At 47.6% G+C, this 251,218-nt stretch overlaps 1 long non-coding RNA gene across 1 annotated transcript; it reads left to right on the top strand.

Annotated features, from left to right (window-relative positions):
* The first annotated feature begins 12,415 nt into the window (after positions 1 to 12,415).
* Positions 12,416 to 154,984, top strand: LOC138581985 (uncharacterized). The gene is made up of 3 exons (XR_011304920.1): positions 12,416 to 12,600; positions 154,252 to 154,400; positions 154,797 to 154,984. It is a non-coding gene; the product is annotated as an uncharacterized lncRNA (long non-coding RNA).
* Positions 154,985 to 251,218: the final 96,234 nt, after the last annotated feature.

Raw genomic sequence — 251,218 nt, 5'->3', positions numbered from 1 at the left:
CACAGGGCTCTTCAGAGGACGGTGGAGAAAAACTGGGAAAAGCCTGAGAGCATTGCTGCTGCAGATAGTAATTTTCCCAAGAAATATAGACCAGCTGGTACGGATCCCGAATACTTAAACAAGCATCCGACTCCAGAAAGTCTAGTCATTCAGGCAGCATCTACATCAAAGCAAACTGCATATCCCACTATCCCTCCAGATAGAGAGGATAAAAAAGTTGATGCCTGGGCATGTAAAGTTTTCACGTCAGGCAGTATGGCCCTTAAATCGACAAATGTCACCTGTACCCTAGCCAGGTTTACCCATACCCTGTGGGACTGTATTTCAGCGGCGGCTGATCATATTCCGGAAGGCGAGGAAAGGGAAGGCTTCCTGAATATAGTCAAAGACGGGAAGGAGGCAATGGGGGAATGTCTCCAATCTGGACTTGATACTGCTGATAGGATCAGCAGATCCATGGCTGCAAGCATTGTGCTACGCAGATTTGCGTGGTTGAGGAAGTCGGGGTTTGCACCAGATGTGCAAGCCAGACTCCTCAACATGCCCTTAGATGGCTCGAGGCTATTTGGCAGCAAGGCTGATGAAAGCCTAGAAAAACTTCAGACCTCGAAAGTGGCAGCTAAATCGCTTAGCGCCTCGATGCGCCAGCCTCTAAAACTCTATTCCGGCTCATCTTCCTGGAGGGGTCGTTCTTTTCGTTACTACTCCTCATTTGGTAGAGGAAGAGGACAGGCTTCTCAAAGGGGCAAAATAATCTTCCCTCGTGGAGCACGAGGAAGAGGTGCAAAATCAGCCTCAGGAGCGGCATCTGTACCCTCAGCCACTCCTGCAGCCGCCTCCAAATCCCTCCGAGACCTTGTTGCACAAAACACCAGTGGGAGGCAGGATCTCTCAGCATCTGAAGGAATGGCGGGGCATTACCTCGGATGCTTGGGCACTGGAAACAGTAGCCCAAGGTTACTGTCTCCTCTTCCTAAAGAGGCCTCAGAATCATCCACCGGGAGCCAACTCCGTAAAAACTCCAGACCCGCCCTGCTAGAGAAAGGTGCCATAGAACAGGTACCTGTAGCAGATAGGAACAGGGGTTGGTACTCCCCATACTTTCTCATTCCAAAAAAGGACGGAGGACTGAGACCCATCTTGGACTTGAGAAACTTGAACAAGTTCCTCAGGAAGGACAAGTTCAAGATGGTGACTCTTTCTCAGATCCTTCAGGCTCTCCAACTCCAAGATTGGTTGGTATCATTGGATCTTCAGGATGCTTACTTTCGTGTGCCAATCCATCCCAAGCACAGAAAGTACCTGAGGTTCGTGATTGGCAATTCTCATAATCAGTTTCGAGTTCTGCCATTGGGGTTGACCTCCGCCCGAGGGTTTTCACCAAACTGTTGGCTGTTGTGGCAGCGAGTCTCAGGAGAGGGGGTATTCACATCTACCCCTACCTGGACGATTGGTTGATCAGAGCAAGTTCTCCAAAACAAGCTCAGGAACATCTTTCGATCACTTGCCACTTCCTCCACAAATTGGGCTTCTCCCTCAATTTCAAGAAGTCCCATATGATACCATCCCAAAAACTCCAGTTTATCGGAGCAGTCTTGGATACTTTCTCAGGAAAAGCCTTGCCTCCCGAACTGAGAGCTCTCCACATCCAGCAGATGGTAACAAAGTTCCAGAATGCCCAACGTCTACCGGCCTTCGATTTTCTCAGGTTGCCCGGCCTCATGGCATCCTGCCTTTTCCTAGTACCAGAGGCCAGGTTGAGAATGAGATCCCTTCAATGGGCACTCAGAATTAGGTGGGCCAGTTCTCAGGGAATATGTCGGATCTTCTGCAAGTCCCGAGCGCAGTTGCTCATGATCTTTTATGGTGGGCTTGCAACAACAACATTCTCAAGGGAGAATCTTTTTGGCAACCATGGCCGGAGAGAACAGTAGTGATGGACGCCTCCCTCATGGGGTGGGGAGCACACACCAACGATCTGACAATCAGCGGTCGTTGGTCTCCATTGGAGTCCAAACTACACATCAACCTTTTGGAGATGAGGGCAATCAGACTAGCGCTGAAGCCCTTTCTGCCCTCTGTACAGGGAAAGAATGTCCTGATAATGACGGACAACACAGTGGCCATGTACTACCTCAACAAAAGAGGAGGAGTAGGGTCACTACCACTGTGCAGAGAGGCAATGCAGCTATGGTTCTGGGCAATACGAGAAGGAATCTCTCTATCAGCAATTCACCTTGCCGGAGAGAAGAACACGGCGGCAGACGCTCTGAGCAGGCAGAGCACGGTCTCTCACGAGTGGGAGCTGGCTCAGGAAGTCCTTCTAGAGATCTTTGCCCTTTGGGGAATCCCTCAAGTGGATCTGTTCGCCACCGCGATCAACCGGAAGTGCGATCAGTACTGCTCAAGGGAATTTCCTCAAAGAGGAGCTCTGGGAGACGCATTCGTAGTGGAGTGGAAGTTTCCACTGCTGTACGCGTTTCCCCCATCCCCGTGATTCCTCGAGTAATCAGGAGGTTGAGAAAGTTCAGAAAAACCATAATCCTAATTGCCCCGGATTGGGCCAGGAGGACGTGGTACCCGGACCTTCTAGACACGTCCATCTGCCCTCCAATACGTCTTCCACAAAGAGAGGATCTTCTCTCACAAGAGGAAGGTCGGCTTCTCCATCCAGAGGTCAAGACACTCAACCTTCACGCATGGTTTCTGAGAGGTTGAGATACAAGGATTGGGATCTTCCGGATGACGTAATGGAAGTTTTGCTTTCGTCCAGAAGGCCAGCAACAAAATCTTTGTACCGATGTCGCTGGAACAGGTTTAGTAACTGGTGCAAAGATAAGGATGTGGACCCTTTTCAATGTGGCACTCCAGTAGTGCTCTCTTTTCTATTACATCTAGCCAATCTGGGGCTCCAGATAGGAACAATCAAAGGATACCTTGCTGCGCTGTCCATTTTCAAGCGCACCTCGGAAGAGGTTTCATATTTCAAAATACCATTAATCATTCAATTCGTAAAAGGGCTTACTAAAGTATACCCTTCAGTACCCTTTCATCTCCCAACTTGGGATTTAAATTTAGTACTAACATTTTTGACTTGCACACCTTTTGAGCCTCTGCACTCCTGTCCATTGAGGCTTCTAACACTAAAAACTGTCCTTCTTGTGGCCCTATCATCAGCCCGCAGGGTTAGTGAACTTCAGGCTCTCTCATGCAAACCACCATATACTGTTTTTTATAAGGATAAGGTAGTCCTTAAGGTTAAACCTTCCTTTTTACCAAAGGTAGTTTCGGACTTCCATTTGTCACAAAAAATAATACTACCAACATTTTATCCTCCCCCTCATTTGGGCAAGGAAGAGGAGAGACTGCACAGACTAGATCCCAAGAGGGCTCTTAGTTTTTACATCTCAAGGATGTCTAAATTACGACAAGATGACCAACTGTTTGTGGGTTATACTGGTCATAAACTGGGCTTATCAGTAACAAAACAGACCATATCCCGCTGGATCATTTTGGCCATAATTGAATGCTACAGATTGGTGGGAAAAGACCCACCAGATGGGCTTCGAGCCCATTCTACAAGGGGAATGGCTACTTCTGCGGCTCTAAAGAGGGGAGTCCCAGCAGCAGATATTTGTTCAGCTGCAACTTGGAAAACAATGCATACTTTTATCAAGCATTACTGCTTGGATACGGCCTCCTCCAATGAGGGGATATTTGCCAAGGCAGTTCTGCATTCTGTTCATGAAAACTGTAATTAGTACTCCCACCTCCAAAATTGCCACTGCTATGGGAGTCTATCATAAAATGAGGAATACGTGGGAGGACACAATCCATTCGAAGAACAAGTTACTTACCAACTGTAACGTTCTTTCGAATGGATGTTCCTCCCATGTATTCCTCATCGACTCTCCCATCCTACCCCACAGTACAGTTTACGTTTTCTTACACTTTCCTCTCACAAAGAGTGCATCAGTTATGGGGCACGCCTGGGTGTTCCTCCTATATGTTTCATCGAAAAAACAGAACTGACGCAACGGGCGCGGCTCGAGCTATTTATACCATCGGTGACGTCGACAGAGTACGGAGTCCGTCGAGGGACAATCGACGCCACGACCTCGAGCACAGCGCCCTCTGCCGAGAGAACATTTTTTTCTGAAGCAGCGAAGCTGGAGATAACGAATTATCATAAGATGAGGAATACGTGGGAGGAACATCCAGTCGAAACAACGTTACAGTTGGTAAGTAACTTGTTCTTCTCTGCATATCAGTCTTTGTCCTGCCCAGGGGCAGTCCAGCACCGAAATACTAGGCAATTCTCCTCTGAACAAGAGTACCAACAGCAACCCCATACACGTGTTTCAGTGTCTGGGTATAGCACTCGAAGCACTTTCCGTACTGCGATTATGCAATTGTTAAACGACGCACCATCATGCACGATATTAACTGTAGTCACTCCAGGGTAACCTGCATGTGTCCACACATCATCAGTATGGCGATCAAAAGACCCTTAATGTCCCCTATAGCTAAAGTGTTCCCGTCATTTTATCGAAATCATGTATCCATTTTCTGGTTCCAGATGTCAAGATTGGGAGCTTGTTTTTCAGGTTCTCTCTATCCATCTCTGGCCAAGGTATATATTGTGGCCTAGTTCCTCCTTTTTCTAATGAGGGGAACTGTGACACATTAAACTCTTTTTCTTCTCTCATAATTTTTCTGTCTGCAGCAGGGGTAATATTCCCGCATCGCCGTCTACCTGGCAATGTCCTTAACTTGCTTACGTATGGTGGTGGAGACACCCCCCCTCTGACCGTGGGACACTCCTTCATGCTGATCTGATTATATGACTGACTTCGGTGCTTTAAGTGCAGACCCAGTAGAGTCCGACCATTTTTTCCCTTTCCCCTAGAGAAGCGTCTTTCGCGACTTCTTTCATCTTCTATTTCTTCACATTCTTCTCTTTCTGCATCTGATATCGTCTGTGCCCAACTCGTGCAACGTCAGCCTATCTAAGGACAGTTCTCTATGCCTGCTACTTCGGGAGGTGCCCTCAGTATCATACAAATGAGTGCTCTCCAGACGCTCATCCTCTCCTTTCCCATGGGATATCTTTTCTAGCCCCATCTCATCATATATTCTATCAATTGTCTCTCCGACACTTCTGGTGTCGGTCATCTTCTGGATTTGCTCTAGACGTGCCTGGTACTGAATCGTACTCAGGAAAGAATTCTTCTATATCTTCCCATTTTACTACTGGATTGTGTTTTTTAACCTCTTTCCAGATATTGGAGATGCTGTGCTCTTTGTCTTCGCTTGCGTTCTATGTCGTCATCAAATTCTCTACGCTTCATTGCTTCCTCTCTGACCCTTCCTCATCTTTCCTCGCATCTCATTGTTCATGTGCCCCTCGCATTTCCTCATCTCTTTGTCTTTTTATCATCTTCTCCCATATATTTTGTTCTTCTTCTTCTATTCTCCTTTGTTTTATTCTATTCTGATCATCAGCTGTTCTCTGGTTATGATCACGTTTTCTTCTGTTCGTCCACCTTTTCCTGTTTTCTGACCTGGTCATCATGATATAACTGCTCTTGTTTTTGCCTATCTTTTTTACTAACCCCTTTGTCTCTTCATCATTTTTCCTTGTCCTTCTCTTTTCCTTCTAACTCATCCTGTTCTCCCCTATGTCTCATATACTCAATGCCTTTACCATGGAGTTTCAATAAAACCTGACCTCCCATTCGTTCTGACCTATCCTCATCTCCTTTCCATCTCTTTACCTCTCTTCCAGTACCTCGAGATGTACTCGCTTGTGTTTGATCTCCTTTTCGCGTCTCTCCTTGTCCTTCGGGACTTTGGAGGTAATATCTCTTTATCGGTCCTTTTCTAGGCTTTCATCACCACTTTGCGTAGCCGACTCATATGATGGGCTGCTATATCCGTTGCTGCTTTAAGTTCCCTTAATTGGTACAATCCTTTGTCTTTACCAGCTTAGCTTTTTATTTTAGACGGGGCGGGTGGCGCAGAAGGCTCTTCAACCCCCTCTGTGCATATATTCAATATCCAATCTAACAGTGGCTCCTCCTCTTTTTCTTCTTGGTACATCTTCCAAAGTTCTAATCTAGCCAGGTGTTTGTCTAACTTTTTTCCCTTGTACGTGACACGTAAATAGATTGTCGTGTGCTGCAGGACCGTTTTAGATAGCGATGCACCTTGGGGCCATGGCATAAAAATTTTGTCTGCGGTCCCTTTAACCCATTCTGCACTGCACTGTACTGTTTAAGCTTAGGTTCATGCTTTGGCAACGGTTCACACAAGTGTATCAATGGGTAATGCCTTCCATGCTTAACCTGTTTATCCTCTCTTTATATAACACTTTGTTATGCTTTATGTTTCACAAACAAAATCTACAATATGAGTGAGCACCAATCGTCGCAAGCTCCAATCCCGTTTTTTCAACAATAATTTTACTGTTCACTTTTGACAACAACCATCAATCCATGTCATGCAACATTTTCTTTATAATCGTGCAATTTTCATGCTATTTTTTTTAAAAAATTTTTTACCTTATGACGTCATAAATTAACTAAAACACATAAAACAGACAGCCAGATTCTGGCTGGCCACACAAATGTTATGCCATCTGCTTCCTCAGATGCATCCTGTCCCTATTTGTATTCCGATATGGAATGTAAGCCCATCTCTTTCAGATTGTCTTTAATTGATCTGGTCTTCTACGTCATCCTACCTATCAGGACTTTAGATGAAGGCTTCTGCTAGCGCTCTTTAAAACCTAGGCATGGGTGTATACTCTTATCGCGGCCACACTTGTATCTCTTTATATTGCTCTGCCACACCCGAGTCAATGTTTTCCCCTTATACATACATTTACCTTATACTCTTACTCTGATGTTATATTTGTTTGTTTGTTTCTTTCTTTATTTGTGGCCCACCTCCCTCCGTTACCTTCCCTTTACTTGTTTTTGAAAAGGCATGCAAGCTTTTGCCAAAACATTCAGTCTTTTTTTAGTCACTGTTCGCATGTTTTTCCTCTCCGGACGCTCGGGATCACCGCCTCCGTTACCGCCTTTCCGTGCCGCCCTTTCGATCAACTGCTTGTAGGTGTGGGAAGGGGTTTTTGGAAGAAAGCAAGGATCCCTTCACACCTAACCTGCAGGGTTTTTCGATTAAACTAACCACTATCTACGGGGAGCTTCTCGTTCTATCAGCCGGATGGCAAAGGACTTGTGATATTGCCGAGGACCCGAAGTTACTTATGTCGACGACCAATGGGTATTATCTAAACGAACCATCTAATCTCTTCTACCAAGTGAACTAGATGGACCCCAGCCGGCCCATTTAACTGGGGCTCTCCAAACAGCCCTTTAGGATGAGTAGCAGTACCCTCGAGATAGGTGGGGATGCAGATTCGTACTCATGCATCAAATAACTATGACAACTCAATAGTTTAAGGGAGTCTGTTTAATGACAAGTACATAAAACGGGGAGTACAATGAACATCAGCAACCGCTCGATCTTCTCACTCTCTCTTCCAACTCCACCCAATTTTAGAAAAAACACAGTATTTATAGCAAAAACTTGGCATCATTGACATGCAATCTTAAAAACCTAACCTGCAATGTGATTGGTTATAGGAAGGTAACTTTATCATAGGTACTATATCTGTATGTGGTAACAGGGAGAGGGGATTGGATAATCAATGTCAGGTGGGGCAACTAAGCCCTTACTTGAAAATGGCCACTATAGACGTCACTAAAAGTACGACGTCCCATTGGCTCTACTCTCTATAGGACCCTAGATTACACGGTCCACTATGACTGGGTTGGTATCAACCCCACTCATACTTTTCCACTTACGTCTAGCAGCATGCAGAACTACCAGCCAGGTGCAGGGAGCTCGTCTGCACCCCAGCTTCCCTCCGATTATGTTACAATCAATCATCACCTCAGTGGTCATGGGTTAATTACTGACTTGTAGTTTGGCCTCGAGTCTGCTTCTTGGTCTGAGAACTTTTAAGGAGTATGGGTATGGCAGAGATCCATGCGTAGGTGTGAAAGTATTACTCTTCCTGCCTTGTCGCATGACTAGGACACCGTGAAATCTACCTCTTCTTTATGTATTTTCATGTATTTGATTTAATTCTGCCGGTCTTCTACCATCTGTGGCTTATCTTGACCTTTCTGAACAGGATACTCTGTTTTTTTCTTTTTAATTGTATCCACTGTAAGCCTTTTCCCAACCAGATATGACCTTGGCTTCTTGGCATGGTTACCTTCAGCTGAGTTTCGCTCCATCTTAATTCTTGATTTGTTTGCTGCAACACTCTCCTCTTGAGACCTTTTAGTAACCTTTGTTCAATTCTGCTCATATGCGTAGTGGAATTATACTAATGTATAAAGTGCTTTTGAGGTGTATATATATGTATATGTTGGCGCTTGCCGCCATCTTATTTTTCCACTAAGCATATGCAAGCTTCACGATTTCTTTGCTTCTTGCGGTTCTTTGCATCTGTACATGTTTAAACTAACAGGCTATCTTCATCGTGTATATGGCATAAGCTTCTCCATCTTGGGTTCAAGATGTCATTTATCCAAAGTATCTTCTTTTGACTTTGTTTTCCATCAGCATTCTCTGGTCTTATATCATCTATGTGTGTGTCCGTCCGATGTCTTATGACGTCACCATTCGTCTTTCTTTATTATCTTCTTGGCTTCTTCGGGTATTCCAGTCTGAACCCCGTCATTTTGTCTTGACTGTAGATATGGTTTTCTCAATGGGTACCTTGCTGTCCAGGTTTTCTTAGGTGTCCGTACTTCAATAGGTGCTGTTACTCTAATAGGCACTGGGCCGAGCCCTACCATTGCTCTTTGCTGGTTTATTTGTTCTTCATACATCACATACTTTGGTGTGAAATACCGGGTACTATGAATGGGGTGGCTGGAGTGTAGATGTCACTTGCCATTTCCTCTTCACTGCCATTGGGCCAGAGCAGAAAACAGCACAATCATCGAAGCCTCCCTCATCGCTACTGCATGGGGCACAACCGCTCGCAGAGGCCCAGGGCCAGCACAGCACTTCCATTGAACCTTAGCATCACACAGCAGAACCATCAAAGCCTCCCTCATCACTACTGCACAGGACACTACAGCCAAGCCCCAGGACTAGCACAGCACTGCCATTGTACCTTCGCAGTACAAGGCACAACCATTAAAGCCTCCCTCATCACTACTACACAGGACACTACTGCCAATCCCTAGGACCAGCACAGCACTGCCATTGAACCTTAGCATCACACAGCCTAACCATCAAAGCCTCCCTCATCACTACTGTACAGGACACTACTGCCAACCCCAGGGCCAGCACAGCACTGCCATTGAACATTAGCATCACACAGCACAACCATCGAAGTTTCCCTGATCACTACTGCACAGGACACTACTGCAAAGCCCCAAGACCAGCACATCACTGCCATTGTACCTTAGCAGTACACAGCACAACCATTAAAGCCTCCCTCATCACTACTACACAGGACACTACTGCCAAGCCCCAGGACCAGCACAGCACTGCCATTGAAACTTAGCATCACACAGCACAAACATCGAAGCCTCCTCATCACTACTGCACAGGACACTACTGCCAAGCCCCAAGACCAGCACAGCACAGCCATTGGGCCAGAGCAGAAAACAGAACAATCATTGAAGCCTCCCTCATCACTACTGAACAGGCCACTACTGCCAAGCCACAGGGCCAGCACAGCACTGCCATTGAACGTTAGCATCACACAGCACAACCATCAAAGCCTCCCTCATCACTACTGCACGGGACACTACTGCAAAGCCCCAGGACCATCACCGCAGTGCCGTTGGACCTTAGCATCACACAGCACAACCATCAAAGCCTCCCTCATCACTACTGTACAGGACACTACTGCCAAGCCCCAGGGCCAGCACAGCACTGCCATTGAACGTTAGCATCACACAGCACAACCACCGAAGCCTCCCTCATCGCTACTGCACGGGGCACTACCGCCGAGGCCCAGGGCCAGCACAGGACTGCCATTGGGCCAGAGCAGAAAACAGCACAACCATCGAAGCCTCCCTCATCACTACTGCACGGGGCACTACTGCCGAGGCCAAGGGCCAGCACAACACTGCCATTGTACCTTAGCATCACACAGAACAACCATGGAAGCCTCCCTCATCACTACTGCACAGGACACCACCGCCGAGGCTAAGGGCCAGCACAGCACAGCACAGCACAGCCATTGGGCCAGAGCGGAAAACAGCACAATCATCGAAGCCTCCCTCATCACTACTGCACGGGGCACTACTGCCGAGGCCAAGGGCCAGCACAGCACTGCCATTATACCTTAGCATCACACAGTACAACCATGGAAGCCTCCCTCATCACTACTGCACAGGACACTACTGCCAAGCCCCAAGACCAGCAAAGTACTGCCATGGAAGCATCCCTCATTGCTACTGCACGGGGCACTACTGCCGAGGCCAAGGGCCAGCACAGCACTGCCATTGGGCCAGAGCAGAAAACAGCACAACCATCGAAGCCTCACCCATCACTACTGCACGGGGCACTACTGCCGAGGCCAAGGGCCAGCACAGCACTGCCATTATACCTTAGCATCACACAGCACAACCATGGAAGCCTCCCTCATCACTACTGCACAGGACACTACTGCCAAGCCCCAAGACCAGCAAAGTACTGCCATGGAAGCCTCCCTCATTGCTACTGCACGGGGCACTACTGCCGAGGCCAAGGGCCAGCACAGCACAGCCATTGGGCCAGAGCGGAAAACAGCACAATCACACACGCACGTTCTGTCTTGGTAACGAGTGAAGGGAGAACTAGAAACAAACCAAAGAAAGGGTGAGTTAGGGGAAAGCAGAGCACGCCGGCATGGCCGCAAGAAGAAGAGGAGGGGGAAGTAAAAAACACAATGGGAGTAGGTGCGGGAGAGGAAGGGAGAGCGCGCGCAGCGGGGATCGGGAGTGGGAGTGGGAGGGGCGGGTGTGCACGGGCCGCTTTTACCTTAGAAGGCATTGCAGCCGAGCTGCTCCCACAACTGTGTGCATGCCAGAGGTGGGGGTGCACAGAGGGGGACCCGAGCGGAGGCCGTCGCAGCCACGGCTCACCATTATCTCATAGGAACACGGCGGGGCTTTTCCCAGCATCAGGGGGCCCCAATCACGGCCGGGGGCCGGTCCCGGTGTGTGCGCCGCACCCCGTGGCGAAGGGCCCCGTGTCCCCGAGGGCCCTGGGTGGGCGGAGCTTAGACTGGGGCGCTGATGAGCTGGGGGACATGTGCTGCATGGTTCTTACCGTGGCATTGGAGTGCGGTGTTTAGTGGCAGGGCCCGGGCCCCTCACCAGTGATGTGCCCAGAATCGCGAGATTTGATTTGGGTGACGTGTGTAATGTCACCCATTCCGTGGAATAATGGTGATACTTTTTAATTTGTTTATTTTTTATATATTTGGTTGGTTGATAAAATCAACCTTTCAAAATGTTTCTTCACAGAGTATTGTTTCGTATTTCAAACAAATCGAAACATCGGGCTATGATGATACGTACGATGGCGACATTAACACCCCCAGAGCAGCGCCCTCTGAGTGCAGGAGGCCCCTGGGTCCCGGGCCCACCCACCTATGCAGTTCCCAAAGTGCTCTCCTCTCCCTTTCCGCCCTATCCCCTCATCTCCCACCTACCCTCCCGTTCCCTAGAAGACAAACTATCGCCGCAACAGGAGACGTGAAAGCTGCGCACCTCAGTCCTGAGAAGAGAACCCACATAATCGCGCCCCAAGAATAGGACGCAGGTGCTGTGATGAGTCCTCACAGAAACTCTGCCTACAGTCTCCCCGCCAGGGGGCGCCAGCCGCTGCCGGACCCTAACCCTGGGGGTGGTATGAGACGGGCCCCAAGGGACCAGGAGCACTCCTTTGGGTGAGAGGCGGCATTTGTCTCCCTTAAGGGAAGAGAAGCCAGTGATGCCCTGGCATGTTGTCACAGTAAAGCTATTCCCCGCAGGAGGGGGGAGGCAAGCTCGGCTTAATCATTTATTAGACACAAACCTTCCCTCCCTAAAGTTATCCACAGAACTCCTGTACACAACAAGAGGACGTTAAATAGGAACATCAGAACATTGCTATCCTAGGCTCTGATCGAGCTCTCGCACGCCTTTGCTTTCCAAACAATCATTGACTCCTTTTAAAGGTCCTCCTGAAAACATGATTAATCATGGAAGTGACGGTAATTCATTTAAACGTGGTATGCAGGGACACCAAACTAATTGTGACACTGGGGACTTCAAGTCCCACAATGCCCAAAGTACTGGGACGAGGAAGATCTCGCGTGGAGAGGCTGTGCGGCGGGAAACGTTAATCTCGAACGCTTTGCCCAAAGTGAAGCTTGCTCTGTGGCAGGCGGGCACTGGCACACTTCTGGAGCGAGGGCCGCTCTTTCCCTGACCAACGCGGACTGTAGGAGCAGGAGAAAGCAACCTAGCGTGGAAAAGGAAGCAGAAGACACGAAGGCAGCGGAGCGAGCGGATGCGTATGCAGCAACCGGTGAGTTCGCTAGTTGACTGTGACCCCGGATTGCTCCGTTGCCGCCCGCTGGCCTATGTTAACTAATTTTGAATACCGAATTAATGCTTAGAGGCAGAAGTGGACGATTGGGCACAACTTTGCAAACCAAAATAATGCTTATCAGCTAAGGTGGCTGAATAAGAACCTTGGGGGCAATTGTAAGTCTGAAGATGAGAAAAACCACCATTGCCAAAGCCAAAAGAGGGCAATAGGAAAAGACCTTTAGAGCAACCTATATAGCCCCCACCCAAATAGGGCAGTTAAGAAGAACAATTGTAAATTCTATTGTCACCAAGAGGAAGAGGCAACAGTTAAGGAAAACCCAAACAGGCATTGCCCAGACCCTAGAAGAGCGAAGGGGATAAAAGGCCATTGTCAGCATTGTCGGATTGATGCAAAAGTGGGGAAGCAAGTGTGGCAGAAGAGATGCCCTCCTGACAGTCCGCATTCAGGCGGCAAGGAGTGGCATCTACACCGCAGGTGGCGCTCCCGAGGGTGGAACCAGCAACATCAATGCGTCCTCTGGTCACCCAGTAGAAGTGGCCCGTGTTGCATCAATGCGTCCTCTGTTCACCCAGTAGAAGTGGCCCGTCCTGAAGTTGCATCAATGCGTCCTCTGGTCACCCAGTAGAAGTGGCCCATCCTGAAGTTGCATCAATGCGTCCTCTGTTCACCCAGTAGAAGTGGCCCGTCCTGAAGTTGCATCAATGCGTCCTCTGGTCACCCAGTAGAAGTGGCCCATCCTGAAGTTGCATCAATGCGTCCTCTGTTCACCCAGTAGAAGTGGCCCGTCCTGAAGTTGCATCAATGCGTCCTCTGTTCACCCAGTAGAAGTGGCCCGTCCTGAAGTTGCATCAATGCGTCCTCTGGTCACCCAGTAGAAGTGGCCCGTCCTGAAGTTGCATCAATGCGTCCTCTGGTCACCCAGTAGAAGTGGCCCGTCCTGAAGTTGCATCAATGCGTCCTCTGGTCACCCAGTAGAAGTGGCCCGTCCTGAAGTTGCATCAATGCGTCCTCTGGTCACCCAGTAGAAGTGGCCCGTCCTGAAGTTGCATCAATGCGTCCTCTGGTCACCCAGTAGAAGTGGCCCGTCCTGAAGTTGCATCAATGCGTCCTCTGGTCACACAGTAGAAGTGGCCCATCCTGAAGTTGCATCAATGCGTCCTCTGTTCACCCAGTAGAAGTGGCCCGTCCTGAAGTTGCATCAATGCGTCCTCTGGTCACCCAGTAGAAGTGGCCCGTCCTGAAGTTGCATCAATGCGTCCTCTGGTCACCCGGTAGAAGTGGCCCGTCCTGAAGTTGCATCAATGCGTCCTCTGGTCACCCAGTAGAAGTGGCCCATCCTGAAGTTGCATCAATGCGTCCTCTGTTCACCCAGTAGAAGTGGCCCATCCTGAAGTTGCATCAATGCGTCCTCTGTTCACCCAGTAGAAGTGGCCCGTCCTGAAGTTGCATCAATGCGTCCTCTGGTCACCCAGTAGAAGTGGCCCGTCCTGAAGTTGCATCAATGCGTCCTCTGGTCACCCAGTAGAAGTGGCCCGTCCTGAAGTTGCATCAATGCGTCCTCTGGTCACCCAGTAGAAGTGGCCCGTCCTGAAGTTGCATCAATGCGTCCTCTGGTCACCCAGTAGAAGTGGCCCGTCCTGAAGTTGCATCAATGCGTCCTCTGGTCACCCAGTAGAAGTGGCCCGTCCTGAAGTTGCATCAATGCGTCCTCTGGTCACCCAGTAGAAGTGGCCCGTCCTGAAGTTGCATCAATGCGTCCTCTGGTCACCCAGTAGAAGTGGCCCGTCCTGAAGTTGCATCAATGCGTCCTCTGGTCACCCAGTAGAAGTGGCCCATCCTGAAGTTGCATCAATGCGTCCTCTGGTCACCAAGTAGAAGTGGCCCGTCCTGAAATTGCATCAATGCGTCCTCTGGTCACCCAGTAGAAGTGGCCCATCCTGAAGTTGCATCAATGCGTCCTCTGGTCACCCAGTAGAAGTGGCCCATCCTGAAGTTGCATCAATGCGTCCTCTGGTCACCCGGTAGAAGTGGCCCATCCTGAAGTTGCATCAATGCGTCCTCTGGTCACCCAGTAGAAGTGGCCCATCCTGAAGTTGCATCAATGCGTCCTCTGGTCACCCAGTAGAAGTGGCCCATCCTGAAGTTGCATCAATGCGTCCTCTGGTCACCCGGTAGAAGTGGCCCATCCTGAAGTTGCATCAATGCGTCCTCTGGTCACCCAGTAGAAGTGGCCCATCCTGAAGTTGCATCAATGCGTCCTCTGGTCACCCAGTAGAAGTGGCCCATCCTGAAGTTGCATCAATGCGTCCTCTGGTCACCCGGTAGAAGTGGCCCATCCTGAAGTTGTGGATACTGATTGTAGCAGAAGAGCTGCCCTCCTGATAGCCAGCGCTCGGGAGGAGACGAGCATAGTCTGCAATGAGCATAAACGGCACCAATGTGGTTCATGTCTTTTTAGAAGAAGTGTTCATTTCCGAAGTTGTTCAAAGTCAAATGACTTTGCTAAGCTGTTGCTAAATGAACGTTACCGCAGAAGTATTGCAGTAGAGTTAGAAGTTGATAGTCCTGGCAGGCGAGTAACCTGGGCAAGGGACCCGGTACATTTAGACCTGGCAGGTAAGTGGACCAGGTGGAAGATATTAAAGTACTGTGTTGTGGTGAAAGACGGTGGAGAAGAAGTGGCAAAGCTACTACCTTATATTTTGAATCATCCTGAAAACTATTTCTATTGCCAATAAGGAACCGTGAAAGTGCTTTCGATTCTGCAGAAATTGTGTTGAACCTTTTGTTGCCAGTGGAAAAATACAGATTTGTTATTTCTGTTGGAACTGTAGAGAAGCCCCATTGTCCCGGGAGGATAGCTCAGGAGCAATGCACAAGATGACGCAGAGCAACACAGGTTCGATCCCCTGGTGCGCTTAGAAACCTCTGAGTATTAAGTGCGTTATAAATAACCAATTACAATTGCAATTGAGAGACTTGTTCAAGCAAGAAGAACATTGTTTTCCCAAAACTGTGTTATAAAACGGAACTTAACTATTTAGAACTGTGGATAAAAAAAGTCCTGCTTTGAATCTAGGGAAGGGAACATTACCCAGGTCACAAGGAGAAACCGTTATTAAATATAAGTTTCATATAACTGTGGTTTTGTAATATTTTGAATTGCCAGACATTTTTCCTTCGTATGTTTGTAGTATGTACACGTGTGAGGCGGAGCAATGAGGCCGCCAGCCCTTATTACATATCAGCATGTTTCGAAAAATGACACCCTAAACATTGTGGATGCTCCCAGCGGCCCGCAGAGAAGTGGCTTCAGGTCCCAGCATCTTGTTGTGAAAGACAGCCCCCTGCCAGAATACCCCAGCATAGAATGGGATATTTTGTGGAATGACATTTTGAAGCACAAAATTGTATTTTTGTGGCCATTTGTGCAGCACACGTATAATTGAGATGATGGTGTGATGGCGTGCGAGTGTGCAGGAGGGAGCCGGGGCGCATCAGCAACAGCAACAGCATGTGGTAATGTGCCCAATAACCCCAGGGTGATGTACACATTTGGAAACACCTACTACTTTGTACGATGAAGATGAAGGTTCAATATTATTATATATGAATCTACACTAGTCTATTACACCATGAGTGAGACTCTTTTGGAATAGTAAACACTCTGAACTGAATCGCTTCTAGGGGCACCTAGAGGGTTTTCTCACCTTCCTTAGCAGCTGATCCCGCACCCATCACATGTGGTGCACCTCAGGGCTTCTGCGTCAGGGCTCCTGCGTCTCCCCTATTTTGTATAATACATGTACTAAGCCCCTATTTGACATACTTGATAATATGGGTGTCTCATACTCTAACTATGCTGATGACACCCATATCCTCATCCCTATCCAAGGAGACTATGACAAAGATGTAGAATTAATCAACAAAATGTACTTAATTATTCCAACTTGGATGGCCATCCACGGACTGTGTCTCAATGACGAAGAAACTGAGCTCTTAATCATCGGTTCTACCAATAGACTGAATAAACGTTCTCTTCAATACAACACCATCACTATTGATGGTATCAAGATCAAAGTCGCTAATGAAGTAAAAACCTTAGGTTTCTACTTGGATTCTGCACTCAACCTTAATAAACAAGTAAATGCCACTACCTCTGCAACTAGCTACATCTGTAAATTGATTTACGCATGCAAACCATTCTTACCCTCTGAAAGTTGCACTAAGATTGTACAAGCATTAATACTATCCAAGCTGGACTACTGTAATGCACTTTATCTGGGCACCAGTAAACACAACATCATCAAACTACAGACACTCCAAAATAATGCCTTAAGATCTGCACTCCTAAATCGCAGCACATCTCCCAGGAAAGACACTCTATCAATTGTCTTGCCATAAATGACAGAATCAAGTTAAAATCATTAAATCTTACCTACAAATGTCTCACCAACAAGGCACCCATATATCTGACGAATAGATTCAGTAAATACACATCAGAACGGCCCATCAGAAAGGCGCAATCTAACAGCCTTAGAGTCCTCAATTTAAAAAAAAAAAAAAAAAAAAACTGGAGGCTCCAGTTTTCCAGTCTGGGCGGGTCTGCCAGACACCTTAAGAGCGCTACCGTCCTTCCACTCTTTCACGACGAATGCGAAGCGGTGGCTGCACTCTTGCGATCAGTGATGATCATCGCGTTATGAACACAAGATGTCCCAGAGCACCGCCACATGGTTCTGCATAATACAAGTATATACATGTAAATAGGCTGCAAAAATTATGCCACTGTATATATTCTGTAAATAGTTTCATTCAAGTATGTATTGTCTCCTTTATGTATAGTTCTTATCCTTCGCTGTAACCATCACCTGTAACTTGAAATTTGTTAAGAGCCCAGATGCCTGAGGGCCCGGTGCGCTCTATAAATAAATAAATAAACAATACAATACAATAATACCTCATTTTGATAGGCAAGACACAGTGTGATTACATGATTTGCACAGAATCACACACCTTGGCTAAGTGGTGAGTAAAGCCGGAAATTGAGCCTAGTCTGAAAGATAGGTACTTGGCACGTATCTTCCCAGTTCAAGTTGTTAAAAATACGTGTTAATTTGTGGGTTTGAAAACCTAAAATAATACTGCATTTTATACAGATGACTTAAAAAGTCCACAAGTCAAATGATAAATCAACCTGACAATGTATACCTCATTGTAGAAATATGGTTATAAAAAAAAGTATGGGGTAATTTTATTTTGAATCCTCAATTGCATAAAGCTTCTGTTTGCACTTTCGAGTGCACTTTCGAGTGCAAAGGCCATATGGGCAATTTGAATGGTTTCCAATAGGTAGTTGAAAAGTAAATAGTAAAACACAGGAAAACTCTTCATTGTTCCACTACCAGTCTGGAAAAGGGTAAATGCCTTCCGCAATTATGGATTCTGCAAGCCATGTGCTATTCATTCCTTTTACCAGGTGCAAAGCACAGCCAGATTCTATAGGAATCCAACCAGCAGAAGAATGCATGCTGGATGAAAAGCAAAGATGTGGCAGGCAGACACAGAACTGCAGGCAAACGTGTTACGTGTGCTGTACACAACTCTTCACTGTGTAAACATGTGGCTGTAAACGCTTTTCCCACCATTTTTCCCACTCTTCAGCGATATTTTCTGCATCATGAATAAAGCCTACAAGTTCCAGCATGCAAATGAATGAGAACCTACAGCTTCTTACAGACACAAGGTGAAGTAAAAAAGCATGATAAGGTTATTCTTTACCACCATCCTTTCTAATCGCCCAACAATAGCATATTAAAAGCTTATCTAATTCCAAGCACAAAGTGCCACTGCAACAGTCACTGCTCATGTCTGTTGCTATCACTAATCATTCTCTGGTGTAAAAAGTATCCTGCTGAGACATGTTCACACCATGCCCCCTGTTAAATCCGCCTCTGTCTGCACGCGGGCAGGACTCTAGGCACTGTGGCAAGCCTCAGCCACGACTTTGCGGGGTAGGTGAAGATGGGAGGGAGGGCTTTTTTCCAGGTTTTTTTCACCTGTGTGGAGGCTTCCCTCCACACAGGTGAAGCAAGGCTGTCTGACTATGTGTCAGTGCACATTGGAGGCCATTTCAACATGATGTTTGGGGTGTGGCCCCCTTACCTACAGCTGGGAAATACTGTCTGAGGCACCCATGGTGTGCTTATGTTATAATGGAGTCGTAAAGGATTGCAGTGAGGGGGTAACTGGATGCAGATTAGGAATGCAGTGAGGGGGTAAATGGCTGCCAATTATCAATGCACAGGCTGCCAGCGGGGAGCAGAAATACAAAATGTTCACTGAAAAGCTCCTTATTGCTTTTTGCCAGCAAAGTGCTAATGTAGTTAAAACTGGAGTAAAAGGCAATGAGCTGATAACCCTGCTGCATAGTGCAAAGCCCAGTGGAGGTGACGGCCTGAAGTTGCCAGCAAAGGCAACCTGTAACATGCAACACGCACATTTAATGTCCTGAATTTTATCAAGTATTTTACTTTATCAGTCTCCCAACATGGGGAAGCTGCTCAGTCCCCCCGCCCCGCACCCCAAGGCTTGAGGCCCATTCAAACTGAAAAGGTTGAAAGGCTCTGATGTCATCCCCACACTTAGGTGTTCATTCTGATACAGGACAAATGTTCTAAAAAAGGCATTCCACAATTTCTCCCACATCTGGCAATTCTACTGTGTGCAGTGTCCTAGCAGTGGTGTGTCCGCTTGCTGCGGACTCGCGTACTCGACAACTAGAATGCAGACGACAATCAAAACAATGGATCTGAGCGGGCCATAGTCATGAATGGGTCGTTTTACTGGCAGGGGGGTATCCAGCATGACTGGAGTGGTGCGAAGTAAAGATAAAGGGCCTCATTACGACCCTGGCGGTAAGGCAACAACGGCGCCGGTATTGCCTCACCGCCTCATTATGAGTTCTGCTCGCGGGGCCGCCCTGTACGCTTGGTCAGACCAGACGTGCAGAGCAGCACCCGCTAGCAGAACAGGATGCTAACAACGGTCCCGTCACTAACGGGACCGTTGTTAGCATCCTCCCCATTCCCATTTGAGCCCCAGATGGGCTCAAATGGGAATGGGGACGTACCGGGTCCGGGTCCCGCAAATGGGAATTATCGGGCCTGCAAAGGTCAGAATGGCCCGGTAATTCCCATTTTCTCAGCACCCGGACCCGAGTTTGGGGGTAGCCATGCCGCTAAAAATGGCATGGCTACCTCCAAACTCGTAATGAGGCCCAAAGTCTTCATTTTAGGGGTGATTCGGGGGGATCTGGTTCCTGCAATGCGTGGCCAGTGACGGAGCGAGACCTAACCAACTATCTCCTTAATCAATGAGTTAATCTTTTATAATGTTCATAATACAGGAGACCAGTACCTAAGCGCGGCACTAGGATTTGAACCTGTGTTGCTCTGCATTGTCTTGCTTCCAAGACAAATGTGTTGCCCCTGTCCTAGTCTCTAATTAAGTCATGGGGCTGGTCTCAACAATATATGCTACACTCTCTCCACGCTGAGGTGGTCGCTGCCTCCACCCTCCGCCTCCGGGGCCACGAGGAGGAGGAATCAGTTCCCTGCAGCAGCATGCACATCAGGTAACGAGTCAAGGAGCCACATGAGCATGAAATTGCATTTAATATCGGATTTAATTCCTGCGCACGTGCAGCGCTGCAATTGTTTCCAAAGTAAATTTGGAAGGGAATCTGCTTTTACATCATATTACGTGGGCTCTGCCCATCCAAAACATTTGCGGTGAGTGTGCTCAGAGACTTGCTGCCCTTCCATCATGGCCACCGCCATTTGCCCCGCAGCCCCTCGACTGCTTGCCCTACTGCTGCTCTGATTGGCTTGACTCTTTTGCAAGTAGCCAATCAGGCTACCGCAGGGCATAAGCTGGCCTCCGATGAAGGCCCTAAGGCCCCCTGTCTGTCCCTGTCCGGCCCTAGGAGGGCTCGGAGGGCCCTCTCCCCTTTAACACCATAAGCACGGAGCGACCGACAGGCAGACAGTCTGTCACAACACGAACTCGTGCTGCAATCCAACGCTCCCTGCAGATTTCCTGTAAGTAATGTCTGAGCATGGGGGACTGCCTTGCCACGCAAATCCTAAACAGCCTTGAACCACGCTGTGCCTACAAGATGCCTCCTTCTTGACTACTTACTATCACTCACTCCTACTAAAATCACAATCTGTCCTCTGCAAAGGTGTGCTGCCAATTTCGTTTTTGTGTTTCTGAGTGCCCGGTATCAAAATCGTTTTTAGGTGCCCTGCAACTCCTTGTGTGCCTTGATTGCTACCTCAGTGCATCTGTGTCTTGCTTCCATCGGCTACTAGGCCGCCTGGTGACTTGTGCTCATACTGTGCTGTGTAGCCTCCTCTTACTTCCTCCTTCTGCTATCTCTCTGGCACTCAACATCTCCCCCATCTTTTCTAACTGCTAGACCATCACCTATCCTCCCTCGCTCACAAAGTCTGGAAGGAAAAAGCATAAAAAAGATATCCTGGCTTCTAACCCTGGCCCACCCATCGCATACACCTATGTCAGTGCAACCTCTCGAAAGATCTTTACTGATATCCTCTTTTCTGTCCCTTCTCATCTTTACTCTCCCTCCTAACATTCTCCCTCCTAACATTTGGCACCAAATGGGAAGTCCTCTTGGCGGGCTTCACATCATCCAGGTGTTTCATAAATGTCTATCAAACCAGCACTGTCTTGCACTCTTGGTTCAGGGTCCTTACCGCAACCTCCTCCTCTTTGACCCCGTGCCTGCTATCCCTCATTAACTTCCTCCTACTCCTGTTACTCCTTCTTCCACTCTCTCTGCCCCCGCCCAACTGGTGTACCACGGCCCTGTATCCCTCCCCGGTAAACCTTCAAAGGTGGAGATCTCTTGCATCTAGCCACGTTTAATGCTCGTTATGCCAACAAACACTCTGCTGACATCTGCCTTCTTCTTGAAGACCTTGACCTCGATATCCTTGCTCTAACCGAGACGTGTTTCAAGGGCAGCTCAGTCACTGCTTTTGACTCTCTTCTCCTTGATGGCTATAAGTTTATCTGTAAGCCTCTCACTAACTGCGCAGGCAGGTGACATGCTCTCATCTTCCCTGAGTATGTTCCTTCCTCCCTCATACCCACACAGAACTATTCTTCCTTCGAAAGCCTGGTCTGAAAGTTGGTCATCTCTCCCACCTCTCATGACCATTTCCACCTGTCTCTACCACCCTGATCCTCTCTGAATGGGCAGATTTCTCCTCCTCCCTCCTCACTGCCACCTATAAACGCCTTCTCATGGGCGATTTGAACATTCACCTTGACTCCTCATTCACGGCATCCACTCTCTTCCATGACCTTACTCCCTCTCCATCCTCACTTCTGGCCCTAACCACTCTGCAGGACACACTCTTGATGCCTTTATCCACACAGATCTTTCACTTTCCGCCCCTTGATCACCCCACTCTCCTGGTCAGACCACTATCTCCTCTGCTCTCACCTGAGTCCTCTCTTTTCTATTTATTTATTTCTATAGCGCCGAAAGCACGTCTCTAATCTTACCTCCACAAGCCCTTCCAACCTTGTTCACGAACATCCGTCCGATGAAACGAGTGTCAGTTGATGCCTTCGCATCTACCTTCATCCTCCCCTGTCCAGCCACTCCAGACTCCACCTCTGGCCCTGCTCTGAACAACCTCCAACTTGCCATTACTAATACCCTTGACACTTTTGCCACAGTCATGAGGATCAGCCTGAAACATGCCTCTAAGCGTAACACCTGGTATGACTCCTAGCTTGCAGACCTGAAAGCAAAGTGCAAGCTCTGGAATGGAAGTAGCAGACCTCAGACTCACCCTCTGACAAACTAGCCTGCCCCCTGCTCCAAAGGCAATACAGACTCACCAGCTGCACCAAGAAAAGGGCCCACATCCAGGCTTGCATATCTGATGCATCAAACAACACGGCTGAACTCTTATCTGCAATGAATCAAACAACCCCTTCACAGTCTCCTCCCCACCTTTTCCATCGCAGGCCTCTGCAACGCATATGCCACACACTTCATTGAAAAAAAACTCAGGACATCCTGAGTACCCTTGGATTCCTCTCTCCCATCCCTTATCCCTCCCTCTTGCCTCCTATGAACTCCAATCCTCCCTCTGCCTCTCTCTCCTTCTTCTCTCCTATCACAACTGATGAGGTCACCGGAGTTGTCTGCTCTATGAAGGTCTCCCCCAAACAGGTTTGCCCCTGCTCCTCCAGGGCCATTAAGGACAATATTGTCTCCCTTGCCCCTGCACTCGATGATTTCCGCAACCAATCTTTTGCTACTGGATCTTCTCCTCCCCCATCAAGCACTCCCTTGTGTGCCTCCTCCTGAAAAAAACCTTCTGCAGACCCGTCTTGTGCAGCCAACTACCGCCCCATATCCATCACCCCTTCCCGGCCCTCCCCCAACTGACCCAGCACACAGAACCTGTTGGCTGCCTCCATGACCATCAATCTGGATTCCAAGCATCCATAGGCATGGAAACTGCTCTTCTGAACACGTCACATCCCTTGACTCCAACTCTCCACCTGTTCTCATCCTACTTGATCTCTCCTCTGCATTCGATACAGTCAACCACTCCATCCTCATAATACGGCTCCATGATACCCTAGGAATCTCGGAGCAGGCACTGGACTGGTTGACCTCCTTCCTCATTGACCTTCCATCCCAGGTCATTCTGGGCTCTTTCTCCTCCCTCACCTCCATCTCTACCTGTGACGTCCCTCAAGGCTCCAACCTTTCCCCTTGGATCTTTAACAAGGGGAAAGGTTGGAGCCTTGAGGGACGTCACAGGCTCCAACCTTAGGTGCTGCGCTTGCACACCTAATTTCCACCTTCTCCCCAAATTTGCAGTATTACGCAGATGACGCACAACTCTTCTTCAAACTTCCATCTGATCCTCTTCTTACTCCCTCCATCGTTCCTGGGTGCCTATCTGCCATCCAATCCTGGTGTGCCTCCAATGATCTCTGCCTCAACGCCAGCAAGACTGAGATCCTTCCCATTGGGACTCCTGCTCCCTCTTTATTCCCATCACCCAAGCCACCCTCTATGGGTTCTCCTCCTTCTCCTTCATCGGGAGCCAGAAACCCTGGTGTAATCTTCAACACCTCTCTTTCCTTCCTCCCTCAAATTCAGGACCTTGCCAAGAAGTCCCATTTTCAGCTCCAGCTCCTCGAAGGAATTCTTCCTTTCCTCCCGAAACTCAAGATCTCTAGAGCTCTGGTTCTCTCTAGGCTAGAGTACTGCAATGGGCTCTACCTTAATCTACCCTCTTCTTCTCTACGACCCCTCCAGGTAATCCAGAATAGGGTTGCAAGACTTATCCTTGGCCTCAAGCCCAGGGACCGCATCTCTCCACTGGCTCCCGGTTGCTGCAAGGATCAAATTCAAATCCCTCTGCATCATTCACAAGGCTGTCTGGGGCCGGGAACCAGGCTACCTACAGCTAAAGCGCTTCGCTAAACAGCGAGCTGGTGGCCGATCTCTCTCGTCGGCAGGCTCCATCCTATGGAACAGCCTCCCTCTTCCCCTCCGTCTTGAGCAGGATCTCCTCAAATTCCGGAAGCTCCTCAAGACTTTCCTTGCCACCTCCTCCTTCCCTTCCTCCCACCTTTGCTAATTTCCCTCAGCTGCTGAGATTGGTGACCAGGGCCCTTATGTGCCCTTATGTGCCCTCCCGGGTCCTGGTCTCTCACACCCAATCGCCTAGAGCCTCCAATTTTCCCAGCACTTTGCCTTGGCACCCGCCGGCCGATGTCACTACTGGCCTGCACTTATTTATTCTTGGCTGACCAATCCACCTAAGCACTTACAACTACTTACTATCAGCACTTCCTCCTTGCATAACTAGCACTTACTCCCTCCATCTTCCCTCTCAGCACTTCCCCTGATGCAACTAAACCCTCCCCTCTGCACTTGCGTGTTCTGAATGCTCACAAGGCCTAGTAGGTCCTCCTCCTTTTCTCATTGTCTATTTTTCATTCCCATGTTCCATCCCTGCTGCCCTGTGGGCACTTTGAAACATTATTTACTTGATTTAGGAGCACCGAACAAATGCACAGTACATAAATAAATATATAAATACATATGCCACCATTGCCACTGTAAAACATTTTCAACCTATTTCAGCGCCGATCATGAGGCCTCTCATATCGTGATATGGCATAAAAGTGCATCTACAAATAGCACGTTTGTACTGGTGTTATTCATGAAGGCAATATTCCTAATGAAACAATGCTGAATGTTGCCCCGCTCCATGGATATAATTCGGCCCGCGCAGCTGATTTTCTTACCCAGTGAGATCAGCTTCATCGCAATGAGAGTTGGCACTTCTCCTGCTAGCATGTGGAGGAGCCGCAGGAATGAGAATCCTAGGTCTGGGTCCGCACACGCGGGTGGTGCATAGGCTCTAAAGTGTTGATAACCTTACTGATTGTCTATTATTATGTATATGTTTTATATGGTGCGAGTGGGCCCTAAGAGAATTATTGTAAGAACATATTTAAAGTATAAGTCTACAAATATATTACTTTTTGATTTTTTTGTGCCTATTACTGTCTAAGATATATCACTAAAGGAAAAAATAGCGATTCAGACATGTGATGTTATCAGTGATATCATCAATGATATTTGTGATGTCATCTTTGATGTCCTGGGTGTTAGTCATAGCAGTGCACGGTGGTGGCGCGAGTTATGGTTGCTTAGCTTACCATAACTGGCGAATTTCAGGGGTTTTTCGGTTTTACTTGGAACCATAACGTCCCTTTAACAAAGTTTTTTTACTGAATTTCATAGGTTTTTAGTAGCGCAACTTAACCATAACGTCCCTTTAACAAAGTTTTTTTTACTGAATTGCATAGGTTTTTAGTAGAGCAACTTAACCATAATGTCCCTTTAACAAAGTTTTTTTACTGAATTTCATAGATTTCTAGTAGCACAACTTAACCATAACGTCCTTTTAAATGGATGAAGGCCATTAGCACCCTAGGTTCCCAAAGCAGGAACCCGGGGTGCTAAAAAAAGATTTTTCTTCCCACACCGGTATGCCTGCAGCATCCCGGTGTAGGAAGGAAAATCCTTTACCAAGATAGCCACCATGGAAAGGGAAGGCGGGGTTCCATACAGGGCCCCTCTTCCATTCACAACACGTGTGCGTGGTCTTCACAGCTACGTGTTTTCCACAGCGCGTGTGCGCAGTTTTCACTGCTATGTGTTTTCCGTTAATGCCTGTGCGCGGTCATCATTTATGCGTGTTTTTCTTCAACGTGTGTGCGTGTCCGGATGAGGCACGTGTGAGCTCGGATTTATCTGTTTAGAGTGCGTGTACGAGTTTGAAAAAGATACACTGATACGTGCTTCATTCAACGCGTGTGTGCAGTCTTCTCAGCTACGTGTTATCTACAGCGCGTGTGCGTGGTCTTCGCAGCTACGTGTTATCTACAGCGCGTGTGTGCAGTCTTCGTAGCTATGTATTTTCTACAACGCGTGTGCGTGGTCTTCGCAGCTATGTGTTATCTACAGCGCGCGTGTGCGGTCTTTGCAACAACATGTTTTCTACAACGCATGTGCGTTGGCTTCGCACTACATGTTTTCTACAACATGTGTGCATGCTCTTCGCAGCTACGTGTTATCTACAGCGCGTGTGAGCGGTCTTCGCAGCTACGTGTTTTCTACAGCACATGTTCGGATGAGGCGCGTGTGAGCTCGGATTCATCTCATTTCTGCATGTTTTTCAAGGCACAAAAAATCAAAAAGTACTATATTTGTAGACTTATACTTTGGGATGACATGGTACCGAGCAGCATCTGAATGGCTTTTGCGGACCGTTAATGCGTGCAGGAGACGGCAGGTTCTTTTGGAGACGCAGAATTTTGCTCCAGGACACATGCTGGAGCTCAGCAGTGACTTGACGCTTTCTTTTCTATCTGTTGGGCTGAACAATGTTTACTTCAGGTTCTTTGGAGACGAAATCCAGATCTATTTCAAAATAATTTTCCAGCATATTAGCAGTACATACTTGGACTCCAATTAGATTTTTTGCCTTGAGAAAGACCGCAGAAGGTCGAAACACGTGTTGGCAAATCACTCTGGCTAATGAAAAGTCTCTGAATACAAGACACATTGGACATTCATCTGCGTGGTTCTGTCTTTGTTGGATTACACTTTGTTATTTCATCGGCAGTTTTCTTGAAATATGGGGAGTCTAGCAGCGCAACATACTTAGTGGAGCTTAACCTTTTTTGGTTCTGTTGTCTTATACTTTAAATATGTTCTTACAATAATTCTCTTAGGGCGTGTTTTCTACAACGCGTGTGCGTGGTCTTCGTAGCTACGTGTTATCTACAGTGCGTGTGAGCGGTCTTCGCAGCTACGTGTTATCTACATCGCGTGTGTGCAGTCTTTGCAGCTACGTGCTTTCTACAACGCGTGTGCATGGTCTTCGCAGCTACTTGTTATCTACAGCGCATGTGAGCGGTCTTTGCAGCTACGTGTTTTCTACAGCACGTGTGCGTATTCGGATGAGGCACGTGTGAGCTCGGATTCATCTGTTAAGAGCGCGCGTGCGAGTTTGAAAAAGATACACTGCTACGTGCTTCCTTCAATGCGTGTGCGTGCTTCATTCAACGCGTGTGCGTGGTCTTCTCAGCTACGTGTTATCTACAGCGCATGTGCATGGTCTTCACAGCTATGTGTTATCTACATCGCGTGGGTGCAGTCTTTGCAGCTAAGTGTTTTCCGTTAACTCCTGTGCGTGGTCCTCATTTCTGTGTGTTTTCTTCAACGCGTATATATATATATATATATATATATATATCTCTCTCACACACACTCTCTCTCTGTCTCTCTTTCACTCACACTCACTCACTCCATCTTTTCTCTGAGTGGTCTAGAGGCATTGCTCCGAGTTGAAGGTCCCACGCGAAGGTATGCAGGATCAAACCTTTTAGCCGCAGCGTGTGTTCTTCTGCACATGCTGAGCCTCCAACACTGAGGACCTCATGGCCTCCTAAGTGCCAACTAATGCACGGGTCTGCAATCAGTGGCCCTCCAGATGACAACTCCCATCAGCCCTAGCCAGCATAGTCAATGGTGAGGAATCATGGGAGTCGTGGTCCAAAACATCTTGGGATCCACAGGTTGCAGACCCCTGCCATAGAGCCTGAAGGCTTTCACGCAGTCTGGAGGCTGCATGGAATAATAGTGAGCGTCACTAGCTTGCCCCCGCTGTAACGCTTACACCACTAAATGGCACTCATTTATCGCCTTAAAACACTTGTGTATATGCGCGTTATAAATGCCATATCATATCTCTGCACCCCTTTATATCTTTCAACTTGTCTGCTTCCCATCTGTCCCACCCCTGCTTCTCTTAGCCTGTCACAATGTCCTTTTCCTTTCCATCGCAGCCCACTGCCTGGTACACCACGGGCGTGGGGGCCAATATGCCACTGTGCAGAGAAACCTAAGACCACTTTGGTGTTGATGGGCGCACTATCAAAATCTTTTTGACATAACATAATGATGAAAGGCGGGACCTGCCATTCCGAAATGCTGACATACACACGTGAGTTGCAGAAAGATCTCTTACGTCGTCGCCTCCTTACACTGGACGTGCGTCAACACCTCTGCCATTATAATACAGCGACAACCTACGACAGCATTTCGGTTGAGCTGGACACATAACAAATCTCTTGCACTAGTGCACTCTTGTGACCACCCTCACCATCTATTCACGTGCCAGACCTCTTGGATTACTTACTGGAGCCTAGTCAGCCCACCTAATTCCTAATCTTGGCCAAATGCACACACATATTCTAATGAGAATGTTCCCATACCTGGACTTCGGTCCCCAAGGGCGTTCCTACCACAAAGTGTATTGAGGCCCTAAACATTGAAAACAGCACTATATAAATGACAGCTACTACTACAATAATAGAGGGCACCAAAGCTAAGGAGGAAAAACAGGGATCATGCATCCCCATAGTAAGACCCTTCTCATGGGCTCACACGGGTAGTCAAATATTGAGCCTCCATCGTCTGAAAGGAAATATCATCATGAAAGTACTGCAGCTGAAACAGGGTGAGGTGTAAAGCCAAATTGGTACACACTCAGCCTGAGGTTAGTGCCAGTCCTACATTTCCTAGCAATGGGCACCTTCCAGCAGTTTGTGGGCCTGTTGCATAGTATTTCAAGCCAACATTTATATGTGTGCTCACAGAAGTACTTCTTGCCCTCTCTTGTCATGCCACTGGCCACATTTCACTATATGTAATGTTGGGTTACATCACAGAAACCTTGCTTAATAGCAATGATGGGGTCTGTGGCAGTGCTTAGTGCAATGTGTGCTGCAGCATTACATGTAATGTTGGGCTACATCACAAAAACCTCGCTTGATAGCACCTTGCTTGATAGCAATGGCGGGGTGTGTGACAGTGCTTAGTGCAATGTGGGCTGTGGCATTACATATAATGTTTGGCTACATCACAGAAACCTTGCTTGATTGCAATGACGGGGTGTGTGGCAGTGCTTAGTGCAATGTGGGCTGCAGCATTACATGTAATGTTTGGCTACATCCCAGAAACCTCGCTTGATAGCAATGACGGGGTGTGTGTGTGGCAGTGCTTAGTGCAATGTGGGCTGCAGCATTACATGTAATGTTTGGCTACATCACAGAAACCTTGCTTGATAGCAATGACAGGGTCTGCGGCAGTGTTTAGTGCAATGTGGGCTGCAGCATTACATGTAATGTTTGGCTACATCACAGAAACCTCGCTTGATTGCAATGACGGGGTGTGTGTGTGGCAGTGCTTAGTGCAATGTGGGCTGCAGCATTACATGTAATGTTTGGCTACATCACAGAAACCTCGCTTGATTGCAATGACGGGGTGTGTGGCAGTGTTTAGTGCAATGTGGGCTGCAGCATTACATGTAATGTTTGGCTACATCACAGAAACCTCACTTGATAGCAATGACGGGGTCTGTGGCAGTGCTTAGTGCAGTGTGGCTTACTGCAGCCCCTTAGTGCAATGGGGGCTGCAGCATTACATGTAATGTTGGGCTACATCACGTAGACCTCGCTTGATAGCTATGACCGGGCCTGCGGCAGTGTTTAGTGCAATGTGGGCTGCAGCATTACATGTAATGTTGGGTTACATCACAGAGACCTCGCTTGATAGCTATGACCGGGCCTGCGGCAGTGCTTAGTGCAATGTGGGCTGCAGCATTACATGTAATGTTGGGCTACATCACAGAGACCTCCCTTGATAGCAATGACGGGTTGTGTGTGTGGCAGTGCTTATTGCAATGTGGGCTGCAGCATTACATGTAATGTTGGGCTACATCACAGAAACCTTGCTTGATAGCTATGACAGGGCCTGCGGCAGTGCTTAGTGCAATGTGGGCTGCAGCATTACATGTAATGTTGGGCTACATCACAGAAACCTTGCTTGATAGCAATGACGGGGTGTGTGTGTGGCAGTGCTTAGTGCAATGTGGGCTGCAGCATTACATATAATGTTGGGCTACATCACAGAAACCTCGCTTGATAGCAATGACTGGGTCTGTAGCAGTGCTTAGTGCAATGTGGGCTGAGGCATTACATATAATGTTGGGCTACATCACAGAAACCTCGCTTGATAGCAATGACTGGGTCTGTGGCAGTGCTTAGTGCAATGTGGGCTGAGGCATTACATATAATGTTGGGCTACATCACAGAAACCTCCCTTGATAGCAATGACTGGGTCTGTGGCAGTGCTTAGTGCAATGTGGGCTGCAGCATTACATATAATGTTGGGCTACATCACAGAAACCTCCCTTGATAGCAATGACTGGGTCTGTGGCAGTGCTTAGTGCAATGTGGGCTGAGGCATTACATATAATGTTGGGCTACATCACAGAAACCTCGCTTGATAGTCTGTGGCAGTGCTTAGTGCAATGTGGGCTGAGGCATTACATATAATGTTGGGCTACATCACAGAAACCTCCCTTGATAGCAATGACTGGGTCTGTGCCAGTGCTTAGTGCAATGTGGGCTGCGGCATTACATATAATGTTGGGCTACATCACAGAGACCTCACTTGATAGCTATGACGGGGCCTGCGGCAGTGCTTAGTGCAATGTGGGCTGCAGCATTACATATAATGTTGGGCTACATCACAGAAACCTCGCTTGAGAGCAATGACGGGGTCTGTGGCAGTGCTTAGTGCAATGTGGGCTGCAGCATTACATATAATGTTGGGCTACATCACAGAGACCTCACTTGATAGCTATGACGGGGTCTGTGGCAGTGCTTAGTGCAATGTGGGCTGCAGCATTACATATAATGTTGGGCTACATCACAGAGACCTCGCTTGATAGCTATGACAGGGCCTGCGGCAGTGCTTAGTGCAATGTGGGCTGCAGCATTACATGTAATGTTGGGCTACATCACAGAAACCTTCCTTGATAGCAATGACGGGGTCTGTGGCAGTGCTTAGTGTAATGTGGGCTGCAGCATTACATTAGAGGGCACACAACAGGAGCTCCCATGAATATCTTGCTTGTGCCATGTCATGCCACATGCCCACTGAGGGCATTGTTCTGCCAGTGGCACAAACCCCAGTTTAAGGGCGTGGGGGGTGGCTTTGTGTGTTTACCAATGTCATTGGTGCCCTTTCCTTTACTTTAATTCTTATAACGTGCCAGATCACCCAGAGGTCTCACCGCGCACATGAAAGACACAACAAGACGCACAGCCAAAAAGCCCTTCCAGTAGGCTCTTCCCAACAGAGGGAAGGTGGCTGTCCTGTTCTTCCAGACACAGCACACTAGAACGCATTGGCGAGTTGTCCTGGTCCCGCCCCTTTAGGGTGTGCCCTGAAGAGAGAAGGTGAGCTGTTCTGGGACATATCTGCCCCTATTGGGGGGGTAGGGCGGGTCTTCCTCTCCCGTGTGTGTCTCCCGAGGAGGGAGAGTGTGTTACATTCAGAGCTGACGTGTCTCTTCTCTGCCCAATCATCGTCTGCTGGGAGTCTCTCTTGAGCCACCTCACCTGGGGGCAAGGAGGGGGTGGTAAATAGTTTGCCCCCTGTCATGTCTGTGGCAGGCTAATAACTCAGTAGTGCGATAGGTGGCACTGGCAGTTTGCCTAACGTTCACACCTTAATACGGAGTATATATTCTGTAGGAACCCTGCCTCTTTCTTTGTTCCTCGGTGCATCACACATGCACCTTGATTTTAAGGTTCTCTCTGATGGCCAAAAGTAGCATCGTGCCAAAATGACTGAATTGGCAATGCCTTCCCCCTCCCACCTGAGAAGGGAAGGCGCCAGTCGCGTGCCTTTTCAGACGATGTGGAAAAACAGGTGTGGGTGAGGAACCAGTGGAAGCAGGAAGCTTCAGGGGCCCACGACCACCAGGAGGAAAGACCAGTCACCAATTGTCATCACGATGGAGGTATTAATGAGAAAAAGAGGTTTCATGAAAAGAGGCCTCAGGACGATGGTGGGGATGGAGGCCGCTCAATGACCAAGGCAGGCAAACACACTGGGCTCAAACCTGGCAGAAGTTCCTCCACTTGTGGCAGTGTGTCAAAGCCTGTGTCATTTTCTGTACAGGAGGTCAACGAAGGATGTTCAGCGCAGTTAAAAGAGCGCGGGAGAGGCAGATCGGCACATGCACGAGACTCCGACAAAGGGCCCTACCGAACTACTTCCAGGTCAGAGTTTATTGCTTTATATAAGGAAGTGCCAATCATTCCCAAGGGAAAGGGATGACAGTGCTGAGAACCAGGCACCCACACTCGCAATGGGCCTTGTAAGGAACTCATGGTGACAACAGTAAAGACAGACACAAGGGATCACAGTTCCAGGGTGTTTATTGAACTATAAATGCAGGGTGGAAAAACACCTAAATTAAACCAAAATCTAAGATGGGAGCAAGCGTCGACCATCAAACGAAAAATAAGGCAGTCCTAGTGGTGTCGTGTAAGATTAAAAAGGTCCTATACTAAGAAAAAACCTATTGCCAATTCCTTACAACTAATTACAGAAAGAGTGTGGGATAGAGTATCAAAATAAAAGAAGGCAGCGTTCACAAATAATAAGTCAGGATTTGATTGCCTCAAGGTCTCCCTTCCCCACGTTTTTAGCACGGGACAAGGTGGGATTTTGGAGCACAGCACACACTCAAGCCCTCCCAGCACGAGCCGACAGTTCTGTATCAGCTAACAGGTTCTTCAATGGTTAAGTCTCTTTATAATGAAAAGTTTCTTGCCTTCGAGGCCTGATACTCTCAACAAACAAACAAACACAAAGTTCTGTTCTACAAACACTTTGGGTGATGGCTTCCCCCCTGGGTCCCGCTCTTTTGGGCGTTGACCCTTCAGAACACTTTGGGTGATGGCTTTACCCATGGGCCCCCCTCTTCTGGGCGCTGCCCCTTCAAACGTATTCAACAAATGGTTATTTTCTCAGTGAACATTGGGTGGTAACTTTCCACCCCTGGATCTTCCTCGGCCGGGCTTGGATCTCATCAGACAAGGGGGCACTTCCTTTTCCCTTGTCTTGCAATGTTCACGCTTTCATATTGTTGAACGGGAAATCATATCGTGCCTCCTATACTGTATGAATATATGTATATTGGCCTACGCCAAGCCACTTACGAAGAAATCCGCGTTGCAAGGTCTTGACCTTAGATCTGAGTAAGCCGCCATTTTAGGTTAATCCGCCATTTTAGATTCTCCTTCTAAAGCCACCCTGTATTCTAAAATGGTGGACAGTGTCATTCCGAATGTAACATGGCCGTCTTGACCTCTGTGTGTAAACTAATATGTAACTTGCCTGCAGGCCACATGTTAGGGTTATGAACTGAGACCCTGTCCTTTGTTGATCTGGGTGTAGAGGATTACCTGCGCCAACGAAGTTAATCCGCGAGTACATGTTAAACACAATGTATTCAAATACTGAAATATGAACACTTGTTTAACTACATTGTATAAAAACGTTTGAGAAGGTTTAACGAGAAATCCGAAGACATACTGTTGCCATTGTAACTTGTTGGTGAATGTATTAAGGGTAAATCCTAAAATGTATAGATGTATGAACCCGGCATGAACCCTAGATCGGTGATGTATTAACTTGTATTAACTTGTAGGTGGGCTGAAAATCATGTTTTGGACTGTATAAAAGGTGCTACTATTCTAATGTACAGCCCCACTCACTGAGTACACCGAACAGAGCTGGAGTTCGCTGTGTTGTACTGAGGGCCGATAGCTATCTGTTGCTTTGTCCTTTGAAACGGTTCAGTATAGAATAATGATCTTTGTATCTTTCTTTGTAACCCGCGTTTGGTGTATTTCCTTTTGCGGTACTGAGCCTCAATATCTTCTTTTTGATTTCACAATATATCTAAATGTCCTTTTAACCAGGTCTTCCGCCTTTGCCCCTGGTTGTTGGCTTCCCACTGCCGGGTTCACTGTGGCCAACTTCTGGTTGTCGGCTTCCCTCTCGTCGACTTTAACCAACAATTCCTCGTGGGACTTTCAAACTCTGCCCCTTTTTATTACCATCCCTCATCCGGGTTCACTCTTGCTAAGTTCCACGATACACAGTTCCTGTGCTAATTTTCAACATGCGGGATTCACTTCCCTTAGCTTTCACAGTTTTCTGTCGGTCAAAGACTTTCAACGGTACAGTGGATTTTACGAGACCCCTGTATGACCACTTTGACCATTCTTCGCCTATCCCCAAGGCCTTTTGGTTACAGTAGTCTTTTTACCATTGGGTAATCGGGCAGAGTTTACTGTGTGAACACCCATGTGGTGCCGGACTCCTCTGTATTTGGTTTTCCCTCTCTTTCTCAATAGTGTCCTTTTGCTTTTCAAAGTTCAATTTATCCTTCGGCTACTTTTCATTCAACACAAGTCGGTTTCTTATTGACACGCCCCTTGACTCACTGGCTGTGATGAACTGCTTGGCTTTCTGATGTCTTGGAGTCAAGGTTTGCACCCCTGAGACCAGCGTCTCTCCCCGGCTTTGGTAATCAGCGGAGGAGGGTCTTGCGTACTGGGCACATGTGTTGCAATACACGCTGGCTATTGTTTGCAGACTTATCGTTCCCTCATCAGAGGTTCCACGGGCATTGGTCAGAAAGGGCAAGGTTGACTCTCTCCTTGTCTCCCTTTTGGTCTGCTCCGTTTATCTCCTCCTCTTGAACTGCCGTGTTGAGTAAGCTGTTACATTGTGCGGTCTGCCTTGCTCTTCCTGTGTTTTTGTGCTCCACCTTTTATCCCTGTAGGGAAGGGAAAGGGCCATCTGGTGTGTCTGATTCTGATCAATTGCCTGACTTTGCCGTACCCTTGTATTGGAACATGTTAGGTATACAACTTGGTGGTTAGTCAGTTGTCTTTTACAGTGTGAAAAATGTTTGTGCCAGAAAAGGGGAGACGCAGAGTTTCCAAGTATTCTGTGTGACTGAAAGGGGAAGAAGTGTTATATGAAATTATAGTGTTTGTACCAGAGGGTTTGATAAACTTAGAAGGGTGAAACTGAGAGGATTTTAGAGGCAGACGGGAATGACCGGGTTTACTATCTTGGAATAAACAAGGGGGATTGTGGGAACGATAGTGTTTTTTCTTAATAGACCGGGTGTTCGGAAAAGAATAACCAGAAGGATGTGGAGTATTTGAGTGGAAAGCAGGAATACAAGGATTCTGGGAGTTGTGAGTTTTAAGTGCAACAGGGTTTAGGCTCCTAGGGTGTCTATCAGAATACGGAGGGTTCGTGATATTTGAATAAGGGAGACTTTTTGGGTGAAAGGGAGGTTGAGTTGGTACAACCTATAAAATCTTGAGGTTGAGTTGGTGCAACCTATAAAATCTTGAGGAAGCTCGTCTTCCTCGTCCCTTTCTTCAGCATAATACTGCATCTCACCTTGGATATTTTCCCAAGCATAACCCTGGGTTCCCATACCCAGGTGATCCTCCCTCGCTCGTCCACCCGCAGGGTTGGGATCTGAGAGTTGCAGCCCATGCCAGGCCATCTGAATAAGGGACTCCTGAGGTCTACATGGGAGGATACCATCAGGTTTCTCACAGCCTGCCAAGCCACAATGCAGAACCTGCCTGATTTAAAGATGGCTGACCACACTCTTGTGCTCTCAGCCCACTGTCAAATCATATTAGAGAGGGAGCAAATTATATCAATTAATCAAGGGGGGGGGCATCTGAGATGGAAGTGGACTTACAAGACATCAGCCAATACCATGATCCTAAAACGTGAACCAAAAGGCTTAGCCAATCACAATCAATATTGAGATATTTGACACCCAGACCACAGTATAAACAGAAACAGAAACAGGCCAGAGGTTTGAGAGTTAACTGAGTGTTCCAGAGAGTTTGTGTCTAAAAGGCAACAACAGTAGGAGGATGGATCAGTGATTGGCTAAAAGAAAATAACTCAAACCCGTAAGAGAGTTACCAGGAGCATACACAGGGATTTATCCCAGAAAAATGTTAGGAACCAGAAAAAATCAAGGAGAAGAATGTTGCATTGGCCTGCATCCAGATCTTGGTGTGAATTTTGGGGACAAGCAGTGCTACCACCCTGTTACTGTCGCCCAGCAGGTGTTGTGAATTGTAGGATACCCGAGAAAGGATCTCCAGTGGGCTCCAACAACCTTTGCTGGGAGCTTAAATTTCCTACAGCTCGAAAAGGACCATGCTGGGGGGGGGGAACGCCTGCCCAAACCATCCCCTATGGCAAGAGGGGGAGTCATAAGGTCTTGCCCTGGTAGGGGAGTGCCATCCAGAGAGCCCCAGGACAAGAGGACAGACACTCAGATCTTATCCAAGTAGGACAGAGTCACCCAACGGACACTAGGGCAAGGGGGCTGTACCCTCCATTCTTGCCCTAGTCAGAGTGTTGGAAGCTCAAGAGCAAGCTCCAGGGAAATTGGTGGATGTACAGCAGCCAAGTGCCATCACCAAGAAAGAAGCATGCCGAGGCACTTTAAACTCCCTGAGTCTGTGAGTGAGCTCACATATAATGCTTGGGTGAGGCAACCCTGATGCCTTGTTGAGTAGGGAACTGGACATTGAGCACTAGGTTCTTAAGAATAGACCCTGTCACAGACCACAGCAGTGGGAAGTACAAAGGTGGACACAAGCATGCAGTTTGAAAGAAAGCAACATTTATTTGAACAGCCAAAATGGAAGGTGAATTCCTCTATAACTATTCCGAGAAGAGTCTTTGAGACAACATATCCATTAAGAAAACCCTATCTAATGTATCCTCCGAGAACTGCCAATCTCCTGGAAGAGATCCCTGAAGGAATATGAAAATGAGAGAAAGAAACTGGTGACATCACAAAAGGTGAGCGTGATGCGCTGAGCAGAGTGGTCAAAGAGAAGAATGCATAGACCTTATAGAATCTAATGATGAAATAAAGAATTGAGTAAACTTTCACATGCAGATTGAAGATGGCACGTGTGAAGAAGCACTGCAGAAAATGCAAACCGTTTTATAACTGTACAGATGCGGAAACGCAAGTAGACTAACTAATCATGAGACTGGCTATAGATAGTGAATAGACTGCAGACGGTGCCGCCATTATATAGAATCTGGATATCACAATTTTAGTAAGCTCAAACCCATGGAGAAAAGGGGATTGATAGCTAAGTGTGTGTCGCAAACAAAGAAATAAGCAGAAGCTCGAAGATGGATCAAAGAAAGGCTGTTTGCCCAGGTGTCAAAGGCTGAAGCAGCACACACTGGTTATCAGTCCTTGAAGAACAGTGAATGTGAGACGCTGAGGCATCCCCTGTTAAGTTGCAAAGAGAGAACACTAAGAGTGCCAAGTTTCTTTATTCAAGACAATTAAATGCTATAATATGGGTCGATTCATGTTCTCCTGTCCCGTGAGTCAAAGATGAAAATAGAAGTGGGAATGCAGACCAGAACTTTGATAAGCATATGCTCACACTCCCTTATATTCCCAGAGAAGAGAAGCTTCTACAAGGCCGAGTTGAAAGGCAAATTGCATGGTAGAAGGCACGGGTGTTCAAAGATATGGGGCTAATTGGGTGGGGAGATACGGTCAAGTCCACCCACCAACACCTGGAGTACCAGCTTACGTGCTGCTAGTGAATCGAATAGTCCAGAAAAGGTACAAGCGTGCCAACCAATTGTAGAAGGCCATATAATGAGGGCCTTATAGTTTGAGATGTGCCGTGCACTTAATAACTGTTGAAGATGACTTGCACTAGGGGTGGGCATAAGTTGTCCACCTGACTGTAGAGACCCAATCACAACCCGTCCCTATATAGAAAGTATACTTAGATGTTCCCCTTGAGTCTATCATAATCCCACGTAGGTTTTCTTAGTTTGTCTTGTAGTGTGCCGTTACGTATGACAAGTTTTTGCTATATAAGAATGCTTCGTTATGAAATGCGTTGAGACTATGCTGTGCGATGTCCGTTGTAACTCCCTGTTTTAGACAATTGAAAATAAAACAGTCAAGAGAGATATTTTGCCAACTTCCTGAGTTGGTGTTGTTATTTGGTTTAAGAGTTATTCTGCATCCCCTCCATCGTACGTACGATGTTACCTCAATTAAAGGGCCATAAGGGTTCACAGGTTTTGGAGTTCCCAAACTCACTTTCACAGATGTCACTCCAGAGCCAAGACATCACGTTTTGGCAAAGTAAGAGGTTCTCTTCCAGAAGCCTACGCTAGTGGTTTACCATCTTCTTTACAGGTCCGCACTCCCAGGGACTTGGGGAAGTGCTTGAGGAAATCTCTGTAAAATGACAATCCCCCTGTACAGGATTCTGGTCCTTGGTGGGCTCCCCTCTAGCTTTTCTTCATTCTTCTCCCCATGTGGTAATGATTTTTGCTTTCTCCAACCACCTCACATACTCTTTCTCAGATGGTGATAACTCTCTTCCCCCAGCTTCCCCAAAACTCATCTTCTGGATGATAATCCGCCCCCTCCTCGTTCTCCTCAGGTATAATGCCTTCCTGATGGTAATGCTTCTCCTCGTCCTCCTCAAGTACAATACCTTCCTGATTGAAATCCTCCTTCTCGTCCTCCTCCAGTACAACACCTTCCTGATGGTAAGCCTCCTATGTGTTGTCCTCCAGTATAATGCCTTCCTGATGGTAATCCTCTGCCTCGTCCTCCTCCAGTACAATGCCTGCCTCATGGTAATCCTCCACCTCATCCAGCTCCAGTACAATGCCTTCCTGGTGGTAATCCTCCTCCAGTACAATGCCTTCCTTATGGTAAGTATCCTCCTCATTCTCCTCCACTACAATAGATTCCTGATGGTAATCCTCTTCTTCCTACTCTTCCTCCTCTTCCTCCTCCTCCTCCTCCAGTACAACACCTTCCTGATGATAATCCTCATCCAGTACAATGCCTGCCTGGCGGTAATCCTCCTCCTTCAGTAAAATGCCTGCCTGAGGGTAATCCTCCTCCTCCAGTACAACGCCTTCCTGGTGATAATCCTCCTGCTCATCCTCTTCCTGTACAACACCTTCCTGATGATAATCCTCCTACTTTTTCAGTACAATGCCTTCCTAATGGTAATCCTCCTTGTACTTCACCAGTGTAATGCTTTCCTGATGGTGTCCCTCCTCCTTGTCCTTCTTCAATACAACGCTTTCCTGATAGTAATCCTCCTGCTCGTCCTCCTCCAGTGCAACACTTTCCTGATGGTAATCCTCCCCCTCCTGTACAACGCCTGCCTGAGGGTAATCCTCCTGCTCGTTCTCATCCAGTACAATGCCTGCCTGGTGGTAACCCTCGTCCTAGTCCTCTTCCAGTACAACCCCTTCCTGATGGAAATTCTCCTCCTCATGCTCCTGCAGTACAACGCCTTCCTGATGTTAATCCTGCTCCTCATCCTGCTTCAGTACAATGCCTTACTGAGGGTAATACTCCTGCTCATCCTCCTCCAGTATGACGCCTTCCTGATGGTAATCCTCCTCCTTGTCCTTGTCCAGTACAATGCCTTTCTGGTGGTAATCCTGCTCATCATCCTCCTCCAGTACAACACCTTCTGATCTTCTCATCTGGTACAATGCCTGCCTGATGGTTATCCTCCGCCCCCTCCAGTACAATGCCTTCCCAATGGTAATCCTTCTTGTACTTCTCCAGTATAATGCTTTCCTGATAGTAATTCTCCTGTTCATCCTCCTCCAGTACAACGTGTTCCTGATGGCAATCCTCCTGCTCGTTCTCATCCAGTACAATTCCTACTTGCTGGTAATCCTCCTCCTAGTCCCCTTCCAGTACAATGCCTTCCTGATGGAAATCCTCCTCCTCATTCTCCTGCAGTATAACGCCTTCCTGATGTAAAATCTCCTCCTCTTCCTCCTTCACTACAATGTCTTCCTGATGGTAATCCTCCTCCCTGTCCTTGTCCAGTACAATGCCTTCCGGGTGGTCATCCTCCCAGTACAATGCCTTCCTGGTGGTAATCCTCCTCCTCATCCTCCTCCAGTATAATACCTTCTGATGGTCTTTTTTGTCCCTCCTGATGGTAATCCTCCTCCTCATCCAGTACAATGCCTGCCTGATGGTAATACTCCTCGTCCTCCTCCAGTACAACGCCTTCTTGATGGTAACCCTCTTCATCTTCTTCCAGTACAATGCCTGCCTGAAGGTAATTCTCCAGCTCGTCCTCCTCCAATACAATGCCTGCCTGATGGTAATCCTCCTCCTTGATCTCCTACAGAACAGTGCCTGCCTGATAGTAATTCTCCTGCTCATTCTCCTCTAGTAAAATACTTGCGTGATGGTAATCCTCTTCCTCGTCCTCCTCCAGCCCAACGCCTTCCTGGTGGTAATCCTCCTCCTCCTTCTGTACAACGACTCCGTAATGGCAATCCTCCTGTTACTTCTCCAGTACAATGCTTTCCTGATGGTATTCCTCCTCCTTGTCCACAACCAGTACAACACTTTCCTGATGGTAATCCTCCTCCTTCAGTACAACGCCTTCCTGATACTAATCCTTCTCCTCCTCCACCTCCTCCAGTACAACGCCTTCCTGGTGGTATTCTTCAACCTCATCCATCTCCAGTATACAATTTTCCTGATGGTAATCCTCCTTGTGCTCTTCTAGTACAACACTTTCCTGGTGGTAATCCTCCTCCCCCTTCCGTGCAATGCCTTCCTAGTGGTAATCCTTCTTGTACTTCTCCAGTACAATGCTCTCCTGGTGGTGGTCCTCCTCCTCTTCCTTCTCCAGATGTAATTCCTATTCCTCGTCCTTCTCCAGTACAACGCCTTCCTGATGGTAATCCTCCTCTTTGTCCTTGTCCAGTACAATGCTTGCCTTGTGCTAATCTTCCTTCTCGTAATTCTCCAGTACAATGCTTTCCTGATAGTATTCCTCCTATTCCAGTAAAATGCCTTCCTGATGGTAAACCTCCTCGTCCTCCTGCAGTACAACACCTACGTGGTGGTAATCCTCTTCATAGTCCTCCTCCAGTACAAGGCCTTCCCGGTGGTAATCCTCCTTCTTGTCCTCCTCCAGTATAACGCCTTCCTTATGGTAATCCTCCTCCTCCTTCAGTACAATGTCTTCCTGATGGTAATCCTTCTCCTTGTCCTTGTCCAGTACAATGCCTTCCTGATGGTAATCCTCCCAGTACAATGGCTTCCTGGTGGTAATCCTCCCAGTACAATGCCTTACTGGTGGTAATCCTCCTCCTCATCCTTCTCCAGTACAATACCTTCTGATGGTCCTTTTCATCCTTCTTGTTGGTAATCCTCCTCCTCCTCCAGTACAACGCTTTCCTGATGGTAATCCTCCTCCTCCAGTACAACGCCTTCATGATGGTAATCCTCCTCCTCCTCCAGTACAACGCCTTCCTGGTGATATTCTTACTCCTCATCCTTCTCCAGTACACCACTTTCCTGATGGTAATCCTCCTCATCCTCTTCTAGTACAACACCTTCCTGGTGGTAATCATCCTTCTCTTCCTCCCCCAGCACAACGCCTTGCTGTTGGTAATCCTCCTCCTCCTTCCGTCCAACGCCTTCCTAGTGGTAATCCTCTTTGTACTTCAATGCTTTCCTGATGGTGGTCCTCCTCCTCTTCCTTCTCCAGATGTAATTCCTCCTCCTCGTCCTTCTCCAGTGCAAAGTTTTCCTGATGGTAATCCTCCTGCTCATCCTCATCCAGTACAACGCCTTCCTAATGGTAATCCTCCTCTTTGTACTTGTCCAGTACAATGCTTGCCTCGTGGTAATCTTCCTCCTCGTAATTCTCCAGTACAATGCTTTCCTGATAGTATTCCTCACTTCCAGTAAAATGCCTTCCTGATGGTATTCCTCCTCGTTCTCCTCCAGTACAACACCTACCTGGTGGTAATCCTCCTCCAGTACAATGTCTTGCTGATGGTAATCCTCCTTCTCGCCCTCCTCCAGTAGAACACCTTCCTGATGGTAATCCTCTTCTTTGTCTTCCTCCAGTACAATGTCTTGCTGATGGTAATCCTCCTCCTTGTTATCCTAGTCCAATGCCTGCCTGATGGTAATCCTCCTGCTCATCTTCTTCCAGTGCAATGCCTGCCTCATGGTAATCCTCCTCATCATCCAGCTCCAGTACAACATCTTCCTGATGGTAAGTATCCTCCTCATTCTCCACCAGCACAACGCCTTCCTGATGATAATCCTCCTCCTCGTCCTCATCCAGTACAATGCCTGCCTGGTGGTAATCCTGCTCCTTCAGTACAATGCCTGCCTGATGGTAACGCTCCTCCTCCTTCCGTACAACGCATTCCTAGTGGTAATCCTCTTTGTACTTCTCCAGTACAATGATTTCCTGATGGGGGTTCTCCTCCTCTTCCTTCTCCAGATGTAATTCCTCCTACTCGTCCTTCTCCAGTACAAAGGTTTCCTGCTGGTAATCCTCCTGCTCATCCTCGTTCAGTACAACGCCTTCCTAATGGTAATCCTCCTCTTTGTCCTTGTCCAGTACAATGCTTGCCTCGTGGTAATCTTCCTCCTCGTAATTCTCCAGTACAATGCTTTCCTGATAGTATTCCTCCACTTCCAGTAAAATGCCTTCCTGATAGTATTCCTCGTCCTCCTCCAGTACAACACCTACCTGGTGGTAATCCCCCTCCAGTACAATGCCTGCCTGGTGGTAATCCTCCTCCTTCAGTACAATGCCTTCCTGGTGGCAATCCTCCTGCTCATCCTCCTCGAGTACAACACCTACCTGGTGGTAATCCCCCTCCAGTACAACACCTTGCTGATGGTAATCCTCCTCCTTTTTCAGTACAATGCCTTCCTAATGGTCATCCACCTTGTCCTTCTCCAATACAATGCTTTCCTGATAGTAATCCTCCTGCACGCCCTCCTCTAGTACGACACTTTCTTGATGGTAATCCTCCTCCTGTACAATGCCTTGCCTGAGGGTAATCCTTCTGCTCGTTCTCATCCTGTACAATGCCTGCCTGGTGGTAATCCTCCTCCTACTCCTCTTCCAGTACAACACATTCCTGATGGAAATTCTCCTCCTCATTCTCCTGCAGTACAACGCCTTCCTGATGTTAATCCTCCTCCTTGTCCTCCTCCAGTACCATGCCTTCCTGGTGATAATCCTGCTCCTCATCCTGCTCCCGTACAATGCCTTACTGATGGTAATCATCCTGCTCATCCTCCTGCAGTATAACGCCTTCCTTATGGTAATCCTCCTCCTCCTTCAGTACTATGTCTTCCCGATAGTAATCCTCCTTCAGTACTATGTCTTCCCGATGGTGATCCTCCTCTTGTCCTTGTCCACAACAGTGTCTTCCTGATGGAAATCCTCCTCCGCATCCTCGTCCAGTGCAATACCTTCTGATGGTCCTTTTTGTCCTTCCGGATGGTAATCCTCCTCTTCCTCCTCCTCCAGTACAATGCCTTCTTGATGGCAATCCTCCTTATCCTCTTCTAGTACAATGCCTGCTTTATGGTAATCCTCTTGCTTGTCTTCCTCCAGTACAATGCCTGCCTGATAGTAATTCTCCTCCTCATTCTCCTCTAGTACAATGCCTTGCTGATGGTAATCCTCCTCCTCGTCCTCCTCCAGCACAATGCCTTGCTGATGGTAATCCTCCTCCTCCTTTTGTACAATGCCTTCCTATTGGTAGCCCGCCTTGTACTTCTCCAGTGCAATGCTTTCCTGATAGTAATCCTCCTGCTCGTCCTCCTCTAGTACAGCGCATTCCTGATGATAATCCTCCTCCTTGTCCTCACCCAGTACAACACTTTCCTGATGGTTATCCTCCTCCTCTAGTACAACGCCTTCCTGATGGTTTTCCTCCACCTCCTTCTCTTCCTACTCCTCCTCTTCCTCGAACTTCTGCAGTACAACGCCTTCCTGGTGGTATTCCTCCCCCTCATCCATCTCCAGTACAACACTTTGCTGATAGTAATCCTCCTCGTCCTCTTCCTATACAACACCTTCCTGGTGGTAATCCTCCTTCTCCTCCTCCTTCAGTGCAATGCCTTCCTAATAGTAATCCTCTTTGTACTTCTCCAGTACAATGCTTTCCTGATGGTGTTCCTCCTCCTCGTCCTTCACCAGTACAAAGGTTTCCTGATGTTAATTGTCAGGACTGATTTCCTATACTATGGCCTGATTGACAGATGTATACAAGGCCAACCTATATTGTGACAGGAACAACTCTGGGAAGATGTAGCCAAACCTGTTTAGGTAGCAGGGACAGGCGGTCTAGGCTAAGTTCTTCAGAGGGGGTGAGCTTGTAAAGGGTCTGCAATGAGGTCACACAATGGGAATCACATTTTACACTTAGACAGGATGTATACAAATACAGTTATTTATTTATGGCCAAAACACACTATAGAAAACTGACTACGAGCAGGTAGATGTTTCACAGAACACTAGCAAACTAAATTCATATATACATTCACTTTGTTATAGGGCATAATACATATCAGAAACTCCTGCAAAGGAAAGGTTAGACAGGTATTATGCACACAAAGGTCCACAGAGATGATCCCTAACTAAAATTGTACAGCCCAAAGTGGCCTGGGCCTTTTGCCCAATAGTTCAGGATACAGTTCCACAGAATTTAGGATGCAGGAAGAAAATGCAGGTAGGGTCTCTGGGGTCCATTGAAGGACACATAGGGTTAGGGTTCAAGTTAGACTAATGCCCAAAAGTAGCCCCAACAGTGAGATGTCTTGCACAATTTTCAGACGGTGGTCACTGCGCAGGGCAATGCAAAAGGACTCAGCAGCCTCGGTCGGACTTTCCCTTCTATGCCGGGTCCCCTTAATGCTAGGATGCCGAGATTTCACAGGAGGTAGTCTTGCAAGGCCAGCTGAGGTTCCCCCAAGTTTCAGGCCGAAACTCAGTACGGCGATGCCAGCAGCACCGTAGCTCAAAAACGAAGCTGGTCTGCCACAGGATGGTTCCATGGCACTTCAGAAGGCTTTCTTTGGCAGGGCACCGAGCAGACATCGGGAATGGATGGTCCCTTCACTCCAAGGATCGTAGCTCCTTTGCAGGACTACTAAAGATCAAGAGCACGACACGGCTGCTCCAGGACATCAGCAGAAGTTGGTTGCCAGGCCTCCTTCAGTCGGGTCTCAGGTCTCTTTGCGGGTCACAAAGCTGGTTAGGATATTTGGCTCCTTACGGTTTCTCCAGGATCTCTGAAGAATGGGTGCAGGGGTCCTCTTCTTATCCCAAAAGCCAGGTAAGAGCTGAAACTCCCACTAGCCAATAGCAGGACTAGCCCACACACACACCCCAGCAGTGGTCCAATCAGGACCACTGGCGGGAACATTCATGCATACCACTCAGACACACAGAAACCAGGATGTGGATTGGAGTCAGACAGACCCAGCCCACATCCTGCCAGCAAACCCACACAGCCCTCCAGTAGCCCACCAAAAGCTTCAGCTTTCCCGGGAAGTGGAAGTCCTTATAAGTATTTTCCTGGCATCTCAGGCCAGGAAGAAGGCTAAAAGACAAGATGGCTAAAGAACAGGTGAAAAATCTCATGGCTCTGCCATGTTTGACCAGTAGCCACAGTTAGTAGCCAAACGCGGTAAACGTGATAAAGCTAAAATGGAAATCCCCGAAAAGTGGGGAAAAGTCACTGTTGCCACCAGCCTATCCTTTGAGCACACCTAGAGTAACCAAAAATCATCATAGTGCTAGTCTAAGGCAAAACAAAAATGCACCCCATTGTACTGCATTGTAAGCTGCATTGTACAATGATAAAAAGTTACCACAAGTGATACAAAAGTAACCAAAGTAGTAACATAGTAACATGACTAAGGGAAACAATATTTTCCAGTACTGATAGCCCGAAGGACATATCAGTTTCCCCATAACATATGAGCAAATGCCAGTACAGTGAAGTTTAAGGCTTCAATGTACTGCAAAAAGTATAGGTCAGAATCAAAAATAAAAGCACACGGTTTTGGGGCTCCATAAAGATAGAAGGAAAAGTGCAGTAAAGAGAAATCTTTCCTAACAATAATCCTGCTGCTCGTCCTCATCCAATACAACGCCTTCCTGATGTTATTCCTCCTCATCCTCCTCCAATACAACACCTACCTGGTGGTAATCCTCCTCATAGTCCTCCTCCGTTACAACACCTTCCTGATGGCAATCTTCCTTCTCGTCCTCCTCTAGTACAACACCTTCCTGATGGTATTCCTGCGCTTTGTCCTCTTCCAGTAAAATGCCTCCCTGATGGAATTCCTCCTTGTCCTCCTCCAGTACAACACCTACCTAGTGGTAATCCTCCCCATAGTCCTCCTCCAGTACAATGCCTGCCTGATGGTAATCCTCCTGCTCATCCTCCTCCAGTACAACGCATTCCTGATGGTAATCCTCCTGCTCATCCTCCTCCAGTACAACGCATTCCTGATGGTAATCCTCCTTCTCGTCTTTCTCCACTAAAACACCTTCCTGATGGTATTCCTCCCTATCCTCCTCCAGTACAATGCCTTCCTGATGGTAATCCTCCTTCTCGTTCTCCTCCAGTACAACACCTTCCTGATGGTAATCCTACACCTCATCCCAGGGGCGTTGCTAGGGGGGGGGCTAAGGGGGCTATAGCCCCTGATCTTTTGGCTGTAGCCCCGGATAGAATCTCAGGAGCTACAGCCGAAAGACTAGCTAGCCCCCAGTTCCAACAGTACCGACATCAGCTTAGCCCTGGGTCTTTTGCAGACCTAGCAACTCCCCTGCCTCATCCTCCTTGAGTACAAATGCCTTTGTGTGGTAATCGTCCTCCTCTTCCAGTACAATGCCTTCCTGGTGGTAATCCTCCTCCTCATCCTCCTCCAGTACAACACCTTCCTGATGGTAATCCTCCTCCTCCTCTTCTTCCTCCTCCTTCTCCTCCTCCTCCTCCTCCTCCTTCTCCAGTACAACACCTTCCTGATGGTAATCTCCCTCCTGCTCCTCAAGTGCAAACGCCTTCCTGATGGTAATCATCCTCCTCTTCCAGTATAATGCCTTCCTGATGGTAATCCTCCTCCTCGTCCTCCTCCAGTACAATGCCTTCCTGATGGTAATCCTACTCCTCATCCTCCTCGATTACAAATGCCTTCCTGATGGTAATCCACCTTCTCTTCCACCACCAGTACAACGCCTTCCTGATGGTGATCCTCCTCCTCCTCCTCCTTCTCCTCCTGCTCCTCCTCCTCCTCCTCTTCCTCCTCCAGTACAACACCTTCCTGAGGGTAATTCTCTTCCTCGTCCTACTCCAGTACAATGCCTTCATGATGTTAATCCTCCTTCTCTTCCACCTCCTGTACAACGCCTTCCTGATGGTGATCCTCCTCCTCCTCCTCTTCTTCCTCCTTCTCCTCCTCCTCCTCCTACTCCTCCTCATCCTCCTCCTCCTCTTCATCCTCCAGTACAACACCTTCCTGAGGGTAATTCTCTTCCTCGTCCTACTCCAGTACAATGCCTTCATGATGGTAATCCTCCTCCTCGTCATCCTCCAGTACAATGCCTTCCTGATGGTAATCCTACTCCTCCTCCTCCTCGAGTACAAATGTTGTCCTGATGGTAATCCTCCTCCTCTTCCAGTATAATGCTTTCCTGATGGTAATCCTCCTTCTCGTCCTCCTCCAGTAAAACGCCTTCCTGATGGTAATCCTACTCCTCCGCCTCTTCCAGTAGAATGCCTTCCAGGTGGTAATCCTCCTCCTCATCCTCCTCCAGTGCAACACTTTCGTAATGGTAATCCTCCTTCCATGCTATGGCTCTCTCTAGATGCTGTTGCATTGATTACCTTAGCAACCGACAAATACAGATTGGACAAGGCAGAAAGAAACCCCCTTTTCCCAAGTCTCAGATTCACAATGAGGCTTGGTTGCAACGTCACCTTGACAACACAAAGAAGGAGACGTGAAATACTGTCACGGCTTTAACCCAACTGCTACATCCTTTGTTAATGAGATAAGCTACTAGCTATACTCGACGTACCATTCTTATTAAAGGATTCTGACGCGGCTATAAGACCAGGGAAAGATTCTGGGTAGGAAAAGTAATTTCACCCAAAAAATGTTTGACGCATTAGTAAACAATGCTGTTTGATTTAGGTATATAGAGGAGAAACAATACCAATTGCGTTTTTTTGTTTGACCCTGCATAGAAGCAATGTTCTGCTCCGTTAAGAAGAAATTGGGGGCAACCAAGTACCTCTGACTGGAAACAACTGCCATAAAAAGTTCACTATGTTACCTGCCCTAACTAAAGGTAGCGCACTTTCGTTGGATTGCTTAAACAGAAGTGGATACCAATAAAAGTCACGAGAGAAATGTGATACCATTACGTAAAGCCAATTCTTGTACTATTTATTTTGTGTTCTAGGTTATGTGGGGTTATGTGGGGTTGTCATCTGACTTATCCTGCACCACAAGTAGTTATATGTCCTGAAGATGACTCTATAAATCATACATCGTGAACACTTGGGTACAGTGTATCACGAGCCAAGAGCCGAAACATGTGTTGACAGTTTGGAAAAGAGAGCTGAATATGAGAGTTTTCTTTATTCTGTGCTCTTAAAAACAAAAAAGACACTGAACAATATTAGACAACTTGGAAAAGAAAGCTGAATATGAGGTTTCCCTTTGCTCTGCGCTCCTTGAAATGATAATAGACACTGAAGAATAGCAACGTTGTTATAATTGCACCTTTTTAGATTATGTGGGCAGTCGAAAAATCTTATGCTACACTGAGATGATAGCACAGCTTCATATTAATGAGGAGTCCATCCCTGTGTGTCTACAAACATGATATTAACCACTTTATAATAACCCCCGGTCACAAATGTCTTGTGTTTTTTAGTACTTTTTGGTATTGTTAATTAATATTTCATGTTGGTTGCTCAAGCCGTTCGTGCAAGGCTTTCAATGCACACTGTAAAAAAAACCTAACATTTATTTAAGAACAAATGAGTGACATGAGCCTAGTTGGGCTCACTTTTTCTCTTGAGCTGGAGGCACTAGTGATAGCTGACAGTTTTGCAATTCGGATAGCGTGAGCCTTTGTTCTTATCCTACACTAAGGGAGGGGTAACGATTCTCCCACAGATAGATATTTGTTAAAACTCTTCCACACTTGAGTCTGGTCCCAGATGAAAAATGAATACGTGGAATTACCCAACAGATGTATTGTTCCTTACTCCCCTGCCTCCCGCTCCCTAATCCAGTGTCTCCACCCATCTTACCTCCCCAGTCGCACCCCCTCCGCCTACGGCAAAATAATTTTTTTATTTTTTTTATTTGGTTAGCTGATCAAATCACCCTTTCAAACATTATTCATTACATCAAACCGTCATATTTCATGCCATTCACAATAGGTCAAATGAAATAACATCTTAAGTATTCCCAGAGGCAATACATAACATCTGCATACTCAAAATTAATAAATCAAAAGAAAAAGTTACATTAAAGTCTGACAGTTACATTCACATTCAATTATTATCTGCATCATGGAGTACATATTTTCTTTTAACTTATAACATTATTTGAAATCAGTTACATGTTAATTTCTTCTTTTGATCTAGGCAGAACCACATCTAAAAATGGAACCACAGCAATTCTCACAGCGAGTTTGGGAGATGTAAATATGGCTTTCCATATCTGATCAGACTCCATCGGGCAGTATGATACAATTAGATTTTTTAAATCCTTTTCTCGCGACAAGGATAATTGAGGACAATCAACAATTATATGCTGAAGTGTTTCTTTTTGAAGTTTGTTCATACAGAATCGACAGAAAGTTTGATCAATAGGTATTAGTTGTCTCATTGCCTGCACATCTTTGGTGTGCCACAGATTGAATCTGAAATGCAGATATTGGTTTCTAATATATGGAGAAGGATATTTTATCAAATAATCAGTCATCACTCGATATTTTCTGCTGCTAAAAAGTAGTATGTTAAAATCTTTATATGTATTGCAATTTGCTTGATTGCAAATCCAGTCAAATTGAAACAATTTTATCTTGGTTCACCCTGGTTCTGTATGAACACATCAAGAGTAATCGAGGCATCAGCTAAGGCGGTTGTTGTAAAAGTACGCCAATGAAGGGGAAAAGCATGATTAGAGGTGAGAAGATAATTTGCAATCACACTAAGAATATTATTCACATTTGTTCCCAACAAACATTTTCACAGAAAGGAATACAGTTTCCACAGAATTTGGGAATATAGTGACAATAAACCTAATTCATGGCATATAATCCGAAAAGGAGTGCATTTGGGAAGTCTTATAATTTGTCGCCAGAATTTAGCTTCTAGAGTGTCCCACCATTTTCGATCTTTCGGAATTTTTGTTTCAGCTCCATAACTCAGAATGGGGATGACTATCTGTTTGTAAAACAGCATCACATGCCGGTAGGAACATTTTCCATATTTGTACACCATGATTCTGGCTTGTGATGTCAGAGTTTGCAATTTAGAATTTACCGACTGAGTATAGCAATCATCAGAGTTTGTGTTAAGGTATCTTTACTGTAATACTATCTTCAGTTCAGCATTTGCAAGCCTAAAGTTGTTCATGAGGATTTATATTTCCCTACTTTATTACAAATCATTAGCTGTGTTTTTTTCCGTGTTTATGACCAGGTTATTATCCTGTGCATAGATATCCAATCTGTTTAGTAAGTTTTGTAGCCAAGCAGAGTTTTGGACAAAAGGACGAGGTTGTCCGCATATAAAAGCCATGCTATTTTCTGGTCATTTGGTCACCAAGCTTTGGAGAATCACTAATAGTATTTAAAAAGGACTCACCCATGTCTAGAATAAACAAATTAAAAAGGGCTGAGGCTTAAATACATCCCTGTTGGAGGCCTCGTTCTGTTGGAATGATAGTGGATAGTTGTCCTTCCATTGTCAACCTAACCTGCATGGTGGTGTTTATGTGTAACAGTGCAATTAGAGAAAGTAAAGAGGATGGACATCCGTATCGAATTAGCTTGGTATATAATTTTGCACAATCCATAGAGTCAAAAGCCACCCAGAAATCCACAAAGGCCATATACAAAGGTGTTTTCCAAGTAGCACAGATTGATTTAAGCATATGAATTGTCATGATGTTAAACGAGGTACCTAAACCTGAGACAAATCCTGATTGGAACAGATCTCGCATTTCAGACTATGACAGCCATGTGTTCAGGTCTTTGAGTATGATGCAAATAAAGATCTTCCCGGGTGCATCCGAAAGAGCAATTGGCCTGTAGCTAGATGGTTTTTTAAACACAGGTATACCTATGGAGTGTTTGCACGATTGAGGACTCTGAGTAAGATTGATATGTCTAAAGATGTTATAAAGAATTTCCGCCCAATGCTCTGGATGTTGTTTAAAGGTCTGATTTGAGAGTCCATCAGGACCAGGAGCTCTGGAACTACTTATTTTCCTTATGTAATATAACATATCCTCTTTATCAAAGTTGAGCCAAAGGTTCTTTTGAATTACTGGATTAGTAGTTAATACTGAGTTTGTAGGTAAGGCATAAAGCTGTGTGAAATACATAATCCAATTTTTTTCTATTACCGCATCGGATTGAATTCCGATTTGGTTGCCATTAGTGACTTGATTTAATATTAGGCAAGTTTTCACAGTATTTTTGTTTTGAACCGCACTTAGCATTGCAGCTCCATCTTTCTGATAGATTAGTGATTTCCTGCTTCTAAACCAATTTTTGTATTTGTTTTTGATACTAGCTAATGCTAGCTTCCTTCCATCAAATGGTGGTTTCAGTAATCCTCGCTTCTGTGATCTATACAGTGCCTTTCTTAGTCTAATTTCGTGATCGTAAACATGTAGTTTTGGCTTTTTATTAGAAGGGTTACAACTATTGGATTGGTACAATTGCATTAGATCGCAATAAATGATGTCCCTAGTAGCAACACCCTGAGTATATTGATGTATTTGTTTATCTAGGTGTGTACTAAATAGCTGTAAAGAGTTTTCCGACCATCATAGTCTATTTTGTCTGAAATTGAATGTTACAAAACCTGCTACGTGCATAGGTACTTCAGCTAGATGTAGACTCTTAACTGCCCATTTCATGGTGGGTATATCATGGTCACTAAGATCGGTCCTCTTTATGCAAAATTGAGTAACTGAAGAGGCCAATCCATTGTCCACATAAATGTAGTCTATTGTTGAGTAGGAAGTTCCTCTTCGCCAAGTGGGTTGAGGTGGAATGTCATCTTTAAATGTGCCATTTAACATTTGTAAATTGCGAGATTTAACAAAATTATACCAAAGACCTAGCCTCCCCTTGAAATGTTGATCGCTAGATAAACAGTTGCGGTTCTGATCACCTGCAAGAATTAAATTTGTAGTGATATTATGAACAACGATCATATCCATTAGTGCATTCAGGTCTGTGAAAAATTGGTCATCAGAAATTCCCATGGCATTCCAATATAGATTAATCAGAGCATAAACACAATGCGGAGTAACTAATTTAACCATATGCATATCGGAATTCGGAGAGGACCATAACTCATATTTCAGCCCCGATGACTTTTTGATGGCTGTAATTAGACCAGAAGAGGGTCTTCCACGAGCTGCTTTAATGGCAGAATATAGATCATGATCATCCCAAATAGGGGATGAAGTCAACCAAGTTTCTTGAAACAGCAGCATGTCAAAATTACCAATGTCAATTTTGTTGTTGTTCATGAGATGTTTATGCCCTCTAGTGTTCCGACTCAATAAGGTTATTTCATAACAAGGTGTCGGGGCTAATAGCTAATTTTGCTTTACATTGCAATTACAAACACATTTGGAGGTGATTTGCACTTGTTGTACATTTGAGCATGTGAGTCCAGTGTGTGTTCCAGGGCCTTGGTCAGGTGTTGTTTGTGCCACAGGAGTTTCTGGTGGCTTAGATTGTTCTGTAAACAGTGTAAACACCATGGCATGCAAATAGTTTTTGACAGCCCAAATGCTATTCTGTATAACATGGGAGTTCATCCATATTCTTACTGAGTTTTTTTTTTTCGGGAGTAAATTCAACAAGATCTAAATCAGTAGAATGGATGTATTCCAAAGCAGCGATGTCAGAAAAAATGGCCATTATTGACTGTCTATTTAGATCGTATTGGGTATAGGGAAGTGGTCTGCAAGTCAGCATTAACAAATATGCAGCAGGTTGTTTTTTTCTGGTGATTTAATGCTGCTTTAGGGACATTAGTTCGATCCGTATTCACCGAGGGTATGGGATCTTTCGAACTTTCATTAATCTTTAAGGCTATTCCCAATAATCTCAGCAACTCAGGTGCAATCGAGTTTATCGAGATTTCATCTGATGGAGTGGTTGAACAAGCTTCAAATGGTACAGTCAGAAGATTTGGCTTGAGGAGAGCTGGGGATTCCATTGCCGTATCAGGCACAGCTTGTAATTAAGGCGGTTGGATAGGTAGCTTTAGTGTAGCGGGTGAAGTTCTATCAGGTACAGGTTTGATTGGACAAAGGTTTAAAACCTTTCCAGACGAGTGCGCAGACATGTAGTCATCCACCGCTTTTCTAATCTCCTGGCCATGTAACTCCAAGGATTGGTGTTCCATGGTTGTGGCCAGGCACATGATTTCTTGTAATTTATTTTTGGATGATTTACCGTCACCAGGTACTGTGGCAGGCTCTTTAAGTGAGGTTACTGCTTCAACCAATGCATCTAGAGGGGCATGTACTGGTATATTGTTATGTGGCTTTAAAGAAAGTTTTCTTGCTTCTATTTGCAAGTGATATTTTTTTTTAAAACTGCTCTAGATGCCTGTATTATGCTCTTTTTTGGTACGATAATGGACTTAACACATTGTTTCGTTGCAGAGGTAGATGAGTCTTTCACCGTTTTTTTGTTCTTGGATTTTTTGGTTTGGGGAACCGCCTGTTACCGTTGTTTTTTGTTAGCGGATTTACTGTCTGTAAAAATAGTGTATGCAGCATTTGAGGCATTTGAGGCTGTCTTACTTAATATATCACTATTTTGCTTCATTATCTAGCTTTATCATGTATAACGTTTTTATTTGTTTCCTGTATGATGTTATCAATCAAAGGTACCGCATACATCCCCACCTCCTCTGTGAGCACTACAATCTTATTGTCATAACTCATCAGATCTACATCCGGCATAGTTTGTGTAGACACTGAGATTACATATGACTTGGCTTTTATTGATTCGGAAACACCTTCAGATTTCTTGGTCAATGCTTCAATCACATTTTTTTGCCATATAAGCATTTGCTCCAATTGGTCTGCATGGGTAGTCATTTTATCGTTCATCGTTTCAAAGAGTTTACCAGGTGACTGTAGAGCAAAGTTCATTGCATTTAGGGTAATTTCCACAAGTCTATTGTTTGATTCTTGTTGTGAAGGGATCTCTTTGTTACTTTCTGAAGCCACCAATTTGTGTGGTGTCTGCAAGATGTAACAATCTGCTAAATCAGAATTCGAGTGATTGGTGTCAATAAATAGGTCAGGGGAACCAGATACGTTTTGCGGTAATGCTCTGACCGAAAATCCAGAGACGTTAGATTCTAAGTCAATGATTGCCATGTCATTTGATTCTATGTTGACATTAACACTATGGTGTGGCGCAGCTGAGGCGCTCGGGGCATTGTTTAGTAACGTGTCTGATGGATATTTATTATGTATTATCTCTACAGAACCGGATGGTCCAATGCCATTGGTAGTATTACCCCCTGTTTTCAAAATGGGATTTTTACAAACCAAAGCCTCCTGCATTTTCCGAGGGCTCCACAAAGGAGTCTCTGCCGCTTGTATTATGGGATCCAAAAGTTCTTTGGGAGTCCTTAGATCCACATCTGAATCTTTGAGGGGAGTGATTGCTTTGGGTTCGCTTGCCGTAGCTGAATCCCGACAGAAGGATCCGATATGTGTGTTGTTAGTGGCCTTAGGCGTTGACTTCAGTTTTTTCGACTCCCACAATCAGAAGGTGTCGAGCAGGTGGGAGGGATCGATCGTTTACAAGATGCCACAGAGGGCGTTACTCCTCTGTTTGCCTGCATGGACCTACTGTCGATAGCAGGCATTCCAGTTCTTAGGGTGAATAACGATCGATGCATTCAGATGATTTGATTTAGGAAAAGCAAACAACAATTGGCACGGACAGAGCTCCGCAAACTCGTGTGGAAAAGAACAGGTCGAAGTCACCGCGTTGCCACGCCATGTCAAAAAGGGGCGGTGCTTGCAGATTGAAAAAATGAAATTGCCTAATAAAAGGCTTTTTCGTTATCGTATAGTTCAGTAAGTCCACATTCACATCCAAATCAGGAGACTCCAACATAGAGTGCGGCAAAGCGGTACTTCGCTTTGGTGCGCGCCTTACCTCCCTCTTCAGGCCTCTTCCGCCCAGGCCGCACGGCTTCCTGATGAAACCATGATATGATAGGTTAAGCACGGACCCGGGGATCGAACCTGTGTTGCTCTGTGTTGTCTTGCCTGCACTTTAAGCATCTAATTAAGGAGGCTTTTTTCTATTTTGGCATTGGAAACAAAAGGGCTGTCTCCAGACCTTTGTGATGGGAATCCCCCTGTAGGCCTCACAGAACTGTAACGCTTGGATCCAGGGAAACTCTTGTGCAATGACAGCAGGGTTTTGCAAAATTGTCCTTGCACGATTTTAGGATCTCTTAAATCAGGTGACATTGTGAATTTTTTTCTGTTTTGCAACATCATTTCTGCTTCGTGTCTGAGTGGCTGTGTGTGGCAGGAGACTTGCACATATGCTGACATGTTTTGTACTGTCAATCAGTGGCTGTGTGTGGCAGGAGACTTGCACATATGCTGGCATGTTTTGTACTGTCAATCCGTGGCTGTGTGTGGCAGGAGACTTGCACATATGCTGGCATGTTTTGTACTGTCAATCAGTGGCTGTGTGTGGCAGGAGACCTGCACATATGCTGGCATGTTTTGTACTGTCAATCAGTGCTAGAAGTGATATCAACAAAGTGGTGCAACTGTGACTCTGACTGGGGGCAGAGCAGGAAGGGAGGACCGTGCTACACACCGTGCGACACATTTTTCAAGGGTTGCAGCGATGCTGGTTGACAGCCATTTGAGTTGAAACAGATTTCACTTTACCTGTATCTGGTGGCAAAGTGCAGAAGTGGGCTTTAACTTCACAAAGAACAGTACCGGAATGGTGAAAATTGTTATAAACTGTAGTGGAGCAGTTAACAGTAAAAAATAAAAGTTGTGGAACACCGCTCCCGACCGTTCCCGCTCACTTCGACCACTGTTGTAAAGGAGTGCGTCATCTGCGAAGAGACTTATCTTACAGTGTGTTTCCCCTACCGTGACGCCTCTGATCGACCCACTGTCCCTGACAGACGCCACCCATGGTTCCATCATAGCGCATATATGAGCGGGGACAGAGGGCAGCCCTGTCGTGTACTTCCCATTAGTGGAAACAACCCTGACTCCCTTCCGTTGACCACTTCTCTTGCATGAGTGTTTTGAGTATAGGGCTAATAGCCAGTCCATCCACCTCAGACCCATTCCCAGGGACGAGAAGACTTCCCCCATGAAGGTCCAGCTTATCCTCTTGAAAGCCTTTTCGGCAATTCCTAAATATATTTAAAGAGAAATTGCTGACTTAATACTTGCTGACGCCCGCTGAGGAGTCAAGGGCGGCTGACTCTCACTGTTTGCTGCTGTACGGCTGGAAAAACTATCTTTATCACCTTTATTGACCTGTTGGGAGAGGCCTCCCTGTGCCACTCACCCCACTGCTGCTGGTTGTTGAATACATCAGCTGAACCGCGCTCCGATTCGCGTAAGCCGTCTGGGAGGACCCAGTTGCAGTTTGAAAGTGAACACGAACCATCCTATCAGCGATCAGCTGTTCGTGACCACGCCCACAGGAAGAGGCATAGAAAATTACGACGCCGTAACCCGTGCGGCGTGAAGCTCTCTGAGGATCAAGGGCATCTGACTCTCACTTTTGCTGCTGTTTACGGCTGGTTACATGGTAAGTGACCAAGTTCTTAGTATTCATTCACCTTCTTCATAATACTTAACCCTCAATAGGTATAGAGTCCTATCACGTTGAATTAACCATTTTCTTAAGTCACAATGGATCCCAACAAGCCTCGCACATGCTTGCAAGAAAAACTTGAAGAGACATTAGCAAACGTCCCAAAAGCACTAACCTTACAGAGCTACATATAAATCTCCCGCAAGATCCATCCAATACACACGTGAAAACAGCAATCATGACTGCTTCATCGCATGTTAATGCGAAGGAGAAAAATGAGGATAAGCCTCTTACGGCATTTTCTACGGACAGAACACCCTTCACTCTGTTCCATAGAACATCAAGGCCAATCTTCATTGAAGTCAACATCGAAGCCAGAAAAGAAGAAATCTTCAATAATTAGGCCACTGATTCTAGATCCACAGTCCCTTATACCTCCATTACATCTGGAAGGCACAGAACTTCCATCTAGTTGTGATAGTACCGTGTCGACCTCTCCTAAGCTACGAGATGCCTCTGACATGTTGGAACAAGAGAATAAATGGACTTCGCTGGCCAGACCTATCCTTCAACCTATCTTTAAAGCAACATCCTTTGCCCCCTTGAAATGAGAGCTCTCTTTACATTTACAACCTCACTTACAACCTGAAAGTAATTACTCAAATGTGCATGAGGACCTTCCCTTTACAGCAACTTTGCAACAAAGAGCACGAAAAGTCAAACAACAATGACAGTCAATGTACTATCTCCCAGACTCCCCACAAGAAAACATAAACAAACAATTGAAAAGCCATGTAGCTCGCCTATCTCTTGATATAACAGAAATAGACGCACTCATGGATTAGCAGGAAAGAAGAAAAGACATTTTTGGAGATCTTCATAATAAGAAGTCCGATATAACAGCTAACACATCTACGCCAATCGCAAATAAAGAAAGCTATTTGGTTCTAATAATTTCCCCTAAACACGATCAACAACTAAAGTCCACATTCGCTGGTAATAAACAGCCCGAGATAGAATCTTCTTTTCAACCTAAAAAGGATGAATTAACGACCAACAGCCCGGAGATCCCTGAAAGAATTCCAACAACGATGCTCGATCTCCAGAATACGTTAGTAGCAGTTCTATTAGTAGCAATGGTACCATTTCTCAAAATCCAAGAAGCAATGGTAGATACCACGAAAGATCAAGCAACCTTACTAGCCATGATTCTGACCAAACATACAAATTTAGAAGGCTTCATAGGTACTTTACAAATACGATTAAACTACGAAGCAGAAGCCACCAGGACATGGCAAAGCCGCCTTGCAGAAATTGCAAGAATTGATCGGGCCGACAAACAGAATTTGACAGACACGCTGACAACAGTTACAAAAACATTTATGGATGACAAAGCTAAAAAGCATTTTCAACCGATCACTAAACCAGATCAGTTTCCAACCCAACCTCAAATAGAGAAATCTGTACAAGCAGACATAATTAAAATAGATCAAACTACCCAATATGAAACTCAAGCACATCCTATAAAGCCTCTGGATGTACCACCATCATCAAGTCTTGCTAATGCTGAACCTTCATTATGCACTCCCTTTGATATCTTCGATCTAACTAAACGAGGACATCTGGGAAATCATATGATGCCAAAGAAAAAAGAACTGAAAAAACATCAGACAGGCTCTCGAGCCTTCTTGGGAAAACATCAGGTTGATCAAAAGCAACAGTCACGACCTGCACTGACAACGACAAAAAGAAATGACAATAACAAAAATGACTATGTTCCAAACAGATCGAATAAAGAATCTGTTGAATCAAGGTTGCAAATTAAAGAAGCACCGACTAAATCAGAACAAGTCTGTGAAACTTCCTTCCACCTAGAAGATGAACCACTTGATGCATTATTAGCTGAAGGATCGCCTTGACAAATCTACAGGACCTACCGCTCACCTAACCGTACCCAGTGTCAAAGCAATAGATCCACAAGACGAACTATTGATAGTGCTAGATGAATGTTATGGGACTCTGTCTGAAACCTCTCAGTCGATTTCAATTAATACATCTACTAATATTTCTTTTGTGTATTCAACTGTATCAAATGAAGAAATCTGGACTTCACTAGAAGCTGGTAACTGTTCCAAGACTACTGAAACGCCCGATGCCCAAGGCGAAGCATCGCTTATTAGACCAAAATGTGTTGATCCGTGGAAAGTATCTAATGCATTCAGACTATCACCGTCTGCTAGTAGTCCAAATCCTGCTGACTCCCTAATCATGAATAGACCAAACATTCTATGTCTATTCAATGCTATTCCGCAACTGGCTCAAATCAGCTCGAGAGATATTGATGTGATACATTTCCCTAATAAGAACCGGATGGAAACAGTACACATTGACTTCTACAGCCAAGAAATGATGCAACATGTTATGTCTAGGAGTACCCAGCTAGCAAGATTGGGCTTTTCGACAGAAGACATTTTCGTAACGAGATCTATGGCTGCAAATAAAAATAAACTCGCTTTACATGATTCTCATGATCGAAACAGAAGAAAGTCGAATATCAGGAAATTATCAACCAACAACGATTTGCAGATCAGAGATCTTACAAATAAAAATATTCAATCAAACTCACACTTGGCCTATAGGATTCAAGAACTACAGCGTGATATGAACTATAACTCCCAGAATAAAAGAAATCCGACAATCCTAGGTGACGTCCAAAGCCCCCGAATCGAGACTTACTTATAACAACCAACATCTAAAGAGTCTCCACCAAGTGAGATTACGCTATGCTCTTGCAATACTAAAGTCTTTAAACATCTCTTCAATGAAGGTTCTGTCAATCAAAAAGAAATGGACATTAATATGTCTCCAGGAAACCTGGCTTTCTGATGAAGTAATTTGTGAGGGATTTTCTACCTACATGAATCCAGCGATCACTTCTCAACAAGGCAGACCCTCATCTGGAATGATGATTTTGATCAAAATAGATCCAAATTGGTCAGTTATAGCAAAGAAAAATATTCACTCCTTGGCTCAATATATTACTATTTGTATGCCGACCTTAACAACGGAGTCTAGTCGGAATTCTGATGTAACCCATTTAACAGTTTTCAACATGTATTGGAACCCATCAGCAATGAACGACAATAAGTTTCTTGATTCAATATGTGATGAATTTGATACAATTGCTAGTACTTATAACCAGGCAGAGTTAATTATTGCTGGAGACCTTAATATCCATTTATATAGTACAGAAGGTTCTAGATTAGATTCTCCCAATTTGTCCCCAAGAGCAAAAAAATTGACTAAAGAAATCGCTATTTGAAACCTAACTTTGATGGATCAACCACTAAACGAACAAGGTCTACTGCCTCCAACTTGGACACAAGAAAAATCTAGTTCAACCATTGATTATATTTACATCTCAGAAGCGATACGAAAATTATTAACAGCAACTGCAAATTGTTCATAATCAAACAGCGATCATCACCAAATATCAATAACATGGGATACATCGCAAACACAGGTTCTACGATTAATCCTCCCAGATTTTGAATTGAATAACAGTCTGAATAAACTCAGCATAAAACAACATCAAATGGCTGATCTTCTCTCAAAATTCGAGGTCTCACCCCTGCCAGACTACCCAAAACGTAACTATGAGTGGATCTTGCAGAACTACCGGCAACCTCTGACAAACCATGGTAATCCTCACAAAAAACACAAGCATCACTTTAATAGTGAGATTAAGCCGAGGAAAAAAACTCTCTACAAATAAATACGACTACTAAAAAAGCAGAAAACAAAAATCTCTGCAGTAGAAATAAAAAATAAAAACAGAAATATTAAAATTCAGTAAAATCAATCAAATCTTTAATGCAGCAAGCTGATGCAGAAGCAATTTTAGCGGCTTTAAAACAGATAAATACAAGACAATTGTGGTCACTCTTAAACAAAAACTCCAAAGCATCGATCATGATTCAAGAAGTAGAAGCACAAGCATGGACCCAACACTTCACTGACCTGTATAAAATAAAATCAGATACTCTGCCAATACAAGAAGTGAATAAAAAACTCTCCTGGGACTTAAACTGGGAAAGAGAAGATCTTATAAAATCTATTATTTCTTTGAATCCATCTCGACCCCTGGGTCCGGATGGTCTTTCAAAAGGCAATTTTTAAATCAGCACCTGAAGAATGGGCCGCCTTCTTTGCTCAGCTCCTTATTCTCATTGGAAAAACACAACAAATCCCGCATAGTTGGAATTTAGCAATCTTGATTCCTGTCTACAAAACTGGCGACAGGAAAAATCCAGAGAATTATAGACCCATAGTCCTATTAGATCCGCTGGGAAAGTTGTTTGCGGGATTCTTATTAAAAAAACTAAACATATGGGCAGTGACAAATGGCAAGCTAGAAAAACGACAAACTGGATTTGTTAATAAAATAGGAACAGATGTTAACCTACTGCTCTTAAGTATGATCAAACATGAAGCAACTGTAAAGAAACAACAGGTATATGCTGTTTTCATAGATTTAAAAATGGCGTTCGACTCTGTCAATAGACAAAAACTATGGAAGAAATTAACTTCATGGGGCTGCCCCCTATCCATTCTCAACCCAATTAAACAATTATACTCTAATACCTCTATTCAAGTTAGATTAAATAAAGACGAAGTAGTAACTAAACCAATTACTACTTGGAATGGACTGAAGCAAGGGTGCCCACTGGCTGCATGTCTATATAATTTGTATACATTTTATTTTGTAAAAAAAGATTCATCCACGAATCCTACAAAGATAAACAACGAACCGATACAAACTCTAATATATGCTGACAACATCATTGTCATGGACAAAACTGTGGCAGGCTTACAAAAGATCCTAGACAAAGTGGAAAACTTTATGAAAGAGAACGAGTTGCAAATCAACACCAACAAAACCAAGTTAATGAAACTATCAACTCAAAAAAGTTAGAAGCGACAAAACCCGAAATTACATCTGGAAGGCAAAGAGATTGAAGCGATAAAAGCAATCAAATACCTAGGTGCTAAGATAAATCCCTCTCCAGTTGAACAAGAATGGAAAGACCACATTGAGAGAAAAGCAAGTTCTCTAGCCCGCCAAGGTTGCTTTTTTCATCGTAGGTTTGGGACATATTCAATAAAATCAACAATTGCCTTATACAAAGAAAAGGTGCTTCCTATTCTTGCCTATGCCGGCGAAACATTGATTAACCAGCAAACAATGAAGTGGCACCTTTATGAGGCCATTTTTTGGAGGAAAACTCAGACTCTACCTAAAACTTTTCCAATGCCGAGAATCCGTTTTGAATTGGCTCTCCAATCTCTACAATCCATAATTACTTGGAAACAAATGGATCTTTTTAGAAAAATAATTTGTCAAGACCTAATTCCATCATTGGAAATACTTAAAGAAATGAAGTATGCTTTATATGTGACAGCTCTTCAATATTGGACTAACGAGATAAAGAGAAGAATGAAAGAAGAAGAAATTACTGAAGATATGCTATTAAATAGACCACAATATGCAAAACGCTAAATATTCAGAGAAACGATTGGATTAAAACAACTGCTGAACAAATGAAATACAAACGTTTCCTGAAATGTGAAATAGAAATAAGGGCCCTTCACAAACTCCCGGCATATTTAGCATGTTTTCTGGACCGAACTACTCGAGATCTGTTTTTACGCTTTCGTCTAAATATCTTACCGACTTGCGATTATCTAACCAAGATAAATCACCCAGACATAAAGACCTCTGATTGCCGATGCTGTAAGACTGAGAATACTAGAGAGACACTTTTCCATGTAATCATGGTCTGTCCTGCCTTGATAGAGAAAAGAAACCTGTTCAAAGACTTTTTCAGAATATCCCAGAAACAGATGAACACACAGAAGCGATGGGCTCATCTTTTAAGAGGGCAGAACAAACATTTAATTTTAACAGTCATCAAATTTTGGGCAGCGATCCACAATGACAGTAATTTGCATGAGTCTGAAATGTAAACGTACAGTTTTTACTAATGAAATGTTAATTAAATGCCATAATGAAAAGTTTGTAATACCAAACATATCATTAAAATTAAATAAATATATAAATAAATAAATAATTGCTGGGTTCTACCATTAGTACCTTGAATTCAACAATGCTGCCCTATCTAGGGGATCCTCCCTAATTCTAAAACATCAGTGCACCTTCTTTGGACAAGTATCACCTTATCGCACTAACTTGGAGAACCACCCTGTGGAGGCCACTTTTTTGACAGCAAGCTTGCAAACATCTCCTCTGCGTGGAGGCCAATCATGGGAAGCAGAAGCACCTGCCATTACATATTGTTTTGGAACAGTTGACTCGTTGTAGTACTTTGAGGCAGAGCTTTTCTCCACCCTCATATATGCCTGTAGCATGGACGTGCCGAGCTAGCCATATTAGACGCTGTCTTTGTGATGACGAAATCCCTGTTGTCTAGAGGCTGTCCAAAATGCAACTATATTACTACATGTTGCCTTGGAAATGACTGGTGCATCACAGGTCTCACAATACCCAACTTGACTGCTACCATTAGGTTCTACAACCTGAGAGAAGTTTGTGTTTTGTGGGGACCCTTGCAGCCTTTTTGATGGCGGCTGCATGCACTGTCCTCCTTTTGATATAAATCCCTTCATACCCACTGTATAAGGTGTTGAAGAATCACCAGGACCTGTGGTGAAGACTCTTAGTCTTGAGCTTAGATAAAGACTAGCTGGAGACTTATCCAAGCTGAAGTCTGAGAGTCCTCACCACAGGTCCTGGTGATTCTGCCATGGGGATTTGGGGGGGCGACAATGATAACTCTCTAGCTAGTCTTTATCCAGGCTAAAGTCTAAGAGACCTCACCACAGGTCCTGGTGATTCTGCGACAGGAGGGGGGCAATGATAAGTCTCCAGCTAGTCTGTATCCAAGCTGAAGTCTAATAGTCCTCACCACAGGTCCTTGTGATTCTGCCATTCTGACAATGATAAGTCTCTAGGAAGTCTTTATCCAAGCTAAAGTCTAAGAGTCCTCACCACAGGTCCTGGTGATTCTGCGACAGGAGGGGGGCAATGATAAGTCTCCAGCTAGTCTGTATCCAAGCTGAAGTCTAATAGTCCTCACCACAGGTCCTGGTGATTCTGCCATGGGCGGGTGGGGTGGGTGACAATGATAAGTCTCTAGGAAGTCTTTATCCAAGCTAAAGTCTAAGAGTCCTCACAATAGGTCCTGGTGATTCTGCGACAGGAGGGGGCAATGATAAGTCTCCAGCTAGTCTGTATCCAAGTTAAAGTCTAAGAGTCCTCACCACAGGTCCTGGTGATTCTGCGACAGGAGGGGGGCAATGATAAGTCTCCAGCTAGTCTGTATCCAAGCTAAAGTCTAAGAGTCCTCACCACAGGTCCTGGTGATTCTGCAATGGGGGGGGGGATGGGTGACAATGATAAGTCTCTAGCTAGTCTTTATCCAGGCTAAAGTCCAAGAGTCCTCACCACAGGTCCTGGTGATTCTGCCATGGAGGGGGGTGGTGGTGGTGGTGACAATGAGAAGTCTCCTGCTAGTCTGTATCCAAGCTGAAGTCTAAGAGTCCTCACCACAGGCCCTGGTGATTCTGCCATGGGGGGTGGGTGTATGACAATGATAAGTCTCTAGGAAGTCTTTATCCAAGCTAAAGTCTAAGAGTCCTCACCACAGGTCCTGGTGATTCTGCGACAGGAGGGGGGCAATGATAAGTCTCCAGCTAGTCTGTATCCAAGCTGAAGTCTAATAGTCCTCACCACAGGTCCTGGTGATTCTGCCATGGGCGGGTGGGGTGGGTGACAATGATAAGTCTCTAGGAAGTCTTTATCCAAGCTAAAGTCTAAGAGTCCTCACAATAGGTCCTGGTGATTCTGCGACAGGAGGGGGCAATGATAAGTCTCCAGCTAGTCTGTATCCAAGTTAAAGTCTAAGAGTCCTCACCACAGGTCCTGGTGATTCTGCGACAGGAGGGGGGCAATGATAAGTCTCCAGCTAGTCTGTATCCAAGCTAAAGTCTAAGAGTCCTCACCACAGGTCCTGGTGATTCTGCAATGGGGGGGGGGATGGGTGACAATGATAAGTCTCTAGCTAGTCTTTATCCAGGCTAAAGTCCAAGAGTCCTCACCACAGGTCCTGGTGATTCTGCCATGGAGGGGGGTGGTGGTGGTGGTGACAATGATAAGTCTTCTGCTAGTCTGTATCCAAGCTGAAGTCTAAGAGTCCTCACCACAGGCCCTGGTGATTCTGCCATGGGGGGTGGGTGTATGACAATGATAAGTCTCTAGGAGGTCTTTATCCAAGCTAAAGTCTAAGAGTCCTCACCACAGGTCCTGGTGATTCTGCGACAGGAGGGGGGCAATGATAAGTCTCCAGCTAGTCTGTATCCAAGCTGAAGTCTAATAGTCCTCACCACACGTCCTGGTGATTCTGCCATGGGGGTGGGGGGAACAATGATAAGTCTCTAGGAAGTCTTTATCCAAGCTGAAGTCTAGGAGTCCTCACCACAGGTCCTGGTGTTAAGATGGATTTCTGAACTCTGTCCTGGAGGGGCAGAGGTTCAGAAGGCCAGCCTTGTTTCTTGGAACAGGGTAACCCGTGGACAAGCCAGACCAATCAAGGTAGCGATCGCGGCGGTCAAGACTAGGTCTCAAAAGGGGTGAGGGTGACTGTAGGCACGCAATGAGCACACAAAGCAAGGACACTTACAAATTATTCCAAGCAGGTGTTATATTAAAAATATAGACACATTTATTACAAGGCCTTTGTAATATTGACCATAGCAAAGAATCACGATAAAACTCAAGTAAACCAACACATCACAATCAAATACAATATATATACAAATACCGAAGGGTCTAAAGAGTTAGAAGCACGAAATATGCAGACCACCTAGATGGGGAGGAAAACAGGCAGTGCAAGTAATCGTTAGACCCATTTCGCCTTCAGAGGCCACCTAACTAGAAGGAAGTCCGAGCCCTACGAAGAGTGGAGCCTTGTGCTCAAAAGTACCTGCACACGCTGGTGCCAATGGGCCAAGGGGAGTCTCTTCAAGGAAGTCAGGCAGTTCAGAGCGGTGAACAAAGGAGGGCGAACAAATCTCCGCCACTCAAGCGCGGCCTCCACTTGCGGGCAGAAGCAGAGCGCGAGTGCGATAAAGGTGTGCTGTTTAACACAGCGAGGAAAAGCTACGGGCTACTGCAGGAGGGCGACCAGTTCCTAGCGTTGCTACTCACCGGTCCCTGATGCAGGCAGACCCAGGCTTCTCCACGTCAGTTTCAGTGCTGGCAGGTTCAGATGTGAGCAGGGGACGTCTCGGCGTCGTGTAGATTCCGCGGCAGCAGAAGTTAGAGTTGAGGATGTCCCAAACGCAGTGAACCCGCACAGATTGTTACCACAGCAGGGCAACGGAGCGGCCGTGTGTATTTCAGCCCAATGTACACTTCTCACTTCAGACCTGGGAATGCCAAGTGTACGAATCGTGTGAGAGTGATAAGGACTCGGAATACAGCACAACCTGACGGCGGTAACAGAGCAAGACTCCTGTGTAGGCTGGTCAGTCCACTGGATGGCCCAGGGACGCTTCCGAAGGCTTACGTGCAGGAGATGATGAAGATGCCAAGAATAGTTGTTCCCACTATTCCAAAGGGTCGAAGTACCAGTAAAGGCCTTCTCGTTCGATCAGAGGCAGAATGGTTCCACAGAGCGACAGCAGTGCAGAGGAGCAGTCCTTCAGCGGGTCACCAGCGATTCCTCGGTTCAGCCTCGTAGTTGCAGGATACTTGGCTCCTGTATTCTTTCGTTCGTGAGAACTCAGGAAATCGACATGGTAGTGGTGTTTCCAGCCTCCTCTTATCCAGAGTTCCCTTTGCACCAAAACGGAGGGGACCCAATGGGAGATCTGCTCACAAAACACTTGCACCATACGTGGACCTATCACGGACCACGGTGGTCCCAGGCATTCACAACACACTAGACTCTCTGGTACCCAGGATGTGTATTGGGACCAGACATCCCAGCCCCCATCCTGGAGGCACACACAAGGCCTGTAGAAGCCCGCGAAAGCATCTGTGTTTCGCGGGAAAGTACTTGCCCAAATAAGGAAGGCCCTGGGTCGGCTCGACCTGGGGAAGGTGAAGGGGGCAAGACGGTCAGCGGGCAGGACAAAGAGCCTCGTGGTCTGGCCATTTTGGAAGCCAGGCCCCCATTTTGGGCTAAGCGCGAGAAACGTGCTTAAACAGCCAAAAGGAGCTCAAAACACAAAGAAATGATCGCTGCCACCAGTCCCGTCCGTGATGCATTTGCACTGTTCGTTAACAATCCAAAGAGAGTGTTAATTCGACTGTTATGTCTATACCGCTTCCCGCAATAATTAAGAAAGTGTGAATAATCTCACCTTGACAGATCGAGTAGACCGCCAGAGAGCAACCAAGTGCAGCAGTGAAAGCTCCCCTAGGACGGCCCTGTCCTCTCCGACCCAGAGTGGGAGTAACCAGGGGAAAGAACAGGGTCGCCAGGGAAACCCTCGATAGGGAAGAAAACCCTGGTAGAATCTGGAAGTGTCGTGGATCCGGATGGCTGATGAATGTCTTCTATTAGTGGCAGTGGAAGGCAGGCAGGAAGGCTTCATCTGGATGCACAAAGGAAAATGGTCAGAGTAAGTTCGTAAAGAAGGGAATGGGAGTGGTAATTAAACGACACAGTAAAGATGTCTCACCAGCAGAGGCAGGAGTGAAGGATAGGATGATTGATCTAGGGCCTTGAGGGAGAAGTGATGGGAGACAAGAGCTCTAAAAGAAATAATAATAAGGTCAGAATCAGAATCGGGAGCGAAGGAAAGGAATTCTGGTGGAAGGGCACTTACGGCTATCGGGTATCTCAGAAGAGACGAAATCAGGGTTGGCGTAATTGTGATGCCGATGGATATCTAGGCTCGGTGAGAAATCCCGAGAGAAGGGAAGACCAGAATGGAAGGGGGAGTCCGGAGATGAGAGCTTGAGAGACAAAAGGTTACAGAGTTAGTTGGAGAAGTCTGTTAGGAGAGGCAGAGATATTGGAATTCCTAGAAGCGAACTCACGGAGCGTCTGTTGAAACAGAAGCGACGCGAGGAGTTGTCGGCTTCCGTGTTTGATAAAGGATCACGTGAGCAGGCAAGAGCGTCTCGGAGAGACGTGAAAAGACTAGACCGCTATCTTCAGCACGGAAGTCATCTTGAGAAGGATTCTCGGGAGTCGCGTAGTGAAGAGTACCACACAACCGGTTGCGAGCCCACAGAGACCACCTCCCACAATGTGTAACAGTATACCCCCTCCTCCTGGGGGGAGAACCTGGTTTACCTGGGTGAAAAAGAAAGAACCGTCGGATAAATTTAGGAGCATGAACTCCAGAAGCTGGTTCCCAGGATCGTTCAGCAGGTGAATAGCCTTTCCAATCTACCAAAAACTGCAGTTTACCCCTCCTGTAACGAGAGTCACAAATATTGGCCACTTCATATTCAGATCCAGTAGCAGTAAAGACCGGAGGCGGAGGAGGTGCCCCCGATCTCCGATAACGGTTCGGAACGACCAACTTGATTTGAGATAAATGAAACACTGGATGAATCCGAGACCAGGAAGTCGGTAGGGCGAGTCTGACTGCAGCAGACCCAACCCAGGATAAGACTTTAAATGGTCCAAAATACCTGGGAGACAATTTAGAAGGGACAAGATGCCGGGGAAGGAATCGGGATGCCAGCCAAACAGAATCTCCCGGGAGGATATTAGGGGCTGCCTGACAATGCTTGTCTGCGTTCCTCTTAGCCCGATCTTGAGCCTCTTGAAGTGATAGTCTGGCTAGCTTCTGACCCTCTTGTATATCCGAGATAAGCCTGTCAACCCCAGGACAACAGGAAGCAGGAATAGAAACGGTAGGTACAAATGAAGGGTGATAACCATAGGAACAATGAAAAGGACTGGTGTGAAGTGCAGAATGCTTGGCGTTATTGTAGGCGAACTCCGCAAATGGGAGCAATTCGACCCAATTGTCCTGGGCAGCTGAGATGAAACATCTCAAATATCCTTCCAAAGTTTGGTTTAAGCGTTCCGTCTGCCCGTTAGTCTGGGGGTGGTATCCGGAACTTAAGGCTCTCTTTATTCCCAGAATGTGGCATACCTTCTGCCAGAAAAGAGAGGTATATTGGGGGCCTCGATCCGATACAATGGTATCTGGGAGTCCATGTCGAGAAAAGATTTCGGAAAGAAAGATCTTTGCCATAGCCACTGCTCCAGGAAGTTTCACTAATGGAGTGAAATGCACCAGTTTGGTAAAGTAATCGATGGTGACCATGATAGTGGTTTTATTCTCAGAAGAAGGTAGGTCTGAAACAAAATCGGTGGAAATTATCTGCCAAGGTCGGTCAGGAATAGGCATCCTTGAAAGTAAGCCCAGAGGAGACAACCGAGGAGACTTAGTCTGAGAACAAATAGTGCAGGCTGCAACATAATCACGGACGTCTGCCTTTACTTCTGGCCACCAAAAATGTTGTTGAATGAGCTCCAAGGTTGAGGCGTATCCTCGATGGCCAGCTGCTCGGGAGTCGTGACACATTTGTAGAACTTCTTGTTGTAAGGAAGGAGTGGGAATCAGATCTTGAGCTCCTCGAAAATAATGGCCCCTCTCTTCCGTGAGCTGATGGTTAGCGGCAATTTCTTCACATAGGAATTTGTTCTGATTAGTGGCTGTCAGTACTTCTTGAAGAAAATCAGTAAGGACTGCGATAAATCGTGCTGTGGGGAACATCTTTTCAGTACAGAAATTAGAAGTTGGAGAATCTTTCCGAGAAAGAGCGTCGGCCCTTAAGTTATGTTTTCCAGGAAGAAAGGTGAATTTGATCCGAAAGGGGAGAAAGAAATAGGCCCAGCGAGCTTGTCTACTGTTGGTGGTCTGGGCATTCTGGAGTACTCTGAGATTTTGGTGATCGGTGCGAACCTTGACAGGAAATGAAGATCCCAACAGCAGATGTCTCCACTCTTCGAAGGCCCGCTTAATTGCTAAAAGTTCCTTCTCAAGGACTGAATAATTCAGTTCTGCTGCGTTGAATATCCTAGACAAATACGCGACTGGTCTTTCTTCCCCCTGATCAGAGAGTTGTAAAAACACAGCTCCCAATGCGTATTGAGAGGCGTCAGTCTCCACGATAAATGGCTTAGTCTGATCAGAGGTGATCAAAATAGAGGCAGAAGTGAAAATTTCCAAGGCACTTTGGGCTGCTTCGTTCCAGAAGAATGTGATGTTCTTCTTTAGTAAGTGTGTAATGGGCAGAATGATTTCAGAAAAACAGGGGATAAATTTCCTGTAGAAATTCGCAAAGCCTAAAAATCGCTGAATGTCTTTAACACAGGAGGGAGTGGGCCAATCTAAGACTGCGGACACCTTCTTTGGATCCATAGATATGCCCTGGCTAGATAACACGAAACCTAGGTATGTAACTTGCTCCTGATGGAATACACACTTTGAGGTTTTGCAGTAGAGATGGTTTGATTGGAGTCGACCGAGAACTATGTTTTTTTTTTTTTTGAAAAATCTTTATTGGTTTTTCGAAACATATAGCAAACAGCGCATTGGCAGAGCGGTGTAGTATGTGTAATAACAAAACATCAACCTTAACATTCCCTCCCCACCCATTCCACCCCCCTCCCCTCGAGACCGCAGTTTAAGCCTCAGTCCTCAATAGGCTTGCATGCCGAGCAGGGACTGCCAGGACTGTTTGGTGTGCTGTCTGGTGTTGCTGAACGGAGAAGCGGCTCCGTCAGCTCTACCCAGCGGAGAAGATCTGCACTGGAGTCTAGTTTTTGTACCAGGATAGCCACTTCCCAAGCCGCCGTCTCCGCGGCGACCCATCTCTTGAGGTCGTACCACCAAAGGGCCTCGCTAGGCCCCCCTGCGCTCTTCCAGCCCATGGCTATGCGCCTTTTTGCTGTTATATAAATCAAGTCCAGGAGTCTATTTAGGGGCTTGTTCTTGGTGCTTCGCCTGTATGTCCCCAGTATGCAAGCTGCAGGTTCATGAATTTCAACTTCAATCCCAGCCAGCGCCACCCTATCTTTCACCCGGGTCCAAAACCTCAGGACCGCGGGGCAGCTCCAGAACATATGGGTCATTCCTGCTTGCGGCGCATGGCACTTGGGGCATGTCTGTGGCGAGGCCCCTTTGAACTTTGATATGGTGTCAGGTGTAAGGTAGGCTCTGTTTGTGATGTATAGCTGTATTAATTGGAGGCGAGCGTTCCTGGAGGTCTTTTTATGGTAGTGGGTAATCCTCTCCCATGTGTTGTCCTCAAATACAAGGCCCATTTCGCTCTCCCATCTCTTTTTGCATTTTAGTTCTTTCGTTGTCGTTGCTAGTAATAGGGCCTCGTATATTCTGGAGGTTTCGTGGCCTCCCTCGGCAGTGTCTAGCAGTGTTTCGATGGTTTCGTTCTCGGTAAATTGATTGTCTACCTCAGGCCATCTCTTCCTTAAGGCCAGTGTTACTGCCCCGTGGAGCAGGAACTGCCCGATGGGCAGGCCCGTCGACTCGCAGAGGTCGGGAAATGTCCAAAGTTCGTGTTCTTGCATGAGGTCGCCCAGTGTTGCCACTCCGTAAGGCTCCCACACCGAGCGAGTTTCGGTGTGCCCCCAAGAGGGTGTCGCCATGACTGCAGCGATGGGGATCTGTGGGGAGTAAGGGTCTCTCAGCCCCACAGCCTTGCAGGCCCGCTTCCAGAGCTGAGTTCCCAGCTTGGCCAGGTATGGGAGACGTTGTGGCGCCCCTTTCTCGACCCATAACAAGTCTCTAAGTAGCAGTAGCGGCAGGGCCGGCTGGAGAAGTCTGGTGTCAGTGGTGGTTTCATCTGCCATCCAGTGCGTTACGTGTTTCAATTGGCTGGCCAGGTAATATAGTTCGAAATTAGAGACTTTCAGTCCGCCCCTCTCGTAGGGCCTCTGGAGGATGTCAAGCCCCACCCTGTGCCTGCCTCCCTGCCACAGGAATCCTCTGCAGAGATTGTTCAGGCCTCTGAAAAAGGCTGAGGGGATGTTGTAGGGGACGTTGGTAAAGCAATGCAGTAGGCGTGGGAGCGCTACCATTTTGAGGAGACCTGCCCTCCCTGCCACAGAGAGAGGGAGTTTTCCCCAGAAAGCCATGGAGTTAGTGAGTGCGTCCATTGTTCTGACTGTGTTGAGAATGTGTTCAGTGTTCGGGCTACGGTGTATGGTAATACCCAAGTATTTGAAGGACGTCACCTGCCACTGGAGAGCCAGTGGGGGCAGGGATCCACCCTCATTGCTGTATAGTGCTGCGAGGGGGTAGAGACACGACTTGTCTTTGTTTATCTGGATGCCTGTGTGTTTTTGGAAGCAGTCAAGTGTCTCCAAGATGTAGGGCAGGAGGTGCTCAGGGTTATTTAGGTAGAGGAGAGTGTCGTCCGCGTACATGGAGATAAGGTGTGTCACTCCATCTAGTATGATGCCTCCCCCACCGTATTCCTGCCGGATGTACGCGGCCACTGGTTCTGCAGCAATGATGTAAAGCATGGGGGATAAGGGACATCCCTGTCGTGTGCCTCTGTGGAGGGGCCATTTGTCGGAGTACGTCTTGTTGGTACGCACCCTGGCCACGGGGTGGGTGTAAAGCAATTGGGTCCATTTAAGGAAGGCGGGTCCAATGCCCATCCTGACCATGGTGGCGTACAACCATTCCCAATTAACCGAATGAAAGGCCTTGGTGGCGTCTAATGATGCCACCGCGTATTTCTGGGTGTCTTGCTCAGTGCAGTATATGATGTGGTGCAACCTGCGTAAGTTTTCAGTGATAGAGCGCCCGGGTACATAGCCAGTTTGGTCGTGGTGAATCAGCAGGGGGATCACCTTGCGTAGTCTATTGGCGAGGAGTGCCGACAGTATTTTGCAGTCGACATTTAGCATAGAGAGAGGTCTATATGAACCGCAATCTGTTCCTTCTTTGCCGGGCTTCAGCAAGGGGATGATTATTGCTTCCCTCATGGAGTCAGGGAGTATGCCGCGTTCAAAAGCTTCATTGTATACTTGTGCCAGCAGAGGGGCAAGGGTCTCCTCGTATGTCTTATAGAATTCCCCGGGGAGGCCGTCCATGCCTGGAGCCTTCCCAGAGGGTAATGATCTAATGGTTGCCTTGACTTCGTCTGGGGTGATCGGGTCTTCCAAGGCTACGGCCAACTGCGGGTCTAGCTTGGGTAACTCTATGCAGTCTAGGGCGTCCTCGATCCCGGTATCCAGCGAGGGCGGGGCTTGGGAGTATAGGTCCTGGTAGTACTCAGAGAAGACCATGTTAATTTCTGCCTGGGTGTGCACCGAAGTGCCATCTGGTCTGAGGATGTGGCAGATGGCGGTCCTAGGGGTTTCCCTTTTGTACAGCCAGGCCAAGAGTTTGCCGGGCTTGTCTCCCAGGGCGTGTGTCCTTTCAGTATGCTTGGCGTAGCTTAGTTTCGCCAGGGACTCCCAGTGCGACAGACAGGCCTGTCTCTGCGTTATTATTTCCCGTACCTGCTCAGGAGTCGGATTTGCCTTGTTCTCCAGCTCCCCCAGCATACTTTCTGCTTTCGCCAGGGCATTCGTAATGGCCCTTTGAGCCCCCCCTACTGCCGCTAGCATGTCCCCTCTCATAACCACCTTATACGCCTCCCATGCGGTGCTGATGCGTTCTACACTGCCTAGGTTGTTTAGCCAGTATTCGTCTGTGCTGTCTTGTACGTGGTCCCTGAAGGCCACGTCAAGCAGTGCTTCTGCTCGCAGTCTCCATGTGGGGACCGGGGGTCTGGGCGGGTACACCTCCCAGGTGACTGACAGGGGTGAGTGGTCTGATAATACTCTGGGTAAGTATTGTGCCTCGCTGAAAGTGGCTTGCTGCTCCTGGCTGACCAGCATGTAGTACAACCTAGTGTGGACGTTATGTGGCGGGGAGAAGAAGGAGTACTCCCGTCTCTCCGGGCTCAGTTCCCTCCACAGATCGCAAAGTGACAGATGGGAAATCAGTTTGGATAGTATCTTGGCAGGGGGGGACGGGCGGGAGTGTCTGGTGTCTGACCTATCTTTGAGAGGGTCTAAAGTGCAGTTGTGGTCCCCGCCCCATATCATGGTGCTATTTACGTAGGGGCATAGTCTAGAGCTCAGGGAGTGGAAGAAAGCCGTGGCGTCATGGTTAGGTGCGTAAGTGCTGATCAGGCATAGGTCTCTTCCCTCCATGGTACCCTGCACCAGTGCCATCCTGCCCTCGTTATCCGTCTTGGTGTCCGTGACTTTAAAAGGGACTGTCGGGTTAATCCACACCAGGACCCCCCTAGCATATGAGGAGTAGGAGGATCCCACTAAGGTCCCCCGCCAGGTTTTGGCTAGCGCGGTCAGTTTTGCCTCTGTTAGGTGTGTCTCTTGAAGCATGGCGATCCCTACCTTGCATCGTCGCAGGTATGCATGAATCCTTCGTTGTTTCACGTAGCTATTCATGCCTCTGACGTTCCATGTCATCACTTTTATTCTCTCAGCCATAGTCATGGTGGTGTTCTCTCTCCTGTCCTGGTCTTGGTCGAGGTCCTGTTAGAGGTGCTGTAGTATTGAGGGAGTCCTGTGGTCTCGGTATTTCAACTTTAGGGTTCCCAACTAGGGTGCGGATTTCCGGCTCCCCTTTCCCTAAGAAAAAACTTCCCCAACAAATAACTGGTCTGACAAGGTACTCCTCGTCGTGACTGTCCCGTTTCCGCTCCTTAGGACCTGGCATGGTCTTCGGGTGCCCTACGGGCGGGTAAACGTACCCTGAAAAACAGAAAAAAACAAGCTCCTGGGGGGTTGTGGGAGCTGAAACTTCGGTGTTCCGCGTGACAGGATCCTTTCAGCTGCTTTTGGGGTTAGATTGCTATGTTCTTATGGTGCGATACGATACGGCAGTCTCAGGTAGGTGTATCAGTGCGGCTTGCGCCTCTTGCCTTCGATGTCTGGTAGTTGCTGCTCATCCATCCAGTCCCGGGCTTGTTCCGGTGTGTCGAATAGGTGGGCTCTGTTCTTGTGTATTACTTTCAGCCTTGCAGGGTATAGGAGCATGTATTTCAAACCAGCGACCTTCAACCTGGCTTTGGTGTAGCTGAACTGAGCTCTGTTCATCTGCACTTGGAAAGTGTAGTCGGGGTAAATAGCGATCTTGGCCGAATTTCTCAGTATCTGGCCCCCTGACCGAGAGTACGCCAGGACGACCTCGCGGTCTCTGTAGTTTAATACTTTTGCTATCATAGGCCTGGGTGGGCCTCCTGGCGGGGGCCTCCTGGCAAGCGACCTATGAGCCCTTTCGATGGAGAACCCCTGCGATAGTTTCTCCGCGCCGATCTCCTGCAGCAGGAGGTTTTCCACGTAGTTGGTGGGGTCCGAGCCTTCGATGCCCTCCGGTAGTCCGAGCAGCCGGATGTTATTCCGGCGGGCCCTTCCTTCGGCCTCCTCCACCTTGTCCTCCAGATTCTTGACCGTTTGCTGGAGGCCTTCCATGTCATGCAGAAGCTGGGTGTTCGCTTCAGAGTTCTCACGTACTTGGGTCTCGAGTGCGTCAGTTCTACCAGCCAGGGAGCGGACGTCTTGGCGAAGGAGTCCCAGATCTATGGCCACAGCGTCGATTTTATTCACCATAGTTGTTTGGATTAGCGTGATGGCCTCCAAGAGTTGTGAGTTGGTGGGTTCAGACGTCACTGGTGTAGAGCTCATGTCTCTAGCGGCAGTCGCCATGGTTGGGCACTCAGGGCTGGGGGGCTCAGGGGCTGTGTAAGCGTCCAGGGTGGTCTGCCGCTGTTTAGACCTGGCCCCCCTCCCCGTAGACTTGTCCAGGCTGGACATCCTCTCAACTCAGCGAGTATTAAGTACTGCAGTCTGGTGCCCGGGCCGGGGTACTTCAGTCGTGCCCTCTGTAGAAATTGCCCACTTACGGTTCCCCCGGCACTCGTAGGGTTATGGTCCGCACTTTGGGCCCTCCAGCGGGGTGTCAAGCGCTCCGGCGCCGGTCCCCCAGGGCCTCCAGGCTCCGCGAGGTGCAATAAGTCCGAGATAGGCCCCCTCACACTCCGCTCGGCAGGGGCCGCTCTCCAGCCTGTGGTTGCTGCTGCTCTCGGTACTCAGTGGGGGGGGGGGGAGGGCTCCTCTCGTTAGCCTGCCCGCCCCGAGTGTCGCGGTTCCAGCAACCCGCCTCTAGGGCGCAGGGGGCCCGGGCCGTGGCGTAATTCGGGCGGATGGCGCACGCAGCTCCCGTGGTAGCGCCAACCTGGGGCAGCGCAAGGTGGCCGGCGCTCGCACTCGATGTAGTGCGCGATCTCCAGGCCCCGGTTCCGGCCGGTCCTCAATCCCCTACGATTCCAGCAGCGGGGCCGGCAGACACCATCGGCCGCCCTGGTCGCCCCCTCGTCCTCGAGCCCGGAACTCCCAAGCTTACCGTAGGGGTGGCCTCCGAGGGGTCAGCAGGGGTACCACCCTCACCCGTTCCACTCGGCGATGTAGGGCGGCCTTCTCCCGGAAGACGGGCTGACGCCGGGCTCTCCGGGCTCAGCAAATGGAGGCCGCCATCTTGGCCGTCCGCTTCGTCCGCTTCGTGGGATGCGCGGTCTTCTCAACTTGGCTCCCGGGCTTCCACCTTCGCATGTGGGGAGTCCAGGAGGCTCCCGTCGCAGCCGGCAGCTCTCGGGGTGGTTTGTAGGCACTAAGGCCGGCTTAAATGCGGGAAAAGCAGCTTATCGATGGCTCATCGTGCGGAGCTTGCCGAAGTCGCGTCCGCTCTACATGGCGGTTGGCCACGCCCCCGACCGAGAACTATGTTAACATGATTGATATGGTCTTTCGGGTTGGAGGAATAAACAAGAATATTGTCCAAGTATATGATTACGAAATGGAACAAGATGTCAGCAAACAAGTGATCCATGAATCGCTGAAACACTGCTGGTGCATTCACTAGACCAAATGGCATCACATGATATTCAAAGTGTCCGAACGGGGTGCGAAAAGCTGTTTTCCATTCGTCCACAGGAGTTATTCTGATGAGGTGATAAGCTCCTCTGAGATCGAGTTTCGTGTAAACAGAAGCCTCCCGGACTGCCTCTATGATGTCAGATATTAAGGGCATGTGGTACTTATCAGGAGTAGTAATTTTGTTGAGACCTCGGTAGTCGATACAGGGACGGAGTTCATCAGAATCCTTTTTAGGAATGAAAAAAAGAGAAGCGCCCGCTGGGGAGACTGACTCAGAGATTAGACCATTACGTAAATTGGCCTGGAGATAGTCCTTTAGAACTGCCTTTTCTTTTTGGGACAAAACATACATTCTGCCAAAGGGAATGGGTTGTTCTGGAAGAAGGTTAATATGACAATCGTCCCTCCTATGAGAAGGTAAAGTGGGAAATATGGGATTCTCAAAAACGGACTGAAACTTTCGATGACATAGAGGGATGATCTCTAGTTGGTTTATGGTGGTTCCTGTTGGAAGGTTTGACACTTCAGTAGGAGTATGAACACCCACAGACTCCTGGGACAAACAATGATTTACACAGATCTCAGACCCTAGGAATAGAGTACCAGCTGACCAATTAATATATGGGTTATGGAGTCGTAACCATGGGAGACCTAAAATAACAGGGAAGTGAGCGGCTTTAATAAGGTCAAAAACCAAAGTCTCTTTATGGTTGGCAACCATACAAGTAATCGGTTCGGTCTGTTCCTTGATCGGCCCGGAGCTCAATGGGCTCCCATCCACTCCTTGGATGGGAGTAATGATGGATTTGGATACAAGTTGTATCTCATGTTTCGTGGCCCAATCATTGTCCAGAAAATTGCCAGTGGCTCCACAGTCAATCAAGGCTGGTATGCCCGTTAAAACTCGTCCTGAAAGAATCATGGATAAAGATACCACCACCATGGTTTGGCAAGTAGCTGTGTCAAGCGACATTCCCATTCGATATGGGGAAATAGGATTTGGAGCCACTACCGTTCTTCCCCTTGAGGTAGGGCTTTGAAGTTTCGCGACTTAGGATTTGGGGTACGTCGTGGAGGAACCAAGTGACAATCCTTCAAGACGTGTAGAGAGGAACCACAATACATGCACAGTCCACAAGTCTTTCTTCTTTCTCTTTTAGAAGCAGAGAGTGGTCCCCTCACGGCTCCGATCTGCATGGGCTCTTCATTTTGGACGTGTGATTTATTTCCTGTCGGATAATATTCACTAAAGGATCGGGTACCCTTGCTCTTTTTACGTTCATAGGATCGTTCTTGTAAATGGTATTCAATTTGCATGGTTAGAGTTATCATGTCTGCCAGGTTGGCTGGGCGAGGAACTTTAGAAATCTCGTCTTTCAGCTCGTCTGTTAATCCCCTACGAAAAAGAGTAAGAAGACCCTCATCCGGCCATCCTAATTCGGAAGATAACTGCTTAAATTGGGTGATATACCCTAATAGGTCCTTTCCGCTCTGTTTTAGCTCACAGAGTCTTTCCTGAGAGGATACTGTGATTTCTTTCCTCCCAAACATGGATTTTAGACTGTTAGAGAAAGCGGAATAAGAATCAAGGATTACATTGTTTGAGGTAACCAAAGGCGTGGCCCATGCCAATGCGGGTCCAGATAAGTGAGAAATCACAAACCCCACCTTATCTTTGTCCATTGGGAAAAAATGGGGTTTAAGTGTAAACTGGACCGAACAGCTATCAAGAAATTCTTTGAGCTTGTATGGGTCGCCATCGTACATTATCGGGTGTAATGTGGACGGGGGAGTGTCAGAAAACGCTCTAGCAACTTGTTGTCGTAATTGTACATTGTCCTGTTTAAGTGACTGTACCTCTAAAGACATGGGCCCTCATTACGACCCTGGCGGAATATGAAAAACGATGGCGGAAATGTAATACCGCCATCGAATACCGCCCGTTGCGATCATGACCCGTCACCGTAAAGTACGATGCCATTAGCGACACCGTAGTGAACGCCAACGCTAACTGCACCAAGTACGCGCACGCGCGCCTTGCAAAACCGTAATTTCCGCCATGGCGCAACGGTACGCGAATGCTGACCCCAGCGGACATTCACTTAACGCCATCAAGCATGGCGGAAAGTACCATTCCGCCATGGCGAGAACTACGGCATCGCGAACCAACCGTAAATGGCCCTACTGAGTGCCTGTACTCCACTCCCTGGCCACATTGCACAACTCCTCGTAGGCGCAATGTAGTCACACCATGCAACCAGTCAAATGTACAAGTCACCCATGCATGCCAACGAACAAATGCATGCAGGGGCCCCAAGTGCCCTGTGAGTGGCCATCCACATTTGGCAAGACACCATTGCCGTACTGATGCAGCACAGGCATCTGAAGGTGCAAGTACACCAAAATGAACTGAAAATCCCATGAGACAAAACAACAACAGTCCCCCATCGCTTGCCACCAGTGTAAATCAACATTCAAAGCAGTAACCTGAGGGAGACTGCACCAGCCCTGTACACTTGCCAGTAGTCAAACCAACCATCAGCATAAGCACGTACCACACAACTGTACCCAGAAGCCGGAACCCAATGCAGATCACCTCACAATACATCGCGCCACAAATCGGAATATGCCACATTACTAGCAAAGAATAACGCTACACGGTTAATATCTGAATATAAATTTAATGCACATCAAAATCACCAAGCCCATACAGCCATTTGAACATAAACTCCCAAATGATCATCATTACTGTGGGCTGCATCCGCAATAAATGACCAGCTTCCCCTTGTGTGACGCCCTGTACCTTCATGGTACACAGGGGCTACATCAACGTCCAAAAAGGCAACATGGAAGCGCCTAGGACCGCAGGGCCGTCCCATGAAGTAGGCACTAGTCCAGCTGGAAGGTAGGTATGCTGCTCCTAGCCACTAGTACTGCGTAAGGGCATGTGGCCCATTGGCGATCGTCCCATAAGATCGTAATGGTGCTCCACTGATTAACTCGAAGCTGCAGGTGTCGACTGTAGAAGCCATCTGCAGGAGTGGCGTACAGATGGCAGCGGCAGAAGGGGAGGAGATACCTGTCACCCAAATGAAAAAAATAATAGTATGGGCATCCGAACTTCATATGTATTACTCACTTCATTCAACACACCAAACCTACAACCATATGCATGCTAGCCCACTCATAAGGATCAATTGCACCCAAAAATCACTTGCGAATCATAACGACATAAATCGAGGTGAATACACTATTACAAATGAGTGTCTGTGTGCATGCGCCTGTCAGAACAGGATCCATCAGATGGGATTATCAACGTGCATAGACACAAGTGATTGAAGGCGCGTCGAGACAGGGAGGGTTCAACAAGGGCAGACAGACGATGGTCCCACTATGGCAGCCTTGCATCACATAGCGCAGGGGAAGGGGATAGATTCCAAATAGCCATGTACATGGCAGACTCCCAATTAAATCATCTGTCCATGCATCCATTCATCATTCCCTCATCCCGGTATGAAAACGCCTGAATATTTACTCACATAACATTCGAAATTTCCATTGAGTCTGTGCGTAATGCAGTCTTCAAAATCCACTGTGCTCCTGCCCGGATTTCTTGTGTAGTGAAGTTACATGTATTTGGGAACGTCCTGCCTTATCGTCCACTACGCTATTGCGCATCCCATTCAAATCATATCAATCATTGCATTCTCGTCATGGGCCCTGTCCCAAGGACATTCAACAATAGAACGTTATATTTCCAGTCAGACCTGTGGGCGTCTCCACGCCGCTAGTTGAAAACCGAAAGCGCTGTCCTTCGAATTCCTCATTTGCAACATCACGTCGAAAAGGCATCTGTGAACGCTTGTATTCACAAATACATCTATGTAGTGCGGCTGTGTGTGAAAATGGTAACTGGCCTCAATCACTAATGGGACTCCCCGCCCGTCGGTGAACGTCGGTACAGTGCTGCATGAGGGTCCACCGTTGATCGAGCACTACATTCCACTGACCCTTCACAAGTCTGCTCGCGAATGCAAATATAGTATGTGAAACAATGGGACCATAGCAGAATTAACATATAAACCAATATTTCACTGCCATCGGGATTAAAAACATGAATGTAAATGCAAGATGCCATGCGTCGAATTGCAGCGTCGTGTGCGGGACGTGCTCGCACAAAAGGCATTGCAGCTGACACAGGTGGAATGAATCACCACAGGTGAAGGCTATACAGCCTGAAAACACATAAATTGCACACCCAACCCCCTCCCCCAACCACACCCACTCCAGAATGCTACCGGCAGGACTAGCGATGTTGGGCCTGGGGGACCTGATTGCACTGCAAGTACTCCAACTTCAAGAAGAAGACGAACGCCAACTACTACAACAACCGGCCGCACAGAGGAGACGCAGGAGGAGGAGGAGGAGGGCAAGGCATGGCCAGCAAGCCCCACCAGCACAGCCACTACCACCACGCAGGCAGCCCGCAATCCCACGCCTCTGAGCTAATCCGTTCAACCTCACAGCTGAGCAGATCCACACCCTCTACCGTTTGGACCGGGACACCATAACCGCCATTGTCAACATGACACACGCTGACCTTGTCAGCATGATAGATAGCCCAACCGCCATCCCACCCCTACTGAAGGTGGTGTCTGTACTCCACTTCCTGGCCACAGGCACCTACCAGCACACAGTCGGACAGTTGCATGGCATTTCACAGCCACTATTTTCACGGACACTATTCCAAGTGCTTGATGCCCTCCTGAAGCACTCAGACGACTACATCACTTTACCACGCTCGGAGCAGGAGATTACAAACACAAAAGTGGGATTCCATGCACTTGGCGGCATACCGGGTTGCATTGGTGCCATCGACTGCACCCATGTGGAATTGGTTGTCCCACATGCCATGGAGGTCCAGTACCGCAACCGGAAACAATATCATTCTATCAATGTACAAATGGTGTGTGACTCCAACAGGATCTTTACACATTGTTGTGCCCGATTTCCAGGATCAACCCATGATTCTATGGTCTTGCGGAACTCTACAATACCACGCTACATGGAGCGACACGCAGGGCACCGATCCTGGCTACTCGGTGAGTCTCATTTAATGCATGAGTATGTGGGGTAGGTGATGCGTGAATGACCTGGCAGGAAGGGGGGGGGATGCGTACGTAGCAATGACATTCCACAAACATCCTTTGTTGTCCACATACAGGTGATGCCGGGTATCCACTGAAGAGATGGCTCCTTACACCAATCCGGAACCCACAGGACCAGCATGAGGAGGACGACAACCATGCCCACTCACGTACCCGTGTGGTCATAGAACAGGCATTCGGCCTACTGAAGGCTCGTTTCCGCTGCCTCAGCAGGTCTGGCGGGGCACTCCTGTACCGCCATGAGAAGGTTGCAAAGATGGTCATGGCATGTGTCATGCTACACAACATGTGCGTACGTAGGAATGTGGTCATGCCCCCGACGCAGAACTGCAAGCACCTGAAGATGGTCATGATGAGGGTGGGGATGTGGCAGCACCTCAAGGGGTCCGCGAGGCACAGGAGGCCCGTGAATTACGTCAGAATATCATAGATGCATGCTTCTAGCACTCACGCCTGGTGGCTGTTACATGGACACGGGACTTGTGGCACTGTGTGTGTCTGGAACATGCACAATGTGGATGGTACGCCAAGATAGGCCTCGTACACAAAGATCAATGTCCACACATCTCATTGGATGAATATGAAGAATTGTATTGCAGATGTGAAATGACATTACACACCCAATCGACCCGCCACCCAATGAAGCCCAACACACCCCCTCCACCCTCCTACCTCCCCCCCGAACACCAGTGTCCAAAGACGCTCATTGTCAGTGGGCAGACGCTATTGCAAGCCCCCTCTCCGGGTATCAGGGGCACCCCTGCCTGTGGAGCGCCGGTTCCTCCCAGATCTACGTTGGGGGCTGCCCTGGACGGAACTTGCAACGGATGATGTCTCTGCCTGCTCACGTCCATGCATGTCCCTAAGGGTTTGTGAGAGCTCAGTGAGCACACGGCGCACAGCGGCAAGTTCACCACATACGTCTTTGGATGTCGCATGCAGTTCCCCCCTCAGGCTCTCGGTGCTTCTCTCCATTTGTCCCCTCAGGCTCTCGGTGCTTCTCTCCATTTGTCCCCTCAGGCTCTCGGTACTTCGCTCCATTTCTGCCCTAAGTGTCTCAGTAGATGTTTCAATGGCTGCCTTAGAACCCCCACATTCAGCAGCATGCTCCTTGAGGAGCGTGGCCAGTTGCTGCTGTTGCACAATCATCTGCTCGAGGGACTGTTGCCTCTGCTGGCCCATGCCCATTTGCGGTGGTGTCACAGAGGGGCTGGACGCCTCATGTTGCCTTGCCACAGGCCTTGTGGGGGTTTGCCAGTCGTCGTCTTGTGGGTGCCCCTGCGTGGTTTCCTCATGGTGTACGGGATGATACAAACAGGGGGATTGAGACAGGTCATGGATGGGTCCTACTTCGACAGCACCGTTTTCTGTGTCGGAGCATGCTGGCATGAATGCAGTGTCACCTATGGTGCTGCTGCCACCAGAAGCAGTGCCTTCTGTGGCATCCATTGGGGGGACCTGTGGTGCTGCTGTTGTGGACATGCTGGCTGCTGGGGTGCCTGTTGGAGTCCCCTCCAGTGTGCTGCCACTCGATTTGTGCTGCTGCCGTGTCTTGATACGTGCAGCTGAGGTGGAGGGTCTTTGGCCGTTGGTCTTGGCCCTCTTTGCAGGTGTGCTGGTAGGGGTGTCCTGAACCTCGTCGTTTGAATCGGACCCTGTGGTGGAGTAAAGGAGGGCGGGCGTTATTTATGGGTCTGTGGTAATTGTAATGGCAATGTATCACATGCATTGGGGTGGTACCTGGGGGTGATTTGGGTCAGGGCCTTGGAGGTGGTCTCATTTTTGTGTGGATTGGGGATGCAGTTATTTTGCAGTCTGCAGTTAGGGTGTGCATGCTGCACATGTAGAGTGTGTTTTTGGGATTTTTAATTGTTTATGTATTTAATCTGACTTTTAAAGGGCGCTGTCATGGCAATGTATGTGGTCGTTCTCCTGGACATGTGTTTCTATTGCACTATGGGGACACATGGTACTTCACATGGTTGGTAATTGTGGATTTAGCATAGTTTTATTTGGCCCACCTACCTGATTCTTCGGATGTCTGCACTCCTTTCTCCATCCCTCCGACTCCCTCTATGCTCTCCATTCCAATGGTGGAGGCACAGATTTCTTCCCAGGGGGTCAACTTGATGGGTGATTCCGATCCTCCCCCGGTAGCTGTGGCAATGTTCCGGTTGGCAGAGAGTATGCTCCGGACGCGTATCCGTAGGTCGTCCCATCGCTTTCTGCATTGCTGTGGGTTGCGGGGTGCGGTCCCCACCGCACTTACCCGCTGTGCCACCAGGGCCCATATGGCCTTCTTGTTCGCAAGTGCCGTCCTCGTCATTTGTGTCGAGAAGACGACGGCAGCATTCTCCTGGAGGGTCTCTGTGAGCACGGTGAGTTCCTCATGGGAGAAGTGGACCTGCCGCTTGCGATCGCACGCTTTTTTAGCAACTTTTCCCATATTTATTTTTTTAAATGGGGTGGCTAACGGGTTGGGATGTGTCTCAGGGTCGGCTTTTCAATGGTTGTGTTGGGATTCGGATTTTATGGGTGTACGGCGTGCTGTTTCCCGTTCCGGCCCCATGTTTTTACTTCCGTTTCCGTATATTTACGGTGACCGCTGAGATGGGTGGCGGAATTGCACCTAGGGCGGCGTACGACGGCGGTAAGGGGCGTTTTGGGGTCATTTCCGCCGTCGCGGACTTTGCACTTCCGCCATGGCGTAATGCTCGTGCCCGATGGGTCGCAATCAGCCGCACTTTACTCCATCGTGCAGTGGCGGAAACGCTGTTTGCGCTATGGCGGTCATGTCAGTTACTTTCCGCCAGGGTCGTAATGAGGGCCATGGCCTGCATAGCGGCCATTAATTGCTGCATTTGTTGTTCCATAATGGTCTTCGTCTGTCAATATTATTTTTTGGGCGTCGCTTACTGTTAATTCGACTGTTATTTCGATACTGCTTCCCGCAATAATTAAGAAAGTGTGAATAATCTCACTTTGACAGATTGAGTAGACCGCCAGAGAACAACCAAGTGCAGCAGTGAAAGCTCCCCTAGGACGGCCCTGTCCTCTCTGACCCGGAGTGGGAGTAACCAGGGGAAAGAACAGGGTCGCCAGGGAAACCCTCGATAGGGAAGAAAACCCTGGTAGAATCTGGAAGTGTCGTGGATCCGGATGGCTGATGAATGTCTTCTAGTGGCAGTGGAAGGCAGGCAGGAAGGCTTCGTCTGGATGCACAAAGGAAAATGGTCAGAGTAAGTTCGTAAAGAAGGGAATGGGAGTGGTAATTAAACGACACAGTAAAGATGTCTCACCAGCAGAGGCAGGAGTGAAGGATACGATGATTGATCTAGGGCCTCGAGGGAGAAGTGAATGGGAGACAAGAGCTCTAAAAGAAATAATAATAAGGTCAGAATCAGAATCGGGAGAGAAGGAAAGGAATTCTGGTAGAAGGGCACTTACGGCTATCGGGTATCTCAGAAGAGACGAAATCAGGGTTGGCGTAATTGTGACGCCGATGGATATCTGGGCTCGGCGAGAAATCCGGAGACAAGGGAAGACTGGAATGGAAGGAGGAGTCCGGAGACGAGAGCTTGAGAGACAAAAGGTGACAGAGTTAGTTGGAGAAGTCTGTTAGGAGAGGCAGAGATATTGGAATTCCTAGAAGCGAACTCATGGAGCGTCTGTTGAAACAGAAGCGACGCGAGGAGTTGTCGGCTTCCGTGTTTGATAAAGGATCACATGAGCAGGTAAGAGCATCTCGGAGAGACGTGAAAAGACTGGACCGCTATCTTCAGCACGGAAGTCATCTTGAGAAGGATTCTCGGGAGTCACGTAGTGAAGAGTACCACACAACCGGTTGTGAGCCCACAGAGACCACCTCCCACAATGTGTAACAGAGAGTGTCTAGGGCCTGTAGAAGACTAGAGACCCAAGAGAGCAGTAACTTCGCTTACAGCGCCCTCTTGTGCCATGTTGCGCGAAAGCTGCAACCATGATAAAAGAACTACGGAAAACAACGTTTCCCGGTACTGACTGTCTTAAGGGCATGTCAGTTTCCCCGTAAGAATGGAGCGAAAGCCCAGAGGAGTGCGGCGGAAGGCTGCGCTTCTCTGGCAAAGTCTAGATCATGGTGAAAAACAACAGCAAAAAGTTTAGGGGTTGCCACATGGGAGGAAAATTACCCACAATTAAGAAATCTTTCCTAACACTCGCCCCTCCCAGACTATGGACAGGGGGAACTAATCCACCCCTGGATGAGTCTCTTGTTCAGGTCGGTTAAACATTCTGGACAACCCATCAGCATTGCTATGTGGGACACCTGGCCTATGCTCAATAGTGAAGTCAAAGCCTTGTAGACTTATGAACACCTAAGCAACTTTGGATTCTCTCCCTTCATGTTCATCAGCCACTTTAAGGGCTTATGGTCAGTTTGCACAGTGAAGTGGGCCCCATAGAGGTAGGGCCTCAGCTTCCGTAGGGCCCACACACCAGAGAAGCATTCTTTCTCTACTGTGGACCATCTGAGCTCTCTGTCCTTAAGCTGGCGACTAATGAAACCAATAGGGTGTTCCTTACCCTTCTCATCTACTTCTGATAGTACAGCTCCTATCCCAGTGTCAGAGGCGTCTGTCTGCACAATAAAAGGTCTTTGATAATCAGGGGCCCTGAGGACAGGGGCCTGGCACAAGGAGTCTTTTAAGCCGTTGAAGGCCTTCTCACACTCGTCGGTCCAAGTTACCTTCTTGGGTTTCTTCGGAGTGGTGAGGGCAGTCAGAGGGGCAGCTATGGTGCCATAGTTTGCCATGAAGTTGCGGTAATATCGCGTGAGTCCTAAGAAGGCTCTCACTTGGGTCTGTGTAGTGGGGGTAGGCCAGTCTTGTACTGCTTGTACTTTACTGGGAAGAGGCTGTATCCTCCCTTCACCTACTTCATGTCCAAGGTAAACCACTGAGCCTTGTCCAATCTGGCATTTACTAGCCTTTATGGTCAAGTGTGCTTTCTGAAGAGCCTGGAGCACAATCCCGAGGTGTTTCACATGGTCTTCCCAGGTGGCACTGAAAACTGCTATATCATCCAGATATGCAAGACAGAATTCATCCAACCCATTCAATACATGATTCACAAGCCTCTGGAAAGTGGCAGGTGCATTCTTCAACCCAAACGGCATTACCCTGAATTGGAAAAGACCGTCTGGTGTAGAAAACGCTGTCTTCTCCTTGGCATGTTCTGCTAAAGCTGTGCATCTGTCTTGGTGACAGCATTCAGAGCCCTGTAATCCACGCAGAACCTCAATTCAGAAGTGCCTGCCTTTGGCACCAAAACCACAGGGCTGGACCTAGGACTACTAGAGGGTTCAATCACCCCAAGGTCTAACATCTTGTTGACCTTGGTCTTAATGTAAGACCGTACTTTGTCTGACATCCTGTATCCCCTACTTTTGGTAGGTACACTGGCTCCTGTGTCTATGTTATGTTTGCACCAAGGTGTCAAACCAGGCGACTGTGAAAACAGGGGGGAAAACTGCCTTAGCAAACTTTTCACCTCAGCCTGCTGATCAGAAGTCAGGTGAGGGGCCAGTCGGACACCCTCCAGGGAGCTATCTGAAGGACCGCTTTGGAACAGGTCGGGGAGAGGTCAGACTCCTCTTCCTCAACATCTGAAGCCAGTAGCAGTGCTGCGATTTCGACTCTTGGGTCGAAAGCCTTCAGCCTATTTACGTGGAACACTTTTGGAGCCTGTACAGGCCTTCCAAGGTCCACTAAATAGTTAACCTCACCCAGGGGCTCCACCACTGTGTAAGGGCCTGACCATTTGTCCTGTAAAGCTCGAGGCCTTATGGGATTCATGATCAGGACTTGCTGACCAGGTGTAAAGTTGATGAGGGAAGCTTTCTGGTCATACCAATGTTTCACCAGTGCTTGTCCTGCCTTCAATTTATCACTAGCCAAGCCCATCAGCAGTACCATCCGTTTTCTGAGCCCCAGCACATAATCTACTACGTTGGTAGTAACAGGGGGAGTGGGCATCTCCCACCCCTCTTTGACTATGGCTAAGGGTCCCCGTACAGGATGACCAAACAGAAGTTCGAAGGGGCTGAAGCCAACACCCTCCTGTGGTACCTCTCGGTAGGCAAACAGTAAGCATGGTAAAAGAAGATCCCATTTTCTTCTCTAAGGTTCTTCCAGAGCCCCAATCATGCTCTTTAACGTTCTGTTGAAACGTTCCACCAGGCCATTGGTCTGGGGGTGGTAGGCAGAGGAGAACTTGTAGGTGACCCCACATTCCTTCCACATAGCCTGCATATACTTTGACATAAAGTTGCTGCCTCTGTCAGACACAACTTCTTTAGGGAAGCTAACCCTAGTAAAGATGCCAAGTAACGCTTTTGCAACTGACTTGGCAGTTACAGTTTTCAATGGGATAGCCTCAGGATATCTGGTAGCATAGTCGACTAGCACCAAGATAAACCTATTGCCTGAGGATGTCTGCGGGTCAAGGGGATCAACGATGTCGATCCCTACCCTTTCGAATGGTATTCCCACAACTGGGAGTGGTACCAATGGAGCTTGGATTGTTGAGCCACTCTTACCAGATAACTGGCAGGAGGCACAACTCCTGCAGTGACTTTCTACTTGCACCCCCATCTTGGGCCAGTGGAAGTGCATGGATAACCTTTGCTTGCTCCTCTTAATACCAAGGTGACCAGCAAGGGGCACTTCATGCGCCAGCTGCAGGAGAAAGGGTCTTACAGTGGGTTCACTATACAGGAGTCCACCTTCCCAATAAATCCGATGCTTCCCAGGAGGTTCACCCTCAAGCTGGGAGCAGGCCTGTCTCCTTAGGCCTTCCAGAGATGGGTACTCACGTTGGCCTTTACTGAATTCTTCCCTGTCAGGACCACCTTCTACTAACAAGTCTCTTAGTTCAGGATGGTCATTGGGGTCAAATACTTCAGGCATCGCCACCTCCTCGTCAGGCCCGGGCGATTGACCAACTTCCTCCACCGCAGTGGTAGGCGAGTTCGGGGGAATATTCTCTTTCCCTCGTCTTGACTTTCTTACTCCTTTCGCCTTGGGTTTCCCCTTTGGCTGGGGCGGCGTATTGGTCTTGGCTAATGCTGCCCGTGTTTGAGACCGTGTGCAGGGTCTGTCGGCAGTGTCTCCTACGAGCCCTAAAGCTCTGAGATCATTGCCCAACAAGACCTTTCCTGGGACCTTTTCTCTGAATGCTCACTGGAATCCTGACTGCTGTACCATTTAAAGTAAGATTTACAGGTATTACTGGAAACATGCGAGGTGGGCCGTCAGCCAACTTAGTGGGCATCAGAGTAGCTCTGGCAGCTTCCTCTGAGTCTATCAAGGTAGAATCACTACAGTTCGACTGCACCCACTAGCCCTAAGAGCTGTAGTATCTACTCCATTGATCAGCACACTGTCTTTAAAGTAGTGCGTGGTATTATCTGGAATCGGAATAAGCCTCTGTGATTTTAGGCTCCCAGGAACCCAGGGAAACTAAAACTACCTCAGCTTCTATCCCACTGGGGAAGGAGTCTGAGGAGAAGGATGCTCCTGTAATCTCTTCTTCCTCGTAGGAGGAGAAGGCCAGATTAGCGGAGTGGACCCCCAATGTTTTAACCTTACACTGGGGATCCCCTTCACGTGGTCAGTTGCTCCACAAGCAAAACAAGATCCATTGGGTCTGTTTACATAGGGAGACTTATTGTTCACCCCTGTTCCTCCAAAACCATCAAGGACCACATCGACTCCCTGGCTCCTGCCCCTGGCTGACTTTTGCAACCACTCATTCGCCTCTGGAGTCTTCCCATCCCCCCTCAAGCACTCCCTTGTGCACCCCCTCCTCAAGAAACCCTCTTCCGACCCCTCCTGCCCGGCCAACTATCGCCCAATCTCCATTACTCCCTTCCTGGGCAAGCTCCTGGAGAAACTGGGCATCTCCCAGCTTAACCTCCATGCTGAATCTGTTGGTAATCTTCATGACCATCAATCCGGCTTCAGAGCGGCCAGAAGCACGGAAACTGCTCTCCTGAACATCCGTGAGGACCTGCTCCTGAACCTCGATTCCAACACTCCCTGTGTTCTCATTCTGCTCGATCTCTCCTCTGCCTTTGACACTGTCAACCATGCCATCCTGCTCAACCGTCTCCGTGATAACCTGGGTATCACTGGTCAGGCTCTGGCATGGCTGACCTCTTTCCTTTCCGGTCGACCCTCCCAGGTCCAAATGGGCTCCTTCCTCTCTGACATCTTTTTCTCCACCTGTGGTGTCCCCCAGGGATCCAACCTCTCTCCCTGGCTTTTCAACCAGTATCTGGCACTCCTTGCCCACCGCATCGCCGCTCTCTGCCCCTACTTCCAGTGCTATGCGGACGATACCCAGCTCATTTTCAGGCTACCCTCGGCCTCCTCCTCTCCTTCCCTCATCTCCGACTGTCTGTCTGCTATCCAGGAATGGTGTGCCGCCAATGACCTCTGCCTTAACGCCAGTAAGACTGAGATTCTACTCATCGGCACACCCACTCCCTCCTTCCCTGCAGCTCTCTGGCCGGCCTCCCTTGGCCCCCTTCCTGCCCCTACCTGCAAGGCTAAAAACCTCGGGGTCATCTTCGACTCCACACTCTCCTTCTCTCCTCATATATCTGACGTCTCTAAGAAGTCACACTACCAGCTGCACCTCCTCAGAGGTATTCTTCCCTTCCTCTCCTTCCCCCAGAAGCTCACTGTCTCCCGAGCCCTGGTTCTCTCAAGGCTGGACTACTGTAACAGCCTCTATCTTAATCTGCCTGCCTCCACTCTCCGCCCTTTGCAACTTATCCAGAACAGAACTGCGAGACTTGTCCTTGGCCTCAAGCCCAGGGACCGTATCTCTCCAGGACTGAAATCTCTTCATTGGCTCCCAGTGGCTGCGAGGTTTAAGTTCAAAACCCTCTGCATTGTCCACAAGGCCTTCTGGGGCCTGGGGCCTAAATACCTTCAACTCTCTCTTCCTAATTATCTTCCTTCACAAGCCCTTCGCTCATCCGTCTCCAACTCCCTCATGGTCAGCCGCTTCTCGAAGCAACGAGCTGGGGGTAGATCTCTCTCCGCAGCAGGGGCCTCCCTCTGGAACAGCCTTCCTGCCTCCCTGAAACTTGAGGAGAACCATCTCCGGTTCCGGAAGCACCTCAAAACCTTCCTCTTCGCTTCTGCCTTCTCTCTCCCTCTCCCCTGCTAAACCTGCTTAACTCCCCACTGAATTCTGCACTAAACCTGCATCTGGGCCACTCTCAGCGACCTCGGTCCAGGGCCCAGCCACTCTCCACCTGCACTGCCTCCCTGGCTCCCCCTGCACTGTGGGACTGTCACTGTATCCCTACAGCCCCCTTCCCAGCACTTGCTCTGCACTTACCTCGCACTTGCCACCAGCTGGCCCTTTTTATTTATTATTATTATTTTTTTTTTTTTTTATTTTTTTTTACGCTACTTACCTTGTACTGCACTTTCCCCCCCACCTCCTCCCCCTGCACTTTCTCCTTTTCCCCTTACCTCTGCACTTGCGCGATCTGAATGACACCTGGCCTAGTAGGATCGTTTGTCTGTCTTCCCCTTGTTTCCCTCCCTCCCTGCCTCGTCGCGCCTTGAAACACTTGTGTATAGGCGCGTTACAAATACCATATCATATCATATCATATCATATCATTGTAACCAGAGTTCTGTTTCGGAGGCTGACCTCCACTACCCTGTGAGTTCTCTTGTGTCTTACCCTTATTTTTCTTTTTGTGGCCCTTTTGAGAAGAAGATTTATCAGATTCTCCACCCTCCTTATCTTTGGACTGTTTCCCTTCCTCCTGCTTACCAGGATGAGTTTTGTCCTTAGGGAACACTCGATGTGACACCCATAAATCTGCTGCAATGGCAAGCTTCTTAGGATCTATCTCCTTTGAATCTGCCAAATGCTGCTTAAGCTCCGGGGAAGAAGATGCAAAAATATGTTCCAGCATGACAAGACTTATCATGCCTTCAAAGGTAGAAACCTTATAACCTTCGATCCAGCCAGTCAAGTTTTTTAAGGATTCGGTTACATAAGATACCCAAGAACCACCTTCTTTTTTCTTATACTCTCAGAATCATTTTAAATATTGGGCAGGAGTCTTTCCAAACTTTAAAATGAGAGTTTGCCTGAACATTACAAAATCTGCTCGCTCAGCCTTCGACATTTCCATAATGGCACTACAGCCAGAATGGGGCAGTCTGCTGAGTAACCAGGCAATCTTATCAGCATTGTCAACTTGTTGAACTTCACATGCATACTTAAACGTATTCAGCCAGTCCATAATGTCATTCTTTTACTCATACACACTGAGCAGATCTTTTAGAAACCATGGATGAGAGGAGGCCCCAGACCCATGCCCAGGACCCTTGGATCCATTTGCAACCTGAAGCTTGGCCAGTTCCAACTGGTGATCCCTGTCTTTCTGTTTTTTTGCCTGTTCGATTTTTAGCTTGACCCTATTGAACTCAAGCTCTTCCTGTAGTTTGGCCATAATGAACTCAAGCTCCTTCTGCCTAAACAGCAGCTCTTGCTTCTTGAATTCAAGCATGGCCTCCCCATCGACACTGGCAGAAGAAACATTAGACATCACATCCTCCCTGTCCTCGTGGTCGCGGTGGACCAGTGCAGCGGCAGAACCGTCGGTTCTGCCAGTGAGAGCAGCCCCACCTCCTTCCGCACTGTCCTCAGAAGTTATAGCATCAAGCTGTGCTTCTTGCCACGCCACGATTCTTTGGATCAAATCCAATTTGGTGCCTTGAGAGGAGACACCTCTCTCCACACACATCTTTTTCAATGTTTCGGATTCAGAAGCATTTAAAGTTAACAAGGTATTTGTTTCCATACTGTTAGATAGGAATATGGCCTTTTAAAAGTTATACTATGACAATTCACTACGTGTCCTGGTAGGAATAACTTGAAATGCCTTCGCTCGTGCGCAACACTGGATACCTTCAGTCGTATCCCACCGCTGTACACCAATTTGTTAAGATGGATTTCTGAACTCTGTCCTGGAGGGGCAGAGGTTCAGAAGGCCAGCCTTGTTTCTTCGAACAGGGTAACCCGTGGACAAGCCAGACCAATCAAGGTAGCGATCGCGGCGGTCAAGACTAGGTCTCAAGAGGGGTGAGGGTGACTGAAAGCCCGCAATGAGCACACAAAGCAAGGACACTTACAAATTACTCCAAGCAGGTGTTATATTAAAAATATAGACACATTTATTACAAGGCCTTTGTAATATTGACCATAGCAAAGAATCACGATAAAACTCAAGTAAACCAACACATCACAATCAAATACAATATATATACAATTACCGAAGGGTCTAAAGAGTTAGAAGCACGAAATATGCAGACCACCTAGATGGGGAGGGAAACAGGCAGTGCAAGTAATCGTTAGACCCAGTTCGCCTTCAGAGGCCCCCTAACTAGAAGGAAGTCCGGGCCCTACGAAGAGTGGAGCCTTGTGCTCAAAAGTGCCTGCACACGCTGGTGCCAATGGGCCAAGGGGAGTCTCTTCAAGGAAGTCAGGCAGTTCAGAGCGGTGAACAAAGGAGGGCGAATAAATCTCCGCCACTCAAGCGCAGCCTCCATTTGCGGGCAGAAGCAGAGCGCGAGTGCGAAAAAGGTGTGCTGTTTAACACAGCTAGGAAAAGCTACGGGTTACTGCAGGAGGGCGACCAGTTCCTAGCGTTGCTACTCACCGATCCCCGATGCAGGCAGACCCAGGCTTCTCCGCGTCAGTTTCAGTGCTGGTAGGTTCAGATGTGAGCAGGGGATGTCTCGGCGCCGTGTAGATTCCGCGGCAGCAGAAGTTAGAGTTGAGGATGTCCCAAATGCAGTGAACCCGCACAGATTGTTACCACAGCAGGGCAACGGAGCGGCCGTGTGTATTTCAGCCCAATGTACACTTCTCACTTCAGACCTGGGAATGCCAAGTGTACGAATCATGTGAGAGTGCTAAGGACTCAGAATACAACACAACCTGACGGCGGTAACAGAGCAAGACTCCTGTGTAGGCTGGTCAGTCCACTGGATGGCCCAGAGACGCTTCCGAAGGCTTACGTGCAGGAGATGATGAAGATGCCGAGAATAGTTGTTCCCACTATTCCAAAGGGTCGAAGTACCAGTACAGACCTTCTCGTTCGATCAGAGGCAGAATGGTTTCACAGAGCGACAGCAGTGCAGAGGAGCAGTCCTTCAGCGGGTCACCAGCGATTCCTCGGTTCAGCCTCGAAGTTGCAGGATACTTGGCTCCTGTATTCCTTCGTTCGTGAGAACACAGGAGATCGACATGGTAGTGGTGTTTCCAGCCTCCTCTTATCCAGAGTTCCCTTCGCGCCAAAACGGAGGGGACCCAATGGGAGATCTGCTCACAAAACACTCACACCATACGTGGACCTACCACGGACCACGGTGGTCCCAGGCATTCACGACACACTAGACTCTTTGGCACCCAGGATGTGTATTGGGACCAGACATCCCAGCCCACATCCTGGAGGCACACACAAGGCCTGTAGAAGCCCACAAAAGCATCTGTGTTTCGCGGGAATGTACATGCCCAAATAAGGAAGGCCCCGGGTCGTCTCGACCTGGGGAAGGTGAAGGGGGCAAGACGATCAGCGGGCAGGACAAAGAGCCTCGTGGTCTGGCCATTTTGGAAGCCAGGCCCCCATTTTGGGCTAAGCGTGAGAAACGCGCTTAAACAGCCAAAAGGAGCTCAAAACACAAAGAAACGATCGCTGCCACCAGTCCCGTCCGTGATTCACTTGCACCGTTCGTTAACAATCCAAAGAGAGTGTCTAGGGCCTGTAGAAGACTAGAGACCCAAGAGAGCAGTAATTTAGCTTACAGTGCCCTCTTGTGCCATGTTGCGCGAAAGCTGCAACATGATAAAAGAACTACGGAAAACAACGTTTCCCGGTACTGACTGTCTAAAGGGCATGTCAGTTTCCCTGTAAGAATGGAGCGAAAGCCCAGAGGAGTGCGGCGGAAGGCTGCGCTTCTCTGGCAATGTCTAGATCATGGTGAAAAACAACAGCAAAAAGTTTAGGGGTTGCCACATGGGAGGAAAATTACCCACAATTAAGAAATCTTTCCTAACACCTGGTGATTCTACCACGGGGTGGGGAGGGTGGGGGATGACAATGATAAGTCTCTAGGAAGTCTTTATCCAAGCTAAAGTCTAAGAGTCCTCACCACAGGTCCTGGTGATTCTGCCACATGGGGGTGGGGGGGAGGGGGCTCTAACTCATCTTTATCCAAGCTGAGGTCTAAGAGTCCGCACCACAGGTCCTGGTGATTCTGCCACGGGGGGTGGGAGGACAACAATGATAAGTGTCTACGAAGTCTTTATCCAAACTGAAGTCTTATTGTGATATTGTCCTATGAATATACATATTTTTTGTGATTGCCTCTGTGCGGTGTGCTTGAATCTAATTCTATAAGCACTACTCGGCACCCCTGTATACAATTTAAATTGGCAACAGGTGTGTCATTAATTTTTATCGCAATGGCACATCATAGCTCAGTGTCCTCATCCCAACCTCCTCCTCTTTGACCTGCCCCTGCCATCCCTCATCAACTTCACTCCTTCTTCCTCTCTTCCTGTCCTCCCCCCCCTCCTCCAACTGGTGTACCCCACTACCCCATCTCAGAAAACCTTCAAAGGCTTTACCTAGCCACGCTTAATGCTCGCTCTGCTATCAAACACTCTGCTGACATCTGCCTCCCTCTTGAAGACCTTGACCTCGATGTCCTCGCTCTTACCCATACGTGGTTCAATGGCAGCTCAGTCACTGCTTTTGACTCCCTACTACCTGATGGCTACAAGATCATCTCTAAGCCTCGCCCCAACTGCTCTGGTGGCAGGGTTGGTTGCCCTGATATTTCCCTGGTACCCACCCAGCCCTACTCCTCCTTTAAGAGCCTGGTCTACAAGCTGGTCATCTTTCCTACATCCTCCCTGACCATTGCCACTATGTATCGGCCACATGGATCTATCAACCTGTTCCCCTCCGAATGGGCTGATTTCTCCTCCTCTCTCCTGACATCTTCCTCTAAACTCCTTCTGCTGGGTGGCTTCGACATCCACCTTGACTCTTCATGCACAGCGTCCACTCTCTTCCGTGACCTCTGCACCTCGCTCTCCCTCTCCGTTCTCCCCTCTGGTCCTACCCTCTCGGCTGGACACACCATTGATGCCTTCATCCACACAGATGTTTCTCTCTCCACCCCTCTCACCACCCCTCTCCCTTGGTCAGAGAACTTCCTCCTCTCATCCCACCTGGGCACTCTCAACCCTCTGACCGCACCTCCTCCAGCTCTGACAACCTCATTCACGGACATCCTCCCGATGAAACAAGTGTCAGTTGCTGCCTTCGCATCCACCGTCATCCCACCCTCTCCTCCCACTGCAGACTCTATCTCTGACTCTGCTCTCAGCAACCTCCATCTCGCCATCACTAAAACTATCGATATTCTTGCCCCAGTCATGAAGATCTGTTTGAAACATGCTGACTCTGATCTAGCAGACCTGAAGCACAAATTCAGAGCTGCAGAATGGAAGTGGCAGACCACGGGCTCATCTTCTGACAAACTGGCCTGTCGCCTTCTCCAAAGGCATCATTGTCTCACCATTCATTCTAAGAAGAGGGTCCACATCCAGGCCTGTGTTATTGTAGCATCCAACAACATGGCTGAACTATTTAAAATCTACAAGGAACTAGCCAATCCTTTTGCAGTCCCCATCTCACCTCTTCCATCTCAGGCCCTCTGCACTGCACTGGCCTCCCACTTCACTCAAAAACCCAGGACATCCTGAGCACTCTTTCCTCCCCTCTTGTACCCCATCCTCCCATCCCCTTGCCACCTCCGGCCTCCCATCCTCCTGCAGCTTCTCTCTCCTCCTTCTCCCCTATCACATCTGACGTGATCACTAGTGTTGTCTGCTCTATGTAGGTCTTCTCCAAACAGGTCTCCACCTGCTCTTCCAGAACTATTAAGGACAACAACGGCTTCCTTGCCCCTGGGCTTTCTGATTCCTGCAATCACTCTCTTGCTAGCGGGTCTTTCCCCTCTTCCCTCAAGCACTCTCTTGTACGCCCCCTCCTGGAAAAGTCTTTCCCCGATCCCTCGTTTGTGGCTAACTACCACCGTATCTCCATCACTCCCTTCCTTGGGAAACTCCTGGAGAAGCTGGTTTTTCTCCAATTGGCTCAGCATACTGAGCTTGTTGGCTGCCTATACGACCATCAATCTGGATTCCGAGCATCCAGAGGCTCGGAAACTGCTCTTCTGAATACCTGTGAAGAACTATTCACATCTCTTGACACTAACTCTCCAGCTGTTCTCATTCTACTTGATCTTTCTGCTGCATTTGAGACGGTCAACCACTCCATCCTGATAAAACGGCTCCACGATACCCTATTTATCTCGGAGTGGGAACTGGACTGGCTGACCTCCTTTCTCACTGACCGTCCCTCCCAGGTCATCCTGGGCTCTTTCCCCTCTCCTGCCTCTAACTCCACCTCTGGCATCCCCCAGGGCTCTAACCTCTCTCCCTGGCTCTTTTACGTTTATCTCGCTCTGCTTGCTTAGCTTATCTCCACATTCCCCCCCTCACTTCCAGTGTTATGCAGATGATGCACAACTCTTCTTCAAACTTCCCTCTGATGCTCTCCCCACATCCTCCATCAGTCCCGACTGCCTATCTGCTATCCAGTCCTGGTATGCCTCCAATGATGTTGCAATGCCAGCAAGACTGAGATCCTTCCCATTGGAACTCCTGCTCCCTCTTTCCTCCCTTCACTTTGGCCACTCTATATGGGCTCTTCCCCTTCTCCTGCATGTGAAGCCAGAAACTTCAGCGTCATCTTCAACTCCTCTCTCTCTCTTTCCTCCCTCAATCTTGGACCTTGCCAAGAAGGCCCATTTCCAATCTACCTCCTCTAAGGCATCCTTCCTTTCCTCCCTTTTCCCCTGAAGCTCAATGTCGCTAGAGCTATGGTACTCTCTAGGCTGTACTATTGCAACAGCCTTTTCCTTAATCTGACCTCTTCATCTCTCCGCCCCCTCCAGCTTGTCAAGAATAGGGCTGCAAGACCTATCCTTGCCCTCAAGGCCAGGGATTGTATCTTTCCAGCCCTAAAATCCCTCCACTGGCTCCCGGTTGCTGCAAGTCAAATCCCTCTGCATCATCCATAAGACTGTCTGGAGCCGAGGACCAATCTATCTTCAACTTGCTCTCACCAAATATTCTCCTTCCAGATCTTTACGCTCCTCTGGCTCCAACTTGCTGCGTGTCAGGCGCTTCTCTAAGCAGCATGCTGGTGGCAGATCTCTCTCCTCAGCTGGCTCCCTTCTCTGGAGCAGCCTCCCCTTCCTCTGTCCGTCTTGAGCAGGAGATCCTCAAATTCCAGAAGCTCCTCAAGACTTTCATCTTCACCTCCTCCTTCCCCCTCTCACTCCCGTGCTAACTACCCCACAGTCACGGAGATTGGGAGCCTGGGCCCTTATGTGTCCCTGCCGCCCAATGGCCCTCAGCTTTACACCCCATCCCAGCACTTGCCTTTGGGCACCCTTTAGCTTGCGTTCTCACTGGCATGCACTTACTATTTGCAGGTGACGACTCTTTACCAAACAATCTCTGCCAGGCACTTACTGTTGCTGACACCTGACTCCTTGGCACTTCCCACTGTGGAACTCCCAACACTTGCCCCTCGCCCTGTCCTCTCTCTCTCTCCCTGCACTTGCACGTTCTGAATGCTCGTGAGGCCTAGTATAAAAGCCCCTTTTCTGTTCATCAGTTCATTCTATTTACCTTTGTTCCCATGTTACCTCCCCTTTTGCCCTCTCGTGACCTTGGAACACAATTTCTTGATGTATAAGTGCCGTACAAATGAACAATAAAATAAATAAAAATAAAACTGGGCAGCGGTTGGTGTGGACATTCAACAAGACCCCAGTTAGTCTGCAGCAGACACATTGGACCTTTCTTGGTGACATCAGAACCTCCTGTAATGAGAGGGTTTTGTGGTTGAGCACCACCCCCCACAGAGCCCCAGTGGCAATAGCCCACTGAGGGAGAGGTGAAGGACAGGGGTCAAGGGCATCGTACATCGCGCAAGCACGAAGCAAGCCACCATGTTGGAAGGCACTGCTATGTCACCACAGGGATGTGCAGCTCTTCCATCGAGTACATTTCTATTGTACACAGATCAGTGACATTTCATCAATGTGCTCTTTAAAAGTACACAGATCTATAGACCGACCTTTTGATTGTGGAAACCTTTGTTGTATCATTTGACCCGGAACTACATTATAGAGTGACAATCGTCATTTCCTGTGCTGCTGCTGGCTTGCATTTTGCTTCAGGTGGTATCCTTTCTCGAATAGGTATGAACCTTTGATGCCCAGCCTTATCCACTTGACTAGTCTTTAGTAGAAAAACGCCCAGTAAATGGTTGAATCCTCAGCTGACTCTGTAAGCCTGTGAGCGAGTCCACAAGAGCTGCACGCTCGCCACTCTTTTGCTTCTTCCTACCCAGTGCCCACTATGATGAATCCTGCAAAGTGCTCACGAAAGCCCTAAAGTCTCCTCTCAGGTGGCCAGGGGAAAGGCAGACACTTTCTGATCCTGATTCCGAGGAGGGGGGGGTTAGCGGGGCAGATCACCTGGGAGGAGAAGGGTCCCAGGAGAGCAGGAGAACTCTGTTGAATGAGAAGCAGTATTTATCTGCCGCAAGAGAAGAAAGATCATGTATGGCTTCCTGTCAGAAAGAACTGAACTAAGTATATCAATGTGAATAAGAACAATCCTAAACACGTATGTCTTGGGAAGAAGAAAACCCCTTTTGAGGTCATGAACATTCCCAGAGATGAAAGCTCCTATGACTTACATGGGATTAGAAATGAAACTCTAAATATTAACCTTGGAGATTAAAAGAACTCCAATTCTTCTGTAAAACAAAAACCTTCATTATATCCTTATAATATTCCTTTAGGGAATTTAAATAAGACTAGAAATAAAGATAATAATGATATTGTCATGGAAAGAAGTAATTTGAACATTGTGGACTTCAAGTCCCACAATGCTCAAAGTACTGTGATGAAGAAGAGGGAAACAGAGACACAAGACTGCTGGGTGCAGCCGATTGATGTTAATGACCCACACCTGGAGAAGTACTGGGAGGTATTTAAAACCCCCTCAGGTGTGGGCCTGTAGAAGCAGTTGGAAGGAGAGTAGTAGTGAGAGCAGTGAGCGGCCATTGTTGAATGCAGGCGATGCTGGGAACATGACCGGGTGCATGCAGAGCCGTTCCCGAGAAGGTCATCAGAGCAGGAGCTCTGAGTTGCAGAGGCCACACAGCAGGAAGTGGTGTCATGATGGCCCGTTTCTTCTGGGTGGCTGGCAAACACCGGAGTGTCAAAGGGGCAGACCGCTGGAGAGCAACTGAAGTGGGCAGGAGCCCTTGAAGCAGGAGAAGAGGCCGCATCAGCGTTTCACATGGAGGTGAAAAAAGAGACCGGTGAGTTTGCATAAGCATGGAATCTCCTGAACGCTCCGCAAGCGAACACTAGCCTTAAATCAGAATTTTGAAAACTGAACTGATATTAAGGAGCCACATGGGCAGAGTAGAAACATTGTGAACACAAGGAAAAGGTATGGTTATTGTTACATGGATCAAGCGAAGAACAAATATGAAAAGGGGACAAGACTTGAACAAGTTAAACCAAACTATCATTGCCAAAGCCAAGAGGGAGTCATATTAAAGAAAGCTAATCATTACCCACATTACCCAAGCCAAGAGAAAGTGGCTCTTAAGCAAGCCTCATTCTACTAGCAATTTAGAGAGAGAGCAAAACAACAACCAAATGATCATGAACAATATTGCTCAAGACAAAGAAGAGCAAATGGGATAAATGAAGATTGTTCACAGAGGTTTCTTTAAACAAAGGGGAAACAAGAGTGTTAGGAAGGCTTTTCTTCTGGTAGAAAGTATTCAGAAGGAGTGGAGCATAAACTGCATTGTGTAGGTCAATCAACAAACAGCACCAGTGAAGACTTTCATACATTTGATGTCGTGAAGCAAGAGACATTTATAATTTGTTGGAACCTTACGTTTACCACAGACGTACTTATAGTTAGTAGTTTATTCTGGCAGGGGAGTACACCAGGTCAGAGGACTGTACAGCCTTTTTGGTCTGTTCTGGCAAGAGAGTACACCAGAGCAGAGAACTTTATAGTAGTAGGCCTGGCACGTGAGTAGACCAGGTGGAATTTGATGAAGTACTGTGGTGTGGTGTTGAAGTGTCATAAAGAAGAAGTGGTAGAACCACTAATATGGTTTTATGAATTACTACAGAATCACCCTGACAAACATATATGACTGAAGCAAGTGTTGTATGAACTGTTACAGAATTATCCAAAATGTATTAAACAAGTGTTTTGGTGAACTGTTGCAGAACTATCTTAACAAAGACATTTTTGTTGATTCTAATGAAACAAGCAAGTATTCTTGATCTAGGAGAAGTTCCTTAGAGCTCATTTGTCAAAAATGAAAAGAGGAAAACCTTGTGGAATACTTTAGAACTGTTGGTTGAGTTCCAGTTGGAACAAGCAGATCTATACTGGAACTTTTGTTGTCAAGTTGGAACCAAAAGAACTGAGTTAGAAGGTTATTATAAGACAGAATTTCCTTCTTTTTTTAGAACTGTTGAATAGGATCCTGCTTGAATCTGGGGAATTCCCCCAGACTGGAAGGAGAAACAGTTATCAAATTGTGGACTTAACTGTTACATTCATCATTTTTGGTTTGCCAAATGTTACCTTATTGAATTGTTGTATGAATAAGTGTGAGACACAGAAAGCTTTTTTTATAGTGTTTCCTTTAGTTTATTTTAGGCAGGGAAATCCTCGTCAGGGTAGGGATAGTGAGGCGTTTATCCACCCTTTTAAGGTAATAAAATGGTATCTTCAAAAAGATGCCTGCCTCACATTTCTCACCCCTCACGCCACCCTGGCAAGCAATGTGTCTTGGCACCCTTGGATCACTTCTCCCTGGGTGGTTTGTTGGAGGCGCATCTGCTGTCATGTTACTATAGCTCTTGAGGGTGGGCGGGGGAAGGTTGAAGGACTTTCTAGTGTTTGCTTCCCATGTTACCCTTTTTAGTTTACACTATTAGTAGTCCCTAGAGGCCCAAAATATTACATTAGAGTACAGATAGGGAGAGATGGCATATGAGGAGGGACACACAGCATGTAGGTGTAGTTTGGTTATGTGCCCACTCATTGACGGTCCATGACCATGTTAATCCCTATGACCATTCCCACCCACTTTCAGCCGCTCCACACCCAAAATACCTCCTCAAGGGAACTCTTTGAGCTCACTTTAAGGAAGCCTTACCATCAAACTTGGTGCTCGAAGTGCATGCCAGGATTCTTTCAAAGCAGTCTTCTGAGAGTTCAAGACTTAGTTGTAGCTATAAACGAACTACTAATGTAATGAAAATGTCTTAACCAGGTCTGCCTTCAGCCACTCGATTCATAACCACTACGCGTGTCCTTCAATTAAGTTCTGTTATAAACAAGCATTGGCAAAGCCAACAGTTATGGCTTTGCTTGTATTAGGCTTTTGCCACTTACTGCTATTATATGCACTGGTAATAATAATAATAATTAGGCTTTTATATAGCGCTACAAACCCTCAGGTATCCGAGCGCTGCTTATTATTACCCACGGTGTGTGGTGCTCATTTATCGACCTCGGAAGGATGAAAGGCTGAGTTTGGCCCCGCCGGGATTCGAACCTGCGTTAACAGGCTCTGCACGGGTGTCAAAGCGAGCGCTCTACTCGCTGTGCCACTTGACCAGCTTAACTTGCACTATTTTGCAGCTGCTAGCGTCAATGGCCAGTTAATCCCACTATGCAGTGCCTGGTAAATGCCTGTCCCATGCACCCACACATTCCCAAACTGTTGGCATTACCCATGCTTGTTTCTATCGTGCCGAGAGGTTTTTTAACCTTCTGAGCAAGTAAACGTTTTGCGTAAGCCTTATGTACTTTCCTTACTTTTCCTTTGCTGCTGACAATGTGCACCCTTTTTTGTAACCATTGAGTGCTCTGAGACCCCAGCCGGCCCATAGAGTCAGGGTTTGCTCAGAAGCACATTAAGACAAGAATGCAGCACCTGTGAGATGGATGGGGGTGCAGATTAATACTCCAACACCAAATCAATAATGACAACTCGACGGTTTGGCAAAGGGAGTCCATTTAAAGATAAGTACAAAAACAGGCAGTCTCATGAATATCAGCGGATGCACAATCTTCTCTCTCGCTTCACAACTCCAACGAACTTCATAAAAAACAAACATTTATACTAAAAACTCGTCATCATTGACGTGTAACACTTAAAAGTTGGCATACAATTCTATTGGTTTGGAAAAGGTAACTTTACTATAGGTACTGTATCTGGATATGGTAATGGAGTGAGGGGATTGGGTAACACTGTCAAGTGGGGCATCTAAGCCCTACCTTCAAACTGGCTACTGTAGACGTCACTAAAAGTACGACGTCCCATTCGTTCTACTAACTATAGGATCCTAGATTACTTGGTCCATTGTGATTGGGTTGGCACCAGCCCCACTCATACTTTTTCACTTTGCTTAGCAGCACGCAGAATGGTCGGCCAGGTGCAGGGTGCCCCTTATTTCCCCCCGGCCTTCCTCCAATTATTGTAACAATCAATCATTACTTTAGTAGCCATGTGTCAATTATTTCACTGTGGTTGGCCTCGAGACTGCATCTCCTGACTGAAAAAGCTCTGATATCTTCTCCTGACCTGAAGCTATGCGTAGGTGTGAAGGTCTTACTTCTGCTTGCTCGGCTGGTCACGTGATTCAAACACCGTGAACTTGCCTCTTCTTCAACAATTCGTGCATTGGATTTTCGTTTCACCCACCACCTGCCTTCGGCTTCTTATCTTGACCTTTCAGAGCAGTTTATTCTATTCTTTGCTTCAATTAATTGTAGCTACTGGTCGTCCATCTTGACAGATATGACCTTGGTTCTCCCGGCACGATTTGCCTCTGCTGAGTTTCATTTCTGCCGCTTTATCCTTGATTTTGCTAAGTATGAAACTCTTCTCGTGTGGCCTTATAGTAACCTTTTGGTTGATTCTGCTTCTTGTGCAAAGTGGAAGTATACTTATATAACGTACTTCTTTGAGGTAGATATGTATAGGTAGCGCTTGCCACACTATCCTTCTACTAAGCATAGCAAGCTGCACGATTTTCTTAGCTTTCTTGCGTTCCAAGCATATGTACATGTGTAAACTGGTTGAATATCTTCATCATGCTCATGGCTTAAGCTTCTTACGTTTGACATCGTCCCTTCACTTTAGGTTCATGATATCCTTTATTCATGGCGGTTCGTCTCTTTTTATCATTCTCAGGTCGTTATATTTTATATATGTGAGTCAGTCCGGGTTCTTGTGACGTCACCATTCGTCTTCCAATAAGACCTTTTTCGTTTCTTCAGGGACTGTACTCAGACGATCTTCATTTCGTTTTATTTGTTGATATGGCTTTCTCAATGAGCACCCTATGGTTTCCTTGGTATCGGTACTTCAATAGGTGCTGTTCTTCTGATAAGTACTGGACAGAGCCCCAATGCGGCTCTCTGCTGGTTTATTTGCTCATCATACATCACATATTTTGGCGTGAATGTTTCCGGTACTTCAAAATGGAGAGTTGGAGTGCGGGCTGTACTTGGGACCTCCTCTACACTCCCCCCTCTGGGTGACTCATCGACCACTTTCACCACTTTCTTCAGTTCTTTCAGTTTCTCTTTTGCTTCATTGTTTGAGTCCATTCTTTCCTCATCTTCTGGGTATATACATGATGGTCTGAAGAAATGTTTCTTTGGGGTCCATATCTTTATTACTCCTTTCAAGCTTCCTGCTGTTCTTACGTGTTTGTCTTTGTTCCACGTCATCAGTTGACACTGTCCATTCGGGCTGCAGTAAACCCATCTTCCCACATAATTTCTATGTTTCTTGGGATGTAAGAACTTTGTTCCTTCTGGTGCATGAATGCTGGCCCTCACAAAGTCTCTTATTTCCTCGTCAGTCAGTTCTTTGGACTTCCATCCTTCCATCAATCATGATCTTCATCCCTATGGCTTTTTTCGCAGTTTTCTGGCACTGAGAGATTATTTTCTTTGTAACACAGAATCCTAGCACTATCATTACTAACAGGGCTCCTAGGAATTTGAATGCATCTGCCATCCATTGCAGAAACCAGGAGAATAGTGATCCAAACCAACTGTCGTAGTCTACTTCGTCAGTTTCATCAATCATTTGATTCTGTAGATTCGTCAGCATACCTATGGCTTCTGTTAGAGTTCCATTTTCTTCATCGTGAGAAGGTATACATGTGCAACATGATTCTCCGATTTTTGCACAAACACCTCCATCCATAGCTGTGATCATGTCAAGGACATATCTGTTCTGGAGAGTCATCAATTGAACTGCCCTTAACTCTTCCTTTATGGCGTTGAATCATTTTATGGTTGTGTTGATAGTCTGTAGTAAATCCCATCTGGTTATCTGCAACCATTTAGTATTTGCTCCAACTTGAAATCTTGGCATGAAGATTGTTGTGAACACTGATGAGGTGAGGCTAAACTGCCTGTGTTCATATGGGATTGCATGAAAAGCTTCTTCTGATTTGGCAGAAAAGTAGTTCTCTCTCTTCATTCGGGTTATTAGTTCCACAGATCTCTTCCTCCTCAGGTGAGCATCTGCTTTCGGAAAACTGTCAATATTCAGGTCACTCTTCGGGATCACCAACGCTGTAACGTGGACATTCACTATTGTGCATATACCTCCCCAGTTTTTCGGCAGTCTGATGTATGCCTTAGATCCACATGCCCAGTAATGATCCATAATTACTGCAGTTCCATGCATCATTCCTGGAGCATCAAAAATTCGTCCACAGTTCTGATTCTCTCCCATCTTTCTTGTGCCATTATTCCTGAAGCACAGTTTTGGGCTTTCCAGTGGCACTATCTGCAAGGGTCCTCCTCTGTCTTCGACCCATGTCAATAGTTTTGCAAGTCTTGGCCATAATGGCTTGCATATCCTTTGTGAATTTTTCAATTGCTTCTTTGCAGGCTTCAAGGACCATCCATGCCCTTCAAATCACTACCCCTTTTTCCCATCCATCTGGCGAAAGTACTGTTCCCCAGATTTGCATTTGGCCTCTGTTCTTCCACACACAAATTTCTTCTGCAGATTTTCCTGGACTCTCCAGTCTCTTGTTTACTTCCCATCTGATTCCAGCTCCTTTTACTCCAGGTTTCTTGTACCTAACCACATGATTCTTAGTATGAGCACTGTTTGTTGTCTTTATGTCTTGAACATAATCATCTTCATCTGGATCAGTTACTTGAGTGGCCCATTTCAATGAGGCATCACTTCCCATGAACTGGCCTCTGGTCTTGCACATTGCTACGTGCAAGAGACAGTGTGCTGTCTGGACGTCAATTTCTACAGCTACGAAGATCTTTGATTTCCCCATGCTGTAAGGTAGGAGTGCACAAACAAAGCATTCCCCTTCTGAACTCCGTCTTCCTACTTCTTTCATGTGCTGATACCAGATGTTGTTTCCCAAATGTGCTGTGCTGTCTAAGTAATCGTTTAGTTCACTGTCATCTCTGTGTATGCTTCTCTTAATCGTTAAGGTTTTCATGTAGTTCACTACAACTACATCGCTGGATGGCTTTTTCTTGTTGGAGGATTCTCAGGTATCCCGGTCCATGATGCAGGCCTCCTCATCTGTACTATTTGAGTAGACAAAAGTCTTGCGATTCTTTCTATTTCCTCTTGCCTCTTCCTGGCTCTCGCTAATGACGGCCATATTGATTCTGCTATCAGCTGTGCTTGTGAGATTTTCTTTGAGCTTGTCTTTGTCTCTCAGTGTAGTATCAGGGGTGTTCATTAATGTCATTTCTGTTGGTTTCTCCTCCAACTCCTCTTGTCTCTTCGGGAGTTCTGTTTTTTCCACTTGTCTCTTCACTTCACTTGTAGTGGAACTTCTCATAGTAGGCAGTCTCTTCTTCTCCCATGCTTCGGATTGTAGTTATGCAGTTATTGACACTAGGCCTGGTGTGTATGCATTCAATGTTTGCATGCTTGTGGTTGTCCGTAACATTTTTACATTCACACTCTACCAACCCTGTCTCCGGATTTTCACTTTGCTTGTTACCATAAGTGTGTGTGTATCATTGCTAATCACATCCATTTCAAGTTCACTCACTCCATTATCAGATCTTCTAGGGACTGGAATTACTATAAATGGCCTGGGTGCTTTTGTGGGTGTCATACGTACATCATTAGGTGGATGTACAGGGATTGGGACGCTTTGTACACCAATACAAAATGCAGTTCTGATCGTCAGTGACAGTAAAATAATGATGACTATAATACATAAATACATTACACTCCTGTAGGTCAATCGGCTGCATTTACTTCCAGAAAAATATGGACGTCTCTCCACCTGGGGGAGGATGAGATTGCTACTCTGGATCCCCATCTCGATCATCTATTGAGAGATACTAACTTTAATATACTTTCTAACCAATATTATTTCTGGACTTTGCTGGTTTTGTTTGTGAGTTGTGGGTACTAAACAATTGTCTCTCTTTGCCTGATCGATGGTTTGTCTCTTGTCTCTGGATATAGTTTCTTCTTCTATGTAAAATGTCAAATTTAGGTAATAATTCAGTAAGTCTCTTTACTGTGCATGTTCAAAATATACGAGGTGCCAGTCTACGCCTCTGATCTGCTTCATTCCCGAAGACATGTTGTGTCCTTGTCAGTATAAAAAATAAAAAATGAAATCTCTGGCACTACTCTCTCGATCTGTCCCTCAGCGGAAAGTTAAAATCTTCTCAGATAGTTCAGTTGATGGATGGAAAGTTCTACTTGCATCACGATACCATGCAAGAGCATGCTCATCTGTGTGGAATTTGCTGGGTCTCTGATGAATGTGAGGACGTCAACATCGACAGGTCTCCCCACAAGCTCTGGAAAATCCTTGATTAGGTGAAAGAAAACATTACTCACCAATCTGCTGTCTTCTGGTGACAGGGACATTTGTCCTACCTTTGCTGAAGTTTGGGACTGTTGGCTCTTACTCACTGTGAACAGTTTCTACAATTTCAGTGTGCGTGAAGAGCTACTTGCATAACAATTCCGTTTAGGATTATACTTAGACGTTCTGTATTTGCTGGATCTTGAAGAAATGTCAATACGTCTGTAGTTCTTCCGACAAGACCTGGACAGTCTTCAATTAGGTGAAAGAACAGTTCACTCACAAGCCTATTCGCTTGTTCCTTCGCTTGGGACATTTGGTTTCTCTTTGCTGTATTCCGGAAGTAGGAGGAACTGTTCGGCAATTACAGTAAGCAGCCTCCTTATAGTCTTTTCGTTTTCAGGATCTTGAAGAAAGTCAGTCTCCCCACCAATGACGGGTATAATCTTAGCACTAGCTCGAAGTATATTAATACCCTTTTGGTGGTGATGTCATTACCGTGGGACACCATGAGTTAGTCTGAACAAAGTCTCCGTGTGGAAGGAATCTGGATACCGTATTTTCTTCCAATGTATGTGTCCTCGATCAAAATTTGGCATATTCTTTTCTAATCAAGGCTTCAGTGTGTCTCAGTCCAAAGTTCAAAGTCAACAGACTATGTTGTGGCTTCCATGTGCACTTTTCTTCTTTACCCTGCAACTAGGATGCACAGAGTGTCCGTTTTCTATGTCCTTATCCTCTTTTTTTGCTCAGATGAATGTCCAAAATGAAGCCACATCTTTTGCACAAAAGGTCTTTGCTTTGCTGCTGCTCATGCGTCCTTCTTCCTCGTCATGGATCTCGTCTGCACATGCTATGGTTCTTACCCCTTGTCCGTAGTCTCTTTGCGCTGGGGTGCAGGCAGGGGGCCTTCTCCGATGTATGGCTTAATGTCACCCAAAAAGATCCAAGCTCTTCTTCCTTGTAGCTTTACTGCAGAGGGAGTGCAGTCTTCCACTGTAGAGAGACCGTTAAACCTTGGCTCGTCCCACTTTTTTCTTGTGTGGTTCTTTATCAGGACGGGATCTCCAGGGAAGATGTAATCCTTGAGCTGTTTCGGCTGTAGTATCTCCTTCTATGTTCCGTGCTGCCCTGCACCCTTTTCATCATCACTGCAGCTGACCTGAAATTACAGTAAGACAAGATGTTATGCAATTCAAGTAATTTTGCATTTCAGACTCTAAGATTTCTCCTGTTGACTGGGAATCACATCTAGCTCTGTCTTGGGGTGTCAGGGGAGTGCGCATTCTTCTTCCTGTGGCCATTTCATGCGGCGTAAGGTGGTGGTCAGAACCAGGCTGGTTTATGAGTGCATGCAGTGCCAAAGGAAGGCAGTGTAACCATCCCTTTCTTAGAGTAAGCTTCAACTTGGCTATCCTCTCCTTTAATAAACCGTTGAGCTTTTCACATACCCTGTTATCTTGCGGATGATACGCCAACGAGAACTTGTGCTTTTTACCAAGCAACAAGCTGATCTATTCGAAAACTTCATTTACAAAGTGGGTCCCATTATCTGATCTCATGACTTCGCATACCTCCCACCTGGGAAATACCTCTCTCACTAGAAATTTGGCTGCAAGAAGAGCAGGAGAGAACGAGAAAGAGAGACAGAGCAACAGGGGGAAGGGAGACACATTTGGGAGGAGAATGAAGGAGAGGAGTAACAGCAGGAATGCGAGAAAGAAAGCACAGTGTGAAGGAGGGAGTTTGAGTACAGTTCGGAAACATGGAGGACGAGAGGGAAGGGAGAAAGAAGAAGCGAGTGAAGGGAAAGAAACAGTGGGAGAGGGAATGGTAAGACTTTAGCAAGAGAAGTGTGAGTACAGCAGAAGGAAAGAAAGACAGAGGAGGACATACACGGATGCAAATTCTCCAAAAGCTAAAAGCCAGAGATGCTGTGAGAGCTCCTATAAATTCCCTCCTTGGCGGCCAGTCTGGTGACCCTGTGAATTTGGTAGCCATGATGCCCCGCACACTCTGGCAATGAACCGAGATGGGGCAAGAACTTCTCAGAGTAGCCTTGCGCACCGTGAGCCTCCTTCCACATAAGCAAACTTCTCCTCCCTCACAGTGCCACCCTCATTGGTACTCATTTTCATCCCTCTAGCAACCCAAATGCTTCCTGGTTACTTCAATGGGATCATCCTCCAAAACATCCAACTTTGTCCTCCTCTAGAATTTCCAATTGGTTGAGTGCTATGCATTAGCGTGGGTGATGGTAGCGCCATGCTATGCTGCTGTCACCACAGCTATGCAAGGTGATCTTGGGCAAGTGGGCTCTCTAATTACCAGCCACCCTCATGACTGGAAAATGCTAAAAACAACTTGTCCAACAGTGGCTCAATGATATGTGCCTAGAAGGATTTGATCCACAACTCTCAGACTCAGCAAAATCCTTCGGCTTCGCCATTGATGGCAGCCTGTCCTTCCAGAAACACATAGCCAAGAAGGCCCAAACATCCCGAATCTCCACCCTCATCCCACCGGAGGACTTGTGGACCATAGTGCAGGCCCTTGTGGTCTCGCACATCGATGGAGCTCCCAGCTGCTCACGTCACTCCCCTATATGTAGTGCATCACGCTGTGTCACATCTTATTACGGGTGCAGGGAAACGTGACCGAATCACCCCCATCCCACATAAACTACATTGTCTTCCTCTTCAGGTCAGGATACTGTTCTAGACGGCATGCATCATCTACAAAGCAGTCCCGAGTAGCACACCAGCGTACCTGGCGGCTGAGCTCCACATATCTGGTGGCACACGCTACTCACACAGCAAATCGACCACTGGCTTGTTCGCAGAGCGAGCGCCCGCAAACAATCCTTTTGTCATGCACTCACCCTCTGTAACCCGATCCTGGTGTCGGCTCCCGATTTCTCAAATCTCTCAAAACATGGTTTATTCAACAACACCTGAACAAGGACGAATTCCAGTGGACGCACAGACCTCAACTCATAGTACAGTGCTACGGTTAAAAGATGCCGGCTCAGATGCTGGCCACCGACACTCTGTATGGCACTCCGCTGTCCTCGGGCTACGTCCACGTTTTAAACAATAAAATAAGAAAATAATAGAGGTGAATGTGGGACTGAACTCCAAAAAGGTTGCGCAAAGGTTGCTCGTCATATAAGGTTAGAACATCACCGGGATAGACAAAAAACCCAACAGTCACCGCCATGAAGCATGATATGATATGATGATATGATATGATATGATAAGATAATGCATTTGTAACGCGCCTATACACAAGTGTTTCAAGGCGCGACGAGGCAGGGGGGGAACAAGGGGAGACAGACAACGATCTTACTAGGCCAGGTGTCATTCAGATCGCGCAAGTGCAAGGGTAGAGGGGAAGGGAAAAGTGCATGGGGGAAAGGGAGAGGGGAAAGTGCAGTACAGGGTTATTAGCATACAGCATACAGGATAAATAACAAGGGCCAGCTGGTGGCAAGTGCGAGGTAAGTGCAGACAAGTGCTGGGAAGGGGGGCTGTATGGATACAGACACAGTCCCGTAGTGCAGGGGTTGCCTTTAAGGCAGTGCAGGGGAGAGTGGCTGGGCCGAGAACGGTGAATGGCCCAGTTGCAGATTCAGTGCAGTTTCAGTAGTATTAGCAGGGGAGAGGGGGAGAGAAAGCGGAGGCAAAGAGGAAGGTTTTGAGGTGCTTCCGGAACCGGAGGTGGTTCTCCTCAAGTTTCAGGGAGGTAGGAAGGCTGTTCCAGAGGGAGGCCCCTGCAGTGGAAAGAGATCTGCCCCCAACTCGTTGTTTGGAGAAGGGGCTGACCCTGAGGGAGTTGGAGGCGGATGAGCGAAGAGCTCGAGAAGGAAGATATTTAGGAAGAGAGAGTTGAAGGTATTTTGGCCCAAGGCCCCAGACGGCCTTGTGGACAATGCAGAGGGTTTTGAACTTGATCCTCGCAGTCATTGGGAGCCAGTGTAGTGATTTCAGTCCTGGAGAGATACAGTCCCTGGGCTTGAGGCCAAGGACAAGTCTTGCAGTCCTGTTCTGGATGAGTTGCAAAGGGCGGAGAGTAGAGGCGGGCAGATTAAGATAGAGGCTGTTACAGTAGTCCAGCTTAGAGAGAACCAGGGCTCTAGAGACAGTGAGCTTCTGGGGGAAGGAGAGGAAAGGAAGGATACCTCTGAGGAGGTGTAGCTGGTAGTGTGACTTCTTAGATACGTCGGATATGTGAGGAGAGAGGGAGAGTGTGGAGTCGAAGATGACCCCAAGGTTTTTTGCCTTGCAGGTAGGAGCAGGAAGAGGGCCCAGAGAGGCCAGCCAGAGAGCAGCAGGGAAGGAGGGAGTGGGAGTGCCGATGAGTAGAATCACAGTCTTACTGGCATTAAGGCAGAGAGGCCACACCATTCCTGGATAGCAAAAAGACAGTCAGAGATTAGGGAAGGAGAAGAGGAGGCCGAGGGTAGCCTGAAAATGAGCTGGGTATCATCCACATAGCACTGAAAGTAGTGGCAGAGAGCGGCGATGTGGTGGGCGAGAAGTGCCAGATACTGGTTGTACAGCCAGGGAGAGAGGTTAGATCCCTGGGGGACACCACAGGTAGAGAAGAAGATGTCAGAGAGGAAAGACCCCAGTTGGACCTGGGAGGGTCGATTTGAGAGGAAAGAGGTCAGCCACGTCAGAGCCTGACCAGTGATACCGAGGTTATCACGGAGACGGTTGAGCAGGATGGTATGGTTGACAGTATCAAAGGCAGAAGAGAGATCAAGCAAAATGAGAACACATGGAATGTTAGAGTCAAGGTTCGAGAGCAGGTCCTCACGGATGTTCAGGAGAGCAGCTTCTGTGCTTCTGGCAGCTCCGAAGCCAGACTGATGGTCATGAAGACTACCAACACATTCAGCATGGAGATTAAGCTGGGAGATGGCCAGTTTCTCCAGGAGCTTGCCCAGGAAGGGAGTGATACAGATTGGGCGATAGTTAGCTGGGCAGGAAGGGTCGGAAGAGGGTTTCTTAAGAAGGGGGTGCACAAGGGAGTGCTTGAGAGGGGATGGGAAGACTCCAGAGGCGAAGGAGTGATTGCAGAAGTCAGCAAGGGCAGGAGCCAAGGAGTCAATGTGGTCCTTGACAGTTTTGGAGTAACAGGGGTGGACCTGTTTTGACGAGACTTTCATAGATCGGACTTGTCTTGAAACCTCGTCAGCAGAAAAAAGGGGAAAGGAAGAGAAGGAGAGAGGGGGGGTGGCTGCAGAAGAGCCAGAGGAAGGGCAGGGAATAGAGGGGGGGAGGTTATAGGAGGAGAGTGAGGACCGGATGTCCTGAGATTTTGAAATGAAGTGAGAGGCCAGTGCCGTGCAGAGGGACTGGGAGGGGACAGGAGAGGTAGAGACTGCAGCAGGGTTGGCCAGCTCCTTGCAGATTTTAAAGAGTTCGGCCGAATTGTTAGATGCCGCAGAGATGCGGGCTTGGATAAGGGCTCTCTTCATGGTGAGAATGGAGAGCCGGTATTGCCTTTGGAGCAGGCGACAGGCCAGTTTGTCAGAGGATGAACATGAAGCACGCCATTTCCTCTCTGCCACCCTGCACTTGCGTTTAAGGGTGACGAGATCCGAGTCATACCAGGAATTACATTTGGCTTTGGGCTTCAGGCGGATTCTCATGACAGGGGCAAGGATATCAAGAGTATCAGATATAGCAGAGTGGAGAGTGGAGAGGGCTGTGTCAGGGTGGGAGTCAGCCGAAGGGGGAGGAGGGGGCAAGAAGGTGGCAGCGAAAGCCTCAACTGACACGCGCTTCATGGGACGGATGACCGAGAAGGAAGGTGGCAGTGATGGGGGTGGCTTTGCCTGTGGGGTAGGGAGGGTGAGGTGGGAGGAGAGGAGAAAGTGATCACTCCAGGAGAGAGGGGTGGAGAGAGGGACAGAGAGGGGAAGGTCAGAGGAGATCAGGGCATCAAGAGTGTGCCCTGCAGAATGAGTCGGCCCAGACGGGAGAATAGAGAGTGAGAGAGAGTCGCAGAGGTTGCAAAAGAGTCCAGAGGGGGGACAGGAGGCATCCAGGTGGATGTTGAAATCTCCAAGAAAGAGGAGTTGAGTGGTTGAGGACGGGAGTGAGGAGGAGAGGTCCCCCCACTCGGAGAGGAAGGAGGAAATTTGAACAGGTGGCCGATAGATAGTAGCCACGGTAAGGCAATGGCTAGGAGAGAGAGAGAGTCGGCAGACAAGACATTCAAAAGAGGAGTAGGTCTGCGTGGGAGTAACAGTGGCAGGAATCCACTCAGGGAAGATAAGGGCCACACCTCCCCCCGCACGGTTGGGCCTGGGCACAGAGAGGATCTTGTAACCGTCGGGTAGGAGTGTGTCAAAGCTGGTGACAGAGCTGGCCGTGAACCATGTCTCAGTGAGACCGAGTACGTCAAGGTCAAGTTCCTCAAGAAGGCGGCAGATATCAGAGGAATGTTTGACGGCAGAGCGAGAGTTAAGAGTGGCAATGTGGAGAAGGTTGCCATCCTTGAAGGAATTCCGGGGAGGGGTACAGATCAGAGGTACGCCCCGCGGAGGTGAAGAAGGAGCACGAGAGGGGGTGGGGAGGGAGGGAAGAGGCAAGTTAGTCGAGGACAGAGGAGGGGGCACAGCAGGAGAGGAAAGGAAGTTGATGAGGCGTTGGAAGCGTCTATCAAAGAGGTGAAGGTTGGCCTGAGGGCCTTGGACCAAGACGGTCCCATTAGCATAGACATTAATGATGGCCTTAGAGGAGTGGAAGGAAGCCAAGAGGACATCCCAACGGGTGCCACCATTAATGGGAGAAGAGGAGAAAGGAGAGAGCACAGAGACCATATGAAGGGTCCATAGGTCAGGAGAGGCACGAAAAAGAGGATGTCAGTGAGAGTTTCCTTGGAGGAGGCACTAGTGTAGGTGTCAGCGATAGGGAGGCCTGGGTTGGAGACCAGGATGTCCTTTTTAAACTTTTTCCTACCAGATTTAGTGAGGAGAGCAGGATAGTCAATGGAGAAGCAGTTAGAAAAGATTGGTGAGATAGAGAGCACCATAGAATAGGAGGGAGTGGGTGGGGGAAGACAGGGCAAGCGCAAGCGGACAGGAAGAGAGCGGCAGGCGTTAGTTTACCACAGATTCAGAACATAGTAAGCGTATCAGGTACACAGTGGAGAGGCCACCTAAGTTTGAAAATCCTGCAGAGGGAGAAAAACCCTAGTTTACCACAAATTCGGAACACGGTGAACACAGTAAGGTGTATCAGGTACACAGTGGAGAGGCCACCTAAGTTTGTAAATCCTGCGGGGGGAGAAAAAACCCTAGCTTACCACAAATTCAGAACACAAAGAAGTGTAGCCACACTGCGAGGAAGTGAACAGGTAGGGGTGGGGTGGGCCGAGGGAGCAGGTGGAGCTCACAAGATGAAGCGGTGGAATGGCCCTGGCGTCCCCTGCGGACACCTGCAGACACACCGGGAGCCGCAAAGGAGGGAGCCGCCCTTTGCCTAAGGGGGCCCTTAGCCGCTGGGGCTGCCGGGCAGGGGCTGCCCTGGTAGCACCAATACGAGGAGGAGGAGACACGGGCCGGCAGCCAATCAGGGGGGAGCTGGGAGGATTGGAGGCGGGAGGGAGGGGGGCTGGGGAGAACACACGAGGGGAAAAACAATGGCAGCAGCCCAAGAATGGGCAGAAAAACAACACACGGCCCACGGAGGGCTCAAATGCAGAATCAATCCAGCACACACTACCCGAGTCACCACCTGCCCTCCCTCCCTTACTCCTGTTCCACAGCCATGTGCCAAGAGGCTGCCAACTGGGCAGAAGTTGCGCCGTCTCTGGTCACTTCACATCACATTTACATACATAACTTGGTACCTCTGTGTGAGGTCCTACTTTAGTCAAAGTGATAACAGTGTTATCCTGTATCTCCTCCCCGAAGCTCTCCTTCTAAGAGCTAACTGATCACTCACCCACATCTACCCTGGGTGAGCCAAGGAAGCTATGGAAACTCAGTGTTGCCAGGAACCGGAAGAGAAACCAGCTCCGGAGCATGGACGTAGTAGTCAAGGTAGTCCCACTCTTGGAGCCATCATGGCAGTGCCTAAAATCACCCTTGTAAATGATGGCCACACGAAAGCTAGGGGGGATGGATGGGAAAAAGGTCACTTCATCTATGCTGGCAAGGAACCTTACACCAGCCCTGATTCTCTGCTCCCAGGCTGGGGGTCACTGGTTCATGGGTTTGCTTCTACTGTTTCTGGGTAGGCTCCAGCTGGTGCAGAACACCACTGCATTGGTGCTGGGATAGGCCCTTCGTGTCAAGTACCTCTTTCTTTGAGCTTGTAACCACATTGTGTGTGATGTGTGCTGGTTACCTGTGACCTTCAGTGCTGTCGGGTTGGCGATGACTTCACATCTTTGTAGGGTCCTCGGGTGTGGCATTCCACAGATGCAAAGAGTACACGATCAACTTGGAACAACCTTCGGTCATCAGTGGCTGTGCGTCTCGCTCAGGATAGGGTGCTTCAACCTGCAGGAGCAGGTGCTTGAGTACAGATCTGAAGGTACGAACTCAAATGTGCAGCCTCAGAGGCACACACCTGGAAGTGTGGATCCCTAGTTGCACTCCTAGAGGTGTGGATGCCTAGGTGCAGCACTGGAAGTGTGGATACCTCGGTGCAGCACTGGAGGTGTGGATACCTAAGTCAGCACTGGAGGTGTGGATGCCTAGGTGCAGCACTGGAGGTGTGGATGCCTAGGTGCAGCACTGGAGGTGTGGATGCCTAGGCGCAGCACTGGAGGTGTGGATACCTAGGTCAGCACTGGAGGTGTGGATGCCTAGGTGCAGCACTGGAAGTGTGGATACCTTGGTGCAGCACTGGAGGTGTGGATACCTAAGTCAGCACTGGAGGTGTGGATGCCTAGGTGCAGCACTGGAAGTGTGGATGCCTAGGCGCAGCACTGGAGGTGTGGATGCCTAGGCACAGCACTGGAGGTGTGGATACCTAGGCGCAGCAAGGGAGGTGTGGATGCCTAGGCGCAGCACTGGAGGTGTGGATGTCTAGGCGCAGCACGGGAGGTGTGGATGCCTAGACGCAGCACTGGAGGTGTGGATGCCTAGGCGCAGCACTGGAGGTTTGGATACCTAGGTGCAGCACTGGAGGTGTGGATGCCTAGGTGCAGCACTGGAGGTGGGGATACCTAGGTGAGGTGCAGCACTGGAGGTGGGAATACCTAGGTGAGCACTTCAGGTGTGGATGCCCAGGTGCAGCACTGGAGGTGTGGATGCCTAGGTGCAGCACTGGAGGTGTCGATGCCTAGGTGCAGCACTGGAGGTGTGGATGCCTAGGTGTATCATTGGAGGTGTGGATGCCTAGGTACAGCACTGGAGGTGTGGACACCTATCTGCAGCACTGGAGGTGTGGATGCCTAGGTGCAACACTGGAGGTGTGGATGCCTAGGTGTATCATTGGAGGTGTGGATGCCTAGGTACAGCACTGGAGGTGTGGATGCCTATGTGCAGCACTGGAGGTGTGGATGCTTATGTGCAGCACTGGAGGTGTGGATACCTAGGTCGGCACTGGAGGTGTGGATGCCTAGGTGCAGCACTGGAGGTGGGGATACCTAGGTGAGGTGCAGCACTGGAGGTGGGAATACCTAGGTGAGCACTTCAGGTGTGGATGCCCAGGTGCAGCACTGGAGGTGTGGATACCTAGGTCAGCACTGGTGTTGTGGATGCCTAGGTGCAGCACTGGAGGTGTGGATGCCTAGGTGCAGCACTGGAGGTGTGGATGCCTAGGGCAGCACTGGAGGTGTCGATGCCTAGGTGCAGCACTGGAGGTGTGGATGCCTAGGTGTATCATTGGAGGTGTGGATGCCTAGGTACAGCACTGGAGGTGTGGACACCTATCTGCAGCACTGGAGGTGTGGATGCCTAGGTGCAGCACTGGAGGTGTGGATGCCTAGGTGTATCATTGGAGGTGTGGATGCCTAGGTACAGCACTGGAGGTGTGGATGCCTATGTGCAGCACTGGAGGTGTGGATGCTTATGTGCAGCACTGGAGGTGTCGATGCTTATGTGCAGCACTGGAGGTGTGGATGCCTAGGTGCAGCACTGGAGGTGGGGATACCTAGGTGAGGTGCAGCACTGGAGGTGGGAATACCTAGGTGAGAACTTCAGGTGTGGATGCCCAGGTGCAGCACTGGAGGTGTGGATACCTAGGTCAGCACTGGTGGTGTGGATGCCTAGGTGCAGCACTGGAGGTGTAGATGCCTAGGGCAGCACTGGAGGTGTCGATGCCTAGGTGCAGCACTGGAGGTGTCGATGCCTAGGTGTATCATTGGAGGTGTGGATGCCTAGGTACAGCACTGGAGGTGTGGGCACCTATCTGCAGCACTGGAGGTGTGGATGCCTAGGTGCAGCACTGGAGGTGTGGATGCCTAGGTACAGCACTGGAGGTGTGGATGCCTATGTGCAGCACTGGACGTGTGGATGCTTATGTGCAGCACTGGAGGTGTGGATACCTAGGTCGGTACTGGAGGTGTGGATGCCCATGTGTATCACTGGAGGTGTGGATGCCTAGGTACAGCACTGGAGGTGTGGATGCCCATGTGTATCACTGGAGGTGTGGATGCCTAGGTACAGCACCGGAGGTGTGGATGCCCATGTGTATCACTGGAGGTGTGGATGCCTAGGTACAGCACCGGAGGTGTGGATGCCCATGTGTATCACTGGAGGTGTGGATGCCTAGGTACAGCACCGGAGGTGTGGATGCCTAAGTGTAGCCCAAGAGGTGTTGAATCCTAAGCTCATTTCTGGGGGTGTGGATCCCTTTGTTCACTCTGTGACAAATCCCCAGATGTCGTCACTTCTCCCCTATGGAGGCCCTTCCAATGAGGCCAGGGAGGTGAGCCGCTACCCAATAGTCCCCCTGGGGGTGGTACTCAGCGGGTGGATCTCATGAGGAAGGAAGCCTCCTATGGGACTAGTGATGACCAGGAGAGAACGCTGAACTATTCTACCTCACCAGACCCTCACTTATCGGCCTATCCTCTCACCTTCCCATCTAACCCCCATATGTCAATGCGTGTAGGTAGGGTAGACTATCTAACCTATTCAAGAAGTACTGAGATGAGGAAGAGTAGGAGTTACCTAAATAGAGCCTCCTTTGAAAGTAGTGGGACGAAGAAGATCTGACTCCTGAGAAAACAGTCACCTGAATACTAAGATGAGGAAGAAGTGCGGATCAATACAAACTACTCCGCAGAAGCAAGATGACCACTCTAGACAAAGTAAGCAAAGGTGGGACAATTATACTATGAAAACCGAAGAAGGATTTCACGGGTTGTCTAACCCTTCCTGGAGAAACTGTGAGAGCGAAGGAAACACAACCCAAAACGTAGAAGCTCTTAAATATTGTGTTTTTAATGTTATCCCACCCTTGCTCCCTCCCTGACCTGTGGGCGCTTTGAAACAGTATTTTCTTATTGTATAAGCGCCTAACAAGCAGACAATAAAATAAATACAATAAAACAGGAAGGTCTGACACCAATCGGGAGAAGAGGCATGACCTGGTGAACTAGTGGACAAGTGCTACTGGCGTTCCTGAAGGCGGAGAGGTGCGGAGGAGAGGAACCACACGAAGAGAAGGATAGGGAGACTGCGGAGTAAACGCAGTCCTGTGAAAGTCCTCGGCAGCCCCAGAAGTCCCGCAGCTGCCTGCAAATGCCGTGGCGAGATCGGAGCCCACATAGACCACAAAGCAAGGTACACGGGTGGCCCGAAAGGATTTGAGGGACCAAGAAGGCTCTGCCCAGTAGAGCAGCACGAGGGAATTCACCAATTCAGGCTCTGGGACCCATACCACAGTAAAGATGCAATTGTATATAGTTGGCCATCCCATAGCACTTGGAAGGAGAGTAAACTAAGCCTACCCAGAAGGACATTAGAGGAGCAATGCGAGTCAGGGATCTGCACCCATATAAGAAAGATCACCATTGCTCTTCATAGTCACAGTACCTGGCAGGGTAGTGAGCCAGGTGGGCTGTGGAATAAAGCCTGATAAAGGTCAGGGGAAGGGAGCAGTGGCGTCGCTGGGAGGGGCATGGGGGGGTCGGGGCCCCTCCTGTGAAACCCTATGCCCACCTTTGCTCCCCGCCTGCCTAAGACGAGCAGTGACATTGTTCTCCCCTTACATTTGTCTGTGCCCTCCCTACTTTTGTCTTTGGCCCCCTCTGTGCCACTCCTAAATTTGATTCCTGGCGACGCCACTGGAAGAGAGACCTTCCCCCTGATGTGTTGAACTGCCATATAAAGCCTGAGAAAGGCCATGGGAAGGGAGACATTCCCCCTGATGTGTTGAACTGACATATACAGCATGAGAAATTCCAGGGGAAGGAAGTCATTCCCCTGATGTGTTGAACTGCCATGTAAAGCCGGAGAAAGGACAGGGGAAGGGAGACATTCCCTCTCATGTGTTGGACTGACATATAAAGCCGGGAAAGGCCAGGGGAAGGGAGACATTCCACCTCATGTGTTGGACTGACATATAAAGCCTGAGAAAGGCCAGGGGAAGGGAGACATTCCCCCTCATGTGTTTTACTGACATATAAAGCCGGGGAAAGGTCAGGGGAAGGGAGACATTCCCCTGATGCGTTGGACTGACATATAAAGCCTGAGAAAGGCCAGCGGAAGGGAGACATTCCCCCTCATGTGTTGGCCTGACATATAAAGCCTGAGAAAGGCCAGGGGAAGGGAGAGGGAAGGGAGACATTCCCCCTCATGTGTTGGACTGACATATAAAGCCAGGGAAAGGTCAGGGGAAGGGAGACATTCCCCTGATGCGTTGGACTGACATATAAAGCCTGAGAAAGGCCAGGGGAAGGGAGACATTCCCCTGATGCGTTGGACTGACATATAAAGCCTGAGAAAGGCCAGGGGAAGGGAGACATTCCCCTGATGCGTTGGACTGACATATAAAGCCTGAGAAAGGCCAGGTGAAGGGAGACATTCCCCCTCATGTGTTGGCCTGACATATAAAGCCTGAGAAAGGCCAGGGGAAGGGAGACATTCCCCTGATGCGTTGGACTGACATGTAAAGCCTGAGAAAGGCCAGGGGAAGGGAGACATTCCCCCTCATGTGTTGGCCTGACATATAAAGCCTGAGAAAGGCCAGGGGAAGGGAGACATTCCCCCTCATGTGTTGGCCTGACATAAAAGCCTGAGAAAGGCCAGGGGAAGGGAGACATTCCCCTGATGCGTTGGACTGACATATAAAGCCTGAGAAAGGCCAGGGGAAGGGAGACATGCCCCCTCATGTGTTGGCCTGACATATAAAGCCTGAGAAAGGCCAGGGGAAGGGAGACATTCCCCTGATGCGTTGGACTGACATATAAAGCCTGTGAAAGGCCAGGGGAAGGGAGACATTCCCCCTCATGTGTTGGCCTGACATATAAAGCCTGAGAAAGGCCAGGGGAAGGGAGACATTCCCCCTCATGTGTTGGCCTGACATATAAAGCCTGAGAAAGGCCAGAGGAAGGGAGACATTCCCCCTCATGTGTTGGACTGACATATAAAGCCGGGGAAAGGTCAGGGGAATGGAGACATTCCCCTGATGCGTTGGACTGACATATAAAGCCTGAGAAAGGCCAGGGGAAGGGAGACATTCCCCCTCATGTGTTGGACTGACATATAAAGCCGGGGAAAGGTCAGGGGAAGGGAGACATTCCCCTGATGCGTTGGACTGACATATAAAGCCGGGGAAAGGCTGAGGGAAGGGAGACATTCCCCCTCATGTGTTGGACTGACATATAAAGCATGAGAAAGGCCAGGGGAAGGGAGTCATTCCCCTGATGTGTTGGACTGACATATAAAGCATGAGAAAGGCCAGGGGAAGGAAGTCATTCCCCTGATGCGTTGGACTGACATATAAAGCATGAGAAAGGCCAGGGGAAGGAAGTCATTCCCCTGATGCGTTGGACTGACATATACAGCCGGGGAAAGACTGAGAGAAGGGAGTCATTCCCCTGATGTGTTGGACTGACATATAACGCCTGAGAAAGGCCAGGGGAAGGGAGTCAGTCCCCCTGGTGTGATGGACTGACATATAAAGCCAAGGAATGGCTGAGGGAAGGGAGTCATTCCCCTGATGTGCTGGACTGACATATAAAGCATGAGAAAGGCCGGGGGAAGGGATTCATTCCGCCTGGTGTGTTGGACTGACATATAAAGCATGAGAAAGGCCAGGGGAAGGGAGTCATTCTGCCTGGTGTGTTGGACTGACATATAAAGCATGAGAAAGGCAAGGGGAAGGGAGTCATTCCGCCTGGTGTGTTGGACTGACATATAAAGCATGAGAAAGGCCAGGGGAAGGGAGTCATTCCCCTGATGCGTTGGACTGACATCTAAAGCCGGGGAAAGGCTGAGAGAAACCGGGGAAAGGCTGTGGGAAGGGAGTCATTCCCCTGATGTGTTGGACTGACATATAAAGCCGGGGAAAGGCTGAGGGAAGTGAGCCATTCCCCTGATGTGTTGGACTGACATATAAAGCATGAGAAAAGCCAGCGGAAGGGAGTCATTCCTCAGATGATGGTCCTGTGGAGCGCTTTATCCAAACACTAAAAAGCGTCCTTAAAAGGTTGGTTGAAGCAGATGGGAGGAATTGGGATATGATGATACCCTGGGCCCTGTTAGCGATTAGAAAAGCCCCCCCCCCAAGCCTCCCTAGGCTTTTCACCTTTTGAACTTATTCACGGGTGAGACCCATGAGATGTCTTAGACATGCTGAGGGAGACCCGGGAGGAAAGGGAGGAGGCCATAATGCCATTGTCTCAAACTGCCCAGCGTCTAGAAGAACATATGGCAGTGGTAAGGTCTATAGTCCACTCTCACCTGAGCAAGACCCAAGAACAGCAGAAAACTAACAATGACAGAAAGGCTGCCACTCGATACTTCTCTATTGGCAAGAAGGTCCTTGTGCTACTTCCCACCTCGGAGCATAAGACGCTTTCCTGCTAGCACGGACCATATGAAATCATAGAACGGACTCACCCTCGTAATTACTGCGTTTCAAAGCCAGACAGGTGAGCCAAAACACCAATATACCACATCAGTCTTTTGAAAGAGTGTCGGGAAGATCCTGTTAAAGCCACATCTGTGGTAATGGCCAGTATTTTGTCTGAGGAAATAGATGAGGTCAATCTAAAACCCCCTGACCTTCCCCATCCCAAAAACAGGACATCCAAGACCTTTTGACCCAGTTCCCAGATGACATCAACTGTGAACCTGCAAGGGTAAGAGGAGCTTTCCATCAAATCCACATTCCCCCAGATAAATGAATACATCTAAACCCATATAGTATACAAGAGGCGCGCAAAGAACCCACCCAAAGTCCTTGGTCCTTGCCAATAGTCCTGGTGGTGAAACCTGATCACTCGTGGAGGTTTTGTATAGATTTCCGGAAATTGAACACAGTGTCCCAGTTCGACAATTATGTCATGCCGAGGACTGATGACCTTATTTTTTTTTTCTTTTATTGTATATTGGTTTAAAAAAACCTTTACAAATTTTCATTATCATAGCATAAAATAGTAAAAATGCAGTTATGATTTAACACAAACATCTTAAACCAACATTTTACACATCAAATAAACATTCTTTTCAGTCCACAACTACATAAGCATTTTCTTTCTAAAAATAGACTCAATCAAGTCTTCAATTCAATACATTTCTTTCACCTAAATAAACCGACTTGAAACCTTCTATGCAACTTTGCATACATTTGCCAAAAATGCTATCACCCTTATTTTCAATATGATGTTGCGACCATGTAACATTTCAAACCATATTTGCTCTCTGAATACACACAAAGTGTCAGTTACAAATTCCGCAAAGTATGCAAGTCTTTCTTCCTTTAGCATAGGACAACCAAGTAGCAGGTGTGACAATGATTCCAGAGATTCTTCATACATACAGAATCGGCACACTTTCATATTTTCTGGGATCAGTTTTCTTACTGCGCCTATTTCATTAGTATTCATAACATTAAATCTAAATCTCATGATACTACAATGCAATTTCCGCAATGGACATTTTACCAGATACTGCTCAGGTTCAGGAAACCATTTCCAGATGGAGAATACTTGTGCATACAGTTTTGAGTTCGTTATTACATAATTATTCGCTAGCCAATCGAAAGCTTTAATCATCATTTTGATTTTGTCGGGTCTTTCCAAGAGGGAAATCATTGTCACCCCAATGTTACTCATCATCTTTTCCACCTCGGCTTTCAAATCAGACATATATCTCCCCGTGTCATTCATACAAACTTGATATATTGAATTATGCTTAGCAAGCACACATTTTCTATAAAGCATCGCTTTTTTGCAGTCCATACAACATTTTAGAGAATTAAGACCAAACTCGTATCTTATTAATTCCATCGGTATACATTTTGGCAAAAAAGAATAATAACTTTTTCCAGATTTTAGATTCAATACTTTTTAACTGTAATACTTCTTTCTCTGGATAGAATTCCAAACCATATGCCAACCTTGGAATCACCTTCATGCGGTAGAAATCCCTACAAGCATTCATGGAGAATTTCCCATATTTGCTTTCAATTACTCTCATTTGATTTGCTGCATCGATGGCTTTCACTTCCAAACTTTGTTTCACAAAGCTATATGACATGTTGCTAACAAAAGAGTAGCCCAGATACTTGAATGCTTTCTGTAGGCGAACTGTGGTTCCCTCTACGTACCATACATGATTTGCAGATTTTTTATTGCTTTCCCCTAGGTTAATCACCACTGTTTTATGTGGATTGATTTTCAGTTTCAAATCACTAATAAAACTAACAAAGGCATCAATAAGTCTCTGTAGGCCGATCTTAGTTTTATCAAGGAGCATAAAATCGTCCGCATAGGCTAACCATCTAATCGCAATTCCACCGACCTTGGGAGCTAATAGGCCCGCAGATTCCAGTCTAGCATTTGCTCCAGAGACATACAGATTGAATAAAAGTGCTGCCAAGGCACAGCCCTGTTTCAAGCCATTCTTTGATAGAATTTCCCTGGACATCAGGCCATCATTATTCAGTCGAACCTTTAGCTTTGTATTTGAATATAGGTGAATAATCATTGCGAGTAGGCCCCCCTCTATGTTTAACGTTACCAGTTTCTGCCATAGAAGTGGCCTATCCACCATATCAAATGCAGCAGAGAAGTCCATAGATGCAGCATATATGGGGCCATTCCCTATTTTAGATCTTTGATTCTGCAAGATAGTCATTATAAGACCCCCAGCATCGGTTCCCAGGTCTTTACGAAAGCCAATCTGACGGACATCTAAAATATCCTTTTCCTCCATCCAATCAAGTAAACTTTCAAGTATTATAGCTGAAAATATCTTTGTTTCAATGTTTATTAAAGAAATCGGTCTGTAATTTAACGTACTCTGACGATTACCTTTTTTAAAGATCAGTATTACATAGGAGATTTTCCAGGATACTGGCATAGTTTGCGTCTCGATTACATTTTTAAATAACATATGAAATATTTTCGCCCACAACAAATCATTTTGCTTTATCAGTACCATAGATAAATTATTGGGACCCGGAGTACATGAGGCTTTCATTCTCTTTATAATCGCTAGTATCTTATTCACAGATACATCAAGAGTCCAATTGGGAGCCTTTTTTTCAAACACAAACTCCTCATTACAAGAGCTTGTATATAACTTCTTGAAATGCTCACACCATACTTTTTCACTTATCGGATTGGTGTTTAATTGAGTTTGTGTAATCTCGGTACTATTGATAAGGGCCCACTAATTTCTCGAGTTACTTTCCTTCATAGCTTTCAGCATTTTTTCACCATCCCTCCGTATTAAAGAGGCTTGATGAGGTAGCCTCCAGTTCCTGTAAACTTGACGCCTCTTTCTACATAGCTCTCTGTTATCCTCAAGGGGTAGCTTTTGTTTTTTTATGGCACAGAGGTCCTTATTCAACCTGGCCCTTTGTATCTTGATCTCAAGGTCAAAAATGTGCCTATGGTTTTTCCTTTTTAACAATACTCTAGACGTTGGTTGCTCTTACTTGTCCATCATTATGTCCAAAAACTCGCCAAATTTATCAACCGAGTATTGAGTCTTCTTTACCTCTAGAGCACATTTCTCAAAATCATGACTCATCATGCTATTGAATGTATCTGTTTTGTTCATATTCCACTTTATTCTCGATCCTCTAACATTTACAATTGTTTGCGCACAATATACTTTATTAAGCCTATTTTGTTTCTTTATATTTAAATTTATAGATAACATTGCATGATCGCTTACCAAATTGATTTCCACATGCATATTTGACCTATTTCCAATTAGGAGATCACTAGCAAAGATAAAATCAATAACAGAAGATACTCCACGCGCATTCCATGTCGGTGAATCATTAAACAACCGTGTCAAGCCCCAAGAATTAGCAAAATTACACTATAACGCTCCTCTATTCTGTTTGTCATTAGGCCCCCTTCCCTGATTACCACCTCCACTTAGTATTGCCGTTCTTTCATCACTTGTTAAATCACAATCCGCATTTAGGTCGCCTGCCAAGATTATCAAGCCCTTTGGATTGGAGACTGTCCACTCTTCTAGCAATGTATTCAACTCTAACAACAGCTTTTTAAGCATAAAATAATCCTTTTCCGCATCATTCCAATAGATATTAATGATCATCAGACGAGTGTTCCCCTCATTGGTTACAATTCGGAAATTTGCTGCTTGGCATGACTCCTGAACATGTCTCTCTTTTATCAATGCTATATCATGATCATTCCGATACGCAAGCGCTAAGCCACCCTTAGGTCGCCCTCTTTGTCCCTTTGTACCACATAGGCAAAGTACAACAAAGCCATCCCATAACAGTGGTCCACATGCCCAAGTTTCCTGTAACAGGACAAAATCGAAATTTCTCTAAGTTCATGCATACTTTTTTATTTTGTACCAGATGTGTGTGTCCTCATGAATTCCACGACACCAAGTTAAAAAAACTATCATCACTAAAGGGATTTACCCAAACCTTTTAGTTGTTCCAGGGTATTCCTAAGTGAAACCGCCATTACTCTCCATTCATCCATTTCACTTCGTGTTAAGTGCTCACCCCCTGCTTGATTCATCACCCTTTGTTTCTCTACTATATTCTTATTTCGAGATAATTGCTCCTCATTTCTCTCTTCCATATTCTCACCCGACTCCACAAACTCATACGTGTCAAACCCCCTCTTTTGCAAAAGCCCAGCTTCCTTAAGTATAAGGGCTCTCACCATTGGTGATGCAATCACTAGGCGTACAAAGTCCAACCTATTTGGGTCAATGAAATCCACTAGCTGTATATCACAAGATGAAACAAGAGCTAATTCAGGTATCTCTCTAAACAGATTCAAGATATAAGATCTATTTAATATAGGGTAGTAACCATCATCGAACACATAGTATAGAATCAAGCATGGTTCAGTAGATCGATTGGTCCGCCGCACTCTATCATATTGGTTACTACTCTGATTTTTCCCATTCACATAGTTTTCATATGCCATATATTGCACTCTATAAGCGTTCTCCCCTCGCTCCCTAGGAGCATCATCATACTGAGAACTTATAACCACCGGTACTCTCGCTTCCTGCCTAGATTTCAAGCTGGAGCCTTTACTAAATTTATTATATATGTCATCCTTCCGTATACCACTCTCAGTGATTATATTTTCTATCATCGCCGATCCTCCAGATTTATTTGACAATAATTCCTGTATTATTTCTCGCACATTTGCCACAGTCAAAGGCCGCTCTTTATCCTCTCTGTCCTCTTTTTTGGATAGTATATTGTCTCTCTTTATCAATATCTCTGATACCGGCATTCCAACTATGCCATCCGTACCACTCTCCACAGTGTTACAGATGACTTGCGCCCCTCTAGAAATCGGCACCTGCTCTATACTCGTACCTTCTTTATGAGTTCTCTCAGGGCTTCTCTCGTGATATCTCTCTCTCCTTATTCCCTCTCTTTGCTCACCCATTAGCTCTGCATGTATTTGCCTTAACTTACTGGTATTCTCAGTAATTTCGTTCGTTTTTTCAGACATCCTCGTATCACTGGGAGGGATCTTTTTTCGCATCTATGCTTCAGGGTTCTTGAATAGATCAAAAATGTCAAGCATCCCCATTTCCAGGTTTTTCAGATTAGCATCAATTCTGTCGGTGACTGTTTTATTCTTCATAGCCTCCGATAGTTTATTTATAGCATCAGAGTAACCAGTCTCCTTTAAATCCTTATCTATCCCTATATCAGACACCAGGAGCGCCCTAGGTTCAGTACTTTTACCATAATCATTCCCCATCTGGGGCTTATTGTCATCGTCCCTCCTTTCACCAGCTTACCATCATCCACACACACTTCCATCACAGCTTTCGAATGTTCAGTATCTTTTTTTTTTCTGTCGTTGCCACATCAGGGTTGCCTATATTAACCTCCCCCAAAAATTTGAAGGAAGATGCATTCAGGGCCTTTTTATCCCGCATCAGTTTTTGTCTATTTCTTTTCATTTTTTTTTGGATATCTTGACATTAAATATATCCGCCACCCTGATAGGCTCGTTGGCTGCAGCAGGAATTAACAAATCATCTGCTAAGCTACTGCTGTTTAATGCGCTATGTACCTCAATGACACTCTGCTCATTACCTACATTGGCCGGTTTTGTCAAAAGCAGATCCGACTCACTGGAGTCCTGTGGCGCAGTACTTGCGGTATTAGGTGGAGTCTTAGGCAGCCCTTCACCTATCATTACTTTCCACTTAGTCATATTTTCAGCTAACACACCAGGGAAAGCTGTCAAGGCAAGCAGTATTTCTTTTAGAATAAAAGTCTGCGACTTCACTTCTTTTAGTAGATCAACATGAATCCCATCACCAATCCTCCTAGACTCACTCAGAACTTCCTCTGTATTCATCATATTACCCACCAAGTTAGAGCATTGTGTGGAGGAATCAAAATGTTCAGATATTCCCAGTAAAGTTATTTCTCCAGAGGCAATTATATGAGGTGTATCTATAAATGAGACACTATTTTGTCCTTGATGTGACTGTTTCGCCACATTTCATCCCGTCTCATTCCCTTCCCTTCCTCCCATTCTCGGCTCCTCATTGAACAGAGACTGCGAGGAGGCAGGGATTACATCATCACTTTTTATTAGCCAATCTAGCGGATTCATTTTGGGCACATTCAATTAGATCCTCATCAGAGTCAGAGGGCAATGGCATAGTGATTGCATTAGCATGCGCTATACTCATGCGTCGGGTTTTTATATTATTCATTGCCATTGCTAAATCTTTTTTACCTCTCACAAGCTTTCTTTTCATTACTTCCCCAACAAGCTAAAGAAATAAAGGGGTATCAGCTAACGCTCGTATACGCGGGTACACAGTTTTACTCTTCACGTACCCTGCGCAAACCAGCCTCCTTCACCACACACCAATCATGTGGCTATATTTCCATGCAACCTTGCCTAAAGATTTTTTTCCAAAATTCCGGTTTATCACAAATAAAATAATAAATAATAAAAAAATGCTACTGACTGCACACTGCGCAACGCAGCAAACAGCCAACAGCCGTACTTCGGGTACTTCCCCAGGTGCGCGCCCAGGTGCGCAGTACAGAGCGTATTTAAAGGCTTCCAATGGCCAGGGGTGGGGGCGGGCTTGATCAGGAAGTGACCAATGAGAGTCTCTGTAAGAGGGGGGGCAAAGAATGAGGGTTAGACACACTGCTTACTTTCTTTCACCTTTAACCATTAACAAGGCAGGTTGTTTTAAAGTATGTACTTGGTGTTCAGCAAGGACAGGCAACTTCCGTGTTGCCTTTAAAGACATCCTGTCAGTTCGAAAAAACGAAGGCTTTCAAGTCACGGCGAGCAGCGCCAAAACAAGATTCCACAGCAGAGATCCCCAGCCAACAGCAGTACTTCGGGTACTTCCCAGGTGCGCGTGCCCTTATTGATCGACTGGGCTCTGCCGTATACCCCCCCACGATTGGCTGACCAGGGGCTATTGGCAGGTCCCGTTAAACCCAGAGGGCAAAGAGAAAACAGCCTTCTCCACCCCCAGGGGACTGTTCATTTTAAAGTCCTTCAATTCAGAGTGCATGCCGCCCCTGCTATGTTCCAAAGATTAATGGATCAGGACGTAAGTCCATTTTCCATTTTTTGCAGTGCTTACTGGATGACATTGTCATCCACAGTAAGACTTGGTGGGAACCTGCATTCCACCTTTATGAAGTCACATGGGCCCTGTGGCGATTGGGTATTACAGCCAACCCTAAGAAAGCCCATCTAGCCCAATTGGCTGTTTGCTGTTAATAATCTGGGCTTCTTTGTTGTAAATGGACTAGTCCAGCCTCAGACTGAAAAGGTTCGGCTGTACAGAGATCCCTCACTCCAAAAACAAATAGGGGATTTACGAGCTTTCCTAAGCCTCGTGGGTGATTACAGGAGGTTTATCCATAACTACTCCACCCTTACCTCCTGCCTGACAGACAAACTAAAGAAGAATGTACAGCCCCAAAAATTTAAATGGGACAAAGAAGATCAGGCATGCCTTGACGCCCTAAAATCAATCCTTTGTAGCGAACTGTGTTAAACGTGGCCAATTCCAACAAATGGACGCGTCTAAAGTTGGGTTAGAAAGGGTCTGTCCCATAAGCGATCGCAGAGTTCCCCCACAGCTTGACGCTCTTCGCCTCTGGATGCTAGCAATCCTCGCGTTCCGCTTGTTTCGGGTCTCTCACCACAATACGATGGTGTGGATCATCCCGTGCTTTGCATCAGCCGGAAACTCGTTCCAAGAGAGAGAAACTGCAAAACCATCGAATTGGAGGCATTAGCTATAAGGCGGGCCACAGGTTACCTAAAATACTACCTTACGGGTATGTGCACTCCTGCACTCCTGCTGGTGGTGTGGTTGCTTAGGTGCAGCATTGGTTGTGTGGCACCCAAAGCAGCCGGCCTGCAGGTGGTGAATCCTAGGCGCAGGCCTGGAAGCGTAGATCCCTACGTGCACTCCTGGAGGTGTGGAATGTTAGGTTCCCCTCTGGAGGTGTGGCACCCAAAGAAGCAGCCCAAGAGGGGTGGAATGTTAGGCTCCCCTCTGGAGGTGTGGATACCTAGGGGCACTCCTGGAGGTGTGGATGCCTAGGGGCACTCCTGGAGGTGTGGATGCCTAGGTGCAGTACTGAAGGTGTGGCCCCCAAAGGAGCAGCCCAAGAAGTGTTGAATGTCAGGCTCCCCTCTGGAGGTGTGGATACCTAGGGGCACTCCTGGAGGTGTGGATACCTAGGTGCAGTACTGGAGGTGTGGCACCCCAAGAAGCAGCCCAAGAGGTGTGGAATGTTAGGCTCCCTTCTGGAGGTGTGGATACCTGGAGGCACTCCTGGAGGTGTGGATACCTAGGTGCAGTACTAAAGGTGTGGCACCCAAAGGAGCAGCCCAAGAGGTGTGGAATGTCAGGCTTCCCTCTGGAGGTCTGGATACCTAGGGGCACTCCTGGAGGTGTGGATTCCTAGGTGCAGTACTTGAGGTGTAGCACCCAAAGAAGCAGCCCAAGAGGTGTGGAATGTTCGGCTCACCTCTGGAGTTGTGGATCACTAGGGGCACTCCTGCAGGTGTGGATGCATAGATGCAGTATTGGAGGTGTGGCACCCAAAGAAGCAGCCCAAGAGGTGTGAAATGTTAGGCTCCCCTCTGGAGGTGTGGATCCCTAGGTGAAGTACCTGAGGTGTGGCACCCAAAGAAGCAGTCCAATAGGTGTGGAATGTCAGGCTCCCCTCTGGAGGTGTGACACCCAAAGAAGCAGCCCAAGAGGTGTGGAATGTCAGGCTCCCCGCTGGAGGTGTGGATACCTAGGGGCACTCCTGGAGGTGTGGATGCCTAGATGTTGCACTGGAAGTGTGGTACCCAATGAAGCAACCCAAGAGGTGTGGCATGTTAGGCTCCCCTCTGGAGGTGTGGATCCCTAGGGGTACTCCTAGAGGTGTGGATGCCTAGATGTAGCACTGGAGGTTTGGTACCCAAAGAAGCAGCCCAAGAGGTGAGGCATGTTAGGCTCCCCTCTGGAGGTGTGGATCCCTAGGGGTACTCCTAGAGGTGTGGATGCCTAGATGTAGCACTGGAGGTGTGGCACCCAAAGAAGCAGCCCATGTGGTGTGGGAGGTTAGGCTCCCCTCTGGAGGTGTGGATCCCTAGGGGTACTCCTGAAGGTGTGGATACCTAGGTGCAGTACTGGAGGTGTGACACCCAAAGAAGCAGCCCAAGAGGTGTGGAATGTTAGGTTCCCCTCTGGAGGTGTGCCACCCAAAGAAGCAGCCCATGAGGTGTGGAAGGTTAGGCTCCCCTCTGGAGGTGTGGATCCCTAGGGGTACTCCAGGAGGTCTGGATACCTAGGTGCAGTACTGGAGGTGTGGCACCCAATGAAGCAGCCCAAGAGGTGTGGAATGTCAGGCTCCCCTCTGGAGGTGTGGATACGTAGTGGCACTCCTGGAGGTGTGGATGCCTAGGTGCAATACTGAAGGTGTGACACCCAAAGATGCAGCCCAAGAGGTGTGGAATGTCAGGCTCCCCTCTAGAGCTGTGGATACCTATGTGCACTCCTGGAGGTGTGGATGTCTAGATGTAGCACTGGAGGTGTGACACCCCAAGAAGCAGCCCAAGAGGTGTGGAATGTTAGGCTCCCCTATGGAGGTGTGGATACCTATGTGCATTCCTGGAGGTGTGGATGCCTAGGTATAGCACTGGAGGTGTAGTACCCCAAGAAGCAGCCCACGAGGTGTGGAATTGTAGGCTGCCCTCGGGAGGTGTGGATCCCTAGGTGAAGTACCTGAGGTGTGGCACCCAAAGAAGCAGTCCAATAGGTGTGGAATGTCAGGCTCCCCTCTGGAGGTGTGGATACCTAGGGGCACTCCTGGAGGTGTGGATGCATAGGTGCAGTGCTGGCGGTGTGGCACCCAAAGAAGCAGCCCAAGAGGGGTGGAATGTTAGGCTCCCCTCTGGAGGTGTGGATGTCTATGTGCACTCCTGGAGGTGTGGATGCCTAGGTGCAGTACTGGAGGTGTGGCACCCCAAGAAGCAGTCCAAGAGATGTGGAATGTCAGGCTTCCCTCTGGAGGTGTGGATGCCTAGGGGCACTCCTGGAGGTGTGGATGCCTAGGTGTAGCACTGGAGGTGTGGCACCCAATGAAGCAGCCCAGGAGGTGTGGAATGTCAGGCTCCCCTCTGGAGGTGTGGATACCTAGGGGCACTCCTGGAGGTGTAGATACCTAGGTGCAGTACTGGAGGTGTGACACCCAAAGAAGCAGCCCAAGAGGTGTGGAATGTTAGGTTCCCCTCTGGAGGTGTGACACCCAAAGAAGCAGCCCAAGAGTTGTGGAATGTCAGGCTCCCCGCTGGAGGTGTGGATACCTAGGGGCACTCCTGGAGGTGTGGATGCCTAGATGTTGCACTGGAAGTGTAGCACCCAAAGAAGCAGCCCAAGAGGTGTGGAATGTTAGGCTCCCCTCTGGATGTGTGGATGCCTAGGTACACTCCTGGAGGTGTGGCACCCAAAGAAGCAGCCCAAGAGGTGTGGAATGTCAGGCTCCCCCCTGGAGGTGTGGATACCTAGGGGCACTCCTGGATGTGTGGATGCCTGGATGTAGCACTGGAGGTTTGGTACCCAAAGAAGCAGCCCAAGAGGTATGACATGTTAGGCTCCCCTCTGGAGGTGTGGATCCCTAGGGGTACTCCTAGAGGTGTGGATGCCTAGATGTAGCACTGGAGGTGTGGCACCCAAAGAAGCAGCCCAAGAAGTGTTGAATGTTCGGCTCACCTCTGGAGGTGTGGATACCTATGTGCACTCCTGGAGGTGTGGATGCCTAGATATAGCACTGGAGGTGTGGCACCTAAAGAAGCAGCCCATGAGGTGTGGAATGTTAGGCTCCCCTCTGGAGGTTTGGATACCTAGGTACAATCCTGGAGGTGTGGCTGCCTAGATGAAGCACTGTAGGTGTGGCACCCAAATAAGCAACCCAAGAGGTTTGGAATGTTAGGCTCCCCTCTGGAGGTGTGGATACCTAGGTACACTCCTGGAGGTGTGGCTGCCTAGATGAAGCACTGAAGGTGTGGCACCCAAAGAAGCAGCCCAAGAAGTGTTGAATGTCAGGCTCCCCTCTGGAGGTGTGACACCTCAAGAAGCAGCCCAAGAGGTGTGTAATGTCAGGCTCCTCTCTGGAGCTGTGGATACCTATGTGCACTCCTGGAGGTGTGGATGCCTAGATGCAGTATTGGAGGTGTGGCACCCAAAGAAGCAGCCCAAGAGGTGTGAAATTTTAGGCTCCCCTCTGGAGGTGTGGATACCTAGGGGCACTCCTGCTGGTGTGGATGCCTAGGTGCAGTACTTGAGGTGTAGCACCCAAAGAAGCAGCCCAAGAGGTGTGGAATGTTCGGCTCACCTCTGGAGGTGTGGATCACTAGGGGCACTCCTGCAGGTTTAGATGCATAGATGTACTACTGGACGTGTGGCACTCAAAGAAGCAGCCCAAGAGATGCAGAATGTTAGGCTCCCCTCTGGAGGTTTGGATACCTATGTGCACTCCTGGAGGTGTGGATGCCTGGATGTAGCACTGGAGGTTTGGCACCCAAAGAAGCAGCCCAAGAGGTGTGGAATGCTAGGCTCCCCTCTGGAGGTGTGGATGTCTATGTGCACTCCTGGAGGTGTGGATGCCTAGGTGCAGTACTGGAGGTGTGGCACCCCAAGAAGCAGCCCAAGAGATGCGGAATGTTAGGCTCCCCTATGGAGGTGTGGATACCTGGAGGCACTCCTGGAGGTGTGGATGCCTTGGTGTAGCACTGGAGGTGTGGCACCCAAAGAAGCAGCCCATGAGGTGTGGATGGTTAGGCTCCCCTCTGGAGGTGTGGATCCCTAGGGGCACTCCTGGAGGCGTGGCTGCCTAGATGTAGCACTGGAGGTGTGGCATCCAAAGAAGCAGCCCAAGAGGTGTGGAATGTTAGGTTCCCCTATGGAGGTGTGACACCCAAAGATGCAGCCCAAGAGGTGTGGAATGTTAGGCGCCCCTCTGGAGGTTTGGATACCTAGGTACACTCCTGGAGGTGTGGATGCCTAGATGTAGCACTAGAGGTGTGGCACCCAAAGAAGCAGCCCAAGTGGTGTGGAATGTCAGGCACCCCTCTGTAGGTGTGGATAGCTAGGGGCACTCCTGGAGGTGTGGATTCCTAGATGTAGCACTGGAGGTGTGGCACCCAAAGAAGCAGCCCAAGAGGTGTGGAATGCTAGGCTCCCCTCTGGAGGTGTGGATGTCTATGTGCACTCCTGGAGCTGTGGATGCCTAGTTGCAGTACTGGGGGTGTGGCACCCCAAGAAGCATCCCAAGAGATGTGGAATGCTAGGCTCCCCTCTGGAGGTGTGGATGTCTATGTGCACTCCTGGAGGTGTGGATGCCTAGGTTCAGCACTGGAGGTGTGGCACCCAAAGAAGCATCCCAAGAGGTGTGGCATGTTAGGCTCCCCTCGCGAGGTGTGGATACCTGGAGGCACTCCTGGAGATGTGGATGTCTAGCTGCAGTACTGGATGGGTGACACCCAAAGAAGCAGCCCAACAGGTGTGGAATGTCAGGCTCCCCTCTGGAGGTGTCGATACCTAGGGGTACTACTAGAGGTGTGGCTACCTAGGTGCAGTACTGGAGGTGTGGCACCCAAAGAAGCAGCCCAAGAGGGGTGGAATGTTAGGCTCCCCTCTGGAGGTGTGGATACCTAGGGGCACTCCTGCTGGTGTGGATGCCTAGGTGCAGTACTTGAGGTGTGGCACCCAAAGAAGCAGCCCAAGAGGTGTGGAATGTTAGGTTCCCCTATGGAGGTGTGACACCCAAAGAAGCAGCCCAAGAGGTGTGGAATGTTAGGCGCCCCTCTGGAGGTGTGGATACCTAGGGGCACTCCTGGAGGTGTGGATTCCTAGATGTAGCACTGGAGGTGTGGCAGCCAAAGAAGCAGCCCAAGAGGTGTGGAATGCTAGGCTCCCCTCTGGAGGTGTGGATGTCTATGTGCACTCAAGGAGGTGTGGATGCCTAGGTGCAGTACTGGGGGTGTGGCACCCCAAGAAGCATCCCAAGAGATGTGGAATGCTAGGCTCCCCTCTGGAGGTGTGGATGTCTATGTGCACTCCTGGAGGTGTGGATGCCTAGGTTCAGCACTGGAGGTGTGGCACCCAAAGAAGCATCCCAAGAGGTATGGCATGTTAGGCTCCCCTCGGGAGGTGTGGATACCTGGAGGCATTCCTGGAGATGTGGATGTCTAGCTGCAGTACTGGATGGGTGACACCCAAAGAAGCAGCCCAAGAGGTGTGGAATGTCAGGCTCCCCTCTGGAGGTGTGGATACCTAGGGGCACTCCTGTAGGTGTGGATGCCTAGATGTTGCACTGGAGGTGTAGTACCCCAAGAAGCAGCCCACGAGGTATGGAATGTTAGGTTCCCCTCTGGAGGTGTGGCACCCAAAGAAGCAGCCCAAGAGGTGTGGAATGTTAGGCTCCCCTCTGGAGGTGTGGATACCTAGGGGCACTCCTGGAGGTGTGGATGCCTAGATGTAAAACTGGAGATTTGGCACCCAAGGAAGCAGCCCAAGAGGAGTGGAATATTAGGCCCCCTCTGGAGGTGTGGATCCCTAGGGGTACTCCTAGATGTGTGGCTACCTAGGTGCAGTACTGGAGGTGTGACACCCAAAGAAGCAGCCCAAGAGGTGTGGAATGTTAGGCTCCTCTCTGGAGGTGTTGATACCTAGGGGCACTCCTGGAGGTGTGGATTCCTAGATGTAGCACTGGAGGTGTGGCACCCAAAGAAGCAGCCCAAGAGGGGTGGAATGTTAGGTTCCCTTCTGGAGGTGTGACACCCAAAGAAGCAGCCCAAGAAGTGTGGAATGTTAGGCTCCCCTCTGGAGGTGTGGATACCTAGGGGGCACTCCTGGAGGTGTGGATGCCTAGGTGCAGTACTGGAGGTGTGGCACTCAAAGAAGGAGCCCAAGAGGTGTGGAATATCAGGCTCCTCTCTAGAGGTGTGGATACCTAGGGGCACTCTTGGAGGTGTGGATGCCTAGGTGCAGTACTGGAGGTGTGGCACCCAAAAAAGCAGCCCAAGAGATGTGGAATGTTAGGCTCCCCTCTGGGGGTGTGGATACCTGGAGGCACTCCTGGAGGTGTGGATGCATAGGTGCAGTACTGGAGCTGTGGCACCCAAAGAAGCAGCCCAAGAGGTGTGGTATGTTAGGCTCCCCTCTGGAGGTGTAGATACCTGGAGGCACTCCTGGAGGTGTGAATGCCTAGGTGCAGTACTGGAGGTGTGGCACCCAAACAAGCCGCCCAAGAGATGTGGAATGTTAGGCTCCCCTCTGGAGGTGTGGATACCTGGAGGCACTCCTGGAGGTGTGGATACCTAGGTGCAGTAATGGAGCTGTGGCACCCAAAGAAGCAGCCCAAGAGATGTGGAATGTTAGGCTCCCCTCTGGAGGTGTGGGTATCTGGAGGCTCTCCTGGAGGTGTGGATGCCTAGGTGTAGCACTGGAACTGTGGCACCCAAAGAAGCAGCCCAAGAGGGGTGGAATGTTAGGTTCCCTTCTGGAGGTGTGACACCCAAAGAAGCAGCCCAAGAAGTGTGGAATGTTAGGCTCCCCTCTGGAGGTGTGGATACCTAGGGGGCACTCCTGGAGGTGTGGATGCCTAGGTGCAGTACTGGAGGTGTGGCACTCAAAGAAGGAGCCCAAGAGGTGTGGAATATCAGGCTCCTCTCTAGAGGTGTGGATACCTAGGGGCACTCTTGGAGGTGTGGATGCCTAGGTGCAGTACTGGAGGTGTGGCACCCAAAAAAGCAGCCCAAGAGATGTGGAATGTTAGGCTCCCCTCTGGGGGTGTGGATACCTGGAGGCACTCCTGGAGGTGTGGATGCATAGGTGCAGTACTGGAGCTGTGGCACCCAAAGAAGCAGCCCAAGAGGTGTGGTATGTTAGGCTCCCCTCTGGAGGTGTAGATACCTGGAGGCACTCCTGGAGGTGTGAATGCCTAGGTGCAGTACTGGAGGTGTGGCACCCAAACAAGCCGCCCAAGAGATGTGGAATGTTAGGCTCCCCTCTGGAGGTGTGGATACCTGGAGGCACTCCTGGAGGTGTGGATACCTAGGTGCAGTAATGGAGCTGTGGCACCCAAAGAAGCAGCCCAAGAGGTGTGGCATGTTAGGCTCCCCTCGCGAGGTGTGGATACCTGGAGGCACTCCTGGAGATGTGGATGTCTAGCTGCAGTACTGGATGGGTGACACCCAAAGAAGCAGCCCAACAGGTGTGGAATGTCAGGCTCCCCTCTGGAGGTGTCGATACCTAGGGGTACTACTAGAGGTGTGGCTACCTAGGTGCAGTACTGGAGGTGTGGCACCCAAAGAAGCAGCCCAAGAGGGGTGGAATGTTAGGCTCCCCTCTGGAGGTGTGGATACCTAGGGGCACTCCTGCTGGTGTGGATGCCTAGGTGCAGTACTTGAGGTGTGGCACCCAAAGAAGCAGCCCAAGAGGTGTGGAATGTTAGGTTCCCCTATGGAGGTGTGACACCCAAAGAAGCAGCCCAAGAGGTGTGGAATGTTAGGCGCCCCTCTGGAGGTGTGGATACCTAGGGGCACTCCTGGAGGCGTGGATGCCTAGATATAGCACTGGAGGTGTGGCACCCAAAGAAGCAGCCCAAGAGGTGTGGAATGTTAGGCGCCCCTCTGGAGGTGTGGATACCTAGGGGCACTCCTGGAGGTGTGGATGCCTAGATGTAGCACTAGAGGTGTGGCACCCAAAGAAGCAGCCCAAGTGGTGTGGAATGTCAGGCACCCCTCTGGAGGTGTGGATACCTAGGGGCACTCCTGGAGGTGTGGATTCCTAGATGTAGCACTGGAGGTGTGGCAGCCAAAGAAGCAGCCCAAGAGGTGTGGAATGCTAGGCTCCCCTCTGGAGGTGTGGATGTCTATGTGCACTCAAGGAGGTGTGGATGCCTAGGTGCAGTACTGGGGGTGTGGCACCCCAAGAAGCATCCCAAGAGATGTGGAATGCTAGGCTCCCCTCTGGAGGTGTGGATGTCTATGTGCACTCCTGGAGGTGTGGATGCCTAGGTTCAGCACTGGAGGTGTGGCACCCAAAGAAGCATCCCAAGAGGTATGGCATGTTAGGCTCCCCTCGGGAGGTGTGGATACCTGGAGGCATTCCTGGAGATGTGGTGACACCCAAAGAAGCAGCCCAAGAGGTGTGGAATGTCAGGCTCCCCTCTGGAGGTGTGGATACCTAGGGGCACTCCTGTAGGTGTGGATGCCTAGATGTTGCACTGGAGGTGTAGTACCCCAAGAAGCAGCCCACGAGGTATGGAATGTTAGGTTCCCCTCTGGAGGTGTGGCACCCAAAGAAGCAGCCCAAGAGGTGTGGAATGTTAGGCTCCCCTCTGGAGGTGTGGATACCTAGGGGCACTCCTGGAGGTGTGGATGCCTAGATGTAAAACTGGAGATTTGGCACCCAAGGAAGCAGCCCAAGAGGAGTGGAATATTAGGCCCCCTCTGGAGGTGTGGATCCCTAGGGGTACTCCTAGATGTGTGGCTACCTAGGTGCAGTACTGGAGGTGTGACACCCAAAGAAGCAGCCCAAGAGGTGTGGAATGTTAGGCTCCTCTCTGGAGGTGTTGATACCTAGGGGCACTCCTGGAGGTGTGGATTCCTAGATGTAGCACTGGAGGTGTGGCACCCAAAGAAGCAGCCCAAGAGGGGTGGAATGTTAGGTTCCCTTCTGGAGGTGTGACACCCAAAGAAGCAGCCCAAGAAGTGTGGAATGTTAGGCTCCCCTCTGGAGGTGTGGATACCTAGGGGGCACTCCTGGAGGTGTGGATGCCTAGGTGCAGTACTGGAGGTGTGGCACTCAAAGAAGGAGCCCAAGAGGTGTGGAATATCAGGCTCCTCTCTAGAGGTGTGGATACCTAGGGGCACTCTTGGAGGTGTGGATGCCTAGGTGCAGTACTGGAGGTGTGGCACCCAAAAAAGCAGCCCAAGAGATGTGGAATGTTAGGCTCCCCTCTGGGGGTGTGGATACCTGGAGGCACTCCTGGAGGTGTGGATGCATAGGTGCAGTACTGGAGCTGTGGCACCCAAAGAAGCAGCCCAAGAGGTGTGGTATGTTAGGCTCCCCTCTGGAGGTGTAGATACCTGGAGGCACTCCTGGAGGTGTGAATGCCTAGGTGCAGTACTGGAGGTGTGGCACCCAAACAAGCCGCCCAAGAGATGTGGAATGTTAGGCTCCCCTCTGGAGGTGTGGATACCTGGAGGCACTCCTGGAGGTGTGGATACCTAGGTGCAGTAATGGAGCTGTGGCACCCAAAGAAGCAGCCCAAGAGATGTGGAATGTTAGGCTCCCCTCTGGAGGTGTGGGTATCTGGAGGCACTCCTGGAGGTGTGGATGCCTAGGTGTAGCACTGGAACTGTGGCACCCAAAGAAGCAGCCCAAGAGGGGTGGAATGTTAGGTTCCCTTCTGGAGGTGTGACACCCAAAGAAGCAGCCCAAGAAGTGTGGAATGTTAGGCTCCCCTCTGGAGGTGTGGATACCTAGGGGGCACTCCTGGAGGTGTGGATGCCTAGGTGCAGTACTGGAGGTGTGGCACTCAAAGAAGGAGCCCAAGAGGTGTGGAATATCAGGCTCCTCTCTAGAGGTGTGGATACCTAGGGGCACTCTTGGAGGTGTGGATGCCTAGGTGCAGTACTGGAGGTGTGGCACCCAAAAAAGCAGCCCAAGAGATGTGGAATGTTAGGCTCCCCTCTGGGGGTGTGGATACCTGGAGGCACTCCTGGAGGTGTGGATGCATAGGTGCAGTACTGGAGCTGTGGCACCCAAAGAAGCAGCCCAAGAGGTGTGGTATGTTAGGCTCCCCTCTGGAGGTGTAGATACCTGGAGGCACTCCTGGAGGTGTGAATGCCTAGGTGCAGTACTGGAGGTGTGGCACCCAAACAAGCCGCCCAAGAGATGTGGAATGTTAGGCTCCCCTCTGGAGGTGTGGATACCTGGAGGCACTCCTGGAGGTGTGGATACCTAGGTGCAGTAATGGAGCTGTGGCACCCAAAGAAGCAGCCCAAGAGATGTGGAATGTTAGGCTCCCCTCTGGAGGTGTGGGTATCTGGAGGCACTCCTGGAGGTGTGGATGCCTAGGTGTAGCACTGGAACTGTGGCACCCAAAGAAGCAGCCCAAGAGATGTGGAATGTTAGGCTCCCCTCTGGAGGTGTGGATACCTGGAGGCACTCCTGGAGGTGTGAATGCCTAGGTGCAGTACTGGAGGTGTGGCACCCAAACAAGCCGCCCAAGAGGTGTGGAATGTTAGGCTCCCCTCTGGAGGTGTGGATACCTAGGTACACTCCTGGAGGTGTGGATTCCTAGATGTAGCACTGGAGGTGTGGCACCCAAAGAAGCAGCCCAAGAGGTGTGGAATGCTAGGCTCCCCTCTGGAGGTGTGGATGTCTATGTGCACTCAAGGAGGTGTGGATGCCTAGGTGCAGTACTGGGAGTGTGGCACCCCAAGAAGCATCCCAAGAGATGTGGAATGCTAGGCTCCCCTCTGGAGGTGTGGATGTCTATGTGCACTCCTGGAGGTGTGGATGCCTAGGTTCAGCACTGGAGGTGTGGCACCCAAAAAAGCATCCCAAGAGCTGTGGCATGTTAGGCTCCCCTCGCGAGGTGTGGATACCTGGAGGCACTCCTGGAGATGTGGATGTCTAGCTGCAGTACTGGATGGGTGACACCCAAAGAAGCAGCCCAACAGGTGTGGAATGTCAGGCTCCCCTCTGGAGGTGTCGATACCTAGGGGCACTCCTGTAGGTGGGGATGCCTAGATGTAAACTGGAGATGTGGAACCCAAAGAAGCAGCCCAAGAGGTGTGGAATATTAGGCTCCCCTCTGGAGGTGTGGATCCCTAGGGGTACTCCTAGAGGTGTGGCTACCTAGGTGCAGTACTGGAGGTGTGGCACCCAAAGAAGCAGCCCAAGAGGTGTGGAATGGCAGGCTTCCCTCTGGAGGTGTGGATCCCTAGGGGTACTCTTGGAGGTGTGGATACCTAGGTGCAGTACTGAAGGTGTGACACCCAAAGAAGCAGCCCAAGAGGTGTGGAATGTTAGGTTCCCCTATGGAGGTGTGACACCCAAAGAAGCAGCCCAAGAGGTGTGGAATGTTAGGCGCCCCTCTGGAGGTGTGGATACCTATGTGCACTCCTGGAGGTGTGGATGCCTAGATATAGCACTGGGGGTGTGGCACCCAAAGAAGCAGCCCAAGTGGTGTGGAATGTTAGGCTCCCCTCTGGAGGTTTGGATACCTAGGTACACTCCTGGAGGTGTGGATGCCTAGATGTAGCACTGTAGGTGTGGCACCCAAATAAGCAACCCAAGAGGTGTGGAATGTCAGGCACCCCTCTGGAGGTGTGGATACCTAGGGGCACTCCTGGAGTTGTGGATTCCTAGATGTAACACTGGAGGTGTGGCACCCAAAGAAGCAGCCCAAGAGGTGTGGAATGTCAGGCTCCCCTCTTGAGGTGTGGATACCTAGGGGCACTCCTGTAGGTGTGGATGCCTAGATGTTGCACTGGAGGTGTAGTACCCCAAGAAGCAGCCCACGAGGTGTGGAATGTTAGGTTCCCCTCTGGAGGTGTGGCACCCAAAGAAGCAGCCCAAGAGGTGTGGAATGTCAGGCTGCCCTCTGGAGGTGTGGATACGTAGTGGCACTCCTGAAGGTTTGGATGCCTAGGTGCAGTACTGGAGATGTGGCACCCAAAGAAGCAGCCCAAGAGGTGTGGAATGTTAGACCTTCCTCTGGAGGTGTGGATACCTAGGGGCACTCCTGGAGGTGTGGATGCCTAGATGTAAAACTGGAGATTTGGCACCCAAGGAAGCAGCCCAAGAGGAGTGGAATATTAAGCCCCCTCTGGAGGTGTGGATCCCTAGAGGTACTCCTAGAGGTGTGGCTACCTAGGTGCAGTACTGGAGGTGTGACACCCAAAGAAGCAGCCCAAGAGGTGTGGAATGTTAGGCTCTTCTCTGGAGGTGTTGATACCTAGGGGCACTACTGGAGGTGTGGATTCCTAGATGTAGCACTGGAGGTGTGGCACCCAAAGAAGCAGCCCAAGAGGGGTGGAATGTTAGGTTCCCTTCTGGAGGTGTGACACCCAAAGAAGCAGCCCAAGAAGTGTGGAATGTTAGGCTCCCCTCTGGAGGTGTGGATACCCATATGCACCCCTGGAGGTGTGGATGCCTAGGTGCAGTACTGGAGGTATGGCACCCAAAGAAGCAGCCCAAGAGATGTGGAATGTTAGGCTCCCCTCTGGGGGTCTGGATACCTGGAGGCACTCCTGGAGGTGTGGATGCATAGGTGCAGTACTGGAGCTGTGGCACCCAAAGAAGCAGCCCAAGAGGTGTGGCATGTTAGGCTCCCCTCTGGAGGTGTAGATACCTGGAGGCACTCCTGGAGGTGTGAATGCCTAGGTGCAGTACTGGAGGTGTGGCACCCAAACAAGCCGCCCAAGAGATGTGGAATGTTAGGCTCCCCTCTGGAGGTGTGGATACCTGGAGGCACTCCTGGAGGTGTGGATACCTAGGTGCAGTACTGGAGCTGTGGCACCCAAAGAAGCAGCCCAAGAGATGTGGAATGTTAGGCTCCCCTCTGGAGGTGTGGATATCTGGAGGCACTCCTGGAGGTGTGGATGCCTAGGTGCAGTACTGGAACTGTGGCACCCAAAGAAGCAGCCCAAGAGATGTGGAATGTTAGGCTCCCCTCTGGAGGTGTGGATACCTGGAGGTGTGAATGCCTAGGTGCAGTACTGGAGGTGTGGCACTCAAACAAGCCGCCCAAGAGATGTGGAATGGTAGGCTCCCCTCTGAAAGTGTGGATACCTGGAGGCACTCCTGGAGGTGTGGATGCCTAGGTGCAGTACTGGAGGTGTGGCACCCAAAGAAGCAGCCCAAGAGATGTGGCATGTTAGGCTCCCCTCTGGAGGTGTGGATACCTGGAGGCACTCCTGGAGGTGTGGATACCTAGGTGCAGTACTGGAGGTGTGGCACCCAAAGACGCAGCCCAAGAGGTGTGGCATGTTAGGCTCCCCTCGGGAGGTGTGGATACCTGGAGGCACTCCTGGAGATGTGGATGTCTAGATGCAGTACTGGAGGTGTCGCACCCAAAGAAGCAGCCCAAGAGGTGTGGAATGTTAGGCTCCCCTCTGGAGGTGTGGATATCTATGTGCACTGCTGGAGGTGTGGATACCTAGGTGCAGTACTAAAGGTGTGGCACCCAAAGAAGCAGCCCAAGAGGTGTGGAATGTTAGGCTCCCCTCTGGAGGTGTGGATATCTGGAGGCACTCCTGGAGGTGTGGATACCTGGAGGCACTCCTGGAGGTTTGGATGCCTAGATATAGCACTGGAGGTGTGGCACCCAAAGAAGTAGCCCAAGAGGTGTGAAATGTTAGGCTCTCCTCTGGAGGTGTGGATACCTGGAGGCACTCCTGGAGGTTTGGATGCCTAGATATAGCACTGGAGGTGTGGCACTCAAAGAAGTAGCCCAAGAGGTGTGGAATATTAGGCTCCCCTCTGGAGGTGTGGATACCTAGGGGCACTCCTGGAGGTGTGGATGCCTAGATATAGCATTGGAGGTGTGGCACCCAAAGAAGCAGCCCAAGAGGTGTGGAATGCTAGGCTCCCCTCTGGAGGTGTGGATGTCTATGTGCACTCCTGGAGGTGTGGATGCCTAGGTGCAGTACTGGAGCTGTGGCACCCCAGGAAGCAGCCCAGGAGATGTGGAATGCTAGGCTCCCCTCTGGAGGTGTGGATGTCTATGTGCACTCCTGGAGGTGTGGATGCCTAGGTGCAGCACTGGAGGTGTGGCACCCAAAGGAGCAGCCCAAGAGGTGTGGAATGTTAGGTTCCCCTCTGGAGGTGTGACACCCAAAGAAGCAGCCCAAGAGGTGTGGAATGTCAGGCTCCCCGCTGGAGGTGTGGATACCTAGGGGCACTCCTGGAGGTGTGGATGCCTAGATGTTGCACTTGAAGTGTGGCACCCAAAGAAGCAGCCCAAGAGGTGTGGAATGTTAGGCTCCCCTCTGGATGTGTGGATGCCTAGGTACACTCCTGGAGGTGTGGCACCCAAAGAAGCAGCCCAAGAGGTGTGGAATGTCAGGCTCCCCTCTGGAGGTGTGGATACGTAGTGGCACTCCTGGAGGTGTGGATGCCTAGGTGCAATACTGAAGGTGTGACACCCAAAGAAGCAGCCCAAGAGGTGTGTAATGTCAGGCTCCCCCATGGAGGTGTGGATACCTAGGGGCACTCCTGGAGGTGTGGATGCCTGGATGTAGCACTGGAGGTTTGGTACCCAAAGAAGCAGCCCTAGAGGTGTGGTATGTTAGGCTCCCCTCTGGAGGTGTGGATCCCTAGGGGTACCCCTAGAGGTGTGGATGCCTAGATGTAGCACTGGAGGTTTGGCACCCAAAGAAGCAGCCCAAGAGGGGTGGAGTGTTAGGCTCCCTTCTGGAGGTGTGGATACCTAGGTGCAGTACTGAAGGTGTGGCACCCAAAGAAGCAGCCCAAGAAGTGTTGAATGTCAGGCTCCCCTCTGGAGGTGTGGATACCTAGGGGCACTCCTGCAGGTGTGGATGCATAGATGTAGTACTGGACGTGTGGCACTCAAAGAAGCAACCCAAGAGGTGTGGAATGTCAGGCTCCCCTCTAGAGCTGTGGATATCTATGTGCACTCCTGGAGGTGTGGATGTCTAGATGTAGCACTGGAGGTGTGACACCTCAAGAAGCAGCCCAAGAGGTGTGGAATGTCAGGCTCCCCTCTGGAGGTGTGGATACCCAGGGGCACTCCTGGAGGTGTGGATACCTAGGTGCAGCACTGGAGGTGTGGCACCCAAAGAAGCAGCCCAAGAGCTGTGGAATGTTAGGTTCCCCTCTGGAGGTGTGACACCCAAAGAAGCAGCCCAAGAGGTGTGGAATGTCAGGCTCCCCGCTGGAGGTGTGGATACCTAGGGGCACTCCTGGAGGTGTGGATGCCTAGGTGCAGCACTGGAGGTGTGGCACCCAAAGAAGCAGCCCAAGAGCTGTGGAATGTTAGGTTCCCCTCTGGAGGTGTGACACCCAAAGAAGCAGCCCAAGAGGTGTGGAATGTCAGGCTCCCCGCTGGAGGTGTGGATACCTAGGGGCACTCCTGGAGGTGTGGATGCCTAGATGTTGCACTGGAAGTGTGGTACCCAAAGAAGCAACCCAAGAGGTGTGGAATGTCAGGCTCCCCTCTGGAGGTGTGGATACGTAGTGGCACTCCTGGAGGTGTGGATGCCTACGTGCAATACTGAAGGTGTGACACCCAAAGAAGCAGCCCAAGAGGTGTGGAATGTCAGGCTCCCCCCTGGAGGTGTGGATACCTAGGGGCACTCCTGGAGGTGTGGATGCCTGGATGTAGCATTGGAGGTTTGGTACCCAAAGAAGCAGCCCTAGAGGTGTGGCATGTTAGGCTCCCCTCTGGAGGTGTGGATCCCTAGGGGTACACCTAGAGGTGTGGATGCCTAGATGTAGTACTGGAGGTGTGGCACCCAAAGAAGCAGCCCTAGAGGTGTGGCATGTTAGGCTCCCCTCTGGAGGTGTGGATCCCTAGGGGTACACCTAGAGGTGTGGATGCCTAGATGTAGTACTGGAGGTGTGGCACCCAAAGAAGCAGCCCACGAGGTGTGGAATGCTAGGCTCCCCTCTGGAGGTGTGGATACCTGGAGGCACTGCTGGAGGTGTGGATGCCTAGGTGTAGCACTAGAGGCGTGGCACCCAAAGAAGCAGCCCAAGTGGTGTGGAATGTCAGGCACCCCTCTGGAGGTGTGGATACCTAGGGCCACTCCTGGAGGTGTGGATTCCTAGATGTAGCACTGGAGGTGTGGCACCCAAAGAAGCAGCCCAAGAGGTGTGGAATGCTAGGCTCCCCTCTGGAGGTGTGGATGTCTATGTGCACTCAAGGAGGTGTGGATGCCTAGGTGCAGTACTGGGGGTGTGGCACCCCAAGAAGCATCCCAAGAGATGTGGAATGCTGGGCTCCCCTCTGGAGGTGTGGATGTCTATGTGCACTCCTGGAGGTGTGGATGCCTAGGTTCAGCACTGGAGGTGTGGCACCCAAAGAAGCATCCCAAGAGGTGTGGCATGTTAGGCTCCCCTCGGGAGGTGTGGATACCTAGGGGCAGTACTAAAGGTGTGCACCCAAAGAAGCAGCCCAAGACATGTGGCATGTTAGGCTCCCCTCTGGAGGTGTGGATACCTGGAGGCACTCCTGGAGGTGTGGATACCTAGGTGCAGTACTAAAGGTGTGGCACCCAAAGAAGCAGCCCAAGAGGTGTGGAATGTTAGGCTCCCCTCTGTAGGTGTGGATACCTGGAGGCACTCCTGGAGGTGTGGATACCTGGAGGCACTCCTGGAGGTTTGGATGCCTATATATAGCACTGGAGGTGTGGCACCCAAAGAAGTAGCCCAAGAGGTGTGGAATATTAGGCTCCCCTCTGGAGGTGTGGATACCTGGAGGCACCCCTGAAGGTGTGGATACCTAGGTGCAGTACTAGATGTGTGGCACCCAAAGAAGCAGCCCAAGAGGTGTGGAATGTCAGGCTCCCCACTGGAGGTGTGGATACCTACGTGCACTCCTGGAGGTGTGGATGCCTGGATGTAGCACTGGAGGTGTGGCACCCAAAGAAGCAGCCCAAGAGGCGTGGCATGTTAGGCTCCCCTCGGGAGGTGTGGATACCTGGAGGCACTCCTGGAGATGTGGATGTCTAGGTGCAGTACTGGAGGTGTCGCACCCAAAGAAGCAGCCCAAGAGGTGTGGAATGTTAGGCTCCCCTCTGGAGGTGTGGATATCTATGTGCACTCCTGGAGGTGTGGATACCTAGGTGCAGTACTAAAGGTGTGGCACCCAAAGAAGCAGCCCAAGAGGTGTGGAATGTTAGGCTCCCCTCTGGAGGTGTGGATACCTGGAGGCACTCCAGGAGGTTTGGATGCCTAGATATAGCACTGGAGGTGTGGCACCCAAAGAAGTAGCCCAAGAGGTGTGGAATATTAGGCTCCCCTCTGGAGGTGTGGATACCTGGAGGCACTCCTGAAGCTGTGGCTACCTAGGTGCAGTACTAGATGTGTGGCACCCAAAGAAGCAGCCCAGGAGGTGTGGAATGTCAGTCTTCCCTCTGGAGGTGTGGATACCTGGAGGCACTCCTGGAGGTGTGGATGCCTTGGTGTAGCACTGGAGGTGTGGCACCCAAAGGAGCAGCCCAAGAGGTGTGGAATGTTAGGCATAGCTTCCAAGGTGTGCGTTCCAAAGTGAACCCCCCTAGCTTTGGAACCTTAAGTGTTTACTGTGGGCCATGTTTCAGGAACGTTGCACTAGTGAAAGTGCAAACGTGCACATTATTAACACTAAGCGAAGATTGCTCTAGTGTACAATGCATTGTTGCGCCAGGCCAATGTTTGCCCTGGCCCTGACACAGAACGTTATCCACGCTGGAAACTGCAGCAACAATGCATTGAGTGAATATATTTTTGGATTAGGTCAGATGTTGCCCTAGTGCTAATACCTTGCACAACTACACTTGCATCAGGTCAACATGTCTGCACTACTGCCCCTGCTTTCCCATTATCCCCATCCCACTGGTAGGTCCCCAGTACCCTGTGTTGAATGATTCTTTTTCAATTTTTTTATGGTCTGTTTTTAAATTTTTTCCATAGAAATGAAAGACTATGTAACTCCAAAGTCTGCAATACACTCCTGGGGGTGAGGTGGGTTTGGCCCGTCGGTGTATACGATGGTAACTTGACTGATCTTGCCTGCTATGAACGATGTCATGTAAAGTGGTCTTATACAGCGCACTTCTGCCAATAATGTTGGCCTCGCTGCACATGGCTCTGTAAGAAAGGAAGGCAGGGTGTGTTAGTCGGATAGCAGGAAGGCAGACGCAGAAACCTGTGGTGTTGATGGATGCAGGTCGGAAGTACCCTCTACCTGTGTAACCCAGCAGGTTAGCCATATGGACAGCCCCCCGGTTTGTGGAGGACACAAAATGATAGAATGTGTACTCTACCTTTGTCTTCCCTTATTACTCAAGCCCTCTGAGGCGGTTCCTCGCTGCATGCAGCGCTGTACAAAACATAGGCATGGACATTGGGTGTGGTGATGGCAATGGCTGGGAATAGTGCGTAAAGGGGTGACATCGGCTCCTCTCCCGGCACTCATACCCCTAGCGAATCCTAGGGGGGCTCATGACGAGCAGGCGCAGGATTGCTCCCACTGTGGTGGCTATGCCTATTTTAGGGAAGGTTGGGAGCGTCGGCATGCAAAGTTCAGCTATTTGCACATTCCCTGCGCTCTCGCAGGCAACGGAGAGGATTGTGCGCGCGGTGCTGTCAGGTGGACATGAACCATGCGCAGGGAACCAGGAGCTCTGTAACGGGGGCCGCCTGCCAATGGGGACCAGTGGCCCATGAGGCCCCAAGTGAGAAGGACAAGTCACTCCTAAGGGCAGGATGGTGCATTAGTGCCCATTCACTCTTTGGCCTCTGCGTTATAAAGCTTGGTATTTGTTATGTTGATTTATACCGCGCACCGCTACTACCCAAGGGCCGTCTCCAGGCGCCCCCGTGGCTCTGCAAGAGAAGGAGGCTGGGTGTGTTAGTGGGGACAGGATGGTAGGATAAGTCCAGAACCAGGAGTAACTGGCGTCTGTGAGCATTGCCTTGCGTGTGGGAGTTAGTACGAGAGACCCATGTGTTGTAACCATATGGGTAGCGCTCAGTGCCTCGGATGTGTGTCAGTGTTTGTGTTGGGTGTGTGTGTCGTATGATGTTAGGGTGAGGTTTGCGGTTGTGCGCACTGGTTAGTTGCATCCAGAGTCGCGAGTGACTGTTAGGTGTTTGGTTGCATTGTGTTGGGGTGCGTTTGTGTAGTGTCATGTAGTGTCGATGGCTTTATTTATTTATGTGCAAGGGTGTTTCCTCTCATGTTGTTTCCCGAGTCTCAGAAAGTTGGTTGGGTGCGAGCATTAGATTAGTTCTTTGTGTGTTTATGTGTAGTGTGGCTAGCCCCTAGTCGTGTGTATAGGGGCGCGGGTTATGTTGGAGGAGCAGGAAAGGGGAGAAGTGGGTTAGTAATAGGTTAGTTCGACAATGCCGCATCAGTAAAGTGTAAGGTTTGGTTTAAGGGTCAACACCTGCTTACATAAGACCAACGTTGCGTCGGTAAATGCCTTGCCCAAAAGGTCGCTCTTTCCCTGTCCCCCTGTTAATGTTCGGCAGATCCCCCCCTTCCCATTGTGCAATTTCCGCATCCCCCTCCCTCCACCTCTCTCCCCTATTCAATTTCCCCCTCCCCCACTTACCTTTCCCAGCACTCCACCATTTCGGACTGTGCACTGCAGTCGGCAGTGCTGAATAGCAACATGCTGTGCGTCTGTAGGAACGGCGTCGGGGTCTTTCGACCATTTCAGTTGCAATTGGCGCACTGGTAGCTCTCCGAACAGCTGACCCACGTTGGCAGTCTTGACACACAGAAACGTATTCCTTTAATTCGGAACGTTAAACGTGCCCATCATGCGCATTACAGGCTGCCTTTACTGGTCACCCCTCGCCCCCTCGCATTTAGAACCATGCTGTCAAAGAGCGATTAATAGCTTTTCAGAGGGACATTTAGTGTTTCATATCCTTGCTGGCTATCTGTCCTAAGATAATGTGCAGGTATTAACCACCTGCTGGATTGTTTTGAAATCATTATAATATGACCACCCCATGGGAACCTCCCAGCTGTAGGGCAAAGCCCCCCCCAAAAGTAATGTTGAAATGGGTCGCCAGCAACCGTGACACATCTGAACCTTTGCCCTTTTGTTCGTTGTGCTTCAGCGTGTGCCTTTGGCACAACATCTTGGTGCTTATAGCTGCCTGGGGTTAGAGAGATAGACCTGCCTGGCCATCCTGGCTGTTCATGATCTGCCCAATGTAGGCTTGCCCTTGGGGTTCAGCCCCATATTGGGGTGCGGACTTACAACCTTCGCCAGAACCCTCGTGTAGGATTTATCAGCGGGGGAGAGGCATCTCCGTTCCCATGCCCCTTCAGCCTTGACCTCTCTCTCTCTCTGTAAGGTTCACCTGTGAGGGCGCACGCAGAGCTTAGTCTGCATGCCCATTCAGTCCTTGGCCTCTCAGACTTCACTTGGACCAAGTGGAGCAGACTCCAGCAGCTGGACCCCCTGAAGGTCAAGCACCATGGAAGAAGTTGGTAAGGGCACCCCTCCCAGTACACACCCCAGACACAGGAAGGTGAACAGTGGAGTAAAGGCACACATTAGATGCCTCAACATGGACTGTGTTGAAAAAGGAAGAAGCCAGCACGTAGCTATTAGAGGGTCAAACCTTTGTGGGAAGACCCTACGAAGAGTGCATTTGGTTTCAGCTGCCGCCAAGATGGCGGCGCATGCATTGGCACCTCGGCGTATTTTCCCTGGATACTAGGCATAGGTGGGTCCTAAACCACTGGCCCAGATGTGTCTATGGTGTACTACCTCAATACTTGGGTTCAGATGGGCCGGGCCATCCAATAGTAGGCCTCCATAACAGACACTACCCTTGGCCAGAGCAGTTGGTGCCGCCAGGTGCTTTGTTGTTCCAGCCTCATGTTGCCAACAAAAGTATCCTGGCACCCCCAGCAGCACAGAGACACGCGCCTGGCGTCAAGCCCCAGGACATGAAGACACCAGAGGTACCAGGCATCCATCTTACCTTCATCCTGGGTCCTAAAGGAAGTGGTCGGTTCCCACCCAAGGTGGGCATTAATAGCAGGTGGGCACTAAAGGGTATGTGTGTCTCCCAAATGTACTCCTCGGTAGTACGGATGTCACTGGAATGCGTGTTCCCTAAAATTACCGAAGAAATACAGATTTAGTGGAATTGTGTTGTCTCCAAAATAAAGCTGCATGTGGTAAGGAGCTAACAGGAATGTGTGTTCCCCAAAATTACCCAAGAAATGCAGACTTAGTGCGATTGTGTTGTCTCCAAAATAAAGCTGCATGTGGTAAGGAGCTAACAGGAATGTCTGTTCCCCAAAATTACCCAAGAAATGCAGACTTAGTGCGATTGTGTTGTCTCCAAAATAAAGCTGCATGTGGTAAGGAGCTAACAGGAATGTGTGTTCCCCAAAATTACCCAAGAAATTCAGATTTAGTGCGATTGTGTTGTCTCCAAAATAAAGCTGTATGTGGTAAAGAGCTAACAGGAATGTCTGTTCCCCAAAATCACCCAAGAAATGCAGACTTAGTGCGATTGTGTTGTCTCCAAAATGAAGCTGTATGCGGTAACGAGCTAACAGGAATGTGTGTTCCCCAAAATCACCCAAGAAATACAGATTTAGCGCGATTGTGTTGTCTCCAAAATAAAGCTGCATGCGGTAAGGAGCTAACAGGAATGTGTGTTCCCCAAAATTACCCAAGAAATTCAGATTTAGTGCGATTGTGTTGTCTCCAAAATAAAGCTGCATGTGGTAAAGAGCTAACAGGAATGTCTGTTCCCCAAAATTACCCAAGAAATTCAGATTTAGTGCGATTGTGTTGTCTCCAAAATAAAGCTGTATGTGGTAAAGAGCTAACAGGAATGTTTAGTGCGATTGTGTTGTCTCCAAAATAAAGCTGCATGTGGTAACGAGCTAACAGGAATGTGTGTTCCCCAAAATTACCCAAGAAATACCGATTTAGTGCGATTGTGTTGTCTCCAAAATAAAGCTGTATGTGGTAACGAGCTAACAGGAATATCTGTTCCTCAAAATTACCCAAGAAATACAGATTTAGTGCGATTGTGTTGTCTCCAAAATAAAGCTGTATGCGGTAACGAGCTAACAGGAATGTGTGTTCCCCAAAATTACCCAAGAAATTCAGATTTAGTGCGATTGTGTTGTCTCCAAAATAAAGCTGTATGCGGTAACGAGCTAACAGGAATATCTGTTCCTCAAAATTACCCAAGAAATGCAGATTTAGTGCGATTGTGTGCAGGAAGTGTGTTCCCCAAAATTGCCCAAGAAATGCAGATTTAGTGGGTTTGTGTGTTCTCCAAAATAAAACTCTGCATGATAAAGAACAAATATGTGTGTTCCTCAAAATTACTTAAAGGAATAGTTCACTATAACATGTAATTGTCCTGATCGTTCGGGCATGTATTTTTAACCACACTGCAATCGAACTTAAATATTTTTCCTAGGCATTTTACCTTAGTTTTCCTCACTTTAACACTTGCGAAAATAATGTGTTGGGGGCCGCCATCTTGTGCTAATCTTATCCGTTGATGCATCACCCTAAGTTCAAGTTCCCTCGTGGCAAGAATAAAGATCGCCCGCCTCTCAAACTGACATTACTAGACGCTTACGCCCCTTTTCACAACGCCAATGCACGTCTCGTATCAACTTTCTCTGAGCGCAAGCTATTGACGTGTCTCCATGGAAATACCAGGACGCTTCTTTCCTCAACAAGTATAAACAGACCCTTTCTGAGCAGACAACATTGCTTTTTCAATCGTTTGACTGTAGTTAGTTTCGATCGGCCGTGACTTGTTTCTGATCTGTTCATCTTTCTTCCTAGTACGAAGCCCCGCAACCAGGTACTTAGACTAGCAGAACGGAGCTGCATGACGTCAAGGCAGCCTGCCTCACACGGTCCGTGTTGAGGATTATGATGGTACTTGTGCATGAACTTCGCGCAACAGTTCACCCTCGGAATCCAATTAACGAGTAAGTGTACTTTAGATGTGATGTCACTTTGACCACTGAGGCCACTAACATTTCATGTTGTTCTCCTACATTGTTGTAACTTCGATAAATCACTGAGAAATGCATTTAGTATGTAAATCGAATACATTTCTCTCGCTTATTGCAAATTAGAGAGTTCATCGCTTACGTGCCTTTCACTTTCAACTAAAAAACAATATTTCTCTATGGCCTAAACCGTTCTGGCTTGAATGGGTGCTCACTTTTGTGATCTGTCGATACTTCAAAGCCCAAGTACATTTTTCCAGAAAGTTACTTTTCTAAGGGCAACTATGCCATAGAATTTAGGATGCATTTTCAACTAAAGTGGTACACTTATGTGGTTCATTCGATTAAAATATTAATGTTTCTCTTTCACAGGTGGTACAGGCTCGTGGCCTACTGTTCGTTTACATGGTGGCTTTATGGGAGGCTTGGATTCCGTGTTCGACGTGGAATACCTGCCTGTGTCATTCGCGCCCTTCGTGCCAAATTCCCCATCAGTAGTGGACAGTACAGGAGATTTTCAAACACTATGCTGCAATCACAAGTATTCAATGTGTAGTGTGTTTGTGCCATCAACATCACTAAACTAAATAAAATACAAATGAGTATATACAAATATTTGTTTGAGTTTTTCAGTGAGTCAAGAACACGCTCAATGGTCTATGAGGGTCAGCAAAGAATGGTTGGTGCCCTTTTGTGCTCGCCTCGTCCCCATCCATCCCCCCTGCATGAGACTTTCCACATAAATAAAGCCAAAATCCAAGTATCTAACCAGGTCCAAACATTAGGGATGATGGTCAACTCCTCAGTTAACTCAGAAGCACAAGTGAATTACCTGTATAAAAATACAGCATACTACCTGCGCCTCCTGAAGGCCATCAGACCCTACTTAAATGAAACCAACATAGCAACAATTGCTAGGGCTGTTGTTCTGTCGTGGTTGGACTACGGCAACACCCTGCTAACAGGTGCCTCTGCAAAAGACCTGGCCAGTTGCCAAGTCATAGAAAATGACGCAGTGAGGATCGCGGAGAAACTAACGAGAAGCGATCATGTCACTTCGGCTAGAAGATCGCTCCATTGGCTTCGGGTAGAAGAGAGGACAAAGTTCAAAGCTGGAAACTTATAAGCCACAGAGACAGTTACGGTCGTCAGGTAAAAGCCTGCTCACAGTACCAAAACATAAGCTAAAGACTGGACTGGGCAGATCATTTGTAGTTTGGGCAGCACAGCAGTGGAATAGACTCCCGTTGGAGCTTGGATTGGAAGAGAACCATCTGACGTTTAGAAAAAAGCTCATGACCCACCTGTTTAGGTGATTAGCGTTCCGCTGCCTTGCGCACCCTGAGACTAAGAATATTTTATATAAGGGCAGTAGCACGTTAGCATGTGTTGTCTGTTTAGGCGCCCTGATGCCTGCGGGCTGCCGGCGCTATATAAGCTGAAATACATACGTGCAGTAGTGGGTGGGTGGGAACGCTCAAGGTGCCAAACTCCATGTAAAACTCCTCAAGACTCCCCTCTTCAAGACCCCGCCCCAGCACTCAGCATAAGTTTGTGTTCCTTCAGCAGTGTTTGGGGCCTTTTGCGCTCACCTCATGCCCATCCATCCCCCCTCCAGTATCAATGGCAGTTCACACCTATGATCGTGCGCTCCCAAGGGGGCTGGGTGGGTGGTAACACTCAAGTTGCCAAACACCACGTGCACCTCAAAGGGATCTTCTGCACAGTGATCATTGTTCACATGGCCTCCCCAGACTCAGTGTCTCCAGACTCCCCTGTTCAAGTCCATCCATCCACTTCCTCTCCAGTATCAAAGGCAGTTTGCACCTAAGACCATGCGCTCGCAAGGCAGCTGGCTGCGTGTGGACGCTCAAGGTACCACAAGCTGTGGAATCGCTAGCCTCTGTGTAGCATTAAAAATATATATTTCACATCATACAAAATTAGGCCGACTCTTTGTTTTTGTGTTGGCAATAAAAGTCTAACCTAACCTAACAAGCTTACTGTGTTTACATCACAAATCAACAGGTGTTTAAAAATTGCATTGTGAAACCTACGTCTTTCCCCCACTATTCAGGACTCTCAAACTTAGGTGTGTTTTTCTCCTGTTTTAAAATTACATTGTGAAAATAGTGACACTCTGTAGCTTTGCCTACTTGTAAAAGAACTCACCTAGCGAACCTTTCTACCAATATCTAATTGCCAGTCATTTTTGTCCAATTGTCTACCTGTCTTGTCTCTCTTTCATCTGCTTGCACCATGGCCTGTGTCCTTCCCTATTGTTCTCAACCTACTCCTTGTCAATCCCTTCCTCCTCTCTCCTCTCCCTACCTATGGTGCTCTCTGTTTCTCCTATCTTTTCTAACTGCTTCTCTATCGACTATCCTGCTCTCCTCACTAAATCTGGTAGGAAGAAGTTTAAAAAGGACATCCTGGTCTCCAACCCATGCCTCCCTATCGCTGACACCTATACCAGTGCCTCCTCCAGGTAAACCTTCACTGACATCCTCTTTGTTGTTCCCTCGCCAGACCTATGGACTCTACATATGGTCTCTGTGCCCTCTCCCTTCTCTTCCTCTCCCATTAATGGCGGCACCCAGTAGGAAGCCCTCCTGGCTTCCTTCAATTCTTCTAAGGTCATCATTAATGTTTTCCTGAATAGTACCATCTTGGTCCAAGGCCCTCAGGCCAACCTTCTCCTCTTTGATAGACGCTTCCCGCGCCTCATCAATTTCCTTTCTTCTCCTGCTGTCCCCTCTCTCCCCTCTACAGCTTCCTCACCTCCCCCTGCTGGCTCCTCCTTGGCTACCTTGCCTTCTCCTAATTCCTCTTCTGCCCCCCCCTTGGGTCACTTCTACACCTCTGCAGGGCATACCTCTGATGTGTACCCCTCCCCAGAAGTCTTTCAAGGGTGACAAACTTCTCCATATTGCCATTCTAAACTCTCGCCCTGCTGTCAAACACTCCTCTGACATCTGCCGCCTCCTGGAGGAACTTGACCTCGATGTCCTCGGTCTCATCGAGACATGGTTCATGTCCAGCTCTGTCACAAGCTTCAACATTCTCCTCCTTGATGGCTACAAGAACCTCGCTGCGCCGAGGTCCAACCGTTCTGGAGGGGGTGTAGCCCTGATCTTCCCAGAGTGGATTCCTGGCGCTGTCATTCCTACGCAGACTTATTTTCTTTTGAATGCCTCGTCTGCAGGCTCTCTCTCTCTCTCCTGGCCATTCCCTTACTGTGGCTACCATCTATTACCCATCTGTTCAGATCTCCTCCTTCCTCTCTGAGTGGGCGGACCTCTCCTCTTCCCTCCTGGTCTCAACCACTGAAATCCTCCTTTTTGGAGACTTCAACATCCACCTGGATGCTTCCTGTCCCTCCACTGGACTCTTTCGCAACCTCAGTGACTCTCTCTCTCTCTCTATTCTCTCCTCAGGCCCAACTCACTCTGCAAGTCATGCACTGGATGTTCTGATCCCTTCAGACTTTCTCCTTGTGTCCCCTCTGACCACTCCTCTCTCCTGGAGTGACCACTTTCTGCTATCCTCCCATCCCACCCTCTCTACCCCTCAGGCCAAGCCAACTCCAGCACTGCCACCCACCTTCTTGGTTATCCTTCCCATGAAGCGTGTGTCAGTTGAGGCTTTCGCCGCCACTTTCTGCCCCCCACCCCCTTGGCTAACTCACACCCTGACACAGCCCTTTCCATGCTCCACTCTGCTATATCTGATACTCTCGATGTTCGTGCCTCTGTCATGAGGATCCTCTTGAAGCCCAAAGCCTAGTGTAACTCTTGGTACAATTCTGACCTTGTCACCCTTAAACGCCAGTGCAGAGCGGCTGAGAGGAAATAGCGTGCTTCCTGTACATCCTCTGACAAACTGTCCTGCCGCCTGCTCCAAAGGCAATACCGGCTCTCTGTCCGCACCAAGAAGAGACCCCACATCCAAACCTGCATCTCTGCGGCATCTAACAACTCCGCCAAACTCTTTAATATCTGCAAGGTGCTGGCCAATCCTGCTGCAGTCTCTATCTCTCCTGTCCCCTCCCAGGCCCTCGGCACAGCCCTGGCCTATGACTCCATCTCTAAAACTCAGGACATTCTGTCCTCTCTCTCTTCTTCTCCTCCTCCTCCATCTACTCCCTGCTCTTCCTCTAGCCCCTCTTCAGCCACCTCTCTTCCCAGATTCTCTGCCTTTCCCCTGTTATCCTCAGACGAGGTTTCTAGACAACTCCGATCTATGAAAGTCTCGTCAAAACAGGTTCACCCCTGTTCCTCCAAAACGATCAAGGATCACATTGACACCCTGGCTCCTGTTCTGGCTGATTTCTGCAACCATTTCTTCGCCACTCGAGTCTTCCCCTCCCCCTGAAGCACTCCCTTGAGCACCCTCTTCTTAAGAAACCCTCTGCCGACCCTTCATGCCCGGCTAACTATCGTCCAATCTCCATCACTCCTTTCCTGGGCAAACTCCAGGAAATGCTGGTCATCTCCCAGCTTAATCTACACTCTGAATCTGTTGGCTGCCTCTATGACCATCAGTCTGGCTTCAGAGCTGCCAGAAGCACGGAAACTGCTCTCCTGAACCTCTGTGAAGACCTGCTCTCCAACCTCAACTCCAACACCCCCTGTGTCCTCATCTTACTCGATCTCTCTTCTACCTTTGACACGGTAAACCATGCCATCCTGCTCAACCGTCTCCATGATAACCTGGGTATCACCGATCAGGCCCTGGCTTGGCTGACCTCCTTCCTCTTCGATCGACCCTCCCAGGTCCAACTTGGGTCCTTCCTCTCCTCTATCTCTATCTCTACCTGTGGTGTTGCGCAGGGGTCTAACCTCTCCCCCTGGCTGTTCAACCAATACCTGACACTACTTGCCAACCGCATAGCCGCTCTCTTCCCCAACTTTCTGTGCTATGCGGATGACAAACAGCTCATTTTCAGGCTCCCTTCAGCCACCTCTTCTCCTTCTCTCATCTCTGACTGTCTGTCCGCCATCCAGGAGTGGTGTGCCACCAATGATCTCTGCTTTAATGCCAGTAAGACTGAGATTCTCCTCATCGGCACACCTGCTCCCTCCTTTCCTGTCACTCTCTGGTCGGCCTCTCTTGGCCCTCTTCCTGCTCCCACCTGCGAGGCAAAAAACCTCTGTGTCATCTTCGACTCCACACTTTCCTTCTCTCCTCACATCTCTGACGTCTCTAAGAAGTCACACTACCAGCTGCACCTCCTCAGAGGTATTCTTCCTTTCCTCTCCATCCCCCAGAAGCTCACTGTCTCCAGAGCTCTGGTTCTCTCTAGACTTGACTACTGCAACAGCCTCTTTCTAAATCTGCCTGCCTCTACTCTCCGCCCTCGGCAACTCATCCAAAACAAGACTGCAAGATTTGTCCTTGGCCTCAAGCCCAGGGATCCTATCTCTCCAGGACTGAAATCTCTGCATTGGCTCTCAGTAGCGGTGAGGATTACATGCAAAACCCTCTGCATTGTCCACCAGGCCTTCTGGGGCCTGGGACCTCAATACCTTCAACTCTCTCTTCCTAAATATCTTCCCGCTAGAGCTCTTCACTCATCCGTCACCAACTCCCTCAGGGTTAGTCGCTTCTCCAAACAGCGAGTTGGTGGTAGATCTCTTTCTTCTGCTGGTGCTCCCTCTGGAACAGCCTTGTTGCCTCTCTGAAACTTGAGGAGAACCACCTCCGGTTCCGGAAGCACCTCAAGACCTTCCTCTTTGCTTCTGCTTTCTCTCCTCCTCTCCCCTGCTGATCTCCTGGCTGAATATGAAATTGGACTGGTTTACCTGGCTACCCTCTGATCTAGGGCCCAGGTGCTCCCTGCCAGTTGCACACCTGCACTGCCCCCCTGGCAACCCTTGCACTCGGGGACTGTTTCTGTATCCCTACAGCCCCTACGAGCACCTAACACCCGATGTATGCACTTACCCTTGCACTTGTCACTAGCTGGCTGCACTTTTATTTATTGTCTTATTTATTATTTATTTTACTGTCATCCTATGTATTGCACTGCCCCCTCCCCTCTCACCCTGCACTTTTCCCCTTCCTCCCCTCCCCTGCACTTGTGTATAGGCACGTTATAAATGCCATATCATATCATATCATCGTTATCATAGTTCTGAACTTTTTGGGCACTTGGACCGTGAAACAAGAAATGGACCTCTTTAGCTCACCGACTGCCCCCAATGTGGGCTCTCAGGCCCGTGCATTGGGGACCTAGATCTTGTTTGGTGAGCAATCTTGCACTTGCTGGCAGCTTCCTTCCAGGCCCCATGCTGCCACACCTGAGTGGGTCCAGGGCCACCAGTGTTCTCCCAAAAGTCCCTTGCTCTCCTACAGCTCTATTCGCACACCCTTGTTGCTAGTATGTTTACAATCCTTGCATGGAATAATTCCATCCCATTTACTGATAGGTGGGTTCCATTTTTGTGGAAACACTCTGGGTCAGAACAGACTGCTCCCACCAGGATGTGATCGTGTTTTTAAATGGTAGTTTGCTTCTTGACTCTTCAGTCGACTTTCCTGTCCTACCCACAAAGGAATGTCCCATGATACATGCTGATTTGTAGCGTTTCTCTTATCTGTTAAAAGATATTCCTTTTGTTAGCTCTGGTCTTTTATATCTTGTGAAACAATGTGATTTCCAAACTCCTTTCTTGTTGACTTCTTGTGTCCCCATGCCTCGACGCCATGCTGATGTGGCTACGATTATCCTCAAAGAATGTGTCCCATATTCTGTGATATCGGTTCTCCACATGGCCAGGCCAGACCCAGTGCCTCCTGACTCCCCTCTTCAAGACCCAGTCCCCGCAATCAACATATGTTTTTGTTTGTTCAGCAGTGTTCCGGGCCTTTTGCGCTCAGGTCTTCCCCATCGATCCTCCCCCCTAGTATCAATGGCAGTTGGCACCTACGAACTGGCTAATAAGATTGTCTCGGGCACCAATGAATACATGGCACACAGTTCAAAGTCACTATTCATTCCTTTTCTGACACCTTTTGAATATTACCCAAAGGGGAGTATTTTGATGAAAAGGTGTTGCAAATTGTGTAAATATATTTTCGGCAACTTTGTTCACTACTACTAGCCGCATATTCAAGTAATTCATCTAACTGGCCCACATGGTCCATAAAAGTTGGGCACTTTCATTAAAAAAAATTACCTGCACAAGCATTTTGCGTTTGTAGTTCAGCTCTGGCCCTATTGCCCTATAGGCAGTCTGAGCAGGCCTATGCCTGTGCGCTCGCAGATGTGAAACATTGGCTTTGAGGCTGAGTTGGTGTCAAAGAACACGTGTCACACATTCACATAGACACTCACTTTTCTAAGCCTTTATAAATACCTTGACATTTACCAGTAGAACACCTCTGAGATCTACAAGGTATATCGTCGCCGAGCTATCGGTTCCCCGGATACCTGTTCCACAGCTACTTGTTCCCCTGCTTGCTGAATCCAATCATGTGTTTGTCCAAGTAAGGGTAGGTCACCTATTTGCTTCTCTATGTTCATTGATCACTGCTCTGAAAAGTTTCTATTGTTTCTATCGATTTCCACCTGATGTACCCAGTATTCTAATGTTCCTTTATCTCAAAGACGTCACCATTATCGATTTGTTTGATGTATTTTGATCTCGGTAAATCGCACATTGCATCACTGTACATTATAATAGAATGTTCTGTGTCCATGTTTGCAAGCATGTTTCCTTTTGATGTTTGAAAGTTCATTCAATGGACGAGTAATGCATTACAATTTTCGGTATTACAATCAATTCTGTAAGAAAGTTATCGCTGTGTTCATTCGACTAGGTTTCACAGGTTTTCTTTATTTATTTAAAATAAACTTTACAGACCAAGCTGTGTAATATTTGCTTTATTCACATTCATACTAATAATTAAGATTTATTTTATACAGATCTTACAGACTTTTCAAGAATGCCTTCATGTATCGTTTTCGGTTGCCCTTCTGTGAGCCATGCTAAAACTCAGGGCACTGTCCTGCATATATTCCCGAAGGATGTTTATTTAATAAGATAGATTACAAATTGTGGTTTTCCAGTGGACGAGATTGAAAGTAGAGCACAGGCTATCTTGGGAGATGTGAGGGCCAACCGATTCCACGTCTGCAGCCTGCACCTTACCGACGATATGTACGAACAATTACATTACATAATTTGTTAGGCGTATCCAAAGTGGCCTGGAGGCATACGGGTGCCGAAGATAAAAAGGACGGTAATCAAATAAAGCAGTGAAAGGTCACTGCCCTGTTTAAATAGGTGTGTTTTAAGTTTGTTTTTGAACACCTCCAATGTCCAGCAGTTTTTTTAGGGCCATGGGGAGGGCATTCCATTTTAGCAGGACCACCGCAAAAAAGTGCCCCTTCTAACTAGCTCCAATGAGGATTTGGGTATTTGCAGGTTTTTTATCACTATTTGATCAAAGGGTGCGTAGCACAGGTTTATTTTTAATCTCTTGGCAATATATGCCAGGAAGCCTCCTTAGAGCGCTTTATAGGTGATGGTAAGCATCCTGAAATCAATTCTCTCTGCGATCGGCAACCAGTGTAGCTTTCTTCTTATATCTGACACGTGCACAAATTTGCGTAAACCCATGATTGCTCTGATCATGCTGTTCTGCACTACTTGAAGTTTTACCAGCTCCGTTTTACTCACTTCAATGAGGAGGGAGCCACAATAGTCAATGTTTGCAGAGATAATGGCTCCGGCAATGGTTTTGCATCCCTTTTGGGATACGAATGAACGCATGTGTGCAAGCAGTCTGATATAATAGGCTGATGCTGACACCAGGCCGTGGAAATTAGCAGCCAAACTCAGTGTTTGATCAAAAGTTACGCCAAGAATTTTTATTTTGTCCTTTGTCGGGATATCATAATCCGCAATGTGAAAAGAGTAATATACTCTGTTGCGAGCTTAGTAAGTCTAGGTCTCGATCAATTATCATGAGCTCCATCTTACTATGGTTCAAAGCCATCCCATTCCTGTCCATTCCATTGTGAATAAGCTCATATATCTCGGCCACTGCTAAAGCGTTCTCTTCTTAATTGCCTGTGAGTAGAATGAGGCACTGTGAATCGTCCGCATAGTTGGAGAAGCAGATCTTTTTTACTTCTAACATGTGAAAGAAGGGGGCTGTAAAAAGATTATAAAGTACTGGGGAAAGTGTGGCCCCTTGAGGGACACAATAGCTGACTAATACAGGATCCGCTTCTGCTTGTTTGATACAATCACACATGGTCCTCATCCCTAAAAAGGACTGCAGCCAGTTCTTTGCTAATATGCAAAAAATTAGCTAAGTTTTGCAGTTGGTCCAGAAGTAGGGGATGGTCCACTAAATCGAACGCAGACGATAAATCCAGGGACATCAGCAACATGGTTTTGCCTTCATTAATATTCGTCATCATGTTTCATTTTAATTCTAACAGTGCCGATTCAGTGCTGAAACCTGGCCAGAAGCCTGATTGAGCATTCTTCAAAATCGGTGGTGATCTTTTATATGGCATATGAGTTGATTGTATGCAACTCTGTCAATGATCTTTAGAATAAAGTACACAAAAAAGCGTTGACCCAGAATTCTTCATAAATTGCTTCCTAATGCAATTCTGACTCAATTTCAGCACACACGCTCAGGTGAGTAGTGGACGATGGATTTGTTATGTTTGTTGGTATGCAGGATGATGGTCTGCATAAATAAGTATTCTCTATGATCTCTCAATTTATTTAAAGTAGTGTATTAAAAAGATAACTTCATGAACAGTGTTTATTTCCATCAAAGTTGTATTATTCAAGTTCCCATAGTTACCAGAATCACCAGAATGTTTCCCTATAGTATACCTATAGTATAGTATAGTATACTTTATCTATCCCTGTTTTCGGGAGCTTCTAATAAATCAGTGAAATGTGGCCCTTAGTAAAATGCTTCCATTGCGCCCTTTAAAAGTCACATAATGTTTTCAAAATGTGTTGGATGACATGTCCTTCTTTACGTAGAGCACACTGAAGATAGCACAGCCCCTCACCAGTGACGAAACCACTGGCACGTGTATTATCCCAATGGCGAATCCTACCGACTTGCACAAAGTGATATCTTAAAGCGTTCGATGTGGCCACATTAATTTACCTTTTCCATTGTACTATTTTCTGACAATGTTCTGAAAATGAAGGAGCAAGATTCTGCATCAATTACTTTTCTGGAGTCAACATCAACCTCACTCGCCTATCAAGTAATTATATTGCACTAGTCCTTGTTATGCTTGGAATTTCAACATGCTGAACATTATTATGTACTAGCTGTCCACGGCCACGCTTTGCTGTGGCTCAGTCAGGTTAAATGGAAAAGAAAGAAAAGAGAAAGCGCATGTTTCTAATATGTTTAATTTCACAATGCTTGTGGGTAGTTTTAAATGGCTTTGGCGGTTCTCCAAGTTGAGGCAGTTTAATTTTCCCGGTGGCGCAACACATTCCTTTCCTATCGCCATTAAATTTCAGAGCCTTGCAATAAGGACACACCTCAGTCATGGTGCCGATGAGAACGTGCCAGCACAAACTATAATCATCAGCTGGCTTGTACCGGAATGCAAGGCGATTGTAATCGCGTGATTTCTGAGCACAGAGTCGTGTTTGACGATGATCTGCTGTTTGTCGTTGACGTCTTTTAGCCACTCTCAGCCTGTCGCGTTTATTCTGTTGAGAACGAAACAGATCTGAAGCTACAGAACGTGATTGCCGTACTTGCAACCGTGCATAGTGAAGTCTGGTTGCACATCGCTCTGCTGCTTCTTCGGCATGTATTTGAGCCATTCTAAATCGTAAAATATTTAGTATAGCATGTGTTGCTTTTACATCCAACAGATGCCGATGTTTTTCAGTCAAATGTTTAGTATAGCGTGTATTGCTTTTACATCCAACAGATGGCGCTGTTTTTCAGAAAAATCATGTTTTTACCTGTCACAGGTGTGATATCTATGTATAGTAGGTATATAAAAACACGCGCCTATTCGAATGCAACATTGTGTCAAAATTTTAAAACAATCTGTGAAGAACATTCAGAGATTTAAGATTTTGAACAAACAAACATTTACATTTTTATTTATATAGATAGTATTGGTTATCTACACAAAGTGGCATGTATGGGTGTCTCTCTGTATGTACCATTGTCTGCATCTAATTTTTTCAGTTTCATTTTGCTTTTTCATCCGTATTAAAACAAGTATTATGTTATAGGGGATGCTGGAACTTTGACTACAATCACTTCCTCCTTGGCAACAGGTCCAGAGTATGAGGTATGCATAATTATAGTTTCCTGGCTAGAATGAAAGTAAATCCTACAAAGGATATACTTTGAGACTGAAATGCATGTAGCCTTGCACTGTTTCAAACTTTTCTGATTTTTGTTCTAACATTCCACTTCCTCCTTAATGCAGAATAGATTACAAAGGAAACATTACAAAGCAAACTACTTTTGAAGGTGACATTATAATCACTATGTTTTGCAGGGTGATCTCAGATCAAGTCCATGTGTCATCTGGAAAGGTTTTCAGGTGAAATCTGAAATGTATATTATGACCAAATCACGTACACTGTTTTCAAGGGTATGTTCATATGAATGTTCTATTTGTGTTGCAACAACAAACCTTATAGTACATGGTTCATAATCATTTTAAACTACTTTGTGCGGAAGTGCTCTGTGCGATGAAACATTTTACATTTCAGTACGATTGACATTACATTTTTCTTACTGATTATTCTCTCCAAGGAATGTAGTCAAGATGTGATATTAGAAGAGGCCCATGGACCAGAGGTGAACACAATCTAATATGAAATACAATTGGGCATCACATTGGACTGGGAATACATTTGTATAATGTTTTAATGTTTTGTAGTCTGACATGTTGGTTCTGTTTGTATATATGTACATATGTTTTAGTGGAAATTACATTTGTTTGATTTAAACCATATAAAAACACTCTTTTTTCATCTTTTTGTTGCTGTCATCAAAGAGATGGCCACAGTTTTGAGGCGAATCAAGAAAACAAGGGTAAAGAACAAACCAGTTTGTTTTGGAGAACTTTTTAAGCGGATGTTTTAGTCATATTATGTTTTTAGATGGAAAATCATATCTTCTGTATGTGTGCTATACAGTGAGCATGTTTTTCTATAAATCTATTAGAGGCCAAGAAGGAAGATGAGTATAAAGTCTCAGACAACAACTGAAAACAAAGATGTTGCTTGCCATACAGATTTCACAATGGAGCAACTACTGATTGAGGCACAGCATGGTCCAGTCAATAATCAGACTTGTGATGCATATGTCCAGTGGCTGGAAAATAAATGGAATCTCACCTGAAAACCGTACGAAGTTACCATGGACCATTGCTACTTTGTGTGAACTCGACCAGATGAAACTGAAGATAATGAAGTTGCATTGCAATTGCTCGCAGACCCTTTGCCATAATCTACACCCTTTAAACATTTTCCACCCAACAAACATTCAATGTGACTTGTTTCTCCAATTCATGCAGAGATATTACAGCTAGAACTAACAGAGGCTGAAGCTTCAACGCAATTGACTGAGGAATGTGCTCAAGATCTCGACTTCAGTTTGCCCAGTTTGGGGGAATTGTCTACCACATCACATAACATAACATAAGATAACATAACATAACCGTTGAGTCGGAAAACACAGTACTGCAGGAAGATTGGCTGTTAAAGGAGCAAAAAATACATTGTATTCGACAGCTGCCTGCTAGAGATTGTACAAATGTTGAAATGTGATTATAAATTACGAGGAACATATGCGGAGAGTCATTAGTGAATGTGTCTCGTATATTACAAGGCACCAACCTGAAAATCCAGGCCAGCTGTGTCCACCTCCATAATACATTTTCATTGGACCTCGTGACAACCCAGGCGGTAAGGGATTACCGGTACCGGTAAGGGCACTGGTGCCGGTAATCCCTTACCTCCCAATTCCAAGGTCCCTTGTGGGTCCTCCCTTAACGGCTGGTTTTACCAGCCGTTATGGACGGGACCCGCAAAGGGACCTTGGAGGTAATTACGGTACCGCAATTTGCGGTACCGTAATTACCACCTTCCCCATTTCCATTGAGCCCTATGTGGGCAAAAATGGGAATGGGGAAGGGCCAATGGTGAATGGGGAATTACCACCCTGCCAACCTTGGAATGGGGTGGTAATTCCGCCATTCACCATGGCGGAATCGGTAAGGTACCGGCGTCAACCATGGCGCTAACAGCACCATGATTAATGCCTGGGTCGTAATGAGGCCCATTGTCTGCTCAACCGATGCTCGGCAAAGTGCCTGCTGGAAATGTACTTTGTTCAGCAGCTTTACTGTTCAGCGGATCGACTTTCAGTAAGATGTCCATTTTCTGTCAATTTATGGCACTTGAGTTCCTTGCTAAAACCCATTACTACAAATATCATAGGGAATTTGTATTCCCTGCTATTAGTCATGCCTGGAAACTCGAACAGATGTCAATGGACAGTACATTCTCTGGCAAATGTTTCCGGCCATCTGGTGACAGACAGTGTGACAGCCAAGGATTTTCCGCTAAGTATTGCACATACCACTTTCAAGACATGGAAAGTAAAATAATTGTGAGTATGGTCATCGTGCAGGTGTCTGAAAGTTCATTGTCTGTGGCCATGGAGAAACATGGTTTCATTAAATCCATCGAACATCTGGAATCCAGGGGAATGCAAATAGACCTGATAGCCACTGACAGGCACATTTCAATAACCAAGGCCATGCGAGAGCAGTTTCCATACATTTGGCATCAATTTGATGTATGGCATGTTGCCAAATCAATCAATAAACAAATTACAGCTGCTGGTAAAAAAAAGGGTTTGGAAACCTTTTAAAGTGGTCTCAGTCTATCAGCAACCATCTTTGTTGGAGCTCCAAAACTTGTGATGAATCTTTAGAAATTGTACTTAATGGTGTTCATTGATGCACCATTGTTCCAACGTACACTGATGGACAGAAAACCAACATTTCCACGAATGTGCACATGGACCTTTATCGAAGGAGCAGGAATGCAAGAAAAAGTGGTAGGTGCCATGTTCCCTTTCACACAAAGCACTTAAGTAGATTGTGTACGATACAACGCTTTCAAGAGACCTGAAGGGACTGCCTGAATTCTGTCATTCTGGAGATTAGGAGGTGTTCCATAATATGTGCCGAAAGTACAGACCCAAAAGGTTGCATTTCGGCATAGACGGTATGAAGGGCAGAACAAGACTAGCTGTACTTGCGCACAACGAGAACGTTGAGAGGGAACAAGTGAAAACTGCAGGAACATTCGGGATACCTCGCTACCTCATGGCCTTTACAAAACGAGGGAAAAACAATGGGTGGCCAAACCAATCTACCAGGAAATAGATTTTGAATTTGTGAAAGATCTTACATTAACTGTGTTGGCCATGCATATGCATAGTCATGGAATGGTTCCTGATTTTGTTTCCAGGACACATAAATTGCCACAAAACATTACAAACAAGCCTTGTCCTCCAAAATCAGAACTTGTTGAATGGTTGACTTCCAGATTTAAATGATTTATAGCTGTCTTCAAAATCTGCTAACAATAACATTTTATATATGTTCCCCAATGTTTGACATTGTATAGAAACAATCTAATGCTATTACACTTGAAATTTCAATGCTAGATAATGTATTACAAAGTATGTATTGAAGCCGATATAATCGGGTTTATGATGCATTAATGTATATCTTTTACCTTTCCTTCATTTATATTGCTTATCCTCTGTCTAGAAGACATGTCTCTGGGGTGTCTATTGGTACTATTGTTCAGAAGAGAATTGGCCTAGCACTTCGGTGCTGGACTGCCCTTTTGGGTGGGAGAAAGACTGATATGCAAATGGATATTTCCCATCTGTGAAAGGTACACTGAGGCTTTGTGTCTGTCAAACCCTTTGCTAGACCCAAACCCCATACAAACATGCAAACCATGGCACTTGTGCTGATAACCTCTATTAGGTATGATTTTCATAGCAATGATAAATCTTCCTGACCTGGGTCAACCCCAGAACCTTTAGCTTTACTGGTGCCATTTTTTTTTATACCTCTGTGAGTGGGAACCTTTTCCCTTACTCACAGAATATTTTACTCTTTTTATGGGTGTGATTTTTTTGGGCTCTCCATAGTGTCTTTTAAAAATGTATCCTCTTTGACAATGTTTTTGCAATAAGTCCTTGTGTCTGGGTGGACCTAGGGGCTCCGCTTCTAGCTTTCTCTGGCTAACCTTGAGAGAACTACAGTTCCCCTGGGTAGAAAGGATCTTTGGAAACCTTTTACATATTATTAAGTGAGACCAGCACCAATGTTGATTGCTGGGGAGATACTAAGTTGCCCCTTTCTCATTTTAAATAAATGTACCATTTCTGTTACATGGGCATACTTAAAATGAATGGCTGGAGGCAGTCATTTGTTGAACACTTTCACTGATGTGAAAGGCTTACATAGACTTATTAGAGGATTCAAACTGTCTTCACATTATAAGAAATTATGTTCTAACCTTTCTGCAAAGTATATACAAGGTTAGTTTACTTACCTTAGAAATGTTCTGCCATTTTGGAAAGCAGATAGAAGGTTATTTTACTCCCCTGTGAATTGGTAGTTCCTCTTCTACACAAGTAATGCTGTTGGTTTAACTTCATTATTGCTTTTAAGATAATTGTATAAGTGTTCCCCAACTGGGTTTTGCTTCCACTGACTTGCTGTTAGCCTGTCCGAAAAAAGTCTGCCTTAGGTTTTACCTACCTAGAATAACTTTGAGTCATTCATAAAGTGTAACATTGGGCTTTGCTTTCCCTGGTCTGTTTTAGACAGACACAAAAAGAGTCTTAGGTTACACTTGCCTTTAAGTTGCTTATAGTTCCTGTAAAAGGTGTATAGGTTTTACTTACCTTGAGTGTAACTGTGTTATCCTAAATAAAGTTAGAGTGATTGCTTCCCTTAGTCTGAACTGAAAAGCAACTGTAATTGAATATTACACCCCAAGGTCCAACTCCCCTAGAATAACTGTGTTATCCTGAATTCTATGACAAGACAGGAGGCTCGCATTATTCTTTTCTTTCTTTAATACTGCACAACAGCCTTTCAACTTATACTTTTAAACATCTACATTTGTGCTTGGTTTTTTTTTTCTGACATAAAATAAAAAATAGCCAATCCGAAGTTTTAAAGTTTCAAACCAGACTTACATCTCGAAAAAGCTCTCAAACTCCAACTCCCATGCACCTCTAGGAGTACAGTAGTCCTGACCCTATCCCATGCTCCAATGCGGTGATAGGTCATCCTATAAGAACCCTACTGTCCCAGGTCCTTTCCTCTTTCTTTTTGCTGCCATGAGATAAATACAGCATAATTCACTCTCTTGTTTAAGATATAGCTATATCAGCGTAGTATAGAACTTTGCATGAGAAGCGCGTAAGCTGCGTGATTGTAAACTATTTAACAGACTTAAATACAATTCTTACGGTGAACTTTATCGAACGTGTGCTTCAGTTTGTTCGTTTCATTTTCTCTCACTCGTTTGCGTCGGGCGCCGTAAGATATTTCTGTGAAGAGGAGGCGGGGCCGGCGCCGTGAGCGAACGCGCTCGCCTCAGGCTCCCGGCCCCGCTCCTCGTTTCCTTCCAGCCGCACCATCGAAAACACGGACCCAGGGGAGCAGGCAGGCAGGGGAACAAGCCGGCAGCGCGCAAGTTTTCATTGCGTTGCGTATGCCGAGTGAGGAGAACAGCGGAGTGACACGGTCTTAAAATGTATTTTTTTTAAAGTTAGAATTAGATTTTCCACCGGAGCAAAAATGGATTCATACTAGACTGCCTCTTATATCTAAAGAGCCTGCAAGTTGAGGAGAGAAAGGCAGAATTGACTCAAAGCTGCAGGTGACTAACATTAATCCCTTGCTGACAGCACAGCAGTTAGCCTTGCTAACACTATGGCTCATTACAAAAGCCCCGGTGCCACTCCTTCTACCTCGCCAGAATGGTCAGAGGAGGAGTGGGAAGAAAGTCCTTACCAACAGGACACAGACCTGTCACAGAGCTTCAAGCAAGTACTATGAGATTCCTTGACCACAGCAGTGTCTCAAGGAGTGCAGCCTATTATCCAAAGGCTGGATATACTGGAAGCTGTTTTTAATGAACAGCAAGCTCTGCTTGCAAAAAAGAGAAAGGCAGAATGCCAAGATAAAGAGCTGTCAGCCAGACACCCCGAAGATGGGGTTGAACCCAGGGGGAAGAAAGCAGCTCGCAAGAGTAAACACTCTATGACCCCCCCGAGCAATCTGGATAGGGAGAATTCCACCCCCCAAGAGAATAGGGACCCTGTCGCCAGGCTTAAAGGAGCCTTCCTGGAGAAGAAAAAAAGCCAGGACAGACCCCCTACCCCAGGGGTGAGTAATCTAGGGGACAATGATGAAGGCTACATGCCTGATGATGAGGGTGATGAGGTAGAAGAGGATCACCTTTACGAAGAGGAGATAGATCCTCAAGAACCTGAGAGTTCAACAGATATGTTTGACCCAGAGGCTATCAGACACCCTAAGTCCTCAGAGTGGGTCCCATCGCCCAGAGTAGCAGCCTACATGGCTTAACGTATACGCAAGCCACTGGATAGAGAAATAAGATTGCGGATGCGTTCAGAATGCCCTAGGCCGGAGTTGGCAGGCAAACTTGCCGACACTCCTGAAATTGACCCCAAAATGATCACCTTTGTTACAAAGACGGCGAAAGACATACAGAAGGGCGTAGACCGAGCCTGGCAAGGGTGCCAAGATAAGCTCCTCAACCTAGCCGGCCCATTAGCAAAAATAATGGATCTCGTGGAGAAAGCGAAGGACACAGGTACCCCTGTAGATGCTTCCGTATTAGCCAGTTGGGCTCAGAGAGCTGTATGCATTTTGGGAAAAGCGAATTTCGCCCTGTCAGCCGAGAGAAGAAGAGGTGTTCTTCTTAAGATCGACAGCAAGCTAAGCGACTTAGCGTCGTACGAGGCAGGTGAAGGAGCAAGAGGCCTACTATTCGGCGAGGCATTCGCTAAAGAAATGGCACAGTTCGTGGGAGCTTATTCAGCTCTTGAACAAGCACAAAGCTCAATCAAAAAGATTTTCCCCACTCGAGTTTTTTGTGGGACCGGACGTTACAGGGGTCGTACGTCCGGTCGGTTTAACTATCAACGCAGACCCCAGGGGCCGCGTGCCCAATATTGGAAGGGAAACAACAAGACACATTCTTCCTGTCCAGGTCCAGATTTCCCAGAGGACGAAGAGGGGGAGGTGCATACCGGCAACCAAATGCCTCAGGAGGTGAGTGCAGTGAGAGTACGAGTGGGAGGGAGAACCCTCCAGTTTCTAAGCGCATGGCAAGCATTATCGCGCGATGCATGGGTGCTGCAGGCAGTAGCAGGACTACAGCCAGAATTTATGGGGACCCCAGTTCAGAGATCAGAACCCCATTTTATTCAGATGCCTCTAGAAGAGGCGAGATTGTTAAACAGCGAAATTCTCCAATTAGCAGACAAAAATGCTATAGAAAAAGATATGCAAGGAGGGCCAGGTTTCCTCAGAAATTTGTTTCTTGTTCACAGGGGGGACAAAGTACGCCCTGTCATAAATCTGAAGAGGCTGAACGAATGGGTTGTTTACAACCATTTCAAGATGGAGGGCATTCATCTACTTCGAGATCTCCTCCGGACGGGGGACTGGTTAGCGCGATTAGACCTCAAAGACGCTTATCTAACGATTCCGATAGCTCAAGAGTTTCGGAAATATCTGAGATTTCGGTGGGAAGGGGAGACATGGTGCTTCATGTGTCTTCCGTTCGGCCTAGCGTCTGCGCCTTGGGCATTCACCAAGCTGATGAAACCCGTAGCAGCAGCCATAAGAGAGCGAGGCATTTGCATAATCATTTACCTGGATGACATTCTCGTCATGGGTACAGACAAAGTTACACTTTCCAAGAACGTGCAATGGATATTCACGCTCTTGACCTCTCTAGGATTCCTAGTAAATTTAGACAAATCCCAGCTAGTGCCGGTGCAGAACATAGAATTCCTGGGTTTCAGTATAGACACAAACAAGGCAACCCTAGAGCTACCACATCACAAAGTGAAGGCGATAAAAAAAGAGCTCAGAACAGTTATAGCAAAGAAAGTCATATCTCTTCGAGCTCTCGCAAGGGTAGTTGGCCTGCTACCGGCTTCAATCCAAGAAATTGTTTTGGGTCCGCTCCATTATCGAGCACTACAGAGGCTCAAGATAAGACACCTACAAGAGGGGATAGGATATCAACAGCTAGTGACCCTAGACCCAGAAGCGATCTCGGAACTCCACTGGTTGCTCGCCAACATGGAGGCCTGGAATGGCCGTGGGATTTTCGGTGACTCACACGACATTGTTATAGAATCAGACACAAGCAGGTCCGGATGGGGCGCCAGATGCGAGAACTTAGAGACAGGGGGGAAGTGGTCAGAACAAGAACTAGAAATGCACATAAACTGTCTCGAACTCTTAGCAGGGTCCTTTATCTATATGCGGTATATCAACACGCTAGGAGGAACGAGATCGCGGATGCTAGCAGAACTAGCTAAAGACTTTTGGCACTACTGCCTTCAGAATCAGGTAGCAGTCACAGCAGAGTATCTGCCAGGAACGCTCAACGAGAGAGCGGACTGGAATTCACAATATCTTGTAGATTCAAGCGATTGGAAACTACACCCGAGCGTGTTCGAGAGATTACAGAACCTCTGGGGTCCCGTTCATATAGATCTATTTGCGTCCAGACTGAACACGCAGATGCAGACTTATTTCAGTTGGAGATTAGACCCGGAGGCAGCAGGCACAGACGCCTTCCTCCAACCTTGGAACGGAACACTGAATTATGCCTTCCCTCCGTTCCTCATGATCTCGAGAGCACTAGCGAAAGTGCGCAGGGAGCGAGCAGACCTATTAATAGTCCTCCCCCTCTGGAGATTGCAGCCTTGGTTTTCAGTAATGATGGAACTTTCTATGGATTTTCTGAGGATAGTTCCACAGCAGCCAGACCTTCTACTAGACCCAATCGGGAGAATTCATCCCCTAGTATCGACAGGCACCCTTCGATTGATAGCTTGCAAGGTTTCAGGAGAAAGTGGGAATTGCCAGGCATTTCGCGACTCGCTGCAGACTGCATCAGAGATTCATGGGCGCCTTCCACCGTCAGGAGCTATAACACAGCATGGAAGAGTTGGGATCGCTGGTGCACAGGACATGGTTTGGATCCCGTTTCTGCCCCTGTAGTTCAATTATTAAACTTCTTAGCAATAAAGTTCCAAGAAGGTAGTGCCTTCAGCACTATAGGTGTACTGCGGTCCGCGATCTCTGCAGGGCATGACATGGTAGATGGTAAAGCTATAGGAGAACATCCATCAGTTTTGCGTCTTTTGATAGGAATGAAATTAAGAAAGCCCCCAGAAGTATACAACATTATGGGATGTCAGGGAAGTTTTTCAGCTGTTTCTGGCAGAGCCAGACAATAAAGATTTATCTCGATCGCAACTCTCTGGCAAGCTGGCAATGTTGTTGTGTCTCACAGCATGCCGAAGAGATTCCGATGTGAAAGTGCTAGAGATAAACAGGAAAATATTCTATCCAGAGGGAGTAGCATTTTCCATAGCTAAAAGAACAAAAACAGACACTCGAGTGATTTCATATCCCTATTTTACAGAAAATAAAAAACTGTGTGTAGGGTTGATGAACACACTAGGATATGCATAATATGTGTTCAATTAAAAACGGAATGTGTGCTGTATGCATAATGACTATTCAGTGACATGCAAAAGTGCAATTTGACAGAAAGGATGTACACAGTACATTGTGTTATGCAGAATGATATTTATACAGCGCACTATAAAAAACCGAGTGCGTAATTTGCGGTTTGTTTATCTGTCTTGTAATGATTGTTATTTGTGTATAGTTTAAAGAGGAGTGAATAGAGGTATGATTTTTTTGGACATGTAGCTTACTGGCCTTGCACACCAATATATACAGTGCAGAGTTATGGGTTGTTAGATGGACCATATTGTGATGATTATTCCTCGAAGACCCGCAACCACAACCGTTATGCAGGCTAATGATATCTGAACCGCTTTGTCCTGTGGAATATGCTGGTGTGCTGTCACTATTGCATCCTTGTGCACCATAAAGTGAGGGTGTGGGGAGGGTGGGGGCTGAACCTTTTTCGTGGGCACTTGGTTCTCTTTTTGAACACTAATCTTACCAGTTCCGTTATAATGTCATCTGTCTGTGGTTCAACATGAAACGTTACTATCGCTGTCCTTATTTTCTGGTAGGGCCTGCTATGTGAAGTGGGTGCACCTGGTTCTCCATCCCATTGGGCTATACCTACTTCACAGCACTAAACTATCATGCACGTCATGGTCTCAAATAGTCCCCTATGTTGTCATGTGTGTGTTCGTTCTGTGTGCTTTGTGTTTATGATTAGGTTTCATCCGGTTCTGAATTATACAGTAACTTGTTATATTTGATTACAGAACGGCTACTAAAATATATTATTTTATTTTGTTTTCCACACAGCTATATTGTACCGTTCTGTGTATGCCATAGTTTCCCGCTACCGTCGGAAGGATTCATCAACCAACATTGGCAGATAATCATCAACGGTGCTTATTTGATCACTGTTATGTGGGACGATCGACAGGGACCAGTCCACCCTTTGGCAGTACCAGCAATAAGGAGCAACCTATCATTGTTTCTGTTGTGAAAACGTGCTGATGTGAAAGCGTTGCGCTTGAAAGTGCAAGAAATCCATATCTTCTCAAGAACTGAAGAACATGTATCATGAGGACGTTATAAAAAACATTTGAAGCATACAATGTTTGCTAGCTATAACTTGTATGGCAAAAACATATCGTTCATTTCATGGACTTAATTTTCTCTTGTGAGCGTTCTTTTAAAAATTATAGCACTTGCTACATTGTAGACTATTGATCTTTTCTTAAAAATAAATGTTTTGCTCTCCTATTTGGGACAAGAAAGAAAAGTTACGCGCTGTGAGAGGATGTGTGTGTTTATCTTCCTGGTTCTGTGTTAAGTAACGTTATGGTGTGGGTGATGATGGGGTACATTTGGCTACGCTGGCCACGAATGTCATGAAAATAGGTGGAGCATATCGTTTGGATTAGTGATGTCAGTTTGAGGGGCGGGCGATCTGTATTCTTGCTGCGAGGGCACTTGAATTTAGGGCGATGCATCAACGCATAAGATTACCACAAGATGGCAGCGCCCAACCCGTTGTTTTCACATGTGTAAAAGTGAGGAAAACGAAGGTAAAATGCATAGGAAAAAATGTTAAGATCGATTACACTATGCTTAAAAATCCATGCCTGAACGATCGGGAACATAACATTTTTGAGCAAACTATTCCTTTAAGTAAAGAAGAACTGGTGGGATTGGGTGTTCTTCAAAATGAAACTGGATGTGATAAAGAATTAACAGGGGTTTGTAATAATGTAGCGCAATTGTGTGATCTCCATAATGAACGAATAACTAACTAGATAAATTAACAGAAATGTGTGTTCCCCAAAATAGAAACCCTTGATAATGAACAACTAATGGCAATGTGTGTTTCTTCAAAATTAAATACATAGTCACAAAAAAACTAACAGCAACATTGATCGCCAAATCGGAATGCCAGATGGCAAGAACTAATGGGACCATGAGTGCTTTAATATTACCCCATGGTAATAAAACATAAACAGGAATGTTTTTTTTCTCCACAAAACGAACTCCTATGTAATAGAATTGGAATGTGTATTCCCCAAAATGAAACCCCTGGAAAGGAAGAACTAATGGGAATGTGTGTTCTCAAAAGTTAAACCCTTAGAACGGAAGAACTCACTGGAATTTGTTTTCCCAAAAATGAAACCCCTTGTAAGGAAGTACTAAATGGAATGGGTTTTACAAAAAATAAAACTACTAGTAAGAAAGAAGTAACAGGAATGTGGACTCTCAAAAGTGAAACCCCTACAAAAAACAAATGCTAATGTGTATTCTCAAAGGTAAAACCTTTCATAAGGAAGAGCTAATAGGAATGAATCCTCCTAAAAGTGAAACCCCTGGCAAGGAAGAATTAATGGGAATAAGTCTTCCTAAAATGGAACTCCCTAGTAAGGAATTAACTAACGAGAATGGGCATTCCTAAAAGTGAAACCACCAGTAAGGAAGAAATAATGTGAATGTGTATTCTCTAAGGTCAAACCTTTCATAAGAAAGAACTAATGGGAATGTGTCCTCCTAAAAGTGAAGTCCCTAGCAAGGAAGAACTAATGGGAATGTTTATTCCTAAAATGGAACTCCATAGTAAGGAAATAACTAACGAGAACAGGCATTTCTGAAAGTGAAACCCCTAGCATAGAAGAACTAATGGGAAGGTGCATTCCTAAAAGTGAAACCCCTCGCAAGGAAGAAGTAATGGGAATGTGTATTTTCAAAGGTAAAACCTTTCATAAGGAAGAAATAATGTGAATGTGTGTTCTCTAAGATCAACCCTTTCATAAGGAAGAACTAATGGGAATGTTTATTCCTAAAACGGAACTCCATAGTAAGGAAATAACTAACGAGAACGGGCATTTCTAGAAGTGAAACCCCTAGTAAGGAAGAAATAAAAGGAATGTGTATTCCTAAAAGTGAAGCCCCTGGCAAGGAAGAACTAATGGGAATGTGTCCTCCTAAAAATTAACCCTATAGTATGGAAGAAACAATGGGAATGTGTCCTCCTAAAAGTGAAACCCCTGGTAAGGAATAAATAATGGGAATATGTATTCCCAAAAGTGAAACCGTTAGTAAGGAAGGAATAATGGGAATGCACATTCCTAAAAGTGAAACCTCTAGTAATGAAAAACTAAGGAGAGTGTGTATTCCGAAAAGTGAACCCCCTAGTAAGGAAGAAATAATGGGAATGTGTATTCTAAAAGGTCAAACCTTTCATAAGAAAGAACTAATGGGAATGTGTCCTCCTAAAAGTGAAATCCTTAGCAAGGAAGAACTAATGGGAATGTTTATTCCTAAAATAGAACTAACCAGAATGGGCATTTCTGAAAGTGAAGCCCCTAGTAAGGAAGAAATAAAAGGAATGGGTATTCGTAAAAGTGAACCCCCTGGCAAGGAAGAACTAATGGCAATGTGTTTTCCTAAACGTGAAACCCCTACTAAGGAAGAACTAATGGGAATGTGTATTCCTAAATGTGAAACCCCTAATAAGGAAGAACTAATGGGAATGTGTCCTCCTAAAAGTGAACCCCTTCGTATGGAAGAACTAATGGAAATGTGTCCTCCTGAAAGTGAAACCCCTTAGTAAGGAAGAGCTAATGGGAATATGTATTCCCAAAAGTGAAACCGTTAGTAAGGTAGAAATACTGGGAATGTGTCCTCCTAAAAGTGAACCCCTTCGTATGGAAGAACTAATGGGAATGTGTCCTCCTGAAAGTGAAACCCCTTAGTAAGGAAGAGCTAATGGGAATATGTATTCCCAAAAGTGAAACCGTTAGTAAGGTAGAAATACTGGGAATGTGTCCTCCTAAAAGTGTAACCCCCAGTAAGGAAGGAATAATGGGAATGCGTATTTCTAAACATGAACCCCTAGTAAGGAAGAACTAATGGTAATGTGTGTTCCGAATAATTAAATCCTTGCATTAAAACAAAGGACCATCTTATCCTCAACAAATACCCCAAAAATGTAATGCAAATGTGTATTGCCCAAAATGCAATCCTGAGTAAATAAGAGCTAGCAGGAAGGGGTTCCCCAGAAAGAACCCACGGAAATAAAGAACTAATGGGAACTTTTGTTTGTGTTTTCTAAAATTAAACCCAGAGTGATAAATGAATAATTGGAATGTATATTGTGCAAAATCATACCCTAAGTAATGAAGAACTAAAGGGAGTGTCCCCCCAAAGATGATACCCTCAGGGGTCTATAATCTTTGGTTCCCCAGATTTTCTGGACCACATGTCTCATCATTTCTAGCCAGCATAGTCAGCTGTGAGGGATCATGGGAGTTGTAGTCCAAAACATCTACAGATCCACATTTTGAAGACCCCTACCCTAGATAACACAGTAAGTATAGCTCCGGGGCAACCGCACTCGTCTTGCAAGCAAGACAACACAGAGCAACACAGGTTCGATTCCCAGGTACGCGCTTAGAAACCTCTTCGTATTAAGCGCATTATTAAAAAACTATTATAATTTTAATGAAGAACGTAATGGGAATGTGAACCTCTCTATAACAAAGAGCTCCACCAGGATCATGTGTTCCTCTAAATCAGACCCTTGGGGGAGACTCAAGAGTGGGCACCCTGTGTGGCATACCCCCAGTGGAGAAGACTGGGTTGGTAACAGGGGGGAACCAAGGGGAATGCAAAGCATTTCCATCCAGGGTTGTTTTGGCCGCTGCACATGCTGGCCTGTGTATAGTGCGCCACTGGGGGTGCTTAAGGGGGCAGGGAAGGTTTGAGAGCAGGCGACGGTTGAGAACGAGCATTTGTCCAGGTCACCTGCACCTGACCCTTCCCTGCAATCTGAATTAGGATTTACCCATCATGTCACCCAGCTACACACAACAAAGGCCATACACTTGATTGGATCGCAGACTTGAATTGCAACACACTTATCCTTGCTAACACACCATGCGCATGGACCGACCACCATCTCATCACCTTCACTATTAACAAAGGCAAACAAACTCCAGCACCGATGCCCATTGCACCGCCCACTTTCACAAGAAACAGCAAAAACATCACAGCTGAGAAACTCATCCCTCTACTCCAACCCATTATTGATATCCCGCTCACCCTCACTAACCCCACTGACCTAGTAGACCTATATAACTCAACTATCACGAAGGCCATCAATACCATAGCTCCCCTTAAATTACGCAAATCCAAACCACAAGCACACCTTAATTTATGGTTCACACCTGAATTGAAAACTCTCTGCAAAAATAAAAGGCTAGCCGAACTAACCTGGAAACAATCTCCCTCCACTAACAACAAAACCTCCTATTCAATAGCCTCCATCACCTACAAGTCATCCATTATACAAACAAAAAAAAAACATGTATAACGATAGAATTAGTAAAGCCAAATCCAACACCAAAGAGCTCTTTAATATACTCCAAGATCTTGAGTCTCCGTCTCCCATACCCGACACCTGTACCAAAGATACTGCCTGGTGCACCAAAATACAAGAAGTTCTCCTGGGCAAAATCGCCATGCTACAATCCAAAATTGAGTCTAAAAAAGCAAGCCTCCCCTCATAAACAACCCCACATCATCTACTAATTCCACTAGTCAAGCCAAGAACAACCTATTCGAATTATCATCCATCACTATCAAGGAGGTTGAAGATATAATAAACTCACTCAAACCCTCTAAATGTCAAGGAGACATTTGCCCAGCCCCTATTATTAAAAAGGCGGCCAAAAATCTTGCCCCGTTCATTACCTCGCTCATCAATTCCTCCTTCACATCCAGCATAGTTCCCAACAACCTAAAGGACTCTTGGGTACTACCTCTCCTCAAGAAACCTACTCTAGACCCCAACACTCCCACAAACTACAGACCGATCACTACCGTCCCCTTCCTACTAAAAATCCTTGACAGAGCGGCTTACTTCCAGATACAGGACCATCTCGAAAAAAACAACCTTTTAGGACTTAGGCAATTAGGTTTCCGACCCATACATGGCACAGAGACAGCCCTTATCGATCTTAAGACCCAAAGGGACAACCTCATAGACAAAGGCAAACTAGCCCTCCTTCTACTTCTCGACCTTTCTGCCGCCTTCGACCTGGTAAATCACAATATACTATGCCAACACCTAACCTCAGCAGCCAACTTCTCGGACAAAGCAAACACATGGATCCAGTCATTCCTGAATAACCGATCCATGAGGGTCTTCGCTCCTACGGCAGTCGCTGAACCAGCCCCTGTCACATGTGGCAGCCCCCAGGGCTCACGTGTCTCCCCCACACTCTACAATGTCTTCACGAAACCCTTATTCGACATACTGGACCAGCTGGGTGTCATATATACCAATTACGCAGACGACACCCAAATACTCATACCACTAACTGGAGACTACTCCTCTGACAACGCTGTACTTAATAACATATACTCCATCATACAAGAATGGATGGCTAAACACGGCTTATGCCTCAACAACGATAAAACTGAACTTCTCCTCCTAGGATCTCAAGCCAGACTCAACAACCTCAACAAATCATTCACTATTGACGGAAACAACATCCCACCTCTAACAACGTCAAAACTTTAGGAATTTATCTCGATTACTCCCTCACTCTGACCAGACAAATCAACACCACTTCATCTGCCGCTGCTTACACTTGTAAGCTTATTAATGCGTGCAGACCCTACCTCTCGACCCCTAACTGTATCACGTTAGGCAGAGCCCTTGTACTCTCGAAAGTCGACTACTGCAATGCCCTATACCTGGGCACAAGCATTAAGAACATCAACAAACTTCAAATTATCCAAAACAATGCACTTAGATCAGCTTTGAACCTCGCCAAGCATGACCACATATCAAACATCAGACGCTCCAATCAATGGTTATCCATACCCCAAAGAATCGATTATAAAACACTTTCCCTCACACACAAGTGTCTACACAACCAAGCACTCAGATACCTATCAGACAACTTTTCGGTCCACATTCCACCCCGCCCAACCAGATCAGCCTTAACACAAACCTTAAACATTCCTAGGTTAAAGCTACAAAAAGCAGGTGGTACCAGCTTCACTGTACTAGCATCTAAGCTTTGGAACTCCCTCCCCACCACCCTCAGAGCTGAACCCTCCGTTTACCACTTCAGAAGCAGAGTCAAAGCATGGCTTCTTGCCAATGAAAGATAAAAGCTATGCTCAAAAGTCAACTAGGAGTACTCATTTCCCACTCCCTGTACATATTTACCCTCACTGATAACCTTCTATTCTTTTACCCGCTGTACATAGATCTCTACGACTTGAACATGCGCTGCTTTGTAAATAACCTTACCTGTATTGTATTGCATTGATTACTGCTCTCAATTACGTGTACCTCACTGCATTAACTATGTAACCTTATCAAGCGCCTGGATGCCCCAGGGCCAGGCGGCGCTATACAAATAATAAACTAAACTAAACTGCGTAGGGCCTATTGTCTTGGCGTTGGTTAGGTGAGGAGAGTTAGCAGTTAGTGGAAGCTTTAGGTGGGCGGGCAAGCATAGTCAGGTACTGTGTAATTAATTATAGTGCTTACAAAGCCGGGTGTACCGTAGATAAGGTACGCCCAACTTACCTCAGGAGGAACGGTTTTCCGTTGTTAGGCCGGGTGAGAGGTGGTGTCCAGCGAGGTAGCGGGGACAAGGTGCAGCATCAGCGTGGCGTTGTGTTTTTGGGAGCGGGGGTTGGATTTCGCTGCAATAAGGCTGCTGTGCCCGCCGGGGGTTTCAGGCGGTGTGTGAGCTAGTGCGGCCGCTTTGTTTATCGCAGGCGTGTAAGCAGCGGTGCCTGCAGGTCTCGGCATGCAGGGGTCCACCACTTGGGATAGACGAGGAGGCGGTAACCAGGATACTCTCCTCAGTTTCCTCATTCTTGGGTGTGCTTTACCGCGCGCAGCCGCGGCTCAAGCTGGAGAGGCAGTGCTGATCCCTTAAAGGGGCTGCACCCTGTCGTTCTCGCCAAGTAGCCGGTTGGAGCATTAGCAGAGCATTCAGTGCGGTGCCGCCTCCACGCCAGCAGGGGGCGGGCCGGTTATATTGAGGCGGTTGGTTAGGTGCCTGGCGAACTGCCACGGAAAGGGGCTTTGTTAGTTGTTGGGGTTTTTTTAGTGGGTCTAGGTGAATTATAAAACAAAAAAAAGAAAGAAAAATAATTAATTAAAATAAGATATAAAGACTTCAGTTTTGGTTGGGAAGCAGGTTTGTTCGGATGTGCCCCCCTTTTAAATATAGGGGTCTTTTAAATTGTCAGCGGCTTATAAGTGGCCACTAGTATTCTAGTCAGGTAATTTAGCGGAGTGTTGTGGGGATTTAGTGGGGTGTCAATTACGTCTGGTACCCCTCCTCCCTACGTGGCACTTGGTACCCCCGGGAAGGTTTTTTGGCTCAGGGGCTAGTTATTTAGGGGCAGGGCCGCTGGGTTATTTCATTGCACTCATTCGGAATATTAGTTTTGCGCCATGGTGAGTAAAGGATCAAAGAAGAGAGGAGTGGTGGACCCCAAGGCGCTGAGGGAGGCATTGGAGATTATTAGCAGGGCTTCCAAGGCCCAGCTAGAGGGGGGGTGGGAGAGGTTACAGGTGAAAGGGGGGTGGGGGAGAAAGGCCGCAGCGGAAGGCGGTAGCAGATGGGACTCTCCCCGCTGTGGTGGCATGTAGCCCTGTGGCCGGTAGGGGGGAAGTTTGGGAGACAGGGGGCAGGAGGAGCAGGAGGGAGATTCCAAGGAGAGCGTCCAAAGGGCTAGGGGAGGGAGGAGAGGGGTCAGGTAGGGGCTTGGGGGATAAAGACCCGGTGGAAGAAGTGGATGGTAGGAGGTTTGCTAAAGGTGCAGGGCGGGCAGGGGGTGAGGACAGGGGCGCGGGGGTGCAGAGAGGGGCGGCAGTGAGGAGGGGTAAGGGAGTAAAATACCGACAGAAGAGTGCCGGAGGGAGGAGGGGAGAGCGGTCCCCTTCGAGTAGTGAGGAAAGGGAGAGGTGCGGAACGGCCTCCCGGGCTAGGAGGATTTTGAGTGGAGGGCACACTACGGCCCCCGCTGTTCCAGAGGGAGACAGGAGAGGGTTTAAGAACGGCCCCTCTGCAAGATTTACGAGGACAGACTAGAGGGCGTGGCACAGCCCCTAGCACAGAGGACCTGAGGTAGTGCAGGTCCCGGAGGAGAGGGTGGCGGTAGGTATCAAGAAGGACAAAAGGTTACCATACATGGGCATTACGAAGCCATTGGGGGCACATTTGATGGGGGTAACAAAGAATAAAATATGGGCAGGAGAATTTGTGGATGTTTTTCAGCTCCTGCATAGGGAAGTAAGAGCTAAGGAGGGGTCTAAGGAGGAGGAGAAGGAGTTGGCCTTGCGTCCAAGGGTACCAGTTACGATCGAGAATTGGACGTCGGCTTTCATTATTTACGCGAGTGTTTAATGTGAAAAATTCCCGGAGAGGTGTGTAGCACTGTGGATATATATGGATGTTATACGGAAGGCATTTACAAGTTTTGGGGGTTTCGCGTGGGTACACTATGATGAAGAATTTAGGGTGAGGATGGCAGAGGACAGCCAGATGGTGTGGGGTGAGATCGACATAGATCTCTGGCTGCAGTGGATGGCGCCGACGAGACCAGCTCCAACATTACACACAGCGAGTGGTTTGTCCGTGCCTTACTGGCCCTTTCTTGGTCGCCCCGCCACAGATGGGGCGGGGGGAGGAGGCAAAGGTCAGCCCTCAGCAGCATGTTGGGCCTTCAATAAGGAATGCTGCACAAGGTCAGTACGTAGGTTCAGACATGAGTGCAGCACTCTGCACTGCAGTGTTTCCAGCATGGGACAGGGCAAGGAGCAGGCTGGGGGGTTGTGGGGAAAGGCTTTTACTCCAGTTAAGGTGGAGGTTGTGGAGAAATTGCTCAATTTCTACCCGGACAGGGACGGGGTGAAGATTTTGGGAGAGGGTTTTCGGGACGGTTTCAGGTTGGGTTATCAGGGTCCAAGGGTTCGGCGTTGGGCGGATAATCTGAAGTCAGCCAGGAAAAATGTTGAAGTGGTAAGGGAAAAGCTGCACAAGGAGATGGCAGCGGGGAGAGTGGTAGGGCCAATTTTAAGGAGTTGCCGGGGGATTTGGTTGTGTCCCCATTGGGGGTCATGCCCAAGAAGGTGCTGGGGGTATTTAGGTTAATACAGCATTTGTCGTGGCCAGAGGACATGTCGGTAAACGATTTCATTGCCCCAGAGGATTGTGGGGTCTCATATGCGAGTGTGAATCAGGCGGTGGGTTTAGTGAGGGAGGCTGGGCGCGGGCCTTCATGGCCAAGTGTGACATTAAGGTGGTTTTCAGGTTGCTGCCGGTGCACCCGCAGGATTTTTGCCTGCTGGGAATGCAAATTGGGGACCGCATTTACATAGACAAAGCCTTGCCTATGGGTTGTGCAATTTCTTGTGCCTTGTTCGAGCATTTCAGTTAACTTTTGCAGCGGGTTTTATCATATAGTTCGGGTTCGGGAAAGTGTATTGCATTACTTAGATGATTTTCTGTTCATTAGCGGGGCGGGCAAAGAAAAGGAATGCAGGGAGATGCTAGGGATGTTTCAGGCTCTGATGTGGGAGTTGGGTGTGCCATTGGCGGAGGACAAAACAGTGGCACTGGCAGTGGTGTGGACCTTATTAGGGATCGAATTGTACTCGGTGGCCATGACCTCAAGCTTGCCGCACGACAAGGTGAGCAGGCTGGTAGGTTTGCTGGAAAAGGCGGAAGGTGCTCAGAAGTTGACATTAGTGGAGATGCAGAGGTTAGTAGGGCATTTGAATTTTGCATCCAAGGTGGTGGCCCCACGGCGTACTTTTTGTACGAACATGACGCGGTCGATGGTGGGAGCAAAGTGCCCACATCATCAGGTAAGGGTGTCAGGGGCGGTTCAGGAAGTCTGTAGGATTTGGTTGCATTTTCTGGAGAGTTTTAACAGGGTGTCCATGTGGTTCCAGGGGGAGCCTGTGGCATGGGAAGTGCAGATAGTTTCAGATGCGGCAGGTGCGGGGGGATTTGGAGTTTTTTGGGGGGGCAAATGGTGCGCTGAAAAGTGGCCATCGCAATGGCTGAAAGAAGGGAGAAACATAGCATTGATGGAATTCTTTCCTTTGGTGGTTTCAATGGAATTGTGGGGAAAGGAATTGCAGAACAGGAAAGTGAACTCCAATATTGACAATGAATGTGTGGTTCATGTAGTAAACAGGCAGTCGGCAAGGGAGCAGAGGGTGGCGAGGTTAATGAGGGAATTTGTGTTGGACTGTATGGAATTGAATGTGGTGTTTAAGGTGACACACATGCCGGGGAAGGATAATGGCATTGATGATGCATTATCTTGTTTTCAATGGCAGAGATTCAGTGGACTGGCACCAGGAGTGGTACAGAGGGGACAGCGGATCCCAGAAGAGCTGTGGAAGATAGGAATTTGAGAGCACTGTCTTTATGGAGGGTTCGCTGGCCCCGGCGTCCAGGGCAGCATGCAAGAGGGCATGGGCGGAATTCATAAAAGGGGGAGCGTGTAGCTGGAAGGGTAGGGAGGATGCCGAGGAGCGTAGAAGGGATGATGTGGTCCATTTTCTATTAGGGTGTCTGGGCAAAGGATGGTCGAAAGCGACAATAGTGAGGAAGCTGGCGGGCATCACTTTTTATGGGAAGTGGTTTTGGGGCTTTCAGCCCAACGGCAGGGAAATGGCGAGCAGGATGTTAGAGGGCTGGGCGAGAGAGAATAGGAGGGAGAAGGACAGCAGGAGGCCTCTCTCGGCAGCTCTGTTGCCCAGATTATGCCGGACTCTGGACAGGGTTTGATGGTCGGCTCGGGAGGGGGTCATGTTTTTGGCATGTTTTACTTGGTTGTTTTTTGGGGCGTTCAGGGTGTCTGAGCTGGTAGGGGGGAAAGGAGGGAAAGGTGGCCTGCACTGGGAGGATTTTTATTTCCCGGAAGAGGGGTGGATATTATGATTAGGAGGTCAAAGATGGATCAAAAGGGGAGAGGATGCTTACTGTTGCTGGGGTGGGATAGCAAGGAGCTGTGCCCGGTTAGGTCAGGTTTGGCTTGGTAGGAGTTATTTGGAGGGAGATCGGGGTTAGTTTTCAAGCATGAGGATGGGGCGGTAGTGTCGGCGGCTCAAGAATTGGGTGTGTTGAGAAAGGCTTTGGGGCGATGGGGGAAAGTGCAGAGGATTTTGGAACTGTTGGGGCGGCATCTGAAGGTAGCCGGTTGGGGTTATAGGAGGATAAGGTTAAAAGCTTGGACCAGTGGAGGCCAGGGAAATACAAGGGTATATTAAGGACCTGGGGAAGGGAGCTGTCTGAGAGGGGAATAATGGGGGGCAAAGGGGAGAGCCGGGGGGTTCGAGGAGGTTGGAGACTGGAAAGTGACAATGTAATTTCTTTTGCAGACGCGGCTCGGAGGATGGAGAATATGCCGCAGATTTGGATTGTTGGTCATTCAATTGTGAAATGGGTGGGGAAGGAGGCAGAGAAAAGGATTTTTGGTACTCAATTGGGGTGCAGTTACAATGTGGCGCTTGTGAGATGGTCGGGTTTAGGGGGATTTGATGGGATTAGCTGCTGCCCATGCTGGCGGGCTTAAGGAGCGTTATGGGGTCCCAGAAGGGCTGATAATACATGCGGGGGAGAATGATCTTGTTAGAGACACAAGTGTAGCTCTGTTGAGAAAAATGAAGAGGGGCTTGGCATGGATCAGGGAGATATGTCGAAAGGTAAGTTTGGTATGGTCTAAGCTGCTGTCAAGGAGAGTATGGAGGAGAGTGGTAAGTGAGGGGCAGTAGAGCGGACTAGGAAGAAAATTAATAGGGAGATGATGAAATTTTGCAGTTTGGCGGCGGTGGAAGTTCTAGTGCACAGAGAGATAGTGTATGGGGATTTTTAAGTTTTCCGGGAGGATGGCGTTCATCTGTCGGTTTATGGGAACAGTTACTACTTTTTGGATATGCAGGTGCAAGTGCAGGAAATTATAAAGAGTTCAGGTTAGAAGGTAGAATGGTAGGAGTGGGGTAGAAAGAACACCACTGGGGAGGGTTTTTTTATGCTGGGGTCATGGCCCCTTTGGATGAGGGGGGAGGGAAGCACAATGGGGGAATAGTGCGGGAAAGGATGGGGGTGGTGCTGTTTGGCACAAACTGGCTACCCCAGGGGTGCAAAGAGGGGGAACAGGAGATGGAGGGGCAAGGCCCCCGGGGAGAAGATGGGAGAAAGCGGGAAGGAAGGCTGGAGAAGATGGTAAGGAGACGGTAGGGAGCAAGGGATAGGTAGGGAGGAATTTAAACTGACTTATTAATTTAATTGTTGGGGGAATTGAAAATGTTTAATTATTAATTTGTTTGGAAAATTGTTAAACACAGATATGTTAGTCTGTAAGGCCAGGGGCTAGGTTTGTTGTTTATTTGTGAGCTTTGGCCTGTCACATTAAAGCAACCTTTTCCACTACAAGTGAGTCTGGGTGTTTTGTGCAATAAGCCCAAAAGCAACACAAATGCACAATTCCTATCCATGTAACTATGGAACTAGTCACCAGGAGCTTAAACCTTCAACTCTATTCAATGCCGGTCTAGAAAAGGTCGCTTCCACAACACTGTCTGGCTACGAACACCAAACTCTCAAGGTATATACTCTGACATCAAAGGGAAAAAAACAATTTCTAGCGAAAAACGAGTTCTGCAGCCATTAACAACTGCCCGTCGGGTGATGGCACTCCCACTCCAAGGTCACTTTTGTGTCCAGAACGAGACTCAACATGGCCAAGAAGGTGCTGCGGCATGTCTACATGGACACGCGGTGAAGTTCTTACCTGAAAAACAGAGTCTACTAGTAGTGGTCATTGCAGGCGGTCCTTCTCTATCCACCCTCCTCACTGCAGGGAGGCCTGACACCCTCCCACCCTCACCCCCCCAGTTTCCTGAGCAGGGGTGGGTATAGGACATGAAGGGGGAGTCAATGGGATTTCTTCAGTGCTGCTCTTCCAACTAGCAACCACCCACTTAGCTATAAGAAGGACCCATGAAGTCGCGTCTCTGGAGCTTCAAGACTTGTGCATTTTGGCCTGCCTGCCATGTGCCCTTGAATTTCACTAGACAGGTGAGAACCTCGTCCGCGTCAACCCCATGCTGGCCATTTTCTGCTCGGATGAGGGTGGTGGGTGTGTGTATACTCCTAGCAGGGTGTGTTGCAGAGGAGTTGCTTTTGTCTGTCTGGAGGCAAGAAGCTCCACCACGAAGCGTGACCATTTCTTTAAAATCATCTTTACAGGTTGGGTTAGAGTCAAACTCGTTTGCCGTGTCATTGTGTTTGTAAAACTGTCATCAGTTGGTGTGTTTTAAATAAACGCAATTCAGGACACTGTAAATCTATATTGTCTCAGGAGGATAGCTCAGGGGCAACGTGCTCTCCTTGGAAGCAAGATGACATGGAGCACCACAGGTTTCATCCCCAGGTCCGCGCTTAGAAATTTTTTGGTATTAAACGCGTTATAAATAACCTATCATATCATATTAAGACAAAATATAGGAACTGATGCAAATGGCCTAAGGCAACTTTAATTAATTATTATAGTACAAAAATGCAAAACACATTGGTAAAAAGAGACACAAGGAAATGTTTGGAACTTCTTAGAGACCCTGAAAATACCCGAATCGCCACACAGCATCCTTTCCAGAATCAAGTTGGGCTTCCTATATGGATGCCAAGTTTGCCTAGATCTCGGAAATTCCTCTAGAGTTTGACATTGATAACTTGCCGGTTTGGAGATGTGGCTTTTCACGTGAAGATATTGCCAATTTTTTCGTAAAAAGTAAAGAATGGAGAGCTACGGGTTCGGACGGGCTGGCTAATTATATGCTGAAAGGAAAGCCCAGTTCTTGGGGAAGAATCTTTGATTCATTGTTCGAACAAATTCTTAACGAATCTCGCTTGCCCGCCACATGGCACAATCATTATATTGCGCCAACCTATAGGAATGGCGGAAGGGATCAGCATTAAAACTACAGACCCATTGCTCTACTGGAGTCCTCTAGCAACGTGCATGCCTCCTTGGTTCTGGAGGACCTGGAACATTGGTCCATTAACATAGATCCGCTGTACGTGCTCCAGGCAGGTTTCAGGGAGGGTGTGGGCTGTGCATTGAATACCTTCATAGTGAACATTCGAAAACCACAATCTAGGGCCAAGAAGGTCTACATTGCATTTCTGGACCTACAGTGTGCTTGCAATGGCATTGTTCGAAATAGTGTGTGGAACAAGTTATGGAAGAAAGGTATCCCTCACGGGTTGTTGAATATATGATTACATTGGACTCAAATGCAACAGTGCAAGTAAGGCGCAATATGAAAGTGGCGTTGATGCAAAGGATTGCATCAGGGAAAGGACTGAGACAGGGATGTATGTTAGCACCCTGTCTCGTTAACCTCTACCTGAGCGAGTTAGAGAAGGTGCTGAGTAAAGCTTGTGCCCTTCGACGCAAGATAGGGCACCTGCATTGGCAATTGATGACATTTGCCGATTATATAATATTATTAGATACAATCCCATTGTTTGACAAACTTTATTGAGCTGTGTCGCATGTTATCTGGCAATGAGCAACTTATCAATCAATGCAAGAAAGTCGGCCATCTTGACTTTTAAAGACGCAAGAAAAACACTAATGTTCCCTTGGTTTGTTAAGCAAATACAAATCCAGCCATCCAACCAAAGTAGATATTTGGGTTATACAATCTTGAGTGGTAAGAATTCCTCTAATCCGATGAAGAGACTTACAGGGAAGTTACGGCCATTTTTGGCCCAGATGAAAACAATCAGGACTACATTTTGTCGATTCTCACTGGTCCCTCTCAAACAAATGTATGTAGAAAAAGTGGCGCCATCCTTAACTTATGGACTGGAGGCAGACAAGCACTTGTAGGGGAGGAAACAACCAAGCTAGAAAGTTTATTATGGAAGCGAATTTTAAAGCTACCTCAGAGTCTACCAATGGTGGCTGTAAGGCTTACGTTTGCACTTCAATCTATTGCTTCCGTCATTTGGGGAAAGAAATTAATGATATTGCATTAAATAATGAACCCACCTTTAGACTCTCTTTACGAGAAGTTGAAGGAGATGCCGGCTGCATAGTCTACATTCTTGCTTAACACATTTTGTAGAGAGTGCAGGGATTACCATTGAAAATAAGTTCCATTGTGAAGTTACTGATCTCAAACCCAGGAAAAGGGAAGGAAAAATCAAAGACTACGATTTGGTGGAACAAATTGGAAACATACGCAAATATCCATTATTGGGGGAATATGCAAAGATTATAATATCAAGAACCTGTTAGCCCAAATGCATAAAGATTCCCAGACCCTGTGAATAGACACATTTATTTAAGATTTTGGTTACACCAACTTTGCAATTGGAATGTGTGGGGACCGAGGATGGGGAATAGAAAAGGAAAACAGAATTTGTCGAGCAAGTTAAAGATACAACCAAATTAGAGAATTGGAGACATTTGATTTTAGAGTGTAGGAAAATGAAGGAGCTTTGCTCGGATTGCTTTGGGCCACTTGTATGTGATTTTAGAATCATATATACAGACAAGTTGTGGCGTAGCTTATTGGATGGATCACAAATTAAATAAATATTTGCTTTTATACATTTTATTAAAAGTTGTTATAATTTTTTAGGGGAAAATCGGATGCCATAAAGTAGTTTTTACACTTTAGCTGCTATGGCGTAGGCACGTTAATTTTTAAAAGCAGTGACGTTTCATGGAATGTTATGTGATTAGATTTGCATTATGGAATGCTTTGAAATTAATGTATGTCATCTATGAATGTGTGTATGCAATTTCATAGAGGTATTTGATCTAACAAAATACAATAAATAAATAAATAAAAGAAATTTGAAAAATAAATGCAATATCATGCAAGTTTATGGCATACCGAAGGCTGTGGCACTCACAGCAGTGGCAGTTTGAGTTGGAGTGGGTGGGCTCCATGGCAACCTTTTGCATACATACCAACATTTTGCTCCAGAACGTCGGAAGAAAGGAATTCCCCCATAGGATTGTATTGGGGCTTTAATTGTTTTAGGTGGGAGTAAGAAAAAAAATAGCAATCTTTTTTATAGAAAAATCGGGAGTCTCCCACCTAAATAGGGAGGGCTGGCATGTGTGCTTTTGGGGGACATCTCCTGACCCTCTCCCCCACAAGCAGGGGTGTTGCTAGGTTTTTAAATGATCCGGGGCTACGCCAGGGTCGGGTTGACCCCTTGCCCATATTGTTCTGAGCAGGCCTAGTGTTGTGCCCCTGACTCTCCCCGAGAGACGTGAAGCTAGGGCCAGGGCAGGCCCTGCCATCCAGGCCCGGGAACAATGCCCTCGCACGTTCGTATCCGAGCACTTGACAGGTGTCTGCTGACACCCGCCGGCCGCGCTTAATCACCGGCCCAGGCAGGCCTAGCCGTGAGGTGAGCGCCGCCATTTTGTGACAGCTCGCGGCCCCACTGTAAAGCTGCTGGAGCCGGCGGAGGGATCTGTTTACACAGGAGCAGCGTGTTTATTTGAGCCCGGGGATGACTTCACAGTTGGAGATGGCGGACTATACATGGCCATACCTCCTCTTAGAGGGGATTAAGGACTGCCAGGGAGGGGGAGGGCAGGAGGCAAGTGGAACGCGGAGAGAGGGACTTGGGAGAGAGGGAAAGGAGGGAGAGTAGGGGCAAGAGCAGATAAATGTGAGAGGTAGAGAGCGAGGAGAGGACAGAGAAGAGAGAGGAGAGGAAGGAGAAGAGAGGATGAAAAGAGTGGAGCGAAGCAGAGAATAGAGAAGGGGAGGATAGCTCAGCGGCAACGTGCTCGCCTTGGAAACAAGAAGACACGCAACACAGGCTCGATCCCAGGGGCCGCGCTTAGAAACCTCCCGGTATCAAGCGTGTTATAAATATGCAAGTAAGAGACATAGTCCTGTAACAGCGCCTAGATGCCCCCGGGCTGTGTGAGCATTTTAAAAATCCAAATAAATAAAAATAATAAATAAGGAGAAACAAAGGGAGAGGGGACGAAAAAAGGAAGGGGTGAGTGAGAAATACGGAGTCAGAAAAGAGGAAACATGTGAGTGGGCATAGAGGATTAAAGGAAGGAGATAGAAATGGGGTGAGAGGTGGAGTAGGAAGGAAGGGGAAAAGGAGAAGACAAGAAAACGTGAAGGAGGGAGATGGAGGGGGCTAGGAAGAGAGCAAAAGGAAGAAAGCAGAGGGGATTGAGACAGTGAGGAAAGAAAAGGCATGGCGATGAACTGTGCTCAGCGGAGTGCGTGATAATGAGGCCACTGGAGAGATAGAGTGGGCAGGAGGGCGAGAGAAGGAGAAAGGAGATAGAGGCAGGAATGGCAGAAACAGGAGCAGACGTGGCGAAGGTGCGGAAGGCATGAATACTTTAAACAAGCACACGCTGGAGGACAGGAAGGATGGGGAGGTGGGGGAGACCTGTGCATTCCTAAAGGGAATACACTGTACGCGCGCGATGCAGCACTTATCAGAGACAGGGTGCTGCCAGGACGAGGCGAGGGCGGTGGGGGCGGGCTCCGGTGTAACACTGGAGCACATTTTGTTTTACAGAAAGGGTAGTGACTCCTTGGCACAACCTCCCATTAGGGAACAACGGGCAGAACATGAATTCAGGAACACAGACATTGGGAGGGGGAGTAGTGACGAAGCAAGGGCAGAGCTGGAGACCACTTAGATCAGTGTGTCATGAGCGATAGAAACGGGGAGCTTGGGTGGGCCAGGAGGATTTATCTTCTCAAAGAATGTGTGTTTCTGTAGGTGCAAACGCCCTTCTATGGCAGCTAGCCTGTTTTCACATGGTGCCAGCCTGAAACCCTTCCTGGAGCTGGGCATGGCATGCCTCACTTGACTATCTCTGGCTGGCATGGTCTCCCTCCGGGCATTTCTAGGATATGCAAGGCCTTCTTCGGCAAACTACCCTTATTTGCATATGTATTGCCATCACAGGGCATGACACTACAAGACGTTGCCACGAGTAAGCCAAGAGCCAAATAACTTGGTAGCGTGCAGTCTTGTACCTCAGCCAATCAGAAAGCTCAGAATGCAGGCTGTATTAAGCAGACACAAGCCCTTGTTCTGTCTGTCTTCTGCTCCCTCCCCCACCCACCGATAACCACCTGCTCCCAGTGCAGTAACTTTGCTAAAAATGTTGTGGGGGACATCACCTTTAAAGGAAAGGGGCCCCTGCCGAATGTTGAGGGGGAACAAACACCCTTGATCCCCCTAAAATGATGCCCATACCTGCTCCCCTTGACCTTTTGAAATGAACTTTCATTCCAGCCATTTCTTCTTTCCTCCATCTATTCCAGCCCGGCACCCGCGAATGCCCAATTACTGGGGTATTCCGACCCCGCCGGACGCGGTAATTGCCCTTTCGCGGGTGCCGGTGCAGGTAGATCCCATTCCCATTTCAGTACCATAGGGCTTAGTGGGAATGGGGATGCCTGTAGTGGCGGCACAGCTCATAACGGCGTCGGGGCTACAGGCATGCTGTGCTCGCTGGTGCCTTTCATTCCTGGACTGGCGGAATGAAAGGTACCCGTGCCACAACTTGTGGGTGGCCGGTCCGGTAACAACGGTACCGGCATGCTTACCGCCACTGTAGTTCCCGGACCGCAATGCTTGTAACGAGGCCCTATGCCTTTTTTGAAAGGTCTCTCTATTTTCTAAGATGGCGATTGTTTCATTTTCCGAAAACTTTCTGCCTTGACAGTGCGGAAAAACCAAGGCACTCCGACGCTGTCCGCAGTACCGCACCTCTGATGTTTGGGCTGGGTGCTAATGTAGGCTTCGAGCACTCTCACAGTTAAGTGTTAATTCAGTTTGGCGGCCCGTTAGAATTTGATCCAGCCTGCAATGTGCTGTTTTAAAGCAGTGGACACTAGGAACTTAATAACACCCAGGAACGCAGGATCAGACACCAAGTTGTGAAGCCAGGATTTGAGAGCAGTCTGCTATTTACGAACATGACCGCATATTTTCTGACCTCTTGTTGGGCCAAATAACTGTTAACATTTCGGATTTCAAGAGCTAAAATATGTTTTATAGAAACAACTTTTAAAGTGGGGCTGCGAGGGGGCTTAAATAAGTAAAGACTCTTATTGCAGTTCTCCTCACCCTCACACTCGCATTTTCAGGGGGACCTGCCACAGACAACGGTCCTCCAGTAATCGCTCAATGCTGCGTCTACTGCCATCCACGAGTGATAAAATGCTTTCTATTTAAATCCGCTGAACATAAACAAGCCCTTTATTTGCTTGGACTTTATTTAGTTATTTTATTGCTTATAGTGCGAACCTTGCTCTAGAACAGTGGCACATGTTACAAAGGTTTTGCGCTTTTATACTGTGCAAAATGTACAGAAACCCATTAGAAGCATCCACGAGTGGAGGGTAATGCAGAAAGCGCAAAGGGTAAAGTGAGGTAAAGAGGTATATTTTCCATAATACCACATTAACCACTAAGTGGTGGAGGAAAAGGGGAAACAGTCACAGATTCATGCATCATTCACAGCAATGAGAAAGAAAAGCTCTGGTTCGCACTTCAATCATGACAGGGTGACAAAAAAAGGGGCTCATGGTGTGTAGATGTTGACAAAGGCAATAGTTTTTCACAGTGCAATAGTGTAAGTGCAGTATCTCAGTGGATATGTTGTGACGATTCATTAGGTATCGTCACTTATGCCCAGGGGGATCCCCTTTTCATGAGGCTAGGGAGGTGAGGCCGCTACCCAATAGTCTCCCTAGGGGTGGTTTAATGTGGGAGGACCTCAAAGGAGGCACTCCCCTCCTGAGGATAAGGACGACCCCCTGGGTAAAAGTAGGCACACCACCCCAAACTCTCAAGCCTATTACCACCTTTTCACCAATCCCCCCTTGAGAGCAGTTCTATTTGTTATAGTGATGTTATACCAGTTACTTCTACTGAGACAAAGAAGATTACTAATAATACAGATAGGGTGACTGAATCCTGTACTGGCATGAAAAAGATCATCCAAAGAATGAAGATTACCAAAGGCCAGTACTGAGACGAGGTAAACACCAGGAGCCATGAAGAATGGCACAGAGAACATACAGGAACGTTATAGACTTGCGTGGGGGGAGTCATCCTAAGAAACACAAAAAAGAGACAAAGGACTTTGAGAAACAGAGACGCATACCAGCATGAATAAAAGTCCAGCCTGGGAAATTTGAAGGAGATGCAGAGGACGCGTTGGGGAAACCGAGAGCAGTCCACTCCCAAAGGCAAGAGGCTGATGACGGGAGTCCTTTAACCGGTGTTGTGGAGCTGGTGAACGACGTGGCTGAGGCCTGAAAGACGGTGGTGCGACCTCTGGGAGGTAGACGGCGCAGTCCAGTAATGGCGCCTCCACCATTGGTGAAGAGACCGGGAAGAAGGTATGCGGAGCGAGAGCTGCCGAGGCCAGAAATGGCACCCAGGAAGAACCGGCCAAGAGTTCCGGAGCCAACGAAGGTAAGAGGCACCTCATGGCGACCATTAGAGACTTGGGAGGGAGAATCTGCACGGGAATAACAATACGAAGCATCTTCCTCAGGGAAGTACTTGAGAAGAGAATCAATCAAGTTGGCCTAGTGAGATGGGAAGAGAACAAAGGGTCTGGGACCCGAACCAAGATGAAATCTATAATGATACGAAGTATCTTCCTCGTGGTAGTTCTTGGGAAGAGAATCCACCAAGTGGGCCTAGTAAGAAGGAAAGAGAACCAAGGGTCTGAGAATTGAACCGAGGTGAAGCCTATGTTAATGTGAGTCATCTTCCATGTTGCAGTACTTGGCAGGGGAGTGAACCAAATGAGCCTGACAAGAAAGTAGGAGTGAGCAGGGTCTTGGATCCAAAGAAGTTCAATGTGAATATTGGAGGTTGGAACCCTCCAAACAGTGGTAAATAAAAGATCACTGACAGGCTAAGGAGAGCCTGGGACTGTTGTGAAAGTTACCCAAGAAGACAGATGAAGCGATCCAAATCCCCCTTACGTAAACTGGAACTTTTAAAAAACAAATACCCATGGGAAGGGAGTCATTCCCCATTGGGCACATTTGGAACTTTGTTGATACTAACATCCAGGGGAAGGGAGTAATTCCCCCTGGATACAGTTGGAACTTTGGTGAAACCATTATCCACGGAAAGGGAGTCATTCCCCCCGGAACCACCTTAAACCTTATCAAAGAAGCCAGGGGAAGCAAGACATTCCCCCCAGAACCACCTTGAACCTTATCAGAGAAGCCAGGGGAAGCAAGACATTCCCTCCAGAACCACCTTAAACCTTATCAGAGAAGTCACGATAAGCTAGTCAATTCTCCTGTCCACTTCTGGAACTGTGCATAAATCAAGACTAGGGAAAGGGAGTCATTCTAGATCTGCCTGCTTCTGCCCTCTGCCCTCTGCAGCTCATCCAGAACCGGACTGCAAGACTTGTCCTTGGCCTCAAGCCCAGGGTTCGTATCTCTCCAGGATTGAAATCTCTGCACTGGCTCCAAGTGGCTGCGAGGATTGAGTTCAAAACCCTCTGCATCGCCCACAAGGCCTTCTGGGGCCTAGGGCCTCAATACCTTAAACTCTCTCTTCATAAATATCTCCTCTCTCAAGCTCTTCGCTCATCCACCTCCAACTCGCCCAGGGTCAGTCGCTTCTCCAAGCAACAAGTTGGTGTTATATCACTTTCTTCGGCCGGGTCCTCCCTCTGGAACAGCCTCCCTGCCCCCCTGAAACTTGAGGAGAACCAACTCTGGTTTCGGAAGCACCTCAAAACCTTTCTCTTTGCTTCTGCTTTTTCTCCTCCTCTCCCCTGCTGATTTCCTTGCTTATACTGAAACTGCACTGGCTTACCTGGCCACCCTCTGATCTCCGGCCCAGGTCCCCCCCCTCCGCCAGTCGCACACCTGCACTGCCCTCCTAGATACCCCAGCACTTGGGGACTGTTCTCTGTATCCCTACAGTCCTACCACCAGCACTTGAGACATGATGCCTGCACTTACCCTTCTCCCTCGCACTTGCCACCTATTGGCCATTCTTTACTTTGTTATTTATTCTTTATCCCATGTATTGCACTGTTCCCTTCCCCCTCTCCCCCCTGCACTTCCCCTTTCCCCCTTCCCATGCACTTGCGCAATCTGAATGACACATGGCCTAGTAGGATCGCTGTCTGTCTTCCCTCTGTTCCCCCTCCCTTGCTTTGCCGTGCCTTGAAACACTTGTGTATAGGCGCGTTATAAATGCCATATCATATCATATCATATCATATCATATCCTTCCCCCTGGTAGCGATTGGTGGAGTCATTCCCCCTGGTAGCATATGGAGTATTGAAGAGACTTTCTTTTAAGACACCAGAGTTAGGGAGAGATAGGTTTTTGAATACAATAGAAGTATTTGCCAACCACCATGGCACCTCCTGGTCATCTGTCTTCTTCTGCACCCTTACAATGTGTAGCCCCTGTTTCCCAACCCTAACCCAACCAAGAGAGCGCCCATTCCTGGCCTAGGTCAGGGACTATCCCCATGGAAACCACCACCCCAATGCCCCAGGCCCACTGGGTAGGCGGGGATGGTGCAGCTGCCAAATAAAATCGCTGCTAACAGGAGAGGGGCTACACCCTGAGTTCTTAGATCACCAAAGGACACAGACGCCAGAGTGAAATTCACAGGGGTCTCAACCGGGACCCCTCTTTATTTATAGCAAACACCTTTCCCTTTTCTAATTCCTAGGATACCCCTAGCATAAGTGCCAACTAAATGGGCACCTGCAACGTCAGCCCACCCTTCCTTGGAGAGATAGCAGGGACCCTTAGGGTTAGTCTGATGCAACAGACCCCTTACCTAAACTCAGGTACCACCCACATGGAGTGTGAGGCCAGAGGATGACTTCTGTGGGTGCTCCCATCTCGCTAGGCGATCTTAGTCAGGCTGCCACATGTTAGGCAGAATCCTGTGCAGTGCCCTTAGGGACCACTACATGCAATTAAGACTACAAGTGGTAATACAAGTTCCCTTTTGGTACAAGCCTGTACTACTATGTCAGAGTGGTAGCAGTAGCGGAGCAGCCAGGCTTATCTCAAGAGTATATGAGCAGTAGCAGAGATTACACAAAGGGCCACAATTACTGTGACTCAAGCAAACACTGAGTCAAGGTTTCAGGTAAAAAATATAAGTACATTTATTTTTAGACCATTTGTTATAAACACAACACTTCTATTAATTCCAAACCACACGTAAAATATACTACAACCAACCAATTGACTTTGGTACACTCTAACTCAAGGTAAGTATCCTGTGTTTGAACAGACCGGTGTTGCGAAACAAAAGACGTTAACGGGAATACTCTTGCGATCACTTTTTGACAGTAATGACAGTTCTCCGGAGCAAAAACACACTTAGCACCTGGGTTAACCAGAAAGAGTTGGGGGCAAAAATCACAGGCAATACTTTTGTCAAGGCAGACAGAATCAGAGAACACTCATAGACAGAAATTCAAGAGTCAATAGGCCGGAGACAGTGTCAATTGGAACCGGGTTTCTGTTGTCGAGGATCACACAGTCGGATAGTTCGAGATTCAATGTTGCCAGGAGTACTTAGATATTGTCAACATAGGAAGCAAAAGTTATAAGAAGGCGGGAAGACAAGGGCAAGCCTTGGAGATGAAGAAAAGGGATTCACCCTAGTTCCTCAAGCAGAACACAGTACCTTATTCAATGGAGAAGCTGGTGCCCTGGCAGTTGTTCCTGGTAGTTACCTGCAGACCCACGGTTCCTGGAGCTTAGATGCGAAGGAGGACGTCTGGAGGGGTCTGCACCACACAGGGATGAAGCCGGTAGCAGCGACGATGAATGAAAGGTGTGCTCCTTAAAAACAGGAGAGGCTCTTCAGATGGCTATCCGGACCACCACAGCAGTGTGCAGCGATTTCGACCAAGAAGAGGATCCTCTGGCTGTGGAAGATGAGCTGGTTATCCCCACCAAGCTCAAGGGAAGAAGACTCCAGACTGGATCTTCTCTGGTCATCGAAGGGTAGATAGCTCAGGACTGCAGCAGGACTTCACCGGGACGGGGTAGGTGCAGCAGCCGTCTTCTTCTCCGCTTCTCTTCGGTTCCTTGTAGTTCCAGTGGTGACTTTGACTTCTAGCCCAAGAGACCTGCCTTTTATGCGAAAATCCCCCATTCACACAGCCTGGCTGTCAATCATGCAGCAGGGGGTTGTCCGGCCCGGACAACCACCTCAGCCAATCATGGCAAAGTGCGACTTGGGTTTCCTAGGATACCCTGTGCTGGGGGTCACTACACTCCTCCCTCACATTCAGCCCACCTAGACACCCAGGCGCCTGGAGGAGGGCTTCTGAGCAGAAGCCCGCCAAAAGACGGTGAACAAAGAAGGCAAACCTGGTTTGCCACGCAAAGTAAAACACAAGAAGCACTTTAACAAAAATAAATGGCGAATAAACCCGACCGGAGCCAAAAGAAAAAGCATTTGGTCAAGCGGGTTTAAGTTCGAGGCTAATATAATAGCCTAAAACAATACCACGTTCATCTAATATAATCGCGGTAGAAAAGTTAGGGTAGATACCACTGCCACCGGCCAAGTCTAAATGTTAAAAGAGCGAAACAATGCTCTAGGAGGTACAGATAAAACGGGATATGGAGTAACCCTTTCCAGTACTCCATGTAAGATGGGGTGTACTGGATCTGTGGTTAAATGACTAAGTAAAGTTAATGGCAACTTTACCCTTTTCTGGGGGACTGTAGTCAGCCCCAGAAATGGAGTCGGTGGGAAGTCTAAAAGACAACCCTGTGTCACTGCACTGAAGGTGCTGTGTAACACACAAAAGAAGGTGACTACTGACGTGGAGTACTTCAGAGTCCACGATCATAGAAAAACAGGTAAAAGACACATGGCAAAACATGGGTAAGAGTGGGGGAATAGCTCACACTCTTACCAAATGAAAAAATAAACTCCAGAAGTCCAGCAAAGCTGCTGGGGGACTCACTAGGTGAGGGAAATTAGCCATAAAATGAGTATTCTCCCTAACACTGCCCCCCCTCCCCCAGACTAAGGGACAGGAGGATTTAATCCACCACTGGATGGATCTCATACCTCTAGTCGGTTAAAAACATCTTAGAGAGACCATCAGCATTTTGGTGGTGACTTTCTGCTCTGTGCTCAATGAAAAAATCAAATCCGTGTAGGCAGATTGACTATCTGAGTAACTTTGGGTTTTCCCCTTTCATTTGCATCAGCCATCTCAAGGGTTGGTGGTCAGTCTGAATGATGAAGGTAGATCCATACAAGTATGATCTAAACCTCTTCAGTCACCACACAAAAGCAAAACATTCACGTTCTTTTGTTGCCCACCTTGTCTCAGGATCCTTTAACTTCCTGTTGATGAAACAAATTGGGTGTTTCCTACCTTTCTCATCCAGTTGACTAAGGACTGCACCTATACCTACATTAGAAGCATCCGTTTGTACAATGAAGGGTTGGTGATAGTCAGGAGCTCTTAGGACTGGAGCTTGACAAAGGGCTTTCTTTAGACCTTCAAAGGCTTGATTGCACTCCTCATTCCACCTGACCTTTTTAGGGAATTTGGGAGAGAAGATGACATTCAAGGGAGAAGGTATGGTCCCATAGTTCTCTATGAAGTTCCTGTAATACCCAGTGAGACCTGTAAAGGAGGTCCCAAACACGACCTGCACCCCTGCCCCTCATTCCGACCTGCCACGAGGGTGCGCACCAAGGTTTGTGACGTATGAAGAGCAAATGAACCAACAGAGAGCTGCACTGGGACTCTGCCCAGTGTATATTAGAAGATCCATACCTGTTGAAGCCCCCATAACCAGACATCCCTGGGCAGCACAGTACCCTATCAGACAGCCATACCAACCAATGACACGAAATGAGGAATACCTACACACGATCCACAAAGAGACCCCAAAAGCCATAATGGAAGGCCAGTGGAAATGACAAGGGTCTGAACAGACGTGAAGGAGCAAAAGAAGCTATTAAAGACAAACACACCAGTGCAAGTAGCTACGAAAATAACTGTGATGGACACAGAGAAGAGACAATGTTAAAATGTAAGAAAAATGGTGCTACGAGACAAGATGGAAGCAACTGCCATAAGTTAACTTGGGTAAATAGGCTTGAAACGCAAGATGCTAAGAAATCGATACTGCTTGCAATGCTTAGTAGAAGACAGAAGTGGCAAGCGCCAACCACATATTTACCTCAACAAAGCACATTGTACAAATGCGACTCAATTTTGTAAAAGCAGAAATGTACCCAGGCGGCCAGAGGCCTGACGGACCAAGTTTCAAAACGCAGCTAAAGGCAGGAGAGGGAGCGGAATCGAAACTCTGCAAAAGCGGCTCAGGCTTAGGAAATCGAGGTCAACCAGATAAGGGGAGGAGAACATGAGTTCACAGGACTCCAACTTCAGAGCATACCAGCCTGCACATGCAAGGTCAAGACAAAAGAGGCCCCAGGCAGGTGGCTGAGCCGAAGCAGAATTAAATACAATAAAAGCTAGAAGCTGAAGCAGATTCACGGTGAACAGACACGTGACCAACCAGGCGTGAAGAGGTACCACCGCCTGATGTCATCCAGAACCCAGGATGCCATAACTTTTCCCGATAAGATAAGAGACTACAGCTCCAATGCCAAACTCAGCCAACTAATTGACACATAGCCCTAAGATACTGATTGATGAGAGAAAGGAAGGGTGAAACTTGGTACACATAGTCCTTGGGTGTCCATTCTGCATGCTGCTAATTTAAAATGGGGATTTATGTCTAGGGGTGTAACCTGCCCAATCACGATGGACCATGTAATCTAGGGTCCTATAGACACTATAACCAATAAGATGTCGTACTCATAGTGACGTCATTCACGTGTGTTGTAGAGGGATGGGCGTAGACGCCCACCCGGTAAGAGTTATCCAATCCGCATACCCTATTATCATATACAGATATAGCACCTATACGTAAGTTACCTTTCCTGACCAATTATGTTGCATGATGATTTTTATAGAAAGTAGACGTCAATGATGACGAGAATCAGCTATAAAAGTTACTATCTGAATGAAGAACTTGGAAGTCGGAACGAGACCGGTGATCTCACTACAGCTGATTCCCATTTGTTTTCCTGTTTGATGTATGCATCATTAAACAGACTTCCCTTTGCCAAACTACTGAGTCCTCGTTATTGAGTTGTGTTGGAGTAAGTGAATCCTGCACCCCCTGTCCTCACATGGTGCAGCTATCTTGTCTTACAAGTCCTTGAGGGTGAGTGCTGACCAATGGGCCCGTCAGCAATTTCCTTTCCTCGAGAACACTTGGTAGCAGAGGATGGTTTCGGCCATCGATTATTGATAATCGATTGATATAGTATATGACACCCTTAGACCAAAGGCATGAAGTAACTCTGGGCCTTCGGTGAGATCGTGATTCCTTTCGCCATTTCGGCTGAGTAGGTTGATCCGCTCCCCGTGGACAATGATAGTGTAATATTCCAAACATCTGCAATGGGTCTGAAGGAACCCGCTTTTCCAAGCATAACCCTTCTCATACCCACGGGGAGCGGATCAGATGAAAACTTTAAAAGCAGGAAGAGGAAGGGGCGGTGACCCTGAAGCTCCAGAGAGGAAACGATGCAATTGGTAAGTGAAGCAATAAACTCGTTACTTTGGCAAATGTCATATAGACACTTGAACCAGTAAGGGATACCGGGAGGGCACCCGAGAAAAATAAAACTGTAAAATATCAGGGGGGCACCTGAAATTAAAAACGTAAGGGATACCAGGAGGGCAACCGAGAGAAAAACTATATAATATCAGGGGGGCACCTGAAATTAAAAACGTAAGGGATACCAGGGGGGGGCACCCGAGAGAAAACTGTAAAATTCGCCTTGTTCCTGCACTTTAAAGAGTGGTCAGAAGGAACGTGAACCCAGAGCCCACAGAGGGGGGGCGATTAGGCTGAGATTACGTTTAAAGACGGAATTATAGGGGTTCGTTCAAATCCCATGGTGGGGTAGTAATTAGAAGGCAGGTATACGTATAACCAGCTGGCATTCGTCTAGTCTGTCAAGCGTCTGTCTTACATGTTCTGTGTATGATGAATGTGAAATTGCTGTGTTATTGATTAATTGCAATGCATTTTTGCTTTACGCGATTCTGTAACTAACAGGGAATCGCCACTGGATTGATGAGTTTGTGTAAACTGTTGGTATAAAAATTGGCGGAAAAGTTGGATTGGAGCTTGCGTATGTGGTGCTCGCTCATAATAGTGAAAAGTTTAAAGACTGTGTGAACACTGTTGGAGACAAAATTAAGAATGGAGGAAGTTACCCTGCTTGCACACCTATGCAAGCAGTTGCCAAAACATGCAACAAAGCTGAAGCAATATAGCCAGGAGTGGGTTCAGGGCACTGCAAATAAAATGTTTATGCCGTGGCCCCAGAACGGGTCATTGTCTAAGGCTGTTTTGCAGCACATGACCACCTTCCTACACGTCACATATAGCGGTAAAAAGCTCGAGAAGCGCCTTGCTGTTCTCGAGCTTTGGAAAATGTTTGAGCAAGTGAAGGAGGAAGAACCACTTGCAGATTGGATATTAAATGTATGTACAGAGGGGGGTGAGACGCCTACCGCGCCACCTGCCCCGCCTGAGCCAGTGATCGAAGAGAGTAAATCAGAGGGTCTTTACCCACTAAGAGAACTTAAGGCAGCCACAGGTTATAGCAACCCTGCATATGAGTCACCTACATGCAGTAGTGACGAGACGAAAGGGAAGGAACAGGAAATCGATTTGGCCTCCGTGGGTCCAAGGGACAAGGAGAGACGCGGAGATGAGGGAAGAAAAGATCGGCCACAAACGAGTGGACCTCTCGATAGAGGGAGAGAGGGAAAGAAGCGGAAAGGAAACAATGAGTTAACATTTGCAAAGGACGAATGGATGGGAGGGCAGATACTATTGAAATTAGATGGAAAAGGAAGTGATGATACCAGGCCGAGTGAACGGTCTGATGAGGCGCTAAGAAAGGAAAGGGGGAAAGAAGAGGATATGAGAGATGAAAGGGCAAGAAAGAAGGATAGGTTGAGGCGAGAACAACTATATCGCGAAGAGCAAGATATATCACTCAGTCACACGCAATATAATGCCTATGAAAAATACAGGCAGAACATGCTAAAGTTAGAGGAAGAAAGGAGAGTGCACGAAAGAAAGGTAAAGAAGCGAGAAGACGAGGAAAGTAGAAGGGCAAAAGAACGTAGAAACGAACAGAGGAGGGAAGTAGATAAGGCTAGAGAAGAAGCAAAGAAGCGAAAAGAAATAGATGAAGAAGCAGAACGTAAGCGCAGACAAAGGGCGCGAGATCTAGAATATTTGCAAAAGGGAGTTAAAATATCCAATCCCGTTGTAGACTGGGAAGACATAGAAGAATTCTTCCCTGCAAATGATGCGGTGCCTGGTACAAGCGGGACAAATATTGACGATGACTTCGACACCAGAAGCATCAGGGAGACGATTGATAAAATATATGATGAGATGGGGCTGGAATTAATATCTCAAGGGGGAAGGGAAGATGACCGCTTAGAGAGCACTCAGCTATATGACACGGAGGATTTAACCCGAAGTAGTGGGAGTAGGGGACTGTCCCTGGATAGGCTGGAGATTGGGCAGAATGAAGATGATGTAAGAAGTTGTGCAAACTGGGAATATTCAGAGTCTGACTCTGGTGGGGAAACGGAGGAGGTGCCGCATGATGTTGGGAGACAGTGTGAAAAGTGGCTTCCAGGGGACCGAGAAGTGCGATGGTCAGATGTTGGCGGGGCCACAAGTAGGACACCGAAGTCTGCTGGACAGTCCAGCTGACATGTAGAAACACCCCACGGTCAGAGGGGGGCTTCAGCACCCGCCTATGAGGATAGGTTAAGGGCATTGCCAGGTAGGCGGCAAGGCGAGAACACCGCCCCGGCGAGATACCGAGGAGGTATTTTAAAGGAAAAGGAGGATTGCGCGCTCCAATTCCCACTGCTAGAAAAGGGAGGAGCAAGACCGAAATATATTCCATGGCCACACATGGACCGAGAGAACCTTAAAAATATGCTTCCAATGCTGACATCGGCAACCGGAAAGTGGATACATGAGTTCGAGAAAATGACAGGGGGTGTCACCCTAGCTATAGGGGATATTAAGGGTCCCTTAATTGCTATACTCGGTGAAAGAGCAGACGACGTGTGGAAAAGGGCAGGCTACCCTAGGGTAACCATAACTAACACCTCTCATGACGGAGCACCATTTAATAATTGTAAAGCAGCAGTATGGAAAGCGCTGCATATGCTGTATCCAGACACATCTGATATGGGAGCTATAATGACACGAAAAATGAAAGAGTCAGAGGGTCCGTTACTTTATATCCAGAATTTTCAGGACGCGTGGGTCCTCGAAACGCATGAGTCTTGGACGAAATCTATCCTAATATTCTACCATATATTGTGCCAGAACCGGTGCAAAAAAACTCAAAATATTAGTAGGAATAGAAGCTAAACCATGGGCCGAAATACAGTTGACAATCGCTCACTATTGTAGATTATTACAGGAAAAGAATCGGAAAAAGGAGGCAACTCGTAAGGGAGAGGAGGCGAAGCTGGTGCAAAGGAAGCTCTCAAAGTACGCTCTCAAGGGAGCCATGCTAACTAGCCCAGCCAAATCTAGTACTCAACGTGTAACGAACCCGCCGCAAAATAATCAGGGTAATGCAGGATTTTACCCATGGGGAAGGGGTTTTGGAGGAAGAGGTTGGCAGAGCAATCAGGGAGGGTTCCGAGGTAACTAAGGAGGTTTTCAAAATGTTCAAAGTGGTATCCAGAACGCACAGGTGGGTAGTCCAACTATGCCAGATGGACAGATGGCCCGACCACCACCAGTATGTTGGCTGTGTGGAGTGACAGGACATGTGGCACGCATGTGCAAAAGCCTAAGTATGTGGCAGAACAACAAAGGGATGGGGGCAGGCATGGTGAATCAGCCTACATCCCTCCAACAGGACAGTACACAAAACTATACCGTACAGCAGCGGGCGGTTGGTTTGCAGCAAGGTGTACAACAAGCGGTTCAGCCACTGAACATGGGAAGCTTGCCACAAGGACAACCCCAGCAGACACTGCCACAAATGGCTCAGGGTGTTAATCCCGGAGGGGAAATTAACCCTGGAAATGGGGGAAACCCTCAAATATACAGTGGACCGAACCTATATATGAAATAGGACAGCTCACAGGGGACTCTGATGTGTTCTATCAGTGACACCAGACCCTAATAGGGAACTTAGGGTAAAAGTCACCATAGGGGAAAAAGAATATTCCTTCTTAGTTGACACGGTTGCAACGCGTTTGTGCATACGAGAAGGCAAGTTCTCCTTGTCCGGCGAGGCCATAGATACCCAGAGTTTTACTGGAGCTCATAGCAGAGTTCCCTTTACTGATGCACTCCCAGTCTCGGTGGGAGAGTGCGACATGAATGTACCCATATTGTATTCTCGTCAGTCTCCAGTAAATATCATGGGTCGAGACTGATGACAAAGTTAAATATGACCATCTCTTTTACTGAGGATGGCATAGTGTGCTCCACCTCAGAAATACATTATTCAAACATGTGCGAAATGATTAGAGCATACTCTGGACGTGCAGCCATGAGAGCTGTACCCTGGAGCCGGAAGTCTTCGCATATGGGGTGCGAGTACTTATGGCGGGATTGCCGGGCCTCATAGAAAAAACTATGAGAACCCCTGATGAGTTTCTATTCAGACCAAGAATACCCATGCATGAAGAGGAGGGTCAAGTATTTCCCTTAATGATACAATCTGCTGCGGTACGAGGAAAAGTGGTATTAGTTGAAGGATATGACCATAAAGGCAGACCATGGTGTGCGATAGTCGCCATCGAAGAAGGGTATCGAGTGACTGACGTCACCGATGACGATCTGTTCGTAGAACACCCTGACCAAGAAGAGACAGGAGTGGAAGTGAGTCTCATATTTTGGGTCAAAATGATCAAACGAGAGGTGCCACAGAGAATGATGTTAGCACTAGTACGCCCGGAATATTTTGATGATGACATGGCCCAAGTGCCTGCCAAAGTATGGACTGCAGGGCCCTATGACGTAGGTCTCCTGAAGGGGGCAGGCGAAGTAAAAATCATCAAATTAAAGCAAGAGCGATTCTACCACGGCACGACAATATCCCATGTCCAGAGAAGCGGATGAAGGGATCGCAAAGACAATTTCTGCCATGATGGAGCATGGCATCTTAGTAACGTCAGAATCACCTTGCAACACAGTGATTTATCCTGTCAAGAATTCAAAGGATAGGGTCCTGGCATTTAATCCAGGATTTACGAGCCTTTAACGACATAGTCGAAGCCGAGTTCCCTCTAGTCCCTAATCCATCCACAATTTTGTGCAACATACCCACTGAAGCAAAATACTTCACGGTGATCGATTTGAAAAATGCATTTTTCTCAATTCTATTGCACCGTGACTCACAAGACCTAACGTCATTCACTTTCAGACAAATGCGCCTGAAAAGTACGAGGTTGCTGCAGGGGTATTGCGAGTCTCCATCCATTTTCAACAGAGTCCTGCAAATGGACCTAAGCAATATTGCGGTGGACAGTGTTGTTTTGCAGTATGTAGATGACATTCTAATCTGCAGCACCGCTGAAGAGCAATGCCGACACGACTCTGTCCAGCTATTGACTATACTGGCAGAGAAGGGGTACAAGGTTGACAAAGATAAGCTGCAGTATTGTCAACAGGAGGTGTTGTACATAGGGCAACTGATCTTACATGAGGGGAAGAAGGTAACCCCAGAAACGGCTGAAGCCATCATGAACACAGCCAAGCCACGCACGATAAAACAAATACAAAGCTTCTTAGGCCTGTGCAATTATGTCCGAGCATGGGTCTTTGACTACAGTTCATACACCAGGCCCTTGCTACAGGCCCTTAAAAAGGCCCAAGCAACGAGAGAAGAAATTGGATGGAATGAGGAAATGGAGAATGGGTTTACAGAACTCACGGGGGCAATTTGTAAGGCCCCAGTTCTCGGGATTCCTAATTATGCAGAGGAATTCTATCTGTTCTCTCATACCGATGGCAATTTTATGACGGCAGTGCTCGCACAGCGAATCTCACTGGGATACAAGCCCCTGGCATATTACAGCGGGAGTCTGGACCCGGTCATGAAGGGCCACTTCCCATGCGAACAAAATCTAGCTGCTGCCGCGTTCGCCATCGAAAAGGCATCATCCATTGTGATGGGGTGCTCCATGACATTATATGTTGAGCATTCGCTGTTCGCCATACTAGAGAAGCCAAAGGGCACACTGACTTCTCAGAGAGCAGCGGCCTATGAGGTAATTATTTCTAATCCAACGATCAAAATAGTACAATGCAAAACTGTGAACCCTGCTATGTTTATTGCTGAGCCAGTCATAGAGGGAGAACCTGTGCATGACTGTGCAAATTATGAGGAATTCTACGACGAGATCCCCAGGGTAAAGGAAAATGCCCTGGCAGGTGGAGAGATCGTCTTTATTGACAGGTCTTCAAGAATTGACCAAGAAGACGGACAAAGGTATACAAGCGTGACCATGATAAAACACATAGCGAATGGAAAGTTCCAAGTACTTGTCAGTGCACGAATACCATCTCATTATTCGGCACAGGCTGCAGAGCTATTGGCGTTGATACTCGCCATTGAGAAACATGCAGACCAGGAAGTAACAGTGTACAGTGACTCCGCCTATGAGACGTCGACAGTGCACGCAGGGCTGGCGTGCTGAAAAAGGAGGGGCTACCTCCGAGCGGACGGCAGGCCAGTGCAACACGCAGCCTTACTGGACAGGCTGATAAAAGCACTACAGCTCCCAGTGGGCATAGCGGTTGTGAAATGCGCCGCTCATATCAAGGGGACAGATTTCATATCACGCGGAAACCATGAAGCAGACACGGAAGCCAAACGTGTGGCATCCAAGAATGAAACAATCATGGACGTGGAGGTGGCACATACCCATGAAAGGATGATAGCACGAGCCACTCCAGAAGCCTACAGCAACATGGGGCAGAGTCAGCTAATGGAGTTCCAGGGGAAGGCACCTCAGGAGGAAAAAAACATATGGACGCGTTGAGGGTGTTCTTTAAACCCCTCTGACGGATTGTGGAGGCAAGGCAGCACTGTTAAACTAGTAATGCCTGTCGACCTTCTAAAGGTAGCGTTAGAACAGCTTCACTACCCCATACACATGTCAAAGGAAAATCTTGCCGCAACACTCGCCGAAGACTGGTTTACACTGAATTTAGCAGAGCATGTTGCATTCTTTATAGTCAACTGTATAATTTGTCAACAATTCACATCTGGGCACACATTAAAAGTAATGAGAGGAGTCATTCCCAGACCAAATGGGCCGTTCCAGCACCTGCATGCTACGTCGATTTGATTCAGGTTTGTGGTGGTGTGTCCCTTCTCCAGATGGGTAGAGGCAGGTCCCCGTACACACCCTGATGCTGCCTCTGCTGCTAAATTCCTGGTGAGGGAGGTCTTCCCTAGATGGGAGGTGTGCGAAGTAATGAGGTCAGATAATGGGACTCATTTCGTGAACGCAGTGTTCGAGCAGATCAGCTTGTTGCTTGGTATAAAGCACAAGTTCTCGTCAGAGTATCACCCAGAGGGAAATGGGATATGTGAATGGACCAACGGCTTGCTTAAAGAAAGGATAGCCAAGTTGAAGCTCACATTAAGAAAGGGATGGATGCACTGCCTACAACTGGCATTGTATGCTCTTCGGAACCAACCAGGCTCCGACCATCATCTAACGCTGCACTAAATAGTTACTGGGAGAAGGATAACGACCCCTCTTATCCCCCGAGACAGAGCTAGATGTGATGCTCAGTCTACTAAGGAGGTTCTAGGAGAGGAGATGAAAGCCTAAGGGGACGATACAGCACAAACCACAACAGACAGTGCTGATGCAAGCGCAGCTCAAAGCCTTTGTGCGCCCCTTGTCTTCCCTGGAGACAGCGTCCTCGTGAGGAATTTTACAAGAAAGAAATTGGACGAGCCAAGGTTTGATGGCCCGTTCGTAGTACAGGACTGCACCCCGTCTGCTGTAAAGCTCAAAGGCAGAAGAGCTTGGATCTTCCTGAACGACGTCAAACCCTTTGTAGGAGAAAGCCCTCCTGCTGCACCGAAGAATCCACAGACAAGGAAGAAGGACCTCAGCACGTGTAGATAAGATCTATGGCGAGGAAGAAGGACGCATGAGCAGCCAACCGACGAGAACTTAAGTAAAGGGTAGACCTTCAAGGCATGACAGTTCCACAAGCCGAGTGAACGGTGTCAAAAGGACAATGGGCCTCATTACGACCCAGGCGGTAAGTTACCGCCTGGGCCGTGACTTTACCACCATGGTGTAAACTATGTTTACACCATGGTGGTTGGCGGACTTACCGCCCCATTCCGACCTTGGCGGGGCGGTAAGTCCCCAATCCCCATTTACCCTTCCCCATTCCCATTTTTGCCCCATAGGGCACAATGGGAGTGGGGAAGGCGTTAATTACGCCACCGTAAATTACTGTGGCGTAATTAACTCCATGGTCCCTTAGCGCCATGGATTTTAACACCCGCTAAAATCGGGTGTTAAAACCTCCATGGCGCTAGGGGAACTCGGAATTGGCGGTAAGGGGTCGGCGCAGCTAACGCTGGCGTTAACCCCTTACCGCCAGGGTCGTAATGAGGCCCAATTACATTAATATTCCATGTAGCCAACAAGAGAACTATTGTGAAAAACGAGTCCACGCTGAACTTTTTCTTTATGCACGAAAGAGACAATAACAAGTAAAAAGCTAACACCCTGTGCAGCCAAAGTGCAGGGTAAAAGAAGGAAATTGCGTATTCATATCAGCAAAAGCATTGACCTCATGAACATTGAAAGCCACACCAAGCATTTAAAGCCTAAAACTTTGATAAGTTAGAAAAGCAAGACATTTCCGAGGACAAAAAACTGTCTTTCTGAAGCATCCAGTATCAAGACGTTATTCCTGAACACATGGTTTATCCCAGCAGAAGTCTCAAGTGGGATGTACTGACCTACTTACAGCTTGTGATCCTATCATACCCGGCGCTCATAGGCAGAGAAAGTAGCATTACTGAATTAATTCAAGACCCTGCAAATAAGAAGGTAATCAGGCAACTGCTGACTGTCATCACGGGGGTCTTCACCGAGTTGCCCGAGCACAGTGAACAAGAGACTAAGGCTCCCACCTCAGGTGATCGTTGACAAAATAACTTACACCTTATTCTTCTGAATCATAGAGGAGTGCCCAGGATTAGTTGGGAGAACCACGGACATACTGACATTTATCAGAGGCCCCGAAATAATAGCTTCCTAAACCAGGTCTGGTACAAGCTGAACCATGTGGTAGCGATCCACGCAGCAGGAAAGTGCAAAAACTGCTCACGACAAAAGAAAGACTTGATCGGGACCTAGCAAACCAAAGAAAATGTCCTTGTCACCCGCAGACACGCAGCTAGCCCATGATGTCCTGATTAGACTAGTCACAGACTATCCAGAAATGGTGGGAAGGCCTGCAGATGTCAACGTTGTCACTTTCCTCAGAGATCCTGCCAATTTGCTACACATGAAGACTCTTCTCCACGGCATCATGCTCCAGGTGGAGCTGTCCAACTTCCAGCGAGAATTCCTGAGAAGTTTCCATTGAGACCTTTCGCTGGGGACAGATCGAGGAGATAAAGACTGTTCACGCCGTAAGGCAAGCCTGAGACCTAAAGACTAGAAAATAAGACCAAATGTCACTAACACCAGAAGACAGCAGCTATGCATTCCGAGTCTTCTTCCACCTAATTGAAAACTTTCCAGAACTAGTGGGCAGATCTAGCAATATCGATGTGCCCACCTTTCCAGTGATCCAGCAAAGAATGCACTACTTAACAGGCTCTTGAGAAGCTATTGCATCACAGCTGAGAAGCAATCACGGACACCCACTGTTGAAGAGAGCCTTGGAAGAGGGAGATCCACGCTAGAACTTTTCATCATCTTCCCACCGGGATAGAGCAGGAAACAAAGACACAGTTCTACATGCTTCCAACAAAGGACAGATCGAGAAGAGCAGAAACGAGGACAACATCTCGTTCTTATTTTCTTAATTTTCTTAATTTTTATTTTTTTATTTTTCTATCATCACCTCGCAGAAGAACAAATGGGAGAAGGAGAGACTGTTCGTCAACTTGTCATCGAAAACCCAAGGGAAGGGAATAGAGACACGAACTTCACCGCTGTTTTCACTGTTTTCAACATTTTTCTTATTTTTTCCTACCTTCTCATATGTTCACTTTTATTCTTATTTTTATTTTTATTTTTCCAAAATTGTATTTTGCGTGATGAGTAGCGATTCCATCTCTTCACGGTGTTTTTGTGAACAGGTTCCTGCATGTCAACAGGGCCAAGGCGTGCTGGAAGAGTGCCCTGGGACTGTGTTTATTATAGAAATGCAGAATGAACACGATGTGCTAGAAACAGTAGTCTAACCTTTCTCCATGGTTTAGCTGATGACACCGTGTTGCACACCCAAAAACTATCGTCATTATCACCTGCAAGAGGGGGGATACTTGGAAAGCACCCGGCTCTATAGTAGTAATAAACGTTGAACAGTGAGATTGGAACAAGAAACGAATAAACAATTGACTACGGACTCAATCGAAATGGGGGCCCAAAACAGTAACATAATCTAACCCCAGGCAGGGGGGCGCCCCCAATTCCCTGGAATGAAATGCTGCTACCTCTCATACAAAACCATAATGTGTATATGCATAGTAATTATCGTTGTGTTTCTATCCTTGACTATAAGAACTGCATTTTTTATTGGTGCACGAGGTGTCACAATGTCAATGCATCCATCAGATACTGAACGTCTGGGGCCTACAGAAGCACCCAGACCGTATATAATAATCCCTGTTCCGAGATGAATGGATGATAAAGCGAAGAGTTTGCAAATGAATGTAATCAGTAGTGACACATACACACGTGAGGTGATGAATGGAGAGAAAAGCTGGAGACAGGGTCAGCACGGGATGAATGATGACCTAGCACTTTCCACGACATGCACGCACACACAGAATGCACACAAACAAAGGCAAGTGTCAATGGTTGCAAGGCTTCCAACAAAGACGGCAGAAAAAAGAAAGCTGCCTACTGAACATCCAAGTCCAGAAAGTAGTGGAAGCGACCAAGAAAAACCAAGTGAAACACTAAGGACGGAGGGAATAACCAAGTCCCTCAAAAGAATGGAAGTAGCCACAAAGGAAATTACAGAGAAGACACAAATGCTACTGGACTTTGTTTCCATTTATAATCAGAACAAAGAAATTGCATGAGGAGCTGCTAGGCAGGATTACAGACACTATGACAGCAAGCACACCAGTTCCATCCCAAGGGGCAAGCCGCAGGCCCACAATGCAGGCACACATGGAGAAGTCGGCAGACAGTAAGGGGTCAGTAAGGGGTCAGGGGTAGCTCACGACAGACTACAAGATGAAAAGAGGGAAAGCGCAAAACCATCCCCTACCGCAGCGATGCAGACAAGGCAGCCTGCTCCACCAAGATACCCAAAACGGATAAGCAACACCGATGCATTCAGAGACATAGTAATAGGAAATTACAGGAGAACACTGAGGATAAAGAGAAGCCCTTATGAAGATAACAATGAACTTAATGATTACCTGGACAGCACAGTCCATCCTGGAAATAACATATGGTATCAGCACATGAAGGAAGTAGGACGAAGGCAGTCAAAAGGTGAATGCTTCGTCTGTGCTCTTTTACCATACAGCATGGGTAAATCCAAGATCTTTGTGGCTGTAGAAAGCACACTGCATGTCGCACGTTGCCATGTGCAAGACCAGAGGCCAGTTCATGGGCAGTGATGCCTCCCTAAAATGGGCAATGGAAGCAACGGATCCGGATGAGGACGATTATGTTCAAGACATAAAAACAAAAAACAGAGCTCATACTAAAAACCATGTGATCAGGTATGAGAACCCTGACGTGAAAGGAGCAGGAATTAGATGGGAAGTGAATCAAAAGCTAAATGTCAGAGGAAAAACCTCAGAAGAGGCCCGAAGTTGGAAGACCAGAGGCCAGATGCAGATTTGGGGAACCGTGTTGTCACCAGACGGATGGGAAAAAGGAGTGGTGATCTGCAGAGCCTGGATGGTCACCGGACATTACGAACCTACCACCAACATAGTGCGGAACGGATGCAAGCCTCTGTGGCCAAAACTCGCAAGACTACTCACATGGGTCGAAGACAGAGGAGGACCCCTGCAGATAGTACCACTGGAAAACCCAAAATTATGTTTCAGAAACAATGGTACAAGGAAGATGGGAGAAAATCAGAACTGTGAACAGGTCTTCGACGCCCCAGGAATGATACATGGAACCACAGTAATTATGGATCACTACTGGGCCTGTGGATCCAAGGCATACATAAGGCTGCCGAGAAACTGGGGAGGCGTATGCACACTGGTGAACGTCCACGTTCCTACACTAGTGATCCCAAAGAATGATCTTTATCTGGACAGCTTCCTGAAAGCAAATGCCCATCTAAGGAAGAGGAGATCAGTAGAACTGGTGTCCAGGATGAAGAGAGAAAACTACTTCTCAGCTAAAACCGAAGAGGCATTCTATGCAATCCCATAAGAACACCGGCTGTTCAGCCTCACCTCAAAAGTATTCACCACAATGCTCTTGCCACATATCCAAATTGGAGTGAATGCTAAGTGGTTACAGATAACCAGATGGGAGTTGTTGCAGACCATCAACACCACAATAAAAGGATTCAACGCGATCAAAGAAGAACTGAGAGCAGTCAGACTGATGACCCTCCAGAACAGATACGTGCTTGACATGCTCACAGCAATGGAGGAAGGTGTTTGCGCAAAGATTGGAGAATCGTGTTCAACATTTATACCATCACACGATGAAGAAAATGGAACTCTCACAGCAGCCATCAACATGTTGACAACCCTGAAAAGTCAGATGGCCGATGAAATTAATGAAGTGAATGGCAACAGCTGGTTTGAGAACCTATTCTCATGGGTCCCACAATGGATGGATGATATATTCAAGTTTCTGGGAGCCTTGCTGGCCATGGTACTGATAGGATTCTGCGTTATCAAGATAAACATCACACAATGCCATAAAACTGCAATGAAAGCTATTGGGGTGAAAATTATGGTCAATAATTGGCTGGAAGCCACAGGACCTAACAGACGAAGAAATAAAGGACTTTGTGAAGGCAAGTGAATTCGCACCAGAGGGAACGAAGTTCACTTATCCCAAGAAATGAAGAAGGTATGAAGGTAAATGGATTTACTGCAGTCCAAATGGACAATGCCAGCTAATGACTTGGAACAAAGATGAACATGTCAAGACTGCAGGGAGTTTAAAGGGCGTGATAAAAATATGGACCCCAAAGATGCACATGTTCACGCCTTCATGTACCAATCGCGAAGATGATGAACAAAACACAGAAGAAAGAAACGAAATAGAAGAGAAGAATGAAGCAGAAGTGGTCGATGAACCGACCAGAGGGGGGAGTTGTAAAGGAGGTCCCAGACACGACCTGCACCCCTGCCCCTCATTCCGAACTGCCACGAGGGTGCGCACCAAGGTTTGTGACGTATGAAGAGCAAATTAACCAACAGAGAGCTGCACTGGGACTCTGCCCAGTGTATATTAGAAGATCCATACCTGTTGAAGCCCCCATAACCAGACAACCCTGGGCAGCACAGTACCCTATCAGACAGCCATACCAACCAATGACACGAAATGAGGAATACCTACACACGATCCACGAAGAGACCCCAAAAGCCATAATGGAAGGCCAGTGGAAATGACAAGGGTCTGAACAGACGTGAAGGAGCAAAAGAAGCTATTAAAGACAAACACGCCAGTGCAAATAGCTTCACAGACACAGAGAAAAGACAATGTTAAACATAAGAAAAATGGTGCTACGAGACAAGATGGAAGCAACCGCCATAAGTTAACTTGTGTAAATAGGCTTAAAACGCAAGACGCTAAGAAATCGATACTGCTTGCAATGCTTAGTAGAAGACAGAAGCGGCAAGCCCCAACCACATATTTACCTCAACAAAGCACATTGTATATGTGCGACTCCATTTTGTAAAAGCAGAAATGTACTCAGGCGGCCAGAGGTCTGACGGACCAAGTTTCGAAACCCAGCTAAAGGCAGGAGAGGGAGCGGAATCGAAACTCTGCAAAAGCGGCTCAGGCTAAGGAAATCGAGGTCAACCAGATAAGGGGAGGAGAACATGAACTCACAGGACTCCAACATCAGAGCATACCAGCCTGCACATACAAGGTCAAGACTAAAGAGGCCCCAGGCAGGTGGCTGAGCCGAAGCAGAATTAAATACAATAAAAGCTAGAAACTGAAGCAGATTCACAGTGAACAGACACGTGACCAACCAGGCATGAAGAGGTATCACCGACTGATGTCATCCAGAACCCAGGATGCCATAACTTTTCCCGATAAGAGACTACAGCTCCGAGGCCAAACTCAGCCAACTAATTGACACATAGCCCTAAGATACTGATTGATGAGAGAAAGGAAGGGTGAAACTTGGTACACATAGTCCTTGGGTGTCCATTCTGCATGCTGCTAATTTAAAATGGGGATTTATGTCTAGGGGTGTAACCTGCCCAATCACGATGGACCATGTAATCTAGGGTCCTATAGACACTATAACCAATGAGACGTCGTACTCATAGTGACGTCGATCACGTGTGTTGTAGAGTCCTGGGCATAGACGCCCACCCGATAAGAGTTATCCAATCCGCGTACCCTATTATCATATACAGATATAGCACCTATGCGTAAGTTACCTTTCCTGACCAATTATGTTGCACGATGATTTTTATAGAAAGTAGACGTCAATGATGACGAGAATCAGCTATAAATGTTACTGTCTGAATGATGAACTTGGAAGTCGGAACGAGAGCGGTGATCACACTACAGCTGATTCCCATTTGTTTCCCTGTTTGATGTATGCATCATTAAACAGACTTCCCTTTGCCAAACTACTGAGTCCTCGTTATTGAGTTATGTTGGAGTAAGTGAATCCTGTAACCCCTGTCCTCACATGGTGCAGCTATCTTGTCTTACAAGTCCTTGAGGTTGAGTGCTGACCAATGGGCCCGTCAGCAATTTCATCTCCTCGAGAACAGACCTAAGAAGGCTCTCACTTGGGTTTGAGTAGTAGGGGTGGCCCAGATTTGTACAGCTTGTACTTTGCTTAGGCAAAGGCCTTATTTCACCTCCTCCTACCTCATGTCCAAGGTAGACCACTGTACTCTGACCAATTTGACATGTGCTTGCCTTTATGGTCATATGGGCCTGTTCCTTAGCCAGAAAAACATATCCTAGGTGTTCAATATGTTCTTTCCATGTAGGGCTGAACAATCCAATGTCATCCAAGTATGCCATGCAGAAGTCCTCCATCCCATTCAGAACTTGATTAACCATCCTCTGAAATGTAGCAGGTGCATTCTTTAGTCCAAAAGGCATTACCTTGAATTGGTAGAGGCCAGCTGGGGTGGAGAATGCAGTTTTCTCCTTGGCATGGTCTGTCAGGGCTATTTGCCAACAGCCTGACGTTAGGTCAAATGTGCTGAGGTACTTGGCTGCACCAAGTTTGTCCACCAGATCATCTGTCCTAGTTAAAGGATGGGCATCAGTCTTAGTGACTGCATTTAGAGCTCTATGGTCCACGCAGAATCTCAACTCTTTGGATCCTGCCTTTGGTACAAGCACAACTGGGCTAGACCATGGGCTAGTAATGGGCTCTATAACCCCGAGATCAAGCATCTTGTTGACCTCATTCCTTATAGGGGTTCTTACATTGTCTGACATTCTGTACCCCCTGCTTTTGACAGACAAACAGTCACCAGTGAGTATGTCATGCTGGCCCCAAGGGGTCAAGCCTGGTGAAAGTGAGAACAGGGAGGCAAACTGATTTAACAGTAATTGTCAATCATCCTGCTGGTCAGATGTGAGACTGGAAGAGAGATTGACTACTTCCACTTGCTCATCTAAAGGTAAGCCTCTGAGGAGGTCAGGCAGAGGTTCACTCTCCTCCTCCTCTTGAGCTGAAGCTAGAAGCAAAGCTCCTATGTCAGGTCTAGAGACATAAGCCTTTAAACGGTTGGTGTGAAAGACTCTGGGAGCCTCCTTAGGATTGCCTAAGTCCACCAGATAGTTCACCTCTCCAAGTTTACCCACAACTTTGAAGGGTCCAATCCATTTGTCCTGCAAGGCCCTCTGCCTTGTTGGGACCATAACAAGAACAAGCTGGTCTTGAGTGAACTCAACCATGTTAGCCTTCTGGTCATGCCAATGCTTGACCAGAGCTTGACCAGCCTTCAAGTTATCACTTGCCTCTGCCATCATGTGTGACATTCTCCTCCGGAGACCTAGCACATAGTCATTCACTCTGACTGGCTTGGGGGAAGGAGCACTCTCCAACCCCTCCTTAATCAGGGCCAATGGACCTCTGACTGGATGGCCATAGAGAAGTTCGAAGGGACTGAATCCTACTCCCTCCTGAGGGACCTCTCTATATGCAAAGAGAAGGCATGGCAGTAGAAGGTCCCACTTTCTTCTAAGGGGTTCTTCTAAAGCACCCATCATGCTCTTCATAGTTCTGTTAAACCTCTCCACCAACCCATTGGTTTGGGATGGTAGGCAGTTGAGAACTTGTAGGTGACTCCACAGGTTTTCCACATGGCTTGCATGTAGTGGGACATAAAATTTGAACCTCTGTCAGATATCACCTCCTTAGGAAAATACACTCTGGTAAAAATACCAAGTAGGGCCTTAGCCACAGCCAGAGCTCTAACAGTCCTCATAGGTTTGGCTCCAGGAAATCTAGTGGCATGGTCCACTACAACCAGGATAAACCTGTTGCCTGAAGATGTGGGAGGGTCAAGAGGGCCAACAATGTCAATCCCCACCCTCTCAAAAGGAAATCCCACCACTGGGAGAGGCGCCAAGGGTGCCACATTCTTGGCTCCACTCTTGCCAGAGGTTTGGCAAGTGTGGCAGCTCCTGCAGAACTTGCCTACTTCTGACCCCATCTTAGGCCAATAGAAGTAAAGAGAGAGCCTTTCCTTGGTCTTCTTAAAACTTAAGTGACCAGCCAAAGGTATCTCGTGGGCTAACTTCAGAAACTGGAGTCGGTTCACTAGAGGTACTACACGTTTTTTGCAGTCTCCAGGGGTTGACGCAGTCAGTTCACTGTAGAAGAGGCCATCTTCCCAGTGTAACCTATACTTCCCAGGCTCAGTCCCATTGAGCTGAGAAGCTGCCTGTAGGCGAAGACCTTCCAGGGTAGGACACTCTTTTTGTCCTTTGATGAAATCTGCCCTGTTGGGTCCACCTTCTGCCATTAAAGACAGCAGTTCAGGATGGTCAACAGGGTCAAGATCTCCTACCAGAGCAAAATCTTCTTCTACATCTGAATCCTCAGTATCTAGCTGAACCATACATGGTTGCACCTCACACTCAGCCTTAGCTGGTGGAGGAGTCACCGATGTGACTTTGGAAAGTTTTGGAGATGTCCTTCTGGGCACAGGAGTGCTTGCTGGCAGACTTAGGTTTCCCCATTGTCTCTTTCTGACCTGCAATAGCAGTAAGTACGTCCTGTGGACTTGGGGTGATAGTTTCCTCTATCATGTCCCCAGGAGAGCCTCTTAAGGTTCTCTCCCTTGCAGACCTAGTAGTGAGCTCCTGCTTCCTTCTGCTAAGGGGTCCGGGGGGTGCTAGACACAACTCCAAGAGTTTTAAGGTCATTACCCAGCAGGACCCTCCCAGGTACGTTATTTTGCACACTTACAGGTATTCTGACAGTCATGTCATTACACTGGATGAGAGCTGGTAACTGGGGAAACATTTGCACAGGGCCTCCAGCTAACTTGGTTAGGTGTTTGGGTGCCTTAGCAACATCCTCCACCTTGAAAAACATTCATCAACCACAGTTATGCTGGCTCCAGTGTCCCTGATGGCAGGGGTTTCCTGACCATTCACAAGAACACTATCTTTGTAATACTCTTTAGTATTATCTGGGATTGAGTTATAGACATCTAAGTTCTGTTGTTCCCAACCACCCAAGGACACTAAAGGAACACTAGCTGAGACTCTCATGGGCTCATCAGATAGTAACTGAAAGTTTCCACTGGCCATAGGTACTTCATCCACCTGGGAGAAGGCTAAGGAGACAGTGTGGACCCCTGAAGGTTTACCCTTACTCCTGGGATCTCCTTTCACATGGCCAGATAACCCACACACAAAGCATTTCCCAAATGCTCTCTGGAATGGGGGGTTGCCCTGCCCTTCATCTGGTGTGGAACCAGGTGGTACATTAGCCTGATTCGGTTTCTCTTGTGGGTTACCCTGGTTATGTTTGGGGCCTTCTTTTTGATTGGAATTATTGGAATTCTCTTTGTTATCTTTCTTTGGCTGCTTTCCCTCATCCTTTTTCTGAGTTACCCCAGAATCCTTGTGAGTAGCCCTGTTGGCAACCCACAAGTCAGCAGCCTTAGCTAGCTTCTTAGGATCTATCTCCTTTGAATCAGCCAAGTGCTTTCTAAGCTCAGGAGAGCAGACATCAAAAATAGACTCCAACATCACAAGATTACTCAAACCTTCATAAGTGTTCACTTTGTCACCCTTAACCCAACCATCTACGTTTTTCAAACATTCACACACCCAAGTAGCCCAAGGGGTACCATCATGCTTTTTGAGGGTTCTAAACCTCTTACGATACTGGGAAGGGGCCTTCCCAAACCTAGCTATTAATGCTAGTTTCACGCACTCATAATCCTGTTTATCCTCCTCCCCCAACTCCATTACAGCATCACTTGCAACAGGGGGAAGCCTAGAGAAAAGCCAAGGAATCAACTGATTCCCTGAGATACCTTGAATCCCATGATTGTACTCAAACAGTGCTAACCAATCCAAAACATCAAGTTTAGCCTCATACATACCAATCATTTCCTTTGGCATACAGGGTCTCTTAGGGCTGGAAGACCTAGAAGACTCCGGGAGAGAAGCATTTTCTACAGACAATTTCTTCATCTCTAGTTCATGATTCAGCTCCATTTCTCTGAGCCTCAACTCTTGTTGTTTCATGGCAGTTTGTGCATCAATACGTTTCACTTCCAATTCAAGTCTCATTTTCTCAAATGCAATAAACTCAGGAGTAAGTGTAGGACCTGTGGGGGTCCTGGTGGACAGAGGTTGTGCTTTCTGAGCAGGCAAAGGAGTTATAGGGTTTCCTAACAAGGACTCATCTACCTCTTCAAAATTAACACTCTCAGAATCAGAAACATCAGTATCCACATTTGCTGGAGGGTTAGGCTCTTCTGACCCACTCTCCAGACTTTGTTTTCCCATTAACTTTGCAATCAATTCAGATTTCTTTCCTTTACCAGAGAGACACCTCTCCCTACACATGGTTCTTAAACCCTCAGCAGTGTAGTTTAAGAGACCCTCTGCAGTGTAGTTTTCCATATTTGACATGATTTCTCAGTTAAATAGAATTAGTGGTGGTAGCCTTGTCTTGTGAACTAGTGGTTAGTTGAACCCAAGCAACAGTAGCACTCTAAGTGTAATCACTCTACTTCCAAATCCTCACCCCTGCACACCAGTGTTAGGCAGAATCCTGTGCAGTGCCCTTAGGGACCACTACACACAATTAAGACTACCAGTGGCAATACAAGTTTTACCTTTGGTACAAGCCTGTACTACTATGTTAAAGTGGTAGCAGTAGCGGAGCAGCCAGGCTTATCTCAAGAGTATATGAGCAGTAGCAGAGATTACACAAAGGGACCACAGTTACTGTGACTCAAGCAAACACTGACTCAAGGTTTCAGGTAAAAAATATAAGTACATTTATTTTTAGACCATTTGTTATAAACACAACACTTCTATTAATTCGAAACCACACGTAAAATATACTACAACCAACCAATTGACTTTGGTACACTCTAACTCAAGGTAAGTATCCTGTGTTTGAACAGACCGGTGTTGCGAAACAAAAGACGTTACCGGGAATACTCTTGCGATCACTTTTTGACAGTAATGACAGTTCTCCGGAGCAAAAACACACTTAGCACCTGGGTTAACCAGAAAGAGTTGGGGGCAAAAATCACAGGCAATACTTTTGTCAAGGCAGACAGAATCAGAGAACACTCATAGACAGAAATTCAAGAGTCAATAGGCCGGAGACAGTGTCAATTGGAACCAGGTTTCTGTTGTCGAGGATCACACAGTCGGATAGTTCGAGATTCAATGTTGCCAGGAGTACTTAGATATTGTCAACAGAGGAAGCAAAAGTTATAAGAAGGCGGGAAGACAAGGGCAAGCCTTGGAGATGAAGAAAAGGGATTCACCCTAGTTCCTCAAGCAGAACACAGTACCTTATTCAATGGAGAAGCTGGTGCCCTGGCAGTTGTTCCTGGTAGTTTCCTGCAGACCCACGGTTCCTGGAGCTTAGATGCGAAGGAGGACGTCTGGAGGGGTCTGCACCACACAGGGATGAAGCCGGTAGCAGCGATGATGAATGAAAGGTGTCCTCCTTAAAAACAGGAGAGACTCTTCAGGTGGCTATCCGGACCACCACAGCAGTGTGCAGCGATTTCGACCAAGAAGAGGATCCTCTGGCTGTGGAAGATGAGCTGGTTATCCCCACCAAGCTCAAGGGAAGAAGACTTCAGACTGGATCTTCTCTGGTCGTCGATGGGTAGATAGCTCAGGACTGCAGCAGGACTTCACCGGGACGGGGTAGTTGCAGCAGCCGTCTTCTTCTCCGCTTCTCTTCGGTTCCTTGTAGTTCCAGTGGTGACTTTGACGTCTAGCCCAAGAGACCTGCCTTTTATGCGAAAATCCCCCATTCACACAGCCTGGCTGTCAATCATGCTGCAGGGGGTTGTCCGGCCCGGACAACCACCTCAGCCAATCATGGCAAAGTGCGACTTAGGTTTCCTAGGATACCCTATGCAGGGGGTGACTACACCCCTCCCTCACATTCAGGTCACGTAGACACCCAGGCGCCTGGAGGAGGGCTTCTGAGCAGAAGCCCGCCAAAAGACGGTGAACAAAGAAGGCAAACCTGGTTTGCCACGCAAAGTAAAACACAAGAAGCACTTTAACAAAAATAAATGGCGAATAAACCCGACCGGAGCCAAAAGAAAAAGCATTTGGTCAAGCGGGTTTAAGTTCGAGGCTAATATAATAGCCTAAAACAATACCACGTTCATCTAATATAATCGCGGTAGAAAAGTTAGGGTAGATACCACTGCCACCGGCCAAGTCTAAATGTTAAAAGAGCGAAACAATGCTCTAGGAGGTACAGATAAAAAGGGATATGGAGTAACCCTTTCCAGTACTCCATGTAAGATGGGGTGTACTGGATCTGTGGTTAAATGACTAAGTAAAGTTAATGGCAACTTTACCCTTTTCTGGGGGACTGTAGTCAGCCCCAGAAATGGGGTCGGTGGGAAGTCTAAAAGACAACCCTGTGTCACTGCACTGAAGGTGCTGTGTAACACACAAAAGAAGGGGACTACTGAAGTGGAGTACTTCAGAGTCCACGATCATAGAAAAACAGGTAAAAGACACATGGCAAAACATGGGTAAGAGTGGGGGAAAAGCTCACACTCTTACCAAATGAAAAAATAAACTCCAGAAGTCCAGCAAAGCTGCTGGGGGACTCACTAGGTGAGGGAAATTAGCCATAAAATGAGAATTCTCCCTAACACCACACTATCCTGCTACCTCACGCGGAAGTACCTCCCCTGTACTCCCCTTTTACTATAATGACAATAACAGCCTACACCTACCTAGCTTTTCACCTACTTAACATTCCCATAAAAAAAACCTATTCCCTGCATAACATTTGCACTACTTAATTTATATTAATAACTAACCAAAGCATATATAACTCTGCACACATATATACATTGACTTACAGCATTTAAAACACTATGTCACAATGGGGTTACTGCTGCAGTCAGCCACCCCCATCACATTACTTTTCACTTGTCTGTCTCTGACGAAGCTGGAACATAGAAGGTCTGGCTGCCCAGGCTGGTTGATAGGTTGGCTGAAGGGCGGGCTGACAAGATGGCTGCAGAGCTGGCTGGAGGCCGTCCGTTGATGAGGTGTTGGATCTGGCCCCTCTTCCTTTTTTGGGATGGCCTCCATCCACCACGTGGGGCCAGGCACGTTCACTGTGCAGCCTGCACTCCAATTGTTACTTTCGGAGCGCCCGCCCACCCCCCACCCTTTTTGCATTGGGTCCACCCCACAGTCAACGCAGCTCCCGTGGCCCTTTCTTAGCTTTGGCGGTGTCCTATTAAAATGGGGACGACGCCCACGATTACCGCTGTGCGCTCGTGGTCTGTTGGGCTTCTTGGCCCACCTCTTCAGCAATACATTGTGAGATGCAGGGGGCAGGTCGCTGGCCTTCACCATTGCTGCCCAACGGAGAAGCCTAGTACTTTCTCAGCCCTGGTCTTCACCCGGACTGGCCGGCTAGCCAGTAGGGGGCTTTCTTCACCACTCCATGCCGGGCGGTAGGACTTCCTCTCCCTTCACCTCCTGGACTGCGCTTGACATACTTTTTTGATGCTTTTTTTCTCCAGTAAGACTTTTTGAAAGGCCCTCCTTCGTTGGCCACAAAGCAGGCCGACCGGGGGCACGGCTGGACAGCCTGGTTCAGACCGCCCCCTCACCCGACCAGTCTGAGGTGTTCTTATTCAGCCTGTACAGCCCCACGCACACTCCCGGGACCTTTAAACAGCTGGGCCGGTCTGGTCCACTTTCCACCATGCCCCCAGTGCAGCCAAGCTGCTACTGCCAGGCAATGCGGCACCCTGGCTCGCACTCTGGAGAGAGAGCGGGGGTCCCCACACGCCACCCAGCGGTTTGCTGTTTATGTGCCATAAGGGGCCGCTCGAGTCAGCACCCTGAGCCCCCTGACCCCCACTCCCAGGTGTTTTTTTCCCCTTTTTTTCTCTCCCCCCCTCTGGTCTCTGCTTCTTCTATCTCTCCTCTTTTCCTAACTCCTTTTTCTAACTCTGCTTTTTCAACTGTTTTCTGCTTGCAAATCGTCTCTGGATTCTTTTCTCTCCTTCCCAGCCTATTCTTGGGCAGGGGAGTTCTATTCCTTTATTTTCCCTTCTCTCCTTGATTAGATATTCCACCCAACCCCCTGGGTGGGCTGGCTGGACTCCTCCACAACAAACACATACACACAAAGACACATATGAAGTTAAAAAACACACACTACACTATATAAAACAAATGTATTACCTACCATGAAGTCTGTGGGGGTGGCTGCCTCCAAACTCGGGTCCAGGTCCGGTTAGTCGGAATGGGGACTTACCAGGACATTCCAACCTATGCGGACCCGGTAAGTCCACATTTCGAAAACCATTCCCCATTCCCATTTGAGCCCCCATAGGGCTCAATGGGAATGGGGAAGGAGCTAAAAACGGGCCCACAAATAGCGGGCCCGTTATTAGCTCCATGGTCCCTTAACGGGTCCCGCTAAGGACAGCTGGTCAAACCAGCCGGTCCTGGTGGGACCTGCTAAGGCACTTCGGAATGTGGCGGTAGGGGGTTAACGGCACCGGCATCCTTACCAGTGCCATTAACCCCCTACCGCCATACTTGGAATGACCCCCTGTGTCTTTATTCCTAGGGTCCCTTAGGAGGCAAGCATGTGACCTCCACTATCCGGGCCCCCTTAATGCCACTGGCTACATTACGATTGGTTAATCATATGTGTAGTGTGAGGGTGCGTTTTCCATTCGACCAGATATGTGCAGTGTGAGTGTTCATATGCAGTGTGACCGTGTAGGTGCAGTGTGAGTGCGCATGGTCTTGGGAGGATAGCTCAGGGGAAACGTGCTCCCCGAGTCCGCGCTTAGAAACCTCTGGGTATTAAGCGCCTTATAAATAACCTATCATATCATAGCATGGTTGGGTGTGTGTGCAGTATCAGCATGTAACTACAGTGTGATCTTGTATGTGCAATGATTGGTCATATTTGAATGTGAGGGGGTGAGCATTTGATAATTGTGTGGGTGCAGTGGGTGGTGCGGTGTGAGCTTATTTTCAGTGGTAATGTCTGGGTATATGCACAGTTTAAAGGTGAAGTGTGAGGGTCCATGTGAAGTGTGAGGTACAAGTGAAACAGAGTATATGTGCATTGTGTGCGCACACATACAGTGTATGTGTATGGCAAAGATGCACATGAATTATGGGAGTGTAGTGTCAGGTAGCATGTGCAGTGTCAGGGTGTGTATGTGCACGTGCAACGTCTGGTTCTATATACACTGCAATGGCGAATGCCCGGCGTTTGGGTGCTTGCAATTTAAGGATGCAGTGGAAGGGTGCGTGTGCAGTGTAACTGTATGTGCAGCGTGTATGAAGTGTGTGGGTTTATGTGCAGTGTGTGCATGTGTGCTTATTTTGAGGGGGCATTCACAGTGTCTGAGGACATGTGCTGTGTAAGGGTTCTTGTGCTATGGAATGGTGAATATGTACTGTGAGGGTGCATGTGCAACGTGAATGTGTATGCACAGTGTGTATAGGTATGCACAGTGTGAGGCTGTGAGTGTATGTTCAGTATTAGGGTTTTTGTACAGTATGCATGAGACCTCTATCCTACATATAGTGCAAGCAACTGGGCAAATTATAGCAATGCTTGACAAATGTCTGAGAACATGGGCATATGACCACCAAAGGTTTGGTATACTCTCACATGTGGAGGTGCTGCCATTCAGGGCTGGACTGGGAACTAAAAGAGGCCCTGGAAATAATTACTGGGGACCAAAAGAGGCCCTGGAAATAAAGCTCAAAGTGGCCCCATTTGACACATTTTCAGCAAGCCCAATGCTTTTCCTATGAGAAAATTTGGAAATACCACAGAAAAGAGGCCCAGGGTGCAGAGGCCCACCGGGAAACCTCCAGAGTTCTCTATAGGCCAGTCCATCCCTGCTGCCATTGCATGCAGTTTGGAGCCTCATATGCTACATAGTAAATGTCATCATGTGCTTGGTGTATTCACCATATGTGAGGCATGGCCTCTCAAGTGCAGCCTCCAATGTTCCAATGATGGCATCATATGCCTGCTACAGTCACCATGTGAAAAGAGAAAAATAATATGAGGCCGGGAAACCCAAAGGAAACATACCAAACACTGGATACAAAGGAACATACAAAGTACTTTATTTTAAGGTCAAGCAATGACAAAGTCAATGACAGATCGGATAGCTATCGGCCCTCAGTACAACACAACAACGGGAAACGGGATGGGGTGCATTGCTCAGGTGAGGTTGGAGGAGGAGGAGGTGGATGTGGCAGACCCAAGAGACCAGAAGGAAGAAGTAAGGTGTAGAAGAGCATGGAGGTGATTTCTTGAATAGGCAACTTCAACGGGGTTCGATGTATTCAGTGAGAGACTGTACATTGGGACATTCAGGCTTTTATACATTTCTCCAGCCTGTTGTCCAACCCCCTCGCGGGTTAACCATTCCATGAATGTATTACTGGTGTAGGGTCTCTGCCAGGTCAACTTTAATATATTCATCAGTATGTGCATAGATCAGTTCCGTTGTTACAGGTAATACATTTACACACAGGTCAACAGAAGGACAAGGTCTCAGTTCACGACCCTAACAAGTGGCCTGTAGGCAAGTTATACATTAGCTGTACAGAGGTCATGTCGACCAGATACTGTTCGGAATGGCATCGTCCACCATTTTGATGTACAGGGTGACTTTTACACAGCAAGAGAACCTAAAATGGTGGTTTGATTCAAGATGGCGGCCTACATCAATTTCTAAGGTCAAGACCTTGCCGTCGAGAGTTATTCGCGTACAGTTTTAAGCAACTTGGCGTAGGCCAATATACATATAATCGTTTACAATAGGAGGCATAATTTAATATCCAGTTTGACAAACCCTCTTTTTGGCCTATGCCAAGTGCTAAGACTACTTCTGATCTCCTTGCAAGTAACTCCATATGTCATCGTCCATACACCCTGAATCGCTGTCAGAGATATCTATGGCCATCAGGTCATTCACTAAGATCTCTTTCAACACATACTCCTTGGAAGTTTTATCCGGGGCATATACTTTATGTCCTATCGTACCTATCGCCTGAGCACAACATCCCCCTAGCATCGAACATATACTAGGCAGACATTGGATACAACAATAAAGAAATATCAGAACTCCCAAAATGATCAACAAAACTGAAAGTACCTTCCAACCTCAAGATCGCAAGCAATCCCAAAACCAAGCACTAAGATTCTAGTTCCCCTCGGGAACATGCACTTCTGAGCTAAGGACGTGCAGATTTTGAATTGCTTTGAAAATGGTTGGGGAGGAGTCTGGTACGAAAACACAGCAAGCGAACCCCCCTAATTTACATACTCCACCACGTTCAGCCAGAATGACATCTAATGCCATACGGTTCTGCAGTGCTACTAATCTTATCGCTTTCTGCTCTAATGTAATATTATAGAGTATATCTGTGGTCCGGTTGATGGTTCTCTCCAGTACTCTCGCTAGTCTCCTGATGTCTTCGGAATTTGCTATCTGCCCTCAAAATGGCACAACTGATTTTGCTATATCTCCCATCACTTGTGCGGGGGTATCACCATTCTCGTCCCGTCGTGGATGAGCCTTTGAAACTTCCAAAGTGCTTGCTATGAATACCCCAGGTAACAGGATCCCTAAATAACAGGTTCCCTGCCAATCCCTGGGCTACATTACCGCAAACGAAATAGACAGGTTCACCTACATACAAAGGTCTGTTTTCCCCAGTCAAATTTGCAACGTTGGCACAGCCTTTAAAATCTCCCATTGACCGGGTACCATTCCTCTGTATGCAGAAAGAAACTGAATCAGGGCTATGGTTAACAGAGTAAGAAGGAGGCACGGCATCCTCATTGCCTATCGGAGCCATTTTAAAAGAAACCAAAGATTGGAAAGGACAAGATAGTCTATCAGAAGGCCTAATTGAAGCAACGTTGAGTTTACTCCTATTTGCGAAAAGCGAGCATCCCAGGGGAGTCAGAACACGTTTTTCAAAATTATTCAAATTAGTTCCATCAAAATTCCCCGAGATGCTATCATTCCATCGGCCAAAGAACAGTGCTCTAAGAGAGGCATAACAAGCAGTCGTCAAAGGTAAGGGATGAATATACCAACCTAGCCCCTTATCCCCATGTTGCGGTAAATGCGAGCAGACCCAACAATTGGTTTTGTTAAAAATGGCATGTGTCGAATTCATAATCAACATCCTAGTGTTATTGTGATACTTCTGTCTATGCTGAGAGTCCCTAGGTGACAGAGTATGCAAATGTACAAAAGGAGTAAAAACAGTAGGTACAATTTCAGTTGGCAAAAGAGGCTCTAAAGGATAAATCTCCTCGACGTACCAGAATCCTAAAGCAGTTACTATAAAAACCCCAATTATTATCATCAAAACACAGCAATATGTTTTCGTGGCCCAGGCACATTGTTCAGTGTTCAAGTTGGTCACCCCCTTATTTACAAGTCCAATATGGGCAGTAGCGGTGGCAGGCATCGTAGTCTTCGGATGGAAACCCCAATGTTTGTTGCTGGTGACCCCCCGGTCGCACGGCTTCTTAGTCCTTCCCCAACCCTAGCCAACAGAACCCTCTTTCTCAAATTTGGGCAAAAGCAAGCCCTTGATGATCCTTTCCTTTTTTGAATGCACAGTCGAACCGTGCCGTAGGTCTATTTTCTCCGCCGAAGATTATTTCTGGTGGTTCCCGGTACTGTTTGATCCGGAAATAAGGTAACGTCACTTCCTGAGGGAAGCAACGTATCAGAGGCAACGGAAGTTGCAGAATTCAGAGCAATGGTTTCCGGAAATGACTTTTCCAAAGAGTGTGGAGACCAAATGGATGGTTCCCCAAGCCCCACGGGCTCAGAGAGATTCTCTGACTCACTCACAGTGCTATTTGCTGCTTCAGGATCATCGATTGCAGCGTTAGTGAGGAGTTCTGTTTCTTCTGTAACGTGCCGCGTTGGGTGAGGAAGTTTCTTGACATGCGTCGCGTGTATCCAGTTCTTCTTTCCAGCCACCCGCACTGCCGTTTGGGTGACCAACAAGACCTGGAATGGTCCCCGCCAGCGAGGCGCGAGGCAAGAGGACTGCTCGTATGCTCTCACCAGGACCGAGCTTCCAGGCCGGATGTTGTGACCTGGGCCCTCATAGCGTACAGGTAAAGCTGATCGTACCTGATGATAAATGAAATACAGATTTTTAGTCAACTGGTTACAGTAGTCTGAAAGCAATACATTCTCAACATTTTTCAGTGCTTTCTTTAGGTTTCGGAAGACCCCAAATATTGGCAGGCCTCCCCATCACCACCTCAAATGGAGAGAGCCCAGTCTTAGTTTGAGGGGTAGTGTGCATGGCTAGTAACACGATCGGTAAGGCGTCCGGCCATTTTAGTTTGGTACCGGCACACGTCTTAACGAGTTTGTTCTTTAGGATACCGTTATGTCTCTCCACCAACCCGGCACTTTGAGGATGTCTAGCTGAATGAAATCGCTTATCAATATGTAGTGCCGTACATATCTGTAAAATTACAGCAGAAACAAAATGTGGACCATTGTCCGACCAAATGACTCTTGGCAACCCAAACCGCGGGAAGTACTCTTTTATCATAATTTTCGCAGTGGTCATGGCTGTAGCATCTTTGACAGGGAAAGCCTCAACCCATTTACTAAAGGTACAAATGACCACATGGACATATTTTAAGCTATTGTACCGCTCCATCTCAATAAAATCAAAATGAATCACTTCAAATGGGACAGAAGGAGGCCCCAAGCTACCCCTTGGAGTTACCGTCCCCTTCCCCACATTGTGCTGTAGGCAAATCATGCAATTTTTGACATATTGCTGAGCAATTTTCAAAATCTTATCATTTACCCAGACTTTCTCTAACATTTTCGTAATCTGTTGAGCACACACATGTGTGGAACCGTGTGCCATAGTAACCATCATGACTATGTAGGCATTAGGAAGTAACCATTTCCCTTCAACTGTGTCCACCCAACACCCATCATCATCTAATTTCCCCAAGCCTTCAGCCCATTTCTTAGATTCTTCCATTGTGGCATCAGCTTGGATATCCCGCACAGACCCAATATCCTCGTCCATTACATAGACACCCCTAGTTTCTCTTAGAGCATACATTTCTGTGCGAAGATCTGTGGCAGTTTGTCTGGCTATCTGATCAGCGAAAGCATTGCCTTTTCCTACATCGTCTGTGATTTTGCGCTGCGCATTTCATGATCGCTAACTGACTAGGGAGCGCGAGCGCCGAGAGCAATTGTACTATCAGGGGGCCATGCTGAGTCTTGGTCCCATGTGAAGTTAGAAACCCTCTCTATGACCAAAGTCTCCCAAAGTTGTGAGCCACCCCAAAAGCATACTGACTGTCAGTATATATATTCACCGTTAGCCCTTCGGAAAGCTCACAAGCTCGGGTTAATGCTATAATCTCTGCGGCCTGCACGGAGTTATGTGTAATTCGCTTGGTCTCTACAACCGTGCTTAATGTAGTGACTGCATAAGGAGCTATGGATGTACCATCTGGAAGTTTGAAGCAGGAGCCATCACAAAATAGCTCCCCTTGCGCATTATCCAAAGGAGTGTCCTTAAGATCAATTCTGCCCTTTGTTTCTTGTTCAGTAGTATACAGGCAGTCATGTGACTCATCATCACCGCAAACAGTATTTTGCGGGAAAGGTAGGAGTTCAGCCGGATTAAGAACACAACACCTCCTAATTTGTATGTGGGGAGCAAACAAAATCAATTCATATCTCGTCAATCGTGCGGAAGTGAGGTGTTGCGTTTGAGTTTTGTTCAATAGAACATATACAGAGTGAGGCACCATCAGGGTTAGATTATGGCCTAGGACCATTCCCTCGTTCTGCTTTACAGACGCGCAGCAACAGCGACAGCTCGCAAACATCTTGGCAAAGCACATGCGACAGGATCAAGGGCGGAAGAGTAGTAACCGCGCGGCCTATTCTTCCCTCCATGTTCCTACGTTAATACAGCCAAAGCACATCCATCACATTCATGCACAAACAACACAAAGGCCTTGTTGTAATTTGGTGTACCCAAAACCGGTACAGAGCATAATGCAGTCTTGAGAAGCTCAAATGATTGTTGATGTTCCGATTTCCATGGCAATGGCGAAGAAATGCCCTTCTTTGTCAAAGCCAACATCGGTTGTATCACTAGTGAAAAGTTTGGGATCCATAACCTACAGTAAGAAGCCATTCCTGTTAAGGCTCTGACTTCCTTCTGTGTACTTGGGACAGACATGCCAGAAATGTGTTTTATTCTTTCAGGTGTCAATCTTCTTCCCTCCTTTGACAGGATGTAGCCTAAATAGGCGACCTCCTGGCAACAATATTGAAATTTTTTAAGCGAAGCTTTGTGACCATGCTTAGCTAGATGGACGAGCAACAATACAGTGCCCTCTTTACAAGAGCTCTCAGAATCTGCTGCTAAAAGCAAGTCGTCAACGTACTGAAGCAGCGTATAAGTAGGGGGTAATTCAAGAGTATCAAGCTGTTCTTTCAAGGCCCTACTATAAATGCTAGGACTCGCGGTGTAACCTTGAGGTGCACGAGTAAATGTGAACGAGCGCCCCCCTAAGGTGAACGCGAACAAATATCTACTGTCCTTGTGTATAGGAATACGGAAGAAAGCATTCTTCAGGTCCACAACACTAATGTAAGTAGCTGTAGCTGGAATCATAGTTAATATCGTCGCCACATCAGGCACAATTGGAAATTGTGGAGCGACAACTCTATTGATGGCACGCAAATCAATTATAAAACGAAACGGAATAGCATTATCGCCTTTTTTGTACACGGGTAGGATCGGACAATTGCACAAACTTCCTGTAATCTCCTCAATCACCCCACGATGCACAAAATCAGAAACAATGCTCTTCAAAGCCCGCTCACCTTCAACCGAGATATTATACTGCGGGATACGTGGCAGCTTAATACCATGTTTCAAGACTATTCTAACAGGCTCAATCTGTAGAACACCGACATCATTGTCGTCAGCCGCCCACAAACACTCCGGGACATTACTGAATTCTGGTGGCAAAGGTCTAGTCAAAAATTGTGAAACAGAAAATTGCTGTGGTGAAATCGTCAAACGCACTCCATCAGATGAACAATGAATTACCGCATTTAATTCCTTCAACAGATTCAACCCCAACAAATTCTTTCCACAATTCGAAGTCAAAAGAAATGGACAATGGTCCGTAAAGGGACCCAAAGAAATAGGTACCGGCAAAGAAACGGACAAATGACTGGTGTGCCAGAAAACCCTACGGAGACATTGGTTTGCCCTGACAGTGTAATGTTTGGAACCCGGGAATGATCAATGGACCACTTCTGTGCTCCAGTGTCTATCAAGAACTGATGTTTCCTATTTCCCACTACCATTTCAATGTAGGAACCTTTCTGACTAACGGGAATAGGTGTAGGTTCCAAACCCTGCTTCGGGCAATCCTAACGAAACAGAATATCATCAGAAGGAAGCTCCTCAGAGAGGTAAGCAGCAGAAGGGTGATTGAATATGTTTCTAGTATCCACACTCGAAGTCTGATTGTCCTGTGAAAAAGGTTGCTGGGGATCCTGCGAAAACTGACCTCTACCATGGCCCCCCACCCCAGGGCGACCTCTGGGTCATCTACCCATACTCCCAAATGTGTTATTCGACCTCTGTCGAAGGACGGGGCATTGTGCACGCCAATGACCCTCCTGGCGACAATAGGCACACTGGTTAATGTTCACAGGACCCAAGGGCACGTTCCCTTGTGGAACATACTGACCTCTAATCTGCGAACTACCCCCTCTCGGGCCTCTAACAATTTGTAGTAACAATACTTTAGTCTTTAAGTCTCCTTTTCTCTTTTCTACTCTATCTTTTTCATTATTGACACGGTTCTCGTAGTACTGAGCCATGTGCAGTACTTCTGATTGGGATTTCGCCTGCCAAGCACTCTCGGAAGACATAATCTGTGACTGGATGTCAGGCAGCAATCCATGCACGAAGTTGTCCACAAATAACCTTTTCCCAGACTCTGTGCCTAAATCCTGTCCACTGAAGTCCGAGAATACTTGTTCGAACCGATTAAAGAACTCGGTGGCCACCCTCAGATTTTCCTTGGACACAGGCCGTAAACTTGTCCCAAATAATTCTTTTTTCGGGAATTATAGTTTTTAATTTCGCAATGATTCTGTCAGGCAAAGTGAGTATCACCTGACGCGGTCTCTCACCAGCTGGCCTTTCCCCGTCAAGCCCAGTTATATTAGCCCACGTATCTCCCAACCCAGGTGCATCATCTATTGTTCTAACCTGCTTCCACAAATCTACGGGCAGGAGTACAGGGAATAACAAGTCAATATCGCCTAGGGTGAACACTGAGGACTGCAAGATGGACTCTATCTCTTTATAGAATCCTGTCAGATTTTTCCTAATGTCGGGAATAGATTGCCTAATAGTGTTCACTTCCTGTCGCGAAAACGGGACGTGAACAAACTGCGATAAATAATGGGCGGGTATGTCCACAGCAACTATACCTGATGCAGCATAAGTGGCAATCTCAACTTTTGGGACAAATGTCGGAGGTACCTCTCTCATAGGCAACTGAGATATAGGCAACTCCGAACGCTTACTAAGCAACAGAGCTAAGTCGAGCACTAAAGCAGTCGAAGAAGTGTCAAGTGAAAAAGCTCTCTTATAAATACCCAGTAACTGTGTGGTACAACTAACCTTCTTCCTCACACATTCATCCTGCAGGTACTCTACCATTACCTGAATCACCTTCCTATGCATTTCTAGAGTATATTGACTGTATGAGTCATATACCTCAACCGGAGTTATCGATAAATCCGAAATCCATCTAATCGCATCTCTTGTACAAATTTGTGCTTCTTCAGATGCTCATTTACGACACGGAAGAAATCGTTTCTGTACATACATACTCTCTTCTTCGTCAGCTAAGTCGAGCACTAAAGCAGTCGAAGAAGTGTCAAGTGAAAAAGCTCTCTTATAAATACCCAGTAACTCTGTGGTACAACTAACCTTCTTCCTCACACATTCATCCTGCAGGTACTCTACCATTACCTGAATCACCTTCCTCTGCATTTCTAGAGTATATTGACTGTATGAGTCATATACCTCAACCGGAGTTATCGATAAATCCGAAATCCATCTAATCGCATCTCTTGTACAAATTTGTGCTTCCTCAGATGCCCATTTACGACACGGAAGAAATCGTTTCTGTACATACATACTCTCTTCTTCGTCATCCTCATTCCGTAACTTCTCCAAATCTCTCCTATACTCAAACAACCTCTCGACATGCTCATGTACTTTCTCCACAGTATCTCTTGATAGTGCTAAAGTATTCAGATCCCTCAGCCCTTGTGGGAGATCCACATTATTTAATTTACTCCACATTACGTATAAATAAATCCCTAAACCTTCAATAAAAACATTTTTCTCAGGAAAATTATCCATATTAGACAGTGTGGCAAAGACATTAGCTCGATCATCTCTCTCCATACAATGCTTAGCCCATGCAAACAAATCCCGCTTTTTATCTGTAGGGACAGTATTACGAGTAACAACCTTCGACCCCGCACCCCGATCAACTATAGTTGGTACAGAACCACTCGGGAGTGGAGGTGCAGGCAGATTCAATGGAGGTGTTATTAGTGGTGCAATGGGAAGAGATAGTAGAGCAGGCGGAGGAACAACAGCCGGAAGAATAGGAACAACAGGTTGAGCAGGGAGAGCAGGAATAACAGCAGGAAGAGGCAAAGCAACAGGAAGAGGATCATACGGAGGTGGTGCAGAGGCACCAGGCCTTCGCACGTTTAACAATTTGTCGAGAAACTCGTCAGAAACATGAAGGTATTTAGAAGGATAGATTTTCTGAATACCGAGTGAGAAAGCCCTATCCATATTCCTAACTGACTCAGACTGTTTGTCCTGATCATATAACAATGCCTTTTCGGCATTCGTTTTATGACGGCGCGCATGTTTTTCCCTACTCTTAAGCTGCTGCAACGCTTCTTTTTTCCAATTCTGTAGAACATCAAATGCTGCGGGTCTGGCCTTTTTCTTTAACAAGACCGACGCTAAGTATTCAATACGAGGGATCTCAAAACTACCATTGATTGGCCACTGATGTTCGGAGGCATGTCTGGTTTGTCTGTGCCAAATATCATTAAATACTACACTTCCAATGCCATGTTTACAATACATAGTAAACGCCGGCGACCACTCCTGTGGTGCCGGGCGGCTAAATTCCAAAGATTGTCGATCGCTGCGGAATAATGCCCTAAAGCAGCTAAACAATTTCCCAGGCATTTCTCAAAAACTTGGTGTTACCTGGTCAATAATTGTATCTGCAGATACAATGCGCCAAATTCAAATTGTCAGGGTTAAATTAAGAGTCGGGTCACGACTCACCTGACCAAACCTAAGGAGGACCGTACGGTTTATCAAAGAACTTACGTAACAAATTTTACCTTGTGTTTGGTGATTTCGGCAAATCTGCCCGCCTCAAAAGTGGACCCTCGTCAAGATGCTGTCTCAGACCGCACGGCTATCGTCCAAGGATCGGATCGTGCAGCGCTGTAGAGGTGTCGCGTCGCATTCCATCGGGACCGTAATATCACACCGTCCGATCCCGGTCTGATAGCATGCGTCAACCTTCAATGGTCCGGCATCAAACTTGAGGGTCCCTATTCGGGCGCCAACTGTGAAAAGAGAAAAATAATATGAGGCCGGGAAACCCAAAGGAAACACACCAAACACTGGTTACAAAGGAACATACAAAGTACTTTATTTTAAGGTCAAGCAATGACAAAGTCAATGACAGATCGAATAGCTATCGGCCCTCAGTACAACACAACGAACTTCAACAGGGTTCGATGTATTCAGTGAGAGACTGTACATTGGGACATTCAGGCTTTTATACATTTCTCCAGCCTGTTGTCCAACCCCATCGCGGGTTAACCATTCCATGAATGTATTACTGGTCTAGGGTCTCTGCCAGGTCAACTTTAATATGTTCATCAATATGTGCATAGATCAGTTCCGTTGATACAGGTAATACATTTACACACAGGTCAACAGAAGGACAAGGTCTCAGTTCACGACCCTAACAAGTGGCCTGTAGGCAAGTTATACATTAGCTGTACGGAGGTCATGTCGACCAGATTCTGTTCGGAATGGCATCGTCCACCATTTTGATGTACAGGGTGACTTTTACACAGCAAGAGAACTTAAAATGGCGGTTTGATTCAAGATGGCGGCCTACATCAATTTCTAAGGTCAAGACCTTGCCGTAGAGAGTTATTCGCGTACAGTTTTAAGCAACTTGGCGTAGGCCAATATACATATAATCGTTTATAATAGGAGGCATAATTTAATATCCAGTTTGACAACCAGATGTGAGGTATGCCCTCACATGTGCAAGTGCTACTATCATGTGCCAAGTGCAGCCCCAATGTTCCAAGGATGGCATCATATGCTTGGTATTGTCACCATATGTAAGATATGCCCTCACATCTGCAGGTGTTGCTAACATTTATTTTATTTTTGTTTAAAGTGCAGACTTAGCTCGAGAGCAGCAGAGCACTTTACAGAGTGTCGGTGGCCGGCGTTTGGGCTGCCATCTTTTAACAGTAGCGCAGTTCTGTGAGTTGAGGTCTGTGTGTCGGTATGATTGTCGCCTGTAATTACTCCTTGGTCAGGTTTTGTTGAAAAAGACATGTTTTGAGAGATTTGTGAAATTGGCGAATTGTGGGGGGATTCCGAGCCGACACTGGATCGAGTTCCAGGTGGCGGGTGAGTGAAAAGAGCAGGATTGTTTGCGGGTGCTCCCTTTGCAGATGTGTTGTGATTCAAGGTGGTTGGCGGCGCACAGGGGTGTTGCTAGGTCTGGAAAAGACCCGGGGCTATAGCCCCCTCCGCGTCCCCTCTAGAAACACCTCTGGTGGAGGAAGAAATCAATGTAAATCGAATAGGACGGGCTGATTCGGTCAAATTTATGTGCACCTGTAATAAGACGTGCTGCAGCATGGTGGACTACTTTAGAGGAGCCAAGTGAGCGGCTGGGAGCCTCGTCAGGAGAGATCAAAAAGGCCTGTGCCACGGTGCGGGCAGTTTGGGCCTTCTTGGCTATGTGTTTCTGGACGGACAGGCTGCTGTCAATGGTGAAGCCGAAGGATTTTGCTGAGTCTGAGCGTTGTTGATCAATTCCTTTTAGGAACATGATATTGAACTATTGTTGGGCAAGCTATAGTTTAGTGGGCAGACCGATGAGGAAGAATTCAGTCTTGGATGGGTGTTGATTGAGGTAGGCAGTCGTCTTCCAGTACTGGATGATGGCTAGGTAATCGCGGAGACGAGTGATGTCCTGAGCACTAATTACTTTCATGTACAACTGATTATCGTCCGCGTATTGGTGGATGGCTATATTGGGTTTTTTGAGGAGAGACATTTGCCAAGTGCAGTCTCCAATGATGGCATCATATGCCTGGTACAATCACCATATTGAGGTATGCCCTCAAATGTACAAGTGCTACTATCATGTGCTAAGTGCTTTGCCAAGTGCAGCCTCCAATATTTCGATTATGGCATCATATGCCTGGTAGTCACCATATGTGAGGTATGACCCCACATGTGCAATGCTACTATCATGTGCTAAGTGCTTTGCCAAGTGCAGCCTCCAATGTTTCAATGATGGCATCATATGCCTGGTAGTCACCATATGTGAGGTATGCCCTCACATCTGCAAGTGCTACTATCATGTGCCAAGTGCTGTGCCAAGTGCAGCTGCCAATGTTTCGATGATGGCATCATATGCCTGGTACAGTCACCATATGTGAGGTATGCCCTCACATATGCAAGTGCTACTATCATGTGCTAAGTGCTGTGCCAAGTGCAGCCTCTCACATGTGCAAGTGCCACTATCATGTGCTAAGTGCTGTGCCAAGTGCAGCCTCTCACATGTGCAAGTGCTACTATCATGTGCTAAGTGCTGTGCCAAGTGCAGCCTCTCACATGTGCAAGTGCTACTATCATGTGCTAAGTGCTGTGCCAAGTGCAGCCTCCAATGTTTCGATGATGGCATCATATGCCTGGTAGTCACCATATGTGAGGTATGACCTCACGTGGGCAGGTACTGCTGTCAGTATCACATTCCATCTGATCACTGAACCTGGTCCCACTATCGCGATTGAGCAATCACATTTTATTTTGTACTTTTTTAAACATGTATCCCTCCTTTAAGGAATGGTTGAGGAAAAGAACATTTCTATCTCAGGACAAGGATTTAGAATTGGTCAGTGCACCCGTTTACTCAGTTTTGAGTTAAGTGGGCATTATACCTTTCTTTCCACAATATTCCACTGTAATTTCCATAAAATGATAATCCGCTTGTGTGCAGAGTGGCCCGGAAGAGCACAAGGAGAGGGGAATAACACAAGCAGCAGGAGGGAGATTAATAATGGTCCGGTAAAACGTGGCTTCAGGCGGTGCAAGAAGAAGGATAAAATAAAACAGAGATGATGGAAGAGTCCACGCGGGGCAGGGGGAGAAGAGGCAAGAAAGCAGTGATGGAGGGGAAAAGCAGCACAGGAGAAAGAGGGTGTTGGTGTTGTTGAAGCAGCGCTCGTTTCCCCTCATTGCCAGTTGTTTTATTTCCTAATCCCGCTCTGAACTATTAGAGCCATTGGAAGATAGAATTTCCCTTTAGTTTCTCTACAGAGTTATGTCTTGGGCTGTAGTAGCCCCTCCTCTTTCTCCTCCTTTCCCCATTAAGGTGGACTTTCATTTAAGGTCGTCTCTCCGGGGACTCTGTACAACAGAGGGGAAAGTTGGTAGTGAAGAAGGAGTGGAAAAGTGGCAGTGTAGCCTGCAGGAAAACGCAGCAGAAAAACAGGGGAACACACAGCAAGAGGGAGAGGTGGAACAGATGGCAAGAGATGCCTGAATATGCAGCAGGAGAGGGTGATGCACAGCAAGAAAGAGGGAAAGGTATATAGAGAGAGAGCGAGAGAGAGAGAGAGAGGCGTTGAAATGATGAGGTGAAAGAGAAAAAAGCAGTAGCGTAGAAATAGGAAGAAAAGGGGCAGGTGACATTTTGGAGCAGTGGGGTCAGCGGGCCACACCTGGCATCAGCCTCACCTTCCAGGTTCCTCCAGCCTGGGGATCCATCCAATGGCAATGGAATTCTTCTGGTTGTCGGGACAAGAGGAGAGGGCAGCGGAGAAAAAAAGCACGCACTACATTTCAATCAGCTGCACCGCGCACGCGCTCGTTGTTTCGCGCAATCCTGCGTAAGGTGCACAGACGCGCTTCTCAATTTGTTTTTTTTAGGTGTGGGTGGGCGGATAGTGGGAGGGTCAACCCATAGAAATTGCAACATTAATGGGTGTGCTGTGGGTGGCAGTGCATGCAAAGTACTCTAGTCTTGTGTGCGTCTGCTTGTGCCGTCACTTGCTCACCACATCTTCTTTCCCGGAAATCCCACACCAAGAACTTTGGCTCTTTTAATGGCCAATGTTAGCTATACACCAAAACCAAAAATTGTCTTTGTGGGGACCTCATGCCAGGCCCTGCTCCAGAGTCTGTAAAGCGGTGTCAGTCATGCTGAGTCTCGCCAGCATACTCCTCATCACGACTCTGGCAGTGGCAGGGGTGAGTGACACCTGTGAGGCACCAGATCGTATGCTACAATTGCAACTCTGGTTTCTCTGCAACCTAGCGAGTGTGTAACAGAGCCGTGTTTTCCTGAGAAATCTCTGTGGGTGGGGTTTACAGTGTAGGCCGAAGAGAGAAAATCTTCAAGAAGAGTGTCTGATAACGCTACTCAGGAACAAGACGGTTTTGAGAAGCGCTGCGCTGTGGGAAGGGAGCAACTAAATCCCTGTGGCTACGGGGCAGTTTTCGCATATGGTGATGGACGTTGTACGCGGCGTGTCCAGTGACAAAGCTTTGTAAGTACTCAGGATCTTGGGTAACGTAGTTCCCTGGACTGCAACTGGTCCAAGGTTTCAGTGTAGCCAAGGTAGATGCCACACGCGAGGTCTCGCAACCAAAACATCAATGTTGCACCTGACATATCAACTCTCCAATGTGTGCGGACCCCGTGGGCGATCCGGGTGAAGGCGATGAAAACAGACAACGAGACGAGGAGCATGGACATGTTCAACATGTTCCATGGACCGTTCCTCAGGTCCGTACCTTTCCCAATCAACGAAGTAATATAGATGGTTCCTAGTGAACCGGGAGTCCAAGATTTCACAGACTCCATATTTTTCTGCAGAAACAACCTGGATCGCTAGAGGAACCGGCAACCTCTGGGATTTGGGAACATAGGGCTTCAAGAGCGAGGAATGAAACACTGGGTGAATGCACTTGGTCTTTGCCAGTTGTGGCTCGAAGACCACAGGATTGATGACCTTTTCCTTTGCGTATAGTGCAACAAAATGAGGTCGAAATTTGCGAGAATCAGACAATTTTAGATACCGCGTGGACAACCACACAGAATCGCTGTTTTGCTACACGGGTGTTGGCTGTTGGTATTTGCGAAGTGGCACACACATTCTTGAGTTGTCCCTAGTTTGTGAATGTATCTCTAGGCTATGCTGATAACACACTTCTGCCGCTGGTACGAGGGTTGTTGGAGTCATGTCCCGAGGCAACATACGCAGGTGGTAACAATAGACCACCTAAAACGGGGATGAACCAGTGGTCAAATGAGACACGTTATTATAGGCAAACACAGAGTACAGAAAGCCATGTTTCCTGATGTTGAATGCACAAACACTGTATGAACTGTTCTATTGTCCGGTTGACACGCTCAGTTTGACCATCTGTCTCAGGATAGGCCAATGAAAATCATAGATCGATGCCCATCAAAGAGCTAAAGGCTCTCCAAACTCAGGAGATAAATTGTGAGCCTCTGTTGGAGCTAGAAACAGAAAGCCAAAAAGACCAAAGAAGTGTTGGAAATACGAATCCACTTGTTGTGGTGCTGAGGGGTTACCAGCACATTGGATAAAACGAACCGTTTTTGAACCACAACCGAGATATATATGGGCCTCATCACGAGTTTGGCCTGAGCCTTAAATGTGGCTGTAACGGTATTACCGTCGCATTTCAGGGCTGGCCAAATCACGAATTTGGCAGAAAATTGAATTTTTGGGGCTCTTTTGAGTGCTATTGCCACAGTGCAAATGCTGCAGGTGGTAATACCACTGCCCGGGGAATGGGGATTTGCCGCCCCCCGCAGTATGTGATACAGCGCAAATTGCATCGATCGGACCTAGTTGCGGTAGCGCTGTTAGTGTTGGTGCCACCCAATTTATGGGGCTCATCATGAGTTGGGCGGTAGCCCTTAACTGCAGAGGTCACGCTATTACCATTGCATTTAAGGGCTGGCCCAATCACAAGTTGGGCGCTAAATGGGCTGATTTACCTCCAGCTTTTTGCTGGAGGTGAAAATCCCATTTGCGGCCTCATCACGAGTTGGGCGGCACCCATTAAATTAGGCAGTAATGGTATTACTGCAGCATTTAAGGGCTGGCCTGATCACGAGTTGGGCGCTAAATGGGCTGTATCACCTCCAGCTTTTTTCTTGAGATAAAAAACTCATTTAGCGCCCTGTTTTTGGTGCAATTACCGCTGGCTTTATTAGCGCACGGTATATGCGCCGAAAATTCCCCATTGGATCCATTGGACCCAATGAAGCATGGGGATTTACCGTTAACGCCCAACCCGTGATACAGCGCTAATAGCGCTGGACCTGCTGGCGCTAACACAGTTACAGTCGGGTGGTATTACCGCTGGTATACTGTGCAACTTGTGATGAGGCCCATAGTGACCATGTACCACGTCTGTGTGGTATGGTCATGGGCTGAAATAGGCCAACGTGTTTCTCTCTTGGATTCTTTCCTTGAGTGCATACAGCACACCAGGCAATGTATTCGATGGTGTCCGGCTTCATTTGTGGCCAACCACGCCAAAGCATTGCTAACGTTTTCATTTGTCCTGGATGTCCCACTACCTTAGCGTCCTGAGTCCACTCCAGACTTAGGTGTCTGATCATGGGGGTTGGAAGAAAGAGATGTCACTGGATGTAAGGCAACCCATCCAGGTACTCAATGTTCCATTACGTCAATTTGTCAAGATGAGCTGCCACCTATTGCTTTATGTCCAAGAGCATAGGAGGTGAGAGAGTAGAGACCTGTGGTAGGTCTAGGTTGTGTAGGGTAACACTTCCCTATACGATATGCGGACTAAAGAATTGGCCTTACTATTCTGGATGATAGCGGATGCTAAAATCGAATGCTGAATAGAACAGGTGCCATCGTACCTGGCAGCCATTGATACATTTCAGAGAAGCCAATTCCTGAATATTCGTATGATCTGTCAAGACGATAGTTGCCTCTTTCGCGGCCAAGAGATGATTTCTCCAGGCCCGCAAGTCTTCCTTGATGGCCATGAGTTCCTTCTCCGTCACGGCGTAGTTCAATTCCGTGCAAGTGAACTTGCGTAAAGTCGCTGGATGCATCTTTACTGAGGTATGGCATTCCTGTGAGAGGAAGGCCCCGATGGCATCTGCTTCCATCACGAAAGGGAGACTGGGGGGGTCGGATGTTGCAGGACTGACGCAGTGGTGAAGGCGTGCTTCAGTGTCTCAAATGCTTCTTGTGTTTCCTTAGTCTTATGGCATTTGACTGACGGGCTTGTTAACCTGTTTAAAGGGGCTACTATAGCTGAAAACCCACGTACAAACCTCTGATAAATTTACCCCAGAAGGTTTCCAATTCTTTTACGGAAGTCGGGGCTGGCCAATATTGACTTTGGCTGAGCTTATTGCGACGCCTTTCACAGTTAAGCGGCACTTAAGGAATTCCAGCTCTTGCGTATGGAATAAGCACTTTTCTGGTTTTGCATACAGAGAGTGTTGGCCGAGCTTTCGTAAGACCTTGGTAACATGGTGTACATGAGTGGGATAGGATGAGGAGAAAATGAGGATGTCATCTAGATAAACTATGACATAGGCATCAAATATGTCATGGAGCACCCCGTTCATCAACCTTTGGAATGTTGCTGGGGCATTGTAAGGCCGGAAGACATGACAAGGTACACATATAACCCATACTTGTTAGAGAAGGCTGTTTTCCATTCATCCCCCTGCTGAATCCTCACCAAGTTATAGGTCCTGCGTAAATTGAGTATGGTGAAGAACACTACCTTGTGTAACTGATCGAATAACACTGAGATCGAGGGAATGATATATTGGTTTTTAATGGTTATCTGGTTTACTTTTCTGAATTCAATACAAGGCTGCATGCCCCTTCCCTTTTTGGTACGAAGAATAAGGGGCTAGTAGTGGGAGAGCAAGACGCCGTATGTGAACGTTCTTCAAGGAGGTTTCTATGTAGGCTTTGAGAATGGTATCCTCTGAGGGGGAATAATTAAACTCTACCAGAAGGGACAACAGAACCTGGGAGGAGATTGATGGAACAATCATAGGGGCGATGGGGAGGCAGATGTTCTGCCTGGCATTTGTCACATATGTCAGAAAATGTGTGATATTTTTCTAGGATCCTAGGACTGATAGCCCCTATTAGGTGACCACCCAGCACCAACGCCTAACAGGGACTTTGAGGTTCCATATACACATTGCTGAGGCGAAATCCAGGGTTTTCTGGTTCCAGTTGATATAAGGCTTTTGAAGTTCAACCGAGGTATGCCCAAAATGATGCCGAATTGGGGAGCTCCTATTAGATCGAACGTGATTGGGCAAAATCACCAGAAGTAAGGTAGTAGTCTGTTGTCGGATAGGGCCTGATATCCATGTGGTGTCTTCCACCACTCTCATGGTTTACCGTTCCTTTTTGTCTATCAATGGCAGGGATAAGGACTCGGCTAGTGCTTTGTCTATGTAGTTACCAGTAGTACCGGAATCCAATAAAACATACACAGAAAGGATTTCCTTATCAGGTACAGGAAAACATGGCTTGACCAAAAAGTGGGTTGTTGGTCCATTGGAGTGTTCATGGCGGGAATGGTCATGTATCAGGGTCTTCCAAGCCAAGCACCTCGATGTATGGATCAGCCACCCGAAAATTCATGGGCTTCTTGGGTCTTTTGGGGCATTCCTTAATGAGGTGACCTCCCTTCCCACAATACAGGCATGCATCATTAGACGTCTTCTCTCTCTTTCGGGCGGGAGTCAAATGAGTATGTATTTCCCCTATTTTCATGAGCTCCAGACGAGTATTTGCATTCGTTTTTATTTATACAGCACTTAACACCTATGATCTTCACAGAGGTCAAAACGGTACAACAATAGGAAATGACAGTAACATCAGTGAGCAAGAAAATGCCCTTTTTAATTCAGCTTTGAAAAGATCGAACGAAGTCAGAGATTGAATCAAGAGAGGGAGGGCATTCCATGGTTTAGGGACGAGAAGGGAGAAAGAGCGGAAACGAGATGAGGCACAGGGAGGATGAGGGACAACCAGAAGATGGAGAGACTGGGAGCAAAGGGAACTAGAGGGAGAATAAAAGGAGACTAGAGAAGAGTGATAGAGGGCAGCAAGACCGTAGAGACATTAAATACTAAGCAACTAAGTGTCAGAGGGCTTAGGTAACCCATTGTTAGCAAGAACAGGGAGGCTTCTCCTCTTCTCTCATTGTGACAGGCATCGATCTGCAAGATCAGGTCTACCAGATCGGGATAGGAAGTTGGAAAATTTCAGGGACCACAGATAAGGCATCTTTCAAACCATCTTCAAGACCCTTGTATATTACCGCTGCTTTCTTCAGTTCGGCCCTGCTGTTCCAGCAGCTAACTGACTGAAAAGGGTTGCATGATCAAGGATATCCCTTTTGCCAAACTCTAACAGCTCCATGTCTTTTGCTTGAGCCTTGGATCGTGGGTGAAAAACTCTAGTCAGTTCCGTGATCAGGGTACCTAGGTCATATAACACTGGAATGTTACCTTCTAGAAGAGGATTGGCCCAAGTCGCCGCTATCTTGCCAAGGTGAGACATCATGAAGCCTGCCTTGGTGGTGGAATCAGGAAAAGCAGAGGGCCTACATGGAAAGTGCAGGTTGCACTGGTTTACAAGTGTGCAGAATTTACATGGATTCCCCAAAAAGCGCTCCGAAGGAGACAAAGGAAATGGTGTGGGTACGAAGGTACAGCAGGGCCTCTGGCTTGGGCCACTACTGGACCTGGCGGGTTGACTGGCAAAGGGTTCCGCACGCCTTGGAGGCTAGCTATAGCCTGGATAGTGCAGCTAGGGGGTCATCGGCTGCCCCCATTTTCAGTAAGATTCTCAAACTGTCATGGGCCGGGGTCTCAGTGAACTGATGACCTTCTTCGCAGTCTACCAGCTATGTAGAATAATATGAACAGACTGCACTAGCCAGAGGATTGGACAAAAGGACGGGAGGGAGGAGCCACGCCGCCAGGATAACTCTTCCAGGCTGCAAAGGAAGCAAGCGAGAAGGTATCACAGGAAACCAGACAGTATACAAAACTAGAATACTATACATCAGTGGTCTTCAAACTTATTTGGCTTGGGCCTCCCCTGAGCAAAATGTGGACAGGCCCTGCCCCCTCAAAAATGCCAAATGGACAGTAAATCCAAATGGCTATGAACATTTGCGTGCCGTCACTGCACCCTACTCCCCTCACAGTCTCTGGCCCTCCTCATCCCACTCTCCCCAACCCATCACAGACCCTGAGCTCTCCCCGCCCTGCTCCCACGACTATCCCATGGCTCCCACCATCCTGCTCCAGCACAGTCCCTAAGTTCCCTGCTCCCAGCACAGTCCCAGGTCCAGTTGCAGCTGGGAATTATTTAAGTAGAGGGGCATAAATATTTCCCCCAGATATGCCATAGCGACCGAGGGTAGTGAGGAGATGCCGAACCAATGAAGGGAGGTCCAAAGGGGTTAATGGGTTAAAATGTTGCATTTTAGAGCATACGTAAAAAAAATTGGGTAAAAAACCAAACAGTTTGCAATTGGCACTGCGGCGCACAGGGGGAAGGCCTGGTGTGTTTTGCTGTACATCCAGCAGATGTAGATATGCATGTAGATATCCAGTAAAAAGATACCATCGCTGTCCCTGGACCTCACAGCACCTAACACACACATGATCAAAGTGATGTTGTGTATGTAAGGCGCAGGGGGGCCTAGGAGGAAAGCATGGCATTTTTTACTCAGCATCTATGATAGATGTCCAGTAAACAAATACCATCCCTGTCCCCTGGTTTCCACAGCACCCCAGAAGGAGAGCTGATTTTGGCAGGTGTGTAGGGGGATTGTGCAACAAAGGCATTTTTAAAACACTCACTGATAACACAGGCATACATGCATCCATGAATATATTTAAATAAAAAAGAAATGAGCATAAACGTACCTTCTCCCCCGGTCCTTATGTTTCCTCCCCAGCGCTCGAGCTCCTGCATCATGAACAGGAATCAGGAAGGAAGAGCTTCCTGGTTCCTGCACAAGCGTGCAGGGGCCTGAGCGTGGGTGCTGAAACACCTTTCTCCAGTCAGCTCTGTCTGTATGTGCGAGGAGGTGCAGGAGCACCCCCTCGCACATACATACATGCAGTGCCCCAGCCAGCATTTCCAATGAGCTATGCAAGGCTGGTGAAGCAAAACTCCCCCAGCCTTGCATGCCTCATTGAGCATGTGCGGCTGGGGAACTGATCTGTCAAAGGGAAACATTGTTTTCCTTTGACAGTTCACCCAGAACAGGAGCGCTCCCTCAGCTGGAAAAAGGAGCTGTGGGAGCGCTGGGTGTCTCACTGGGCTGGATCCTACATAGGGTGAGGGGGACACTGGGTCGACGCCTCCTCTCCCATTATGGACGAGCCACCCCTGCCCAGGGCTCCCCTTGCCCCGCTTTTTCTTTCCTCCATTTACGGGAAACCCTTAACTGATGAAACGAGGTAGCAGAAAAATAAGTGGGAAATCCCACTTCTGCAAAAGGCAAGCACGAAAGGACCAAACCCGAACGGCACAAGGACGGGCTACAAGGAGGGGTCCAACCTGGAGATTCAGGAAAACCCATAGACGTGAAAAGGTCTTTGGGAAAAGTCCAATGATCGTTGTCCAAACAGCCAAACCAGAGAAGGGATAATCCAAGTGCAAACTGATAAACAAAGTCCAAGTCAAGCCAGTTGATTCGATCCGAGGGTAAAGGGGGAAGTTCAGGTAGAGCAGAGGTCCGTGAACAAAAGCCCAAAATCCAGATAAGCAAGAGCCAAGTTCGAAGAGCCAGAAAATCTACAAGAGTGTTTGATAATGCTACTCGGGAACCAAACAGTTCTGAGAAGCGCTGTGGTGCAGGATGGCAGGGAATAAATTGCTGCGGCTACAACGCGGTGACATGACTGTGTAAGTGCGCCGGATCTTAGGTAACGTAGTTATCTCGTGATGGACGTAATACGTGATGTGCCATGTGACATGACTGTGTAAGTGCACCGGATCTTAGGTAACGTAGTTATCTCGTGATGGACGTAATACGTGGTGTGCCATGTGACATGACTGTGTAAGTGCACCGGATCTTAGGTAACGTAGTTCACTGCACCGTAGCTGGTACCTGAGTCGCCAAGGTAGGTGCCACGCGCGAGGTCTCGCAACTGAAGCATTATTGCGGCACCTGACTATACACCATGGTCCTTTCACTTTCCATTTAATCACTTTCAAGGGCAGCCTGGGTAGGAACAGTCAATTGAATTATTCAATTTGATCCAAAATGCAAGATCAAAAAGCACCTCTCACTCTGTTTTTCTATTAGGGTCCAATACACGATTACAAACATGTTAAAAAGAAGTGACATATAAAATGCATGAATATCACTGTACTCAATCGTTGTGAGTGCATTCATGGCCCTACACAATAGGTACAGCTCAATCGTTTTTCTTCATTTATTTAGGGTACTTGGCACTTGGCAAGAGTAATCATTATGCAAGTGGATCAATATTAAAGTGCATGCTGAAAAAAAAAAGAAAGAAAGGGAATGGCGCAAATACTACTAGTGTATATAGTAAACTGCTGCTACATCGTCAGCTGCACCCGGACTCATGTCCTCCCGCTCTGTGCCAGAAAGGATTTGCTCCTGAAATTGGCCCAGAGGCCCCTCGGACGAAGAGACCCACGAGATGTATACTTCTTCGTTCTCAGTAGCCCAAATTAGATCATGCGCCGATGCCAGTAGTCGGCATGTCAATTATGTAAGAATGCAGTGCTTGGCCTGCAGAAAAACTCAAATGTATCCCAAATAAAACACATTGGGCCTCATTACGAGTTTGGAGGTAGCCATGCCTTTAATTCGCTTGTTTATTGACTCTAATCAGGGATCTACACACTAGCACCTAGTGGTAGATATTTTTGGCTATTAATTGAAAGAAACAAGCGTGTCTATGATTGAACAGACAGAGCATTTGACCTCCTGGTAGTAGTTTGATTGAAAAGATATGTATCTCTCTAGATGACAGCATCCTGAATTCGGATTGAAGTGGCACGGGTTGATTAGACTGATACCAGCCTGCTGCAAAACTACCACCAC

Source organism: Ambystoma mexicanum, chromosome 3q (assembly GCF_040938575.1).
Source record: "Ambystoma mexicanum isolate Mex_15411 chromosome 3q, UKY_AmexF1_1, whole genome shotgun sequence".
Classification (NCBI taxonomy): Eukaryota; Metazoa; Chordata; class Amphibia; order Caudata; family Ambystomatidae; genus Ambystoma; species Ambystoma mexicanum.
Note: the sequence above shows the minus strand (reverse complement) of the source record. Positions and strands in the feature narration are given on the sequence as shown.